Source organism: Argiope bruennichi, chromosome 4 (assembly GCF_947563725.1).
Source record: "Argiope bruennichi chromosome 4, qqArgBrue1.1, whole genome shotgun sequence".
In the NCBI taxonomy this organism is placed as follows: domain Eukaryota; kingdom Metazoa; phylum Arthropoda; class Arachnida; order Araneae; family Araneidae; genus Argiope; species Argiope bruennichi.
This window is the reverse complement of record NC_079154.1, coordinates 115,427,127-115,715,484: the sequence shown is the minus strand read 5'-3', so window position 1 is coordinate 115,715,484 and position 288,358 is coordinate 115,427,127. Positions and strand designations below refer to the sequence as shown.

General features: G+C 30.1%; 3 protein-coding genes across 6 annotated transcripts; 2 read left to right on the top strand and 1 right to left on the bottom strand.

Moving 5' to 3' along the window:
• The first annotated feature begins 52,273 nt into the window (after positions 1 to 52,273).
• Positions 52,274 to 144,277, top strand: LOC129965837 (uncharacterized). Its single transcript, XM_056080053.1, has 19 exons — positions 52,274 to 52,413; positions 85,356 to 85,399; positions 92,278 to 92,416; positions 100,657 to 100,865; positions 102,853 to 103,036; positions 104,922 to 105,020; positions 107,074 to 107,184; positions 107,324 to 110,077; positions 111,223 to 111,437; positions 115,585 to 115,771; positions 119,741 to 119,842; positions 123,964 to 124,074; positions 124,883 to 125,020; positions 126,899 to 127,555; positions 128,646 to 128,878; positions 131,403 to 131,589; positions 134,245 to 134,346; positions 137,340 to 137,450; positions 144,056 to 144,277. Exons 1-19 carry the CDS (start codon positions 52,302 to 52,304, stop codon positions 144,142 to 144,144), a joined length of 5,784 nt encoding a protein of 1,927 aa, XP_055936028.1. The 5' UTR covers positions 52,274 to 52,301; the 3' UTR covers positions 144,145 to 144,277.
• A 7,173-nt stretch (positions 144,278 to 151,450) lies between these two features.
• LOC129965839 (PI-PLC X domain-containing protein 3-like) lies at positions 151,451 to 161,506 on the top strand. The gene is made up of 2 exons (XM_056080058.1): positions 151,451 to 151,617; positions 160,049 to 161,506. The coding sequence occupies exons 1-2, from the start codon at positions 151,491 to 151,493 to the stop codon at positions 160,942 to 160,944; spliced, it is 1,023 nt and encodes a 340-aa protein (XP_055936033.1). The 5' UTR covers positions 151,451 to 151,490; the 3' UTR covers positions 160,945 to 161,506.
• Positions 161,507 to 161,560: 54 nt separating this feature from the next.
• Positions 161,561 to 267,448, bottom strand: LOC129965838 (uncharacterized). 4 transcript variants are annotated; one of them, XM_056080056.1, is made up of 23 exons: positions 267,386 to 267,448; positions 207,034 to 207,099; positions 205,686 to 205,780; positions 205,481 to 205,585; positions 203,724 to 203,808; positions 181,705 to 181,784; positions 180,921 to 181,004; positions 178,362 to 178,427; positions 178,061 to 178,118; positions 177,887 to 177,973; positions 177,654 to 177,730; positions 177,446 to 177,550; positions 176,509 to 176,650; positions 174,382 to 174,523; positions 173,713 to 173,843; positions 173,172 to 173,300; positions 171,015 to 171,158; positions 170,096 to 170,165; positions 169,631 to 169,728; positions 167,675 to 167,934; positions 164,454 to 166,409; positions 163,196 to 163,397; positions 161,561 to 161,695 (listed from the first exon to the last, which is right to left on the bottom strand). In XM_056080056.1, exons 1-22 carry the CDS (start codon positions 267,431 to 267,433, stop codon positions 163,229 to 163,231), a joined length of 4,197 nt encoding a protein of 1,398 aa, XP_055936031.1. In that variant the 5' UTR covers positions 267,434 to 267,448; the 3' UTR covers positions 161,561 to 161,695; positions 163,196 to 163,228. The 4 variants fall into 4 exon arrangements, with proteins under 4 accessions (XP_055936031.1, XP_055936032.1, XP_055936030.1 ...); XM_056080057.1 differs by lacking the exon at positions 267,386 to 267,448 and adding an exon at positions 242,809 to 243,019; XM_056080055.1 differs by lacking the exon at positions 267,386 to 267,448 and adding an exon at positions 221,380 to 222,016.
• Between the last annotated feature and the right edge of the window lie 20,910 nt (positions 267,449 to 288,358).

The following is a 288,358-nucleotide window of genomic DNA, read 5'->3' as shown; positions in this document are numbered from 1 at the left end:
AAAAAGAATGAAAAATCATTAAAGAAACCATTTTTGTGAGAAATAACATACAAAAGTTTGGTTAAAAAGCAATTAATAAGAAAAATATGATTTTTAAAAAATTTTTCCCGAAAAAGAATTTGGCCTGCGGTGGCCTGGTGGTAAGGTCTCGGCTTCGGAACCGGAGGGTTTTCAGGTTCGTGACCCGATTCCACCGAAGAACCGTCGTGTAAGGGGGTCTGTTGCACGTTAAATCCGTCATGACCAAACGTCCTCCCGCTGGTGTGGTGTGGTGTGGAGAGGGGGATGCCAGTCCAGATGTCGTCCTCGTCATCTGACCGCGGTTCCAAATGACGAGGTCCGTCCCAAAATAGCCCTAGTGTTGCTTCAAACGGGACGTTAATATAACCAAACCAAACCAAACCCGAAAAAGAATTTAATGATACGTTCCCGCCTTGAAATTGCCGATTCATTTAACCTTAAAAGAAAAAATCGAAATGCTGTTGCTGTCCAACGTTCAGTCTGACTGGACATCTGGAAGCATGCATCGTTCACACATTCTTATTAGATAATTTTTGTTATACAAGCCACATAGTAGTAAAATATCACAGTAATTTTTAAGAATTATAACAAATCAATAATAATATTTTCGAGTTTTCTAAACAATAAAGCAGTCCTTAAACTCACATATGTATAATTATACACCCTACTACTTTTTGGAAGGCAAAGGCGTAAATTATTTGTGTAAAGAAATCTCTTTTTACACTTGTAAGTAGGAAATCGGTGTAATTGTTATTTCTTGCAATTAAAAGAATGCAAATAATAACTGAAATGTTGTTTTCAAAGTGACATAAGTATATTTTTGAAGAAAAAAACTCTCATAGATATTGTAATAGACACACGCACATATTTTACCTTCGTAAATCTATGAGTAATTAGATTTCCTACTTCGATAAATTGTTATAAAAAATTGTTTCCTACTTCGATAAACTATTTTTTTACGGATTATCCCGCTTTTTTATTATGTGTGTCGAATTCTTTAAATATGAGTATCCAAACAAACAATCTTTTAATTCCAATTTTTGCTCGAAAAATTGTTTCTTTCAGAAATTTGTTCCTTAGCCAATTAATGAATAAAAATGAATGAAAGTTTACTAATAGCTCTTAATTATAAGCAGCTATCAGCACACTCTATAATTGCGATTCCTACTTGAAACAATTCTAAATATTTTATCACATATCCAAACAAACGAAGCATTTCCTTATGTATGGTATCATAATAATTGAACTCCAAACATCCAGTTATATTCACTGCAGTGCCTCTTGGTAATTAATTTACTCGCGCTCTCCATCGGGGGGAATATTTTAGCCAGGGGCGCGAAATCGCTTAAAATAGCTCTGCATCAACCCTGTTATCTCCAGATTGGGAAACGATCTGTGTAATGTGATTTAGGAGGAATGATTGAGATCGGCATGCGCGTGTTCACCAATCAGTGAAGGGAAGTAAATATAAGGTGTTTGATGACAACTGTGTTTGTACAAACATTCCGCAGAAGGGGGTCATTACTTCCTCGTATACGTAGTATAGGGAAAGTGTAGTAAACGTCCAAAAATTCGAACTCGAGATTTTGGCGAATCTCCATGTTTCAAACCTCCCTAGGACCGAAATATACATTTTTGGAAAATGTCCGTCCGTCTGTTTGTGACAGAGATAACTCAAAAAGGTTTTGAACTAGATGGTTGGAATTTGGTATACGGTCTTAACACCAAATTTTGAGTAAAATCTGTTCAGAGGAAGTTCGTCTGTCCAGTCGTTCAAATATAAGTTAACCCTTAACTGGGGATGTGCGGTCTTTGAAAACGCTAGCGATGGATTTTCAGTCATCACTATTCTATTTTTAGCTCAATTGAATGGATTGATCCTGTAGCTTCCTATTTTGTGATCTTCAATACACGTGCACTTTTTCAATCGATTTCAACTGATGCTTTTTAATATAATCCAGTTATTTCTTTGAGCGCGGTCTCTAAGACCGCACCTCCCTGTTAGTGTCCCAGTGATAAACAAGGCTATTCAGATGTCTCTAAAACTCGGTCCCCGAAATATCATCCAATTTACTATTATGAAGCAGTGCTCCAAACACTTTTAAATGCAGCAGAAAGTGATTTTAGTGATGAGGATAATTGTACAGAAGAGTTTTTCGATGCAAGTTCGCATTCAGCTGATTCTGATATGCATGTTCAAACATAATTAGTTTTTCTAGTTATAATGTATTTTGAAAAAATTATAAAATATATTAATATACCAAGATATATATATCAGAATTTATAGGTTGATTTTTAAACTAGTTGTCGTGGCTGGTTCGTGAGTGCTTTCAATAAATAGGCAAATAGAAAACTTAACAAATTTATTGCAGATTCGTTTGAGTTACTCTGCTCAGTAACTCCTTCTCCTCCAAGACCAAACACTCGAATGACATCACTCTTTTAATTACACTCCCGCTAGCGGTCTAGCGCCATCTATGAACGTTTATTTCCTAACGCTTCAAAATCCAATCACTACACTAGCTCTTCAACTGTATGTTTAAAATGCCCTAGAAAACCGTGCTATGAAAGTCACACAAGCCGATAAAAAAAGGGCCAATTTTACCCATTGTCAATTTCTTTTAAAAATTTTCGTATAATTGTTGAATTTTACATTATATTGTCTTCTATATACATTCATGTACTGTAAAAATAAGTATGATTTGAAAAGTAAAAAGTAATAGGTTTTTTCGAGAATATTATTTATTGTAACATGTCATTTGGGAAGAAAATGTATGCTCCAATGCATTTACTTTTTCAATGATAATATATTTTGAAAAATTTCTAAAATACATCTATATATGAAGAAAAATGTCTGCAAAATATATTGGCATTTTTTCATGCTAATACATTTATTAAAAGATGTAATTTGAATGTAAATGAAATGCGGTCTCGTAGACCGCACCTCCCCAGTTAACTCCTAAAATTTCACCTCCCTAGTTAAAGGTTATCAAGATAACTACACAACGAAAAGAGCTCGATAAATAAAATTCGATACACAGATTTAGCACCTATAGATTGGTCTATGGGTTGATTATCTGTCTATCTTACTCTCAGAAACAAGTTAGTGCAATAATTCAAAAACATAAAAACTTAAATACATCAAATTAAGTAAGGAATTTTGCCACTACAAAAGTGCAATGACTAAAACACAAATTCAATTTTTAGATATTATTAACGCAGACCAGGATTATTAGCCAAGAAACTAGCCAAGAATGAGATGATAGAAATTTAGAGAATTAGAGAAAAATTCTAATTTCACGCCAAAAAATATTTTGTACCTATTGTGCGCCAATGGTGTATAAGGTGCTTTGTGACAAAGTTTTTTATAGAGTCTGCGAGAAATTTTGAAGGAGATGATGTTTAAATTTCTATAAATCTTTGAATTATTGCTTGAAATGATTATGATTGTATTCTTTTCCAGAATGCACGAAAGAGTTTATACTATTCTTATAATATACAATATTATGCAGCATTTAGAATAATATCGGAGAGCATAGTAAAAATATAGTGCAATATCTCGGCATCAGAATTCGCAGTAAATATTATACATGGTTTTAAAGATAATTTAGCGCCTAATTTATCATAAAAAGGCAGAAATAGAATATTTAAATTCGAAATTATTTGTTGAAAGAAGTACGTGATGGTAAATATAAAATTTTAACACTGTTCTGAACATTTTTTGAAGTAAGAAAATATAAATGTAAAGATGATACTTTAACACAATGTACAAAATAAATACTCAACAAACCCTTCAATGTTAATAAATTAATTACAGAGTGTAATAATCACTGTAATTTGGATCACGGTGAATGAATCTTCGTTCAGAAATGGAGACTCATAAGTTCCAGTCCCGATTCCACTGAAGATCTGCCGTATACGCAGCTTAGAGAACGTTATATCTTCAATGATGCGACGACCCATCTGCCGTTCTCATGGCATCAGAAGGGCGCGATGGCCTGTGGTAAGGTGTTGGCTTCGGAACAGATGGGCTTCGGGTTCGATCGAAGAACTTTCCTATAAGCGTAACTGGTGCACGTTATATCTGTCGGGGCCAAACGTTCTCCCACTAGTATGTCTGGAAGTTTTTAGAGGTGGGGGCCAGCTCAAGTGTCGTCCTCTTCATCTGACCTTGGTACAAAATCATGAAGTCCGTCCCAAAATAGCCCTAGTGTTGCTTTAAAACAGGACATTAATATAACTAAAATTACCAGTGCTATTTTTTGTGAGATTGCAAATCATTTATATTAGATATTAAATCGTAGAATTCTTATGTGATTTAAATAAAGTAAAAAAAATTTGTAAATTGAAAATTACAAAAATGATAAAAAAATTTAAGTAAAGATTTATAATGCAAGTGAATGCCATATAATTTTGGTAACTATCCATTTTTGTTCCCATTATGAATGGCATTTTTAATTTTATTGCATCTGCATTCGTTTAATAATAATGGATAATGAACAAATCTAATATAAATCCCTCTAACTAAATGTATAATTTCAATTAATTGCTTGTGAGTGGAACGTATTATTTCTTCAAAAACAGTAAGAAACGCACCTTATAGAGAAAGTTACTTTTCTCGTCATTTTTTTCAACATGTACGCCAATCACATTTCTGAGAATAGCACTCATGGATTAGCACTTATGACTAATCGCTTTAATCCACAATCTGTTATTTAAACTCTTCAGAATTATATATGGCAGTTATTACTGTAATTCCTGATTGGAGAATCAAAATTAACCTAAATAATTGGGCCTTTCTCTGTAAAAAAATGAAATTTGCCACCAGTAGGTCAAATCCAAATATTTGGTCAACCCCTCCACCAGGATCAGTGAATACAATTCTTACGAGACCCTATATATAGCTTTTATTCCCGCAACTGAGGAAATTAATAAGGGTTGAGCGATCACTAATCGTCTGAGGCAACTGATGGCTCAAAAAAAAAAAAAAAAAAAAAAGAAAGAAAGCGATCAAGCACAAGCCTTTACTTTACTCCATTTCATGAGTACATTTTGTAACTAAAAAGCATACTTAAAATTTTTTATCTGCAGCCACTTGCTAAGTAATTTCAATGCCTTGCTATTACCCCATCCAGCTGCAATGGCCAGAGGTAAAAAAGCTGAAAGTTCAATAACTTCACTTCCTCACCCACAAATTGGCAAATAGATTTGCTTTATAAATCCATCATTGGATCAGTCTCTCTTATTTTATAGCCCCCCCTTCTTCCCCCATTTCGAGATCAATGGCCATTACACAATTGAGAAAACAGCAAGTATTTCAAAATCAGTAAATGTTTCAAAAGTGCTGCAGATCATAAATATCCTATAATATGTCAATATAAGATATGGCAGAGCTATCTGAAAGTAAACTTGTTTTGGGCCATATCAAACATACGTCCGCCATTTTTTCTAGAAACTCCTCAGACAGCAACGCATTTCCTCAGAACCTCTCTACTTGAAATATTTATATTGCTAGCTCCAAAAAAAAACCTACTTCGTGGCAATCAATTAAATAGAAACGTGTCGCTTCTCACTTATGTTGCGAAATTAAGTTCTTAAAAAAATTCCCGAATCTTCTCTAAAAACTCTTCGACACTTCTTTCTTTAAAAAAATGTAAATTTTTTCCAGCACACTCAAAACTAGCAGGTTAGTGCATATCGTGCGTAGTGTTAGTGCATAGTGTTCATTCAACTCTTAAATATTATCATCTGCCAATCAAATTTTTTGTGACCCTACAAAAGCTTTTTTTTCTTTCACTCATTTAAAACTTTTCCCTTGTGAAAATTCTCATGCGCAAGACTTTCACTTTTCAATCAAATCTCTCTATAAAAAAGTGGAAAGACGCAGATTTCTTTTGTGTTAGATAATCTCATTACACAATTACATTTATAAGAGAAGCGACAATTCTTATTCTTTTATTAATAAACCATATGTTAGTATTATTATATTTTCAGAATATCAAACTTTCTATAAATTGCTTAGCATAAAAATTGTTCAAGCAAAATCCATTGTTCCATTGGATGTGGAACTAAATGCGTTACTACTTGTTGAGTAACAGGTATTTACTAAGAGAGGCTTTCAATTAATCTATTGAATTTTTTAATTAATTAAAAATTAATTGAAATTTAAAGTTTTTCCTCGATAAGTTCGGAGCATTTCATCAGGCATTTTAAAAATATATGGTCTTTACACCAAATTTTAAATTTTTATTAATTAAAAATACTAATACTAATAATAATACTTTCTAATACTAATACTAATACTTTCTAATACTAATACTAATACTTTCTAATACTAATACTAATACTTTCTAATACTAATACTAATAATAATACTTTCTAATACTAATACTAATACTAATAATAATACTTTCTAATACTAATACTAATAATAATACTTTCTAATACTAATACTAATACTTTCTAATACTAATACTAATAATAATACTTTCTAATACTAATACTAATACTTTCTAATACTAATACTAATACTTTCTAATACTAATAATAATACTTTCTAATACTAATACTAATAATAATACTTTCTAATACTAATACTAATAATAATACTTTCTAATACTAATACTAATACTAATAATAATACTTTCTAATACTAATACTAATACTAATAATAATACTTTCTAATACTAATACTAATACTAATAATAATACTTTCTAATACTAATACTAATACTAATACTTTCGAACAAACCTCATTCAGTGGAAGTCTGTCGGTTCTGCTATTCCAATATAACGTAACATGATATTTAAAAATTATGAGAGTTAAATAGATCAATTTCGGTACACATATTTAACTCTTTAGTGAAGACGTCTGTCAAATTTTGAATCAGTTCAACAACGGGTAGACCATCTGTCGGTCTGTGATTTCAGAAACATGTAAACGCGATAATTCAAAAACGAAGGACTTAAATATATCATATTTGGTATGTTATTTTTGAGGCTACAAGTATATTTCTGTATAAAATTTTTGTTTCAATCGGTAGGGATGAACTTGTGTAAAACACGAATTCGATTTTCAGATACTATTAATCTCATGTCAGGGGATGAAGGATTAAAAACTCGCCAAGCATGTGATAGTTAGTTTCAAGCACGTGATAGTTTCAATAAAAATGTTATGTTCAAGCCAAAAGTTAATATTTCGAAATTATTGTACATGAATGCCATGAGAGTCGTTTTCTGGGATAATACTTTTATTACAGAGTATGCGAGAGACCACTCTTGCTGGTTTTTCATGCGAGTTCGCAAATTGTACAGACTATGTCTATGGCAAAGGATACCGACGTGCTCTGATTGGTTTAAGCCTTGGCATCCTTTTGACAATGTTTTGCCAAAAAGATGCCATACCGAAATATATTTTTACAAAAATAAATAAAATTTATAGATTTATCCCGCCCCCTATTTTTTACGGTTTACATGTAATATTAATCTGGAACACATATACAGCGGAAAAGATCAAATCCTGAAACCTAAATTCAGGAAATATAAAAATTACAATTTATTAAAAATAATTTTTGCATGTGTTTCTTCTTAATATTATTTTGATATAACTAAAAAAAATTATCTACGAAATCACATATTCCGTTAAAGCTTACATATTTATACGTTTTGGGCATTAAGTAATCATCTCCCCATATGTAGTTGATGGGAAAGTAACAAATGTTCAGCAACAAGTTTCAATGACTGCATAAATTATCTAATAAAGGTACGAAAATCATAGAAAAATAAGAATTATTGAATTGCTGCATCATATGTTTAGTAATTACTTTCATACAGTTTTTGTACTTCTGTGCATAAACAACATTAGTTACTTGTATTACTAGTATTATTAGTAATATTTATTATTATTATTAATAATTAGTATTAGTAATATTACTACTAATATTTAGAGAAAACAATTATATTAATAAAAATTAGATCGTGTGGATATTCACTCGTATCTTCCATAAAACTAATGAAAGGTACAAGGTTTGAGCCAAATAAGCGATAACTACACTATTATGAGTGCAAAACATTGCCAAAAGGATGCCAAGGCTTAAACCAATCAGAGCACGTCGGTATCCTTTGCCATAGACTTAGTCTGTACAATCTGCGATCTCGCGTTTTTCATAAATTCACTGTCTTTTATCTTATTTATCAGCTGTTGCCATGTTTAATTTCTTATTTAGGTAGTTAAAAAAATTTTTAATAAATCCATTTATGTTATATCAACAAACTAATGACATTTCAAAACCGGTAGTCGAGTGATTAAAACTTTATCTTGTTACTGAGTTGTTGCAAGTTACATCCCATCTTTTATGTAAAATTTTGTAACATATTTTCCATTTACAAAGTCTATACTCTGTTAATAAAACTTTTAAAAAATACCATTAACCTTTTTGGACTCATAAAAATGATTTATTCAGTATCGTTTGACATTTATCAGTCTGAAAAAAAAAAAAAAATCCATTCCAGTTAAAACAACGAGCGCATTTCATTCTGGATTTCCCACAATTCCTTGAAAAATGTTCGTGTTAAAATGATCATATAAATTTCAAAACATCTCTTTAAACACGTTTTAAATTAATCTTTGCTTCAAAAAGGTTGAATGATTGCAGAAGTTTGTGATTAAGTATGTTCTTCGCGAAACATAATCGTTATTCATTGTGTAACATTTTGTTGCTATATTTTAGGAGATGCATTATTATAACCACATAATAGCCTTGGTGATTTCATGAAGATTATAAAAAAAAAATTAGATTTTTATTTCTAATATAAATTAAATGCAATAGAAAAAAATTTTTTATAACACCTACTTTTTAATTACGGACATGAAAAAAAATTTTAATGAAGAAAAAGTTAATGAAATCTAGGATGAATGGAGGAATTTTTAAATATTTCATAAGTCACGTTTTTATGCAAAAACTAATATTTTAGGAAATAATTATATTAATATTATTTATATTTATAAGGATAATATTGTAAATCATGCTTATAATAGTATCATTCTTCTCGTAATTTATCCACTTTTAATATAATAATGTTAAAACTTTATAAATTCTGTTTTAAAATTATAAATAAAAACAACATCAAAGTTGTTGTCATTAATTTTTTTGTTTATCATTATTAATTATCCTTATATAGTAGGCATAGTAGGTGTCTGAAGAGGTGATAAAGACACATAGTCCAACCACCTTCCAAGAGAAGCTTATCGAGAGTACGCAGATCCTTTAATTGCTATATTATTAAAAAATTATCACTTGTTCGGTAAATATTATAATCTAAATCTGTTAATAGACATTTAGCAGACGATTCCTTTTGAGACATTTTATAACTGCTACTATTTTTATTTTGTTGAAATATTATTAAAAAGTAAAAACAAACGATTTTTTCTTTGATAAACATATTTTGTTAATATTATTTCGTTCATTTTTTGCATAATATCTGATGATCAATTGCAAACCTTCTGGAATCTGGCAATGCTTGTAATATATGCTGTTATGTTGAAAGAATAAACAAGCCGATGGAATTCTAAATTGCTTGGAGTTTTATTTTAGTTTTAAGAATTTAAGATGCTCTGCTCTATAGTTTGAAGCTTAAGAAAACGGGTAGTTTTCTAGAAAGCATGCAAAAATCAATGGTTAAATAAAATTGTTCTATTATTTGTTTGAGCATTTTAAGCATTCAAATTATAAATATTTAAATTGATAGTTAGATTTCAATATATTCTAAAATCAGCAGTGTTACATTCTTTTCTTGAAGTTAGTTTTAATAATTTTTGACGGTAATTTTTTTTTTTTTGAAGAATGCCACAATTTAGTAATTTTTGACATATGGTAAAATGATGTAAAACGTATTTCGCATCTCAAAATGCGTGAATGGATTTCCCTTTATTATTGTCTTATTTAAGTGTTTTATTAAGAATAGAATGCAATACCGCGAAGTTTATTTACTACATGGGTATTTCATAATTTTAAATACTAAAAATTTTATTAAAATTTTTGCTTTTATGGATAATTAAAAATATTCAAAGATTATATCCCAAATTTCAAATATTTGTTTTCAATAAAAATATAATATTATGCGTCTTTTATAATTTTATGAGTGAGTTATATGATTATCAAAATTTGAAGTTTTAAAATATTTTGATGAATAATCTATTAAAGTAGGAATTGCGTAAAATATTTAATTATTAAAATTTAAACGAATATTAAGATTGGCGAACCGACTGGTCGCCAAAGGCGGCTAGTAGCTTAATAAACTTGTCTTAAAAATAATAAATCGGAAGGAATTCTAATAATAGAAAATAATAATAGTTACACAATATTTAAAAAATTTAAAGCTCAATGTAAACATTTTAAAAAAGTGATTTATACTTGCATTTTCAATCAGAAATCGTGTAATAAAATATTAAAATATTTTAATATTTTGTTATTATTTTTAACTAATACTGACAGCTATTTCTTCTATGAAGTTTTCGTGCTTTCATAATTTCATTTAGAAAGTCTTATATTTATTTAAGTTCAATATTCTAAAAGTAACTGATCTGGATTGATTTGATCTTCCAATATTTGGATCCAAATGAATGCATCTGGGAGGGGGGGGATCACTAAAAATTCAATTGAAGGCTTCTCTCGCTCATTTAATAATATAATGAGATAATTAGCCCTTTTTTTGATATTTTTTGAAGTAATTTTATAAAATATAGATTTTGTTGTTGTTATCTATAAAAAACACCAACAGACACCTTGAAATCTAGCAGCCTGGCATTATTTCTATATCCTTCACCTTTCACCCATCTCTCCTTATCTTTTTATAACACTGATCTTTCCTCTTGTAAGAAAATTGCAGTGAGCTTAAAAAGTTACTATAATCTTCGACATAACAGCTCACAGCTGTCCTCTTGGCACTCTAATAAAGTGGAACTGCCAATAATTATGTGTGATTTACGGCGTCTCCGGCGCTGAAAGAAAGTCTTTTAACGAGATGATATCTATAACGACCAGAAAGGCACGCTTGAATGCCATTCAAAAAGGCCGCCCAATGAATAGAAAGAAATGGTATTTCGCGTTATACCAATTGCTGCACAGTTTATTACCAAGGAGTAAAAGCGATAAATGGGTACGATAAACCAAATGTACAGAAATGGACTGTATCCATGTATGGTTTCCACAGTATCTTACTAGATCTTCGCATTTTCTGAATGGTGGAAGTAGATGTTATCCAGCGTCGAATGTTAGTACATTAGAACCTGGGGAAAGTAATTGCTGATGCCAAGAAAGTTGGTCGCTCAATGCATTCGAAAACGTTTTCTCACACTTAAAATCGAGTCTTTTAAATATTTTGTGAATTCGACATTCAGTTAGGACTTAAAGAATGCGGTGGCTTTCAAAAAATTGGGCTGCACATAAATCTTTGACAGGAAGTCATAGTGTTGAGTTTTTAAGCTTATTCAGAAGAATGGTCTCGTTATTTGAGCAGCTACTGTTTACATGTATCTAGAACCATATCTGTGTGTTCACATTATGAAAAGTATGTAAGTTATATTCTTTTTATTATTGAATAACATGCTTCATTTTGAAGACAATGAAAAGACGAGATTTATGTAAATAATGAAAACGAATGTGCAATATGGACAAATCAGAGTATAATACTTTGTAGAAAACAAAATATTTTTTATCAACGCTTTGTAACGACAAGTCTACTCTTTTTGTATGTTATTATCTACGTATAAACATATTTCAATGAAGCTACAAAAGGAAGTAAAATTGCCTATTTGTAATAAGCATACGCAAAGTGGACTTTTGTTTTTGTTGAAATAAATCAAACCATTATTAATTTATGAAATGCATTGAATTCCTCAAGGAAGAAAAGATATTTATTCAATACTTGAAATTCTTTCAAACATTCTATATTCGTATCTGAAACACATAACTGCCGATGGCATGTTGCACTAAATTGAAAACATTGAAACAAAGCATTTTTAGATATTGGGGAAAATATATATTTACAAAACACAGGTTTGTTGTTGTTTCTTATGGCACTTGCCATGGACAAGCCCGCCGTTACGAAGTCAGCAATTTTAAGTCAAGGGAACGTCTCTTGTTTTAGTAGCGCCAACTGGGGCCAAGAGTACGTCCTAGCTACTCACGCATCACATTCGCTTGCACAACCCCTCTTTACAGGGGGAGGGGGCACATTCACACATCTCATAGATAGAACAAATGAAGAACACCATGCCCGAACCGGGACTCGAACCCAGGACGCCCAGATCACGGGGAAGACGTGCTACCCCTATTCCAGGACGCCGGCAAATACTGGTTTTAATATAATTCGAAACATATGTTCATTGAATTATTTGCTATTAAAAATCTAATGATTTCATTATGTGACTTTCCGTTTTAATCGATATCTATACTAAGTTTACTAAAATTCATAAATTGAAAAGATGTATCCTCAGTTGTGTCTTTTATTATTTGTAAAGCGCGAAAATCAGGCAAGTCGATGATATTTGGATTAATCCAATATAATTCCATTTACACTTCTAAGTTAACTCAACATCATATCAGCATTCAGTTTATTCTGATTAGCTAAGAAAGTATTTCGGAATGAAGTAGAAGCCCGTGCAATGTACCTCTGAATTGAAGAATCTAATCTCGATACATCTCCAAAAACAACCACCCATTAGCAAAGTTTTTACTTTCTCTTATCCGTAGTATACAGAAAGTATAGATCGTCAAAAAAAAATCGAACTCGAGATTATGACTAATCACCACGTTTGAGACCTCTCTGAGTTAGAAAAAATATTTCTGGAAAATGTCCGTCTGTCTATCCGTGGCGATAACTCAAATACGCTTTGAGCTAGACAGATGAAATTTGGTATACTTTCTTTGTATTTTTGTAGATTTCTATCCGTTCTGGGGGAGTATGTCTATCCGGCTGTTCAAAAATAATCTAACACGTTAACTACAAAAACAAAATGAGCTAGATGGATAAAGTTCAATAAACAAAAATAACATTTATAATCGAGATTCCTGTCATATTTTCAGCTAAATCCAACCGGGGATTGACCGTTTATTGGTCTGTACTTTTAGAAACATGTAAACTAAATATCTCAAAGACGCAGTAATTTAAATTTATCAAATTTGGTATTGAATTTTGTGACTTCAAGTGTAGTTCTACGCCAAATTTTGGTTTCAGTCGGTTGGGAAAAAGGCGTCTGAAACATCTGCTCGAGTTTCGAATATTTAATCCTTCCAGGGATGAATCACTAAAAACACCAACAAGGATTACACGATGGATCCCTGTTGAGTAAAAATGCTCAATTCACATCAAAGACAAATACTTTGTAACTATTGTAAACCAATGTTAAACAGGACGTTCTCCGGGATAACTCCTTTATTCAATGTATGCGATAAAGTTTTGGAGTGCCCACTCATACTGGTTTGATATCTTTTTATTGAGAGTATGCTAAGTAAGAACTAAACATCTTCGTTTCCCATTTACTGTCAGCAAGAACTGTTTTAAATAACCACTGAGATTCTTCTTGCCTCGACTTCTTTGTATTTTAAAGAAATATGGCGCATTTCGAGTTCCATAGTGTCATGAAGGATTTCGGATATTTTCGGTGGATAATGGATCGGCGAATTATCCGGATAGGGAAGGCCGGATAGGCCGGAGCTCTAAAAACTCATTTCTTTACCCACAAAGGTTTTTTAATATATTACTTATTTATACCAAAATTCAATGTTATAATACATATTTTCTCACATTTTATTCAGTGCCTCCATTTATCTCAAGCCATGAGGCTGTGGCGAATTGGTATGAGCGAGGATAGAACCTGGGTCCTTGTGGTTCGTCCATTAACATGACCACAATACAAAAGCAATTGCTCGTGCAGTGTAGCTGTTAACTGGCTTATAAGCTTTCACCACAAGGCCATGTGGACGAGGACGCGGCATGGTGAATCTCGAAAGCAGTTGCCGGTAATGTGTCGAGTTAAAATAGAAGGCTCTGTATTGTTTGTCTGTTTATATTTATATACCGTACTGCACATTTCAAGAATTTATTACAGATAAAGTAAGTTGATGGACATAAACTGGTCACATTTTAACATAAATTTCGTAATGCCTAACTTAAATGCTGGAAACATAAACAAAACTTCAACGTAAATCGTAGGTCTAATTCCAGCAGAACACTGCTCTTTTACTGTCACAACTTGTATTTTGCACACGACAAGTAGGAAGATAATAGCAGTCACTGCCTCCAATACCTTGGTCTTGCTTTCCTCATTTAATTACAATTAAGCAAAACAAGCCTGGATAGTATGGAAGCCAGAAAGTCGCGAACGGGATGCTCGGGAGTGTAATGTACTTTCCTTTGGTACATTGCATATACGAACAAATGAAAAAAAAAATGTCTATTGCAAACAAATGATTACAAAAAATTACCACATTGTCTACAGGGTTTATAAACAATGTGTAACTTGTCTTCCACAAACAAGCGAAAAATAAATAAGACTCTCTTAAAATTCAATTTCATAAGCAGAACTACTTCTTTAACTACAATTTTGGTAACTTTAAATATTAAAAAAAAAATAATGTGGAAGGTAAGTACATCCACGAAAGATTTACTTAAAAAATAATGTTTAGAAAAGTGTCTTTCCTCACTAATTAGTATTCCATTCGCAGACGAAAAGTGTAAAATATGTGACAACTGAAGTCGATTACATGAGTCAACCTTTTGCCACCCCGCGGTTATGAATATTGACCTTTACCTTACCGGTGTTGATTTTTTTCGCCATGAAATCAGTAACGATGCAATGGATCGTAAATTAGCTGTTCCTACCGTGACTCGACCTTTACCGTTAGAAATCGAATGAAAAATATTCCAGGTGGTAGTGTTGACAACAAGTTTGTCTTTCAATGCTTTTTTTATACGGCTAGCAGCGGAATTTTCAACACAATAAATACTGTTCTGAATCAGTTAGAATTTTCACCACAAATGTTGTAAGATCTAATAACGTTACAGATCTAACCTTAAAACAAAATACACTATAAAATAAACAAAATGCACGATAGGATTCTGTAAAATACATCAATTCAAGGAACTTTGGATACTTTTAAAATGATAGAATTTATAGGATTGTATTATCTGTAAATAGCATCATGTAACATGCATGATGGAAAAATCGTTCAAAGGGAAAATTGCTCGGCTTAGGAAAGGAGGTACGAAGCTACTTCTTGGGTAGTTAGTGCTAATCAAAAAAGGATTTAACAAAATTTGAACAAGAATTTTATGTTCTAATTCATTCATAAGTTGCTTGTTTTATTTAATCCAATTTATATTAAATTATCAACGTTTTCTGTTCGTTTTAGGTAATATTGTAATATAAACTAAAAACATAAATAAATATAATATTGGAAAATAAATTATGTTCAAAGAAATGATTCAACATTCAGTGTAAATATGCACGCTAATCCTTTTCATTAAAGCGGATGTGATTTATGTAATATCTATAAAGCAAATTTATCTCACGTTCTTTTACATTCTGTCGTTAAAATTCTCTGTGTTTGAATCGAAATGGTGAACATTAATGCTAAAATTTTGGGATTTCAGTACTGGAACTGAAAATGTTTCTTATGCGAGAGTGATAATGATATCAGGGGGAAGAGGAAGGGGTAATAATGGTTTTAGAAAAAAAAATAATACCTCTATTCTTTCGTCGCTTAATGTTTTCTTAATGTAGCAGCTGTCAGCAATGGTGGTTAGTTAAACTATTCAGGAAAAGTAAGGAATGGTTTTGGTTGTCACCATTTCTTCTAGTAAAAATGGAAAGCCTAGGATATCATTACCAAAGTTACCTTGAAATAATTTTTAAAAATATATAAATACCAACCCATCCAAAGAGTTATTAAAATTCAAAAATTTAAAAGAGTATGTTTCTTCTTGAATATTTTTTAAGTCACACAGCATAGTGTGTATTTAATTCGAAGGAATCCACCCCCCCCCCCACCACCCCGTTCTAAATAAGCAACCGAAATAACCCAAATGAACGTCGTCGATCGGACATTTCTAATGTTTTTCGTCTGCCATTTCTATAGATGGTACGTTCCATTATTGAAGTGAGGCAAATTCGACCCCACAGCTTTACTATCCATCAGAGAAACAAGAGTGTGATTATTTATATGGAAACTTTCCATTCACGACTCTCGATGTCCCTATGTGAAGCATGGTAATCTCTATATGGTGTATATGCATAAGGGAAAATTAGACGGAAGGAGCTTTTATGGGGAAAATCAAAGTATAAATAGAAATGTCATTTTTATAATAGATCGTGATGTCACAAACTCAAATATTAACTATTTCATATGATAGTTTGCAAATAAATCAAGTAAAAGGAAAAGACGCATCAGATAAAATGTGAAACACATGGTTTATGCAATGAAATTCATATGAATAACAACATAAGTGTATATAGCTTTGAATGGCATGCTCTTTGAACACTTCCTTTAAGTTCCTTTCCTTAGTATTGAGTTCTATTTGTTACAGTATCTCTTATAAGCGCAATTTCGACTGGTGTTATTTATATAACTGTATTATTGGATGTAAGTTCCTTTTCCTTCAAATCTGTAGTGCAAGTTCTATCTGGCATAAGTATCTCTTTTCCTATTTCATCGGCAAGCATCCCTTCGTATAGGTGTTCCTCTGCGCTTGCGTCCTCGTGTTCTATTGTAAAAAAAATCTATGTCCATGTATTACACTTAAATCATTCTTGATTTTAGAATCACTCAGCATGTATTAACTGTATTGCGTTTTTACTCTTTTCAAATTAATTTTGAAACATTAGTAATTAATTAATGAAATCTCTTACTTTTTATTATTTTATAATTGAAGGAAAGTAACTTCTTCAGTGAAGAAATTTTAATTAAACAAAGTACTTCGATTCCTTTATTTTAAAGAAAATTATTTCTCCGCTTTTTTCCTTGCTACTACAGACTTACAGAACTGAGGATGATAAACTTTTTTGCGTTTTGCAGTAATTATAAAACAAGTTTTAAAAGTGACGTAACTGATTGAAAACAATAAATATGGAGGAAAATTTCAAAAAATAATCAAACAACCGCCACAAAGTTGAAAAATAAAAAAAATTCAAACAATAAAAGTTGTAATGCTGGAAATAAACGTATAAACAGGGAAATAAAGGCATTCGAAAGAACGATAATAAAGTTATCGTTGTTCATTGGTTTGTTTTTAATGGATATCTAATGTTGTTGTTTATAATGGCTTAATTTAAGCCAAGGGAGCGTCTCTTGTTTTTTTTAGTAGCGCCAACTAGGGTCAAGAGTACGTCTTAGCTACTCACACATATCATTCGCTTGCACAACCCCTTTTTACAGGGGGGGGGCACATTCACACATCTCACAGATAGAACAGATGAAGAACAACCATGCCCGAACCGGTACTCGAACCCAGGGCGCCCAGATCACGGGGAAGACACGCTACCCCTATGCCAGGACGCCGGCTGGATATCTAATGTAATTAATATGAGTGAAAACATCTTTTTTCTGCTAAGACATGAATTTTCATTGCATATTATTTGTATTTTAATGATGCAGATGAAATAACTTACATAAGTGTAAAAAAAACTTTTTTCTCTTGCTTATGGAATTTTACAATTACCTGAAGACCTAATTTGTGCTATACATTAGGTATTGTAGACACCATGCTGCCCGATTTGCTGCAGGATATTCTACTTATCATGACATATACATCCAGCATAATGAGTTTCCATCGCATTTTTCTACCGCTACCAGGCACTTTTAAAAGAAAGAACAAATGATCTAGCCTATTGCCGAATCTACCAGAGCTCTATCTAACTTCTTGGGAAAATGTCGAGTTTTTAGAAGCCGAGGAAATTAACATTTTTCCAAGAAGTGAGATAGAGCTGCGATAGATTCTTGAATAGGCTAGAAAATTTATTTCTTCTGAAGATAAATGAAGAAATTCGTGTTTTAAAATCATTTGTATTTTGTCGAAGTTTTCTTTAGGCAATTCTTTATTCTCGAAATAATGATCAGTAGTATTTTTAAACATCTGTACTTCAACAGTTGACGTTAAACTAAAATAACCATTCTAAGTATTTTCAGTATCATTATGAAACTGTTGAACAAGAAAAATCTTAAATATTTTGATAGCTTTATTTAAGTAACTTAACTTCATATTTTCTATCTTTTGTTTAATTTTTTTCAGCTGGTTTCAATTTTGGGGTTTTCTGTTTCTTGTCATAGACATTTTTTTCCCCATATTGTAAAGCAAGGCACAAAAAGACAATTTGTGAATAGTTATAATGCCAGAAGTTGCCAAATGTTCTTACAGTTTATGTGATTTAACATAAATTAAAATTATTTGAAATTATACTAAGCTTAACTAATAAACATGCCAATAATAAGCTGGATTTTACCTGCAAATTGCGACATGCAATATAATGGCGCACTAATCGTTCAAAACTCTCTACAGAGCAGATCAATTACTTAGAAGTATCAAATTTGTTAAGTCGTTTACTTCTAAATTGACTAGAAATAACTTATCTCTATGAAAGTTTTTTTCAAATTTTAATTAATTTTTTAATTAAAAATTAACTAAATTTTTAACTTTGGACATCAAGAACTTCCAATCACATCATCCCGTGAAAATTATTCTTATATTTCTTTAAAATTAAAGAATTTTAATTCTTAATACCATTGGTAGTGACGTAACCAGTGGAGTGCATATGGGTATATGCAACTGCCAAGATTTTTTGTCTCGAAATTGAAATAGTTCAAGATAATTCTTTTATTATAATATTATTGATACTCTAAACTTTAAAAGCATTTTTTTAATCTCTTCATTATTAATTTTTTCATCATGGGAATATAATATGCTGATATAGAATGTTAAAGATGAAAAATACTTCCATCTAAATCAATCCTAACTAAGAATAGAAAGATATTTATTATCTCCGACTGAGAAAATGCATCTGGGTCATTGTTTATAAATGAAGGGGGGGGGGGTGGTACATTTCTACAGAAATGTGTTCCCTTCCTCTTTCTCCGATGGAAATCCTGATGATACTGTTTCGTTCAGTGGTGGAAGGATGGTCGGCTGTACACAAAAAGTTTCAAGGAAAAGATTTATAGGAGAAATTATTTTATTCCAGGCAGTGTTTTTTGCGGGTCTGAAATAGGACCTCTGAAAATACCTCTCTTAGAGTATCACTCCTTTGTGCTGAATCGTCTACTAGTGATAATCTCAGCTTTCCACTTTCATAAATGAACAGTAATTAGGAAATCTGAGTCGATTCATTTTCGTTTGATCAAATTTTTAAGTTTATAATTTTATAACTTTAAATTTATTTCAATCTTTTCTTAAATTTTCGACTCACAAGGGATAAAAAGAAGTGGCAGTCGATTTTAAAGTACAAAAGTCAATTTGAAGCAGAAAAATTATATTAAAACAAAAAAGAACATAAAATGATATGTTTGAATCGGAGTTGTAAACAATACAGAGCTCAAAAATTCATTGTTCTTCAGAAACTACTCAAATTGATAAAAAAATGACACAAAAATATGATTCATCAAATTATGTCATTCATAAACTAAATAATTAAGAAAAAAGTTGTTATTTATTCTTGGATATTTTTCGATACCAACAGCCACAAATAGGTTTCCGAGCTCTTAACTTGCTAATGAAAAAGTGAAGAGAGAATTTCGGTTTAATTTAGAGGTAAAATACTCATGTCTTATTTGTATTCAAGTTGAAGATGGAATTTATTATAAATAGTGTATAGTTTCTGCCAAGAAATATGCAGGAAAAGCAAACAATTAATTATTGAGACAATTTGTTGATCAGCCTTTTTATTTCTACAGCAAATAAACAGAAAAAGTCCTTGAGCATTAAGAACATCAAAACAACACGCGTAAACTTTGTAATTGCTAGTAGTTTAAGGAGTATCGCGCAGAAGTATAAACAAGCCATAATAGATATTATTGATGCCACAGCATTTTGCAAACTGACTAAAAACAAATCTTTGTTAAGTGCTAGTAATTTAAGGAGTATTGGATAGAGGCATAAACAACCCATAATAGATATTATTGATACCCAGCTTTTAGCAAGGAAACGAAAATAGAAAAAAGGCTTTGCTCTTTTCTATTAACAGTAATTTTCTGTGGTAGAAACGGACTTCCTTTAAGAGGTCAGCTTGAATTAAGGTACAGATAAAAGTAAAGGACATAACTTTTGTGATGGGAATTTCCGTCAACTGCTTACATTACGAACTGATGCAGGAAACAAATGCCAAAAGAACATTTGATATCATTTGCTAATAAAGCATACCATATATATCATCCAAAATACAAAATGAAAATATATATGTTTCCAATGAAATATTTTTTTAAAAAAATTCATTGAAAAAGCAATAAATTCATTGCAATTCCAGCAGGTGTTTTTCTATTATAGCGGATGAAACTACAGATATTTATTTGATACAGCAATCTCTTTTTGTGTAAGATTTATAGAAATTGAAGACAACAAATTCTTACTAGTTGAAATTATTTTTCTTTTATGCCAGTAATTTTAAAATGGGGTGAAAATCTAGCAAACACAATTTCGAAAACTTTAGAAGAATTGTGTTTGGATTTAAAATATATACCCAGGTAGCACAGCCTGTTGCACAATATTGTGCAATATTGTTCGATATTATATGATATTAATCAATATTCCACAGTTTTATATAATAATGCAAATATTAATCAATGTCATACAATATTGTGCAATATTGTTCGATATTATATGATATTAATCAATATTCCACAGTTTTATATAATAATGCAAATATTAATCAATGTCATACAATATTGTGCAATATTGCTCGATATTATATGATATTAATCAATATTCCACAGTTTTATACAATACTACAAATATTGATCAATGTCATACAATATTGTACAATATTTGTTTGCTACTAGGGTATATATGAGTACGCAAGGATATGAGAGTGCCGCTGTCATGTCTACGCATAAGAGGGGAATTCCCCTCAGAACTACTCACTGCGCTTCTTATTATCTAAATTAAACCATTTCAGACACTTGTTAAATTAAAGATATTAATAATTGCGTTAAAAATATTCTTAATCCATCAACACTTCTAAAAGAAATAATGTTTTACAGGATAGTATAGTAGAACTGTATCCTTCTTTTTGGAAAAAAGAAGTGAAAAAAAATCTACCCTACGCATGGGATAGAATGGCATGAATCTATTACTGTGATGGTAGAATTGTTCCATCCTTTGATTTATATTTTTGAATTAATAAGAAATTCTTATTGCATAGATTCGTTTGTTGAAATCTACGTTCGTTGAAATTCTTTCAGAAATTCAAATTTTGTCATTACTCTACTTTCGATAGAAAAATATTTTCCGGTATTTTACCCTCTAAATCAATGGACCTCATTGGTGTAATTCAGTTGTGCTACGATGTTGTAAAAGGATTAAAAATTCTTCGAATTTAATCAGAGAGGGCTTTCCATTTCTAAGATTGGTATCTATTTTAAAGCGAATAATAGATGAAGACTATTAAACTTTAGTTCTATTTCGGTGACACTGATATCCTTTCACACTTGTCTTCTCCGAGATAAATCCCTCTATCCTAGTTACTTTATCGAACTTTTCACAAGATTATATTTTTCTTCAATTAGCTTTGTTGGTTTTAGTTTTACTTTCAGATTTTTCATCTATTTCTCCGATTGGACAGACCAGTGTTTCGTCGTATTATATGGACTGAATTTTTGTATGCAAAACAAATCTCTTGTAACATTAAGCCTTTTCATTTGTTTTTGGTCCTCCCACTTTTGTTACAGTACAGTTCTCGATTGCCTCTTTTTTACAAACAATTTTACAGATGGCGCTTCGGTATTCTTTTGTCATATATGACGTAACAATAACAACTATATAATTGTTCTTCAACGACTAACAGAAAAAAAACCCATTATTCTAATATTTCAGCAGAATCACTCAAATTTTATTTGAGGATAATATTTTTAATCTATTTCTGGATGCTATAATTGATTTACATCTTAACCCTATCTAGGGCCGTGGGAAGTATGCTTCCCACCAAATTTAACAATCTTTAAATGAAATTATGTAGGTTGGCATAAGTTCTGACAACTTTTTTTTACAAAGACAGAAACTTAGAGGCTTCAGTTCTTTATCTCAGACAAAATGAGGTGTCTTGATTTGTTACTTCATTATTAATTAACCAAATTAATTAATGAACCAAATTAATTAATGAATCAAATTAAATTTATCTAATAAGCTAAATGAATCCCTTTTCTTATTCTAATTTCAATCCTAAAAATATTTTAACATAATATGACTAGAAAAAATGGCCCTTTAAAGGGTTAAAGAAAGATTAGCAAATAACTAAGCAATTAGGAGTTCATTAAAGATTTTAATCAGACCAGAAAATATCTCGTATCTGCATAAGAAAACAAGCTAGTAATACTGAAAAAAATATGTTCTTTAGATTTGTCAAATTGTACTTTTAATATTTTCAGAAAAACAACTTTGGATAATGAAATCACTTCCATGACAGACTAGACTGACGAATGAAGAAGCTTTACAGGAATGCAAAATATATATTTTACCGAATATCCATAAAGTTTTTTAAATTTTAGTCACTTTGTTTATACAACATATATTACTGAAAGATCGTTTTTAAATATGAAATATTTTACTACGTAGTACATATGAGTGCATTTAAGTGGACTCTGTTAGTTATGCATATATACACATGTATCTGTACTCGTAAGTGAAAAGGAAGGCTTACATGTTTTGCGAAAACCAAAGCAGGTAGTAAATATAAGTCTTTAAAAAATTAAAATGTATATACATTTCATTTTAAAATACTCGCTCCTTTCTAAATATTTTTTTAATTGCGACCTTCCTTTCAATCATTAAATGATTGTATCAATTTCAATAACGCTGCATTCTACTGACTCTGGCAAGTAGAAACTTTTATTCTCATGGCAACATTATTATTTTTTGTAGATATTCTTTACTTTTGTAATTTTTCATAAATTGATAAAAATTGCATTGATCTTTGCACAGTTCTAAACAAGAGAAATAATAATGAGAAAGTTATCCCTTAGTTCTTATCAAGTGGTGGTTTTAATCTAAAACAAATTACTTCCTTCATATCATTGAGAATATCCAGTCCGTCATAGAACTGATTTCTGGTTATGCTTTTGTATATTGGCTTTATTTCCGCTCAACTTTTTCCTCTAATTTTAATAATTTTTAAATGTATTCGTAAGTACGCTTAACGCCATTACTTTTGATTGCTTTAATTACTGCATTTCTACGCATTCGTTACTCCTAGTGACAATATTAGATACATTATTTGTGAATATATATAAATTTAAATGAGCAATTCTTGTATAAATATAAATTTATTTATTTCGTGTATCTCAGAAATGGCTCAAACAATTTGGACCAAATTTTATATTTAGATGAGATTTTGTTTTTAAGTTTATCTATGTAGGTGTCTTTCCTGAAAAAACGCAATTTTGCACAAGAAAGGCCTTTTTTTATAATTAATTATTACAATAGGCATTCTGGTGATGATTAGGTGTGTGCCAAAAGTGACGTTACACCGGTAAAAGCTCATAAATAAAATTTTAAAAAAAATAGAATTTAAATAGCTATCAAAGGACTAGCTATTCATTTTTTTCCTTCATAATCTTGTGTACTAGAAGCTAAAAACAGCCAAAGAAAAAAAAGGAACAGGCATAGAAAGAAAAAGTGGAGAGGTCTCAATAGTCCAAGCAGAAGAGTCTACATAATATTCCAACAGCATCATTGAAACATAATTTGTAAATAATAAAATTTACCGAAGATAGGCAATTAAAACTTAGAAGAAAAAAATAGAAAATAAAAATAAAGAAAAAAATTATATAAATAAACAAAAAAAAGGGAAAATATAAATAAACAAATAAAAAATAAGTAAATGAAAAAATTAAGCAAACAGAAAAATAAATATATACAATGGCTCAGTCTAAAGTAGGGAGTCCATGAATCAGGAACAAAAGGCCTGATAGAGTTCTTTTTGCATCTTTTTTTCTTGTACTCACTAGATACTGTCCACTTTTAATAGTGCTTGACAAACCAGGATAAATTATTGTTCAATTTGGAAAATTCTGTTTTCATTATGATATAGGAAATCCAAAATATTCTGAGATTCTAAAGTCAATTTATTTTTAATAGAATTTGGAAAATATTTAGTTGAGGTTTAATAAGTTTTCTCAAATGATGAAGAATAGGACAATGGAAAATATAGTGTGGAATGTCATCATAATCATTACCACATCTACAACTACAATTTCTCAAACTAAATCTTTTAAGATATTGCGGGAAAGTCCATGGTTGTAGTTAATTGGGCTAAATATTTACTGTCAATGTATCTATTTCTTTTTACCTGAGAAAAGATACTGAAAGTAAAGCGGCCCTTTTCATTATTTTCCCATCTTAATTGCCATTCATCGATGAGAATTTTACGAAGACGAGTTTTGATTGTTCTTTCAGATTCTCCAAGGTGATAGTCAATTGCAGGTTTAAGTGAAACAGCTTTGACAGCCAGATCGGCTAGTTGATTACTTTTGATGCCAATGTGGGTTTAGCATTTTAACAATGTTTAACCCAGTGTAATGAAATATTATCATCTACCAGACTTTTAACATCTTCTACTGAATTATTTTTGGGGTTGAATGTTTGAAGGGCCTTTAATACACTAAGGCTGTCCCGTGAATAGATGATAATGCAAATACGGTTTATTATGGTTTTTCAAATTTAAAGCTTGCCATATTGCAAAAAGTTCTGCTTGAAAAATTGAAAAGTGATTTTCAAGCCTGTACTGAAACTCTTCAATTTTATTTTCGCCCTCAAAAATACAAAAAGCCGCACCAACTTGTTCATTCATTTTCGAACCATCTGTATAGATGGAATGCGGAGCTGTCATTGCAGAAATATCCCACTGTATCTCTTCAATCTTACTGGGGTGAACCCATCTATTTTCATAACTAATCATTTTAGAGCCCTCAATTGTTTGGCCAAAAATATTGATGTCTTTATGGTGATTTTTTATCCAATACCAAGTAGTTTACCAATACTAATAAGTATATTCAACTTCCGCTTCGAAGTGTGTTTCGTGTAGTAAAGTGGTCAGAACAGCATGAATGACGCATGTGTTGCGGGTCATAGGTTCGATTCACGCTTTTGACTTTATTTTTTTTTATTTATGTATTTACATTTCACATTTTTGCTTTTTGAGTTTATCTGTATAGGTGTCTTTCCTGAAAATACGCGATTTTGCACACACACACACACACACACACACACACACAAAAAAAAAAAAAACAATTCTTTTATAACTAATTGTTAGAACATTTTTCTATCTGCTCTCATGCTGACAATGTCATATAGCGCCATCTCGGGCCCGATGTTAAAACTAATATATAAGTGATGATAGATAAACCGTAAAATGAACATTGTAATATCGCAGACTATTTCGAATAACATGTTAAACTAAGTAAACTAATTTATGATTGTTTTTATTTAAATGACCAGATCATATGCTAGATTGCAACATATTCATATGTAATCAATATGTGATTCGTATTTAAACATTTTCTCCACAAAAAACACGATTTTACCAAAAAAAAAAAAATGACGAGTGAAGCTTGGGTTTCCAGGCTTTATTTCTGCATAATTTTTTCCATAATTTTAATCAATTTTTTAAAGTATTCGTAAGTACGTGGAATAACATTATTTTTCTTTTCTTTAGTTATTGCATTTCTATGTATTCGTTTCTTCGGATGACAATATTAAATACATTATTTATAAAAATATTATTGTTGTTATATAATGAAGAACAAATTAAACAGATAAAGATAGATGAATCTAACTTAACACTAGTTTGCCATGAGCTGGCATATACCTATTTCTACCAACGGGATCAAAATGACTCCTTTCGGTATTTCATAAAATATATTTAGAAAAAAATATAAATTGACCTATTTATTATGAAGTTAAAGTAGAAAGAACTTTTATATTTTCGATATATTTGTTGAAGTGTGGTGTGATGAAAAGGCAATTCCTTTGAGTTTATTTACTAAAAAAGTGTTTCTTTTCTAATCTAGGTCTTCGAGACCATCTATTGTTCTACCATCATCTTCTACCAAAACATTGACTCACACGTCCTCTTACTAACAACCTGTAATAGCTTCTATCTGACTGATTTTCGGCTTCTTGCTTTTTATATACACACATTTTGCTAATACATACGTATTTGTATATTGTTACAATCATTTTCTTCTACAACAAAATACCGTCGATCAATCATAATAACGTAACGCATTTAATCGCTATAGTTCAGCAGCTTGCTTGCTGTCTAATCCTCCAGTTTCTTTACTTGTCGGCGACTCAGACTCCTCTCACACACAACTTCTGACGATCCACACAACTTCTCTGCAGCTTCAGAGTGCCCGTCTTTTATAGTTCCGGGAGGCGGGGCTAGAATCTTCAGACCAATCAGGGCGTATCTGTGTGTATCTTGGTTCCTACTGGATGGATCGTGAAACTTCTCGAACTTTCCAGTATGATCCATTTAGTCGCCAAACTCGCTAAATTCGTCGCCAAATGGTCGCCAAGCTCTCAGGTCATTAACGCTGCAGCCGCTCAGCACAGATCTTACAACGGTCTTTCTGACGATGACACTATTCGTGCCGGGTAGGCACGAATCTGTTAGTAACGTAATCTGTTAGTTGCATGCTTTTGTAATTAAAGTGTATTTATGTTAGTTATATATTTTTTATATATGCTTAAAGTTTTAAGTCCATCTTTTTTAAGTAGTTTTTTTTTAACCTGTTTTCAACCGATTATTTTAAACGATTCGTTTTATTTTCTTAGTGTTTGATGCATTTAAAATTAAATATTGTTAATTAATCGATCTGCTCATGATGAATCTGAGAATTTTGTTGACAAATTCTTGAAATATTACATAAATTAAGAAAGATATTCTTTAGTGCCAATAAAGTTTAAACGCTCAGTGACTGTTTTCAGTAATCATATTACAAAAAAATACTTTGTTTCAGTAAAAAATATTATTATATTAATTGCAGATTAATCCTTTCTACTTTAATTTAAAGTATAAATTCTACGGGAGCTAACAGAAAATTAGCGATATACATATTACGTGACATATACGACTGAAGGCGTTTATAATATTATGAGTGAATTATATGACTATCAAAATTTGAAGTTTTAAAATATTTTGATGAAGAAGCTATTAAAGTAGGAATTGTATAAAATATTTAATTATTAAAATTTTAACGAACATTAAGATTGGCGAACCGGCTGGTCGCGAAAGGCGGCTAGTATTAAAATAAAAAAAAGGTCAACATACCTACATTTGGAAAACTATAGAAAAAGAAATGGCAAATAAAAAGAAACAAATACACAACCTGGCATCAGAAAGAGCAATGAGCAAAAAATGTCGAAATTAATCTATGATAAGTGATCAATTTTTTCCACACCAAAAAAAAAATAATAAACGATTTTCGAATAATAAACGAAACCAATTTCTATAAATGCACTTGCAGTAAGAAAAATAAAAAATACAATACAGCTACATTTTATTGTCCCATCGAGACAATTACTTGCCATAGACCGAATAGCATTTTTCAGCCTTTCTACGCATGCGCTGCATATTGGCCGTTTTATAACAGGCCGAGTGGAAATCCACCTTAAATATAAACATTTTTTTTCTCTCACTACAATCACATAGATTGGAAAAATAATTTCAAAAACCGCATCACATCGTTGCAGTATAAGATACCATTTCAAGATTCAAATAGCTCATGACATTTAAATTAGGATACCAGTCTATTCAAATGCGGTAACTTCCTCCATTTGTTACTTCATGACCAGAAACGATATTTAAGCATTTATAATCCAATTACCATCTGCAATTTCTTCTACGACGTTTCCTTTGCAGAAAAAATAATGATATAATATCATCAAAAAGCGGCAAGTGTGAAGAAAATATTGCTAGTAATAACCTTTATGTAATTCTTTATTATTCACTTTGTGAATCATTAAAACGTAACAGAATTTGGCAATGATGCATATTACAGAAACAATTGTTGGCGTTTCCATGACAACGAGACAGGCGTGTAGTTCATTTCATTAGCTAGAAGTGGAGTAGGTTAAGAAATAGCCTTGGCAAAGAAATGGGCAAAAGATACCATTTTTTTTTAATTTTCAAACACACTCTACAAGAATTTTTAGCAATCGTTGTCATTGTCGTTACATATCTGTTTCTATTCGAAATATGAATCTTCACAGAAAAATTTAAGTCGCCAAATTGCAATTAAAACACTTAGATAATGTCTGGAAAAGACCGATGCTTTTAAAAAATAAGTTTAACTTCTGCCATATACAGACGCAATATTTCTTTCCTTTTTGTATAATTGCTGAAAACGCTTGCATGTCATTATGTTTTCTTTATGGGTGGTGTATCACTTTTAGTCACTTCCTCATCTTGCAATATCACGGTTTCAGAAAATATGTCGTGGCTCAAGTTTTACTGTTGGGAAAGTTAAAAGCATAGAAATTCGAATATATTGTGCAATAAGCACTAGAATTAATGTCTTGGGTGTATTGGTAACTAAACTAATTTACATAACGTTACTCTATTTTTCATATTTTATAATTCTAAAATGCATTTTTTCGTATAAACCTCAAATTTAAAAATGGGACACCTCTATGATTTGAATATTTAGTGCCACAGCTTCATAAAACTAATTTCTATAGTTCTATCCCACCGAGCTTTTTCAATTCAGATAGAAAAAAAAATCATTTATCAAGTTCAGTAATATAATTAATTAATAGCTAATTACTCCAGCTCTCCAGAATATCTACGCATGTATTTTATTTTAACATAGTAGGTTTTTCTGTTTTATCCCTTTAAAAATGCCCAAAGTTTTGATAAAAAATTTTGATTCAAATAAAGTTTTGAAAAACTCAAATCGCAATATGGAAAATTTTTGATGGTGTCTACAAAATTATTATATATTTCACAAAACATTTTTTGACCATTGAAAGAATATAATATTAAACAAAATGATGAAATAAATAAATAAAGATATTATTAAAGACTTTGGGACAAAATTCTAACATAATTACATTTTGAAATCACAATACAACCGAGATGTTGAATATTCAGAGTTTAAAATATTTCGCAAGTATTTGCAATATTTTTTGAATATTTACAAGGAAACGAAAGGAACGAACAAGGAACGAAATTTCGGGGAATCTAGGCAATTGCGTATTTTGTCTGCTTGATAATCCAATCCTCTTAATTAGTATGATCATCTTATGCAGTTTGAAAATATTTTCATTTGGCCTTTACGCCGTAAACGAAGATGGTAATGAATTCTTATGTCAACAAATCACATTCTACTAACAGCGAAAATTTTACACCATGGAAGGGCCTGGGAAAGGATTAACAATATGCGCATTCTCTTCCTCTGCATCGTCAGATTTTCACTTTCTGAGGTAGAAAAAAATGTTCGAAAGTGGTTAATTAACTAAACATTATTACAGTTGTTATGCAATGTTAATTATTTCTGATAATCAATTTGTTTTTTTTTATTAGACCTGCTTGATTAAATCTTGAGCCACTCTTATAAATACCATTTTTGTGATGTTGTATAGTCAGCCATCTAACTCTCCGACCCGCCACGAAGGCACTCGGATTTAAACCATAAAAACTGAATGACCGGACCTTCGCAACTGCAACATTGGCGGGAACTGTGGTTGAGTCCTAAGGGCTATCACCGGCCACGGTACAACCCTCCCCGAAGGAAGTACGTCCCGTCATAGATGGGAGGAGTCAGATCCCCCACCTATTAGTGTACCCTCCAGGGTGGCGAGATCAACCACCATGCCGGAAGCATCTCATCCTCAGTTCGAGGTGCCCCCCCGGGGGGGGGTTGTGATGTTGTATAAATAAGTATTCGAATTATCTGAGTGTTTCATTTTCAAAAGCAATTTAAAAAGATGCTACCGTTAATAAACTCTACTAAATTGGAAGCAAAAGATTTGCGTATGGAGGAAAATTCAGTTAAGAAATTGATTTGTTGATGACCATAATCGCTGTCATTCATTGGTAAATGAATTGGTAAACGACTCACGTATTCACAGCAACAAAATATGTGAATTCATTTAGAATACAGCTTTCGTCCCCTTTTTTAAAGTCATTTCATTCATTTATGTGTTCAATTTTGTGTTAGGACCAGGCATTTCTGTATGGAGCCAAATATTAAAAGAGCATAACGCATTTATTTATCTGACATATTTAATTATCTTTGTTTGTTGTAAATAAAGCTATTTGAATATTTCGTACTTAACAGTTATTACCCATTATTCAAGTTAATATTTCTTATCATTCAAATCACTTAATTATTCGTCTTTCTTGGGTTCATAATCACTACTCAAATCATCTTAATTATAAGCATAAACAATATTTACAAGGTTTTACAAAAACAGGAAGATTCTTTCAAAAATTAGTTAAAAAAATGCAAAATAAGCCTTTTGAAAATTTAAAAATTATCAGTTTTGACAACATAATTGATTACTTCCGTCAAAAGAAAAGCCATAAAAAGTTGTTTGTGGATGGCTCACATGTTTTAAGTAATTTTATAACAAGTTTAAGTTGTCCAGTATTTTGGTTTTAACTCGCTTATTCTTTCGCGATTTCTAACCATGTTAACGTCACGAAATGCGACAGAAAGGAGATAATGCTACCATTCGCTTTTGGCAAGAAACACGTACAACGATAAGTACAGTGTTTTTTCTACTGTAAAGACTGAATAATGTAAATAAGTTACTATTATAATGAAAGATTTTTTTGTATATGGGCATAAATAATTTACTATGATGTTAGCTTATAGCTTCACAAAACCTTATTAAATTGGACATCTTTCTGCATTATATCAAGAAAAGAAATATACGCGCCTTATCTTTCCCATTCAGAAGTGGTTTTGTTTTAATTTTCAGATGAATTAGCAATTCATAAAGGCGAATGTTGCCGTTTTTACCCTTTTTTGCTCGATGATGGAAATTTCTATCGTAACATTTAGGGAACAAATATTTGTACTGAAAACAGATGTACTGTAAATTGGTTATTGCTGGCAACTTTTTTCACGACTATTGCATAATAAGGAATGTATCGGTTCGGTCAAAAAAATTAAATGTCACAATCATTATAGAGGGTTCTAACTTGTCCCCTGTTTATTGTGGTTGGAAGAAACGAGCGATTTCTTGAATATTTTTTATAACTAATCTGATATTTTTTTGCTAATAAAAGCGATAATGAGTGGACAAATTTAGGAGAGGAACATTGAAGATTTTGTACTGAGCTTAATTTGAATAATGATGAATATTTCCATCATACTTTTTTTTATATATTTTATATTATATATTTATACTAGGATTTTTTTAAACATTTTTCCTTTAATCTAGAGTATAAATTATATCACCCTGATTTATTTCACAAAAAAAAAAAAAAAAAAAATCATGCAAAGAAGGGATATTTTTTTTTTAAATTTTATCTTTGTAAACATAATTATGATTACGAGATGTTCTGCGATTCTTTCTGTCGTGCGCATTTATTCGCTTTTGTTGATCGTTGAAATTGGATAAAAAGTTATATATCGTAAAAGTTATTTTTGTTATTTTTTTTTAGATTTTTATAACTGCATTCTTATCTGTTATGTCATGATAACAAATGAACAAAGAATTCATGTGTTTTTTCATACATAATATATTTGTAAACGGCTTCAATTTTTTCATTTCTTATATGTTTATGAATTCTGTACTTAATTTTTTTTCTACTGAATTTTAATATTTAATAAAATTTCCGTAATTTAGTTTAGTTTAGTTATATTAACGTCCCGTTGTGAAGCAACACTAGGGCTATTTTGGGACGGACCTCGTCATTTTGAACCGCGGTTAGATGACGAGGACGACACCTGAGCTGGCACCCCCCTCTCCACACCGCACCACACCAGCGGGGGGGGGAAGTTTGGTCTGACGGATTTAACGTGCAATAGACTCCCTTACACGACGGTTATTCGGTGGAATCGGATCACGAACCTGAAACCCTACGGCTCACAAGCCGAGACCTTACCACCAGGCCACCGCGGCCCATACAATTTCCATAACATGCCCATCAAAGCATTCAGTGACTAGATACGAGGGTATGAGACGACGCTTTGTTATGTATTTGGAGTTTTCCAGATACATAAGTAAATGATAATTATATACATTTTTCTTGTTATTAATATGGATCATATCGAGCATGATTAGGGGGAGTTTGCTTCCTCATATACAAAATAGGAGTGAAAACGATACATACTAGCTAACTGAAAATTGAATAGACTAGTTTACAGAGTATTACTTGTTGATGAATACGTATCTCTCTTTTTCCATAATAAGCACTTATCCTTAATATATAAAAAGTGTTGGGTGTATTTTACTGGAGCGAATGAAGATCGTATAAGAATTCTGTTTTGACATCAAAGTAATTTTTCTCTTTGATTCTGCCGTTCTTTCATGTCGACTTTTTTTATTTAATTATATCAAATAATGTATTAAATATCACAATAGAAATTTAAATCAAAAGTGAAAATTTTTGTTGTATTCAGATTAGTTAGTATTTTGAGAGATGAATCATATTTAGAATAAGTTATTTTTGTCGTCTAATCATCGTTGAATCTTTATTGTAAATAAAACCTCAACATCATATATTTTATTCTGGTTTGATGTTGTTTCAAATGATAGTTTCTAACCACTAATATGAATGAACTTGAAAATTCGAAATATATTTTTACTAAGCACCGCGGAATTTCCTGCAAAATTTCCAGATGAAAAATAACCTTCCTCGTGTATTAACCAGATTATGATAAGATTTATGCTCTAGGAAACTCGTCATTTAATTCTATAGTATTGTTACTCTTTTCTATCAAATTTAAGATCCCCATAATAATACTTGAGTAAACAATATTTACAGTCTTACTGATGGTTTATGAGATTTCCTGAAGAAATAAACCTTCAAAAGTTATCACTACATGGAAAGATTGTCAATAATCACTTAATTTAAAAGTAATAATAAAATATTGTTTACTATTTTGTTATTATTTGTAGGAAAAAAAATCGATTGAAAAGCTATTATATTAAGTGCCATTTCATATCAGTTTTCACATCCGGTAAAAATATTTCTTTCTAAACAGATACTAATTGTCTTATAACTCCATTCATTCATGTGATCCTATTTTCACTAAAACTGATATGAATGGGTAAACCGTATGAAGAAAAACGGAAGATTCTGTATTCGAATCTGGTTGCATTCTTAATCTATGCCTTCACTGGTATTCAAAATTACGAGTAGAAGCAGAAAAATGTGATGTTTCGAATTGTGATTGGTTTATTAAAATGAAATTTTGCACAAACATTCCAAATAATACGAAACACAAAAAAATTTAGAAAGGAAAAAATGATTGATACGGAAAATACCAAAAGATGTCATTCAAAATTCCCGGAATTATTGGATTAATGATGAGTGGAATCTCCAAGCATAGATAGACAAAGATTACAGAGTTTAATCCAAAAGAGAGATTAAGTTTAAAATAAAATCATTGATCATAACATATGGTACAAAATAACTCTCTTCTAACAAAGAGTATTTTAAAAGATCCTAAGAAGGAGTGGAGGTTGAATAGTAGTTCTTTTCGAAAGATATGGTATAAAATACCTCTCTTCTAACAAAGAACGTGTTAAAACATAGAAGATCCTAGGAAGGAGTGCAAGTCGAACAGTAGTTCTTCTTGAAAGATATGGTATAAACTACCTTTCTTCTAACAAAGAGTATTTTAAAAGATCCTAGAAAGGAGTAGAGGTCGAACAGTAGTTCTTTTCGACAGATATGGTACAAAATACCTCGCTTCTAACAAAGAGTGTGTTAAAACATAGAAGATCCTAGGAAGGAGTGGGAACAAACAGTAGTTCTTTTCGAAATATATGGTATAAACTACCTTTCTTCTAACAAAGAGTATTTTAAAAGATCCTAGGAAGGAGTGCAAGTCGAACAGTAGTTCTTCTTGAAAGATATGGTATAAACTACCTTTCTTCTAACAAAGAGTATTTTAAAAGATCCTAGAAAGGAGTAGAGGTCGAACAGTAGTTCTTTTCGACAGATATGGTACAAAATACCTCTCTTCTAACAAAGAGTGTGTTAAAACATAGAAGATCCTAGGAAGGAGTGGAGGTCAAACAGTAGTTCTTTTCGAAATATATGGTATAAACTACCTTTCTTCTAACAAAGAGTATTTTAAAAGATCCTAGGAAGGAGTGCAAGTCGAACAGTAGTTCTTCTTGAAAGATATGGTATAAACTACCTTTCTTCTAACAAAGAGTATTTTAAAAGATCCTAGGAAGCAGTAGAGGCCGAACAATAGTTCTTTTCGAAAGATATGGTACAAAATACTTCTCTTCTAACAAAGAGTATTTTAAAACTTAGAAGATCCTAGAAAGGAATGGAGGTTGAACAGTAGTTCTTTTCGAAAGATAAGGTACAAAATACCTTTCTTCTAACAAGGAGAATTTTAAAAGATCCTAGAAAGGAGTGGAGGTCGAACAGTAGTTCTTTTCGAAAGATATGGTACAAAATACCTCTCTTCTAACAAAGAGTGTGTTAAAACATAGAAGATCCTAGGAAGGAGTGGAGGTCGAACAGTAGTTCTTCTTCAAAGATATGGTATAAACTACCTTTCTTCTAACAAAGAGTATTTTAAAAGATCCTAGGAAGGAGTGCAAGTCGAACAGTAGTTCTTCTTGAAAGATATGGTATAAACTACCTTTCTTCTAACAAAGAGTATTTTAAAAGATCCTAGAAAGGAGTAGAGGTCGAACAGTAGTTCTTTTCGACAGATATGGTACAAAATACCTCTCTTCTAACAAAGAGTGTGTTAAAACATAGAAGATCCTAGGAAGGAGTGGAGGTCAAACAGTAGTTCTTTTCGAAATATATGGTATAAACTACCTTTCTTCTAACAAAGAGTATTTTAAAAGATCCTAGGAAGGAGTGCAAGTCGAACAGTAGTTCTTCTTGAAAGATATGGTATAAACTACCTTTCTTCTAACAAAGAGTATTTTAAAAGATCCTAGAAAGGAGTAGAGGTCGAACAGTAGTTCTTTTCGACAGATATGGTACAAAATACCTCTCTTCTAACAAAGAGTGTGTTAAAACATAGAAGATCCTAGGAAGGAGTGGAGGTCAAACAGTAGTTCTTTTCGAAAGATAAGGTACAAAATACCTTTCTTCCAACAAGGAGAATTTTAAAAGATCCTAGGAAGGAGTGCAAGTCGAACAGTAGTTCTTCTTGAAAGATATGGTATAAACTACCTTTCTTCTAACAAAGAGTATTTTAAAAGATCCTAGAAAGGAGTAGAGGTCGAACAGTAGTTCTTTTCGACAGATATGGTACAAAATACCTCTCTTCTAACAAAGAGTGTGTTAAAACATAGAAGATCCTAGGAAGGAGTGGAGGTCAAACAGTAGTTCTTTTCGAAATATATGGTATAAACTACCTTTCTTCTAACAAAGAGTATTTTAAAAGATCCTAGGAAGGAGTGCAAGTCGAACAGTAGTTCTTCTTCAAAGATATGGTATAAACTACCTTTCTTCTAACAAAGAGTATTTTAAAAGATCCTAGGAAGGAGTGCAAGTCGAACAGTAGTTCTTCTTGAAAGATATGGTATAAACTACCTTTCTTCTAACAAAGAGTATTTTAAAAGATCCTAGAAAGGAGTAGAGATCGAACAGTAGTTCTTTTCGACAGATATGGTACAAAATACCTCTCTTCTAACAAAGAGTGTGTTAAAACATAGAAGATCCTAGGAAGGAGTGGAGGTCGAACAGTAGTTCTTCTTGAAAGATATGGTATAAACTACCTTTCTTCTAACAAAGAGTATTTTAAAAGATCCTAGGAAGGAGTGCAAGTCGAACAGTAGTTCTTCTTGAAAGATATGGTATAAACTACCTTTCTTCTAACAAAGAGTATTTTAAAAGATCCTAGGAAGGAGTGCAAGTCGAACAGTAGTTCTTCTTGAAAGATATGGTATAAACTACCTTTCTTCTAACAAAGAGTATTTTAAAAGATCCTAGAAAGGAGTAGAGGTCGAACAGTAGTTCTTTTCGACAGATATGGTACAAAATACCTCTCTTCTAACAAAGAGTGTGTTAAAACATAGAAGATCCTAGGAAGGAGTGGAGGTCAAACAGTAGTTCTTTTCGAAAGATAAGGTACAAAATACCTTTCTTCCAACAAGGAGAATTTTAAAAGATCCTAGGAAGGAGTGCAAGTCGAACAGTAGTTCTTCTTGAAAGATATGGTATAAACTACCTTTCTTCTAACAAAGAGTATTTTAAAAGATCCTAGAAAGGAGTAGAGGTCGAACAGTAGTTCTTTTCGACAGATATGGTACAAAATACCTCTCTTCTAACAAAGAGTGTGTTAAAACATAGAAGATCCTAGGAAGGAGTGGAGGTCAAACAGTAGTTCTTTTCGAAATATATGGTATAAACTACCTTTCTTCTAACAAAGAGTATTTTAAAAGATCCTAGGAAGGAGTGCAAGTCCAACAGTAGTTCTTCTTGAAAGATATGGTATAAACTACCTTTCTTCTAACAAAGAGTATTTTAAAAGATCCTAGGAAGCAGTAGAGGCCGAACAATAGTTCTTTTCGAAAGATATGGTACAAAATACTTCTCTTCTAACAAAGAGTATTTTAAAACTTAGAAGATCCTAGAAAGGAATGGAGGTTGAACAGTAGTTCTTTTCGAAAGATAAGGTACAAAATACCTTTCTTCTAACAAGGAGAATTTTAAAAGATCCTAGAAAGGAGTGGATGTCGAACAGTAGTTCTTTTCGAAAGATATGGTACAAAATACCTCTCTTCTAACAAAGAACGTGTTAAAACATAGAAGATCCTAGGAAGGAGTGCAAGTCGAACAGTAGTTCTTCTTGAAAGATATGGTATAAACTACCTTTCTTCTAACAAAGAGTATTTTAAAAGATCCTAGGAAGGAGTGCAAGTCGAACAGTAGTTCTTCTTGAAAGATATGGTATAAACTACCTTTCTTCTAACAAAGAGTATTTTAAAAGATCCTAGGAAGGAGTGCAAGTCGAACAGTAGTTCTTCTTGAAAGATATGGTATAAACTACCTTTCTTCTAACAAAGAGTATTTTAAAAGATCCTAGAAATGAGTAGAGGTCGAACAGTAGTTCTTTTCGACAGATATGGTACAAAATACCTCTCTTCTAACAAAGAGTGTGTTAAAACATAGAAGATCCTAGGAAGGAGTGGAGGTCAAACAGTAGTTCTTTTCGAAATATATGGTATAAACTACCTTTCTTCTAACAAAGAGTATTTTAAAAGATCCTAGGAAGGAGTGCAAGTCGAACAGTAGTTCTTCTTGAAAGATATGGTATAAACTACCTTTCTTCTAACAAAGAGTATTTTAAAAGATCCTAGGAAGCAGTAGAGGCCGAACAATAGTTCTTTTCGAAAGATATGGTACAAAATACTTCTCTTCTAACAAAGAGTATTTTAAAACTTAGAAGATCCTAGAAAAGAATGGAGGTTGAACAGTAGTTCTTTTCGAAAGATAAGGTACAAAATACCTTTCTTCTAACAAGGAGAATTTTAAAAGATCCTAGAAAGGAGTGGAGGTCGAACAGTAGTTCTTTTCGAAAGATATGGTACAAAATACCTCTCTTCTAACAAAGAGTGTGTTAAAACATAGAAGATCCTAGGAAGGAGTGGAGGTCGAACAGTAGTTCTTCTTCAAAGATATGGTATAAACTACCTTTCTTCTAACAAAGAGTATTTTAAAAGATCCTAGGAAGGAGTGCAAGTCGAACAGTAGTTCTTCTTGAAAGATATGGTATAAACTACCTTTCTTCTAACAAAGAGTATTTTAAAAGATCCTAGAAAGGAGTAGAGGTCGAACAGTAGTTCTTTTCGACAGATATGGTACAAAATACCTCTCTTCTAACAAAGAGTGTGTTAAAACATAGAAGATCCTAGGAAGGAGTGGAGGTCAAACAGTAGTTCTTTTCGAAATATATGGTATAAACTACCTTTCTTCTAACAAAGAGTATTTTAAAAGATCCTAGGAAGGAGTGCAAGTCGAACAGTAGTTCTTCTTGAAAGATATGGTATAAACTACCTTTCTTCTAACAAAGAGTATTTTAAAAGATCCTAGAAAGGAGTAGAGGTCGAACAGTAGTTCTTTTCGACAGATATGGTACAAAATACCTCTCTTCTAACAAAGAGTGTGTTAAAACATAGAAGATCCTAGGAAGGAGTGGAGGTCAAACAGTAGTTCTTTTCGAAATATATGGTATAAACTACCTTTCTTCTAACAAAGAGTATTTTAAAAGATCCTAGGAAGGAGTGCAAGTCGAACAGTAGTTCTTCTTGAAAGATATGGTATAAACTACCTTTCTTCTAACAAAGAGTATTTTAAAAGATCCTAGGAAGCAGTAGAGGCCGAACAATAGTTCTTTTCGAAAGATATGGTACAAAATACTTCTCTTCTAACAAAGAGTATTTTAAAACTTAGAAGATCCTAGAAAGGAATGGAGGTTGAACAGTAGTTCTTTTCGAAAGATAAGGTACAAAATACCTTTCTTCTAACAAGGAGAATTTTAAAAGATCCTAGAAAGGAGTGGATGTCGAACAGTAGTTCTTTTCGAAAGATATGGTACAAAATACCTCTCTTCTAACAAAGAACGTGTTAAAACATAGAAGATCCTAGGAAGGAGTGCAAGTCGAACAGTAGTTCTTCTTGAAAGATATGGTATAAACTACCTTTCTTCTAACAAAGAGTATTTTAAAAGATCCTAGAAAGGAGTAGAGGTCGAACAGTAGTTCTTTTCGACAGATATGGTACAAAATACCTCTCTTCTAACAAAGAGTGTGTTAAAACATAGAAGATCCTAGGAAGGAGTGGAGGTCAAACAGTAGTTCTTTTCGAAATATATGGTATAAACTACCTTTCTTCTAACAAAGAGTATTTTAAAAGATCCTAGGAAGGAGTGCAAGTCGAACAGTAGTTCTTCTTGAAAGATATGGTATAAACTACCTTTCTTCTAACAAAGAGTATTTTAAAAGATCCTAGGAAGCAGTAGAGGCCGAACAATAGTTCTTTTCGAAAGATATGGTACAAAATACTTCTCTTCTAACAAAGATATTTTAAAACTTAGAAGATCCTAGAAAGGAATGGAGGTTGAACAGTAGTTCTTTTCGAAAGATAAGGTACAAAATACCTTTCTTCTAACAAGGAGAATTTTAAAAGATCCTAGAAAGGAGTGGAGGTCGAACAGTAGTTCTTTTCGAAAGATATGGTACAAAATACCTCTCTTCTAACAAAGAGTGTGTTAAAACATAGAAGATCCTAGGAAGGAGTGGAGGTCGAACAGTAGTTCTTCTTCAAAGATATGGTATAAACTACCTTTCTTCTAACAAAGAGTATTTTAAAAGATCCTAGGAAGGAGTGCAAGTCGAACAGTAGTTCTTCTTGAAAGATATGGTATAAACTACCTTTCTTCTAACAAAGAGTATTTTAAAAGATCCTAGAAAGGAGTAGAGGTCGAACAGTAGTTCTTTTCGACAGATATGGTACAAAATACCTCTCTTCTAACAAAGAGTGTGTTAAAACATAGAAGATCCTAGGAAGGAGTGGAGGTCAAACAGTAGTTCTTTTCGAAATATATGGTATAAACTACCTTTCTTCTAACAAAGAGTATTTTAAAAGATCCTAGGAAGGAGTGCAAGTCGAACAGTAGTTCTTCTTGAAAGATATGGTATAAACTACCTTTCTTCTAACAAAGAGTATTTTAAAAGATCCTAGAAAGGAGTAGAGGTCGAACAGTAGTTCTTTTCGACAGATATGGTACAAAATACCTCTCTTCTAACAAAGAGTGTGTTAAAACATAGAAGATCCTAGGAAGGAGTGGAGGTCAAACAGTAGTTCTTTTCGAAATATATGGTATAAACTACCTTTCTTCTAACAAAGAGTATTTTAAAAGATCCTAGGAAGGAGTGCAAGTCGAACAGTAGTTCTTCTTGAAAGATATGGTATAAACTACCTTTCTTCTAACAAAGAGTATTTTAAAAGATCCTAGGAAGCAGTAGAGGCCGAACAATAGTTCTTTTCGAAAGATATGGTACAAAATACTTCTCTTCTAACAAAGAGTATTTTAAAACTTAGAAGATCCTAGAAAGGAATGGAGGTTGAACAGTAGTTCTTTTCGAAAGATAAGGTACAAAATACCTTTCTTCTAACAAGGAGAATTTTAAAAGATCCTAGAAAGGAGTGGATGTCGAACAGTAGTTCTTTTCGAAAGATATGGTACAAAATACCTCTCTTCTAACAAAGAACGTGTTAAAACATAGAAGATCCTAGGAAGGAGTGCAAGTCGAACAGTAGTTCTTCTTGAAAGATATGGTATAAACTACCTTTCTTCTAACAAAGAGTATTTTAAAAGATCCTAGAAAGGAGTAGAGGTCGAACAGTAGTTCTTTTCGACAGATATGGTACAAAATACCTCTCTTCTAACAAAGAGTGTGTTAAAACATAGAAGATCCTAGGAAGGAGTGGAGGTCAAACAGTAGTTCTTTTCGAAATATATGGTATAAACTACCTTTCTTCTAACAAAGAGTATTTTAAAAGATCCTAGGAAGGAGTGCAAGTCGAACAGTAGTTCTTCTTGAAAGATATGGTATAAACTACCTTTCTTCTAACAAAGAGTATTTTAAAAGATCCTAGGAAGCAGTAGAGGCCGAACAATAGTTCTTTTCGAAAGATATGGTACAAAATACTTCTCTTCTAACAAAGAGTATTTTAAAACTTAGAAGATCCTAGAAAGGAATGGAGGTTGAACAGTAGTTCTTTTCGAAAGATAAGGTACAAAATACCTTTCTTCTAACAAGGAGAATTTTAAAAGATCCTAGAAAGGAGTGGAGGTCGAACAGTAGTTCTTTTCGAAAGATATGGTACAAAATACCTCTCTTCTAACAAAGAGTGTGTTAAAACATAGAAGATCCTAGGAAGGAGTGGAGGTCTAACAGTAGTTCTTCTTCAAAGATATGGTATAAACTACCTTTCTTCTAACAAAGAGTATTTTAAAAGATCCTAGGAAGGAGTGCAAGTCGAACAGTAGTTCTTCTTGAAAGATATGGTATAAACTACCTTTCTTCTAACAAAGAGTATTTTAAAAGATCCTAGAAAGGAGTAGAGGTCGAACAGTAGTTCTTTTCGACAGATATGGTACAAAATACCTCTCTTCTAACAAAGAGTGTGTTAAAACATAGAAGATCCTAGGAAGGAGTGGAGGTCAAACAGTAGTTCTTTTCGAAATATATGGTATAAACTACCTTTCTTCTAACAAAGAGTATTTTAAAAGATCCTAGGAAGGAGTGCAAGTCGAACAGTAGTTCTTCTTGAAAGATATGGTATAAACTACCTTTCTTCTAACAAAGAGTATTTTAAAAGATCCTAGAAAGGAGTAGAGGTCGAACAGTAGTTCTTTTCGACAGATATGGTACAAAATACCTCTCTTCTAACAAAGAGTGTGTTAAAACATAGAAGATCCTAGGAAGGAGTGGAGGTCAAACAGTAGTTCTTTTCGAAATATATGGTATAAACTACCTTTCTTCTAACAAAGAGTATTTTAAAAGATCCTAGGAAGGAGTGCAAGTCGAACAGTAGTTCTTCTTGAAAGATATGGTATAAACTACCTTTCTTCTAACAAAGAGTATTTTAAAAGATCCTAGGAAGCAGTAGAGGCCGAACAATAGTTCTTTTCGAAAGATATGGTACAAAATACTTCTCTTCTAACAAAGAGTATTTTAAAACTTAGAAGATCCTAGAAAGGAATGGAGGTTGAACAGTAGTTCTTTTCGAAAGATAAGGTACAAAATACCTTTCTTCTAACAAGGAGAATTTTAAAAGATCCTAGAAAGGAGTGGATGTCGAACAGTAGTTCTTTTCGAAAGATATGGTACAAAATACCTCTCTTCTAACAAAGAACGTGTTAAAACATAGAAGATCCTAGGAAGGAGTGCAAGTCGAACAGTAGTTCTTCTTGAAAGATATGGTATAAACTACCTTTCTTCTAACAAAGAGTATTTTAAAAGATCCTAGAAAGGAGTAGAGGTCGAACAGTAGTTCTTTTCGACAGATATGGTACAAAATACCTCTCTTCTAACAAAGAGTGTGTTAAAACATAGAAGATCCTAGGAAGGAGTGGAGGTCAAACAGTAGTTCTTTTCGAAATATATGGTATAAACTACCTTTCTTCTAACAAAGAGTATTTTAAAAGATCCTAGGAAGGAGTGCAAGTCGAACAGTAGTTCTTCTTGAAAGATATGGTATAAACTACCTTTCTTCTAACAAAGAGTATTTTAAAAGATCCTAGGAAGCAGTAGAGGCCGAACAATAGTTCTTTTCGAAAGATATGGTACAAAATACTTCTCTTCTAACAAAGAGTATTTTAAAACTTAGAAGATCCTAGAAAGGAATGGAGGTTGAACAGTAGTTCTTTTCGAAAGATAAGGTACAAAATACCTTTCTTCTAACAAGGAGAATTTTAAAAGATCCTAGAAAGGAGTAGAGGTCGAACAGTAGTTCTTTTCGAAAGATATGGTACAAAATACCTCTCTTCTAACAAAGAGTGTGTTAAAACATAGAAGATCCTAGGATGGAGTGGAGTTCGAACAGTAGTTCTTTTCGAAATATATGGTACCTCTCTTCTAACAAAGAGTGCGTTAAGACAAAGAAGATCCTAGGAAGGAGTGGAGGTCAAACAGTAGTTCTTTTCGAAATATATGGTATAAACTACCTTTCTTCTAACAAAGAGTATTTTAAAAGATCCTAGGAAGGAGTGCAAGTCGAACAGTAGTTCTTCTTGAAAGATATGGTATAAACTACCTTTCTTCTAACAAAGAGTATTTTAAAAGATCCTAGGAAGCAGTAGAGGCCGAACAATAGTTCTTTTCGAAAGATATGGTACAAAATACTTCTCTTCTAACAAAGAGTATTTTAAAACTTAGAAGATCCTAGAAAGGAATGGAGGTTGAACAGTAGTTCTTTTCGAAAGATAAGGTACAAAATACCTTTCTTCTAACAAGGAGAATTTTAAAAGATCCTAGAAAGGAGTGGAGGTCGAACAGTAGTTCTTTTCGAAAGATATGGTACAAAATACCTCTCTTCTAACAAAGAGTGTGTTAAAACATAGAATATCCTAGGAAGGAGTGGAGGTCTAACAGTAGTTCTTCTTCAAAGATATGGTATAAACTACCTTTCTTCTAACAAAGAGTATTTTAAAAGATCCTAGGAAGGAGTGCAAGTCGAACAGTAGTTCTTCTTGAAAGATATGGTATAAACTACCTTTCTTCTAACAAAGAGTATTTTAAAAGATCCTAGAAAGGAGTAGAGGTCGAACAGTAGTTCTTTTCGACAGATATGGTACAAAATACCTCTCTTCTAACAAAGAGTGTGTTAAAACATAGAAGATCCTAGGAAGGAGTGGAGGTCAAACAGTAGTTCTTTTCGAAATATATGGTATAAACTACCTTTCTTCTAACAAAGAGTATTTTAAAAGATCCTAGGAAGGAGTGCAAGTCGAACAGTAGTTCTTCTTGAAAGATATGGTATAAACTACCTTTCTTCTAACAAAGAGTATTTTAAAAGATCCTAGAAAGGAGTAGAGGTCGAACAGTAGTTCTTTTCGACAGATATGGTACAAAATACCTCTCTTCTAACAAAGAGTGTGTTAAAACATAGAAGATCCTAGGAAGGAGTGGAGGTCAAACAGTAGTTCTTTTCGAAATATATGGTATAAACTACCTTTCTTCTAACAAAGAGTATTTTAAAAGATCCTAGGAAGGAGTGCAAGTCGAACAGTAGTTCTTCTTGAAAGATATGGTATAAACTACCTTTCTTCTAACAAAGAGTATTTTAAAAGATCCTAGGAAGCAGTAGAGGCCGAACAATAGTTCTTTTCGAAAGATATGGTACAAAATACTTCTCTTCTAACAAAGAGTATTTTAAAACTTAGAAGATCCTAGAAAGGAATGGAGGTTGAACAGTAGTTCTTTTCGAAAGATAAGGTACAAAATACCTTTCTTCTAACAAGGAGAATTTTAAAAGATCCTAGAAAGGAGTGGATGTCGAACAGTAGTTCTTTTCGAAAGATATGGTACAAAATACCTCTCTTCTAACAAAGAACGTGTTAAAACATAGAAGATCCTAGGAAGGAGTGCAAGTCGAACAGTAGTTCTTCTTGAAAGATATGGTATAAACTACCTTTCTTCTAACAAAGAGTATTTTAAAAGATCCTAGAAAGGAGTAGAGGTCGAACAGTAGTTCTTTTCGACAGATATGGTACAAAATACCTCTCTTCTAACAAAGAGTGTGTTAAAACATAGAAGATCCTAGGAAGGAGTGGAGGTCAAACAGTAGTTCTTTTCGAAATATATGGTATAAACTACCTTTCTTCTAACAAAGAGTATTTTAAAAGATCCTAGGAAGGAGTGCAAGTCGAACAGTAGTTCTTCTTGAAAGATATGGTATAAACTACCTTTCTTCTAACAAAGAGTATTTTAAAAGATCCTAGGAAGCAGTAGAGGCCGAACAATAGTTCTTTTCGAAAGATATGGTACAAAATACTTCTCTTCTAACAAAGAGTATTTTAAAACTTAGAAGATCCTAGAAAGGAATGGAGGTTGAACAGTAGTTCTTTTCGAAAGATAAGGTACAAAATACCTTTCTTCTAACAAGGAGAATTTTAAAAGATCCTAGAAAGGAGTAGAGGTCGAACAGTAGTTCTTTTCGAAAGATATGGTACAAAATACCTCTCTTCTAACAAAGAGTGTGTTAAAACATAGAAGATCCTAGGAAGGAGTGGAGTTCGAACAGTAGTTCTTTTCGAAATATATGGTACCTCTCTTCTAACAAAGAGTGCGTTAAGACAAAGAAGATCCTAGGAAGGAGTGGAGGTTGAACAGTAGTTCTTCTTGAAAGATATGTTACAAAATACCTCTCTTCTAATAAAGAGCATTTTAAAACCTGGAGGATCTAGTTCTTTTTGAAATTCCCTAAATAAACACATGCTTTGTGGAATATATAAGTCGTAGATGTCGCGGATCATACCAAGCAGCTGAATGCCTTCTTTTTGTGAGGAAATCGATAAACTGAGCTATTAGTGATTAAGTTTTTATTATTTATCTAATGAAGAAGCTATAGCTCCCTCGTAAAGTCTAATATCATGATCTCTACAATGTTTTGCTGTCATAGTGTCCAACTTAAAAACATGTAATGGTACATGGCAATCCAGCGTAAGGTTTTCCAAAAAATTTCTCTTCCATCAAAGAAGTTTGCGTTTCTATATGATAAAGGAAAAACAGGAATCCCCCAGCGTTTTTTAGATGAAGATACACTCGAGAATCACTCGGTGAAAAGAATCTTGATTCGTCTGGGAAAAGGAGATCAGCCTCTCTTCCATCTCATGATGATTATATTGATGCATTCATACAAGTAAGGCGCATTTCTGTAATACGATGAGGAGAACGCTGTTCTTTTCTGCAGCATCTGTTTATACGGTTTACTTGAAAATTAATGTCCATGATGCAACAAGGAATTTCTGAAATTTCCCTACAGCAGCTGACTTTCTAAAATATTATATTTTAAATAGTGCTAATCGATCCTCTGAAGTGTCTGTTGTTCTTGAGCTACATCAGGTGGTGATGGTACCATTGGTTTGAATTAGAATTCCATAGCTTGGATGTTTATGAACTAACTAACTAACTGCTCTAACTAACGAATGATGTTCATCTGAGGCTGGTGAACTTCAAGCCTTCCAGGGGCTCGCCATCTCAATCTAGCGCCTAAACGATTCCGCTATCTAATTTTACTCTTATCCTCCAAGCTTGTTAATTTTGTTAGGAGAGAATAATTTTGTAGAACTCAAAAATTGGAAAAACGATTATTTCTACACTTTTTTTTAAAAAAATACATCCATTTATTTTTTTAACTAGTCTTAGATGTTCATAATGCATTTAAAATTTTTCAAATTCCCTTCTTCAGTTTTTAAAAATATTAGGAATAGTTATTTTGAACAGTATAAAAAAGATGTATTCGTAATTTCACTTTTAGAACCTTTATTCTTTCTTAGTGTGTTAGAAAATTTGAAATCCTAATAAGTAAAACATTATTTTTGTCTCTAATCAAATTCTATGCTTTGAGATTCTTTTTCGTTTCAATAAACATAGAATGATATTCCTTGAAAAATCACTAAGGAGGACATATCTAAACGAAATATTTTTTACCTAACCGAATCTGCTGTCCTCTAAATGCCTTAAATATGTACATGCAACGAACAGGAAATTATCTATTTCTAGTTTTGAAAATCTAGACTCATGTCCTTGACCTGATAGTGTGTTCACAATGGTTAAGATAAGAACAAAATAAATGCATGTTTTGTTAAGTTATGTAATGATAATCGCAGGTTGAAACGAATTTTTATTTAATTAGCAAGTAATTAGATATGATGCTTATTTTTGTTTTACATTTGATTTACCAAATACAATTAACTATCGCGTGAAGTGAATTTGCGTAACGGGATGAAAGAATTGTGATTGGCTTTCAAACAGCGCGATTAGCAATTCATATTGCGGTTATATATTTTCATCGTTTTTCACTTTTTGTTTAATAAATCAAATGTAAATACTTAACTTGTTGTTTATATATAAATTAAAAAGTTGATTCTTAAAAAATATATAGTATATAACTGGTATTTTTTATGAATGCTTACTTTGTATACCTTTTGTAATGCGCGATCGCACCGAAATCCACTGTTTTTATAACATTGATTAAGTTGTTCTCAAAGCACTAGTCATGCACAAACAAATTTTTGCATCTAATATTTTATATAAGTTGTGATTATGCAAAAAGATGTTTAAAAGTAATTTTCTGTCAAAAAAATAATGTGTTAACTAAATTTATAATTTTTTTTCTTCAGTGCTCTAAAAAATTTTTATAGTTATATTATTGGAAAATAATTTTTAGTCATTATTAATATTTCTGTTATAGATCAATTTTGACAGTCAAACAAGATGACTGAATTGAAAATCACGTGATTACAATTAGTAATAAAATAGTTATTAAGAGTGACATATGTAATTATTTTTGCCAAGTTATTTAAGAAAATAATAAGCCTATTTTTCTTTACACTGTATGTATTTCTTTTCGAAATTTCAAACATTTGTTTTTATTTTTTACTTGCGTTAATCACGTTAATAGGAAAGCAATGAATAGTTACCATATAGTCAAGTAACTGCATTAATGAAACTTGCATCTTATCTTTTTGGTTAACCTTTCTAACCAATTTAACTACTAAAATATTTACTCTAATAAAATTATTTTAATTCTAAATTATTTACTCTCTTTCGTTTTTACTCACCATCATACATATTTTCTCTCATTTAATATTTCGAAGTATAAATATCCCAAACAATTATATAATATTATAATTACAGATTTATAAATTATTGATTATATAATATTACAAATGTACTCTCGGTGCAGCAGAGTATGGACATAAAAAAGCTGTTACGACAGGAAAAAGAAATATATAAAAATTCACTTTCGAATGAAAAGAGGCCACATATGCAAAGTGTTTAAAGAAACCTTGGCATGGTGATAAGGCGAGTGAACTAAAAATGTCTATCTTCCGCGTGCACCGTTAAAGAAAAGAGGAACAAAAAAAAAAAAAAAAAAAAAACTGAAGAAGAGAAGAAGAGCACAAAAACAAAGATAAAAAGTAAAACGAAATATAAAAGGAAAGTTTAACTGGATGAACTAAAATTACCTTGGGACCCGGCGATCCAATTTTATAAAACTGAAAAAAAAACTAAAGTAACTTAATTTTAGTTATTCGAAAATGTCGGTGTGTCGGCTTGGCAAAGATATCATGATGGTTTCCAAATGTTTGTTCTGTTTTCCAAGATATTACACAGGAATTAAATTTAATTTTTACTTTCTCGTGTACAAAGAGGGGGTATTGCAATCGTCAATAAATTTGAACTCGAAATTTTGAAGATTCTTCAGACTTCAGATCTCCCTGAGACAGAAAAACACGTTTTTGGAATTATGCCTGTCTTTTGCGAACACAGTAACTCAAAAATGCTTTAAGCTAGTAGGATGAAATTTGGTGTATCATTCTTTGCTTGAAATTTGTAGATTTCTATAAAATTTTGAAATATTTCCATTTAGAGGAAGTTTGTTTTCCCGACTATCCTAATATAAGTTAACACATGTTTTAGGATAGTCCACATAAGTGAAGAAATTTAAATGGATAAAATTCGGTGCACAGATTTTTCATCTAAAGTATAGAAACTATAGAAACATATCCAATTTGGATCCAAATCCATCTCGGAGTTAACCGCTCTATCAACCTATGCTTTCACAACTATGTAAACAAGACAACTCAAAAGCGCAATGACTTAAAAATATAGAATTTGGTTTGATTACAATTGCATTTCTGTGTCAAATTTTGGTTTAAATCGGCCAGAAGAAAAATATGTCAAAAAATACAAGATTTGGAATTTTGGTACTTGTTATTAAACTTATCCCAGTCTTATTGGCCAAAAGAAAATTCCCAAAATTCGCACTATAATAGTCTCCTTCAAGTCTAATGTTTGAAAGTGGCATAATCACCTTTTGATAATAATATGCCGGCGTCCTGGCATAAGGGTAGCGCGTCTTCTCCGTGATCTGGTTCGGCATGGGTTCGAGTCCCGGTTCGGGCATGGTTGTTCTTCATGTGTTCTATCTGTGAGAAGTGTGAATGTGCCTCCCCCCCCTGTGAAAGGGGTTGTGCAAGCGAATGTGATACGTGAGTAGCTAAGACATACTCTTAGCCCTAGTTGGCGCTACTAAAAAAACAAGAGACGCACACTCGGCTTAAAATCGCTGATTTTGTCATCGAGCTTGTCTGTGGCAAGTGCCATCAGAAACTACAACAACAATAATAATATACAAGTTTATTTATTACAGAGCATACAAGAAAGTTTCGGTGAGACCACTACCGCTGATTTATTTTACGTATATTTGCATGCCAGCGTGGATACTAATGTATATTCGTAAGTGATTATATCAAAACTTATTGTAGCAAAAAGTAAGTTTGTAAGAGGAAGAATTAAATCTTTGCTCACAGTTATACCAATTCATCAATTGTATCCTAATGGCAGACACAAAGATATCAGATGCTCATATTCGATATGCGAATTGCAAAGAAATGTAGAAAAAAATCTTGATCATCTTGGTGGATTCAAAGTTGATAGCGCTGTAGAGAAAAAGAATTATACATCATAAGAACATCAGTTGAATGTATTTTAGAACAAGAGAAAACGAATAATGCAAGGAAATTCTATGCAATGAACGATGGAAGTAGATACAGAAACAGTTCCCTATAACGACAAACTCCATTCGCGACTTCACATTTTGGCGAATATGAATGCTATCTCAGTCGTGATGTGTGTTAGCGACGAATTGTAAATCAATTACTATATGGCAACAATTGATGCATTGAGCTGTCATAAACTCCTAAATCTTCATTCAATCGGTATCTGTAAGTTAAGGAATTATAAGGTAGGAAAATTGTTAGTGTTTTTCATGCTTGTTTCTTTTCTTTCTTTTTTTTTTTTTTTTTTCTGCATCAGATATTATTCCGCCCTTTGAAAGGCCTATAACAGATATTTGACAATAGTATGGTCGACAGTTTCCCCCCCCAATTTCACTTCTGTAATTCTAACACAAATATTACTTTACGTTTTTACTTTCTCGTATACGTAGTATAAAGAAAGTACTGTAACCGTCAAAAAATTCGAGCTCTAGATTTTGACAAATCTCCCCATTTTAGACCACCCTGAGTTCTAAAAACACATTTTTAGAAAATCTCCATCTGTATTTCTGTCTGTGACAAAGATAATTTAAAAACACTTTGAGCTAGACGGTTGAAATGTGACATCCGGTCTTTACATCAAATTTTCAGATTTCTATCAAAATTTTGTGTAAAATCTGTTCAAAGGTGTCAGATGATATTTGGGTTCAAACCCTGTAATTGTCAAGATCAATCGTCTGTAAGGCCCGCAGAGTAAAATGTTCAAATAATAGCAGTGAAAAATGCATGTGACTGGTGCTTGTAAAATGTTGCAGGTCGAGAAGACTTCTTAAAAACACAGACTTTTATTTCTTGTGACAAACAGGCATTAAACACATTATAAAAATATCACATATTACACCGACACAGACTACGAACACAAGTGGAAAAAAAAAAAAAAAAAAAAGAATCTGAATCTACGTCTAAGTAAACGCGCACGAGTGCTTCCGCTCTTATATACAGTGAAAAAACATTTGCATAAAACCATCAAATAACATCTTGCATAAATAATTGCAAGCATCATTTCACTTCATGTCATAAATCGTTGCGAACGGGGTTCGAATCATCAACAGTTTGGGTACAAGCATTCGGATGGAAAGAAAAACCCAATATGAAACGAGCATCCTATTTTTGCTAACAAAAGGAAGTCCATCTGTCCGGCTGTTTTAATATAAGTTGATAAGATAATTACAAAAGACCTAGAAAGATAAAATTTGGTGGATAGATTTAACATGTATAGTGTAAACATTTATCAAATTTTGAGTCGCATCAAACTATGGGTTGACTGTCAGTCGGTCTGTACTTTCAGAAACATGCAAACGCGATCATTCAAAAGCGTAGTGACTTAAAATATCATATTTGGTATAAAATATTGTGATCACAAGTGCAGTTTTGTTTCAATCGGTTGAGAAAAAAAAAATTGTATAAAACACAAATTCGATTTTTGGATACTATCAACGCATGCGAGGGATTAATCGCCAAATAACTTACCTAGGATGGCACGTTAGATTCAGCAAAAATGCTGAATGATCGCCAAAAGTTAGTAATAGCCATTAGTTAATTGGCGTAACTATTGTGTGCCAAGACGATGCCAAGACTTGTAAGACGATCTCTGGTTTGACAAGTTTATAAGAGATTATGCGAGAAAGTTTCAGAGAAATCAATCCCGCTGGTTATTTTGAGTGAACTTACGGCATTTCCTAAACCATTGAATTTTCCCCCTTAAAATACTCTGGGCGATAATATCTTCATCCTAAGCCTCCATTATTTTAAAAAATTCAACATTTATTGTAAAAAAACATATCTATGGAATGCTATAATATTAAATTTCATTGCGATAAAAAATAACACGAATAATATGACATTCTAATTTACAGATTACTGTCATATATCCGATTCTATATAGACTGAACTTTTGAGAAGATGAGCACTAGTTTTATGGCTAACTGGTTCGTCGTGCATTTTCAATTTGACTTGTCTTTTTTTTTTTTAGATAATTTAAAAATTTGCATTAGATGAGATATTACATAAATTATAGGTATAATATATCCATAATATTTTCATTAAATAAGCTTAATAAATCTGCTGTCAATTTTCGAAGTTTTCCAAAATGTCAATTATCCGCGAAAATGTCATGAAGACTGAATTCAAAATGAAATAAAAGTCCCCATTCAAACAAACGGAAGATGCCACTTATTTCACAAGCAAATTTCAACATTCGTTTTAAATTGGCATTGCCATTCCATCAAAATTAAAATTTCAAATCCCACCGAAAACCAACGCAGCCGGAGGTTTGGGCGTGACGCAACCCAGAAGTTTACCAACAAAGAACCCATCACACTCCCGGCAACATTTTATTAACCAATCTGCGATAAAAAACAAAACCCGATGCAGTTCGGGGCTAACCCAGAGAGAGAGTAAAAACAACACACCGTGACGGGGGGCAGACTGCCTCTGACCCCTTGGGCTTCTTCAAGGCCGGCCGATGAGAGAAAGGGGTCGGCAGAAACCTGTTTGGAGAAAGTTGTTAAAAAGGCGAGAGCGAGGCTTGAGAGCTTCAGGATTCTTTTTGACAGTCGGATGAAGATGATGCCGGGAATCCTGAAGGTTTCGCTGCTGCTCTGCCTCTTGGGTATCAGCCCTGTGCTGGCAGGGGGTGGGGCAACCGCCCTACAGCAACAAAGAGTTAAAAGTAAGATTTATATTTGTTTCTGCAATGCGCTTTTGGATCAACTTGTTGGTTTTATGCTCAATCGTTTGGCTTTAAATTGTGTTTTTTAGTTTTCTTTTTCGTGAAGTACTGCTGAAAAATCTTTTAATTATTTTTTTTCTTATCATCAAATAAAACGAGAAGACCTTCTGATCGTCTTTTTGTAATGCAAAGACTTTTTAATTCAGCTAACAGCTTACAGAGCATTTTAAATGCTTATGCCACATAATTTTTATGTCGAATATCATGTGTAATAATTTTGTATGAATTATGAAAATTCAATGAATGTATGAAATGCAATAATTCGATTAATGTTGTCATAGACATGGCAGTTAAGTGATTAAAATTTGTTTCTTTTATCATTATTTTGAAATTTATCTTTTATTTCTATTTTGAAGTGGAAACATTGTGCTGATGCTTGATTTAAAATAAACTTTGATGATAGTAATGCCAACTGGAGGAAAAAAATGTCTTGAAGAATTAAAATTATTTAAATAAATTTTAGGTGGATAATTGAAAAGCTTCCAACAATTTTTATTTACTTTAATTTAATTTATAGGAAATTATTTTAAAACTCTTCACATGAAGCATCTCATTTATCAGTTTGGTTGAAAAAGATATTAAATTAAGAAAATATTTTATTCGAAAAAAATTCATTTATATATTTTTTTTTCCATTTAAAAAAAATTGTCATAAATTCTCCACGCTTATATTCTGATATTTATTTATTATATGAAGTATCTTTTTCATATTCTGTAAAGAAGGTAAAAGCAAAAAATATTCAATGGAATATCTTTGTCATTTGTACACTAGTTTTATTATCTCATTTATTAGTTCATAAAAAAATAGGGTAGTAAATTGAGAGTTTCACTAAAATGTAAAATAATATTGCTGACAGAAAGTAATAAATTAACCTGTTGTCTATTTTACTATTCTCAAAATATACCCGGTTTTTAGTCAATTTAAATTAAACTTGCGTCATTGAAGAACTATGAATTCTTATGAACCATATATTTTTAAAGTTCTAAAATGTACTGAAAAGTATTTTAAGAAATGTTTGTATTATGCATTGGTTTTTAAATATCTCCGAAATTTTATAAAACTTATAAATTTGAAACAAATATGTAATAGTTTTCTATCATAAATAAATACAACTTTGGATAAAATAAATGCAACTAAAAGAGGAGGGTAAATAGGAAAAATATTACATAAAAATATTGTGCTAAAAAATTAAACTGAAAGTTTTGAACTTCCATAGCTAACACGGACTCTTAAATCACCCACCCACCCCCCGGTCTTAAATATAAACTGCTTCCTTTTCTTCACACTTTAAGTACCAAACATTTCCCTTACTTATTATACGTATTGATTCTCTTAGCATATTTTTCTTTTTTTTTTCAAATTCAGACGACATTTTAATGGTTTATACCACGCTCAAAACAATAAACATATCCATTTTTCTGACTATTTATAAGAAAAAACATTGTAAAGTTTGTTCTGTCCGAGAAACCAAGTTAACAAAGTTACCAAAAGTAATAAACATCATCTACTGTAGAAAAGTTCGCCGGAAAAATCCATTACCACGGTAATTAAATGTAACGCGAAACGAACCATTCATTTAATTACTTCTCATAACACTAAAGCACCAGTTACTGCATACTAGATAATGCATAAAATAACTGCTTGCTTTTAAGGTATAGCGAATCCCTAATAAAAAAAAAACACTCTGAATGCAAGCCTCCACTTCATTATGTTCACGGCGTCTCCCTTGACGGAGCAGCTTCCAGAAATAGTGACTGCCAGAGATGTTTGCAGTGAACTCGACAGCATATTGCTTGTCAGATGATTAGGCGGCAAAGAGATGAATTGGCGGAGAGAAGTTTGCTAAGAAGCATTTTCTTGTCGTTGCTTCATCGGCTTTTGAGAAAGAGGTGATGGAGAGTTTGAGAGAAATGAGTGTATTTTGGCAACAAATGAATTATTTTGGCGTCTTTATCATTTGAGTGTTTATGTACTGTTTCTATTTTTTACTCTATTTGTGTCTGTTAACATAATATAACTTAACTTAACATAAAAAAACACGTTTAACATAAAAAACACGTGTTTTTTTTAAAGATTATTTCATTATAAATTAAAATTAGCCAATTGATATTGATTTCTAGTGCTGCGGTTCAAAATATAATCCAATCTTCGTAGTTACAACTGTTGAAAAGAAAGTAATTTTGAATTATTTGATATAAAAACTCATGTCTAAATCATCATTTTGGCTATCACATCTTTATCACAGCTTCATATATAAAAATACGACACGAATTTTTTTGCCTATCGCTAAATTTTCTTCAGAAAAATGGATGACACAATCCAAAGCCCGTAGATTTCATATTAAAACTCTTGATTCAAAATAATATTTTTACTATATAATTGATGCTATTAAAATTATTTAGATAATTAATTTTGGACAGAAGAGATATAACAATATCATTTGTTATTATATTTTATCTTTTATCCATATTGAAAAGACCCAAATTCTAATGATTCATTTAAAGCACAGACTCATTTGTCTCAAACTTGTCTAAATTCATTACGTACTGTTTGTCTACTTTTTTTTATTGTTTACTATCCTTTTCAGTTCTATCTTGTATTGCACCGAATTTAGACATTTTTTTTTTGTAAGTGTAAGACATTATATCTTAGAAATAATTAAAAACATACTTTCATTATTATTTTTCAAGGAAACATAAACTACTGAGACGGGATTTTTTTTCTTTGATTTTTTTTAAGGAGGAAAGGAAACACTTCTTATCGAGAACGTCATTAAATTACCATTTGGATTAAAGCCAGAAAATATAAAATGCGGTCAAATGCTGGTAGAATAGAAAAAATTTTACGTTTCAAAAGCTTTTACTTATAATTTAATGTAGAAAAATGTGAAATTGGGAATCATTCCAAATCACTATGATCGATAGTGCTTTAACTTCGAAATATTTTTGATTGATGACATCTTCCTGCAAAAATGTTAAATAAATCAAAATGACATGAACTTTCCTGTAATTTATTAAATGCATATTGAATAAATGTCTGAACTAAAACAACAAGATTAGTCATTCTGTCATTTTGTTCTCTGAAATAATTCACATTTCTATATAAATATTTTTCGCAAATTGTATCAATCCTTAACTAATCAAAAAGTTTATTTAGTTGAGTGCTAAATAATAAGTTTTCATGTAGTTCTAGCACAAGTTAAAAGGTCTTATTCTTAATAGAAGATGTTTATACCTATTAATATTATGTCAATATCAAAGAATCTTAGCTCAGAGAAATAATATTCGTTCAAACTTGAGGTAACTTAGTATATGTGCCTAAATTCCAAAATTAAGAGATTCACAAGCCTATCGCAACTTAATATAAGCCAACGCTTCTATATTTACTATTGAATTTTATATCATGGCCGGATGCAAATTCTAAACATCCTTAGAAAATCGGAAATATAGCCGACAAAGAAATAATGTCTTTCATCCTTTTTCTAAATACTGAAGATTAGATATATGGTTCTTTTTCGACCATAAATAGGAATAGTTTTTCATATCATCCTTGTCAACAATAAATCATCACTTGAAAAATAAAAAAATGGGACAAGGTGGTTAAATGATCTACAGGATACTCAGAGGTCTACTTAATTCCACTAAAGAAATGAAATCTTACTGGATCTGTGCCAGCACATTGGATTTTAAAAATCCCTTCTGTTACTGTATCTGTATCGCTCGGGAAGCCCTAAAGTTAAAAGCACATGGAGAGCTACGAAACGAAAACTTTTGAAAAACTTATTGTATGTTTTTAGTCAGGAATTGTAAACAGAGTTATGGCATTAATTCTTCTTAAAGTCAATTACTGATGCTTAAAATTAAATTATCTCCAAATATATCAATTACATTTTAATATATCACAAGATTGCTCAAAATTATTCATTTGTTTAAATTAATACATAGGATTGGGTGATAGTGTATCAACCTGATACTTTCTATCAAGTACGCTAAAGTATCAGGTATATAAAACTAATACCGACTAAGAATAGCAAATACTTGTTATCATTATTTGTACTTGATTGATAATCTCTTCGACCTCATTCGTTTTCGATCAGTCTTATCATCAATTGATCAATCAATCTGATACACAGTATTAGGTCGATATAACCAAATCGGCCGTCCTAATTCGGTGACATGATTTCCATGCGTGATGATTGTTTCGATTATAACAATGCACATGAAGAATTTTCACCTATTCCAATACTAACTGCATCAATAAAAACTGTCCTTTCCTCTTCTCCCCCATCCATCAATCACTGTCCAAAAAACAAGTCTATAGGCACGTCGATATCGATATCTATTCCGAAGGAGTGAAATCCATATTGGAAATCATATTCGTATCAGTATTAGCTATCAGTCTTGGAGCAAGTGTGGAAAATGATACTTACCGAGAATCCGGTGAAATCATTTACCAGATATATCAAGTATAAAAATATCAATCATAGCTATCAGTTATAAAAATATCAAGAAAAAGTATCATAAGCAATTGAGTATCAGTATCAACCTGTACCTGATTCATCAAATCAGAGAATCAACCTAATGAAACATTGCATAAAAATGTAATTCTTATTATAGAAAAATGAATGAATTTGAATCTCTAAAAAATGTTCAAAATAGGAAAATTAAAACTAAAATCTTAATTTTAGTATCAATATCTCTTCCGAAGGAGTAAAAGGAGTAAAATCCGTATTTGAAATCATATTCGTATCCTTATCAGCTACTATATCAGTATCAGTGTGGAAAGTGATACTCACCGAGTACCCGGTAAAATTGCTTTCCAGCTGTATCAGGAACAAAATTATCAAGGATAGCTATCAGTTATAAAAATATCAGTAAAATTATTATGTACAATTAGGTATCAATATCAATCTGCACCTGATTCAGGAAATCAGGTGCAGAACCTTAACCCTCCAGCTGCATATCCCGCGATTTCCGCGGGTTGGCAATCAGTCCATTTTTTATTACATCCCTCGTTTTTTGCAATTTAGAGTGTTTATTTTTGCGATTACAGATTTTTATTACAGATTTTATTATTATCATATAACATATAGTATGAGTTCACTTTCTTTGAAAAATATTTGAACTTATTTGCAAACGTTGCATCTAAATAGTGATTTTAAAAAATTACGCAGTCAAAGGGTTAATAAAGCATTATATAAAAATATAATTCTTACTATAGAGAGGGGAATGAGTTCGACTCTCAAAAAAATGCTAAAAGTAGGAAAATTTAAAATCATAACTTTTGGTAGTAAATTTGTTACTTTTTTTCGCACATGCCATGAAATTAGAAAACTTAATAGGAAATCCGAACCAACATTTCACGAAAGTTTACTCGTTTGTCAGTTTCTAGGCTAGCGTGGATGGGGAAAACATTTGTAGGTATTCTTTCTGCACGATATGAAAGATGAGCTGGCAGAAAACGTTCGCGTGATGAATTTTTTTCAACACGTGTGGCTTTCGTGACGTTTAACCCTTAGTCCACCCTGAGGCTTCTGTACTACTTTTTGAGAGGTGAGTGCAATCAGGCGCAAAGATCATCATGATAATTAGGCACCAAGAAACCATCCAAGGTAGAAAGGATGGATTTTTTTTTATGAACGAGTTTTTAATTTCTTAAAGATTTGCTTTCATTTCTTATTTCTGATGAATATGCAACATCGAAAACCGCTTTTTTCCCCTATATGAATAGGAAACAAGATATCATGAAACGACTTTATTCCTTGAAGAGTTGAGCAGGAGTTTGAAGAATATGTTGATGTATATACCAGAACCTTGTTTTAATATATATGTTTAGTACATGCATAAATAGTATATATGCTTAGTATATGTAAAACACATGTTATTTTATGTAACATATATTAACACATGTTTATTTGATGTTAGTATTAGTATATATACCATATATTTAAAAATATATGGTTTTAAAAGTTTTAAAACGTGACAAATATAATTTTTTGACTTTAACCCTTAACTGGGGACGTGCGGTCTGTTAGACCGCTAGCAATGGTTTTTTTTTTTTTTTTTTTTTTTGTCACCCCTATTCTATTTTTAGCTCCATTGAATGGATTGACGCTGTAGCTTCCTGTTTTGTGACCTTCAATACACATGCAATTTTTCAACCGATTTCAGCAGATTCTTTTTAAAATAATTCAGTTACCTCTTCGAGCGCGGTCTCTAAGACCGCATCTTCCTGTTAGTGTCCCAGTGATAAACAAGGCTTAACAGATGGCGCTAAAACCTAGGCCCCGAAATATCATCCAGTTTACTGATCCTATTATGAAGAAGTGTTCCAGACACTTTTAAATGAAGCAGAAAATGATTTTAGTGATAACAATAATTGTACAAAAGAGTTTTTCGATGAAAGTTCGCATTCAACTGATTTTGATATGTATGTTCAAACATAATTAATTTTTCTAGTCATAATATATTTTGAAAAAATTATAAAATATATTAATATACCAAGAGATATATATAAAGAATTTATAGGTTTATTTTTATACTAGTTCTTTACCTGTATGTTTAAAATGCCCTAGAAAACCGGGCTATGAAAGTCACACAAGTCGATAAAAAAGGGTCAATTTTACCCATTGTCATTTTTTTTTATTTTTCATATAAATGTTGAATTTTACTTTATATTGTCTTCTAGATACCTTCATATACTGTAAAAATAAATATGATTTAAAAAGTAAAAAGTAATATGCCTTTTCGAGAACATTATGTATTGTAACATGTAACTTGAGAAGAAAATGTATGTTCCAACGTATTTACGTTTTTCAATGATAATATATTTTGAAAAATTTCTAAAACATATCTATATATCAAGAAAAATATCTGCAAAATATATTGGCAGTTTTTCATACTAATACATTAATTAGAAAATTTAATTTGAGTGTAAATGAAATGCGGTCTCGTAGACAGCACCTCCCCAGTTAAGTCCTAAAATTTCACCTCTCCAGTTAAGGGTTAATGTTTTTATTATTTATGTGTAACATCCATCATACGAAACTTATGTTATTTTTTATTTCTTGAAAAATTTTAATAATCAATATAAGTTTGTAAAAACGAGGATGCATTTATTTATTAAAATGTATTGGTTTCAATTAGTGATTGCATTTTGCAATTAGGAATCATTTTCAATTAGCACATTAAGAAATGCTAAAATTTTGGTAAAATATCGTAAAAATAATTCAAGTATTATATTTTATCAAACTATAATACTAAATAGTCTACTAATTGACTTTATATAATTATGCTTTAAAATGGCCACTCTTAAATACAGTTTAAAATGGTGGGACAAGCATCCGTAAAATGATAGTTGTTCCTGTTTATTTAATTGTGTCCCACCATCAAATAATCAGAAAATTGTCTGATATGATTACATGCAAATGGTGGAAAATTTTTTGTAGAAAAAAATGGGCAAAACGAATGAACCCCAAAAAAATGTTTTTATGCGATTCAAGTTGTTATTTTTGCGATTTTTAGACGATTATTATTTTATGCCATTCAACAAAATAGCAGCAAATTTTTAAAACTAATTATTAACAATTCTTATCGATTTTTAGGAGATTTTATTATTTTCTATTTTATTACTAGGAAGTAATAAAATACTTTCTTTAAAAAATAAATGTTAAATTATAGAAACGGAAAAAGGATGATGTTCAGGCTTATAATTTCATTTGCAAAGTACTTTGAGTTTCATGCCATCTAAATCGCATTGGAAAATAAATTTTCCAAAGACCTGGGAAATGTTATCTTGAAGAAAATTGTCATGACATCTTAAAAGCTGTACTCGATCTTGGAAGTGTATATTTTTGCTGGAGCTATTTTTTTGTTTGTTTGTTTGTTTAAACAATATTTTCAGGACCTTGCGAACACATGGTAGCTACTATTTTTTACAAATTGCGATTTTTAAAAGAAAAATAACTTAATATTTTCAGCTAAAAAATGCATTCGACTTTAACACGAGGCAATGTATCATTTCATGTGTTTGAAAAATATCATTTTTGTTTATGCTTATATCATTATTCGAAACTTTCCCTTCTGTTTCAAAGAAAGCATTGTCTATCGATCGATAAAATCGCTGAAGTCATTGATCGATAAAAATCACAGATATAATTGAATGATGAAATCACTGGGAAATTTTCTGAAGATTGCTGAGAATCGTAACCTTTTCCTTCTTGATTTCATCAAGCCTAGAAATATAATTACTTCCGTTTTTGAACAAAAAGAAAGAAAAACCCTAAAGAATGTTAGTAATAACAGAGAATTTCTTTAATGTAAAATGTTATTTGAATGAGTTATATTACATTTATGTTATTTGCTTTCATTATCATCTGTCGTTCCAAATTATTCCAATGTTGATAATTTCATAAGTTTTGCAGATTTTATTCTCCGAATGAAAGAATAAAATCCCTAAAAGAATAATAGTGATAATAGTAAAAATGCTTAAAGTAAACTCAGTTTTATTGAAATCACTAAAGCGATGGACAGCTTCGATTAGGCAGGTTAGGCAACTGCCTAGAATCGCTAAGCTAAGAGGAAGGCCATAGACTAGTTAATTAAAAAGACATTCATAAAAAATTATTTATAATATTTATAATAATAAAATTCATGAAATAGATATTTTATAAAAAAGGCAAATTTTTTAACTATAAATTATTAGGATATTATTAAAATCTTGCTGAGTATAATTGGCCAGATCTTTGTCTTTTTATTTTGCTTATGCAAATTCTATTATTTACAAAATATTAGGATATTATTAAACTGTTGGGTATAATTGATCAGATCTTTGTCTTTTTGTTTCCATTATGCAAATTCTATTAACTACAGAATAAATGTATATTATTAATACTTTTTCAATTATGATTCGTCAGAACTTTATCTTTTTATTAAGATCATTTAGTTACTTCGATATTTATAAATATTGTGCTTTTGTCTAAATAATATTGTGCACAATAGATGATACCTCACAGTAATAATAAAAGAACAAATAGCAAGATATACACTTTCAAAAAGTTAATAAAATAAAAATATTAATCAAAATCAAATTATTAACATGTCGACAAAGCTAACAATGTAATAATTAATCAAACTTAATTGACTAATTTATTAAAAGAGGGCTTCATAAAGTGCACTGCAAAGTGCCCCAAAATACCTAAATACATCACTTTATCAAACTCGCTGTTATATAAGTAAATAATCATATTTCATTCATAACTAGTAAATGTTTGGTTTCGTTATTCTTTGGGCTATTTTACTTCAACTTAAAATATAGAATTACCGAGAGAATAACATTGATAACACTGCAACTTCTCTAAAAAATACAGTGCAACTGAAGTCAGTTGTAATTTAACTGTTATTTTTTACTCTTTAATTAATATTTATTATTAATTTCACTTATATTGTCGTTATTATACATGGATTAAAAGAAAATGGTTCAAAAGAATAATTGAAGCAGTTTTGAAAATAAATTCAACACTGTTAAGTATTTTTCAACTCTTGTTTTCATCATAATTATTTCGAGACTTACATATTGGCAAATTCACTTGTTCTAGTGGTTTTCTTGTTTTGAATAAAAGAAATGGCATCAGTAGAGCTATCGTGACATCACTGGATTTTTTTTTAGTATATTCAGTTCTATTCAAAACCATTAATTAACTGACTTGAAAAGTATTGAGCGATTTACTATTATTTATTTTCATTTGCGCTAAGAATTCTTGCATTCACTCAAAAAATAACATATTACTAATTTCAATTCTTTGGGGTTTTTATAATCGTTTGAAAAAAATAAGTATTTCAAATCAGTTTTAATGATAAGAGAGAAATTTTTTCAAGTAAATATATTGTTATTGGTGTCAGTGAAATAACGTCAATGTTATTAAGTTGCATTATCTTAATTCATCAACAATTAATATATAATTAATTTTTCTTTAAAAAAAGATGTCAGTAAATGGCAAGGTTACTTCTGCATTTCTATTCAATCTTTGAGAAAAAAATATAAATTTATAAATTCCAAAACTCAAATATGACAGCTTCTCTGTTTATATCTCCCGGTAAATATTACGAATACTCAAGGTAAACCAACAAAAACATTATAAATGACTACTTCCTCTTATTTTTTCCCAAGTTCAAAAACGGTACAACGCACAGGTTTGTTTAAACACTCATCATCATTAATAGCTTCATCTGTCACGCTCATCATGTGTTAAAATTAAAGATGCATATTCTCCCACAGTTTTCATTGAGTCTCCATTACGTCATCATTCAGTGCTTTCACAAATAACGACTGCACAAAGAGATAATAACATGTTTAGTCAGCCATTTAAGTGACAGCATCTTCACCGACTATTATGTTAGTTTTCTTTTTCCTGCATTAGATAAAATCATTTCTGAGCAGGCAATGAAGGGTTACGATATCCATCAAGAATTTCCATACATTGTGTTTAACTTCCAGTGCAAAACAAAAGAAATAAAATTGAATTCCCATTTGTTCCTTTCTATTTATAAATAGGGGCTCACTTTTAAATATATACTTGGTTAAAAATTTTCTCTTAAATTGCTAGCTACAGCTGACAACCAATCTGTCAAAACACTGAGGAAATGATAAGGTTCCAATCCTTTGGTCATATTAAATCTCTTTGAAAATATTGTTGAATTGGGTTTGCATATTTAAACACCTGGCATTTACAACTGTTATTAGTTGTGGGTCTTTCAAAATTTCTTTAATTTTTAACCATCGCTTTATTGTGCTTTAGTATTTCAGTTGCATATATTTCTTTTTGATAAGGAATAGAAGTAGACTCTCACATATGTCTTTTAAACTCTGAATGTTTATTAATTACATGAATTTTGAGGAATCGTCATTTTCTACAGGATTTTTTTTTCTTACATGATTTCTGTTTCTTAAATCCTGAATGTTTATTAATTACACGAATTTCCTACAGGATTTATATATGTAACGATGTATATTGGCTTCCATTTATTGCTTAACATCGTTTGTATATTTCGCATTTATACGTCGTTCCATTATAGTTATGATTTATTCGCAACCATTGCAATAATAAAGTATTTCAGTTTTGTAACACAAGAGATATAAAGCTTCGGTTATTGTCTTTTTCACATTTATAAAGTTCAGAATTCTACCTCGGTTGTCACTTTATCTTCTCTTTCCAAATCGTAGTGCAACACCAATAAGTGGTTTTTAGAATTAATCATAACTAATGAATTTATAGAAGACTATTAAATGTGTAATAATCATAGGCTTTAGGTTAGTCAATTGAAAGATGCATAAATGATGCTTTGATGTATTTGCATTATTCCAAGTAGATTAATATTTAATAAATGCCTATATTGTAAGGTATAAATTTGTTTTCGAAAGTTCTGGCACTTTTTTAACTACTTCGCAACAAAATGACTTAATATTTGAATACAATTTGTTAGGAGTTACGAAATATCAGAAAAATGAACAAAATAAATGCTTTTATTTTACCCTTCATTAAATCTCTCAGACGGAAGTAATAAACAATTTTTCAATTCAATACCGAAATTTTGAATGCCTCGCATTTATGTGAGCTATATATCTGTGTACCGAAATCTGTATACCGACTCTTATCTATCAAGTTCTTTTCATTTTATTATTATTGGGTTAACTTATATTGGAGCAGCCGAACATTGAATTTGCTGTTTTTCAAGCTAATTTCGAATAACTAATTTTTTTAATTGCATATGTAGTCAATATATAATCAAAAAATATTATATATAAATTAAAAATATTAATAAATTTTTCATTGATATTAATAAGTTTTAAAAACGAAATTATAAATATACAATTACTAATTTTTTTAAAAAAATTATTAAAAAATCCAACCTTTATAATTTTTTATTATATTTCTTGCATTTCTAACTCTCATTTATAAAAACTGATGCCACCGCGATTAAACGACAAAAGAATCATGAAAGTAAAAGATTAAAATAGATGCACTTAAGACATATTATTTTTATATTCCGAAAAGAATTTGTAGCATAATATTTTTAATGAAAATTTAATTATAAATATTATTTTATTACTTTTTATTTGTTTTCAAATTTTAGTCTCCCCCCCCCAAAAAAAAAAAATTCTCTGAAATATTGGAGAGGGACATTAGGAATGTTAACGCCAATAACATTACGTTTAGTTGCTTATATTTAAAGGTTACATTTTATTTGAGAATCGGTTGATGTTTTACTTTTATCAATTTATTTTTTCTTATTTGTTTATTGATGAAATTTCCGAATACTTTTTAAAAAATTTTTAAAAAATTCAAGATCAGTCATTTTTTTGGTTAACAATTTATATTACGGAGAATACTTTAATAATATTATTAAAAAAAACAGGCAGTTATTTTAATATTTTAAAGGTAAATCATGATTGTAGGAATTCTAGAAAAATTTTCCAAGTCCAGATTACAACAATTAAATTAATTTCGGTAAAGTTTGAAATCTTTCTTTCAGACACTAAGTTTTTATTGGCCATTTATTTTCTTGAATTGTCTTGAAAGAAATTTCTGAATATCTACATTAAGAACTTAATGCATTTTTAAACTTCAGATCTTCAACTCGTTTTTTTTATTATTATTAATTACGAATATAGGATTTAAGTTGAATTATTCGTGATTTGAGAAACAGGGAAACAGATTATTGGATATATAGATCAATTAAAATTGGATGCTATATTGTGTCAAATAGATTATGACAGTTAATATAATAATATTTACTTATATTAAAATGGTATAAAAATTATTCGAAATATTTTTCATAACTTCTAAGAATATTTGTTAAATTTTCAATGCCAGAATAAAACAAACATCTTACCTGTTATTTTAATGAAATATCAAGAATTAACCGTTAAAAGATATCTTAGTCAATGAATGTTTAAAAATAATATTTTCATTTGTCTGTCGTTGCAAAATGAAAACATTACGAGATATTTCTTTATTTTATTAGAAAAAGCATTAGAAAAAATTAGAGAAGCATTAGAAAAAATTATTTATAGTTTCATGAAATACAACCAAAATGGTTAAACATACAAATAAAATCATAAAGGTCTTACAGGTAACCTAAAAGGCAGAACAAAAGAAATGTAGACTTAATAGCTGAATCGTTACAGACAAAAATACTATCTCACATACCGGCTGACCTTGATTTTTTATCTAGATATTAAATAGTGAGGAGGGCGATGAACTTAAAAAGTCAGATTTTCTATCACATTTCCAGAAATTAAAAATCTAAGAAAGCCTTTATCTTCTGTTTCGTATCTAAATAGACTTTCATAAATACGTTAAATAAAACTGAAGATTCTGAAAATTGATAAAAGTTTTTTTTAATACATTAGAATATAAAACATTTCATTTACAACCCTATCTGATTTAAGCTTAGTATAAACTTCAGCCTCACAAGAGAGCTGCTTTCATTCCGTGAGCACACGCGCTGAATATGTTTTTAAGTGGTTTATCAGCGAATAACATTATCCTGTGGCTCTTTTAACAGGATATGTTTTTCGTGAGCAGAATAGTTTAAAGCTGATGGAAAGATTACTTTTTTTAAGCGTAGACGTTTAATTGAATAACTCTAATTTTTATATCATCATAGTTATTCGAGCTATTATTGGATGTATAAATATAACACCGTCCTTCCTTAAGTTAAAAAATGACACATGTTTGTTATAAAAATTAAAAATCAATTTATTCAAAATATTTCTCCTCAGAAACTGTAAAATTTATTTATCTTTTGGACAATAAACAATTCCGAAAAAAAATTGTTTGTTTATATGCAGTCTAGTTATCAAGCCACTTTTTGATATTTGAATGGGAATTTAACCTCTTTCCGGAAAGAACACTTTGCATGGAGCAAAACAAATAGTGGTTTGCAGGAGCAACATCGGATGAATAAAGTGTATGAAATAACATATACCAGCAAAGTGATTTTAAAATTCTTTTCACTGGCTGGGCAACATGTGGACTAATATTGCAGTGTTGGGGAAAAAAATTCATATCTTTCGCTATATTTTCGATGTTTCTCCTACAATGCTTCAATTAAATTAATCAGCTACTGCTTGTATCGCTTATCTTGTTGGTTCCATCAAGTAATGTTTCCAAGTCTGTATCTTAGATTTTTTTTTTTTTTTTATCATTTAACCGTACTCTTGTACGTATGTTTTGAAATCATCGTTTTTAAATCTTCGAAACCACTTTCTGCAAGTTGTATTCGATAGGGATTCCTTATCATAAATGTCGAAGAACAACCAGTATGTTTCTGTTTGAGTTTACATTGAAGTGAAACATAACATTCTGCAAATACGGTTTCTTTGGCCAAAAATTCGACACATTTTCTATTCTAACTACACACATACACACTGTGTGTGTGTGTGTGTGTGTGTGTGTGTGTGTGTGTGTGTGTGTGTGTGTGTGTGTGTGTGTGTGTGTGTGTGTGTGTGTGTGTGTAATGATATATCCTAATCTAATTTAAATCCTAATTATTTTCTAAATTTTTATCTTTATCCCATATTAATTTCATTCTAAAATGGTCTCTAACTTCCTGATCCAGTTCCCACTTTTATATTTAATTAATTAAACAAACGCTCTATAAAATTACTATTTTCTTCATTTTCCCACGCTCCAAGTAAAGGAATAAAAATCTTTCATATTTGCAACATTCTTTTAAAGATACCCTTTTAACGATTCAACTTTTAAAGATTCTATTTTCCTAAGACATGTCAAAGTAATCCCTATCAAAATCTCATAATATAAACATTGAAGGGAAAAACTTGGGTTTCTTCTGTTCATGTGTCGCGATGTAGACTGTCGTATCTCTTACCGCTTTTTATCTGTATGAATTGTACCTAAAGAACGAAATAAATCTAAGTTACCATTTTAAAATGTTTTTCCTTCACCACCACGCAGCTGCTAAAAAAATATGTTTACACTCACGCTAAGTTCACACACTAATTTCCAATATTGTTGTCAAACTTTTCAAATACAGCTTTCTCGATTTATTTGCAAGGAAGCAATACTACTAACAACGTCTATTAAAAATGGACGGATATATATATATATATATATATATATATATATATATATATATATATATATATATATATATATATATATATATATATATATATATATATATAATCAATCAGAAATCTACATTCACTATAATAAATCGTACATCGTTCTAATATTTTTCATTGTAGAGTCTTAAAATTTCTTTCTTTATTTTTTTAATATTTACAATTTTAAATCTTGTATTACACATGCTGATGTTATAAAGTTAGTAATGTTATATATATATGTTTTTTATTATACGTGAAGCTGTTATAGAGTTAAGTAGTCTCAAGAAATATAAACCACAAGGTAAATAACCACACCTACTCTTTCAAAAAATACTTTTATAAAAGAAATTCTTTAGTGGATAGCATTAAAGAAGGAAAAAAAATATTTCTTTTAATAAATAAAAGATAAAGTGCCCAAGAAATAGCATCTAATATTTACGTCCGACAAAAACACATCTCTCCGCGCCATTAGAAGAACCGAAATGATAGTGCAGCCCTTTAATGACTCCATCGGAAAAACGCCATAACAGAAATAATAGCGCATCGAGACCTTAAAGATCGTGACAGGGTTCAAAACCCCGAAGCGCACATTTCTCTCCCAAACTGTCTCTTGCGTGTAAAAGGCTGCATTCCACTGATATCTTCATTATACGTTAGAAAGATATCATTTCTAGAAATACCCCTTTTTTTATTTCCAACAATTCCCAGCATTAAAAGGGAAAAAAATAAACAAACAATCAGTTTGAAAGTAGGTCATAAGAGTATATGGGTAGTTTAAACTTTGTGAATTCGCATTATTGATAAACAGTGAATAATGACTGTCTGAAGATATATGCAAATAAATCACAATAATCATTTTAATTTTATTTTGAGAAAAGTAGCAGAAACAGCAGTTAGAATGGATACTTAGTATATGAATTATATATAAACATATATAATATTTTTTAATAATCTAAAATAGATTATATATTGCTGGAGTGTATTTGTAAATAGATATATTAATGTGAATGTTTTTCATATGATTATTAAGTAAAATCCGCAAAGGAAGTTACAATATTGATAAAATTCTCTCTCTCTCTCTCTCTTTTTTTTTTTACCTTCTCTTATTTGTGTGAATGTTGCAAGTGAAATCTTAAAAATAATATTTCATAAAGTATCAAAAGAATACACAAAATTAAAGCAACTTTTAACCAACTCTTAAATTGAATAAATTCTATTATTATAAACAAAAGCATAAAATATTTCCATTATATTTTATCACAAATTTTTTGAGAAATTTATTGAATATTTTTCAGCATACATAATGGCTATAAAACTATATTTAAATTTCATATTTTATCATCCATTTTTTTCACATTATCAATCCAGAAAATATTTAACACATCAGAAAATAAATCACTTATTTTGTCACTACATGTAATTTTATTGTTCAAAGAAGACAAAAATATCATATACAAATATATTTTTCTTTTAGTATATATTTATTCCGTACGGTGCCTCTCGGAAAATAAGTATTTAAATGCATAGCGAATAATTAAAATATATTAGAAAATATGCAGTGATTAAAGAATATCTGTTATAGAGTTCCTTTTGGTATGAAGTGTTTTGCATTTCCACGTCTAATTTATAGTCATTTTTATTAAATAAATTACTGTTAATCGAGTTAAAAGTTTAACCAGAAATATAAACATTAAGCTCATTTTGCTCGTATTTTAGAGAAGCTATTGAAATAATTTTAAAAATGTAGTCCCCCAAAAAGTTTTTCTAAAATTTAAATTTAAAATTTAAAAACTAATTCATTTGATTAAAAAAATAGTTATTTTTATCATATAGTTTTTTAAAGATTTGGAATAATTTATGAACATTGAACTCAAATCGATTATCAAATAGTGAAGCTTTTGTTTTAACAATTTGCTTAATAGCTATAATAATTCGGATAAAAAGAAGGTCATTTTGACAAATTAAAGATTTAAATATTAGATATATATATTGCTTTTTTTTATTTTCTTGAGGGTGATTTTGCATTTTATATTTCTTATTTTATTTTGAATTATTTAAGAGTATATTAATAATAAAACATTTGTTTAGAATACGCTTTCCTTATTTTTTTCTAATATAGCAAGCAAAAATTGCTGTAAAAATTAATTTTAAGTTTTTCAATAAAATTTGCTCAATAATTGTTTTGAATGTCCTTAACTAATACATGAATAATTTAATTATTTATTTTCCAATTTTTTCTAATACCGTAAGCAAAAATTACATAGAAAATTAGCTTAAAGCTTTTCTATAAAATTTTTTCAATAACTACTTTTAATTTCCTTAACTAACAAATACATGAATAATTCTATTATTGAATTTCCATTTTTTTTTTGTCCAATCTTAAATCCGTCTTGATTGGTATAACTTAAAGAAGTATCGATTTAGAATATTCAATAAAGACCTACGCGACTTCAGTCTTTCGTACAAACATTTCACAATTTAATGGCAACCGGAAATAATTTTTACATAACTGGCAACGGAATGCAGCAAATTTTCAGTCACCAATGGCTTAAAGGAAGAGGCTGGTCAATTAGTGTTCCAGTAACTTCTCGGACAGGTTTCGCTTTCCAAATTATGGGCATTCCCCAAAAGCCAGTATTTCTTCTCTACCTGTTCTTGAACTCTGACATCTTGGCCATCAATTTGCAGCTCCAAACCCAGATTCAGGCCGCTTTTATAATCGCTTCTTGCAATCATCTTCCCTGGCCGCGGGAGCATCATCTTTTATGTTTCGGATGAAGAAAGCCTTCACGCACGGCTGAGAAAGTTAAACGTTTTTGCATCAATAAGGAAATCGAATCGGGATTGTAATTATTTTTTGTAATAGATGGTTCTCAGCGTGGCATACTGTGCTACTGTGTTAAAAGTTTCATTTTTTCTTCTAACAAAAGATTTAAAAGGTTGTATTTGATTAATTTAGAAATGAATTATTGTATACTACTGAACTGATGAACTGAGATGTCGTGGGGTTTTTTTAAACAAATAGATGATGATATGAAAATTGAATTATTTCAAAAGAATCCGAGTTACTCTTACAGTATATTTATTGTTTCAAAGATTAAACAATGGAGATCTAACTTGACTTTTATATATTTAACTCTGCAAGCTGTGATTTTAAGCTAGTTTGTGTTTTAAAATGTTGTGGTAAATTAGCAAACATACTCGCATTATAGAAGATGATTGTAAATCAAATAATTCGTTAACCATTAAATGAGTTTTATTGAAATTAGATTAATTCATTCTAGAGACTTAAAAATTAATATATATAAAACTTCTACATAACAAGGGTTATTTAAAATATGATTAACAAAGTTATTAATCTATAGGTATTATATTTTATAGGTATTAATCAATAGGTATTCTTGATTAATACCTATAGAAAGGTTATTTATAAGCCCAAATTATAATATTATTATTTCTACTCTGCTATTCTTTTGCTTGGTTTCTACTATATTGAGAACAATTCTAGACATGCACCAATTTGAAACGTCTCTAAATAAGTTCTTTTTTAATAGAAATCCTCAAAAAGCTTTGTAAAAATACACAATATATATATATGAAAAAGCTCATCATCGATTTGTGTAGTCAACTATCGTCCGACGCCTAAGTTGATCAATTTTCTTTCGTGCTGATATGGACAAATAGCAATTAAATTTTACTTTATAAACTATGTGCTCGTTATAACTTGTATTGTAAGGTGTTCCTTATCCGAATATGTGTTTATTTTTCTAACATAAAAGTCGAAATTAAACTTTGAAATTGTTCGTTATCTAATTTGTTTATACTCTAAATAATTCGTTAACTAATCACTCTCTGTATAAATTTCATCTGATCCTTATGTTCCTCATCTGCACTTTGGCTTTGTTTTGATGTTCTTGTCTATTATACTCTACATAGGCATAAATATTTCTTGATAACAGGGTGCAGTGCTAATCCTCACAGAAACGATAATTACAAATAAAAACGATAGAAATGCTGTTTTAATTATTTATGTTATTTTAATGAATCGCTTATCATATTAATGTTGAATAAATTTTTTTTCTGTTATTTATTAAGCATCAAAAACTGAAATAGATGCATTGAATCCACAATCTAATTGTATTGGGAAGTAATAGCAACTGTAAACTGTGTTTATATGATTCATAGTTTTCTAGAAAATATCATGTTTTATGTCATTTATTTTATTTCATATAGACAAGTACTGAAAATAACACTTTTCAAGGTTTAACTTGCAGTGGGAATTAACTTATTCTTTCTTATTATTTAATTTATTGATAAAAAAATTAATTTTCTTCATACAAGCATAACGTGTTAGTGCAGATTTAATTTAATTTTTATTTTATGCGAATTATATAATTGAAACTATGCATGAAATATTTTTAAAATCGATTAAAAAATCTAAAACAAAAATTGTGCAGAAAAATAAAAATAATCATTGAGGAAATAATTTTTTTTTTAAATCGTCTTCTAAGATGATTTAAAAATCATTTTTGTGCTATAGTTTTGAAAGTAATCGCTAAAAACCTTAAAATTTCTCTTAATTTTTAATTAATTAAAAATTTTGAAAAAGAAAACATCCCTCATATTTGACATTTCTATCTTCCAAAATATATAAGGTCCAAGTTTTGTAGCCATAAATCAAACAATCTAGCCTGTAGAACGCCAACACATGGACACACAGTCATCTTAAATATGAGCAGAGATAAAAAGTAAAACAAAGTCATCGGAGATGATTTCATACTTAGCCAGTTCGTGGTTTGTCATGTGGCATTCTATAGAATTTCTACGAATTCTATTTTATCGACTTAACTAATAAATATATATAATAAAAATGAAAATGCATGTACATGACTTAGAGTTACAAAATTTGGCAAATATGTGCATTGGAGACTGGAAATGCGATTAATTAAAAATTGAGCGAAATTTTGATGTTTTCCCATGATGCTTTTCAAAAATATTACAGAACAAAAAATTAATTTTATATCAACATAGAATTCAAAAAATTTTCTTTTCAATGATTCCAATTTTTTTTTCTATTCTTTTAACAATTTTTTTAAAAAAAATATTTTATTTTTGAACAATAATTCAAAAAGGCATAAGAATTCTGAGCGAATATCAAAAACATCATGAACGATAGTACAAAAATACGAAAATTCTGTAAGAAAAATAAAGCTATCGATAAAGGTTTAAGTAGAATGCAGGGTCGAAGCAGTGAAGAGACTTGGTATTTTTAATTCCGTTTTATTCTCTCTCGGGAAGTAAACATGGTTATTTACTCGAAGGCGCAGCGGGGCACAAAAGCAGAATGCAAAAAGGGAGGGAAAAAACGCCGAACAAATGATCACTCACCTTATATAAAATAGGATTTCCGTCCACGCGCTAATGTGGTGACCTTTGACACCTTTTCAAGGGCACAGAAGATATCACTTTCATTTGATACGTAGTACTAATGGCGCATTATTTTTACAAAGAGATTAATTAAACCGAAAGTGGAATTGGATCACGAAATAAGAGAATATTTTTAGAATGAAGTTACAATGGGCTAAATTAAGATAAAGTTTTAGAAATTAATTTGGATTAAATTAAGAGCTTAAAATATTATTATTTATATATATATATACGCATTAATAATTTGAGTTAATAGAAAAATAGAAATAGAAAGACTTTCGCATGTTATTATATCGATATGAGAAGTTTACAAACAACATTGGCCCATTTATGAAAACTAGCAATATGATATTTGCGAGGTATCGCCTAACAAGAAAATAATCAGATAATAACAATGGAGAAAAATGAAAGATTCTCAAAACAAGGTGTAATCTCAAAATAGCATTTCAACAATACCTAGTTTTGTGCTTAGTTCTCATTTGCGACAAATAAATAGCATTTAAAGTAATACATCGATTTACAAAACACACACCTACACTCTCTTTACACTTAAAAAAATCCATTCTTTTGTCACAAAAGATAACTCCTTAAGAAAACAAACGAGAATCCAATTTGCATTTCTAACAATCGTTTCTGAGATCTGTGAATCCTATAACCCTAGTTACAGCGTCTTCAACAGCTTCCTGCAGCAATGCCGACTGCAGGGGTTATTCCCACTACAACAATGAGAACACTATTTTTTCTAATCTTAATCATAATCCTTTTGCAGAAAAAAAAAAGAAAGAAAGAAAACCAATAAGGTTCTGAAAGGAATGCCGCATTCATTTACCATAATCCCACCCTTCAATGGCAACCTGCTGCGATTCATTTGATTTTCTTCACTTCTATTCTTTCACGGAGCTCCACCCTTTGTGGTTTGCAGCCATTTCCTTGTTCCGGGGTCAGGTGCAAAAGAAAAAAATATATAGGGGTTCTCGAGAGAGAAAGTTCTTCCAAAAAAGCGTGTCATGAGAACAGATAAGAGGCAGGGTGGTTAGGCGTTATCTAGTTAAAAGATTCCGGAGTCTTCATGTCATCTGCCACTTGTTGATTTTCAAGATCCGTGTCTGATGGTAGGGTACGAAGTAATTATTTGCATGATGATGGGGCGTGGTGAAAGTGTGTCAGTATGTGGGATTTTGTTGATGATTTTTCTTTCTGAATGTTAAGAGACTGTAGCAACATTGTGATAACCTGTAATGTAAATTGAATTTTGTGAAAGTCATGGTTGGTTTTCGATCTGGTCCATGATTTAAATAAATGCTAAAAGGCCACTCAACCATTAAAATTAGCATACATTTCAAATATTTCATGCAGTCATTTTTAGATCTATACAGAGGTGGAAATGAAACATTCTTCTAATCTGTACATCTAAATATGTAAATGATAAAAAACTGATTTATTACATATTATAAAAGCGTATCTTAGTAGAAAATTGAATTGGATCTGTTTTTCTATAAATAGGCTGAAATTCATTACAATTTTCTACACTTAGATGTAATATATATATATATATATATATATATATATTACATTTAATTAAAGTACGATGCAAAACATATTTAAAGTGCTCATCACTATTTTGACCTTCAAGAAGGTCAAAATTCTTTTCGGTAATACTTAAATTTTGTGTCTATAAACAACATTGAATGACGAATATATCATAGTATAAATACAATCAATTACATAAAAAATTTTATGTTTATTATGTTTAACAATTATCAGTCGTTTATTCTGTAATAGCTTTACTTATGATGTGATGATATATGATGGTACGTTTTTTCCCTATAAAACATTACCATTTTATGCTTAAAATTCCATTGCTTGATCATAAGAAATAAGACTCAGAATAAGAATGATCAATTATAATAGATAATATAAATATTTCATTTTAAAATTTGAATATTTTTCGAAGTCTAATTGAAGAATTTTCGTATTGTGTTTCTGCAAACCTCTGGCACTATTAAATATTTTTTATATAAATCAAACGATGCCTCTCCTTGATTTTGAAATTCTTCCTTAATAACAAATGTTGGCCCCTTTTGTAATATTTTATTATTTTAGAAGTTTTAATTATTAACTCGGAGAATTTCAATTTGTTTAATTTACCTTTTTATATAGCTGTGGTTATTCTGTTCACTATCTAACTTCAGATTATTGAGGTTGTAAAAATTTTCAGTTATCTGCACTGATTTGCTAGGTATTGAATTTTGAATTTTTCCATATAATTAAATAGTTATTTATTATTGTTTCAACATTTAATGCATGTATGCATATGCTATAAATTATTTTGTAAAAAGGGTCCAATTCTAATATATGTGTTTTGACATATAGCTGCTTTTGATAAAGTGTATAAAAAGCTCTAATGCTATAATTTTCTACAATTGATTATTGCATTACACACGATTCGTTAGCAGTGGAGCAATGTGTTGCTTCGTTTCGGTTTTGAAAAGCAAAAATTTTTTTTATATTTCAATGCAATAATTAATTTGAAATCCATTTAAAAATTATTACTACCAGTTCGAGTCTACTTCTTTCAAGTAAATATTCATTGTTTACATTTAGCTTATATTTACTCTCGGATATTCTAAGCTTTTTCTACATACACAAAATGGATGTATATTTCTAAATTGTAATATTATAAGTATTATGACATATGACAAAACAAATGAGTTTTTTTTCACTAACATCTGTTTTTCGCTTTTTGTAAAATACAGAGAAAACAAATATATTTTTCATTTTCCAATTTCTTAACTTAAGAAAAGCTGTCATTACTGGCATTCTTTTTTCTACTATTTTCAATCAGTTGTACTGATATTGAAGAAAACGATTTATTTCTAATTATTTTTAGTATCTTTAATATTTAAATAAATAAATGACAAAATTATCGTTCGCTATAAAAATATATCTTATATTTTCCTCCATTCTCGATAATAAAATAGCAATAAAGCTTTCAGCAAATAGATTCATTTTTTTCTAATACATTATAAGTACATTTTGTACATTTCGAGTACATTTTGCAATGAATTTTGCTGATAATTTTATTTTTGTTGCAATCAAAAAGTTAGCATATTTTTTAGGAATTTGCTTTAATTACAGTTTTCTTTTTCTTCATCTTCATATTCTGCTGAATTTTCAATAGGCAATTCAAAATATTTTACTAGTGATGGTTTCATCTACAGTTTCTTTATGCACTATTCATCATTAAACATACAAAGTGTGTATTTATTCTAATCGTGGCGCAACAGATAATTTATAAATTATTAGAGACAAGCATATGATTCTGGCTTATAAAATGTTTTCAGAAATGTTAAAAATGTTGTGTTGTTTCAGTAAATAAAAGCATTAGTTAAAAAATTAAGAAATGTGAATATTTATATAGTTCCTAGATCCCATTATTCTTATTTTTAAAAAATTATTTATTATTTAATATTTAAAAGCGAATAAATCGATTTTTCTTCTATCAAAAATTTCAAATATCAATATTTTTAGATGATTTTAGACCATTTCGAGGGTAGACTCAAGAAAGATCGTCGAGCCGGCGTCTTGGCATAGGGGTAGCGCGTCTTCCCCGTGATCTGGGCTTCCTGGGTTCGAGTCCCTGTTTTGGGCATGGTTGTTCTATCTGTGAGATGTGTGAATGTGCCCCCTTGTAAAAAGGGGCTGTGCAAGCGAATGGGATGCGTGAGTAGCTAAGTCGTACTCTTGGCCCTAGTTGGCGCTACTAAAAAAACAAGAAATGCTCCCCCACCGGCTTAAAATCGCTGTCTTCGTAACAGTGGGCTTGTCCATGGCAAGTGCCTTAAGAAACAACAAGATCATCGAATCAACGAACCATATTTCTTCGAGATGGCCGTTGATTGGTCTGAAATAACAAAATTCAGAGATTTATACTCTTTCAGTTTTGATCATAGGAGAGCAGAAATTTATTTTGTTTGAAAGAATATTATCTTGAATATTTTACTAAATATTATTGATTATAAAGATAGGTAATTATCAAAAAAATTCTGATTTCGTAATTTTCAGATAAATATGTATATTGTTTGAAACACAACAAAATATATTTCTTTATGGAATTTAAAGTAATTTTCCAATCAGGATTATTATATGTCTCTAAAGATCTAGAAATTAGCTGAGAACAACAATTGCAATAGATACATGTATATAAGCATGGTTATATTATAATATCATCTTAATATTATATACTTATATTATAATATATTATTGATATATTATCAATAAATAATTTTTTGTTATGTTGATTGCTACATAAAATTATCTCATATCACTTAAACATTAATGTTTTTGATAACTAATAAATCAATCAATATAGTCATTCTTTGATTTGAGAAAAAAAAATTAAGGCTAAATTTATTAATTGTATTAGTAAATTTAATAAAAAATTAGAAATCTGTCAAAATAACAAGTAGACTGTTCTAGGCTAGCATGGTGATAATAGAATAAGGAAGAAGGGTTTAATTGTTTCAATCTTCACTATTGCGTCTTACAAAATGTGTTAGATAACTGAAAAATTGCGCGCGCTCGGTAAAAGGAATTAAATACAGCTCTGAAATACTGGATGTATTTTTCAATAATTTATCTATTATATATTTTCTGTTTCATGCAAAAATATTGTATAAAATTTTTTAAAAATCAGAATTTTTTCCCCATAACTTTCTCGCATAATCTATACTTATATATAAAGCTCAATGTGTGTGTGTGTGTGTGTGTGTGTGTATTGGCGCTCTACAGAAAAGACCATTTGACCTACAGCTACCAAATTTGGTACATGTATACCTTAGAGGTCGGGAATGTGCACCTGGGGTTCCTTTTTTTTGAATTTTTAATTAGAATTTTAATTATTAATTAAAAACTAACTTTCCCGCCAAAAAATCTTTTCATTTTCCCCACCGCCAAATGAGTATGGCTTCGGTTTTTCCCCAACAGTAATCAGTCTAGGCTTAATATTTTTCGGCCGATTATTTCAAACGATTCCGTTTATTTTCTTAATGTTTGATGCATTTAAAATTAAACATTGTTAATGAATCGATCTTTCAGATTCATTCTGAAGTACTTTTGAATTAAAATAAAACAGAATAAAGGAAATTAAAAATTTCTAATCCGCATAGCATTACCCCAACTGACGTAGAAAAAATCACGTATTTGCGTTACGTAACTGGCGTTAAAAATTCACGCATGCACATTGTTCTGAATTCCGCATTGTGTTGACAGTTATTATCAACGGATGTGGACTGGATTTAAATTATTTTTAGGTTCGTTGTATGCTTTTGTAAGTAAAATGTATTTATGTTAGTATATATTTTTTGTATATTCTTATAGTTTTTAGTACATCGTTTTTTAAGTAGTTTTTTTTTAAAACCTGTTTTCAACCATTTATTTCGTTTTATTTTCTTAGTGTTTGATGCATTTAAAATGAAACATTGTTCATTAATCGATCTGTTCATGATGAATCTGAGAAAATTTTGTTGACAAATTCTTGAGATATTACATAAATTAAAAAATATATTCTTTAGTGCCCATAAAGTTTAAATGCTCAGTGACTCTGTTTTCATTAATCAGATTATAAAAAAATACTTTGTTTCAGTAAAAAAATATTATTATATTAATTGCAGATTCATCCTTTTCACTTTAATTTAAAGCATAAATTCTACGGGAGCTAACAGAAAATGAGAGAAATACATATCACGTTATGACTGAAGGCCTTTATAATATTATGAGTGAATTATACGACTATCAAAATTTGAAGTTTTAAAATATTTTGATGAAGAAGCTATTAAAGTAGGAATTGCATAAAATATTAATGATTAAAATTTTAACGGACATTAAGATTTGCGAACCGGCTGGTCGCCAAAGGCGACTAGTCTCTAATAAAAATTTTATCTCAGAGAGCGCCTTGCATGGTACTGGCGTATAATAATTACGAAATATTAACTTTCGGAGTGAATTTAATATTTTTAAGAATCTGTCGTGTGATCCTTGGTGAAGATTTCGGCGATTAATCCCTCACATGCTGTTAAAAGTATAAGAATAAGTATTTGTGTTTTAGATGCTTTTTTCCCAACAGACTGAAGCAAAAATCTGCCATAAAAATATACTTGTAATCCCAAAATCCTATAGCAAATTTGATTTATTCAAAACCCTGTGTTATTGAGTTACTGCGTTTAGACGTTTATGAAAGTATAGACCGACATACGGTTAACTCATCTCTGGATTTGAGTCAAAATTCAATAGGTATCTACGGTTATAGATGTTTCGAACTTTATCTCTCTAACTTCTTTTGTTTTGTAGTTATTATGTTAATTTATATTCGAACTGCAGGAGTTTTTAATTATCTTTGTTACAGACAGACAGAAAGACATTTTCCAAAAAAATGCGGTTTTTGAACTTAGGTTGATCTAAAACTTGAATATTCTTTAAAGTCTAGATTTTGAATTTTTTGACGACTACAATACTTTCTTTATACTACGTATAAGAGAAAGTATAAAGATTTTAAAACATTCTTTTTAAACTGAATAAAACAAGTAAAAGTATGTTTAATTAATGTGAAAAAGAGTCGGCATTGATCCAGAAGTGTTTTTCTTTACACTTCTAGAAAAAGAGGCCTATTCACTATTTCTTCTTAAAAGAAAGCAAACGACTAAATAATGGTTTCTGACTTTATATATGCTGTTTATAGGCTAATTACTCCAACCAACATCCCCCAACAGCATGAAAACACTTAGCGAACACCATCTCTCTACCTCACACTCTAAGTTTTGTTTTCTTGTCCTCTAAATAAAACCTATCCTCTAAAATAAACATTTCTGGAAGACTTTTGTTCGCAATCCTCCTTTAAACATCCATCGTCGCATGTATAATTATTCCAAAAACAAAATTACAAACTGTCTTAACTGCCGGTGTTCAGAATTTTCATTTGCGCCAATGAAAGCGGCCAAAAAGGAAGAAAATATACATAAAAAAACTCCACTTTGGCGACAGCATTCACATAATCTCGTCCTTTCCATCTTCCATATACCTCCTGCGGTTAAAGTTAATCAACCCTCACAATGCGTCTCATTATCTGAAGAGGACTTTTTGCTTTAGCCGAGCCCCAAGGCTCAATTTTCATATTATAATCCTCTACGCCGCCTACGTCATTTTGGCAACATTTTTGCTTTTCCTGGCGCGTTTCTTCGAGCAAATCCATCACTTTAGGCGTTGATGAATTCAGCGACACTTTTCTTGAAGAGAAAAGAAAGAAAGAAAAAATATATCCAGAAAGATTTCTTGAGACTTTGGACAAGAATTATGTCAGGGGAACAGGACATTAGGGAGGAGGTACATCACTAAACAATTCTGGGCGAGATTTTGGTTGTGTCTTTTCTTTTTCTTTCTTTCTTTTGGCGCTTGTTTTTGCACTCTCTTCGCCATTGTTATCTTTCTTGGTCAATAGCTGATCGTGCTGTGTTGTTATTATGTGTGACCACCAAACAACGGATAATTGAAATCTCAACCGGTGGTTACGGAGGATTCTGAACTTTCACTCGCAATGGAAAGACCTTAATTACGAAAATTTTATTTGGTTGGGAAGGATAGTGGAAGGTCTAAGATATAATGGAATTGGGCGATCATTTATTTCATTACGTTGTTGCTTTTTGTTCATGGTTCACTTCAGGTGTGGAATTACAAGGTTTTGAGAGGGTAAATACCACTTTTATTTCCTAACACTGGACTGCTACAATAGAATAACAGTAACAGACATCTCAATTACAGTGCCTCCTAAATTGTGAATTATCATCAACAATGGACCATGTAATTCCCATACAGGGTGTTTCAAAAATCAAAACTTCGAACATTAAGTCAATAAATAATAAAAACATACATTAAGGTTTTGTGGTACTGATCAATTAATGCGAATATAAAAAATTGTGAGTGATTAGTAACTTTATTCTTTAAATTTGTTGACGTTCTCATTTTTTATATTTCAAATATTTTCTTGCATACAGTACTTTTTTAACGATTTAAAGATTCATGCCATAAATAAAATTGTTGAGCAAATGTAATCCTCTCCTCGATGGAATTCAGATGAACAGATGTTTAAGACGAAGAGTTGACACTAAGTCTCCTCCTACACTCTCCGAATGTTCTAATTCTTGAGAAGACATCTGAAGCATAATGCGCTTATTTCAAGAACAGCTGCAAATATAGGCATGGCCAAAATTATTGCCCCAAATCGAACGCCCCAAAATTAATTGAAATGCTTATCAATATGATTTATTGTATTTGTCGGTATTATCGTCTGAAGAATAATGATAACTGATAATGATGGCTTAGCTAATTCAAGATTTTATATTTATAAAAAGTAAATATTTAAAGTTTAACTGTATCTTTAACTTTATTGGCGAAAATGCTGCAGCGATGCCATCCCGATGTTGTACTGCATTCAGAATAAGGAACAACATCTGAGATATGCGCTATTTGGGTGGATAATTATTTAAAGGACGCACATACATTTTGATGTCCGTTAGCTTTTTAAATAATCTTTTTTTTAAAAAATCGATTAAACATATTGATACATACTTTATAAAAAAATTTAAAAAAACATTATTTTAAAAGTTTTTTAAATTTTTTTTAATTCTGCATTGTGTAATAACACATATTTAGTTTTCAACTGTCATTTTTACTTTTCTTATTTATAAAAGATAAATTAAATTATTTCCAGACTGCAATTTTTAAATATAAAAAGTACGCTTTCAGTAAAGAAATTTTAATTCGGTATATCAATTTTATTGGAAATTCTCTTTTCCATATTCATCGTAATCATTATGTATATTGACCTAAATGTTATTGAAAAATAAAGAAATAAAATAAGGCACGAAAGATTTGTATTTTGTTTAGTTGTAAATAATTAAATTGGACAATATGAAACATTTTATACACTATCTGAACTAATCCTGATATCTTCTAAAACTGTATAAAGAATCAGAATGTGGGTGTTTTTATTCATTGGGAACGCCCACTCATTTTATATAAATGGTCTGTAGTTAATAAAAAATCAAGTTTCAAATACATATTATCATTTCGAACAAGTTATTTTTTTAAAGCGAGATTACTATAATCAAAGAATGGCGATGGCAGTCTCGGGCTGAAAACCGAAATAACATGAATGCAAGACCGGATCCGCTGAGTACGAAGCCTTGTGTATATTTAATCCATCGGGAGTAATCTTCCTTTGTTTGTTGTGGCGTTCATGATTGGAAAAGGCTCGTCCTCGTCGTCTGATTATAATTTAAAATGATGGGATGCGTTTCAAAACAGCACTTGTATTACTTCAAAGCAGATGCCGATCTAATTAAAATGAATACACAATATATCTGAGATATTTTGAAAATATTTAATGGCAAATTTAGGCATTTTGCAGTTTGCGAGGCTCTTGCTTTAATACACTAGTAAATTTTGATCCACATTAAAATATTTTCGAATCTAACCAGCTCTTTAATTATTCATTTTAGGGTAATTTTTCAAATTTATTTTTTAAAAATGTGTGTTTTCTATTTTTATTTATTATGGTTCAAGACAGAGGTGCCTTCATATTTATACCCAAATAAAGCTCAGTAGGCGTTTGTTTTTTATAAATATTTTAATAACTAAATGGACGTAAGTAAACAGATCGGAAACTGATCAATTATACTAACTAAATATTAACATCATCATAGTTGTTGTTATGTTTTGATTTATGGCACTTTACAAGCCCGCTGACAGTTATCTGTTAGCGATTTAAGCCGAGTGAGCGTCTCTTGTTTTTTCAATATCGCCAACTAGGGCCAACAGTATGATTTAACCACTTCATGCGTCGCATTCGCTTGCACAGCCCCTTTGTTCTGGTGGGCACATTCATACACCTCACAGATAGAACACAAAAGAAGAACAACCATGCCTGAGCCGAGGCTCTAGGCCGGCTGCTAGGAAGCCGGCATATCACTATAGTATTTTATAATATAGAGAATTTGGAATATCTTTTGCAGATTTATTTATTTGGCAACTAATTTAAATATTTTTTTCCCTTAAATAACCCACCTGAGGCACACACCACTCCAAGTTGCTCTAAGTAGCTGCCTAGTTTGTCTAATCTGAAATTTACAAATGGGCTCAATAAAGAATTGTACAAAATATAAAATAAGTGATATAGAAGCAATATATCTCTACTAAGTTTGAATAGAACTACTAAAGTGCGTAAATCATGAATGTGAGCTGTATTGGTTCATAGAGTATACCGCAATGATATTCTATTTTATGGCATACATTTACAGCTACTAAAGATTTATGTAATTAATAGGAACTTAGATATGCTGCTTCATATCCTGATAATTATTACAAGATATATAATAAGTTTTTTTTTTTTTGTGTGTGTGTGTGTGTAATTCCTAATTGAAAAAAAAATCCGAGTTTTAAATCTGATAATTCTAGAACATGATTACTGATTGAAATTTTCTCACACAATCAACATCAGACTGCATCTAACGCCATCTATCTGTAGCAAAATTGTAAAACAAATTGGAGACGTCTTGGTTGTATATATAACATCAATAAAAGACCATAGTATCTAGTTATTTTTTTAACATAATTTGTAATATGACCAAGACGTACGTCAAATATTCTGCACTATGATTCAATATTTCTCACTTTCTGCCTTATTTTTAACGATGGAATATCCATCATTCTCTCAAGATTAATATAGTTCTTCGAAAATAAAGGAAACAATAAGTTTTTGTAAATATTTAATTATTCTATCAATTTTTTTTTTCGTGTCTGTCCCGATTTTTCAACGACCAAACAATTCACCTTATGTAAGAAGTCTGTTATTTGTTGAAAGAAAGAAATGAAACCATGTCCTGATCAATATTTTAAAAGCTACAAAAACATGGTATGAAATATCGAGAGATGAAAACCGTTTGCTTACAGATATTCTAAAGAAATATGAGGCAATCTGCCATGAAAGATATCCATTTTGTTTTCATAAAATGAAATATTTGAATAGTTTCGATACCAAAATGAAAAATGAATCTAAAAGAATCGTCTGGCTTTTAAAAATAGTTATAGTATAATAAATAAAACCGTACGAAAAAATTCTATTTTATTTTCTTTGTCCCAGTTTCCTAGCATTTTTATAAACTATTTATAAAATGTATTTTATGTATAAAATTTTGAAAGAAAAATGCAAATATCATGGTGGCTAATATTAGGCTATGGAGATGCAAATAATATCGCTTAGTGCTATAATTTCAATAAAATATCTTTTTATTTGAAACTGTGGGTGGTTTGTCGTATCTTTTTTTTTTCCCCTTTCTTTTTCTTCTACCTTGTACCTTCTTGATATAGATATCTAGGGTAAAGGATATCCAAAAAAAACCCAAAGAAACGGAATAAGAATTTATTCCAATAAAAATTGCACCTAGACATAATTTCTTCAGAGAAAAAGCGATAAGTAATGCGTCAGTCTACATCGCGACGCAAGAACAAAAAAAAAAAAAAAAAAAAAAAATAGAAATTAGTCCTTTCTGTGATTTTACTATGAGATCAAAGGGGTTTCTTTGTCTTGTGTTGATTTAGGCAAGGAAATCTTAGGTATCTTTAGAGGAATGTTGTAAGCTTGTAGGAATTTTTATCCCTTCGCTCTGAGCGTGAGAAAATGAATAGTTATCTGTTTTCTAGAGCGCGTGTTATAAATAATTAAATAAAAAAAGTGGGAATCGGATCAGGAAACAAGAGAACATTTTAGAATGAAATTAACATGGACTAGTTTAAGAAAAAAAATTAGGAAATTAATTAGGATTTAAATTAGATTAAGAGATATCATTATATTTATTTAGGGAGTAACATGAAGTCATACGAGGGTTTATTAATGAAACAGTCTACTGGGTAATTAGAGAACAGTCACATTAGCTTTAAAAGGTTAGGAAAAGCGAAGCTATGGATGTTTAAATGGTACTACCTGGAAGGAAAAAGCCAAGTACAATAATCAAATCAGTCAGACAGATTTGCTCATAATAATCAACAAATCATAGGTCTTTGTTTTCATGTCTTATAAAAATTATTCATTACAGAAATTTAAAAAGATTGGGACCTATTAGCAAAGAATTCATTTTATTCTTTAACGTTACTTTTTTTTAAATCGTGGTGTTAAAAGAGAGAGATTGACTTTATTAAATAATGGCATGATTTACTGCTTAAAATATCAATATTGAAATATAAAGGGAAAGACACTGAATGTTTATTTTCTTTTTCAGGTTCCTACAACAAACCACAAGCAGCTTCCTTAGAAACACTTGAAGTAAGTTTTTTTCAATTCATTCAATATCTGTCACTCAGCTAATTAAAAAAATAACCTTTTGCACATTATAAAGTACTCTCTGTGTTTAGATAAACAAATTAGTTAATTTTTCATGAAATTTATTAAATCTATTAAATGAATGCATTATAAAATCCTACACTTAAACTTTTATATCATTCTTTTCAAAATGTGAGTGACTCTAATCGAATATAAATTTTATAGCTTTTTACTTTCTCGTATATCCAATTTTTTAAAAGAAAGCACTGCAATCGTCAAAAATTTTTAACTCGTGATTTTGACGGATCTTTACGTTTCAGATCGAAAAACTCTTTTCGGAATCAATTAGGTCCTTTCAATTTGTAATTCGATAATTCGAATATTCGAAAATTTCGATAATTCGAAAATGTTTTGAACTAGATTGATAAAATTAGGTTACGGTGTTTTGCACCAAATTTGTAAATTTCTGTCAATTTTTTACTAAATTCATGTACAAAAAAGTTTGTTTGTCTCTCTGTTTGAACACTAGTGAATATTACTGAAGAATTTAGATGGATAAAATGTGATTAACATCCATTAAATTTGATTAACAACAGTTTGATTAACATAACTTTAACATCCATGTTATAGATACGTATCAAGCTTTGAACTAAATTCGTCAAAAGGTAAACTGCCTATTGATCATTCACATAAACGCGCTAACTCAAAACCTCAACGATTTAAAAAATGAAATTTGATATTTGAAATTGATACTAAAACCGTGAAAAGAAGACATCCAAAGCACATACCATGTTTCCTTTGCTATACTATATAGCACAAAATGGCCATCTACTCAGTAATTAGGGCTTTGAAATTAAAAGTCTGAATAGTCACGACATTTATGGCATTATTTAATATCCCCAACTTTTATGTGGGACAATACTTTTATTCCTATAACATTTTATACGAGAAAGTTCTGCCCGGACCACTACTGTTGGTTAGAATTATAAACTCAGATTGGGAAATTATAAAGGAGTAACACTTTCTGTGTCAGCCATCCATTTGCTGTGGCACACAGTCAGTGGAAATTGTTGCTTCATTGCCACTGGTATCAATCGAATGATCCATTCTACAATCCTTTTATTTTCAGACTAGTTTGTGAATGTGTGTTCGATTGGTTGGGATGATCTTTAATAAAATAATAAATCTTATAACACCTCTTTTTCCCCTTGAGCAGAGAGTGCCCCCTTGTGGCCTTTACAGACAAGCAGTTGAACGGGAGACCTGCATCCTGAGGTCGACTTTTTCCCATGCGCAACCCTTGCGCTAACGCCGACTGCTTTCGGCTGGAACCGGTGGAATCCCTCCACCATATTGTTTTCATTAACCTAATTGCCTATGTGTTTTTTGTAAATTTTGTAGTGTAGCTGCGTTTGTGTACATTAAAAATATTATATTTCAAACCGGGCAGCTCATTAGAAAATCACAACACACTCGCTATAATCTTAATTTTTTAAAAAATTTCTATTAACCTATAAGTAATAACAAAGTCGTTGAATAATAGTGTAATAAAAATACATTTTTAAGTCATTGTTAATAAGTTTATTTTTACAAAAATTTCGTATTCCTGATTTTGACGAATCTCCCCGTTTCAGACTTTCCCGAGTTCGAGAAACACATTTTTGGAAAATCTCCGTCTATAAAACTTAAAAATGATTTAAGCTAAATGTATGAAATTCGGTATACGGTCTTTACACTAAATTTAGAGATTTCTATCGAATTCTGAGCAAAATCTGCTCAGAGAAAGTCTGTCTGTCCGGCTCTTCGAATATAATTTAAGAAGGTAACTATAAAACAAATAGAGCTAGATAGATGAAATTCGGTACATAGAATTAAAATCTATATACTTATCAAATTTTGAGCTAAATCCAACTAGGGATTGATTGTCTGTTGGTGTGTATTTTTAGAAACATATAAACGCGATAGATCAAAGACGTAGGGATTTAAATATATCAAATTTGGTATGGCATTTTGTGACTACAAGAGCAGTTTGATGTCCAATTTTTGCTTCAATCAGTTGAGAAAAAACGCGTCTAAGACACAAATTCGATTTTCGAATACTATTAGCTGCATGTAAGGATTAATCGCCAAAAAAATATCGCCAAGGTTGACGCAATAAATTCAGTGAAAATGCTAAATTCACGCCAAAGGTTAATATTTCGTAACTATTGTACGCCAATGCAAGGTGTTCTATAGGATAACACATTTATTAGAGAGTATGCGAGATAGTTTTGGGAAGACCTTTCCGGCTGAATATTTTAATATAGTAGTTGCTTGGAATATTCTTATTATATTGATGTAAGCACAAATATTCAACATTACACCCATAACATTTTATAGTTTAATTTAAGAATTTAAATTCAGCATAAATCAAAATACTACACCATAAATTTATATAGGAGCGATTCTATCATTATGTAATATTGTATTAAGCTTTACAATTTGATGAAAATTGTCATTTCATGAATTACTGCTATAATTGCTACTTTAAAATTAACTAATTTATTAAATTCAGTTATTAAACGCAATTATTATAATCAATTATTTTCCCTAACTTTTCAAGATATCAAAAACAAAACAAAGAATGAATATTTGTCTGACAAATTATAAACGGTTCGACATTCGATTACTTTTAAAAGAATAAAACTTGTGAGTGGTAGTCAGGTGACCTGAAGATACCTTAAGAATGAAGACGTTATTTTTTCTTTGTCTTGAAGTGAATCTCTTTGTACTCATTCAGAACCCTAACCGTCACCCTTGATATTAAAGAATGAGACAGCGTCTGGAATTTTAAAACACTTGTAAGCGCACCTTTTATTTGACCTTGATAGGTCATTACCTGTACCGTTATCTTTGCAATGTAAGAGCAAATTTCGTTTCTTTGCTGTCATTCCAGTCGCCGTCTGCATAGTTAAATGAAAAGCAATCGCCTTCATGAGACTTATATAAAGACCAGAATTGAAATTTATTATAATTAAGTCTATATATATGTTATATAATTGGTAACAAAAGCATGAGTTTTATATTTCTTTACTTCGTTCATGATTTCCCATTTTAGGCAATTCACAGAATTTCAGACATTATTTAAGGTTAAAACCAGAGGAAGTGGTCTCTCCGAAACTATCTCACATACTCTTTAATGGGCATGTTATCCTAGTGAATCCTTGTAAGGATGAATTCTTGCATGGCATTGATGTACAATTGTTACGAACTATTAACCTTTGGCGGGAATTTAGCATTTTTACTGAATCTATCGTAAAATCCTTCACGAGTGTTTTGGCGATTGATCCTTAGCATGCACTTGTGGCGAACTTTATGAGCCAGATAACAACTACGAGACAAGAGTAATTGCTTTTGTCTTGTGGTCTTGTTACTCGGCTGGAACCACAAGGTCCCAGGTTCTATTCGGGCTCATAACAAACCGCTACATTGGTGACCTCGGACAATGAGCCTTCAACCTTCGTACAGCTGTTGTAGCGCCATCTACCCACAGCAACCCAAAGTCATCAGACTCATTTAACGCAGCAACACAAAGCTGTCAGACTCACTTGACGCAACAGCAACTACTCAACCACACACGCTCGCCATAATTCTTGTCATTACTCAAATGGGTACAGGCGCATTAGACTGAACACCTAATACATCACCACTCAATAGCCATATCGTTCGTCTCACCTCCGACTCACTGTGGTGAACCTTATAAGCCAGATAACAGCTACGTGACGTGAGTAATTACTTCTCTCTTGTGGTCTTATTACTCGGCTGTGAGCCACAAGGTCCCAGGTTCTATCCTCGCTCATGACAATCCGCTGCAGCGCAAAAGTATCCAAAAATCTAATTTGGGTTTCAGACGCGTTCTTTCTAACAGATTGAAACAAATATTTGACATAAAACTACACTTAAAGTCACAAATTAACGTACTAAATTTGTGACGTAAAACGTATTCCAATCAGTGCGTTTTTGAGTTATAGCGTTTACATGTTTCTGAAAGTACAGCAGGACAGGCGGTGAATCTCTTTTTGAATTTCATAGACTCAAAATTTCGTAGACGGCTCTACTACGAATGTTAAATCTATGCAATGAATTTTATTTATCTCATTCGTTTTGTAGATATCGTACTAATTTATATTCGAACAGCCAGGCAGACAGACTTCGTCTCAACAGGTTTTGCTGAAAATTTGAAAGATATCTACAAAATGGGTTTGAAACCTGTATACCAAATTTAATCTGCCTAACTCAAACCGTTTTTGAATTATCTTTATCCTCATAGACAGAGGGACATTTTCCAAAAATATGTTTTTCGAATTCGGAGAGGTCTAAAACGAGAAAATTCGTCAAAATCTCGAATTTAGATTTTTTTGGAGATTATTCAATCTTTCAAGGAATTGCTTCGAAAAATTTAAATTGAATTGAAACAAATACTTGATATCTCCTTGTAAAGTAATAACTATAACCAGTTACTCCACCCAGCCTGAAGGCACACGGATAAATCTGAATATCCGGGACCCGTGACAGTATATGCAAGAATTAAGAATAAGTCCTACGCACTATTAGCGGCCACAGTATAACCCCTCCCGTAGGAAGCACACCTTATCATCGGTTAGGGAGTAGCTTATCCCACACCAGTTCTGTACCCACGAGGGTGGTGAGAACTAACCATCATGCTGTAAGCTTCTGTCCCTCCCCCCGCTACCATGGGGGAATATTCACTAAAGAATAATTCATCACATATCTCTATCTGCGTCTTTTTTCCCGATGAGTGATTTCTATTAAAATAAGCTAATTTATATTAAAGCAGATGAGTGAAAACAACAACATGAAAGAAAAACCAGAACTAAACAATAAGTAAGGAGAAAAGGCAAAGAAAAATAGTCCAGGACAACAAAGATGAGCCTTGTACTAGAAAGAGACAAATTAAGGTATCATATAATTAACCGTGCGCCTGTCTTGGTCTGTCTGCATCCATAATAGACCAGTCGCTGCTAAACTCAATGGGAAGAAATTTTCGTTTTCGTCTTCAATTATTGTGTGGTGAGCGAATGTCGATGCCTACTGGATACAATTGGCCTATCTTCAGCTTATTGATTCATTTTCAACCTTTTTACTTAATTTTATTTATTTATTATCTCATTTTCTTTGTTCATCAAACTTTTAGTACGGAAAAAAAAATATAAGAGGTTTTAAGCAAAAACAAGATTTTAAATCAATTTCCAGGAGTAATTGTAACTTTGCTGTCATAATGGACGGTCCATCACTGAATACAGGTATCATCGAAATCTTGAAAAAAAAAATAGATTTTGAACATAGTAAATTGAACATTATTTACCATAGGACCCAAGACTTTCATTCAATCACAGTATCAGAAACACATCCTGTCGATAATGCTTCGTTCAATGGTGGTGGCGGTGGTCGGTTATACACAAGAACAAGTACCAGAAACACAGTTTTAAAAAAAAGCCGACCACTGATGAAGTATTGATGCTTATTGCTTTAAAACAAATCTGAGTCCCAGGAGGCATCCATCCACATCTATTATGTGGATTATCGATCAGTTATGATAAATCGGAGAACAGGCTGAAACTTGTGGCTATGCTTTCCAAATCTGAAAATGATAGATATTTTCATGCTATAGCTGTTGTTGTTGTTTCTTATGGCACTTGCCATGGACAAGCCCGCTGTTACGAAGACAGCGATTTTAAGCCGGTGGAGGAGCGTCTTTTGTTTTTATAGTAGCGCCATCTAGGGCCAAAAGTACGACTTTGCTACTCACGCATCACTCATTCATTTGCACAACCCCTTTTTACAGGAGGGCACATTCACACATCTCACAGATAGAACAATGGAAGAACAACCATGCCCAAACCCAGATCACGGGGAAGACGCGCTACCCTTATGCCAGGACGCCGGCATGCTGTAGCACAATAAGCAATTGATCCATGAGACATTCATACATTTGGTCTTTCATATAGAAAAAATTGATGTGGAAAAGTAACATTTCCTTTCCTTGCTAGTATATGCAGATTAATTCTCTAGAGTTTGTGATAAGTATTATCCACCTCTCTGTAGGCCAATCACTTCATCTTTATTTTCACGTGTACAAAAGGAAAGGTAATATCGCAATCGCTAAACGATTCGATGAAATTTATGGTTTCAAATCTTCCTGAATCTGAAAAATAAGTTTTTGAAATTATATCTGTCTGTCTAACAGTTCGTCTGCGAACTCAAAAACGCAGCAAGTTACAAGCACGGAATTCGGTATATAGACTTTTCACCAGATCTGCACGATTCTTTTGTTTTTGCCAAACCGAATTGAATTTTGAAAGAAATTAAGTTTGTGGGAACTTTGTTTGTCCTCATCTTGTCTTTGTCTATCTGTTCATAACCATGTAAGAAAAATAATCAGAATTGCAAATAGTTAGGTGGATGAAATTTGGCATCTAATTTTGCCAATAGAATTATAATTTATATCAAATTTAGAAACCAATTCGTCAAGGGCTTTCTTCGATTTATATATTTTTAAGTATACGGAAGCAATATCTCAAAAACTCGTCAAAATGAAATTTCAAATTTTTCGCCTAATCGGTAGGAAAAAGGACAATTGAAATCCATAATCATCTCCCCCCCCCTCCACTGTGCTATATAGCACAAACTACGCTATATACTTGAAAATCATTCTTTTATTAATTTATGCATGAATCCATGATCTTGTAAATTAGTTGGAATCATATATAAACAAATCTGTTTTTTTTAACATCTTTCTAAATCCTATACTATAACACTTAAAATATCTGTTTAAGCATGAAAAACAGAACACACAGTAACTTCCTTAAATATATATTTAGACTGTAACCGCCAGTGAAGTGGAATACGTGGACGGACCCCTCGCTCCTCTGTATGACTTCTTGATTCAAAGACGACTTTTCCGATTCTGTAAGCTCCTCAGAGATGCTGGATTGGAAGATGTGCTACAAAATTTGGGAGGTAAGACGTCAAATATTATCATTAAACTACAATTTTGTCTTTAAATAAAAGAACCATTAAATTAAATATGAAGTTACTTTTCGAAGTAAACAAAGGTTTTGTAGCAGAAAATCGCACTGTTCTCTTTAGTGACATCGTCTTGAAAAAAATGTAAAATTTCTTGATTTAATCCTTAACACTTTAAAAGACATTGCTTAAGAGAAACAACAAAGCTATTCAAATTTCATTACACTTTTTTTTTGAAATATTGAAAATTATAACCATATTAACACACAGTAACATAAGCCTATTACACGAGGATAGTGCATACAACATGTGCGTATTGTTATGTTCTTGTGCTTATACATCTGTAAATGTGAAAGGACAAAAATATTGCCATGATAGTGAAAAACTGTGACATTAGGTAATTTGATGACTTCAAAAAATAATAATAGGTTGACAGTTTTATTTTTTTTAAATATCAAATTAAATTATTTGAAACAACAAATATACTTCTGAGGAACGATTTAAATAGTTCAATTAAATCTTGCAATTTATCAAAATCGCATTTAGCTCTTAAATGATCCAACTAGTCCAATCGGCAGGATTCAGATATGTCTGAGTTTATTAGAGATATTTAATGGTAACGGTATTTCTATTCTAATAAGGAATGCATATATAAAATACAAAATGATATTCGAGTACAGAGTGCTAAAAAGAAGAAAAAAAACAATTATTACAAAAACGCCACCTGTGTGTGATATAAGCATAAACAAGAGATAAAGAATAACATAAAAAAATGGAGAGAAATATCAGGATTAAAATTACCATTTCTTGCGTGGTACCGTTACTTCATATCCATTAATGAAAACATTTAGATGTTTATAGCCATTCCACTACCACTTATGGTGCATAATTAACATACACCACTTCAATGCTTGTATTATATTGTGAAGACTACTGTATTATATTTATGCTAGAAGCTGTTTACATACCTTACCCAATCTTTTATTTATTTTTGCGTCATTCAATTCCCTGTTTTGAAGCTATACCACGGAGCTTGGCTTCTTGAGTTGTAACTTCTCTGGTCAAAATTCTGAATGCCTTACCTTAATTAATTTGAGGTTATCTCAATATTTCCAATGCAGGAAAGAACAAACATATTGGCAAGCAAAAATAAAATATCTTTTGTTGACTTGCACTCATTCTGTTCAATCAAGTTAAAACTCTTCGCAGTTATCCCACATCGATATCGATAGCCCTTGATTTTCATTCTATTACAATTTTAGTCGTATATGTTATTATATCAATTTAGAAAACTGATGTGGTATTATCTCGCTTTTGTGATTCCGTGTATAGGTTTAATTTTAATTCATTCCAACTTTTAAAACTTTTGCATGTCATACTAGATTTTCGCATTATGTGTAGGAAATAAGGCCTCTTCGTATGCGTTCTGTAAGGACTGAAGATTATCTATTTTCTACGTTCTAATAAAATGCTCATTTTCTTAAATCCTCAGTAATTACATTACTTTCAAACATCCTCAATTATTCTTTCATAATTATTTTCTAATATCTTACTCATTCAACCTTTTTCTGTCTCTAAATTTTATAGATTTTTTTCCTTGAAATTAAATACACTTGTGCATTTTTTATCATGATTGTTTATGTGATTTTATTATTTATAATATTTTGTTTTTATTTAATTACTTTATTTGTATTTTTGTTTCTTTGTATATGTATTCATACAGTAAAGATTAATACTGAACATAGATGGCGCAGTATGCGCTAACCCATGTGTATGTTTGGAATGTGGGGGAAGCGCACTTAAGCTGTTTTTGTAAACACTTCTCCCTGAGAGTTGGTGTGAAACTGGTGCAAGTAGGCACCGCTCGCTCTTTTGTTAGCGGCAAAAAGAAGTATTCGTTCGCTCTTTGTTAGCGGCAATTTCTACTTTAATTGTATATAGTATTATGTGTTACCTTATATATGTGAAGTCATCGTCCATGTGTTGTTATATGTGTGTGTGTGCAAAATAAATAAGAAAGGACAAGAAAGCATCTTTCCTTGGCTTAAATACACACAACCAGCTCTACAATGATTTACTTCAGATAACATTCTAATCGTCATTAATTGATCATCTCCGCAATATTTCTAACGAATCTGATAGTTTATTTTAGATAATCATAAATTTGCCTTTAGGTCTTCCGCAATATTGTCGTAGAATGGACTTGCACAATAAATCATAAGTAGAGGAACGAAACTCTCAATAACTTCATTATCAGATAGATGAAAATAATAGACGAATTTCAGAAACAATTAATTAATAATTTTCTAAGTTCCACATTTCACAAGACAAAACAAACACGAACACGAAAAATACACGACACTCATTTAGTATACAGTCTAATAATGACCTCCTAAGAAGAATCATGGGAAATATACCTTGATGTTAATAAGGTAACGCCATCTGTTGTATCAAAAGAGAAGGTAGTAATGTTAATGTAACCGCTACAAGCAAATCATATCAAACTATTAATGTTTATTCATTCAAGAGTATCTAGAAGGAACTTAAACAACTTTTCACATTAATGTGGAGTGAAATTGGATGTCTAAGTTCTAATCCAGATACACTCTTGCCATCTAATTACAGCTAAATACTACTTTATACATGTTGACAGAAAATGAAACGAGAATTTATTAAATTCATTGAGTAACTTCGAATATATTTGGGGAACGAAAACTATTTAAATCTTATGCATGAAATCAGCATTAAAAGCAATGATGGTCATTTATTCTCCTTCTGATGGATTTCTGTTGATTACCAAAGCAATAACGTGACCTTCGGTGTACCTTGTGGCAAAGGCAAAAGATCAACGAATCACTTTTGGCCATTCATCATGATTTAATCGTCCTTGACCATCTTCTGATTGTGTTCTAGATTTTAAACCTTCAGACTGCTATTCACAAAGAAACCAGTAACGGCTTCATCGATGAATATGTGTCCATCAACCATTTTTGTTGCAATTTAATTTGTAAATTCATAAAGAAGAGTTCTTATCTCGCATTGATTGTGTCTTTTCACAACAATAAACTTTTATAGACAGCTGTTGAATTATGAAACAAGTTTATTGGGAAAGAACAGAATATGCAAAAAGTAAATGACATTTTTAAAATCCTTTTAAACAAATTAAACTCTAACATTATCATTAACTTTCATATTTTTCTTTTTCAAGAATTGTATGTAAATATTTTTAAAGACCTAACGCAGATTTTTTAGAAATTTGATAACTGGGTATCATTATTCGAAAAAAAAATTTAAAGATATACATATTATAAATCCAGAAATTTTGCAGCATGATAATATTTAAGGTTTGAATCATTAGTCCTTATTTTATTTTTAAGAATATATATATATATATATATATATATATATATATATATATATATATATATATATATATATATATATATATATATATATATATATATATATATATATATATATATATATATATATATAAGGCTAACATATGTGGCAGAGAAATTGCTCTTATTAATTATTATCGAATGGCAACAGTCAGATGGAAACAAATCACTATTTGAACGTTTCTAAATGCTTCATTCAACGTTTTTGCAGATTCATTTAGTTCAATGCTCCATTCCTTAATGAAGCTACAAAATATTATTAGAAATGAACTGGATAAGACTCATCAAAAGCTGTATTTACTCAGAGGAAATGAAATAAGCTTAACCTTTTGCCAAATGGGTAATCACTATGACTTAATATGGAAAAGGATGATCTTATCTGTCAAAACTATTATCTCACAAAAATGGTTTCTACATTATCTTAAAATTAATAAAATTTCCTTTTTAATGATATAAATTTCATTTCCTTACAGTTATCTCCTTTATTTTTAATAAATTTTTTACACAGTTTGTCACAATAAATGTTTAATATTATGAAATTTAAACTTATCTATCAAAACGTTCAATCGCGCGCTTTTGCCAGTGTTAAAATTAAGATTTAAAAAAAAATATTTTCTTTGAACTTTAATTCCAAGTTAAGATTTTCATTTTCGCTTTTATGTTATAGCATTTACGTTTTTTAATTTACACGTGTTATAGTTTGTTTTGATTTATTCAGTTAAATTTCGTTTTTCAGTTTTATTAAATAATAGCGTGAATTTTTTTTAAAAAAATATGCGTTCCACATTAAAATTTAACAGTCTAAAATGTCAATTATCTGAGCGAATAAACTAATCGACAAAGGCGACTAATATGTTTTAATTGTACAGCTGCGTTAACATGAATACAAAAAAATGCATTTAATGGTGTCGCAACACACATGTGTACAAATTCAGTAACTTAAGCAATAAAAAAATATTGCTGTAAAACATACTTAAAAAATATTAAAATTAGAGAAATAAAATTGTAAAGTAATAAAACATGCATCACTAAAACGCTTTTTTTTAAAAAAAATTTCAGAGATGTAAAAAAGTTTTTCGTGCAATATTGTGCTATTAACTTATTGAAAAGAAATATTTGAAGTAATAATTAATTTTTAATTAAACATATAATTAAAATTTCGAAAACTCTATCCTTAATAAGTACCTAAATAATAATTACCTGATCTGCTTGATAGTTATAGACCCAACTATTTGCTTTATATAATATTTTTAAAGATTTTTTTTACATGACTAAGACATAATTTACAAATACTATGCAAATTATATAGCCAAAAACACTTATAAAACTTTCAGCGGTTTCATTGCTTTAAAAATAAAACGATGGAAAATTCAAGGCATCATATTTCATAAATTGAGTTAAAGCTTCGCTATCTAGGCCAGAGTAGTAAAATCTAGTCTTTTTGATCGAATGATTATTGGTTTGACATCTACCTCTCCAAGCATCCGTCGTGTTTGTGGGCCTGATGTAAATTAATTCAATTTTCAAGATTTAGGCGATCTCACTTTCATAAATTTTACTGATTGCCAGTTCAAACATTGTAATTATCGTGTGACCAAGGTGAAAAATTGCTGAGAAGAAATGGGACGAATTTCTGATTATACAACTGCAAATCTGCTCAGTCAAATAATATATTTCGCTTATATGAATATTTCACTGAATTATTGTTATTTTTAAAATTGAAAGCTGGTTAAATTTTAACATGAAAGTAATGATATATCTTCCAATAACTACTCTTAATCCATACAATATGTTATTAATCATTTTTCTTTACTGAAAATGCTTCTCCGTATCCAAAAGTTAAAGAAAAAATAAAGAAGTATATGATAAATTTTTAATAAATGATGGTAGTCTGCCCCCACATATTAATTCTTCTTCCTTTTATGATATCTATCATTTAGATAAGAAATTCTCTTCTATACGAAAACCAACGCAAAGATCACCAATTATGGTCTCTCTCGTTCAATAAATTAATCTGATGACATACCAAACAATTCGTTCCGAAGACTTAAGTTTGCCCAATATATTATTTCTGCAAACCATAAAGGAAGCATTTGTATTTATAGCATTCACAGGGCGGGCCCATTTGTCATAGAGGGGGGGGGGGGAAACTAATATCAGTAATGTGACCGAAAGTGAAACAAAAGCGCTTTCTGGCCAAATGATAAATGTCATCAAAAATCAATACGGATTTTGTATAAGTAGGGCAACACAAAGGGCAATAACGCTCTTAGCATTTCCGCATATATTGAATAGTGTCCTAAAAGGAGTTTGGAAGGGATGTAATTTTGTAAACAGCGATGAATTTAAGCATTTTGTGGCCTTGGCTGTGCTTATTATAAAACATGCCCTTTTAATAAACTGGTAAATTTAATTTCATGTTTCAACATATTTGTAATTTATCAATGGGATAATGATTTAGATATGCGTGTGTATGTAATGATATTTTTAAATATAAATTAAATATTAATTAATTTACTAATTGTTATTTTAAATTAGCTTATATTAACGTCATTTTAAAATATTTTCTTATTTACTGATCCAATTCACACTTTTTATTTAATTATTTTTAATATAAGCTCTAGAAAATTGATGACTTTAGCATTTTTCTCACGCTCCGAGAGAAGGAATAAAAATTCCTAATGCTTACAAAATTTTTTGAAAGATACATAATATTCTTTTTTTAAGTCTACACGTATCACAGAAATCCCTATCAGAATCTCAAAGTAAAATCACAGAAGGGAAAATTTCGGCCACTTTTTTATTATATCGCGATGTAAACAGACGTCAAATTGATCGTCACTTCTGTCTTGTACAAAATATGACTCCCATAGTGAAATAAATCGAAGTTAAAATTATCTTTATTAACTTATTAAATTATTAATATCTCCATTAATTCATTATCACTCATTCACAAAATACATGTCAATAACATTTAAATGGCTATTGATATATCGTAAACACTATATTAATTAATGAACGCAATGAAAAGGATTGTAGCCTGACCAATCATACTTGACAGTTTAAAATTATTCTTAAAACTTATAATAAGAAAAAACAGATAGATAAATGTTAGAACTGAAAGCAACTAAAGTCGATTAATTTATGACTAATAAAATAATTGCATAATCAAAAAAATCATTTGCAGTTGATAGTACAAAATTATTCCTAATCAAAACATCAAAAAAATATCTTTCTGATTATGTTCTGATTTATCCTTGAACTAACTGATTATCCTTCCATTTAAGGATTAGTTAATTATTTATAGGACAAGGTCATCTTCGATTACTAAACGAATGGATTACGGTTTTCTAATCTAGGCTTTTGTGAGCATCAGAATTTTGCTGGATAATAAAAATATGGATTATTCTTTAAAAATTACATACAAACCGGCCTTAATTAGGAAAGGTAAAAGAAGGACAAAATCCTAGTGAAAAGCCGCCGGCGCTCGAGAAGGAAAAATATTTTTTTCCTAATTTTAAGAGTATTTCATTTTTATTCGTGACAAAAAGTCCCTGGCATGCGTTGAATTATAATTTTGTATTTTCTTTGATTCTTTAACATGCTATTTTTAACTTTATTTTCTCAAAGACTCAGACTTCGAAAATTCTGGAAAACATTATAATTTGAAATTATATTTAGCTGTTAAAAGCAAATTTAATGAATAATAATGTCATCTGGCAACTGGAAAAAAGACTTTCCTTTACCAATTAGTCATTAATCAAAAATCGCAGAGGGGTTAAGCATGCTTGTTTTACGGATCATGTATGCTAGTATTTTGGCTCGGACCAAATACAGATCCTGATAACATTTCATACCAATAATCATTGCCAATGGAATCTGTCGACTTAATGGGAAGATATTTAAATGAATTGCAAATACATATTTATAAAAAAAGTCTTACCATAATAAAAATAAAAGATCTTCCTGGTTTCTTTATAAATAAGACATGGGAATCTAAAAGATTCATACTGATCAAATAAGGTAAAATCTTTTTTCAATACATCGATTTTTCTTTTCTTTTATAGATATTTATCGGTAATCTGATAGATGTTAAACTAGAGATAGGATGATAGGAGAATCTTTTTAAACAATTTCAATAGTAAAACATATTTATCTCAAATATTTTGAAATTTGTGTAGAAATGTATTGTTCAAGTCACACCAAAGATACTGAGAGATATTAACTTTTCCAACTGGATGTTCTGAAAACGCCAGATTACTAAAGGAACTGGATTAGAGATGTGCCAGATTTCAGGGAGATCATTATATTTTAATTTATACTAAGAAGGTGTAATTACGATAGAATTTATTGGCTTTACTTGCTTTATTACTTACCGAAAAACTGATAATTTTGATTACGTGTGTCTTAATAACATTGATCTCTTACTTAAATCTTATTCCTGCTCAATAAAAGTGACAAAAACCCTCTCAAAGTACAATCACTTACTAAACAGTTTCATTTTCATGTTACTATCCTATTCAACTGTCATGTTCGGAGGTTAAGAACTTCTTGTTTAAGTACTTCGTGCCCACCTCTCAAATTGGCAACTTAAGGAAATATGGAAAAAGTTTATCCATTTTAGAAAAAAAAAAACATAAAATAAAGAATTCCTTAAATTCTTTTTTACAGTGAGAGAATAATAGATCGGTGGATAACAAACAAGAAATCACTAAGATAATTTTCTAAATTTGGTTCAAGTAACTGGCACAGACATTATGGCCTTGTTCTAAGGAATTGTCCGCATATTTTGTAAATTAATTCCACTTCATAATTTTTTTGTATTTTTGGCAGGTTACTGGACAGTATTCGTGCCCACGGATGCCTCGTTCATGTTTCTCCCCGGTGGCACCTTGGACCAGCTTAAGAGGAACCCGCAGCAGCTACGGGACTTTGTCCTCTACCACTTCGTGACAGGGGACTTCCAATCTTCCCAGATTCTCAACGAAATGCTCGTCGACTCTGCGCAAGGGGCACCGCTGAGGTTCAACGTCTACGGAAATGTAAGGAATTTCTCTCGGTAGGAAAATAATCATTGATTTGAAGAAGTTTTTATTCTCAATAGATTTCGAGATTTTGCTTTAAAGGAAATAATCACTTGGTGAGATTTTAAAACTCCTGTTATTCTTTGAAGGGATTTATACAGGGGCAATCCTATTTTAATCACCATTCAGTTTCCAACCTGAAGAAGTGAATACTCCGTATAGCTGATGGTAATTTAAAAGTATTATGATAAAAATAAAAATATCTGGCATAGATACAGGAAATCTGTTCTTCTATTTTGAAGTAATTCCTTTAAGAATCTTAAGTCCAGCTATTTATCTGTTATTCTGTTAACCCTATAACGACAATTCGAATAATTTAGTGCATCGAAAAGATTTTCGCTGGAAAGTTCGTATGGAGGTTTCATTTGATTTGAAGGGGAAATACAATTCAAACATGAGATCCACTATCAGCATCGTAGGACAGTTCATATTGCCTGTTACTTCATACCTTGTATCGGCAGGTAAATAGGCGGCATTCACAAAAATGAAAATCTCATCTTGAAAAACAGAATAGCAATTAATCAAAGGATCACGCTAAGGGGTTTATCGCTTTGAACAGTAAAAGATGTATATTCCAGATTAATCGTGTTTGATTTCATCTCTCGGGCTCCGAAAAGATTCAGTATTTTACGTTATATCGAATCCAATACAAAGCCAATGTTTCAACGTTAGTATATTGTAACGCTGGACGAAGTTTAAATTATCTCCGTCCTTTTGATGTGTGTCATTACCCGATGTGAAATCTTCTATTTTGGAATATACTAAATGAAACATTTTTTTATGTTTAAATTGATTGATTTATCGTTTTGAATAAAGCTATGCATCAATAAAAATTAGTTATGGAACTGTAAAACTTCACATTTTATTTACATATTTTTTATGTTAGCTTATGCAAAAGGTAACGAGGTAAGGATTGCATCCTACTGCAAAGAAACAAAACGTTAAATGTTAATATATATTTATATTTAAAACTTACAAGGAATAATATTTTTAAACATTTCATGCCAGTTTGCATGCGATTTTCTATCATAAAATTTTGTGAGTTAATTTGGGACAATTATATCTAAATTGCTGTTAAAAGACAACATCCCATCCAGAAGGACACTTCTAGCGAGATTCAGATTCATTTTATAGTGTTGTTAAAATTATTACAGCACGTTACAAGCAGTGCTCACGTCTATCATTGTTACGATGATACGTTACACTTTTACAAAATTTCTCTAATGATCCCACTACTTCACAGAATATCCAAACTTTGAACATCCAAGCTTCAAATCCATATATTTTTTTCCAGCTTTTCAGATTTTTGATCAAAACAAGAAGATGAAAGCTGGCTTTCTGAATTATATATATTCATAAATATAAGTAAATATGAATATATATATTCATATTTAGTAAACTTTTTATATGTGAAGCGTTCAATCCTCTTTAAAAACATTGAGTATTTAAAGAGGATTTAATATTTTACTTTTAAATTTTCTATTTAACAGCTCTTATAACAAATAATGTCGAATTTACGTATAAGCTACATAAGTTATAGCTTAAAACTCCCATTTTCTTGGAAACATTTGTCCGAGAGTGTGTATTAAATGTATCTATTACTTAAATTAACTTATAGAAGGTCCCATATTGCAAATAGCTTAAGGATTCATCAAGTCTAAATCGGCATTGATGAAACACCTTACCATTCTTATAAGAAAAATAACGCATTAATATTTCACATTTGAATCTGGAAAGGTAACAAAATGAATAAGTTTCGTTTTTAAGTACTAAATTTGAACTGTTTTACTTTTTTTATTTCAACAGATTATCTATTTTTATAAATATTGCCTACTGAATATAAATTTTTTAAAGCATTTTAAAACTTCCTTTTGAATTCACTTAAGATATATCCCGCTCTGCTTATTTTATTTTTCTTTATATATATCTGGTATTCTATTTACAGGTCATAACAGTTTCCGGAGCTCAAATTATAGAGCAGGACTTGCAATTCGAGCTAGGCCGAGTCTATATCATCGATCATCCGCTATATCCAGTACCGTCAACAGACCTTGTAGCTTATCTACGGACGTCACACCAACGATTGTACAGACTCTTGCTAGATGCTGGACTCGTAGATTATCTTTCTAGTATGTATGCTTAGAAACAATATCTGCATATCTTTCCAAAAAGCTATCTCCTGTTTATTTATTTTTTCTTACTGTGGCAACAACGCATGAGTAAACAGAATAATGGGAAAGATTTTCTAACGATTATATACCGTTCGACGTTTCTATGAAGTGACGTCACCTTCAGATGACGCTATAATTAATCGTTTGGTTTCTTACTTTTAATTAATTAAAGCCTTCAAATAACGCTATTAATTCATCGTTAGTTTTTATTTTTAATTAACTAATCACACAAAGAGTGATTAGTTAAGCGCCACAAAGAGTTGCCAAAATATCGTTTGGTGTTTTCGAATTCATTTTCAGTTTAAATTAACGCAATTATCTAAACAAATAAATTTCTTCAATCCTTTTTACAAATGCTACATAATACCATAAAATTTATTACAATATCAATATTTTTATAGGCTTATACGAAATCATTTTAAATATGCTTGTAAAATTTCAGTGCTGTATCTATATTTTTATTCAGTTATTTAACTATTTTTGATTCGTGACAGAAGAATAAATAATGTTGCCCCTTTATTTCGCTATTCAAATTCCTATTTTAGAAAAGAGGCTGATAAAAATGTAATTTCAAGATACTATTATTTTTGAAATGCTTTAAGATATTTATTTTAGATTTAAGGTTCAAATTCTACGATTTCGACATATTTTACATGCGAAATGCTTTTCTACAAAAGAATGAAATTTTTAAATAAGTTTTTTATTTGCGTTTTATTCATATTCAAATTACGACTTTTAAAATAATTGGAATAAAAGCGTAAACATTTTTGCTCATGTTAAGAATTTATCTTTAAAGAAATATGTTCTTATATTCATAAGATTCAAGAAATTTTTATCTTTTCTTTCTTTTACTTTATTTTTTTCCATTACTATATTTTATTTCCAAAATTGTTGCAATTTTTTATGTTGGTGATTTAAAATAAATTTATCGATATCTCGTACAAGTTACGGATTATTCTATAGATTTTATATAAAACCTTAAATTGACATTTCTCCATGTATTTTAGTCTGCATACCATTCTTTGAAATCCTAAGACTTTTTTAACCGTTGAAAAAGAGGCATAACATTTTTATGAATGTTCTCAAATATATGTTTTGTAGAACTCTCGAAGGAATGAACTCTAAAATGTGTAATAATTTCTTTTTCAATTTTTAAAGTCAAAATTAATGGCTATTTTTGATATTTCCGTGTCTTTAACAATAAAAAAAAGAATAAAATAGAAAATACCAGCAGCAGAAAGAAACCTTTACGCAGTTTTATGTTGAGTATTATAAGAATACTTGGTAAAAAATTGTAAAATATATGAATATTTTTTTAAAAAATCTTATATAGTTTTAAAGTGTCAATTTTTTTAAGTTGCATTTTATGAACATTTTGTAACAAATCCTTAATTTTTTTCAAGTGATAATTATAGAGTATTAACTTATATAAAATATTATTACAATCTGATTTCAAATAATGAAAATAAAATATGTTTAGACTGTAAGTGTTTAGACCAAAGTTCGATTAATTCAAAAATAGAATTTAGTATGAACCATAGTTATTGAAATAAACCTCCCAAAAATCAAGTTACCGTTAAAATGCTACTATGTTGTGACATTTGATCCCTATAGTCATTTTGCAATTCTTTAAAATAAATTTTATACGCTATTTTATTGTTTTCTCATACTCAGCACGAATGTGAAAGTTCGGACTCACTGTCCCACTATAAAAATAGCAAAAATGAATAAATAAATAAATAATATTTCCTTTTGAAACCAAATGAATACCGCTTTTTGCATCTTTCACAGAACTGCAGTGTTCTTTTATTGAAATTCCAACTCATGTGTTCATCTCTTTCAGGCGGCACGTTTACCATTCTGGCACCTGACGACGACGCCTTCGGCTTCCTGAGTGCAGAGTTCACGGACATCCTCGCCTCGAACAGAACCCTTGCAGAAAGTAAGCACACGCGAACTTCCTGAGCTATTGTGGGGTGGGGTGGGGGGTACTACCTGTTGAGTTCTTGGCAATTCAATAGAGCTTCTTCATCTAAAGCGATTGCAACAGGGTGGACAAAACGAAAACAACCGTAGGTCACGGAGATGCCAGATGATTTCATTTGATGGATGGTTTCTCAGAAATGGAGAAGGAAATTTCAAATCATTTTGTTTATTTGTTGAACTTTAAAACTGGCATCCTGATGTTATGAGCAATCTGCAGCTTGGAGGATTTGACACGCAAAGCAACACCCTGTTTAACTTACCACACTGTATCGGCATGATGAGGTGTTTTTTTTTTTTTCTTTCAAATTCTATTATTTTTATTGATTTATTTTAGCACAGCTTTCATTCTGTTATACTCATGCAAAAGCATGGTTAAATTCAAATGTTCTTGAATTATATATATGTAGTGATATTTTAATTCTAATTTCAATTTAATTAATTTCCAAAACTTTATCTTAATTTAGCCCATAGTAACTTCCTTCTACAAATATTCTCTTATTTCGTGATCCAATTCCACTTTCGGTTTAATTAATCCTTTGTAAAACTAATGCGCCATCAGTACGACGTATTAAATGAAAGTGATATTTCATTTGATACTTTTGCCCTTGTCAAAGGTCATTCCCTCGGCGCGTGGCCGGAAATCCTATGTTATATAAGGCTAGTGATCATTTGTTCGTCCTTTTATCGCTTTTTTCTTACTTCTGCTTTTTGTGCCACGCTGCGTCTACTTGTAAATAAATTGTTTTCCCGAGATGGATATTAAGAGAGAATAAAACGAAATTGAAAATTCAACGTCTCGTATATGTCTTTAAACCTGCACTCTGCATCAACCAAAAGAATGTTATATATTATTTAGTCGACAGGATTCCAAAAATAATATATATATATAATCTTATACGTGTTTGCTTCGTAAAACATCTACGTTGTTCCTTTAACTTATTTTTCTACGTTTAGATATTTTTTTTTTTCCAAAAGGGAGATTATAACTTTTGGATTCATACTCACTAATTTAATAATATATTAATAAGTTATTAATACTTTCTAATATTTGTAAATAATGAAATTTTTATTATTTATAATGAAAAATTGAATAAATAAATTATTTTCCCGTATCATTTAGTTATACTTTAAATGTGAAATGATTTTTTTTCCAAAACTGAGATTACAATTTTTGGACTCATGTCCACTAATATAATTTGATGTTATTAATACTTTAAAACACCTGTAAATAATGAAATTTTTGATATTTACAATGCAAAATTGTATAAATAAATTATTTTCCCATAGTATTTGGTAATGCTTTAAATATATATTAAATTATATATTTTTTTAAATCAATACATTTTTTCACAAGAGTGTATTGGGTACATTTTATGATATATTGTGATTTTTGCATATTTTCTTCCATAGTGTTTCTAAATAATTAGTTACTACTTTTATCTTAGAAAAAAAACTAAATTGCCACTATTAAAAATGATTTGAAAATATCTTGCACATTTTTTCAGTGGCATGCTAGTCTAAAAGAAATGAAAACATTTGTAGTAAAAATATGTAATCAAAATTACAGGCAGGAATTCGAATTCATTTGGAAAAGAAATTTACTTACATCATCAAAAATTTCAATTAAATTGAAAATTCGTATTAAAAAAATTAGTATTTTTAAAAGTCACCAGCTTATTCAATAAATTTGTCAAATACCATTTTTTTAATATAATATCCTTAAGGCACATCAAAAAGAATTTTATTTATTCAAAATTTGAAGTTTTTTATTTTTATTCACTTCAGGCATATTTAAAGAAATTAAACTAACAATTTCAATGAAAATTTCTTACACAATTGTATAATCAAGAGCTATAAATATTTTTTAAAAAAACTCTTGAAGTCGTTGGTTTTATAAAAGCAATGTTAATTTATTATCTGAAAATATTTCTACAAAAATAGAAAAGGTTTCCATCCATTTTATTTATTTTTGTTTTAATATATTTTACTTTTTCCTTTGCGAATTTCAGGAATCTTGTTGAATCATATTTTACCTGGCAGCTTATACACAGGTGGTATCACCGATGGCATGAGATGGGACACCGCTGGTGGAGAAGTTATTACCTTCACAACGAAAAGAGGTAAAAAGAAATTACATTTTCCAAATTATTATAATTTTGTATGGTAAAATAATTAATTACAGAAAGAATATTCAAAGACTGAATACAAAATTATAACCCATAAATACTGTTTTATTGTTGATAACTTTATATTTTTCAGGTCTCATTTTTGCAAATGGAATTCCTATTGTTATACCCGACATTCCTTTCACAAATGGTGTAATTCATGTATTGAACCGTGTATTACTGCCTGAAGGGGTTGACGCTGATTGTCAATGTAAACCGTCTTCAGATAGCTCCTCTCGTCAACCACAATCACCAGGAGCTTCCCGTCCTTCCCCTGGTCAACCACAAAGGCCTTTCGTTCAAGGACCAACTACAAGAAGACCCAGTGGACAATCTTTTTCCAGGCAAACGGTTCCTCCTTTTGGAAGACAACCTCCTAGTTCGGTAACAACTGGGCAGGTCACCCGACCTGGACAACCAGCACAACAACCTCAAGGACATGGACAACCCACTAGACCTGGACAACCAGCACAGCAGCCTCAGGGACCATTTACACCTTCTAGAATAGGTCCAACAGTAAGACCAATTCCTCAACCAAATGTTCAAACACAACCTGAAGATGATTCAAATTCCGTCGTAGGCCCAGGAGATCAACCCACTGGAGGTCAAAGGCAGCCTCAACAAACAACAAGATATCCTTCTCCCCCATCTAGGCAGGTGCCACCCCCTCGAGTGCCTGCTCAGCCTCCAAAGGCACAACAGCCACCAAGGGGACAACAACCTCCAAGAGGACAGCAACCTCCCAGAAATCAACCGCCAACATGGGGTCAACAACCTCCGAGGTCTCAGCAACCATCATGGGGGCAACAGCCTGCCAGAACACAGCAACCAGCATGGGGTCAACAACCTCCTAGTGATCAGCAGCCACAAATATCTCCAGGTAATGTTGAAAATCCAGAACAAGAAATCCCTCCTGCAGTCACCAATCCACCTCAGACAACATCCAGATGGGTCAATCGTCAGCCAACTCAGGCTCCTCGTAGTCCATACAGAACTCCAGTACCACAAAGACCTCAAACAACAAGATCTTACCAAAGAGTTACCCCACCTGCTGTTGGTAAAGTTTCCAGACCAGGTACTGAAATAGCAACAGAAAACCCACAACAGGAATTCCAAACCCAAAGACCTGTCGTGCAAACAACTTCCTGGCAACAACGACAACAAGTTACACAACCCACAAGAAGACCAACACAACAACGAACGACAATTCGACCCTCCAGACCTGTTCCACCCCCACAACGTAGACCAACGCAACCAAGACCGGGAAGTTTCCCCACTCCTGCGCCTGTTTTTCCTCAGGAACCTGATCAGCCACCCTTTGAATCCAATCGCGAAAGGCCAAGATGCCGCCAGAGAGGAGATATATTGACTCCAGGCTCTCAAAATCTTCCAGTATGCCCGGATTCAGTCGAATCAGATTCTTGTCAGAGTCCACCATACAATCCATCTGATCCAAGACCTTTATGTCCGATTGTACCATCAGATTGCCGAGATGCTAATGAACCGTTCAATCCTTCAGATACTCGTCCACAGTGTCCTCCATCACTTCCAGGACAAGGATGCAGAATTCAAGGTGAACCAACATATGCCGGTGATAGGCGACCTCTGTGCTCTCCATCACCAACAAACCAAGTTGGATGTCGAGATCCTTCAGCACCTTTCAATCCGACAGACAATCGCCCTCTCTGTGATTCTACAGGATCTCAAAACCCAGATATTCCTTCTCAAGGAGTAGCACAACCTCAAGGTTGCAGACAATCTAGCGACCCCGTAGATGGTCGACCATTGTGTCCTAGTGAAGAAGATTGCCGCCCATTTTTGGAACGACCAAAACCTGGTGATCTTCGTCCTGTTTGCAAAATAAACCGACAAAATCCTCAACAAAGGCCACATGACTCTACAAAAGGTCAACAAAGTCCAGGAAAACTGCCACAATCACAACAACGTCCCGCATACCCACAACCTCAAGGTCCTAGAAGTCCTGGTTCTCAAACTACCAGAAGACCCTCATGGCAACCAACTGTAGCTCCTCAAGGTGTACCGAATCAAGATTTAACTCCTGGTCAATCACCTACATCTGGAAATTTAAGACCACAACCCCCTTCTTCCCAACCTCAAGGTGGAAAACTTCCTGGAAGTCCACAAAGTGGTTCTCGTCAACCACCGCGAGGATCTTGGCAGACAACTGTAGCCCCCCAAGATATAACAAACCAAGTTTTCACACCTGGCCAACCACCTGTGCCTGGAAGTTTAAGAACACCGTCTCCTCCTTCTCAACCTCAAGGTGGGAAAATGCCTGGTAGTCCCCAAAGTGGCTTCCGTCAACCACAGCGAGGCGCTGTTACGCAACCACCATCTGGTTCATATCCATTCAGGCCAACAAATGGTCCTTATCCTGTCCAACCACAAACAGGTAATAGACCAGTTCAACCACAACCTCCTGCTCCTGGAACATCTAGGCCATACCAACCTCCTGCTCAAACCATAAGACCACAGTCTCAGGGTCAATACCCACAAGGGGGAAATACTCAAACCCCTTCTTATCCAGTAAACCAACCCGGTTCCTCCGATGTTTCAGTAAATCAGCCTTTTATTCCACAAAGAAGACCTGTTAGCCCTACAAGACAGCAAACAGGTTCCGTCACATCCTATCCTGGAAGAGGAACCAGTACACCAATAGTTCCCATATCAGTAACAGGAACCGCAACTCCAGGAGAAGATAGCAGAAGAAGTTTATATGAAATCGTAGAAAATCCTGCCCTTCTTATTAGAGGAACTCCAGTGAAATTAACAAAAATCTTCGCTTTGTTTCAAAAAGCTGGAATAGAAGATGTTCTTTCAGGACCAGGTAACTTTAGTTTATTTTCTTATATCTAATTTCCTGCTGTGAAATTTAATTTTAATACATTATTGACACATGTTGTTAGCTTTTTAATTCTATTAAAAAACATTATTTTAAAATCTATAATTACCTCTCATGTTCTTTCATACCAAAATAATAGGAAACATGGTTGTCTTCAGTACATAATTTTTTGTTATATTTACCCCTTATAGTTTTGCTTTCAATGCGCTAATACATCAAAAATTTCACAGTTTAGATATTTCATCACTCCCATACTTACAAATGACAATTTTATTATTTCTTGTTTCATTATGTGATGATGATGATGATATTGGCATTATTATCGCGCAAAATCATATTGTAGGATAAGCTGCTTCTAAATTTAAGATTCAAATCACAGTTGTAGATTTCTTCAGAATATACTATTAAAAAACATTACAAAGAATACAACTTTAAAGGGTTATAAGTAAAAAAAATTGTATTTAGAAGAGATTTATACGATAAAAAATTACAGACTATAATGCCTATGAAAATATCTAATTTATAAATAATGTCATCCAATATGCTTATAATTACACTCGGTTGGCAAATTTTTCAAAATATTACTTTAGTGCCAACTATTTAATTGTTATATGAATGCTATGGCTGCTTATCTTACTAATATCTGACGTTTTTTACTTCTTCAAATTGTTATACTGTTAGATCAAATATTTTCAGCATTCTTTAATGCAGATAATATCATTCATTTATAAAAAAAAAATATTTACCTAGTATCGTAACAGATTTACAACTCCAAATCACGAAATCATTTTCGTAGCTAACCTTCAAAACCTTGAATAAAAATACAAACAAAACTAGTTCCAAATCCTCTTCTAACATATTTCAGTTTTCAAAAATGCTCTATAAAATCGGTTGAATGAATTGACTTCATATGTGTGTGTTATATTATCATTATTATAAGATTATAAGATTTTTTTCCATATCTGCTTAAAATTAATAAAACCAAAATCTAGTCGATTAAATTTAAGTAGTTAATTGATTCTCCAATATTTTGAATACGAATATTCTAATATTCTGCAGTATTTTGAATACGAATATTCTAATATTCTTACTTGATGTATTCTTAACAAATTACATCTTTTTCTTCGCAGGACCAATCACAGTATTCCTGCCTTCTGATGATGCCTTCGCCACCTTGCCGAAGGGAGTAGTCGATCAACTGGAGGAAAACCCTGAACTTCTTCGTCAAGTTCTTCTGTATCATGTGGCTAACGTTGAAGTCGTGCCAACTGCTCAGGAGCAGAGTTACACTGTCCCATCCCTCGAAGGAAATCAGCTCGTCATCACCATGCTGAACGGAGGAAGAGTAAGAAACCTTTCGAATTCGAAATTTATCCATTCATTAAAAACCGAATATTGAACTTTTCTTTCTTTACTTTTTACCACAATAAACCTTCGAATTCGGAGCCTCAAAGATTCGCTTTCAATTAAATGGGTATACCGTAATGGTACATTGCTGCTTAATTGTTGATGATACGTACGTTCATGGTAATGGTATGTAAGTCATATCACTGATTCTCCGACCAGCCCGAAGGCACACGGATAAAGAAAAATGAATAACCGGACCACCGCAATAGCAACATTGGCGAGAACTGTGGTTAAGTCCTAAGAGCCATCACCGGCCAAGGTACAACCCTTCCCGGAGGAAGTACGTCCCGTCATCGATGGGAGGAGATAGATCCCCCACCTATTTATGCACCCTCCAGGGTGGCGAGATCCAACCACTATACTGGAAGCATCTCATCCTCTTTTCAAGGTGCTCCCCGTGGAACTGGTAATGGTATGTAAAGATACCATTACCAAATATATTTACTGAAAAACACAAAAATACATATTAAATATCGCATGCCATACAAGTTAATACCACACTATATAATACAACTACAGAAAAAGAGGGGGTTTGGTGAGGAAAATGAGTTCATGAAATTTGATGGCAAGTTTCATTTGATTGGAGAAGGGCTTGATTCAAGATATTGATGAAGTAAATTGTTCTGTACTTGATTCTGAGGTAAGATCTTCATTATCCATAAGACCCTGCATTAATCTTCTTGTTTTGAATTCATTTTCATGCGGCTATTGCACCAGAATGATTCGAAGTCAGGCATGGGTTTGTAAAGGTGAAAAGATTTGATGAAGGTGCATGTTGTGGCATAATGAAGTAGGTCATCCATTTCCTCGTAGATGCAATGATCAAACTGTTTGGTGTGGATTTACTTGAAGTATGAGGAGAATGGGTTGTGACCTGTTGTAAAGGTATCAACCCATTCCCCTCATACTCCATGGAACCAACCTTGCATTTTCCATGGAGTTATGTTAAGGGAGAGTTTGAATATAGTTTGTTGAGAATTTCTTCTGATTCAACTTGTGCTTTTCTATTTCTGAAGACAAGAATTTTTAGAATGTTCTTAAGAAACCTATTTGGAACTTAACATTGTACGGAGGATCCTACATATATTGCCTACTTGACTAAAGAATATACTACCTCATTTTCAATGTGGCCCTCATTTGCTTCAATCCATATTAATTATACAGAGGGGTGGTTGAGTAAAATTGTTTGTATTTCATGTCCTATTGGACTTGAGTGTTAAAATTAGCAGATCTTCTTTAAACTGAATTCGCTGTCACTTCATATATTAGCATTGTTTCGTACTTGCAAGGCCATCTTTTCTTTAATGGGTAGAAACCCAGCCTGAAAGACAGAGTTCTTTTCACTCTGTTTTTTAAGATATTGGTCATTTTGAAAAATGCAAAAACACTTTCTTCTTTACTTTTGAACTCACCTGTGAAAATTTTGATCTTATTTGAAGAATAGAATTCTTGTTTTAAAGAAATCTTGCCTTCAAAATAGAAGTCTGAAGGTTGGATTTTAAAGCGAGTACATTTGGTCACAAAGTTTTGGATAGAATATAAAATTCTCAAAATAAATTGCCATGGAAACTAATTATTCTCACATAGACTAATTCTGCTTGAATGTGAAATAGGAAAATTCCCCAATGACTTTTTTGGGTTTTTTGGTTTTGGGTATATTAACGTCCCGTTTGAAGCAACACTAAGGCTATTTTGGGACGGACCTCGTCATTTTGAACCGCGGTCAGATGACGAGGACGACACCTGAGCTGGCACCACCACCCCTCACCAGACCACACCACACCAGCGGGAGGATGTTTGGTCGTGACGGATTTAACATGCAACAGACCCCCTTACACGACGGTTCTTCGGTGGAATCGGGTCACGAACCTGAAACCCACCGGTTATGAAGCCGAGACCTTACCACCAGCCCCCCCCAATGACTTGGGGGTGTAGTAATATATTCGGAATGCTCAAAATATATTGAGAAGAAACCTTCTTTGTATTGAATTGAGCTAAGACTACTACACAGCTGAGCTGAAAGAGAGTAGGCCCAAATAGTTGCACCGTGAAAGATCATTGTCTCAGCGACGGTGAAGTAAAAATGTCATCTGGATCCTTTTTTCAGTGACCACACAATTCCGCTGAGGTTTTGAGGTAAAAAGAGATGACATTGATTCTAAGGAAACGAGGGAGTCGGTTGACTTTATTATTCATGATAACACTGTGATATTTTATTGTTTGTTGGATTTAATAGTCATGTGGTGAAAGCTTATAAGCCATTTAACAGCTACGCTACCCGGGCAATTGCTTTTGTATTGTGGTCATGTTACTGGGCTGCGAACTTCAAGGTCCCAGGTTCTATCCTCGCTCAGTTCAATCCGTTGCATTGGTGACCCGGACGTGATACCTTCAACCTTCGTACAGCTGTTGTGACGCTCTCTACCCTCAACCAAAGTAGTCAGATTCACTTGAGGCGGCAACACAAAAAAAAGGCGCAGCAACCCAAAGTCGTCAAGACTCACTTGACGCAGCAACAGAAACCACTCACCCACACATGCTCGTCATAACGCCACTAGAATCAACAGCAAATGCATCAACAGTCATATCGTTCGTCTCACCTCCGATTCACTAGAGGGAGAGTCTGTGGCGAAAGCTTATAAGCCAGTTAACAGTTACGCTACTCGGGCAATTGCTTTTGTATTGTGGTCATGTTACTGGGCTGCGAACCACAAGGTCCCAGGTTCAATCCTCACACATATCACTCCGTTACAGTCACATTGTTCCGTTTAATTTTGGGGCCATTAATTAACTTGCTAATCAGAATTCTGTAGATTTTTCTGCTGAAATTTTAAGGTTAATATTTGTCTGTCCAACGCTTGAAGAATAGGACCTTTGGGGAGGTTTATTTGAGTTGAATTCCCGTTAATTCAGCTGCGACGAAGATAAAGTCGTCTACAAATGCCTGGAGGTGAATTTTAGGTTACCGTTTTTCTGAAAGGATTTCTCTTAGAAACAAGGTTTCAAAAAAATTGATCTAGAACAGAAATCCTGTACGGAGTCTTTGTTGTAGCCAGGGGCAGTGCATTGTGCTATTTGAAGAAAGAATTTTCTTTTGTTCAGAATTCAATTCTTCAAGGATTTTTTTAAAGGTTTAGAATTGAGATTGATTTATTTGAAGTTATTGTGGAAGGAAAAAAATTGCAGGTTATCAAAAGAGGGGCAGGTCGCAGTGGTTTGGTGATAGAGTTTGAGTTTGTTTTGTGATCGGAGGAGTGAGATCTATTGGGCTTTCTCATTACTAAGTTTTTATTGTTATAGAATTATCTTTCAAAATGTTTTAATAACGACCAAATACGATTTTTTTTCAAAACTTAATGAGCTCATATTGATAAAAACTAAAATATTTGTGCATCCAGTTTCTGATATGATATCTAAAAATTCTCCACTGCATATTGCAATAACTATATAAGTAGCCGAAACTTATAAATAGTTATTAAATTTCATAAATCTATATTTATACATAACTTAATTTTGTTGATATTTCTTGTATTTGAAATAGTGTTGAAAACTGGCTCTTTCATTTCTACAATATATAATAAATATAATAGATTAAATTTTCTATTAACCTATTATAATTAATTATTAGATTAACTTATTATTATTATGATACCTATTATTAAAAAGCAGATAAATCTATTATTAAAAACTTAATCTGCTCTAAACTTTTCTAGATGATATTTTTGATTACTTTATAAACTTGGATGCAATTAGAAAACAAGGCACTTTTAGAAACTCCTATTTTCGTAAAATGTTAAACAGAAAAGGTTGCATTTTTTTCCAAATTAAATACTATATCATAATTAGTTTGCTGATCAACTTGAATAGCTAGCTCAGCTTTGTTTAACTACATTTGTACTTATTTTTATAAAATATTGATTCCAAAATCCATAAAATGGTAGCTGGTTTTTGATTGCACAACTGTATTTATATCATAATGGATATAGTTTTGCACTTAAGGTAAAATATCGCCACGCCAAATTTAATATATTCACAAAATAAGCCAATATTGTCTTCTTAATTGCTCATTCTTCTTTTCATTTCAGCTCATTTTGATCAGTGGAGCCAAAGCCATAGCTGTCACTCGAGCTAATAATGGAATATTTTACGTCGTCAACCAACTCTTGTACCCACTTCCCCACGAGAACATCTTTGGAGCAATCCAGTCTAGACCAGATCTATCGACCCTAGCCATGCTTTTGCCATTGAGTGGTCTCGCCGATATGCTTCAAGGTAAGATACGCAACATTTAAAGAGAGACCTTTATGGTTCTTATATCTCGTATAAACATTCCAGATGTTATCAAGATTATTCTAGTACTTTGAAAATATTTTTTTAGCTTTAATGAGATGCTTTAATGCGAGAATTAATTAATTAATAATTACGAGATGCAAGAATGTACATCACTAACACTTTTCCCGAGCGGTTTTATAGTTTATATTATCAAAATGGTATGATTTGGGGGCCATAAGGCGAATCACTATCGTACAATTGTTATAACATCTAGTAATTTAAGTTCATTGCCAGAAAAATTCTTGTAGTAAGAGGAGATAATCACTGGTATACAGAAAATATAAGCATGAACAAAATATATCTCAAATATAGGACTGGTATGTAACATATAAAACTTTTGAAGACATATATCAAATAAATATTGAATTTGTTATAAATGATTAAAGATATAAAGTTGGATATACTATGTTAAAGCATTTTGAAAAAATATAATTTAAGACTGCATTCTGATTTTTCAATGCACTTTTTTTCCTCTATCGACATTATTACACTATTTTGCTTCAATAAAGATATGGATATGGTTATGAAGTTGAATGAGAGGAAACTCCCACTGTCTGCACCATTACTACCCTGCAGATTTCATTAACTTACCAGATGACAGTACTTATGTGATGACAAACAATGTGAGGAGAAATCTGTTAAGACTCATCAACTTTAATAATTTATAAACAAACAGTTTCAATAATGAAACTACATTTCATTTCTAGAATTAATACAGCACGAATTTTCTGGAAAAAAATGTTAAAAAAAAGAAAGGAGGAATTGAAGTACGAGAGATCGCTTTTAAATAAAAACACCATATGCTACTGCTTCCTGGCAGTTGATCCAGTTTAATTGAGTTGGTTAATATCTGTTTGGGGCACAATTTTGAGGAGAATTTTGTAATTTTGAGTCGCTCTCAGATGACGAGGATAACACCTTAACTAGCACTTCTTCAAATTTTCTCACCACAATAGAGGCCAGACGTTTGAAACATGACATTGGGTTTAAGGCACACCAGACCTACATGCACGATAGACCTTTAATGCAATCGGGTTTCAAAGTTGGAACCTCCGACCCACCACAACTAAGCTATAGTTTTTTTCTCTACTGTTTGTCTAAGTAATGACGATATAGAAATGGTAACATTTTTATGACCATATCTATCTTAGTCTGTCATTTATTATGGACGTAAGCATTCATTCTGTGTAGTTATAATTTTTTTTAGAAAAAAAAAATTCTAAAACGAGGCATCTACAACGTAAAGCTATTTAAAATTTAATTTGAATATCATAAACAAGAAATTTACGTGATTTTGAAAAAGTTAATGAAACTTTCTTAATGAATGGTGGACTTTGATCTTGCAATGTTTATGAACATTTTAAAGATAATATTTCGTGCTTAACATGCACCACCACCTACTCAGTTTTCAAGATTTTACAAAAGAAGAAAAGACACTGATTTTTTCAAAATAATAATTAATCCGATCTATTTTCTTTCCCATCAAATATGAACATGAGATCGCACATGCATTTCAGATGTGAAAAAAATCTAGCAAACTCGCTAATTGATGTGAAAATTTCAAGTTTCTTCTTGTAGAAATTGGAAAATGCAGATTGGTTTATAGGAACTATTTTCTACTTCATTAATTTATTTTTCTTCTGATATATTATTAATTTATCTAATGAGCTATTTTCTATTTTATTAATTATATAAAGCAGAAAGAGATGCTAATTGAATACATCAAAAGCGGCAACGGCGGAAAGATTACTTTCCAAAATAAACTCAAACCATTTTCAAATTAATTTGCGTCTAACAATATACCTTAGCAACTAAAATAAAATCTTTTCAATTCCCTTAATAAATATTTTAAAAATTTTCTTAAGCTATTCACATGCTGACTACGCAACCTTTTAAATATAAAATTGCAAACTGATGAATAACAATTCCTCAAAAATTTCTTAAAATGTTATTATTGAATCTTTTTTTAAGAAATTGATAATGTTACTGAATTCTAGAGTTATTTATCTCTTATTAGAAAACTTTTCCAGAATATAATCCTATTTTCCCAATTAAGGAAGATTTTCGGCCGCAAATGAAAGGCTTTTCAAAAAGAGGGGTCTCAAGGACGCCGATGAAAACGTTGTTTACGAAATGATGCTTTTACCGTCTATTAATTAAGAACTTGTTTCTGGCGGCTTAATTTTGCTTTTAAAAGAGAGCGTATCGATCTGTTTTCGAATGAAGGTTCAGTAGCTGACTGATTTGTCTTGAAAGAATGCCTAATCACTTCGTTTCTGATTTCTCATTCGGGTAAAAATCTATTTAGGTTGAATGAAATTGCTTTGGTAATTCACCCATGCGTAAAGTGCCCCATGAGAACACGTAAATGTTAAACTATTCAGGTTATTCATTAGTTCTTATTATTCATTTCCAAAATAGAATGTATTCTCATATCTAATTACATCAGTTTTGGTCACAGATTTCGAAACTGTGATGAGATATGAGCGACATTTAGAAGCAGAAATGGGTCTCTTTGCTTTCGGAAATGGATTTTATAAGAAAAACATGTATTTACATGTAATTTCTGAATAAATGTGAAAAATTTTACTGATGAAAGCAATCTGATTAAATTCATCTTAATGAATACAATTTTGGTTTATTCAATATTCTGACTACTCGTTTAAAAGAGAATTTGATTACAATTTTTGTTTTAAATTCTTTTTCAATATTTTATATATTTATTTTTCTCTGTTTTTATTTGATCTGAAATAATAATCTAATGACAATTTCTGGAAAAATATATTTTCACACACACACAAAAAAAATGAATTTTAAATCATTTATGTATTTTAAAAATTTACTATATGAAATTAATCACTTTCAAAATAAGTTTTAAAAAATGAATTTTTGACATTTTCCAATTTTGTCTAAATGGAAACAGTTTTACCATGTAGAAAATCTAGGAAAAAATATGAACTTGATTAATATAATGTCGCTTTAAGATAATATTCGTGGTCGCTAAAGGTGGCCTGAAACGTGGAGATTCATCAAAAGTTCGAGATTGTATTTTTTGACGATTACACTACTTTCGAACACTACTTCGAACACTTTTTTTTATAAAAAGTAAGAATAAGACATTTGTATTCAAAAATTATATTCATGAAAAAAAGAAGCTAAGATACTACCTTTTCGAACTAATCATATTATTTGAACAAATATTATCTATTTTGTATCGATGCATTTAATTATCAATTTGTTAATATCTTTAGTTATGATCGCAGTATATTGTTACGAAATTTCCGAGGTTCGTTTGGATAGTGGGGGTTATATGGTGTGAAGAACGCTCAATCACCAGACGGCAGTAGAAAATAAAAACAACGACGTTTATTTACACGAAGACACACAGGACAGCACAAAGACGACATCTAATACAGCACAAAAGACGATTATCTTCAGCCGAGACGTGCAGCATACAACAAGACTCTACTGCAGACAGTAGCACACAACTTATTTCAGCACTAGCTTCACTCCTCGCTGCTCCGTTTATCTCTGGAAGGCCAGTTCTTACTGTCGGTTCCGACTACTCTTCGACTCCACTGGTCCACGACTACTCAATTCACGACCACTCCCTGGCAGCTGCAGCTCCTTTTATAGGTCTCAGGAGGTGGCACTAGAAGCCTCTCAACCAATCAGGAACGTTCGAGGCGTAACTCCGTTCCTACTGGGCGGATCGGGAAAATTCTCGATGTTTTGGGTATAATTAATTTTGGCGCCAAAGTCGCCAAATTCGTCACCAAGTCGCCAAATGGTCACCAAGTTTATCGCCAAGCTCTGGGACCTCCTATGAAACCAGCTATGCTGGGAAACAGCATCACAGATTCGTAACAATATAAATGCAGTGTTTCATACTTTGTTATTCTCTTTCAGGTCAGACTCCCTACACGTTCCTTGCACCCACCGATAATGCCTTTGCCCAACTATCCCCTGCTGTCTTACAAGAGTTGACTCAAAACACGACAGCTCTGCAAGGTATGTTGTGATTTGTTTATACATATTAAAATATAAATTAGAGAATGTCCCAAACGTCGGTCATTGTTTTTTTAAAGCAAACAAATGAAGTTTAGAATAAAACTGCACGAAGCTTAAACAACAGAAAATCAATTTTGTAATATCAATATGTTTGTATCCCCTTTAATTTTATCTCCCAACTTATTATATAGCAATGCAAAATTTAAAACTACATAATCTTTTATTTTAATCAACCTTTTATTTTTGACAATATCACTAAGTCGTACCTTAGCCTCCTGTTTTGGATCTTTCGTCAAAGCCATAAAATGTGACATTTTCATGAGTCAATTTGATACTGTGTTGAAAGCTTATAAGCCAGTTAACAGCTACGCTACACGAGCAATTGCTTTTGTACTGTGGTCATGTTACTGGGCTGCGAACCACAAGGTCCCAGATTCTATCCTCGCTCAATTCAATCCACTACTTTGGTGACCTCGGACGATGAACCTTGAAACAGCTGTTGTGGCGCTATCTACCCGCAACCAAAGTCGTCAGATTTACTTGACGCAGCAACACAAAGTCGTTAGACTCACTTGGCGCAACAGCAACCACACACGCTCGCCATAACGCTTGGCGCTACTCAAAAGGGGTAGAGGCACATTAGACTCAACAGCTGATACATCACCACTCAACAGCCATATCGTTCGTCTCATTTCCGACTCACTGGAGGGAGAGTCTGTGATGAAAGCTTATAAGCCAGTTAACAGCTACGCTGCACGAGCAATTGCTTTTGTACTGTGGTCATGTTACTGGGCTGCGAACTACAAGGTCCCAGATTCTATCCTCGCTCAATTCAATCCACTACTTTGGTGACCTCGGACGATGAACCTTGAAACAGCTGTTGTGGCGCTATCTACCCGCAACCAAAGTCGTCAGATTTACTTGACGCAGCAACACAAAGTCGTTAGACTCACTTGGCGCAACAGCAACCACACACGCTCGCCATAACGCTTGGCGCTACTCAAAAGGGGTAGAGGCACATTAGACTCAACAGCTGATACATCACCACTCAACAGCCATATCGTTCGTCTCATTTCCGACTCACTGGAGGGAGAGTCTGTGATGAAAGCTTATAAGCCAGTTAACAGCTACGCTGCACGAGCAATTGCTTTTGTACTGTGGTCATGTTACTGGGCTGCGAACCACAAGGTCCCAGATTCTATCCTCGCTCAATTCAATCCACTACTTTGGTGACCTCGGACGATGAACCTTGAAACAGCTGTTGTGGCGCTATCTACCCGCAACCAAAGTCGTCAGATTTACTTGACGCAGCAACACAAAGTCGTTAGACTCACTTGGCGCAACAGCAACCACACACGCTCGCCATAACGCTTGGCGCTACTCAAAAGGGGTAGAGGCACATTAGACTCAACAGCTGATACATCACCACTCAACAGCCATATCGTTCGTCTCATTTCCGACTCACTGGAGGGAGAGTCTGTGATGAAAGCTTATAAGCCAGTTAACAGCTACGCTGCACGAGCAATTGCTTTTGTACTGTGGTCATGTTACTGGGCTGCGAACCACAAGGTCCCAGATTCTATCCTCGCTCAATTCAATCCACTACTTTGGTGACCTCGGACGATGAACCTTGAAACAGCTGTTGTGGCGCTATCTACCCGCAACCAAAGTCGTCAGATTTACTTGACGCAGCAACACAAAGTCGTTAGACTCACTTGGCGCAACAGCAACCACACACGCTCGCCATAACGCTTGGCGCTACTCAAAAGGGGTAGAGGCACATTAGACTCAACAGCTGATACATCACCACTCAACAGCCATATCGTTCGTCTCATTTCCGACTCACTGGAGGGAGAGTCTGTGATGAAAGCTTATAAGCCAGTTAACAGCTACGCTGCACGAGCAATTGCTTTTGTACTGTGGTCATGTTACTGGGCTGCGAACCACAAGGTCCCAGATTCTATCCTCGCTCAATTCAATCCACTACTTTGGTGACCTCGGACGATGAACCTTGAAACAGCTGTTGTGGCGCTATCTACCCGCAACCAAAGTCGTCAGATTTACTTGACGCAGCAACACAAAGTCGTTAGACTCACTTGGCGCAACAGCAACCACACACGCTCGCCATAACGCTTGGCGCTACTCAAAAGGGGTAGAGGCACATTAGACTCAACAGCTGATACATCACCACTCAACAGCCATATCGTTCGTCTCATTTCCGACTCACTGGAGGGAGAGTCTGTGATGAAAGCTTATAAGCCAGTTAACAGCTACGCTGCACGAGCAATTGCTTTTGTATCATGGTCATGTTACTGGGCTGCGAACTACAAGGTCCCCGGTTCTATCCTCGCTCATCTCAATCCACTACAACACAAACTAAAGCTTTCAATATCATTAAACAAGATTTGAGACCTATAGTTGTTGAATAATATCCCAAATGGGAAGCATTTTTAAAAAAACATGTAGATAACTAATTAGACTCTTTTTAATCACTGAAAAGTAAGTTTTTAATGTTTTAAAAATTATTTGGTCTGTGAAATATAGATTCATAAATAGAGGAAGTGAAAAAAAAACGAAAAATCATATTGTAATTGTTTTAGAACAACAATAGACACGCATTATAAAAAGTGGAACTTCCAAAAATGGAAAGTATTTTTTCGAGTTGTGAAAAAAACTAAATTGATAAACATTAAAATCTTTAAAAAAGAAGCCGCAAATTTGTGTTAATTTACAAATTAATGGTACGGTAAAACCTTGACAATATTCAAAATGTTATTTTAAAAACGTCATCATTATTTGACTATGAAAATACATTGTCTTTCTTTCTTCGGAATTTTATTGCGATTTATTCATTTTGCACATCTTTAAAATAATATTTTTAATTTTTTTCACATAATATTTTCCCCATTGGTCTATCCCGTGAATGTAAAGTGAAAAAATCCAATAGGCTCAGTCAGCGATAAAGACTTTTTATTTTACACGAATACACAGTAGAAAAACACACCTGAAACGCTCAGAAGAACAGTATTTGCAGTAAAGGCAGCACATGAACAGCAAATTATATTTAAAAAAAACTGCTTTCTTTCCTCTATTAGTGATTCCTGACTCACTTTCGTTTGTGCGCTTAATCTTTTTATAATTTCTGAGAAAGGGGATTGAATATTCTAGAACAAACTCTAGAACTCTAGTCATAGTTGAGATATTATCAAAATTCGAATTCTTCTGGAAATCCTTTTTTCCCCGCCAAAGTCGCCAAATAATGCCCAAGTTTGTCACTTATACCAGGAGAGGTTAGCAGGCATCCATTCATCATCCATCAGAGGACTCTGTAAAATCCTCTTCCTTACTCGGAAACTAACTGCGCAGAGAAAAATATTCCGAATTCTTAATAATATACTTATTTAAAGTTCGTTTTGTGCTTATTTGAACCAAATGTTACCAGCAAATTTACCTCCAAATTTTGGACAAAACTAAAATTCACATTTTGATATTGGTACAAAACTTCAATACTCTGTTTACAGGAAGTCAATGAGCAAGACGATGCACTTGACCAAGATTGTGTCCATCCTTTCACATTATTTAATTTTCTCTGACCCAATTATTTGAGAATTTATTGATTAAAGATTTTTCAACTTGTGTGTCAGGTTTGGTACTAAAAGAGTACTAAAACTAGGTACTAAAACAGGTACTTGGTACTAAAAGAGTACTAAAACTAGGTACTAAAACAGGTACTTGGTACTAAAACAGTCTAAATATTAAAAAAAAATTACTTTGAAGAAAGAAAGAGAAATTTAATATTTTCGTCCAACGTTGGATGATGAAGGACAACTAATCAATCATCACGTGACCCATGCATTGTTTAATATGAAATATGTGACTAAATATTTAATAATAATTAAATAATTTAAAACACTTTTACTTGAAAGTGTAAGTTGTGTGTACATCATCAAGATTTGTGTATGATTTTATCTGTGATTTAGATTTGTATCTGTGAAATTGAAAAATTAAAACCAATTTATGCAATATTGTATTATATGAAGATCCAGTAGACATGCGAAATACAATTCCTTTAAAGTAGAATTTAATTATTCTCTTTTTTTTTTATTTTAAATTTTTTTCAGAGATCTTGTTGAATCATATTATCGAAGGCGCACACTACGGCAGAGAATTCTTGACAGGTGGGACGTTCCCTAGCGTCAGAGGTGGCAAGTTGAGGTTCCAAGTAGTAAGCTGTAAGTTTTTGAGTTTTGCATGAATTTTTTGTTGATAATCATTAGATGAGATTTGAATTACTTTTTCATTCTATAAAGAATATTTTGTTAGTTTTGCGATGTGAATAAATACATTAAGTCTATATAAATTAATTTTAATACAATCTTTAAATCAACTGTTTTGCGTTTTGATACCCATTTATTTTACATAAGATTTCTTAATGGACAGGTTGATATTTACAATAAATTCCAATAACCTTCAATATTTTATTCGAATCTATATTTTTTCGGATTTAAATATACACGATTTTAATAAGCAAGCATTATTTTAGGACTTTTATATCTACTCCTAATTGTCTGTCCTAATATCTTATTAACTTTTATTTTAATTTTCGAAAATAAAATTAAAAACAACCCTGTCGTTTAAAAGGATAGGATCATTTAATGGAAAATATATAATTTCGATTTATAAAATAAATGCATGGGAGAAAATGAAATGCAAGTTTCATCTGCCTTACTTTGTATTTATCAAAACAATATCATAAATGTTTACTATTTTTAATATCCCGTATATATAATTACTAATTCCGGTTTTCATATATTCTCTTTTGTACCGTTTAATGTATAACAACTACTGTATATTTTTATGTATTAGAAGTGCTTCTATTTAACCAATTAAATATGAATTATTTGACGTAAAAACAGATTGAACTTAAATTGAAGTAAATTTTTTTAAACAAGGATATTATGTAACTCTATTATACTAAAGTAAATGATTTTAAATTTGTGAAAGATTTGAATTACGATATTGACTCCTGTTTACTTTCAGATGGCTACCAGGTGAATGAAATCAACATTAAAACTCCAGAGATCGTTACTGGAACGGGCGTCATTCATTTAATAGATCAAATTTTACTGGAAGATTCTGATCTGAGATTTTTTAACACACTAGATAACACTGTAAATGGTGAGTTGCTTCGTGTAATAACTTTTATAGCTTTCTGTTGCGTTCATTTACTGAATGCCATTTAGTTTTCTTGAATTGAACAATGTTGGATACTTACAATTTATATGCATGTAAATTAAGAGAACTCTATCAGACTCCTCATCAAAGTTTAAACTCACTTAATGGGGTCAGTTTAAGATTACATAATGCATATCAAATCCATTACATGTGATATTGGAATTCATTGCTTTGGTGAAATCTAGCTGAAGTAACTCTACTATACTCTGTTTCACCCTAACTTGGCAGTATTGTAAAAGGTAGAAAATGTGACTCTCCGCGTTGGGAAAGAGTTCCCCATCAATTCCGACTTTAAAATAGTTAAAATGCTCAGAAATTTATCAAATAATATCATAAATTACAGAAATCCTTTTTTTATCAATATGTATTTAAAATTATTCTCAAGTTAGAAGTGCTTTTATGTTAAGTATTTTGTAAATAAAGCGAACGAATAAAACTAAAAGATTGACATAATGAATTCCACTTTGGCTAGAATCGGTCTTCAAGGTCAAATATTTGTCGCGCTTTTCTTTTACATCTCCGCCAAACATTCAGGTCTTGTAAAATATGATGATTTTACATTATCCTGTATTTGACGAAAAATCCATGCATATTTTCGTAGAAATGAGATTCCAACATTAGATAAAGATGTGAACGATGATACAGATATCTTTTCGAAAAACATTAGCCGAACTACGCTTTACCGAATATTGAAAGATTTAGGGTTTTCTTTTCAGAAACGATGAAACGAAATGAAATAACATTAATGATTTATTAAAATAATGTATCAATAATATTAAAAAAAATAATGAAAATAAGGTAACAATTAATTCTCCGATAAAGTGATAATATAATAAAGTAAATAAATATTTACTATTTGGCGAAAAATTTGCGAGATAAAGTTTCGCCAGTGATTTGCATTTCTAGTAACTTTGTACTTTAAAGTAACCCAGTTCCCCTGATAACGACTGCGATTCGGCATGCCTAGAATATACACTACTGCCAAGTTAGGGTGAAACAGAGTATAGCACTGAGCATCCAATATTATTATTACTGTATTTTCGTGCTATTGTCCGATGTTCAGATTAGTAAACAGTATCTTCTTTAAATATTTTTTTTATAATAGGGATAAAGAATGTAAATATACAATACGCCAGAACAAGACAATTCCATTCAATTTTTTAAATTATACAAAACACATAGTATAAGGGAAGGATTTTACAATTTTGAAAAATAAATTATTTTAAATATCAAAATTTGTTTTATGCATTGTAGAGATTCCTCGTTGATTGATTATATTTCATAAAAGCGTCATTGTAATCATTTTTTAAAGTAATAAAATTTCAAATGCTTTTCCAAAATGTCTTGCGTTAAAAGCTTCAGTATAATTATTATTATTGGGAAACTCGGAACTGGTAAATTAATCTTTATTCAGTTAATAACAGTTTTAAAATGTGCTTTTGAATTTGTCGAATTTATCCAGTTATAATAATATATCATTTTAAGAATTTATTCACATTAATAAAAACAAAATTATTATTATAACAAAAACTATTTTGTTATGCAGAAATTTTGGGAAATAGGCAAAAGCATGAAATAGTTTTGGACTTCGCTTTAAAAGAATATCTGAGTAACAGGATGTAGTTTTAGATTGTTCTATACATGTTTAAAATGTCATATTTATAAAATAATCTCATTTGGCCATCAGCAATTATAAAATCTATCTTTATGCAAAAATTTTTCTTTCTTCTGTTTTGGATTCAGAATAAGAGTTTGTTAATGAACTGCAAATTCCACGTCAGTAATCACATTTTTAATAACTTCTTCTTTCGGATATTACAGGCCAAGGCGACTCGTTTTCTTTCAATCAACAACCCCAAACAGGTCAAATTCAACCCTTTCAACAGCCAGGACAGCCGGGTACCGGAACACAGCCAGGATCTAGGCAGCCTGTAATTGGAGGACAACGACTACAGCCTGGTCAACCTCAAATAACAGGTATAATACCTGCAACACATCAAAAAATTGGACCAAGAGCTCCAACTGGTCAAAGGACCACTTTAAGACCAACAGGTGGACAAACTCAGGTTCCTGGTCAAGGATCATTTGGAGGGCAACGTAATCCTCAACCTCAGACCCCTAGTCAAGGATCATTTGGAGGTCAACGTAATCCTCAACCTCAGACCCCTGGTCAAGGATCATTTGGAGGGCAACGTAATCCTCAACCTCAGACCCCTGGTCAAACATCATTTGGTGGACAACGTAATCCTCAGACTCAGACTTCTGGTCAAACCTCTTTCGGTGGGAAAATTACAACCGGAGGACAATCTACATTCACAGGACAAAGACAATCGTCCTTCCAGCCTCAAAATCTTCCAGGGGGTGTTATTGTAACCGGTCAGCAGGCTAATGTTGCAGATCTCGCCAGATCAATGGGATTAAATCGTTTCGCAGATTGGGTGACGAACACTGGACTTTTAGAAAAAATTCACGACGGTGGTAAGTGCAGCTGTTTGAAATATTTCTCTTTCGTTAAAAATATTCGAAAAAATATTCGAATATGCAAAAATTATCATTTGCTTCTTTGTCGATGATCCAAACTATGTTTTAACACACTTTCATATACTCAAGTCTCCAACTAATTCTGATAGAGTTTAATTAGAAGTTTCATTTAGTTATATTAACGTCCCTTTAACTTTCCGTTGGGCGCAATGCAAATTAATGCAATTTTTGAATGTATGTTAAAAAACATATTAAACAGAACTTTTCACTTACATTTGAGTATATTTAGGCTTTAGATCTTGCTGATTGGTGCAAAAAAAAAACTCGTGACTTCATCTCACAGATTAGTTGCGCCCAATGGAAGGTTAAAAGCAACATTAGAGCTATTTTGGAACAGACCTCTTAATTTTGATCCGAGATCAGATGGCGAATACGACACCTGAGCTGGTACCCCCTTTTTCAACTTTCGTGTCACATAAGCAGGATAACATTCGGTCCCGAATGATTTAGCGCACACCATGCCCGCTTACATGGCGGTTCGGAATTGGATCTTAAACCTGGAGCCCTACAGTCCCAAGACGAGATCTTACCATCAGGCCACCGCGGCCCCGCAGTTTAATTAGAAACAGTATATATTAACACTGCGCAATTGCCCTTTTGTTATTTTCCTTTCGAAACTGGCTTTGAAAAATTCAATTATCTATGTAACGATAACATTATTATTTCAACAATTAGATATTTCAAGAATTAGATAATTTATTATTAAAAGTTAACATATTATAATTAGTATTTAATTGTAATTAATAAAAATGAATTTCAGTGTTTTAACATATATTAATACCGATTAAATTCGATTATTAAATTATTTATTAATTAATGCAATTATAAATTAATAAACAATTAAAATCATCATCTTAATTATGCATTAAATTTTGCAGTTTATGTCTACACCATGGCGATTTTTTTATTTATGAATATATAATTATCATTTTAAAGGACGCATAAATATACAAGAGAAATTTTTTTGTTATATCACTCTTCTAAACCACAAAACTATGCATTCTAATCCCGAATCTACTTTACAAAGGGGTGTACACTGTTTTCGCTCCCACCGATGAAGCCATCAACTCCCTGCCCCATGACATGGTCTACTCCATCGACAGCAATCCAGAACAGACTAAGCCCTTACTACAGTACCACGTAATACCTCGCAGAATCAACCTGAACTCTTTGACCAACGACGAAACTTCTGGAACCCTTCTACAAGGAAAGACGCTCAGATTCAACGTCTACTCTAGCGTACAGCCCGACTGTAAACAGGTGAAGAATTGTTTTTCTTTATAGAATCATCACGTAGCTCAGTTATTTCTTCAAATACCAAATTTAAAGGAGTTGTAAAAATGATTTTTCATTATTATTTGATACTAGCCACCTTCGGCGACCAGCTTGTTCACCCGGATTATTGACTTTTTTTTACTGTTATTATTGTGGAATTCATATATATATATTTAATTCAGCTTGTTATTTGATAAGCTACAAAAACATGAATTTAATTGTATAACTCAAAATAAATTTTAACGCGTTTGAGGGGAGTATCACAGAGTGCTTGAACTTAAGGTTCTTCACCTCCGGACATAATAGATGAGTAGAGTAATGGCATGGCAATGAAAGTATATTTACTACGAAATAAAAATGGAAATGAAAAATCTATTTTGAAATTAATGCGCAAATAAAGTTTTTCTTTAATCTAAACTTTAACATTGGCAAAAGCAGCAACTGGATATTTTGATGAATGAGTCTGAATTTCATAACATACAAAAATAACTGATGCAAACTGTATATTACAATTTAAAAATTTAATAAAAATAAAGGAAACATTGTACAGATATGAAAGTGATATTATTGAAAAGTAACATTTTTTAAAACAAATATCATTTTTGTGAGATAATAGTTTTTGAGCCGGCGTTCTTGCATAGAGTTAGCTCATCTTCCCCGTGATCTGGGCATCCCGGGTTTGAATCCCGGTTCGGGCATGGTTGTTCTTCATCTGTGTTCTGTCTGTGAGGTGTGTGAATGTGCCCCCCTGCAAAAAGGGGTTGTGAAAGCGAACGTGTGAGTTTCATCTTCATATGAGCTAGAAGTCAGACTTCTGCCCTCGGGTGCTCAGGGGTCTTTACCCTCAGAAGCTACTGCACTTCCTTTCCTTGGTAACGCGGACACGACATCATCATCAATAGTTTATATCATCATCATCATCAATATGGTCAACTATTCCCATAACGGTTACCCATTTGGCAATGGTTAAGCCTATTTTCGAGGTCGATTAAATTTCTTTTGATGCTTATTTCTTGATTTCTTTTGAGACTTCTTACCTCTTTGTGAATATGGTGAGCCATATACATAGTATTTCCAATATTTTGGAATTAGCGAATCATTAACTGAAGTGCAGCTCTAAAAACGTTCATTGTAACAGTCTGAAATATTTTTAAAGTGATTTGTTTGCATTTGATCGTTGTCATTCGTTAATATGTAACTAGAAAGAATTTTGTGCAATGTACGTTACGTCTTATACACAATTTTTAATCGCTTAACACCGTGAATTTCAGTTATTCGGTATCATGGAGGATGGAGATTATCCACCTTTCTGTATCAATTTAAGATCGCATCCCTTTATGCTGGATTTTATTCTCACTTCAAATAAACTTATGAATCTTAAATACTTTCTACTCTATATTTATCAAATATTTTTAGCGACATTTATTTTTAAATAACTCAAACGCATCTTTTTTTAATACAAAGTATCCATTTTGATTTTAATAACTTTTTATCCATATTCGAAGTATATAAAGGAATTATTATATTCGATAAATAATTCGATCTCGCGAAATGATGTGCCTACATCTTATAGATTATCCACATAAAAGGAAATGCATGATCAAAATTATTTCTCTCTATATATATATGCTAGTCCATCTATGCATATGAATACGATAACTCAAAAACAGATGATTTTAATGCCAGTATTCAGGGAAGGGGTTGTTGTTTGTTCGTTTTGCTAAATTTTGCTTACATTTTTTCATTTAGAAAACTGCCGGCCAATCCGTATGTATGTCAAAACAATAACTCGAGCCAACCACGCTGACTTATAACCAAAACGATTTGAAATTTTATGATTTTTTTTTCCATGGACGGGCTGAGGTAGAAGTGGATGTTTTTGAAATACCACATGTTCATCTTTAAAGATGAAGGCAGATTTAAGAGTAGGGAAGATTTTCCCCATTGTCGATAATATTATTATTCCGGTTGGTTTCATAAAGTTGCGCACGACCTGATAGAACGTTTTTCGATTCCCACATTTCAGTACGAATTTTGTCCCAGATTTAAACTTAGTTGTTTTCCCTTGTATAATGCAATCGCACTTGAACTACTCTCAAAACAAAATCGCTTGGTAATCCACATAAGATAGACCTCCAGAAAATTGAAAAGGGTTAAAGTAGTCATGTTACAAAATCCGTCGCTCTTCTCAGAGACATTCTGCAGAACTTCTCTGTATAAACGAAAAAGAACATCACTTACTAGATGCAACTTTCCATTCAAATATCAAACCTGAGCAATTGCAAATACTTATCACTGATACTTTTTTCCCAAAATTAGCATTTCCCAAAGTTTGGATTATTTCTAAAGCGTTCTGTTATTCGATCTCTATCTTTAATTCTCTCCACTTTAAATTTATAAATACTTTTTAAATTCACTGCTATTTGTCAAATCTTCAAAAACTGGGTCAATGAATTCTAGAATTAAGATGTGGAACACGAATCTAAGGCAATTCTTGTTTTCATTTTAGTTGGTGACAGCCGCCGGAGCACCCATCGGAGATGCCCTAGCAACCATGGGATCCATACAGGTGATACCAATCACACAAGTTCTTTACCAGCCGACGGGCAACTTGCTCAACATCATCGAAGCCTCGCCCATCCTCCAGGAGCTCTCCCAGGCCCTCAAGGCCGCAAGGCTCAATTGGGTCATCTCAGGTAATACTGTTTTTCCAAAATTCCATTTCCCTAGTACCACACTAATATTATATATATATTGATCAAAATTCGTAATAGTGTATATTAATTAATATCTTATAATATCGCAAAATACTGTACAATATTGTATGGCGCTGATCAATATTCGCAATATAATTGAATATTAATTAATATCATATAATATCGCACAATATTATATGGCATTGATCAATATTCGGAATATTGCACATTATTGAATATTGATAAATATCATATAACATTACACAATATTGTATGACATTGAACAATATTTGCAATATTGTACATTTTTCAGTATTGATAAATATCATATAACATTACACAATATTGTATGACATTGATCAATATTTGCAATATTGTACATTTTTCAATATTGATAAATATCATATAACATTACACAATATCGCACAATATTGTATGACATTGATCAATTTTTGCAATATTGTACATTTTTCAATATTGATAAATATCATATAACATTACACAATATCGCACAATATTGTATGACATTGATCAATATTTGCAATATTGTACATTTTTCAATATTGATAAATATCACATAACATTACACAATATCACACAATATTGTATGACATTGATTAATTTTTGCAATATTGTACATTTTTCAATATTGATAAATATCATATAACATTACACAATATCGCACAATATTGTATGACATTGATCAATTTTTGCAATATTGTACATTTTTCAATATTGATAAATATCATATAACATTACACAATATCGCACAATATTGTATGACATTGATCAATATTTGCAATATTGTACATTTTTCAATATTGATAAATATCACATAACATTACACAATATCACACAATATTGTATGACATTGATTAATTTTTGCAATATTGTACATTTTTCAATATTGATAAATATCATATAACATTACACAATATCGCACAATATTGTATGACATTGATCAATATTCGCAATATTGTACATTTTTCAATATTGATAAATATCATATAACATTACACAATATCGCCCAATATTGTATGATATTGACTAATATTCGCAATATATAGCTTAATATTGATTAATATCATACAATATTGTACAACATTGCGCAACAGGCTGTGCTACCTGCTTCTGTTCGCATTCTCTTAATATTTTTAAAAACTCAGTCTTGAATTATCCTATGATAGTACAAATGAAAACGAATACTGATTAGTTCTTATAACCTAACGTAATACCATTCCATGTCCCTACAACTATAGCCTTACGGTTATTTAAGCATTGTCGTGAGCATGAAGTGGAAGAAAACCCACAATCCCAGAGAGTAATTATCTCTTTTTATTTTTTGCCTAGATAGGCACGGGGAATTTATAAACAAATTATATATTCCATGTAAATAACTGATTTTTTCAGGTCAAACGATATATAGATGGTGGAAGAGATAGGAAATTTTTTAAGTAATAAACCAAGAGATGATTCGGATTTCATGAGGCTTTTATGATATTTTATCGATAAAAAAGTTGTAGAAGCAAATTTCAGCCCTAAGATTGTTATAGCCACTCTTTGGTCAAATATTTAATGTTATGCCAGCTTTTTTTCTCTTATGTAAAAAAACGTCCCATGATCATTAAGTAATTTAACCTCGAGAATTTGAATAATCTCCATGTTTCCGACATACCTGAGGAAATAAATATATAACTGTCAGTTTGTGAGCTCATTAATTCAAAAAGGGAAAAACTAAGGCGAATGAAGTTTGATCCTTGAAATTTTAAACCCTAGTCACTACGATGAAAGAATGTTCCAAATCCGGAACATGCTATTTTTTTCACAATGCAACGAAACTAAATACAAAATGCGTCATACTGCCTAAGCATGTGAAGAAATCTAAAGGGCAAATAATCCAGCTAATTTGTAACTTTATTTCGGATAAGACATATTACAGTAATTTACTTTGCAATCAAAATTCATGTTGCTACAAAGTTCAAGTTTTAACAACAAAATTCCTGTTCACACATAATTTAATTCTGAATATTTCATTTTTTTTTTTATCATCGCATAGTCTATCTCCATAATTTTCAAAACTGAAATATAAAATCTACCAATTTTTTCCAGCCCTAACTCAAAAGCCCACATGTATCTCCAAGTCTTCCAGGGATTTCTCGTACTATCTTTATAACTTCAGACCATGACGTCAATTAGATAAATTGAATCGAGTTATCCTCAGCACCTTTTGTGTCACCTTTGTAAAACTAAAAGTGTAAATTTTTATTTTTGTGCATTGTTGGCACATTTTTTTTAAATCAGACAACCTATTTTTTTATTCTCTTCTTTCCCTCCCCTGTATCAAAGATCTTCCTTTCTTTGTAAGCAGAACTCACACATAAACAAATGTATTTTCGTCAGGAAAAGGGAATATCCATTAAATTCCTTTCGTCAGGAAAAGTGAATGTCCATTAAATTCCTTACTCACGTGAGAGGGGATAATATTGCCTTATGAGCTACTTTACTTTACTCACGCAGAATCCCGTTCTTCTTTGCGAACCCCCAGGCTGTGATGAGAGTGCCAGAGTAATAACGAACAGGAAATGAGAATCCTCACCTGCCGCATTGCGTTTAGGATGTCACGGAGGAAACTAAATGTTGTTCTCTTTATTTCAGGAACGGGACCCCTGACCTTCTTCGCTCCCAGTGACACGGCCTTCCAGTCTCTCACTCCCGAACAAAGAAAGAGCCTCATCGAGGACAAGCAGGCCTTCACAGGTGGGTCTTCCTTCCTTCCTTCCTTGTTTTACTCTGAGAATGACCAAAAGGTGTGAATTTAAGTGCAAGCGAGTACATCGATTTGAGTCGAGTTACAGAAACTTTACAGATAAATGGATATTGAGAGATCTCCTGACAGTTGGCTGCAATTGTTTTTAATCTTCCAGCGGGCACATATATGTGAGAAATATATTAAAGAAGAATTTCGTTTCATACCTTTTTATCAAAGGGCGCTACGAAAGCATGACTTTAGATATTCTTGCATCTCTTTTTGACAAATTCTTAGTCAACATTTAGAATAAATAGTAAATAGAACTCAGGGGAATCTATCATTTATATTTTAGAGATCTCTGAGATCGATGGTGTAAGGTTTTGTTTTATCATCTTTTTTTCGTTGTTTTACAAAAATCAAAGTAATCAAAAGTTATCCATCCAACGTCATTAAAAAAAAAGGAACTACTATCTAAGAAAACTAGCAAACTCTCTTATGAAACAATATGTTTAGCGAGTAGCATCTTATATTTGTACAAAGCGAGGAATATGTCAATAGGAAAAAATATATATATATATATATATGCAACTACAGTACACTCCCGAATATCCGGTTGGCGACAATTCGTCTTCTGTACTATCCGGCCTAGTTTTCTTTTGTCGCAATTAACTTAGACATTACAGAATTTATGTTAACCCTTAACTGGGGACGTGCGGTCTGTGAGACCGCTAGCGATAGATTTTCGGTCACCCCTATTCTATTTTTAGCTCAATTGAATGGATTGGCCCTGTAGCTTCCTGTTTTGTGACCTTCAATACACGTGCACTTTTTCAAACAATTTCAGCGGATGCTTTTTAAAATAATTCAGTTATTTCTTTTAGCGCGGTCTCTAAGACCGCACCTTCCTGTTAGTGTCCCAGTGATAAACAAGGCTTAGCAGATGGCGCTAAAACTTGGGGCCTGAAATATCATCCAATTTACTGATCCTATTATGAATCAGTACTGCAGACACTTTTATATGAAGCTGAAAGTGATTTTAGTAATAAAGATAATTGTACAGAAGAGTTTTGCCATAAAAGTTCGCATTCAACTGATTCTGATATGTATGTTCAAACATAATTAGTTTTTCTAGTGATAATGTATTTTGAAAAATTTATAAAATATATTAGTATACCAAGAGATATATATACAGAATTTATAGGTTGATTTTTATACAAGTTTTTAACCGTATGTTTTATATGCAATAGAAAACCGTGCTATGAAAGTCACACAAGCCGATAAAAAAAGGCCCAATTTTACCTATTGCCATTTTTTTTTCCATACAATTGTTGAATTTTACATTATATTGTCTTCTATATACCTTCATATACTGTAAAAATAAATATGATATAAAAAGTAAAAAGTAATATGTTTTTTCAAGAAGATTATTTATTGTAACATGTAATTTGAGAAGAAAATGTATGTTCCAACGCATTTATGTTTTTCAATGATAATATATTTCGAAAAATTTCTAAAACATATCTATATGTCAAAAAAAAAATATCTGCAAAATAGATTGGCAATTTTTCATACTAATACATTCATTACAAAATTTAATTTGAGTGTAAATGTAATGAGGTCTCGTAGACCACACCACCCCAGTTAAGGGTTAAAATGCTCACATTTTATATCCCTTAATTTACTTTTTCTCTTATAAATTCTTGAAAGGTGCAGTGCAGTATATAAACTTATATAAACTATCAGTACAGAGCCTTCTATTTTAACTCAACACGTTACCGGCAACTGCTTTTATGATTCACTGGGCCTCGTTCACAGTCTACGTGGTTTGAGATAAATGGAAGGATTGAATGAGAAGTGAGAAAATAAGTATTGTAGCAATTAATTTTGGTGTAAAAACTTTGTCTCCTGGTACTGGTGGGCAAAGAGAGGTGTGGAGTTCACAGAACTCCGGCTTATCCGGCTTTTTTATTATCCGGCCTACCTTTCCGCCACATTCGACCGGTTGCTTGGGAATGTACTAAATATATATTATAATTGTATATCTTGGAAATAAGATCGATATTTCTTGTTAGTATAGAGATAATGCCCACTGAAATGGAAGGGGGGGATTGAAAAGGGAACAGGAAGTCCTTTTACCCCCTTGCGAAAGGAAGCTCAATTTTCGTAGTTTGGCCTGTTTAATTTAAAATTATTATCAGTATTCTTTGATAGCAGATGTTTGAATTAGATTTATGGAACATCCTTTTCGTTTCTCAATGTCACTTAATAAATACAAAAGACTTAATTAATTTTTTTAATATATTTTGCCATTCGCACTACTTTGCCTCAATCATAATGTTTCATCTGAACACAAAATGGAAATTCCGTTAATCTCTTTTAAGGAATACTCTATAAAATCCTCCTTTACCCTCAGATTTTTGATTAAAAATTATTTTCTATATCTGGGAATACTGATACAATTGAGCTCCTAAAACCTAATTTACATTTTTATTGCTTTCAGCATTTAGCTCTAACATTCCTAGATTTTTTTGCAGTTCCTGCTTTTTAGCTTTTAATATATTTCACAATTTATTTCTACAAATATTATGTAATCTTGGAATCGGTCTTTCTCAAAATCACTACCAGATGGCGCCAGACGTATCGAATCAAAATAAAGGCGAGCATTAATGAATAGTAAGTTATGAAAATATAAGAATATAATATTGTCATCCTAAGCACTGAACTGTAGAATTCCTGGACTCTAGCACATCATGAGTTACAAAATTCCATTTTTACCAATACGATACAAAACAAATTAATTAAAAGTATGTAAAATAAAAAAAGATTGTGTAAATTTTAATTCGACAAACAATTTCAAATCTTTTTTTCCATGAATTTGAATGGTACAAACATAAGTGATTATTTCCTACGTTCAAAGATTATTGTTAAATGTTAAGTTATTATTGAAAGTAAATTTCTCACTATTTTCATGAAACTGAATGAAAAATTTTTCTTGTTTCAGATCTAATTAAAAGGCACCTGGTAAGAGGCACGTACTTCTCCAGTGGCGTGCAGGAAGATCTTCAAAAGACTAGTGAAAAGAACACGCCGATGACCCTTTCCTTGCAAGAAGGTCAGTTGTGGAAATATTGTCTTTTCTTGTTTTCCTTGTTTATTTTCTCAATTTTTTCCCCGTTTTTTAAATTTAAGAACATTCTTATTCAGATTAAGTATTTAATTTTAATGTAAAAAGAAATATTATTGATTCATTTTAAAATATTTGATAGTACATGTTATTTTTAAAAAACATGCGTTTGATAATACAGAAGTACATTTATTAGAGAGTATGCGAGAAAGTTTAGGAGAGACCACCAATTCTGGTTTATTTTGATGATATATTTGTATTGCTTGAGAAGCTATGGCTGCTTTATTTTCTAGAAGACTGCTTCGAATAATGAGAAGTATATTAGCAATACTGAGCTTCCCATATTTGATTTAACCCTTTAAAGGGCCATTTTTTTTCTAGTCATATTATGTTAAAATATTTTTAGGCTTGAAATTAGAATAAGAAAAGGGATTCATTCAGCTTATTAGATAAATTTAATTTGATTCCTTAATTAATTTGGTTAATTAATAATTAAGTAACAAATCAAGACACATCATTTAGTGTTAGACAAAGAACTAAAGCATCTAAGTTTCTGTCTTTCTAAAAAAATGTGTCAGAACTGATGCCAACCTACATAATTTCATACAAAGATTGATAAATTTGGTGGGAAGCATACTTCCCACGGCCATAGAAGGGGTTAACTTTAGCAGTTTCGACTTTTTAACCCCTGTCGATCTGACTGGAATTCAAAATTACAAGGTCCTACCGAAATTAGCGCTAGTACTTATTTTAAAGAGAAGTTAATATAACTAAACTAAACTAAAACAAAGTCACATCTTCTTTATAGCCTGTGTAATCCATTTAATTACTAGATCTTATAAGAAATTTAATTGTTTACATTAGATTTTGACAAAAGTCGCTGTCAAACAAAGTACTTCTAAGAGAATTATTATTCAAAACTGTATAGAAAAGAAATGCTTGAAACGATTATTATAAAATTCGAAGCATCTTCGAAATCCATCTCTGCATTTATGATTTTTTTTATCAAATTAGCTAAAGCCACCGTAGCTTAGTAATATCATACATTTTTTTCTTGGTTGGAGGGTTCAAGGCTCAAACCCTGACTCTACTAAAGTTCCCCCGTGTATATGGGCAGCTTCGTGCACATTAAATCTGGTGCCTTAGTCCAAACGTTCTACCAATGGTGTGGTGTGGAAACTTGAAGAGGAACTGTCAGTTCAGATTGCCTACGTGATCTTGTAATCAACGTATAAAGCTACAAGATCTGTCCCAAAGAAATTCCTTGCGTTGCTTTCAGAAGAGGCATTAACATAACTAAAAAAATGTAATTAATAATGAAAATACGTTTTCAAAGTTTTACACTCAGTGAAAAGATTATAATTTATCTATCTGACAAATGACATCTCATCTGCTTAAAAACTGTAAGTGCCGGGAAAAAAATTTCGCACAAACAATTTAATTGAAACAAAATTAAACATGTTTACCTCTGAGTTAATAAAATTTTATAATTGTGATCATCTGAATTATATTTTAAAAATTCCTACATATCTTTTTTTTTTTTTTTGTAATTTTGTAGTACTTTTATTGAAAGAAAAGAAATATTAATTAAATATAATTAAAGTCGTTTTGTCAAGGAAATATGAAAGTAAATCATAAAATAATGGACGGAAATAAGTGAAAAAAATCGAGTGAGGGAATTTAGCCTTGGGCATGAGGAACAGTTGATCGAAAGTAAAACCAGAAATACAGAAATTAGAAGTAATAGAAATTTTTGCTGAGTCAATATTTCGACAAGCGGTTCTTTGCTTTCAGCTGTCATTTGGAAAAACAAATTAGTGCGCAGCCCCAGGCTTATATATCTTCTATTTGTTGATTCATTTTCTGCGTTCTTTCTTCGTTTATATTATTATTATTTTCATTTTCGTCAGCTATCGAATTCTCAGTCAGAAAAATACAATTAGATAGTATTATTAATTAAAGAAAAAAAGACTTTTTTAGTAATATAATGAGGCAATGCAGCTCTGCAGACTTAAGACTGTAAGACCACTGGATAGCCGCCATAATATTTAACGTCTTATTCAGCAAATAATGCTGATATTCTTCAAATAATTTATACAATAGAAGTTAATGTGTGTGTGTGGGTTCAAAATAGTGATCATAAAATAGAATAAGCACAAGTAGCATTGATATTTCTCCCTCACTATTTTTAAAAAAAGTGCAGTAAATAGTTCTCAATAAATTTTGATTTATTTATTTCACTTGGAAAAGTTTAAACTTAAATATATATATATATATATATATATATATATATATATATATATATATATATATATATATATATATATATATATATATATATATATATATATGCACATATGTGCGTTAGTCCCAGAAGAAATTAAAAAGGTTGCTGTGTTTAAAAAACGTTTAAAAGAATTTTTAACCCATAAAATCGTATTTATTTTTAATCTCGAATCATCTGCCTTAAATTTATTTCTAAAATTTTTTGATAATAACAATTATTATGTGCGCAAAAAAAATGTGTTTAATATCGTCACAACGCCCTTCCAGATAAACGAAATAACTAAATGATTATGAATATTCATCTAAAGGATTCTTTAAAATATTTTTAATAAATTTATGAAATTAGAAACAATTGTGAGGAAAAAAAATGTCCTTACTGGAAAACTAATTTTTTTAATTTTTATATGGTATAAAAATAGTTTTTGTGTGACGATATATTTCAACGTTATTGAAAAATCTAACTAGAATTTTAAATAACACTTAATTTGTGATGTCTTTCTATCCAAGAATGGCTAAGTGTCAAATTTGGTAATTGTAGGTTTGAACTGTGAGCTGTAAAGCTTTTCAACAATATGAAACACACATATGAAACAATTTATAAACAGAATTCAGTATTTTAACATTTATAGTGCTAGAATACAAAAAACTCTATTTGGAGAAGATGATAAAATTTACATTCAACGTACCTTATTTTATAATCCATTTTATTTTTTCCTTTATAAAATTATCTACACATTCAAGAAGCCATAAATAATTTCGATTAATACTCGTGCTGAATTGGATAAGGAATATCTTTCATAGGCGTGCATCTCATTTTAATGAATCTTGGACAGTCAGCCCGGCTATAAAAAGGGGTGTTTTTCTAGAACAATTTTATCGCCAAACCTGATTTCAAGGATATATTAGAGGCACTTTTCATTGCTAAATATTTGATATTAAAATTAACTAAAAACATTAATATCAATGAAATTTCTTAGTCATATTTCCATAAAATCAGATTTTATTGATAATTATCTCCTACAATATTTTCATCAGCCTTATAGTAAAAGCATTAAATTAGATCGTCAGCGGTTTATGGCATAATTTGCAAATGCATTATGAGTTTAACAAAATCTCTAATATCCTCTTAAATTATGGTTTAGAAGTATGAACAGGTAATATCTTTCTTTCATTTTTACGAAGAACTAAAATTTTAGTTTAACGTTTTCTATTTGTCTTCTGTCTGCATGATCTCTTCCTAGTAACCCAATCAGTTGACGAGTAATAAATACTCGTGCAAATACTTGTAGGAGCTGTAGGGTTTATATATTCTTGTCTTTTATATTTCACAAAAAACATATCATGTATATATAATACACATATTACAAGTAGAGAAATGAAGTTCATCTTGAAAATAACAGGGATATTTAAATTACAGTAGATTGACAAGAAAATCGGGGACATATGATTCTTGACTATGTCATATATCTTCATTCTTTTATCATCTACTCTTTTCAATTTCATCGCTTGTTAAGCTGTAATCGTACTTAGAAGTTATTAATGTGCACCACGTGAGAAAACCAGTCATGTGGTCTCCTCAAAACTTTCTCGCATGTACTCTAATAAAGTTTTTATCTCAGAGAACGCCTTGCGTAGGATTGGCGTAACACAGTTACAAAATATTAATCTTTAGTGCGAATTTAGCATATTTTTTGAATTCATCATGTCATTCTTATCGAGTTATTTGGCGACTAATCCCTGGCATGCTATTAATAGTATCCGGAAAACGTTTTCCAAGATGCGTTTCCCCAACTGATTGAAACAAAAATTTTACACAAAACTACAATTGTGGTCATAAAATCACATATCAGATCTGATATATTTAAATCATTATGTCTTTGAATCATTGCGTTTACATGCTTCTGAAAGTAAAGACCGACAGACTGTCACCTCCTAGTTAGATTTGGCTCGAAATTTGATAAGCATCAACATTTTTAATGTTAAGTCTGTGTACCCAATTTTATCGTCCCAACTTTCTTCATTTTGTAGTTATTGTGTTAATTTATATTTGAACAGCTGGACAACCGTCCTCTGAGCGGAGTTTGCTCATATAGAAATGATACATCGAAATCTGCAAATTTGATATAAAGATCTATACCAAATTTCACACGTCTAGATCAAAGCGTTTCTGAGTTATCTTTGTCACAGACAGACAGACAGAATTTTCCAAAAGTGTGTTTTTCGATCTCAGGAAGATCTAAAATGTGGAGATTCGTCAAAATCTGGAGTTCAAATTTTTTTTTTTACTATACTTTCTCTATCCTACGTATACGCGAAAGTAAAAAAGTATTCAAAGATGCCGACATGTTAATAGTAATTCTTCTGAAAACTAGAGTAAACTAATTAGCCGCTGTAACAAATGTGCTTCAAAGAATGCTTCTTGCGCGTAAGTCTTTTGAGTAATTAAAGGGATAATGGCATCGCGAAGGCAATTAGTGCCCGGCCCTCAGTATGATTTTTTCAGTCCCGGTCGTAATTAGTGGATTGTCCAAGTGATAACGGGCCCAGGACGCAATATGACTTTTCCCCCTGGTTGTAATTAGTGGATTGTCCGAGTGGTAATGGGCCCAAGGCGGAGTATGATTTTTATTATTATTTATTCGCCTTTTTCTTAGATTTTCATTTTTTTTAATAGCATCAACACATTAACGTTCCGTTTCCTTAGCGCCCCTAAGATTGGATCTTGAGGTATCTATATCTCCGTGCCCAGTCGCTAAGCCAATACACAAAGAGTCGAACAGAAATTGCTGGCAACTCAAGTTATAGTTGAGTAAATTCGACAAGCTATTAAGTGATCAGAGGAGTTGTGTATATTAATTGAGTAACAGAAAGTCAAACAAAAAATATTACATAAATGGCTTTAATACATTACGTGCAGAGGTATTACAGAGAAAATTTACTGATCCATGGGGAAAATAAATATCAGCTTTTTCACCAGGATAATTCAGAAACCAGCTTTCTATCTAACACGGGATGCTTATTAAAGTATTCCTATTCCAACATATTGCATCGTATGTATTTTTTTAAACCAAAATCATGTCACTATAAAGAGGAAATAGATTTGAGACTCTGAAATACAATAAAAGTAAAAAAATATCGAAAGATCTTTGAGGACATGATGTGAAGCAACGCTTCGAAAAAATTGCACTGCTTTGAAACAGGAATATTCCTTAGCTCTTCTTGGAAAATTCGTGTGAAGTTATATAGGAATCGATAGAAAAATTAAGAGGGATGATATAATTTTTTTTTTAAATCATAAGTAAAAAACTTTGAAGAATCAGTCTGATTATTTTCTACACAAGCTTCACGTGGTAGAAGAGAGTAAACTATCTACAGGGTGGTTAAAGATCACAAACCCTACGGTAGGAGAGGAAATTCTAATGGATTAATGGCATGTTACTTTAGAAGCTCATATTCAGAACACCATCCAAAAAAAGTAAAATAAACTGTAAAAACTTCATAAATAAAAAGCTTTGAAGAATCAGTCTGATTATTTTCTACACAAGCTTCACGTGGTAGAAGAGAGTAAACTATCTACAGGGTGGTTAGAGATCTCACAAACTAACTATGATAGAAAAGGAAAATTCTAATGAATTAATGGCATGGTTACCTTAAAAGCTCATATTCAGAACACCAATCAAAAAAAGTAAAATAAACTGTAAAAACTTCATAAATAAAAAGCTTTGAAGAATCAGTCTGATTATTTTCTGGGCACATTTCACGTGGTAGAAGAGAGTAAACTATCTACAGGGTGGTTAGAGATCTCACAAACTAACTATGATAGAAAAGGAAAATTCTAATGAATTAATGGCATGGTTACCTTAAAAGCTCATATTCTGAGCACGGGTAAAAAATAAAATAAACAGTAAAAAAAATTATAAATAAAAAAAACTTTAAAGAATCAGTCTAATTATTTTCTAGATACACTTCACATGGTAGAAGAGAGTAAACTATTTACATGGTGGTTAGAGATATCACAAAATAACTACGCTAAGCGAGGGATATTTTAATGAATGAATGGCATGGTTACTTTACCAGCTCATATTCAGAGTAGATTTATCGACTGACATCCCATTTATGTTGACGACAAAAGGAAAATTTCCAGTTATTTTCAAAATAGAACAAATCAAAGTAGTGACATAAAATAAGTGTAGTATTGAAGAATGTATTATAGTTCATATTAAAAGTACTTCACAACTTCTTATTCTCATTTAGTATTTCTATTAAGAAGTAATTGTTAAAAATAATATATTTTTCTTTTTTAACAGGTATTCTGACCATCAATTCGGTTCCTGTCACCTATTCCGACATCACAGCTACCAATGGGGTTCTTCACGTCATAGATCAGTTCTTGTAGACAGTATCTCGAAGTCAGAGTGGGAAATGACTTTCTGTGTCCTATGCCAAATGCGTTTTTCGTGTGGATTGATGCCATTTCTTTGTATTGTTTTCGTACATTATTTTTTGTATAAATAAAAGTGAAAAAGCCATTAATGTCTCTCTCTCTCTCTTTCTCTGTTTAACATGGATATGTAAACATTTACACGTAAAAAGTACATTGTACACTAGCGTTTCAAAGAAAAAGCACAACAGACACGTGCCAGGAACATTAGATTGAAGAAAGCTAGAAATAAAGGTAAAATTTTTATTATTCTTTTTTTTTTTTTTTTTTTTACATTTCAGTGATTAATGTTAAATTAAATCTCTTTTCTAGCTCTGTAACTTATTAGATATTGCCAAAAAGGTCAATTCTACTTTTTTAATAGTTAAACTGGAATTTATATTCTAATTAGTTACAAGGCTAGAAAAGAGACTTCAATAGTTATTCACAAACTAATTTTGCTGGAAAATGCCAATTACATTTACTTAATCCTTACCTTCTTCCGACAATATTTGTCATGTACATGATTTAATTTAAACCTCTCAACTTAATAATTTCTTGAAAAAACGCAAACGATAATTTAAAGAAATTCTTTACGATTTTTTTTTTTTTTTTTTTTTTTTTTTTTTTGTAAATATTAGTTTTCAATAAAATTCTTTTCTTACAACTGTGAACGTTATTTTGTCACACAAGCAAATTTTCCTAGTAAAAAAATCTGATGTTCCAGTATTCTGGTAATTAGAAAAGTTTTATTTATAATATTTTGTCGATATCAAATGCTGATGTAACAGTATTTATGTCCGCGTAAGTAAAATATATAAGATATAGATAAGAGCTATTTTTGTATGAGATGCAAAACAACATAAATTAAAATTTAGGAAATTGGATTTTTAAATAAATCGTTTTGGATTGTGAATGTAGAGTGCATACATATTTTGCTGGTGTTAACTGAAGTTTTGGATTTGAATCTCTTCTAAATGGTAATCATGATCTTCAATACTTTTAGAATAATCAGGTTTTTTAATAAAATTATGCTTTTAGGGACATTTTGTGTATTTCCATCTGCATATAAGGAAGTTCTTTAAAGTTAGCTACTCTTAAAAATGTTCTTCATTCGTCATGCCATGAAACACTTTTACTTAGATCTCGAAATTTTTCAAAAATTGATTTCTTCATTTTAAATTTCTAACATGTTACCATGTTTTTTAAAAAATAGTATGATTTGCTTTTTTGAAAAAAAATCTCTTTTGACGATTGAATTCTGTCAGATATTTCTTTTACAGTTAGTTAAAACACAGCCAAAAACTTTTATTCAATCTATTTTAAAACTACATGTTGCGTAATTGGTAGAATTACTAATTAACGTTAGATGACATAACGTAACATTCTAGAAAAATCTAAACAATGCAAAAATTTAGTAACCATGTTTTTTAAAAAAGTAGTTTGATTTGTGCAAGTTATAGTAGCTATACCTTGCACATATTCATCTAACAAACGGAAATGCATAGAAAGTGCATTACTTTCATTGAGATCCGGCGTTTCTAGCAGAATGCATCCTTTTCAAAGAACTGCTTTCAGAAAAATCTTTCGGAATATTATCATGGTGATGGTTTTCGTGTAGTGTATCGTTTTCACCCATCAGTCAGCAATCTAGTCATCGTTCCTCTCGGATATGATAAGAGCAATGTTTTTTAGGTATTTGCAAAGTTCTCTAACCAATCTGTGTGCGGCACCTTCAAAGTCAATAAAAACAATTAATTAAATTACATTATTTAATCAAGTTTTTTGGAATTGCTTTAGGTGACTAATCTTATTAATATTATAATATTGCCATTCAAACGTTGCAAAAGATTTAACAAACCTTTTAGAATTTGAACAAAAATTCATGCAAACGATTTTTAATTAGTTATTTTTAACCTCGTTTTCATTTTTAAAAGCTAATTTCGCATAGATTATTGCTTTAATTTTATTTTAACTTTTAGATGTCGAGAAAATTACTAATTACAGTTAACTTCCAATTTGTTATTTTCGAATTCATTTTCATACTTGAGTTCTTTAAAATAAATTTTATATAGTATTTACCTTTAAATATTTTCCAGGAAATTTGTTTATTTTTCTTTGTATACCGTAATGCAGTAGTTGAAATAATTCTTCAGCAATTCAACGCGTTAGCCTTTAGCGATTCATGTTCAAGTCATGTTAAAATTTATATTATAATTTACCACTTATTTGCGTAATTTTCTCCGATCTCTAATAAGATGGAACTTTCTGTTTCAGAAATGTGTTGTCATTTAGCTTCAACTGAGGATCCATAAACTTTCCAAATATTCATGGATTAGCAGCTATTTTTCTATTGTTTTATAACGTCTAAGAAGGGTTTTGTTTTGGATAATAAATTTAAAAATGGTGTAATTCGATGCGGGAATGGAGCTCAAACAACACAGTTAAGTGGTTAAAATTATTTTTTATTAATTCTAATTAATAAATAATAATTTTATAACTACTATTTGTCAAATAACAAAAATATTAATTTAGAAAATTATAAATCATAATAAAAAGTATATATTTTTTGTTCAGTTAAAATTAATATCTAATTATAATAATAAAAGAGAACGAGTGTGTATGTCCAAGTGCCTGAGAATGCATCTGACTGTCTGTAGGCCAGACATTTGACCTTAAAGATAACAGTACGAATGGACTCTGAAGAGAAAGAATATCCATTTTTTTTTGGGGGGGGGGATTTTAATTAACTAAAAAATTGTGAGATTTTAAAGTTTCTCTGTAATAATTTCAGAATACATAATTGCACAAAACGATTTCCATGCCATTTTAAAATTTAAATACTTTCTTTTACTAATTAAGTTACTATGCAGTTTTTACAAAAATTTTCAGCAATGTAATTCTTTCAAGTCTTTCTTCTTTAATAGTGTGATTCTCTCCCCCCCCCCCATTGTTGAAAGCTAAGAACGATTCTGTTTATTATCGGCGAAGTTTCTGAGAAAAATAAGGAAATTAAGTTGCAAAATTGCGAAAAATAACGTGCGACTGGTGGAGATATTTCAAAGACAGTGGCATTTTTAATGACTTGATGATGACAAGGAACTTGATTCCAATATTGAGATAATACACAAAATAAATAAAAATGGTAAAAGATGATAAAAATAAAACTTCTTATATATATATATATACAAAAGTATTAGAATCAAGTTAATAGGAAAAACAAAAATCAAAAAAAATTAAACTAAAAAAATTATTAAAAAAATATTAAAAAAAGAATCCGGATTCTTTTTTTAATATTTTTTTAATAATTTTTTTGGTTTAATTTTTTTTTATTTTTGTTTTTCCTATTAACTTGATTCTAATACTTTTGTATCAATTCATCTGTGTTTTAGAAGTAGCTGCAATTGCGCTCTCTAAATACTATGAAGTTCCTTTTTGGTTTTAGTTTAAATAGGTAATAAATTTTAGTTGCGATTTCGAAACTGTTTTGTTTTTGTTTTTGTTTCGTTTTCATTTTAGTTTCGTTTTCAAACTTTTTCTTACTTTAGATTGGTTATATATATATATATATATATATATATATATATATATATATATATATATACACAACAATGTGCCTCATGAAAAATTAATAAAGGTCTGTACTTTTTTATATGACGAATATTTAAATCAAGATATTATTCCTAAAAATAACTGGCTAGAGTTATGTAATTTTAATATTACTGAAAATTACGTTTTTAAGGGAGTTTTTATAAACAAGTAAAGGGCATTCCAATGGGCACAGCTTTCTCAAGTGCTTTAGCTAATATTTTCCTACATTACTATGAGAAAAAAATAATTAAATATAATTTAATAAATGGGTGGAGGTATATTGATGACCTACTTTTGATAAACTTAGACAATACTAATATTGTTACTAATTGCTATCCAAAAGATTTAATTCTTACAGAAACAAATAAAAATCAATTTGAGGCTACCTTTCTGGATTTAAAAATTGAAATTGCTAATGATAAAACAATAGTTGGTATCTACGATAAAAGGGATGAATTCAACTTTAAAATAACGAAACTTTGTAATTATCATTCCAATCTAAACTCTAAAATTTTCAAAAATCTAATTTTCTCACAATTTAACAGGATCAAAAGGGTTTGCAATAATAAAAATTCCTATATTGAAGCATCAAATAACCTCATTAAAAATTTAATTAATAATGAATTTCCAAGGAACTACTGTAATATCATCTTTTTGATAAAACGAAGTATGATTTGGGATTAATCCTTTACCTAAAATAAAAATAGAACTTTCCTTGCATATTAGATCACTCAATAGATGGTGCTGGGACCCTACAATTGTTTTTTACCTTAAATGCGTTAGCTTGGTGGTGTTAAAAAAGCGGGAATCACAATTGATAGCTTAAAATTTCTTTGCCTGCTGCTCGTATGTTCTTTCCTTTTTGTATGCATTACTGGTTTGAGTGTTATTATATGGTACTTTTGTTATTATATTTTTGCTTATTAGTGGATGTATTCATCAAATTTATCGTTTTGTATTTTCCTTTCTGTTAAAATGGTATATCTCTTGGGCCTAATTTCAGGGGATTTTCGGGTCACGAGGAATCATTTTTTGACTATTTAGTCTGCATTCCTTCACAGAAAAAAAATCCTTTTTTTTTTAATCCCTGCCTGAGGGTGGCCCTTGAAAAAGTCTTCAGGCCGGATTCTTTTTTTATTTGGTTAAATTTGATTTTCCTATTAATTTGATTTTTATTAATTTTGTCTCAATTCATCTGTGTTCTAGATGTAGCTGCATTTGCGCTCTCTAAATACTTTGATGTTTTTCTATTCCCTTTTTTGGTTTAAGTTTGAGTAAGAAATAGTTTTTAGTTGCGATTCTGAAACTATTTCGTTTTGTTTTAGTTTCGTTTTCAAAATATTTCTTACTTTAGATAGGTTACTTATATATAATATTATAATTATAGATTGATGCTTCTAAATACTTCACATACGCAATCGCGAATATTAAATTAATACTTAAGAATGCAAATTCATTTCAAAAAATGTTCACAGTTAATCAACTGGCTGTTAAAGGCTGAAATAGTGGGTTTTTTCTATTACTCTCGAAAATGGTGGTTGTTAGGGGTCAGGCGACCATTGATGACATTTCTAGCTGTCAGGAGCTTTCACATGAAACAAAAATCGGAGAAATCAGACCTGTAATAATGGCTACTTAAATTATTCTGTACTTTTCCTTGTTATTTTGAATACAGGGTGATTATAAAAAATTATCCCGATACATGAGCCCTTAGTTATCATACCAACACACAGAAGTTGTATGAGATTTAGCTTAGGGTATGCTTTCAAGAATCACATGAACAACAACATAACTCTAACAGTTATAGTGAAACAATTTTGAAAATTTCAAACAGAAACATATACTCTCTTTATTGGAATGTGACATCCACAGTGAAAAATCATAATAGGCCTTGGAACGGTATGTGTAGTACAGAAATCGCTGACACTAGATGGACTATGAAGAAAATGGATCATTATTACAATGCTCACCAGACTACGGCATTCTTTTTAAATGACAGCCCATTTTAAATTGTGTTTTCTGCTCTCTTCCCTGCCAACTGAATCTCCCTCGAAACGAAAAGAGATCATTCGCGGATTTTCTAATTCGGAGTTAGACACCATAAATATTAACATCGTCGCACAGATGAAAGAAAAGGATTTGTGAAATGCATGTTATATATCTTGGTCTCTTGCATTTTGAACAATATGCTAATTACAAGGAAAATATAAGATCTTGTAAAGATTTATTATTTCAATGGAATAAAATACCATAAAGGCAATGCGTATCTATGACAGAAATTCTAGGCTATGCCGAGGCCAGATATATAATAAAAGCTGTATTGATCTTCATGTAAAAATTCGAAGTAATTGGCTGCACATGCGATCGATCTCTGCCTGGATGATATTCCGTTCTTGTCGAAGCTGTTACAAAAATCTGTGAGATAAGGTAAATTTTTACTAAAAATGCACATGTTGTTTCATGCGTCTGTATTTCCCGGCAAGATTCTAGGCTCTAGCTTAATTTATTCAGATAATAAATCATGATTCCGAATGAAAAATCTCTTAAGGTGTATTACCAACCTGGAATTGTAAAGAATTAATTTACAGGAAAATCAGAATTAGATTTGATACTACTTCATGTGGAATAGAACTCCTTGTGTGATAATCCCTTACTATAATATAACTTTCCCGGTTAAAGCCTAATTAATCCAATGGATAAGACAGCTATTCAACCCAAACGTTTAGGGCTCGAAATTTACAGTAAGTTGCCCAGACATGAGATTTAACAAGAGCAACCCGTAGTATTCTCGAGAAGTGCTATACGGATAATTAAAATTTACATTTTCTTCTATACTATAATAGATAAATTTTAGATTTTCAGAATTGAATAATATTACTCAATGCACTGTTACTGTTTAATATTTTATGATTATGTGTAACTTTATTTATTTGTGTATAATATAACATTGCCCAATATTATACGATGTTTTGTGCTACTTGGGACATATCAAAAAGCAAAAACACAGAACATCCAAACTGTATTTATTTACTGTCTCTTGATATGCGAAGTGAACGAGATTCATTGTTAAACTTCCATGATAAAATAGCGTATGATTTGATGTCACTAGCTATTAGACAAAACTATTTGAGCTCAATATCTTAAAAAAGATTAAAAGATACCACAGTAAACCGATTTCTTATTATCTCTTTTAATATAAAATACCTGTAATATTATAATATATTCACAGCATTGTAAAATATTCAGAACATCGAGCGCATTGTGGCAATATTGTGCAATATCTTGCTCTAATAAGATCTGTCATTGATTTCATTCAAGTAATGGGAAAAATGGTTGATTTGTCTTGTAATTCAGAAAAATAAGCGCAGTAGTGATGTTGGCTTTATATACTGGTTGAAATTGAATTTCAACTGTAATGTTTTAAAAATAGTAAAGGAAAAAAAAAACAAAAAAAACCCTCTCATTTTTGAATAACCCTTCCCCCCTCCCTTCACTGAAAGTATTTTAATCTTTAGTAATAGCGAAAACATTTAGTCAAAAAAAATGCAAGATATTAGGCACTTTTTATTTTTAAAGGTACCATTTCAGTATAATTTTTAGAAATAAGAAATTTTCTATTCATTTCAAGTATAAACAACGAAATTTTTAGAAATCAATGTGTGAGTGGCAACACAACATTAGACTTCAGATTCAGAAACCAACTACCGGAATCGATCGGTTTTGTTGTGATCATGGATTCCAACGACTTGGTCGAAGTCGATTTACAATTCGATAAAAATAAGAAATGTCTGGATCGATGGATGGAAAATTTACCTGAAGAAGCACATTCATTGCCTTTGCACTGTTTGGCCATTCCTGGTAAAAATATTCTTGTTATTATTCGAAATCAATTCCTTCATTATTTTGACAAGCGCTGTGTTTATGTGCAGACGGGTTAAATATAGATTCGTATTAACAGGCAAGATGCGACTTGAATATTTTAAGCGTTGTCTAGATTTAATTTTCCAGATTTCTGCAAATTTTTTAAATATATATATCTGTAAATCCATTAAGACTAGCTACTTGGATAATATAATAAAATTTACACGTAGCATTTTATTTTAATTTCGAAATCGTCAATAAATACATATAAGTGCTGTTGTCATGTGCAGAGATGGGGATTTCTTCATTTTGATTGGATGAGCGCAGCAAATTTTCATTTAAAGCAGAATCATTTTAATTTTTAGTTTGAATTCCTGTGAAACTGACTTATTTTATTATTAGCTAGGTAATCTTAGTTACTTAGTTAATATTTTAAGATTTTTTTTTTTTTTACCATATTGCTAATTTAATTGGAATTGATAAATAAAGTGAGTAGTGTCTGATTTTACAATTAATTATTAAAATTGTCTGATTTAATATTAAAAAAACTAAATTATAACATGAAGTAGTCTAATTTTTTCACTAGGTTTCTTTTGTTTATTTCATTTATTCAAAAATATTAATCCAGAAAGCACTTTAATTGTAATAAGGTATAATGAAAATAAGATTTTATAAAATATCTTTTAACCTGTATGTAATACAAAAATTAGCTCAGTTTTACATTTATTTTACAAATTTTTCTGAAAAGGGGATAATTTTATTAATCGTAAAGTAAGAATCAAAAGAGATAGTAAGAGCTTATACTAAATCTTTTGAAGACAAAAGAAAGTTTTATTTTTTAAAATTACATTTTTCTTCTTAATAATTACATTAAAATAAAAAGGGATTTATTTATTTATTTGTGTATAATATAACATTGCCCAATATTATACGATGTTTTGTGCTACTTGGGACACATGCTAATATAGACAGTTTATATCATTTATGGGCTGCCATCAGTTAATAGCAAATTAAAATAGATTAGTACAATTTTAAAGTTAAAATGTTTATTTATATAAAATTGAGTCACATTTTTCATAACCATCCCTAAAAAAAAGGTAATTGGGCATAGATGAGCTAATCGTTATGATGTATATTGTATGAGCAATCTTAATGCATGCAAATTTTCAAAATAATTCGGCTTCATTTTATCATTTAGAAATTAATTCATATTGCAGATTTCTGATACTTCACAATTATTATATATTGCAATTAAGGCAGGATTTTTTCATTTTTTTATTATATGTAAAACAATAAAATTTAGACAAATAATCTTTTATTTTCATAATTCAGGTGAGAAACACAAGTCAATTCAAGTAAGTGTATGAAAATCAAATGTCGATTATTTGCACTGTCATCTTATAATAACTTATTACATATTACATTCAAAGATGAATATGCATTATTTGAAAAAATGTGGTTTCTTAGAGTGGAATAGACCATGCATAAAAACATTTGAAGTCTTTTTTTAGTTATTGGAGTTGATTTTAATGTTAAGTGAATCATGCATATATGAAGAAAATAATATATCCTTCTGTATTATAAGACAAAATTAAAAATGTTTAATGCATAAAAGTACTTAAGAAGCTACCAATAACCTTCTTGTTTTTTTTTAAATACAAATTTAATTTTCTTAATGGATGGAGGGGGGGGGTGAAAATTTAAATACTGCAGTAGTAAGCAATAATAATGGGAAAATTTGTTCTGTTTTGATTTATACAAATTATCATCATTTATTAAAATTCATTATTGATCTGCATCTACAAGTGATGTTTTAGCTTTATATGATTTTCATATGAATGTTAATATTATCTTAAATTAATTATTTATGTTTTGAGAACTCCTTAGGAATTTCCCATAAAGCTATGCTGCTAAAAACTATAACTGTATATTATACCTAAAATTTAAAAAGGTTATTTGTTAATCACTACTAAAATTGTTGTTCATTTACTGATTCTTCCAAAACTGATATGCTATGGAAATATATTTTTAAAATTATATTAATTTGCTTTGGAATCTTCTGGATCAATAGCCATTTCCTCAAATTTTCCTGCTTGTTAGATATCAAAAGAACTACTTCAATTCAAAATGAAAGCCATTCCACCCTTCTTATGAATAGCATAATGTTATTAAAAAAAGTTTTTTCAATTTTTTTCTTCCTTTTAATCTGTTAGATCCACAGGAAGAATTTCCTCAATTGTGCCCATAATAGCTCTGAAATCACTTCGTGCTTTTCAAACCTGCATATTTCTTTGGCAGAAGTTTTCCTTTTTCTTTAATCTTAAAAATAAATATTGAAACTGGAAAAATAGTATCTAGAATCGAAGATAAAAAATTTTTAGATCTAGTATTCTGAAACTTATCAAGAAAATTGAACATCATTTTTATTAAAAATTTAATTTAATCTTTATTATTATCTATTTATTTAAAATCAATATTTTTATACTAAAATTTATTTTATTATTTAAATTCATTTTCAAAATGTTGATTGTTTTCATCAAAGAAAAAAAAAAAATACTGTTAATGAAAGTACTAACTCGAGTAACAATTTAAGCACTATATATAATATATAATACATGTATTTAGCATTGTTTTTTGATGAAAGAAAACAAAGCATTTTTTGAAAGAAATTTTAATTTCTAATTTTCCAGGGAGGGATTGGTAAGTATCATTGATATATGTAAAAAAAAAATTCCAAGGGAAGCTAATTGAAAAACTTTATTTAAAGTAATATTAGTCAAATAAGTTTTCTGATATTGCTACTGATTTTTAATTTAGTTTTAATCTGAATATGATTAGTCTTTTCTGACTTATTCATATCTGAATTCTTAATAATATATTTTGGAACATAATTCTATTTTAGATTCACTGCAAATACACTTTCCTATTTCTTATTCATTTTGAAATGGATCTGACTATTGATATATTTTGTTAAAATATATAGAGCAAGCAACTTTTCTTATTGCCATGAAAATGGTTCCAAAAAAAAAAAACATTTAAATTGTATATTATTCTTAAAAAATATGCTTAAATTAAAAAAAAAACTATTGAAAATGAAAATTTAAAAATATTTTTCTATTTTTTACTTTATACATATGTGATAGAATAGTTTAATTAAATGAAATATTAGAATTTTTATGACTGGTCCATTTATAATTTGGATTTTTAAACCTATTTGTTGTATAAAAATCATTTGAAATTCTGAACCAAAGTTGCAAATCAACTTTTTTACATTTCAATAACTTATATAGAAATGCTGTGGCAGTTTTAAATATAATACTGTATTAATTCTATTTAATATATTTTTGAGGCGTGTGCTCTCTTTAAACCAGTTTTTTTCTTTTAAAGTAATAACACATTTCTCATTCTTATTTATTTTTCAACTTTATTATTTAACATAAAAACAAAATCTTGAAACAGTTTATGTGAAAATGGTAAAGGAATGAAACTTCATGATAATCAATCCATTGTGTATTTTTTATATTTTAATTGTTGAGCCTTAGAAAAGTTTTTAAAAATAAATTTCACCTCATAATTTGTTTAATTTTACCTATGAAATTTAAACAAGTTTGTCCAATTGTTTATAAATGAAAAATATTTCATGACTATATTGAGCAATATTATCTAAATGATATTTTTCTGCGTTGCATAAAAGACTGCCAAATTCGACAACTCTAATTTCAGCAAACATATTGCAAAGGAGAGAGACTGTAACTTTTAAAATTAATTTTAAACAATTAAAAATGAAGCAAAAATGTTCATGTCTGCAATCGCCATCAATGGGGAGAAAATCATAATTTAAAATTTTTTGATAGATGTTATTGTAAAATAAACTCATATTTTGAAAGAATTTTAAAAAAAATTCTATGAGATGACACCTTCTTATTCAGAATATCTGAATTTGAAGCCAAGTTAAAAGCATCGAAACCTTGGTGAAATGAAAATCGAATCGTCATCAAAATCTTTTAATTATGAATTCCGAAAATGCCGTTCTAGTTAAAAGGACAAAACTTGTCCATTTTATCAACTTTCGAATGAGCTTACAATAATTCATATCAGTGTCCTAGTTAAAGAGAAATTTAATTTTTGCAAGCTTAGATTTAATTTAATTAGTCCAAGAGAAATTTAATTCACTGAAATATGCAGCCTTCAAAATAGACATTTACCGAATAGTCTGCAAACGAAATGATGGTGGATAAATGGGAAGAACGTAAATTCGCCGGTATGAATTCTTTCGAATATGTTAAAATGTTACTTTTCTTATTTGGCTTTAAAATTTTCTATCTGTAAACAGCTTGTTTAAGATGGGTATAAAATTAAAACCAGGAGCAACGAGGGCCTCTCGTGTTTTCCTTTTTTGACGGATTTCTCCTGAAATGCCATTTATTGTAGGGCACCTATGGAATGGACAAGTTTTAATAAATTTGACATATTGTAGATAGAAAGGTATTCAACATTTAAAGATTTTAGTCCGATTTTGCTTTTCACCAAGGTTTCTGCTCTTGTAGCTTGGCTTCAAATTCAGATATCACGATAAATGGTATCATCTTATAGGACTTTTTCCGCTCCTTCAAAATATATGCATTTTTACCTCTATGTCTTTAGCAAACTTTTTAAATTAGGAATTTTGTTCAATTGCTAGCATAATCGCTATATCCACCATAACGTGCAAGTGGTAAGAGATGAGACAGGATTGCCATAATGTTTTATTATCCATATGGGTTCTTCTGTCACCCTTTTTCATTAGATAGATCAAGTTTAACTGGCCCTGTGTGTGTATATAATATATACAGTGGTGGCCAAAATTGTGGACACTTTTGAAAATTTTTATGTTTTTTAACTTTGTATGCTTATAAAAAATGTAACGTTTCACAAAATGCAAACCCTTACATTTAATTTTAAAGAGAATTTAATGCTGATTTCAATACAAAAGGCAAAATTCAAATATTTGCAATACAAAAAAAGTTGCGATGGAATAATTATCGAGATACATTAGATGCTGATGACTGCAGTGAGTTATCAGTACTTAGTAGGGTAGCCTTTATTTTTTATACCCTCACACCGATATTTCATCGAGCTGACGAGTTTTAAATTCTTCCTTCGTTATTGCATGATGGCCAGGAAACAATTATAGCCTTAATTAATATCTTTTATTTTATACAAAAGTTTTCAAATGGTGCATTAAGTTCTCAATAATTTGATGCCAGGACTATTTTCTGGCCATGATAATAATTCAATGCTTTTAGTACTAAACCACTCTTTCGATAATTTTGCTGTGAATCCTGCTGAAAAATAAATGATGTATTGTCTGGAAAGAGATCACTGATGGAAGGTGTAAGTTATGGCTCTAGAATATTGTCAATGTATTTTCTTACATTTAATATCCCATCGATAACATGAAGAGCAATACCGTCTGCTGAAATGTATGACCAAATCATAGCACTGAGTTCTTCCTAGTTGCCTGAATGCAGTCAGGATGTAGCTCTTCGCCTATTCTACATTTTACATATTTCCGCCATCACTATCAAATAACAATACATTTGTTTCATCATTCCGTATAACTTGTGACCACTGATCATTTGTCCAATTAGTGCGTTCCTTTGCCCACTGTAATCTTTTTATGCGGTGCTATAAATTGAGATAAAGCTTTTTTTGAGGAATTCTTTTTAATCTAACATCTAATAATTTTCGCCTGTTTGTTCTGGAACTAACAGAAACGCCAGCATCATTCAATTGATTTCCGATAGCCTCTGATGGCTTTCTTCTATCTTGGAGACATGGTCATTTTATTCTTCAGTCATCAACAGATATGGTGTACCTTTTTATACCCTTTCCTGCTTTCTTTTTTATTAAATTATTCTCCTGATATCGTAAAAAAAAAGTATCGGACTCCAGTTGTAGTCACTGAACTACCCACCTGTTTTGCACTTTGAGCATAGGAAAGACCACATTCATGTAATACAATAATCTTAGTTCTTTTTCTAGTTGTCCAGTCTATTCTTTTATTTGACGTCATTGTTTCTTGACTAAATATCAGAAATATTTACGAAAATTCCAACTATGTATTAAAAAATTGAACAAAATTTCTAACTTGCAATTTAATTACATAAAAAACAGTCTTCTTTCTATAGAAAAAAAAAAAAAAACACAATAATGACTTATTCCAACTTTAAACATAACAGCTTCTGCTAGCAGTTATTAACATTTGATTGGGTTCCCAGAACAAAAACGATGATTTGTCAAGAAAGTTAGAAATTACAACCCACTTCATCACTTTGTTTGTTATTCATATCAAAGTAAGAATAATTCTTTTTATATTGCATATATTTGAATTTTGCTTTTTGCATTGAAATCAGCATTAAATTCTCTTTAAAATGATATGTAAGAGTTTGCATTTTGTGAAATGTAACGTTTTCTGTAAGCATGGAAAGTTCGAAAACATAACGATTTTCAAAAGTATCCACAATTTTGGCCGCCACTGTATATAGTGATACTAGTTTCAAGTTAATTAAAAAAAAATTACTCAAATATCAATCTATTTTCTGTATTTACTTAAATCTTTTAATCATACATTATTTCCACAATTGGAATTATGGTTAAATAGAAGTTGTTTTCTTTATATATATTTAAAAAAGCTTTGGACTTCAATATCTATTCATGTTTATGCTTTACATTTAGAATTTATAAATTTGAATATCTTTTTTTTTTCTTTCAATTTTATGTATTATATAGTAAAATGGTTTTATTTTATAATATTTTAAGGCCATTACTAAATAAATTTTAATTATATCTATTTTCATATTTGTTAATTTTATCATGTAATAATAAGCAATTTTTAAATATAATAGCTTAATATTTTGTAAAGCTAATATTCCAGGAAAATAAGTTGGCCAACTAAAGTAATAGCTCTTGAAAAATAATTAACAATTGCGCATTCAATTTGTTAGCAATAATAATTTTTCTTAATGGTTTTATTAATTTATCTATAATATGTTAGAAAGTGTAAAGAGTTAATCAATATAATTCAGATTTTAATTTTTTAGGAAAAGATATTAATAAATATTCCTTTGTTTTGAAAGATTATTTATTATTCTCATTATATTATTTAAAGATAAAATAAACATACACTGCCTGTGACTGTAATGGAAATATACTATTATTAAATATTAGTAATTATGTATTCTTTTACAAATATGAAAATAGTCGGTATAAAATGTTTTTAATTGTCTGAAATTGTAATTAAAATAAATAACTTCCAATCTAGAATCGATTTCATGTTTATAATTTTAAATATATTTAATTTGCTTCAAAAGTTTTGTTTTTGATTTTTGTTAAATTAAAGGAAGACATATCTATTTTAAATGTGTCAATTTAACATAATTGTGTAAATAATTTCACATATACAAAAGATTTGAAATTGAGAATATTATAAAATAATTAGTGTTGGATTATAGAAATTCAGATATTTCCTCTGTCAACTGATGATATTTTATTCTAGAATTAACAATTTAATTACAGTGAGTAGTGTATCGACTAATAAACATGTTTTTAATTGTACTGTGAAATCAAGCATTTTGCACTGATTCACAGTACAAGAGTTTCCAACTCTTGATGGTTGTTAACTAAATACGCCTAGTTTTTATACAATTTGAAGCAAGAATGCTAGAATATCTTAATTAATCCAATCAACTTAAGATATCCTTAATTGCAACCTGGTCATTCATCATTTAGAAAAAATGTATATTCATATATTTTAAATTGTAAGTACCTTTTTGTATTAATGATAGTAACTAATTTCTTAAATTGTGAACGAATTACTTTATTTAAGAAAAGAATAATACAATAAAGAAATTCTACTCCATTTTTTCTGGAATTTTATTTTAATAATATCATTTATTTATCCACAGTTTCTATTGGGCAATGATGTGTTTTCTGCCTACTCTGGTCATTAAATTGGGGGGGGGGGGATAAGCTTTGTACTCAAGTGTATTTGAAGAGAAAGAATATTTCTTTTAATATGTACAGCTTAAAAAAAAAACCTACAAATAATTAAGTATTTGTAAAGACATGCCTGCTTGAGTATGACATCTAATTTGATCAAAATTCATATTTAAATTATAAAGCAATGATCTAAAAGAATATAGAAAGTAGCAATGTAAAATTCTGATAACAGAGGATTCATGATATTGGAAATTTTTTTTATAAAGTTGTTTAGATTTCAGTTTACCATTCTATTCAATATGGCATAGTCCCAAAAACATTAAATATTTTCTTAAAAGGTTACATAATTATAACATCTAAATAGACAGTAAGATGGTATTTATAAGAATTTGCTAATAAATGCTAGATTAATTGTATATGAATTGATTTTCCATTACTTTCTTTATAGGCTCGCATGACTCGTTAAGTTCCTCTCTGACTCCACATTCCGATATAGCTCCTGATGATCCAGAACTCTACAATTCTCTGTTCATTCGGGCAACAAGTTGCCTGTCAAAGCGAATCATCTACAATTGGAGTTGTACCCAAGCCTTTGATTGCAAGCAACAGCTTGAAGCTGGAATAAGATATTTCGATCTAAGAGTGGCAAAGAAACCTGAAGATGGACTCCTCTACATTGTGCATGGTTTGTATGGGACGGAAACTAAAAACGTTCTTGAAACAATGCATGAATTTTTGGATACCCACCCCAAAGAAGTCATTCTTCTTGATTTCCAGCATTTGTACGAGATGAATCATTTTGATCATCATAAGCTGTTACACCAACTTATGGAAATATTGGGCTCTATGTTATGTCCTTATGTTGCTGATCTCACAGAATTTACACTTTCTTGGTTATGGGAGAGAGGATTTCAAGTAATTGTCTTTTACCGTGATCCAGTTGCACAGTACCACCCTTTCTTGTGGCCTGCAGAGTCTATTCCAAATCCATGGCCCAATACAAGGAGCATCAAGAGTTTGCTTGCTTTCTTGACGGGAGGTTATGAACGAAGGCGAGAGGCTGGGAAGTTCTTCGTTTCACAATCCGTTCTTACACCCAATCTGTTCTATATCATGAGGAATCTGCTGGGAAATCTGAGAAGTGTTTTGGTCAATGAAAGCAATAGGCAGTTACTTAAATGGCTTGAAGACAAGCATCCCGGACCACATGGCTTAAATATAGTCATCTGCGACTTCATCGACTACAATGACTGTGCCATTCCTCAGACTATTGTGAATCTGAATCATAAGTCACCGATCATGTCCAATAATCAGCTGCGAAAGAGCAGATATGAGGTGATCTAATTTCAGTTTACGCTCTTAAATTGTAAGCATCAGTGTACTTGTGCAGTATTATCTTATGTTTTTATTTAACATGTTGAGTTTTAAATCATTGTTGAATGTTTATTTATTGGTGTATTGCATACCGGTGGCAGTCTGTAATTAAATGTGCATGCAAGATATGTTTGGGGGACCAACATAAGTGATTGGAATATTTAAGTATTTATTTTGTAAATAACATTCCAAGTGTATTGTAAATCAAGACCTAAAGATTGTTTTTATTATATTATTTTTTAAAATGTTTTTAAGATAAATTATTCCTGCATGACTAAAAAACACTGTGATAAAATTGAAAAAGTGCTTGGCTAATTCCAATATTTTATTATGCTGAAATACTTTCTCTGATTTTTTTTTTTTTCTCTTCTTAGTCAAAATGTTATCTTTTGCTCAAGTTATTTTGGCATAATATATGCATTTATATTCTTGATGTCATTTTACTTTAGAAAAGTGTTGGCTGCTGTGGTGTTAAAATATTGAAATTTCTAGTTACCGATATAGCTTTCTGTAGAGGAAACAAATGTAGTTAGATGATTTGTGTGTACAAATTTTGTGATAAATGAATAAAAATAGAAATCATGCAGTATATATTAGAAACTTTATAGTCTCATTTTATACATCCTTTTCAATATATACAATAAAAATAAATACATAACCATATGTACAAATATTTTCTCAGGACTTCTTGAATAAAAACACCTTTAGGATTTGTAGAAATCTGGAAAAGAAATAGTTAAATTTTACTATTATCTAGATAACAAGCTGAAATTCTAACAATTAAGGATAGTAATAAAGAATGCTCTCGTAATGTCTTTGCCTCTTTTATGTAGCTGTATTTGTTATTCAAAGGATCCAATGTTAATTTTGAAATTAGCATTGGATCACTAGCAAAAGCATTTCGTATAATTTTTTAAAAATATAATTTCAAAAAACTTTGGTCAATCAATGGGCAGATTTTGCACAGTTATCTGAGACTAATTCTGTCAACAATACTATCCTTTTAATAATTACAGTTTACTATCCACTGGCTTTTTTCCCCCCTCCCCCCTTGTATGTTAAATACTTTTTCCCTTAAAAATACAACAATTATCTAATGGCGGGGAGAATTTTTTTTTTTTTTTTTTAAATCAGCGTAAACTTAGTTATCCTAAATAATGATTCCTGAAATTATTTTTAGCTTTCCTTCAAATGCCACACACGCACAAAAAAAAATTGTCCATTTTAAGACAGCTATCAGAATATGCTTGGATGGTTTAGGTTTCTATCTCTCTCACTGAATTTAATTTAAAATAAGTTTAATAAAAATAAAGTAATTCTTTTCAAAAACATGATACAAAAATAAAATTTTAAAGGTGACAAGAATGATTTCCATGTACACTTTGAGGAATTTAAGCCACATTTCTAATACGATTTAACTTTTAAATAATATTTCTTCATTTAACAAGGAATACCATCTGTTTTTAAAAGGGCAGAAAGAATAGAATTTTTTGCAATCATTAATGGGTATTTTAAATATTTTTCCCCCCTCACATCTAGTATCAATGTGCAGTTTAATGTTCATATCAAATGGGGAAAATATATATATATTTAACAAAGAAGTATTTCTTCTTACAAAATTGTGATAGGTGGTATTATTTAACCCTTTAATTGACAAATGGTTGTAAACCTAATAAATAGAGATAATAAAAACACATGTTGCTTCTGAGCAATCATAATGGATTAATAATGGTTTTTAAAATTATTATATTCCATTCTAAATTCACTTCTTTATAACGTTTTCAATGTCTCATGCTGTTTTGATAAGATATATTCAACATTTCAATAATAATATGTTTCAATAATAATATGCTATAAAGTAAATTTTTCCTATATTTTAATCTTTAAAATATTTCATAGCTTATTATAAATTTTTATAGAATCTTAATAAGTTGCATGATCTGATAGTACTGGCTTTAAGAACTTTTATGGGTAAATTAAAATTAATTAAGTATTAAAATACTATACTATCGAAAACACATAACCAAATAAAATTTCAGAACTAAAGTGCATCAAAAAGGGAATGAAAAATCAATTACAATCATTTTTACACATACAAAACAAGTTGAGTTTTAAATTATTTTTTTAAATATGGAATCAAATTCATTTTTATAGATATAAAACATACTGAAAGCATATAACAACTTGGTGCAAAAGTAAAAATTAAATCCAGTAAACTTACAACTAAAAGATCTATCTGCATTTGTGCCATTTTTCAAACTAAAGTTGCTTTTTTAACAGAATCTTGGTTTTGATACCAGTTCACCATTTCATCATGAAAAGTATCAGCTAAAGATATACGAAGTTCCATTTCACCTAATGAAAGGCTTTTGTCTAGATCTTCTTTCTTCCGTAAAACTGAGTTGGGAGAATTTTCATAGTTGCTGGAAGAATTTAAAAATTTATTTAAAATATCACAAATTTGGTTTTTACCCATTTCTTCAATTCTCTACACTTAAGAAAAAGCAAGTATAAAGAAATTAAAAAAAATGTAAATATTCTTTTACTCTGTATACATAAAAATTGAAATTATAAAGGAGATACAGGTATATAAAATTGCACATGCAAATAAACCAAAATCTTTTGAAATTGCTACCACCATATAGGCAGCACAAGGATTTATATTTAATATATTTGTTACTTAAAAGAAACCTTTCATGAGGATTGTGCATAATATTCCAATATTCATACTTGTCTAAAAGTTTTACTCCCTTCTAATTAACAATACAAAAGGAAATAACACTTACATATTATTTGTCTAATATAGCTCTTTTAACAAATATAAGCAATTTTATATTTCTGATTTTCTTAACTCAAGCCTTAAGGCAATTATGAGATCCAAAGGTGTTGTTTATATTATATAAGGTTTGCTTTAAAATCTATCAAATGCGTTTGTCATAAAAATTTCTACAAAGAAATGAATATTAACACCATAAAATATACAAGTCTTTCCGAGATTCATTTTTAGGCCAGTTGTGATATATTCAAATTCTGAATCTAAGCATTTCTAAAGATAAATAAATGGAATAATTATGGCACATTATTTTAGGATGCATCTGTTAACATTGTTCAATGCTACTGATGATCAACAAGAAGCTAAAAATATTATAAAGCCAAATGAAGAAATAAGTTTATATTTATAAATAAATTTATAATTAATAAAATTAATTAAAATGAATGCATGAGGTATTTAAATTTATCTCATGTAAAACTGAGTAATAAAGCTAATATTTGACACCAAAGTTTAAATCTGATAAATAGATATCTGAATGAAATATCAATTGACCATACAAAATCCCGATAAACATAATTAACGGTAAAAATGAACATTAATAAGAAATTATGTTTAATAATCATTTATGATATATTCGAAGCTTGAAATAAAATTTTAAAAAAACATCATTAAAATTAAAAATACAAATATGAACAAAATTACTTACAAATTTACAGAAGAATCTGCTAATTCTTTGTTATTAAATGCAGAAACATTAGAAGACACAAGCTCTTGTGGTTGGTGATGGTTCATAGGACAATTACTGTCATGATTCAAACCACTTCCACTTTCAACATTCTGACTATAAAACTGAGATTGGTTTGAATCACTACTCTCATCAAGTGTTTGGAGGGAATGGTTCTCCTTTGTCTCCCTGGACGGCTTCTGCTGTCTTCTATGCTTGGTACTATACTTGTAAAAATCTGATATCTCATATGGTTTTGTTTCTTCCCAGTAGGGCTGAAAGTGACCAACAGATACAACATTAACCTCCACATTAGGAGAAAAGTTCATAGTTGACGGCACAGGTGAAATGGACGAATTTTCCATTCCTGTAGAGCCTGGCGAGAAATGTTGCCAGTTCTGCACAATTGGAAGATTATTATCAATCTCAGGTGGGAGAGATTCTGCATATGACTGTGAATACTGATGAACAGGCTCAGTAGCATCAGAGTGTTTTGGTGGATAAGTGGAACGGTGGGACATGTCTTCTTGGAAAGTGATAGGTTCATAAATATCATTTGGTGGTGAAGTGCTGTATTCACATAGATCTGTTCCAGTAATGCCTTCAGATATAAAACAGTCACCCGCATTAATGCGCTTAGTTGGACGTTTCGGAGGTTCTTGTGGTTGTGCAACAGAAAAATTAACAGGTGGTTGATCAATGAAATCATGATTGGGATGCCTAAAAGCCTGAGTATTTTTCTCTTGTGCCATTTTTATAGCATTTAAATTATAGTCACATGGTGGATGCATATCTTCATAAAAAGGATGTGACTGAGTATGTTGAAGATTATTGGATTCATTTGATAACTCAGTAATGTTCTCATAATGATGATACTGGTTACCATCAGAAAATAAAGATCGGCTGCATCTAGACTTGGGACTTTCACATGGCTTTTGAGAAGGAAATGAACATTTTATGTTTGCATTTCTGTGCTCTACAAAATTACCTGGGAAGTTGCCTTGTACAAGAAGAGGAGAAGGTGATTTTCTAAGATCAGAACTATTTGGACTAAATCTGCGATCATCATAAAATGATTGCTGCGAATGTGGATATGTATAAAATGAGTCAGAGTGGTCTGGAACAAGTGGCAAACCATTTTCAAGCCAATGAGCTGCTTGAGTGGGTTCTGTTTGAGTGCATGTTTCAGGCACTTTAGGCTTCCGTTTTCGTTCAACAACAGGTGAATCTAGGGAAGTTTCTGTCCATTCCTTTGTCTTAGTTTTAGGAGCACTAAATTCAGACAAACTAGATGAAGCAGCCCTTTTACAATCTTGCAAAAGAACTGATGCTTGAACCAAATCAGCAACTTGGTTTATGGATTGGTTGCTGATGCCAGAACAGAAATCGGACATTGTAGAATTTGAAATACCATTTTTCATTGGACGGAGTACATTCTTAAGTGAAGGAACACTATATACATGATGCATAGAATCTACTGTATCAACACTGTCAAGATTCAAATGAGGTTCACTAATGTGCATCTGATTCAACTGGCGATGTAATGAACCTGATCGACTTCTGTGCAATGAATTCTCTGAATAAGCATGATTAAATTTATCACTACCTTTTGTCACATAAGTCATTGGTAAATAAGCAGAATCGGCACAACTCACACTATCTATACAATTGCTATCAATAGAGGTTTTGTCGTAGGTATTGTCTTTCACAGAAGACGAGTAACTCCCTACTTTACTATAGGACAGTCTATCATCATATGAACATGATAATGGTGTGCTCAAATATCTACCAGGATTATTGACATCAACACAACAATGACTGACAGTATCTTGACTCTTGGTGTCAGACAAAATATCTGTATCATTGAAGACTTGACTAGCACGACGATTTGGAACACTGTAGTGATTTGTACCCTCAATGTCTAGGTTGGCTTCAAATCTAAAATGAAATTTCAATTGATAGAATAAATTTAATAATGAAACAAAATTTACTGAGTGCAAATGAGATTTAACAATTCATGAAAGTTAGAAATTAGATTCCCCCTAGCATGATCAAATTAAAAGAACATGTATAAACAAATTAATGCATTTTAAATGAAAGTGAGTATTCATTACATCATTGTGAATTATGGCTATCAGACAATGAATTAAAATGTCTTTAAAGTTTAGAATTATTATTATTAAAATAATTTTCATAAACTATGTATATTTAAATGCAGCAATTAAACTTTCACTATCAATAAACAACTAGAAAGACACAGATTAGAGAATTTTTAACAGGAAAGTGCACTATAAAATACAGTTCTTAGCAAATTAATTTGCAAAAATTTTCTGGAGGAGAATCTCCAAAAAGTTTGCTTCTCCAAACCAGGAGTAGAGATGATCTGCACATTGTTCTATTTCTGGCTAGATGGACCTTTAAGAGTTGGAAACAACTGATATAGAGTATAGAGTATTAGCAGGCACAAATTATGCAAAATTATGACAATGATATTTCCGGTTAAACACCCCCCCCCCCAATGAAAATTAATAAGACTGAAAATAGAAAATTACAATTTCAAATCTGAAAAATATAAATTGTTTTTTAAATATGATTAAATATTTTCAAAATTTTTAACTAGCGCAAATATTTACAGAATATATGTAATGTATTGCATATGATGACATAACTTAGGCCTAAATGGTCCAAGTTTTATCATCCACTCTTTATTCATACATGCTTATTAATTTATATAATAATACACATAACGACAGATATAGTATTTCTTTAAAAGATGACATGGGAGCAACAGCGAGTAGATGCACAATTGACAACATATTGAGTGGAGATGTATTTGAAGTTTACACTTTTATGGTTAAATGATATCTGAAAGACATTGATTTTGAAATATGATTTGAGTTGATATTTTATGAGCTGTCTCTTTACAATAGTCATACAATGTAGAGGGGGGGAAAAAAATTAGAATGACAAATTAATTTTTTTCATCACATTCAGAAAACCAAAATTTAACATAATACTTTACTTCTTATAGATTAAATGAATGAAAACAATAACTAACACAGAACACATATTACAATGCAAAGTAAACCAAAAATTTTGACAGCTTTTATTTTTTATTTTAAGGTAATTTATTATTCTGAAACTAAACATTTAGCTCCCCACTCACCCATATTTCTAAAAGTACTTTCAACAAGTAATCTTACCGATTCCTGTAAGGAATGCCTAAAGATGCAAGACTGCTGCTACCACAGCTGCTGGCATCATATTCTGCAGAATACGAAGAGGAATTTCTCCTCGTTTGAACACTGTATGGCAAGACATCCTCATAAACATCATCAGTGATGATGGGAACATGCTGTAGAGACTGATGCCTTTGCCGGCATTTAGCTGGACTTGGAGGTGCTGAAGAGCAGGTTCCTTCAGCCAGTTGAGGAAGGGATGTTGAGGGAGGAACTGTAGAAATCTATACAAATGAGAGGTAGTATTAAAGAGGATTTGAATTTCTAATTCAAAACACAACAGAGCATAATATTTTAGATTTCACATTATTTTTTAAAGTTTATTTTTTATAAAAGCAAAAATAATATGCACAAAAAAAAAACTGCATCAAATATTACTGAAACATGCATGAGTATAATCCCAATAACAGTGAAAAGTAAAGTTGTGATATATATTTTGAAACATTTATTAATATTACAGAATATAGTTGCAAAGATAAAAAAGAAAAAAAAGTTCCAATGTAAAGTTAATATTTTGAATTATAATATAGTGTAAAAATTTTAAAGTAAGAATAAGCTCTTAAGTTATTAAATTTGAATAATTTTTTATTACAAATCTAATTAAAATTTTCCAAAAAAATTCTTTTAGCTAGGCACTTACAATCTAAAGAGTAATTGACTAAAGAGTAAACCATTAAACCTTATAATACCAAATTTGGTATTATAAGGTTTAATGGTTTACCCGACTAAATGCCTTGAATGATTTTTGCATTATGCATATAACAGCACACAATTAAGAATTAGTAACCAATCTATAAATATTACTATGTTACACAAATGTAAAATGTCCTTAAATATGAATTTAAGCCTCGTAGTGGAACTTAATTTTATATACATTTTAACTAGCTTCATATAATAGGCCATATTTTTTTTTTAATTCAACAATATCAAAAAGGTAGAAGACAATCATCATTACTCTAAGTTCTATTAATTGTCAACAGTAAAAGATGGACTTTCAACTTTTTTCTTAAATAACTGTGATTTAGAAAGTGATGGAAATGATTTAAGCATAATTAAAAAAGAAAGTATTTCCAATAGTTTAAAATGTTAATTCAATGTCAATGATGTTTTTCTTTGATAGATGCCATTTTAATGAATGTTGAGTGAATGCATATTCACAATAAGCAATTGCAAGAATGCTTAAAAAATAAACAATAAAGAACAATGGAATAGATAATTAATAATTAGCCCTCAGTCCTCTATAAACTTATCAACACCTTAATTTTTGAATTTCCGGCTTCCTCTCAGAACTAGTCAACTCTCAAATCACACTTCTACAACTTTAACCTGTTAAATTCATAGAAGTGTTCATTTATACAATAGTTATATTTAACTTTTGTAACTGAAAAATCACACACATTGTTTCATTTTTGCTTTGTCAATGAATTAATTTTTAAATACAATATGTGCTTCTAAACTACTAAATAGATTTCAAGCAACATATATAAACTAATAGCAAAATATTGAAAGAAAAATATCTCTATTTTGAATTTCTATTCCCCCCCCCCCCAACACCTTTGATTTTAATTCATGTAATTCAAAAATAATTCCTCTTTTTAAAAAATATTTATAACTGCTTTAAGATAATAATCTTCATCTTTATGCTAAAAAAAGTTTTTAAAATGATTTAACAATTTAAAATGACTAGCAATTTTTATTATTTTTCTTTTAGAAAACCTTGAACTTTAATTTTCTCCCCAAATATTTTAATTGTGTGATTTAGCGATTCATTTTTTTATCACTATTATTGAAGCCTAAGCTTTAAATGAAGCTAAGCAGCAAATGGATTAAGTAAAAATAATTCTAATATCTCATATCACAGATGTAACAAACAAACTAATCAATTAAAAACTGTAAAAGATAGAGAAATAATACACTTACACATAATGAATTAACATTGCTCTTATCTGCTATAGAGTTTTCTGAAGAAGATGATGGCAAACCCAGTGCATTTAAACTTTTCTCCTTTAAATTATCTCCTATAAATTATTATTTATATAAATTTTAAATGAAATAAACATTTTTTCAAACATAAACGAGGATGAGTTAATAGTGTTTAAACTTAAAAAGACAGCAATAATAAGACCTTTTAATTATGCATAAATAATAATAATTTTTAATATACTAACAACAACAAAATCTTTCAATGGCCGAAAATATGATTATAAAGTTTCAATTCTTTCACTCAAAAAGCAATAGACTTTTCCTTAAAAAAGTAAATTTTTTTAAAAATCTGCCGCATTAATTTTAAGCAACATTAACAATTTAAAATAATTTTTTTTTATAAAATAGTTTTTATTGTCGTAATGAATTATTATTATAACATGCAAAATATAAATTTCTTACTTTCAGATTTTTGCTCTTTTTTCTCCTTTTCTCTTTTCAGAGTGCTCAACTTTTCTTCAATATCTCTCAACTAAAGAAAAATATTCATGCAAATTTAATAAAAAGATAATATATAGCATTGAATTTTAAAAAACGCAGCATTATTAAATATTTCACAAAGAAATGAAATTCGTGTTAAAAGTTAACAATTTTCTCTCCAAAAAATTAATTAATTTGACTATGTCTCAGAAGAGGGGAAAAAATGCTTTTAAAATGGACAAACCATACATTCTTTTTTATGTTTTTGTGTGTATATTGAATCTTTGTAACAGAAAAATATTTTGAAATATGTAAGAAAGTAATTTTACTAATAAGTTACTTGTCTTGGAATAGAACAAACAAAAAAAGACTAATTCAATTCTTTGGTATGTTACAGATATTCACTGATTTAAACATTTAAGAATCTGGAATATTTATTTATAATATATTGATATACTTTCTATAACAATTTTTAAAGATAAAAAAAATCAAAAATATAAAACCTGGAATAGTGTTCAAAATAATTATAATTTTACTTAGAGGTATAGACATTTTTAATTTACACGTTTTAAATTCATGAACTATAAATAAAATATTTCAGTAAGTTAATATTTAAATTTCCCAGATTTAATCAGATCATAAACGGGGTAACAACCAAAGTAGATTTACAACTATGGGATACTTCACTATTACACTCAAGCAGTAATGAAACAACCACTAATTCTTCTTTTCAAAATGATTTAAGGAAGACGAAATTATTTGTAATAAAGAATCATTGCCAAAGAATGCAGTAATTTCTTTGGTCTACAATATGGAGTCAGAAAACAACAGTATAATATATATAAAATTATTGCTTAACAATCTATATACAATAGAAATATCTTTAAAAATGAAAAATTACCTTTGAGGTAGCCTGTACATATGATACTTTACGTAACTTGCGGACACTTTTACGTGCTGTATGATCATTTGCTAATTTAAAGGCAGCAGATGCAATTTTGCTTTGAATTTCATATTCAAGTTCCAACTCATTTAATGTTTCTCTCTGTAACAAATATGAAAAAAAAATCTTCATTTTATAAACTTAAAAATATCTCACAAATTACTTTTACATTTAATGAAAATTAATTACATTCTATAAATCAAGATTGACATAGTTAAAACATGCAAGAAAAATATATTGTTAAAGTAGAATTCATATTATTTATTACTATTGCCTTTTAGAAATTATTTCTAATTTTTGCATTCATTTCCTCTCAATCCTTATTTTTTTAATTTTCAATATGATTTAAGAAGGATAAAATTATCTGTAATGAAGAATTATTGCAGAAGAATGCAGCAATTTCTTTGGTCTGTAATATAGAAAACAACAGTATAAAACATAGTGAATTTTTGCTTAACAATCTATATACATATGAAGCCTTTAAATATTATTAAATATGAATAATAATACCAATAAATTATCTGATTATTTTATAACTATTTGTTAAAAGATGTCCAAGAAATCAATATATTATTTCCGAGATAAGTATGGAATAAGTTGAAATAATGCAAAATTGCATAAGCATGATTTCAATAAAAATCTCTCATTATATATATCTTAATATATATAAATTGCGTTTCACGTTGTTTGTCCGCGATGGACTCCTAAACTACTTAACCGATTTTAATCAAATTTGCACACCGTGTGCAGTTTGATCTAACTTAAAAGATAGGATAGCCCTTTTTTTGAATTTTTAATTAGAATTTTAATTATTAATTAAAAACTAACTTTCCCGCCAAAAAAAAAATCTTTTCATTTTCCCCACCGCCAAATGAGTACGGCTTTTTTTCCCCAACAGTCATGAGGCAAGGCTTAAGATTTTTCGGCTGATTATTTGAAACGATTCTATTAATTTTCTTAATGTTTGATGCATTTAAAATTAAACATTGTTAATCAATCGATCTTTCAGATTCATTCTTAAGTACTTTTGAATTAAAACAAAACAGAATAAAGGAAATTAAAAATGTATAATCTGCATAGCGTTACCCCAACTGGGGTAGAAAAACTCACATTAGCGTTCCGTAACTGGCATTGAAAATTCATGCATTCGGATTGTGTTCTGATTGTTGACTTGACAACCATTATCAACGGATGATTTAAATTATTTTTAGGTTAGTTGCATGTTTTTGTAATTAAATTGTATTTATGTTAGTTATATATTGTTTGTATACGCTTATAGTTTTAAGTACATCGTTTTTTAAGTAGTTTTTTTTTAACCTGTTTTAAACCGATTATTTTAAACGATTTGTTTTATTTTCTTAGTGTTTGATGCATTTAAAATTAAACATTGTTAATTAATCGTTCTGGTCATGATGAATCTGAGAATATTTTGTTGACAAATTCTTGAAATATTACATAAATTAGGAATGATATTCTTTAGTGCCCATAAAGTTTAAACGCTCAGTGACTGTTTTCAGTAATCATATTACAAAAAAATACTTTGTTTCAGTAAAAAATATTATTATATTAATTGCAGATTAATCCTTTCCACTTTAATTTATAGTATAAATTCTACGGGAACTAACAGAAAATTAGAGAGATACATATTACGTTTTGACTGAAGGTGTTTATAATATTATGAGTGAATTATATATCAAAATTTGAAGTTTTAAAATATTTTGATGAAGAAGCCATTAAAGTAGGAATTGCATAAAATATTTAATTATTAAAATTTTAACGAACATTAAAATTGGCGAACCGGCTGGTCGCCAAAGGCGGCTAGTGTATATTATATATATATATATATATATATATATATATATATATATATATATATATATATATATATATATATATATATATATATATATAATCTACAAACTTTACAATATACTAAAAATAAGTGACTTATACAAAAAAGTCAGATACATAAAAACAATTATTGTTATAAATGTATTTCAACTTTTTTTTTCTTTGCTTAGAAAACGTTTTTAAAATTTAAAATTTTCATATTTTTTTATATAGACGAAAAATGCTACAAATTTCAAAAATTCAAACAAAAAATACAGAACTCACATCTTTTCCTTTAGCTTTATAAAACACTTTGTCACTTATAGTAAAAGATGTTCCAATCCGACGTCTCACTTGAGGTTGTGCCTCTCCTGGCTGAAATGGTGTCTCAGGAGGCAATTCACCAGTAATTTCCTTTAAAGATGTAACAATAAATAAAATTTAGTAGCATAGGATTTTCAAAGGGAAATTTTTGAAATGAATGCTGAATTAACAAACTATGTTAATTACTTAAAAAAGGAAAATAATTTTGAACTTTCAAATGAATTATTTTAAGGAAGTTAGAATCTCTAGAGGAATATAATCTCTAGAGGATTTACCATTCCTCTAGAGATTATAATAAAATATTCTTTCCTTATAACAATGGTCAATAAATAAATTATAAAGGTTATTAATTGCAAATTAGAAACAAAAATATTGAATTTAAAAATAGGATTACTAAAAAAATTTATATCAAACTGACTATAAAAAAAATGCAAAAATTCTTTAATAATCTTTTTTCTATAAAAAAAAAGGGTGGGAGGGCAGTATGAAACATAAAACTTACCCCTTCTTTCAGACAGAGAGCTTTCAGTTCTTCAGTCTTCTTCTTCAGAGCATCCTGAAGAGCATCTTTTCTTGATTGAAGAGCAGATAACATTTCAATAGTGGCAGCTTTGCTTTCCTCACTTAATTCTCCTTAAAAATTTAAGGAAGTATAGCATTTTTATACAATCGACAATGCAAATATCATAAAATGAAATTTCCACATTAGAAAACAAATGATTTTCTTAATTTCTGTTTTTCAATATTTGTATTTTTTTTTAAATACACAATAAACACAAAACAACTGAAAAATACAAGTTCTTTCATCTTTCAATCACAATACCAATGCAGTGCACTGAAATGTGGTATTATATTTGAAAGTATATTCATTTATTGTATATACAAAAGTTTATGCAGTAAATGGATATACAAAACCAATAATTTCAAAATGAATAACTACTGCAAAAAAGTACCATTTAACATCAAACGTATTGGTTTTTCACTATGCTCTTTTCTTTATATTCTGTCTACCAAAAATGAATTTGATTTTATTAAATAAATGAATGAATGAATTTAAAGTTAATTTGTAGTTTGTCTGCAAATAGGCTGAAGACAAATCTGATAAAATGAAAATATTATTCTAAGTAAAATATAAGATAAGAGAATTTATTTGAAGAACATGTTTAAATACCTTCAATTACAATGGTGGGAAGACTAGTTGAACTATTACTGCGGCTGATGTTTGACTGAGAGCTGGCAGATGAGAGTGATTGTATGCTTCGACTCAGTTCAGAGGCTATCTGACTCAAGCTACGTACAATTCGTCCGGCACTCTGAAACAAATAATTTTTATTGTTAGATTAATTTAAAGTAAGAGACAATATGAATAAAAATATTAACAAATTCAGAAAAAAATGGGACCAACAAGAAAATTAGATCTAAGGATAAATGGACAGTTTCCAGAGCTGACAATGAAAGGTATTTAGCAACCAAAATTGCAGGACTTGAATTCTTTTTAAAAGAAATGGCATATTTCAATAATAAGAAATGTTTAAATATGCTGATTATTTAGTCAGTCTGTCTATACAATATGTAATTAAATGTTGTTTTCTGAATTCCCAGCACTCTTCTAGGAAGTGGGCTTCTAGAACAGTTTAGAGATTGCAAACTACAGGTTACATATTCTCCCAGAGCAGAACAGGAAAGATGAGGCATTATATATGATGTAGAAATTGACATTTTGGCTCAATTTTCATTTTCCACTTCCCTAATGCTAGCATTACTGTCTGCTAAGCATTTCAGACTGCATTTAAATTATTCCATCTAATTATATTCCTTTATTCTTCTGACCCAATCCATAACTTGTTCAGCTGTCTGTCATTTAATAAAAAAACTGCATAGATTTATACAATGATAAAACCTTCTTTGTTTTTGTTATTTTTTAAATATTTGAAAAGTTTAGCACTTAAAATATTTTTTTTCTCGTGTCATGTATATAAAAAAAAAAAAAAAAAAAAAAAAAAGGAAAAGTTTAGATTCTATTAGAAACCAAAAATATTAACCTGTATAATTTGGAAATGGATCCCCCTCCCTCTTCTTTATCACTTTTCTCAAATTTCAAGCCCTTTTTGCAAACTAGAGATTCAATATATAGCTCCCCCTCAATATTTTCCCACAGATTAATACACAAAAATATGCAACTTCTGAGCCCTTTTAGAATTTAATGTTTGAATTTCCTCCCTCAATTTTGTTATATATATGATATAGTACAATCAAGATGGGAATCCAACGATTTTCTTTTTCATTCTCTATATTTTAGATCTTCTAATGCTAAAGAATTCCTTTTTATTACCGTATACTTAGAAAATATATTTTCAATATCAATTTCTTTTACATCAAAATATGAAAACTAAGTATCAACTACTAAGTATTTACATAAGTTTAGTTTTAAAAAAATCATGCTACAGTTTTCTCCAATATCATAATTATCATCAAGGGAATATTCACTATTTGAGAAATAACATAACATCAAAAAGAATTTAAAGTAAAAACATCGGACAAAAATATATGTTTTTCAATATATGAATGAATTATTTAAAAAATCCAAGTTTAATAAACTGAAATATAAAAAAATATCGTGATAAATATTGATATCACATTAAAAATACAAATTTTAAAAACATTTAGATCCATTAATGTCATGTTTTAAAACAGATTATTTTTAAATGGATGTTATCTTTTTGAGTTATAGTCAGGTAATAAAATAGTTGAGTTGCAATCACTCTCTCTAAATATCCACATAAGACAAAACAACCTTTAGTAAAATAAGGTTTTGAATTTGGAACTCTCAAGTCCCCAAAGCTGAGATCTTACAACTAGGATCCACAGTTTTTAAAATTATTAATGGATAGTCTAACATTAATATTTTAGAATTACAAAATTCATGCCAGCCACAGTTTTTATATTCAATCAAACTCTCACCAAAAATGGCAGCTTAATAGATTTTAAAAATTCAATTTGCTTATTCAATAGATAGTTATAAATTAGTGTTATATCTCAACAAATAATATACGAGATATTTGAAAGGCCTGCAGCAAGAAATATTTAAGAGAGATATTTAAAAATACTCCAACAAAACAAAGAAGCTATCAATCCATAAGTAAACAATGTGCAAAAACACCTATATAATTTTTCTGAATCTATATAATAATAAAATATAAAATATACATTGTATTAATCTTTCTTTTTGATTCTTTGACTATTAACTTAATATTTATTTCTAATTTGGTCCAACAAAACAAAATGACATTGCTCTTACCTTCCTGTGATTTCGATCTAAGAAAAATTGGTGTTGAGCAATTGCCATAGACCAAATGCATTTTGCAATGTTAGATGATGCAGCATACCACACGTATACAGTGACACTTGCAGGTGCTAATGTTCTTCTACTGACAGATACTCTAAAATAATAATAATGATAATTTTGGCATTCATAATATATATAAACACACACACACACATCAAAGTAAAAAGGCACTCCTACCTGAGATTAATATAGCTGAAAAAAACATGGAAAATTTTAAAATGTAAAAAAATAATATAATAAAATACTATATTCAATACAAAATTCGATAGGAGCTTCTATATAAGATTGCATTCATTACATTATATAAAAAAGGAACCACTTCACACATTTCCATAAAAATTAATCAAATTTATTTTCAAAAAGTTATTTCACTAACAAAACAATATCAGAATCAAAGGAATTCTTTAAAGAGGCATTCTTTTATTGTATGAAAATTTGTCTTGCGAAATTCCAACAACATTCATTATCTAGATAAAAATGAAAGGAAACTAATGTAAACAATAATAAGCTATAAGCAAAAAAACATTAAAATTACCTCACTTTATACTAATGTTTTATGCAAAAAAGCTCTTGAAATATGGTTCAAGTAGAACAAAATATTAGCAAGCATTTCTATGCACATAGTATACTAGCAGACTACAGTTTAAAATCCATAACCCAAAAATACTAAAGCTAAGAAGTCTTTTTAAAGTGGGAAGGAGAGGAAAGAGATTACAGGCAGCAGATGATACGGAAGTTGCTTTAGATATACGATTAATGTTCACAATTCATATACAAAAAAAAAAAAAAAAAACTTAATATTAAAAAATATTATAAAATCTTTAAAAAAAAAATCTACAAATTTTAGAGGTAAAATTTCTTCCATAAATGATGAGAGGGAAATACTTACTGAGTTGTAGGATCACAGATCGCATTAGAAAGATCATCAAATTCTTCAACTGGTTCTTCTATGGCATCCTCATACAAATTGAAAGAGCTAAGTGTATGTACAACTCTGAAAGAAAGGAAAAAATAAAGTTTTGAGAAACAATCATACAAATACACCACAAAAATTTATTTTGAAAAAAAAAAAGAAAAAAAAAAACTACACTAATCACCTTCTTGCTTCATGGACTTCAACTGTAAATTTTCTATCTCGGAAATACAAGTTTTCCAATTGTTTCCATAAAAAAACCTAAACATACAGTTAAGAATACGTATGAGAAAATATTTGAAATATCATATTTCATATAAAATTTCATAAATATCATAAATCATATAAAGTACAAAAACAATAAAAATATAGAAAGTTATTTCATGTAGTATATTTCTCAAAAATCAAAATACTGACCCTTCTAGGTGTGCGTCGATCATTCTTATCATACTGGCTTATCCCTCTATAGCTCAAACTAAGCCAACAAGGATTTCCAGCTTTATCCTAAATGTAGAAACAATATATATTTATATGTTGTTGTTGACTTCAATTACAAATTTTAAGAAATAAGTCTAAGAATGTGTTTTATACCTTTACTTCATAGTAATGTTGACCATAAGTCGGTAAACTTTCAACAATACTCAAGTAGCTAAAAAGTGAAAAAGATAAGAAACAAAATAATCAACTCATGTTAATTTCTTTTAAAAAAAAATTATTTTTAATTCTTTATTCAAATAAAGCTCTAAAAATTTAACAAAAAGTTTAAAATAAAGTAATCAATACAGAATAAGATTCATATTTTACATACATAAATATAAATTTTCAAAATTATGCCACTTTTCAACCCTAACCTGTTTTCTTTAATTTTAAGCTAAAAAAAATGAATACTTACTTAACAATAGCAGCACCTCTGGTTTGCCCAGCAAGAACTTTATAATGGTCAAGTACTTGCGCCTCACTGAAAATTGATTAGCATTAGCTATTACTAATAGAAAATATTGTAAATAAACACTTAAGTTCTCATTTTTGACTTTCTTGTACATAAAATACAAAAAGAATATAATGTAACTGCCACAATATTCAGCCTCAAAACTTTAATAATTCTGAAAAAATTGAATTTATGCCTAGCTGATATCTTCGTGTGGTCCTAATACTCAAACATGCAAGAAATCAGACAGATAGAATTTGCTAAATTTTGCGTTCAATTTTTCTATAAAAGTCTTACCTATCTGGTAAGTGAGTAAGCAAGATCACAAATCAAATATGCAATAAACCAGATGGGTAAAATTTAGCACATAGTTCGAAAATTGAAGTTTGTTTTCTTTATCAAATAATGGATAGTGAATTCATCCACATGTTGACTATTTTGTAAATTCTCTAGTTTGTGAATGCAATAACTCAAATACAAAAAAGGGGGGAGGGGGGGTAAGTTGTCATTATTGCATATATTTCCGGCACATTATGGCCCCAATTAATTAAAAAGAAAGCATCCAAAATGGATTTTTATTTTTCGTTATAACAAATTGTGCTATATTGGGATAAATTTCTTGTACAAGAAAACTAATTCGTGTATGTATCAAGTTTCAAAACATGGGAAACTTCTGAAAAATAAGACAATACTTGCTGTTTCAAATTTCAGCCACTGCGCAGTCAAAGCAAGCAGAGCGAGATGCTTTTATAAAAGATATATACAGATAAATTAAATTAGTCAAGAAATTTGACCTCATAATGTTGAAAAGTTTTTGCATTCAAAATCTCCGATTCAGAAAAATGATGATCTCCGATTTTTTGATGTACAGTACACTCTCGATTATCCGCGGAATTGGGTGGCGCGGCCGCCGCGGATAACAAAAATCGCGGATAATCAGAAAAAAGCTAAAAACGGGTATAGCAAAAGAGAAAACAGTCATTCCAACTTTGAAAAATCGTTTTATGTACAATAAAACGTAAAATAAACAGCAGGAAATGTTTAACTAACGCTTAATATTTTAGTATATCACTCAAAACTAACCTAAAATGTATTTTGTTAATGAAAACAGAAAAGTGCTTTATACTTACGAGAGGCGTCAAGGATACACAGAAAAATTAATATATATGTACTGTTTTAATACTGTAATGTATTATGTAATTACAAAAGCATAACTGTAAAACTACACCTTTTTGAAGAAATCAGTCATTTGTGTTTGCTTCTTGCTTTGGAAGCATTTTCTCTTTGCTTGGAAGTAAAAAAAAACTTTGTGCGGCAGGCGCGGATAACTCGCCCGCGAATAATCGAGAGTCTACTGTATTGTAATTTTATGTATGTGAACATAATGATTTAAAAACAGGGGGAACTAAATGAAAAGAGGTTCTTAATACCAAAATTACAGATGTGTACCTAATTTTGGACTTAACCATTAAGAAAAAGATCCAAAATGTATATTTGATTTTCCTCAGATACTAAGAAACTAAACATAAAATGCATCGCATTATGTAAATGAGAAGGTTGAGGAAAGTATAATCTGTTGATTGATATTAGGGATCAATGATCATATTCTTCAAATTATAGCAATTATTACCAATCATTTCAGGTGACTCGTTGGTTCTGGGAATATTGGTTATATTAAATTTCAGATAAATCATTTAGATATAACTATGTTCATGATTCCTATGAACTGTCAGATAATAAAGACTATTATTTTAGCTGTTTAATTTAAACTCAGATTATTATGCACATAAACCTTTTTAATGGAGACCAGTTCCATAAGGTCATACATCTATTAAAAATGCTACCAGGCAGTTCATCTATCTTTTGAATATATTGGTAATGTTTAGTAACTATCTTGTACATCATGCAACTATACATATATGAAACAGAATCCTTCTTTAGCTTTCAACAATGGAAGAAAATCATGCAATAAAATATTTGAAGAAACAATGCAAATGATTTGAATTTCAGGGCAAAAATGTAACTAATAATATCAGAAATTAGACCACAAAAAAAAACATTTTTAAAAAAATTGCAAAAATTTGCATCATTATTAAAAAAGCATCATTAAAAAGATAATTTTCAAAATTTTAAAATTGTATCCCCCCCCCAAATATAATATTTTTAAAAGTTATCACCCAAAAATAACACCTTTTTTTAATTTTTAATTAATTAAACCTTCAAAAAAAATGTACCAAGTGCACATATTCCTAGCCTCCACATTAAATGTATAGCAAATTTGGTAGATCTATGTCAAATGATAGGGCCTGTAGAACATCAACATACATACATTCATTCTTTATTATAAATAAAGATAATATAAAGAATAATTTAAAATTATTATGACAGTTAATATTCCATAAAATGATTATTTGATTTCATATCTATTTTCACAATTAAATTACTACTATTAAAAAAGAACTGTCCTATGTACAAAAATATATTTAGTTTAAACAATTATAAGAAAATCATTAAAAAAATTACCATTCAGCAATTGATGGGAATTCTTTGAGTGTACAAGCTGGTAACACAGGCAATCTCTTTAAATGAGTTTTGAAAGTCTGTTCACTAAATTAAGTAAGAAAGTCATTAAATGATAAACAGAACAAATAAATATACAAATCTCAAAAACAGAAATTCAAGAAATTAAACAATTACATTGTAATACCCGATTAGTATAAGAAGATAAAAATATTAAATTTGTCCTTATTAATCAAAATTTTATAAAATTAAATTCACCCTTCAGTTTTTTTTAGATAAAATATAAGTTCAATCAACAAAAATTCTTTGATGATCTCTTACATTTAAAGATAAAAATACTATAACTAACATACATCAGATTTAATTCAAACAGATCATGTGCAAATTGAGCAACTTAGTTTTAAAACTTGTTAAAATTTTTAATATTAAATAAATTTGAAATCAATCTATTTTCTTAATGTTTTTATATAAAATAAAACAAAATTGCTTATTATATAAATAAATTACACATTTTCCAAAACTCTATATGAGATATACAATCAAGTGTCATTACTGTACATCAATCAAGAATATAAACATGGTTAGGAATAGGTTTTAGTACAAAAAGATGTTTTGAAAGGCATAAGCATAGTAGTTATACAGAATTTCGATCCACCTAGAGATTTTTAATTTTTCAATAATTCTGCAAATTCCTTTTCGATATTAGGCCAGCTAGTTGGGATTTCATAGTATTATTACTAGTTTCAAGTCAATATTTAAAAAAATCAAAATTTATTACTACACTCACTCTGTAAAATCCCCATAATTTGCTTGAATGACTAATGCAGCCAACTGAAAAATAATCTCACTGTCGATTTCTAATTCACCCTAGAAGAAATATAAATATCTTTTAATACATATATAATATGATAATACAAATACATTATTATGTTCAATAAACAAATATCATGTGTAATAAAAATATATTAATAACAAATGATATTTGATGTTTCAATTTCACAAAATAAAATTTTTTAATGTTTTAGATAACTTTATCAAAATATATGAAATACCTACATTAACTGTTGATTCAATATTATAGGTAATGTTACACAATATATTGCTTCCAGTTAAATAATCTTGAATATATGAAACTTAAGCATCATGAAAAAGCATATTGCAGTAAAATTTAGTTTTAAGCATTTAAAATCCATGTCAATGTAGTAGAAAACTTTATTTTGGGAAAAAAAAAAAAAAAAAAAAAACATATTTTGATGTATATAGACTTTTCTGCAATCTTAAGATGCATAGGAACACATATTCTCCCAATCATTGTAGCTTGCTATACCTTGCAAACATAAGTTATCACAATAGCTAATATCCTTTGGTGGTATAATCTACCACAAAAGGATTTTTTTTTTTTATCAGAACAGAATTGAAGAATTCAAATTATAAGGGGGGGGGGATACATATATTTTGTATAATAATATATGTTATAAATATTCATGAACAAAAGGTCTTTAAAATGAAAAAGAAAATGCTAATCAACTGCTAATAATTTTACATTGTTTTTCTAATACTACAGTTGAAAACTGTAATAATACAACACTGATCAATTGTAATTTAAAGATATTTTTATTGAATATGAGGATTTACTGCAATGTCATACAAAAAAAAGTAAACTAAAATATTCAAACACTAATGATAAAAAATCCGATTCTCACAACTATAAATCTTTAAAACTGAAGACTATGTACTTAAAATGATCACCTTCGTTACGTAACAAAATCTAAAAAATAATTGAAGAATACTTTTATTGTTTCCATTTATCAATAGAGCGATTCCACCACATTAAAAATAAACTTGGGATCCAATGGGGGGTTAATAGACATTGGATAAAAATCCTCTCACTCTCTCCCTTTATTTTTTTTTTAAATCGAAAGAAAATAATCATGCCGATGAGTGGCTTTTTCCATAGCTTCTCATGCTTAAAAAGATCATAGAAATCTTAGAAATAACAAACTAACTAACCCCATTACTTTGTAGAAATAGCAGAACGGCATTACAAAAAAAAAGTTTTAAAAAAATGCCGTTGATATAATATCCAAATTAAGATAAAGTTTCTTTAATTCTCTAAACTAATTAAATAGTTCAACGACCGACTTTAAAATTTCCGAAAAAAATAAATTTCAAAAACAGAAATAAAAAAAAAATGACCGACGCGACTCAAAACTGCACTAACTTGGGTCGAAATCTCCGAAAAACCAAGCTGTCTCCGGGAAACAAAAACACAAAAGCAACAAGTGCGACCACGAAGTTGACTCGCCTCCGTTTTCAAGGCCAAAGTAGATGGGCCAACGCGATAGACGACGCGATCGTTGAAAAAGAAAAAAAACTCATCACGAGAAGAGGAAAGGGAAGAAAAGAAAGTAATAATGGAAAAGAACATAAACTTTATTGACGAAAAAGGAAATGACCCGCGCTGAAATCGGGAGGAGTGCGAGGGGCAGTCAGTAATGGAGGTAAAGGTAACGATGCAAGACGTGATGTGTGAAAGATGAGTACTGAATCTATTCGGAACATCCGTCTTCTTGAGTTATCAAAACGAGAGGAACAGTTAAGTAGATGGAATTTACTTCACAGACGAACAGTGGATTCAGTATTCATCATGCTGAATAGTGTTTTTCAATAATTACGTTGAAGTTGCAGCGCAAGGACTGGGAAATAACGATTGTCTTGTTACAAGCTCACACTTTCATACTAAAAAAAAATTCTAATAATGTGCTCCTTTAAAAAAATGATGGATTGTGCATCCCCAAGTACGCTACGATAGTAGTGACAGTGCGAGAAAAACGGCGCAAGGGAATCCCTTTCACCCTATTATATTCGGTTCAAAAAACTAAAAATAAATTTCTGGATGGAGACATATAGGGACATAAACGTTCAAATCAATTTTAAGAAGCGGGTTTACTTTATTACCCTAAATCTGACATGGAAATGAAAAAAGTACTGACACGTATGCTACATTAGCGGTAATATTCGATTTTTCTGGCATTTCAATCATCAATAACACCCTTGTTCACAGTACACTATTCTACCAAACTTTTAAAATGATTAATTTAACACTTTTAAAAAATTTATTCACAACAGCTTTTTAATGCAAGTTTTATGACTAATAAAGAAATTCAAAACCAATGCGAACAAAGCATTTATTCTATAATCGCTTTGTCGCAAACAAGCTACTGATTTAATTAAGTTAGCAAACAAATGACTCAAACTTTTCGTGCCCAGCGAAGTTCAAAAATAAACGAATAAATAAAGTATTAAATATTAATAACTGAAAAAGTAATATTTCAAAATTTAACGAAATTTTAATAAAATTTTTCAAGATAATTTTCTTGAGCAGATTTTTTTTCAAAAAGGATGCAGAATCTGGCAGAAGAATGCTACTCCAAATAAATAAATTTTCAGCAACTGAGTTTAAAAATCCCTGTTCTATTTAATATTTCACAACTAATCTCTCTCGTTCTCATTTCTTCCCCTTCATTTAAAAATGTTTATAAATGCTTTAGAAGCTCATTTACCATTTCATAATTTTATGCTTTTATCCTCTGAAAAAAAATTGAATGCAAATAAACTAATTCAACTGGTTAAAAAAAAAAATCACCCATACGTTTTACCCATCTTCCAACAAAATCTTTTCTCTCATCAATATATAAAATAGTAATTTACCGAAACTGCATTTGTATTAATTGCTTTCCACAGAAGAACACGATTTTCATTCACGCTGACATAAAATAAATAGAAGTCATGCAGTAGTTGACGCAATCGATAATGAAAACTCTAGTTCAGATTGGTATACCGACATCTTCACTGATATGCTGGCAACGACACATACCGCAATACTCATCGTGGCGTCATTTTGTTGGTGTCATCCTGCACCGAATACAGACGCCCAGATATTACCACTAAGATATCTCACAAACCACAAAGTTTATTCTGAGTGATTACTTACTCTAAGCAAATAGTTGGTTTTATCAACGCTTTTATTTCGAAACACATGTTTTGAAGAGCGGAAAAATAGCGAATTTAGTAGGACTCAATCAATAATTCGAAGATGATATGTACAATTACTAATGATTCAAGTGGGCTGGGCCTAGAACGCAAGTAAATGATGGCAAGTAAATTCCTCGCATACTCTCCAATTAAGGTTTTATTCCCCTTTCCTTGGCATAAAATTATGGATCTTAGATAAAGTCACAAATATTTTGCCTGGTACTAACGAAAAATAGTTGCGGAAGATGGATAATTGACATGAATCGAACAATTTTACTGAATTTATCATGAGAATATATATTTTGAACACCTTTTTTTCCTGACGGAATAAAACCGAAATCTGACAGGAAACTACAGTTGTAGTTACAAGATAGAATTCATTTCATTCATTTAAGTCATTCCGTTCACGAATTTTCGTACTTACATACATGAAAAGGAACATATCAACAGATGCACAAGCCTTTCACAGATTTGTTTCAAAACTAGATACTAATTTATATTTTAGATGCTACACCTGTGTAACCAAATTTTATGTACCAAGCTCTTTATATTTTGTAGTTAACTTGCAATCGACAGCCTGACTTCCTGAAACTGGATTTCGTTCAAAATTTAGTCCTCAGTCTATATACCAAACTTCATCTGTCTAGTTCAAAGCGTTTTTTGAGTTATAGTATTTACAGAGAGACTGACAGATACAATGACACCCTGAGATTTTCGAACACAGGGAGGGCTGAAAAGCGGAAATTCGTCAATAGCTCCAATTCAAATATTTTGACGATTATAATATTTCTTCATTATTTCGTACACGAGAAAGAATAAAATGACAGTTAGCCAACATAAAAACTTCGCAGCTTTTTAAGTTCTGTCAACTACTTTTATGTTGATTATATGAAGATTTATCTCATGAAAAAAGAAGCAAATAAACCAGACAAGGTCACTTCTGCCTACCCTTTTAAATAAACGACAAACTAAATGCCGACCTTCCGGAACAATATCTGCTTTGCAACATATCATCACGTAATGATAGCATTCAAATTTTAACGACGGAATGGAGTGGACGAAAATTTTATTCAAAGAAAATACAGGAAACTTTAGAAAAATAAACTTTACATAAAAGGAAACTTTAACAATAATATTCAAATTTCCCACATAATAATAAAAAAAATGTTACAATACTTTTTTGAAATGTTCGATTTCAAAATATAATTAATTCAGAAGATAAATTACAAACACAAAAAGCTTCAATGCATAATAAACGATTCATTTTTCTTAAAACACATAAACATCCATTCAATTATCTAACTTATTTGAGAGAATCTCTTTGTTCAAAATGCTTTTATTAAAACTAGGATAGACAAATAACTAACATTCATCAAGTTATTGCTGCAATTTTATGCTTTACATCTACTAACATATTTATGAAAAATAGCATCAAACAACAAATCTATCCAATTTCCAACAGCTAATTTCCCCCTCCATTACAATTTTTTTCCAGGGAAAAGTTGCATTAATTTATAAGAATGAATATTAGAAAAAAATAGCTATGTACTATTTTTTATTAAAATTAATCATTTAAAAAAGTTATTGGTTTCATAAAAAATGATTAAAAACATTTTCTTTCAAATTAAAAGGAAATAAATAAATATTATTGTATTTAGTAACATTATTATAAAATTAATTAAGAATTGAAAAACAACGAAAATGGTAGATATAAACATGAATCACAATGCAGGGTAGTTTAAATAAAATTAAATTGGAAATTTAAATTACAATAGGCTTTATATCTCAAATTTAAATATATAGCCTTATTTCATACTTTTTCGTACCCAAATAACAACAGTAGAAACACTACAATTATGTTGGTTAAACCATATTAAGTTTCTAATACTCAACTTACAACATTAGTTTTTCTTAACATGTTACAGGAGAAAGTAAGAAATTAAGGAAACCTTATACTTATGCATTGTAATGCTGAATAACAAAATTAAGAAAATGGGGGGGGGCTAGTTTTAGTAAAAAAAAAAAAAAAACTGACAAAAGTAGGCCTGAAAAGAAATTAATTATTGGTGATTAATCTATATAACAAAAGACTTATGCATTTATAACAATCTGAAAAAATATTTTATCATTTTATATTAGTCTAATTTAAAAAAAACACTTTAATGTATAAACTTAGCAGTTGCTTTAAAATTAGTATGAAATACCTAAATAAAAGTTAGAAAATAAACTGCTGAAATTCAGAGATGTTTTCCCTTCCTCATTTCAAATGAGTAGTCTATTATTAGACTTTAATTTCGGTAGCCTTCAAGGCTATAAATTTAGCCTTTTTTCAAGCCAATACAAAAAATCTCCATCAAAAAATGGGACTAAATAAACATAAAGAATAGGTTCTGTAAAAAAAGGCCATTATTATAAATAGTCAAGAGAAAACAGTAATTAAAATATATAATTAGACAACAATACTAGTTAATATGTTGTTAACAATGCCAGTATTTAAAATATGAAGTTCCAGAAGATTAGGAAAACTACAAACTCTGTTGAAGCACTGGATAAGTGGATTCTCAAAAATAAGTTACACTGTCACTGAAAAATCTACTATATTCTGCCTGGTTTTTTTTTATTTGTTTTTTAAATTTTAATTTACACCAATATTTTAAAATTGTACGAGCATCATTCTTTGTAGTTTTAAAAGTTCTTTAAATTGTTTTTTACACTTAAATACAAGGTTATACTAATAAGTTAGATTTCCTTACCCTCAGAGGATAAATCCTTTAGGTTTCTAATAACACTATAGATGCAAACCTTAAGAAATGAATTAATAACTATCTTATCTTTCTGTGAAGGGAGAAATAGAATACATAACCCCACAGGTACTTTAAAAAGAGAAGTCTTCTAATGACTTTATAAAGAGGAGAACTATTTCTATTTCTTTACTAAAGAACCCCAATCTTTTGAAGATATCTTAGATACCAGTTAACCATTAATTAAAAATTAACAAAAGAATTTTATTCCATTTCCAATAATATTTTACAATCAAAAGTACTGTAAATAAATATCTCTTAACTTTAAAAATCCATTTTATTTTCAGATATGAAGATTTAGTACTTGTTTATAATAAAAATTTGAGACTATATATAGGCAATGCTATTTAGCGCAAACAACATTTTAATTACATCTTATTTGAATTCATTTAAACATTTTATTAAAATCTATTAAAACTCATAGAACTGCTTTTGGTTAGTGCAAATAACATTTGTGCAGATCTTATTTGCTCAGTTTTAAAAATTCCAAAATTCTAAGTCAAATATATGCACATATAAGAGTTTCTAAATATAAATTGACTCAAAAATGAATAAAAATTGCTAGTGTGTGTAGTAAAAATTTAAAATTTTGTATGTTTTTTAAAAAAAATTAAGAATTATTATTATTATTATTTTAATTACAGGAGCACTTCAAGAAATGACAAGAATTTTCATCGATCATTAGGAGGATATGATAAAAGTATCGATATTGCAAAGGCATTGTATCATGCCTTTGAAAATGCATTAATAAAGGGATAGGTGCCATTTTAGTTTGCAAACTGCAACTTTTCAGATACCTGTTTCAAAATGATGTAAAAAGGGATGAATTAATGGCTTAAATAAAGACGACATGTAAAACAACCATTTAATACAAATCAGAAAAACAAAAAGATATGAATCAAAATCAGACCATTTAGCAAAATCAAAATTGCTAACTATAAAAGCATGAAATTCGAAGTAAAAAAAAATGCACCTAACTATAATTTTAGAACTTATACAAATTTTGAGGACAAATTCTCATGAGAGTCCAATTGTTCAGAAAATTAAACGTCCTTCTAGTGAAAAGTGAAATAAAATGGAAATGGCGAGTCTTATAATATGAAAATTGTTTTCTTTCATGAGAGAATCAATAAAGAAAATATAATATACTGTTTTGAATAAATAAAGCATACAGCATTTGTGAAAAGAATTAATAAATTTCAATCTAAAATATTTACACAAACACACAAAAAATTAAAAACTATTGGGATGGCAATTAAAATACACACTTTTTATTTTCTTAAGTGACAAAAGTAATTTTAAAAGTTTTCTGCATCTAAATAACTACAGATTTCAAATGAAAAACATATTTATATTATTCTTATTCAAAGATTATATATTCTTTCAAAAATAATAAACCACAACAAAACATACTTATTTTACGATTTAACAGACAAATTATAGGAACTGTAACTTCATTTAAATTAATCAAATAAAAAATTGTGAGTTTTAATTTCAGTGTATTATAAATATTTTAAAATATGCTATTAGAAAATGTTCAACATTAAAAGCTAAATCGACCAGAAGTCTTAAGCAATTTCGACTAGTTTAAAAACTGCAGGACAATATGCATTATTAAATCTCTCTAATAGATAGATTTAAATTCATCTTAATATCAATTTATAAATTAAAATGCGCAAAATGGAAATATTTACAAAATTATTTTTTAAGAATATAAAACAATAAAAAATGAAATATAATAGATTATTAGATAGTTTTTAAGCTAAACTTAAAATAAGTTTCAAAACTGAAGGAAAAAGAAATGACCCACGTTTCTTTTCATTTGCTCATAAAAAAATAACCAACTTTTATCAAGAAAAAATTATTTCTATAGTGCTAAATTCTCAGAGAATTTTTCAGACTGAAGAAATTTTATAGTTCTACAGCTTAAAAGAATTCAAATGAATAGTCAATAGACAGAATTGATTTGCTTAACACTAAAGGCATTTGCATTTCACTGACATTAGAACTGCCATTTGAAAATAATCAGTTAACCGTTTGCAGTAGATTTAGTGCTAATCATCATAGATTTACTAATATGTTCTTTCGCATCTCTTAGGATTACAGAAAAAAAAATTCTAAGAAAAAATTCTAACTTTCTTTAATGCTTAAAAAACAAAATTTAAATTAGAAACTTTAAGAAAATTACATTTCTTAAAATAATAAGGCCCAAAGTTTGTATGCAAAAAAGAATTATAGAAGTTTAATTTTATACAAATATACCAATTATTGTTTTAAAAAAATAAAGAATACATTCAAAACAATTTAACATGCAGAATAGTACAACCTATAGTTTTTCCATATCGTCAGTTTGAGTTGTCCTTCTGTATGTGGAAATTTATGACCTAACTATTTATTTTCATGACTCGTGAATGATAAGAACTTTGATATACATCCACCAATAATTCATGAATTATATTTAAATGATTTCAACAGAAAATACTCAAAAATAATTTTAAAATTCTCTTTAAATAATATGCTGAAATATCTCTTCTGGTTCTTAAATATAAAACTAAATTCAATTTTAGCAAATATAATTAAACTACAGAAAGAATACTCAATGGTTAAATGATAAAATCCAGAGTTAAAACTAAAAACCTATACATGGTCAAATAAAAATAATAAAAAAAGGATTTTTTTTTTTTTTTTTAAATTATCAAATAGAAAGATTTCTTAAGAATCAAAGAGTAAATTTTGTTAAAAACAAAAATTATAATTTCAGATCATATAAAATAAATTTAAAGAAATATATTAAAGGTAAAGAGAAAGTACAAAGTAAAATTGAAAATAAAACAAGAAACTTCAATAAGAATGTTAACTTCAATTGAAGAATGCTTGAAGTAAAGTTACTTTTATTCCACACCGTATAATTTGTTGATTAAATCATCATGAACTTTTTGATTTACTATTTAAAAATAGGTTTAAAATGAAGCAATCAATATCATTTTAAACTTAATCTAGTTTCTTAAAACATTACATAAACGAAATTTTTTTTAAAGGACTTGCATGCAATTAAGACAAATACAGGGGTCCCAAAACTAAAGCACAATATATGCAATTAAATGGAATCTCCAAATATAATTATCAAAATTTGTTCAGCAAAAAACTATCCAACAAAACAATTAGATAGCTCAAAAACAGAAATATCCATTTTAATTAAAAATTTTACAATCAGTTTTCTTCCAACTTTACAAACATGCCAGCATAAAAATTTACAAAAATACCTAGAGGAAGATGTACAAGTTTTTAATTCCCAAGTAATTGTCTGATTACCATAACAGAGATCGAAAACTTTACTCATGCATATATCAGTGAAATGAAGTTCTTAGATATAATATCAAATTTTTTTTTCTTCCCATGGTAAATTTTTAGTATTGAAAAAACTACAAGTAAAAATGAAACAAAAATAAAATAATTTATCAACTCAAAAATTCATCAAAAACTTTATTCTCTGCAACTTCAATTATTAACTCCCTTTAACTAATTTATTTATTTATTATTAAATCAACAGGAATATTTTATGCAAGAAGTTGCAAAAAATAAACTTATTACTCGAAAATCACACATATTTTTTTGAATCCAAATCTAATTAAATTCTATAATATTTCATCCATTTTAAATTCTTTTACCATTTTTCATTATAAATTAATAGCTTTTTACGGCTCAGAAAAATATTTTAAACAGACGAAACATTAAAAAATTCGTTCTGATTTCGCAACACATGAAATAGGGCCAAATCAAATTTAGTATTAATACAAAAACATCGAAGTATTAAAAATATAAGTAGATATAAGAATTATTATATTGTTTAAATATTTACTTAAATATGTCTCGAAATATATTAAATCAATTATTAGATTTCAAATTAATCGATCATTAGATTCAATATATTTTACCTAGGTCAAAATATTATTTTTTTTAATAATCAGATCACATGTTAGCAAAAATATTTTACAAAGGAAAATAACCCTAAAAATCATTCCAAATATACACTGTACATGTGACAGTGATATAATATGAGCAATAACAGAAAATTTTCAGGTACAAAGTTGTTCTGAAACTTACCTGGGAAGACCCGATTACGAAAAAACCCTGAAGCCGATAGAAACAAACTTAGTTCAACAATTAAATCGACATAAAACGAAGAAAAATAGAAGAAGAATATCCTCTCACAACGATTGGGAATTTCAATGCAAAAATTTTATATCAATATACTGGTTTAACAAATGAAAAATTTATACATATAACTCAGGAAGTTTTTCAAACAACCTGTTGATCACATCACGAATTCGTATTTTGGATTTAGGCCAATAGTTGACAAATCGAGCCGCCACGCGCGTTTTTGTTTGACCACCACCAGATGGCGGTACAACTACTTATAAAGTGGTTGCCAAGTTTCCGTAGTAATTAAAGTTAAACAAACAAGTTGGCCTGGACAAAATATTATTGCTTCCTGTTTTCGGCATAGCTAAAGCATGAAACTCTACGATATTTTATAGTATTTTTTTTGCAATTTCGAATTTGTAGCAAGTATCATTTTCTTTTTAAACTAAAAAATAGGATTTCACAATTACGTCACCGCACGTGACGTGTTTACCGCAGAAGCCGAACAGATGTCAGTCAAAACTTCATCCATGCAAAGTATAAATGTCCTTACAACTTAAAAACTGACAATAAATAAATAAAATAGTAAAAAACACTTAAAACTTTTTTCCTTGAACAATTTAGAATAGAAAAGTCGAAAAAAACTGCTAATTTTTTAAAGTAATATGATATTTTTTTCTTATATTAAATTGAATATTATAATAAATCGTTTAATTAACTTTAATATTTTCCTCTTATTAAATTAATAATTAAATACATAATTTGATTCTGACTAATTAATTAATTTTATTAATTAAAAATTTAAAAAAAAATAATGATTTTTTATTACATTCTGAGGAAACTGTTTCTTAGAAAAATTCTTTCGTATATATCCCTTGATAAGTCAAATAATTTTCTTTCTTTTTTATTTTTAAAAAATATCGAGGCATTTTTTAAATGAATATATATTTTAAGCTTTATTATGATTCTTACTGGCAATATATAAACTTCAACAAAGAATAACGAAAGATATTTTTTTTTTTTTTCATTCAGAATCGGATTTATTATTAACTAGCCACCTTTGGCAACCAGCTGGTTCCCCAATCTTAATGTTCGTTTAAATTTTAATAATTAAATATTTTACACAATTCCTACTTTAATACATTCTTCATCAAAATATTTTAAAATTTCAAATTTTGATAGTCATATAATTCACTCATAATATTATAAAGGCCTTCAGTCATAACGTAATATGTATCTCTCTCATTTTCTGTTAGCTCCCGTAGAATTTATGCTTTAAATTAAAATGGAAAGAATTAATCTGCAATTAATATAATAATATTTTTTACTGCAACAAAGCATTTTTTTTATGATTACTGATAACAGAGTCACTGAGCGTTTAAACTTTATGGGCACTAAAGAATATCTTTCTTAATTTATGTAATATCTCAAGAATTTGTCAACAAAATTTTTTCAGATTCATTATGAACAGATCGATTCATTAACAATGTTTAATTTTAAATGCATCAAACACTAAGAAAATGAAATGAATCGTTTAATATAATCGGTCGAAAACAGGTTTAAAAAAACTACTTAAAAAACGATGTACTTAAAACTATAAGCATATAAAAAAATATATAACTAATATAAACACAATTTAATTACAAAAGCATGCAACTAACCTAAAATTAATTTAAATCAAGAATCATCCGTTGATAATATTGTCAACAATCAGAACACAATGAGCATGCATGAATTTTCAACGCCAGTTACGGTAAGGCAAATGCGTGAGTTTTTCTACGCCAGTTGGGGTAACGCTATGCAGATTAGAAATTTTTAATTTCCTTTATTCTGTGTTATTTTAATTCAAAAGTACTTCAGAATGAATCTGAAAGAACGATTAATTAACAAAGTTTAATTTTAAATGCATAAAATATTAAGAAAATAAACAGAATCGTTTGAAATAATCGGCCGAAAAATGTTAACCCTAGCCTCATTACTGTTGGGGGGAAAAAACTGAAGCCTTACTCATTTGGCGGTGGGGAAAATGAAAGATTTTTTGGCGGGAAAGTTAATTTTTAATTAATAATTAAAATTCTAATTAAAAATTAAAAAAAAGGGACCCTTGGTGCACATTTCCGACCTCTAAGGTATACATGTACCAAATTTGGTAGCTGTAGGTCAAATGGCCTGGCCTGTAGAGCGCCAACACACACACACACACATTGAGCGTTATAAAAGTATAGATTAATAGATGGATTTATTATTAATTAATGGGATTTTTTATTAATGAATCGTTTAAAGAAACTAGGCAAACAGAACTTACAGTAAAAATAATATGAAAAAAACTCAATAGTTTTGCATAAGAATTAGATTTCAAACCAGCTCTGAAAGTAGAAATAAAATTGATCTATGTATAAGATTCTATATCAAAAAATTGAAAATAAAATCAAATAGATTTGGTGGTAACTTAAATCCAAGGATTATTTGAATGTAAGTTATAGTAGCTATTTGCAACAAATCAAAAAATTCCTTCATACCGATCAGATATTTAAGAGATCAATACATAAATATAAAAAAATCAATGATTTGGCATTCTAAAACATGCAGTTAATCAAAATTATTACTAAAGATTACTGCTTATTTAGACTGGGGTATTGTCTTTAAACTACGCAGAGATGAAATTTTAATCACACAGAGGACAGAATTTGGATCAGTAATCATTTTCCAGACTTCCGCATAAAGTATTTCATCCATTCAATGGACTACTGCTGGAACCCAGACACCAATAATGACCATTTATCGAACCTTTTTCGTGCAAAATTCCGAAAAAGTAGCATTATAAGAGGATACAAAATAAAATATAAGACATTTATAAAATATAAAAGGGTCACAAATTCAACACTTTCAACTTATTTCTCTATAGCCAAAACAGTAAATCAACACTAAATAAAATAAATTCTTCAATTACACAAAATTATTCAACAATTTTCGCTCATCTGAAAGAAGACAAAATTATCGATTCATACTCCACCTTTTGAATTTTCGTCAATTAAACGGGAGAGAAAAATTACTAAGCGGAAATAAAGTAAAGCAGAAATCCAATTATTTGAACTACAGTTAAATTATCATCGCAAGACAATGCTTTATTTATGATTTTTCTACTATTATTTTATCTTTAACTAAGCACACAAAAAAATGAATTTTTAAAATCATCACAATGCACTTGAATCTAAACCCATTAACTAAATGTATGAAAAGTATCGCTGTAAAATATATTAAAAGGTAATTTAAAAAATTCTTTAAAATTTGTGAAAAAAATACCCCCCCCCCTTTTTTTTTTTTTTTTTTCTTTCTTTCTAATTTACAGTAGACATTGGATTGTGGATTCAAGAAACTTCAGCGACTTTTCAAAACCCGCCATAAAAGCCATTTCTCATAGTTCCCTCTTATTATATTATACTAGCTGACCCGGCAAACGTTGTTCTGCCATATAAATCATTTCTAGTGAATATTTTGATTGTTAATTAAAAAATAACTAATATATTGTAAATGTGTGGGGATGGGATCTATGACAGAAAGAGGAATGGAGCGCTGTAGACGATGATCGCCAATAAAAGCAGAAAAACATAAACCATTTATTTTCTCAATACAATGTATTTCATTAACGTAACAAACATATACATTGTTTTAAAAATTAAACGTAAAGTGAAAAGAATAATATATTTTTTATTCTAAAGTATAAAAATGAAATAAAGAAAATCAATATTTTTTGTCAGTCCGTCTTTAGCCAACACAAATAAGCATGCGACAACATGCCACGTATATTTGTCTGTGTGAAAAACATGGTGTGTCCAAATCTAAGCCGCAAACAGACATCGCTTGGCCTTGCGACTTATTAATTGTCATTGCGAATGCCAATCTAATAGGAAATTGAACGCGTTTGAATTCAATTGGCACGTCTGTGAGAATCATTGGAATTCGTGGCAGCAAAACATTCGGTATTTGCCATTCAAAATGGTGACTTCGATAACGTTTTTCGTCAATTTTTTAATGACCAATCGCGTGCCATTGTACAGTCGTGGTGAGTTCAAATTCCGAAGTAAAATAAACGGAGATCCAGCTTTCAGTCGTAGAAGGTGTGGTGACATCCCTGGCAAATCCAATAAGTTCAAAAACTCTGTTGGATCATTTACAGTTTCGTTAGCATCGCAAACTATATCGATCGATTTGTATGAATGATACCAAGTCGCCTGGCAACGACTGCTATATTTTGAAGTCAAAATGGTCGACGTCCACATTTTTTGCTGCCAAAATGGCTCGTTCTGCCAGCCACGCATGATTTATGTATTGTGTGGGTACATCGGAAAATATGCGGTCAATGAGAGCATTTTGCGAATCAACGATAGTGTAGAAATAGAAGCGGGTTAGTTTTTGGGCACACCATGTTTTTCACACGGACAATTATACGTGGCATGTTCTCGCGTGAGCTATCCAGAATCCTGTGTTGTATGACAGATGGGCGGACGTAGCGCCATCTGTCAAACAACACATAAATCATTTCGTTCTGTTTGAAATAACAACGATGGGTTAATTATTTGAATATAGTTCAAAGAAAAATACTAAAATCGCTATTAAAAAATAGGAGAGTGGGGGTAGGAGGGTGAAAATTTGGAGTTATAGGTATTTTTTGATGCCAAATAAAAAAAAAATTAAAAAACTTTGTCAAATAAAGAAAAATTCTGGATAGGGACACCCTATTTACCTAGCGTTATGAAATACACTTTATGACCTATTCTCATACCTGCCAAAGACACATAAGAAATTTCTTAAAAATCGGTCGAGCCATTTCGGAGGAGTACGATCACAAACACCGTGACACGAGATTTTTATATATTAGATTGGTTAGACAGTAAGAAAAAATGTATGCAGAAACTTAAGAAATAAATAATATTCTGAATAAAATCATTATGATTACGTTGCAATATATTTTTATTTTAGCCAAAGTAAATTTATTGACAGTGAAATTTATTTCTGTGAAATCCAGATCTTTTATACATAAAAATTAACCTATTCCAAAATGGTAAAAAATTTTCTATTTTCCTTTTGTCGACTTTTCTTAAACGTATTTATCAAAAATAAAATCAACGCAAGATATAAAGATTTTATATCTTACGTAAAGAAAACAAGACATTAAATTATTCAAAAAGTATATCGGATGGATTCCGTATATATCAGATACGGCTAAGAATTGCAAGCTTGAAACTTAAAACTGCTACAAATCCATAAACAACAAAATCACGGTAATTTTTGTGTGGATTCAAAAGTGCATAACAAATACAGAATTACAATACATTTTAATTTTAAACTAAATATATAAATAGAATCTTCAGATTATATATAATCTCAAACCGTATTCGAAATTTTAGAAGTATGAGTATTAGAATCTGATTAGCAGTGCGATCGGGAGGAAACAATTCCTTCTGAAAAGCTAAAAATTAGATCAGTTAGTCAACAATTGTTAGTGTCAACATCACATCCTGGAAAATTATGCAAGTCCGGATTTTATGAAAGAGCTGTCCCGTATCAGGATTATTTTTTTTTTTTTCTTTCTTTCTTCCTTTCTTTCTTTTACGAACTTGTGCTAATATTATGAAAATCAGTACAGTTTGGACTTCAATGCTTCAAATGCTTTTATTCTTTTTCAAATAAATCCTATTATCATTTCAAAAGCGCTGTATTTAATGTATGGCATTTATAATATATTGCATCGCTTAAATTCTTTCTTGAAAAACAGTTCCTTCTAATCGTACAAATATGTCGATTTCAAATACAGACATTGTATAGGTGCTGAAATATTATTTTATTTTTCAAGTCAAAAAATGTCTCGTCATTAATAAATTTGTAAAGTACAATCATTATATTATAACTTTTTCCCAGATATGGGGAGAAAAAATTTAAAAGTCTTTTTTATTTCAAATTTTAATGGAATAAATTGCTACCTAATAAATTTTTATTTATTTATTTATTTTGTTCTTCTTAAGCATTCCTTTCTCCAATAAATGAATTCTATTACTCAATAATTATCACATAATAAAAGCATTTCTATAAATCTAACTAAAAAGCACTATTTTCTTATAATTTTTTTTATATTACTTTAGAAAAAAAAATTCCCAGTTATAACAAAAAAAAAATTTTTAAATGATGCAATAAATCTATTACAACGATCTTTCCAACCCCTAAAAAATTAATACTTAACAATTTCAGTAATAACAAATTTATCAAAGAAATTCGGATAGACAAATTTCTCTAAGATATTTACAATTACAGTATTAAATCATTCTTTTAATCTTGCAGTTTTGAATTTTCTGTTTTTGATTCCGATTAATGATCATTCTTCTGAAGCAATATATTATCATAAGTTATATAAAAGGAGTGACTGGTTGATGCAAGCAAATTGTATACTTGAAAATCACTATTTTTATGTGAAGGAGAGTGATTTTCAAGTACAGTTTATATTCAATCAATTAAATTTATTTTAATAATATCAAAAGCTGAATAGATAAATCTTATTTTTCTTCAGAGAACTTTAATTAAACAAAAGTAAGCTTCCATTAAGATATAAAATTTTTTTAATATACCTTCAGAATTAAGAATGCAGTAAATTCATACAGCATCACATTTGCATGGTAAACATAATTATATATGCCCTCCTGTATCAATCTGTTATTTTATAATTTAATGTGACATTACATTTTTTTTTCTTCAAGATGCATTATAAATTGTAAAATTAAACTGGACAGAAGCATTTAAAATTTAGTGACTGACCATAAACTGACCCCATTAAACAAAGTAAAATTCCCAAATTTCTTTTTTATCCAAATTATGAATCAATCATTTTAAAAGTCAATACCGATATTTTTTTTTAAGGAAAAGAAAGAATGCAAGAGTAATCTTTCCATTAATTTCATAAAAATATAAGGATTGTACTAATACCAAATTTTTAAATAAAACAAAATGGATGGAATACCATTCTCGATTTTTAGAGATACTATTAAAAGGAATTAAAAAAAAAAAGAAATAAAAGAAGTTGAAGGAGCCTTTTTTCAAAATGTTAAAGATAGCATTTCAAAACAGGGATATTTACTATTATAACAAATGCTTTATTTGATACCAATGGCAAGCATTTAACATCATTAAATGTTAGCATGTATATTTCACATTCAAAATCAGGGATATAGATAGAGTATTCAAAAAAAAAAGTCAGATACTTTTAGCTCAATCAATAATGTGATAAAAGAATTCATATTTTTTTTAGCATTAAAAAAATATTGAGAGAAGTGCAAATTATTACAGGCATTTGCAACTGTATTATAATTTCAGAGAATCTCTACCTGAATTAAGTTTAAGTTAGAAATTTGAATAAGAAATTCAGTTACAACTTCACATTCAAAGCATTCACTCATAAAAATAATAAAATAACACTTACTTAAAATGTATAATTTTATTATACAGAAATAAATAACATCATAAATTTCAATAATATATTTTTTTATCAACAAGATTATATCAGATTGAACAAAAATTGCCTTTTTTCTAGGATTTTCCCAAAATTTGTTATAAAAAATTAATATATCTATTATATAAATGGATTTGGATTAGACAAAAAATGAATAATAATAATATCAAATTGAAATTGAAAAAAAAAATTACGTATTTTCAGGACAATTTTTAAATATTAGTAAGTACACGCAACTCCTTTATAACATATCCATAATACAGTTTTATTCTACGGCAATTTGACAATTGAGAAAAGCCCTTGTACAGAAACTTTGTTCAGACAGGATTCAATAAAAAGAAACATCCCAAATAGAAGTGCAATAAAATCTTTAAGAATAATAACAACAAAAAATACATTTAAAATTAGAGAACTTGCCAGATACCAAACAACACCAAAAAAAAAAAAAAAAAACTTAACCAACAACAGAATTTTGTGACATACTTTAAAGAAAGTTCTGATATCATGGTTTTTAAAGATATCGAAGAATTGCAAATGAAAAGTGAAAAAAAATTGCCATCAAATGTCAGAATAATTTAAATAAAAAAAAGGTGAAAACAGAAAAGTAAAGGGGAAAAATCCATATATTATTGAACCATTACTGTGAGCCTTTTTCGTAAATAAAGATTCATCGTAAACAAATTAAGTTTAAGAGAAAACATCACAAGATTAAGCATCAGGAAACAAATTTATGAAGATCTTTCATTTAAAAGTAAACAATCTAAAATAACGTTTTTATTTTCCGTTTATGAAGTACATGAAAGGGAAGCATTATAGTCATAAAAAGTGCAAACTCGAGATTTTTATGAATGTCATATTTTAGATCCCCTTGAGTCCAAAAAAACACATTTCTGAAATTATGACTATTGGTAATTTGGTATGTGAGCTAACCACCAAATTTAGACAATTCTATCAAACATGTATCAAAAGTCTGAATTATTCCGTAGCTAATTTTTCTCCATCCCCAATGCTACAATTCATGGAAATATACGTTGTTTTTTCCTTTCCCTTATTTATGTATTTATTTTACTATACAGTAAAGCACACAGTGTGGGATTTAGAAAATAAAAATTTGTGTACTTCTGGCATTCACGATCTTGGCCAAAATCCACAATTTTATGTGTATGTATGTTTGGTGGGAGGAGAAGATCTTATTTTATTATCTTTATATCTTTATTAGAGAATATGCGAGAATGTTTTGGGAAAACCATTCAGGCTGGTTACAATAATAGAGAAAACAAGTCCAAGTAATACAAAAAAATAAATTTCTGAAAATTTTTGAAATTACTTCATTAAAGTTGAATCCATAGTAAAGATGATAAAGAGACATTAAATAATTGCATTTTTAGTCTAAATTGTTTCAATAAAGATATTCAATTAATAATTACCAAAATATAAATATTTTTAAATCAAACTTTCTTTCTATAACAGATATAAGATAATCTAAGAAACACATTTAAAAGGTTGTCTATGACTGAATATATGCATAACTGGCAGGACATTAAATTATATTTTATCTTACTAATTATTATGGACAGCTGAAAGTCATTTTATTATCTAACATGTGTCCATTCTTTGTCACAGTGCTTCACGGACCTCGTAAAAGATACTAGGATTATAACTATACTAGATAACTAACTATTATAACTAGAGGACAATAATTCCCTCTACCTTTCTTTACTCTATATTATCAGCAAATGAGTGAAAATAAATCTTAAACTCTTTGACTTCATATTGAATATTGCATTTCAACATATTTCAGATGTCAAAAGTGCACATAAAAATGTCAAAACATAAAATTAAAAAACATTTATATATATATATAAAATTATCCTTGATTAAATGAAATCACCTATTGTAACTAAACCCTTTCCAATTTACCAAACATTAAAAAAAAAAAAAAAAAAAAACTTGATCATAATAAGAAAAATGACATGTGTTTTCATAATTTTTAATTTATAATAATTACTTTTTTCTCTAACACCAAACTAAATTTATAAAAATCTGTTCTATTTTTTTTTTTTCACAGAGTCTATAATTTGGGAAAACTAATATCTTTTTGGAATATCAAACACATATTCTTCTTATTATTATATATATAATACAGTTACTTTCATTTTAATTTATTGGAAGTTTTAGCTTCTATTCATTCAATTTTATCAATATGTACAGACACATTAGGAGCATTTTAATGGTTATAACATTTACAAAAACTAAGCTGTCAGAAATATTTGGATTGTAATCAGAAGCTATAAGATTTTTTTAAAAAATTGGAAATAAATAGTAAATAAAGATTCTATATTATAGTAAAACAAAAATTCTAACTAATTTTTTTAAAAATAAAGTTAAGACAAAAAAGTACATAAAAAATTTTGTTACTAAAAACAAAGACATTAAAACATGTTAAAATGGAATATTTTCTTCCTGTTCTTAAATGGCGTGTGAATCAAACTTTCCAACGCAAACAACAATTATGTAAACTATTGATTTGAAACATTCAGAATTCAACACAATTTAGAAAAGATTACAGTTAAATTAAAATTTCAGCTGAAAATGCATGACAAAAACTTTTTGTGTAATTATTACCGACAGTGATGCATAACACATGGTGCAAAATGAGTGTTTACACAAATAAATTCTAATTCAGCATCTCTTAATAGTGTAGTTCTCACTGGTCACAATATTCAATATAAGTAAATAAAAATGAAACATTTGAGATTAAAGTAATTGCTAAATACCAAATAGCAGCTAAAACAGATTATTCATAGGGTAACATATTAATAACAGTCCATTAATTAAGATTATTTATTCTTTTTATGCCACTACCATACATGCATAACATTATTTTATTTCCAATTCTTATTTTAATGCAGTCAAGAAAATAGAAGATAAATAATTCACTGACTTCAAGTCAATAAAATGAACAACTTTATAAGTAAATAAAAATAAACACTTTTTAATTATTATAGTTTTGATAATCAAAGTTAGAATAAAAAAAGAATATGTCATTTAATCTAAATCCAATATGTTATGATTCTTTATTAATTATTTGGAAAAAATGATTGCTTTGATACCCATTTATATGTATAAGAATACTGATAATATTTGATATAATTTATATAAAAACACGTTTGTAACTAAATATTAGTAAATATTCAATGTAGAATGCTAAAAACTAAGTGCTTTCTGAAATCTTATGAATTACTATTTTTTAATTAAAACAAACAAAAAAACAAATATCTAAATTTAATTTTATAGTAAATAAAAGTCTCTTTTTTTATAAGACAAGTGTTATTTATAGAATCTATCGTACTTTGTATAATAAATAATAAAATAAAAATACAAACAAAATACTAATTATTTCATGATTTTTTTCACTACATTTTAATTATCCTCATTTTTTTTGGCTTAAATTTAAATCTTATTGAGCTACATATCTTAGGTGGCACTGCTTAAAATTTTTAATTATATTTTCCTAGGTTTTATTCATGAAATTTGAAATTAAATTTGGAAATGATGTCATAAATTTATATTTCCCTGTATACTAAATTTATCAACAGTCTATACAAAACAAAAATAAAATATTTTATTCCTTTAGGAATAATAGAAAAGTAGGGATTAAACCAAGAAAAGAAAAAAGATGCAAGAAAATAAAAAAAGAAATTTAAATGCTATTCAAATAAAACAGCAAAACTTTTAAAGAGTAACTTTTAAAATTTCATTAAGATTGATAAAAACAACAAAACATAATGTAACCATTCTTAAAATGTTATACACGATTTTGGTTGTAAATTTAATTATTTTTTAAAACTTTTATTTTTTTTAATAGTTGGACAAACATCAAATAAATACATTATTTTAATTGACATATACTTTAATATATAATAAACTTAACTATGTAATATGAAGAAGAAAATATTTCTTCTACAATAAAAAAAAATTCCCAAGAATCTATTTTTCTAAAGGAATTATTACTCCACTAAAATAAGAAAATTATCTGAAAGGCAGCTGAAAATTTCAGTTCCACTTCAGAATAAATCAGTTAACTATTCATCTACTGTTTTTTTAACATCTATTTATGATGAATAGGAATAATGATTTTCTTAATGATTTAATTAAAACATTTTAATAAAATGTTTAACAAATAAAAATGTATGAAATAAAATATAATACATTTATAAAAAAAAATTAATGTTACACCAAAGCATATTTATTGAGAAAACATTAAATTTCAAAATGTATGTATATCTAAATGGAAGTTAAATAGTTATAAAATAAGAAAAATCTTACCTTGGCAATCAGAGATTTTGTCTGTAAATAAAATGCTTCAATAGTGGCACTATCCCGAAGTTGAGTGATGCTTTCTACATAATACCTAAGAAGAATTTTAAAAGATTAAATTATTTAGTATTCAAATAATTTATTCATTATAATTTATAGTATCTCAAAAATTCCAACAAATAACTTTTATTAAATATAGCACCAAAACTTGTAATTATTGTTTAATCTTACATCTTTCACTTCTCATACAAAGGTAGGAATAAAATAAATTTATGCCCAAAAGTGAAATTATGCTAATTATGTAAGAAATGTGACCATTTTTCTTAAAAACTATCTTTTGACTAAAGTAATTCAACAATTTAGGAGTGCAAAATTTTTGTTCTAAGATAGTAAAATGCCATGAATCACTTTTAAAAAATTAAGGTGTCATGAAAAATTATTGTATTGGATAAGAAGGATTGATAATAAGTCATTTTACATGACCAAACATACTACCAACATTACTAAAGACATTTCGTCACCTTATAAATATTAACAAACAAGATTCTAGAATAAGAAAACTTCAATTTTGGGGAAAAAGAGATAATACTTTGCTTATCCTAATCAGATAAAAATCTTGGATATGATGTAGAAAGTGAGAGTAGTACTTTCTTCCTACTTTAGAAACAATTAATGCTAAAAAATCTTTAAAATATATCTTTTATTTTTTGAAGAAAAAGTATTTTTAAAAGAACTCACCCTACCCTACCCCCCCCCCTTCTTTGCTTGTTTCCTCAAACAATATTCTTGTGGAATTTTGTAAATACAACTGTTAATCTAAATATAATTTTATCTGCAACTAAGCACAAGATGTTTTATTTATATTGATAAATGTTAACTACACATAGTAAACATCATGAAGCTAATATCAATTGTCCCCATTCCCAATGATAATTAATCTAGAGATAAAACAACTTTTTTGTAGTTTTGAGCTGCATAAGAAGGAACTGAATCAATAAAGTGTAATGGATTTGAAAGTACTAAATATTTTGCCTTTTAACTTTTAATTAATAAAGTATTGAAAGAGAAGTTTTATTGAAGAAAACTTAAAATTGAAGTCAGCTGTAAGCTATATGTTTCAAAAATATGTTATGAATTGGTGGACTTATGATTTTTCTTTCAAAAATATCAATTAAGAATGTTAAGACTGATTATGCATTTATTTTCTTGATTCTTATAAAAATCTATATTCCATCAACTTTTGATAATTGTGTTCTTTTTACTTAGAAAGTACAGATATGAATATCTAAATTGAAAGCAATAGAAACTACAGAATAAATAGAGAATTTGAAAAAAAAAGTAAATATCCATTTAAAAAAAAAAGATACAGTAATTCATTAAGCTCCATAGATTAATAAGCATATGAACATGCTATATAAAATAACTATGAATGATATTCATATATTTAGTATTTATTTGAAGTTGTAATGGTGTAAAAAATATATATAATGCAATTATATTAATTTTTTGCTCTTATTTAATACTTTTCAGCCCAATGATTTTATTAAAGTGCTGGTAGCCAGGTCCAAATTAATTTATAAAATGAAATTTAAGTTTGAAAAAAAATAATAAATAAAACATTAATTTTAAGGAAATTAAATTAGGAATTTTATGCCCAGCAGTATTGGACAGTTGACCAGCTCAATCACAATATGATGTCCAATGGTACTGGACAATGGACTGCAAAATGTTAAATATGCCAAAAAAAAAATAATATAATCACTTACTTAATACGAAAATAAAGTATCAGAACAGCTCCTTGTGAAGTGAATTTTTTGGGAAAATCATGTTCCAACACTCTTTTATCAAGCTGCAGCCATGAATGATGCCCACTGAAAAATAACGATTACATATTTTAAAACCACTCATTTAATCATTTGTTTATAAAATTGACAAATATTAACAACATTTAACAAATCAATGTTTAATTACCTGTCATCAATAAAAGACAATCCAAAGTATTCTTTTTCCTTCAAATTAAAATGAGAGGCAACAATGTCTAACAGTTCACCAGCGTATAATCTTGACTAGAAATAAGAGAACATATTTAAAATTAAATTATCTTAAGAGTTGCAGTATCAATTGTTCTTTTATTAGGTAACCATTAAAATTATTCTGTATAAAGTGAAAAAAAAATAACTAGAACGTCTCTAATTTCAAAATAACAATTTAAAAGAGACTCCAAATTTTTGTAATTTGGATCAATCTATTAAACCTTTAAGTTCCTTCTCAAACACAATTTATTGTCATGATGATTAATTATTATTTGTGTTCCAAATGCATTACATTTTATAACAACGTTATTTATTTATACTGTTTAGAAAAAGGTAGATACATTGTCAAAGTTAAGAATAACTTTTTATCTATGTAGAAAATCGCCGATTAGATTAATAAAGATCCATCTGAATGGTTAAAATTCAAATTGTTCTTAATTAAGCCTGTAGGCTTACTTTAAGAAAATAAGGAATGCAGCAAGCCGCCTCCTTACTTTCACACACAATTTGGATAAAAAGTTATTCGATTTTTTTAATTTATACACAAAAATGTCAAAGGTGCTGCAGAAAGTTAATTGTAAAAAATTAAAATTTAAAAAATATTATTTACAGAAATATTACAAAAGATACTATACAAAATAGATCTAAAGATGCATTGACTTTATGTGAAGTCATTCTTAAACGAATGATCATTTAAGTTGTTAACTCTCACAAAAAAGCATAAATTTGATCAGATATTTGTTTAAGAACATAATAAAATTTTCTGACTTTCAGACAAGATGCTACAGTGAATGCTTTGATGTAGGCCAAAAGATAAAGTACAAAAATAAACAAAATTTAAAAATAACTGCATAAAAATACGATGAATATGGATTAATACTTCCGTTTTCTTCTACACTGACTGCTGTTGATGTCATTTGACTCACGCCTATGATTCACACTGACTATCTACTTATATTACACCATTTCTACTAAAGAGATAATAGAGGAAGAGTCACTTATTCAGATAAAAGATCCGAATCACAGGCGTGCGTTCATGTATTAAAATAAAGAAGGTGGAGGTGGGATTCAAATCATCTTACATAATGAAACTACTACAGAAATGACACCTATTATTTTTTAATTTAAAATCAACAAAGCATTCAAATTCATTACAGCCAGAAAATTGTATATACACCGACAAACTTACAGAGCTAAAAGAGAATATGAAGCCAGTCTAAAAGATCTCAAACATCTTTCATAATAGAACAAGAAAATGCACAGTTATATGATTGGAAGACATTTACCTGAATAACAATATCTAACCTTCTTTCATCAAGCAATACCACCTGGCTGCGGCGGCCCTCTGACATCTGAAATAAAATGAAAATTATTTATGTCTAATAAAAAATAGAATAAGAATAAAAACATGCACAAATAAATTACCATCAGAAAATATTTTAGTTGTTTGTAGTTAGACCTTAAAACTGCAAGAAAATCATTTTAGGATGGATACAATAATCTTAAAAGATAGACGTCGATAAAAAAAAAAAAAAAAATTAAGGCGGCTAAAAGAGGAATAAAAGATAGATGTCGATGTCGAGAATACGCAAATTCAATCACCTCTTCTGCTAACTTCTACATTGAGAAAATAGGAGAAAGCAAGATCATGACGGATTAATAGAACTGTACAGCCGTTTAATAATGGGTCTATGATAAAATAGGATCTTTAATTCGCGATCCTGTGATCCCAAAGTCGAACCTTTGCTAACAGTAAACAGATATGCAAATATTTTAAGCTCTGCAATATTTAGCATAAAAATCAATGCTATTTCTGTATATATTTATACATGAAATTTGTATCTAAAATTAAAACCACACAAAAACGTAAAATCAGAACTTGCAATAATTTTAAAAAGTCCACAAATATTAAATTTAAAATGTTGAGCAATTTCCACTACTTAATTGCTGAAAATGAAATAACAATAATTAAATATGATAAATTTTATATATAAAATTTTAAAAAATCATAAAAGAACCTAAGTAAAATTTTCAAGGACAATATTTAAATCAAATGTATTAAATGATTTTCTGAAGGTGCTGACCACATCGCCAAAATATAAGATTTTTTTATAGAATAACTAATGCTTAGATTGCAAGAAAATGAAATAAGAAAAAAAAAAAAACTTTTTGTTATTTCATTAATTTGAATAAATTAATTTATTTTGTATTCTATTATTTTTTAATTGTTGTATATTCTGAATAATAAACAAAATGACACGCTCATAATAATTTACGATTGAAAATAGTATCAAGTATCAGAATACTTCATTTCCGCATAAAAAAAAATCAAAATCAAAATTTTATTTAACCTGAAATAAGTCTTAAATGTTTCCATTCAGAAAGCAATAATCGATTTGATAAAAAAAAAATTAAACCGAATAATCAGTAAAGAACAAGATTATCATACCTCTGTGCTGTACAAGAAGATAATTTAGACATCGCACGCAGAATCTTTAATTTTGAATAACACCATCTGCCTCGATAGTTAAAACGATTTTGAGTCTTAATGTCAACACACTACTAACAACGAAAGTAATTTGCCGGTTTTTTAGTTTGGCGATTGCCATATGTTTGTTGCCCTTGGTAACCAATAAAAAAAGTCATTGTGCAAAAGTTCTTTTCGCTATTCTCGGATTATAATTAATCACCCGTATAACGTTTAGTTTATAAATATTTTTCATTAAGCACGGGAACAATTGGTACAATACTTATTTCTCAATGTGGCACATAATGCACATTTTGCTTTATTCTGCAAAAAAGTTCATGTCCCATAGAAATAAATATTCTTATCTAAATAGAACAAACTTTCGAATTTTAATCTATATTAAGTTTAATAAAGGACGTAAAAAATTAAATCTGTGTAACAACACTTAAAACGTTGATTATTATGGATTATGGCATTAATTATATTAATATTTATCATTGTAAATATTTACAAAAAGGGGGGAGGGCTTTATCTTGTAATTCTGAGTTGTGCGGGTATCTGGCTTTGCCGAGCTGCCAGAGTCTGATTTCTATAACTTTGGCAGTCCCCCGTGAAGCTGTAATCTCACTTGAATGACACGCGGCTAAAATACGTGATTATTTAGCTAAATTTCGCGAAACCAATTTTTCGAATCGATATATCATGAATGTGTTTCAACATTACCTTTCCTTATATTATATATATATATATATATATATATATATATATATATATATATATATATATATATATATATATATATATATATATATATATATATATATATATATATATATATATATATATATATATATATATATATATATATATATGAATTTGTATGCTTTTAATTTTATCTGTATTTATTTGCATCTTAAATTAAACTCGAAATATAAACTAAATTATTCGTACTACATAAACTGAGAAATAATGTTTGTCAGATTCTACAACCCCTTCATGAAAAATATATACTTTTTTTATTTCTAAAATTAAATACATAAAAATAACTAAAATAAAAAAGAAACTAATAATAATTTTTAAAAAATGGAAAAAGAAAACGCACAAGCTGAACTAGCATTAACGAAAAAAAAAAGAACAATTTAATGCTAGACCACAAGGTTGAGAAATCATTTAGCGAAGGATAATTTAAACACCTGTAACTATCGTGGATAAAGAAAGACACCAAACGACCTCTTTAGAAGTTCGGTACACTTTTAATCCGAAATGCAAATAATTCAAAAATAATCTATTTGTCACGGAAAATCACTCGCAATGGAAACGATAAAAGGAATGATTTAGCATCAACAAACAATAAAAACAATGAATCAGAACAGCATGAGCAGACTAAATTAGAAATCTATTTTTATATACATAACAACAGTTAATGAATAACTGTTATCGTTCGAAAAAATTTTCGTTTCATTTTTCACTTGTTTGGAATGTGTCGATAAAACGATAAAATATGCAATCTCAACGAGAAATAAAGATAAGATATTAACCAATGAAAATAAAAATCTGTTTCGCAAAATATGTGCAGAGTTTTCAAAAAATCAAAACTAATTATGCAAAATCTCATGAACTTGTAGGAGTTTAATAATTTTATGGAAAGAGTTGTTTCTAATTTAGAGTGCAGTATAAGAAAAATTTAACAAATAAGCAATTTTCAATCTCAAATAAAGAACAGATTGCTTAGTTGGAATTATTTTCTCTATTTCTTGCTAGAAAAAGGATGAACTTCCTGTCAGAATACACAAATTATGACGCAGAATATCACGAAATCGTAAATATTGCCCCTGGCGGAAATTTACACAATTTCCCAAAACCTTATTTTAATATAAGTTACACGAAGAATTATAAGTAGGAAATGCCATAAATTTGTAAGACTTCTATGGGGAAAAAAAAGTAATGAAACTAATCATTATTTCATTTTTACCAGTTTATTAATTAGATAAAATCCAATATGGACTTAGGGAATATTTCATAAATTGTCAATTATGTTAATTTAAAACCAGAATTAAAAATTCCAAAAATAAAGTATTTGTTTGAAAATAATTAATTCAACATAAAAATATGCAAACTTTAAAAGATACAATTTAAATTAGTAACATATTTTTGCGGCTGAGTTCATTGATGCAAAGTTTGGGAAATATGCAAAACTCCAATATTTATCTCGTACACAAACATTAAAAAAAAAAAAAAAAAAATCCAAAAATCACTAAGCTAAGCAGTTATGAATGATTTTGACACGAGCGAAATTTGCCGAATTCAATTATTTTGCAATAAGAAGTGTACTAATGTATTTCCATCTTTAACAATATTAATTTATATTGTGCAGCACTGTTCTTTTTTCCCATTTTCAAATGTTTTTTTTTTTAATTTGAAATATTAACTATTTGAGACAATCAATATTACATTTTAACCAATCAAATTCGTTCATTACTAATTAAGTTTCGAGGTAGAAAACATCTGAGATAAGTCCTCGAAACAGCTGTCCATTTCCACCCTTTCCGTTTCACATATTGCTCAAACTGATGACCTGAATTTTCCTTCGCTAATTTCAATGTTAATAACTTCTTTCAATGCATCAATCAAATAATATTCGTTATAAGCAATGGCGGATTTCCAACTAAACATATTAGGCAACTACTTAGGGCCACTAGGTTGTAAGAAAGGGCAGCAAGCAGATTGATTTTTTTAAAAAAATGTATTTTTCTAATTTTCCAAATAAATAAATATGTAAAGAATGCAAATAATGAAGATAATATAAGCAATTTATCAAATATATTTAACCAGATTCCTATCTACTTTATTGCATTTACTTAATTACTAGAATATTTAAAAAACAGAAAATCAACTTTATTACTGTTGACTACAGAAACGCAGTAGATGCTTGGCAATATGGAGTCATAGTAGATGAATAAAAAGAAATGCATATTCTCAAAATTATTAAAATAAAAAAAAAATATCTTAAAACATTATGTTTAAAAAATGCTGAAATGTGAAATTAAATTGACCGTCTTATTAAAAGACAGGCCTCATAATGTTCACTGACTAGGGCCACAAAATGTCTAAATTTGTCATTGGTTATGAGCAAATTAATTCAAGTATTATTTGATAAGCTATTCAGTTCTAGATCATTTAAAATATCATATTGGTTTCTATTTCAACATGCACAGAAACCAATTTCAACATGTAACTTTTTCTTGATTTTAAAAGCAACCCCAGAATATACAAATAGAGTAAATATAGTACAGTATGTATAGCTCCTTGATCCTCAGTATCCAACACACACTCACCCTGGCCTTCAAAAAAATTAAAACTAAATCATATTGAAACCACATAAGTTTATTATTTTTATTCCACTATTAAGGCAAGCTAATTAAAATCAGCAGGACTTTCAAAAGCAAAATAGCTTTTCACAAAGCCTAACCTACCTTCATGGGTTTTTTTCTGAGTAGGGTGGACAGCGTGGCCCAGGAACCGGAAAATCTCCTCTTGGGGACATTTTCACGAACAGTAACATCCATTATAGCATATCGAACACCATGAGAGTTATGTTTTGCAAGAAAAGGCAGCACAACGCAATTGTTACCGAGTACAGTCATCACGCCGGACTTCCGTTCTAGCGGGAAATCTGCCGATTACGTCTGTAGTGTTTTTAGAGTGACGTTCGCTGTTCGATTAGCAGCATGAACAACAGCAGACGAGGAAAGACTCAGCATCAAGATCTTGGTCAATATTTCATGGCCAAAAGAAGCAAATGTCCACAAACACCAGACGGACGATACAGATGAGTAACGGACCCGCCTCGTTTGAAACAATTCTTAAGGCTTAGTTTACCTCATCTACTTGTTATTTTTATCTGCTATCTTATCTACGCTGCTCGATAACAGTGAGATATATAAATACAGGGACAGAACAGGGTAAGATTAGTTAGAATCCAAACGATGAAATAAAATTAGATGTTTTTATTTTCAATTGCATACGGCGATAGATAAATTCATGCAATAAAATGATGAATACATAATAAGAAAATCATTGCATCGTCTCTGAATTTTTTTCAATACACAATCTTTGCCATAATATAACATATTAAAATTCGTTAATGCTAGGATGTTGCCAGAAATTTTGAGTATATGCTGCATTTTGTAATTAAATTACAAAGTGCATAACACTCTCTTCCAAAACTGCTGTCGCGTACACGATTTGATTTAAACAACACAACTGAACGATTTCTGGAAAAAACGCAAACGATAATTTACAAAAAAAGAATTCGGAAAAAAAAATTCTTCCAATATTAATTTTATTAAAATCTTTTTCTTACAATTGCGAGCGTTATTTCGTCACACACGCAAATTTGCCTAGTTCCATGTCTATTTTACGGATTAAACGATTCTAATGTTCCAGTATTTTGGTAATGAGAGAAGATACTATTTTGTCAATACTAAAAGCTAATGTAAGAACTACACAGGGGTCATATCTGAACAACTAAATATACTAATTCTAAACCGTGATCCAAAGCTAAAGAAGCCATTAAAAAATAAACAACTTCTCAAAATTCTACTACAATCAAAGTGCGATAACTTCAACACGTACTACCAAAGACCACATACGACAATCTTCGGTGAAATGGAATTCTATCGCTTATCGCTGTACAAACATTATCGTGCATCACAATTTTCTAAATTCAACTATAAGAAAAATTATTTTTTCAATCACTAATAAATATGGCGGACATCACCCTCCGCCTCACAAGGTATGAGCATAAGACAAGACATAAAATTTAGCGACACTTTCAATCCATGATTACAAAACCAAAATTCTGCCACAAGGTCGCTCCACAACTTCCATATTTTCTAATTGAGATTTCTAGTTCTCTTTGGTTCGGCAGCATCTTGTCCCTTTTAAGGCAATGGAATTATCAGTTTTGAATTGATTTATTATCAGAATTTTTCCGATCTTGATGCTATTTTGGCAATCCCATAAGGAACCCAGAAGGATTTCCGAAATCCGGTAAAGCCCCAGATTGAAAACTCATCTTCCGTTTCCGCCTTAAAATAGTTTTAAATTTCATTATCTCAATGGCGTTTGTTTCTTTTAAACAAATTTATTTATAAATGTAAATTTTTAAAAATAAACCAACTAGAAAAATATCAAAAATAAGGCAACTTTTTAAATATTATTTTGAGGTTGCCAATCAAAAGCATGTTTTTAAGTACGTTAGTAAAAATATTAATAATTCAAAAATAAATAGTTAATAATAATAATAATTAGTTAATAATTAATATAATCCTCAGCTTGACACTGTTCAGAAACTTCAAAAATGATGTTCAATTGAAGTTCATGCTTACTTCGTTGTAAAAAAGACAATTAAATGTAATACAACAAATTGTAAAAAGAAAATTAATTACTTCGTAAAATTATAAATATCTTTCGAAATTATATATCTTAATCGAAACCAAACAAATTTCCTAATTTTTATCTTAATTTAACCCATATTAACTTCATTCCAAAATGTTCTCTTATTTCCTGATCTCATTCCACTTTTTATTTAATTACTTTTAGCACTCGCTCTAGAAAACACATGAATTTAGCAGGTTTACATGCTCTCAGTGATGGGATAAATTCTTAATGAATAGCACATTCTTTTAAAGATACCTAAAATTCCTTTTGTCAGACTACATATGTCAAAAAAATCTCTATCAAAATCGCATTATAATATCCACAGAAGGGAAAAATTTCGGTGTCTTTTGCTATTCTGCTATTGTGTCGCGATGTAAACTGATTACTTCTTATCATTTATTCCTTGTATGTAAATTATGCCTCATGTGGTGAAATAAATCGAAGTTTTAAAGTTTCTTCTATTCAGCCACGCAACTGCTAAAAGTTGTTTGATGTTTATATTATGTGCGTGCGTGCGTGTGTCGTTGATAATATAATCACTTTATGAGACGGTCATAGTGTTTTATGATCCACCTGGGCTCTTCTATCATCTTCTTTTCGCTTCGCAGATTAGGTCAGACTCATTTTGTATAAACATACAAAGTCCAAGTAAAAATATAGGAACAAAAATTTTTTTTTAAAGTAAAAAAGGAAAGTAACCGGTAGTTAAAAAGGGTGCCGTAAACACAGAAACCGGTTAAACGAATGCACAAAAAACCTCCATCAAAAGAACCTGCGGAAATAAGACATAAACCTTTCCACCTTTACTATTAATTTATAATATATATATGTACGAATATATATATTGTAAATCAATAACAAAGTCTTTGAAATCAAGCATTTTCTACAAACAATATCGAAAAATTAAATGAAAAAGTACTGTCTTCATTCCCCATTGCTATAATAGACCAATGTGAGAAGATGGAAAAAGCGATTAAAATTAAGATATATCAGATTGCGATTGTAAAATAGTTTTTATATTTTATTTCCTTCTTTACAATTTTATTCATTTACGACTTATTTTCACAGCATTTCTTGAACTGCAGTTTTCTGCGTTTTTGTTTTTTGTGTAATTAATAATTAGTTACCTTCTTTTTTTTTTTTTTTTTTTTTTTTTTTATTCATATGCTTTAGGCACTTTTCTTTATTCAGATTTATTTTCAATTTTCATTTTTTTTGTTATATTTTTATTTGTATTTTCACTTATATATTATTTTGTGTACTTATCTAATAAAAATTTCAACAGACCGGCATAAAAAAAAATTTCTAACAGGAAATCGCAAGTAATAAATTACTTCAAAAAGTAAATATTTTAACGGTGACAATATCTTCTAACAATATTTTGTTGCAGAATTGTTGAAGGCAACTTTCCCGCCAAAAAGTCTCTAAACCAAATAATAAAAAAATGGATAGCGATAAAAATTTTGAAGAACTCTCTACTGGATATTTATTTTAATTATATGGATAATTATGGAGAATATCGTAATTTTTACACTTTATATGCCTATCTGAATATTTTAATTCATTTATCTATAGTAGATTATGGATAATGGCTAGAAATGTTTCAGTCACATTAATATTCTTTTCCTTTAAAAATTCCAACGTATTAAAAATTGAATCGAAGTTGCAAGGGAAAAAAGACATTAAATTCTTAGGCAATAAGCTGTGACATTTATATTTCTTTAATTAACAAATAAGGCCTGTTTTGAATATTAAATATTAAACTAAAATTCCGTTAAAACATTTATCAGATTCATTCATCCAAAAGCAGCAATAAATAAATTATAAAACTGCAACCGATAGTACTAGTATGCTTAATATTCTTGAAATGAAATTTCTGATAAGCATCGGAAAGAACTGAGTAATAAAATAAATCATTAACAACGACACCGTTCAATTATTCAAGATGTATTTGATAGCGTAGCTTTCACATATCTTGTAAGAAATGATACTCAGTAAATGGGATATTTAACCGAAGGACAATAATGTTCGGACTGTAAATGTTCCTGTCCAAAAGAAAAATTTAAGGAAAAAAATATCATGTTATTGTCTTTAAAATTAAGAAGAGGAAAGTGCCTACAAGTTTCATAAATATATAAAATTAAGCAATAATTACATTAATATTTTTATTTACATTTAAGAATCGAAATTTTTAAAGATTATTTCTCTAAAATTAGTTTTATGGTCTATTTTAACTACTTTAATGTTTTAAATACCGATTTAGAAGTATTTCCAAATTAAATCTTACAATATTTATAGAACACAAATAACCTAATGACAGTACTTTTTGCTACCAAATCAAATCAAACTCGAGTTTCGAATATATATATACGATTAGTTATTGAATTGGTAATTATTTTTATTTTTCACTTTTACAACGGTCGTCTCAAAACAACTCTCTTTATAAATATGAAAGTTACTCAACTTAACCTCGCTGATTGGTGTCTCGACAACGATATAAACGTGAAAGTGAACTCTTAATGAATGATACAATAGGCTGCAAAGAAGTTAAAGAAAGAAACAAAACAAAAGGTTAAGAAAAAAGAACGAAAATGAAAAAACTTTAATTTTAGAGTAAGTTCACAAATATTAGTACTTGATTAAATTTCTGCTGCTTATCGAAGTGAAGGAATGTACTTTTAACAAATAGACGCACCCTTTATTTCCATTTGTGAAGCAAGGCTTCCACAAATTAACGTATTTAAAAAAAAAAAAAAAAACTTACATATTATGTCCACAATTCTAACATCGTGCAGTATGATATCAGGCTTTTCAGAACGTTAAAGAAAATACTCCGCTACCATTAATTTGCAATGAATACTACTGTTTAGGTTACAGTACAATCTTTAAAGAAAAAGAATTCAAGAAAAAAATGCAAACGCCTTGGACTGTTGCTTAACCCTTTAAAGGGCCATTTTTTTCTAGTCATATTATGTTAAAATTTTTTTAGGCTTGAAATTAGAAAACGAAAAGGGATTCCTTTAGCTTATTAGATAACTTTAATTTTATAATTAATTAATTTGGTTAATTAATAATTAAGTGACAAACCAAGACATTATTTTGTGTGAGATAAAAGAACTGAAGCATCTAAGTTTCTGGCTTACTAAAAAAATGTGTCAGAACTTATGCCAACCTACATAATTTCATACAAAGATGGATAAATTTGGTGGGAAGCATACTTCCCACGGCCTTAGACAGGGTTAAAGATAGCTGTTTATATCGCTTCTGTACAATTATGAAATAATTATTATTGGTTTTATAATTGCATTAAAACTTTTTTAATTATTTAATAAAGATTTTTAATATAAACATTACATGAAATTTGCGTAAATATATCAATCGGATGAGCACCGAGAATTCTATGCGAAGGATAAACGTCCCTTAAGATAAATGAGATTCCGACTAAGTTATATACATACATGGATTCAAATCTTATTCATTCTGAATATTAGAATCACAGTAACGGGAGGAACAAAGAAAAAATTACAATATGTATTAGAAAAGAACACTTTTCCTGCAGTTATCCTCTCTCCATATTAGCTGCATAGGAGGAAATTTAAATATGTTAATGAAATTAAGTTAAATGGAAATTTAATTCGGAATTAATGACAAAAAGAAACAAAAAGTAAGAATTTCCGAAACATAATATTCCATCTTCATCAATGAAATAGAACATTAAATCAATTTTTTAATATAAATAATGATTTGTTTAAGCTATATTCAATATGGAAAAATTGTTTTCATTTCGTGGTTAAATAAAAACTTGATAAACAAATAATAAACATTTATTATATCATATTTTATGCTTTTTACTGTTTTTCAAACAAACTTAAAATTTGTCCATTTAATCTGAAATGACTACCTTTATTTCATTTATACACTAAAATGTGGATATAATCAAGATTTTTTTTTTAAAAAAAAGTAGTTACAAAAATATAATATAAACTAATAAATATATGTGAAAAAGTAACCAAATCAAAAAATAAATAACAAATAAACCTGCACACAAGATAATCAATTAAAAATCGTCATGGCATATTTTATTATTCAGTGAAAATAATCAGTCAATTTTAATATATATATATGATAATTTTCGGAATCCTGTCGGCTTTTTTAATATGTAACATTATTTTATTTTAAGCAGAATGCAGTTTGAAAACATTGAAGAGACTTTTTATCTTTTTAAATTCTTTTTAATCCATTGGGAAAGCATAATTATTTACAAGCAAAGACGCGGACACTGCGCGTCCGCCACAGCGCGGCCAAAAGCGGAAGTGGGGAAAAAGGGTCGAAATAAATTATCCCTCGCCTTACATTTTGATAGGGAAAATATTTCTTCATTGTGCTAATATATTAATAAGATTCAGATAGGGATTTCTGACGCGTGTCAATCACATGTAAGGGAAATACAGGGATCTTTTAAAAAAGAATGTGCTTACAGGACATTTTTTACCCCTTCACACCGAGCGTGTGAAAATATCGGCGTTTAGCTGATTCAGCAATTTTATGAAGCCTCTCTTGAATTAATTAAGTAGAGAAAGTGGAATTGGATCACGAAATAAGAGAATATTTTAGAATGAAGTTACTAGGGGCTAAATAAGGATAAAATCTTTGAAATTAATTAAGTTGAAATTAAAGTTTAAAATATCATTACATATATGTGTTCCTTCATTCATTCTAAAATAACTGCCTACGTTGAGAGATATGCATTGCTATAAAACAAGTAACGAAAATTGAAACAAAAACAAATTAGACTACTAGTAAAAAATATTTGTTCAGAAATAATAAGCTTTTTGAGCTGATTATAAAAATGGACAAATTAAAGAAATAAAAAAATAGATACAGTGTTCATAACTGTAACAAATAGCAACTAACATATGAATGCCTAAAATAAATGAGAGCTTAATAAAATGAAAGAAAATAAGAAATCATCCAATCAATTACATAGCATACATGAAAAAGCTTTTAGTTTTTTTTAAAAAAGTTATTTTTATTCTAATTTTGTAATCAATTGTAGAACTGTCTCAACCATATACAGAAATGTTTCAATTGCGTAACGTGTTTCTCTTATTTCTTTACTTTCAAACAAAATATATATGGAAATCGTGTCTGGCAGACATCTATTTATAAAAATTCATTCACCATTTCGAAATAGGAGTATACAAAACAACTTTTTAAACATATGCTTCGATTATACGAGTTTAAAATTTAGCAATAATGATCCTTCGCTGCAGAAATATGAAACTTTTGATTATACAGAAGCAAAAAATGCAGCACAGGCCGATCATGTTTTTTTAGAGGAATTTCCAAACAGGAAAATTCGCATTCGAATTGTAGATTATACCACATCATTGTTTCTAGAAATCATATGCACTATTGTTTCATAACTGTAGAAGTAAATGCGCGGTTTCAAGTTTTTCCTTACGAGGAAAGTTAACCAACTAAAAGAGACAAAAATACCAAAAAAGGATATGTTGTATGCCTGAAAACAAAACAACTCATAGCTGTTCTTCACAACTGTTCAACAGACAATCGACGTTCTGGAGGCTTTCTTTTACCAAACGCGCTCTTGTTTCGGTGGCAAGAAAGGTGAAAAAAAATAACACGGCTCTATTTTTGTCAAAAAAATTCTCACGAAATGGAAAATACGTAAAAAAATGTTATATAAACTAATGCAAACTAAAAGAAATTCAATTAAAACTAATGCTCAAAAAGGTAAATTATCTTAATCCATTCTTAGAACTAATATGACTATCCTGAATGGCATTAAGACAAATTCAAAAGTTAAAACTCAGTGCGAATAAAATTAAAAAATAAAAAAAGAGAAAAATAAAAAGAAGAAAAAAAGAAAAGAAATAAAGAAAATCAAAAATTAGAATTATGAACCCGCTTCCTATCTAAACTTCTAGCTTTAATGTGCTTTCAAGGAAACCTGAACTTTTTAATAACAATATTCAAGCACACGAATTTGGTGTATTTAAATGAACAATAAAAAGTTAAAAATTATCGTTTGGGATAGAAAATTCACTTCTTTTAAAGTGGAACTAGAGATATCTTAAAGTTAATATAAGTGCAACGATAAAAATTACGAACATTTTGAAAAATACTTAATAAAAATACTTTTTACAAACTCATGTTTATAAGCGTAAAAAAAAATTATTTCCATATCTACTTTTTTTTTCAATCTTTTACTACTTTACAATCTTAAATTTTTAATTCTTTATTATAATTATTATGGATTCTTAAAAATTCTTTCAATATTTTCAGTTTTATAAGTTTGAATACATTAAAGCGTGTCTTTGATTAACGGAATTCTCAGTTAATGGCCCAGCACACTTCCACTGCGCCACTCTGCTCCGAGATAAATAAAATGCAACATTTTTTTTTCTTTTAATATAAAGTTTTGAACATTGTATAACATGGCTACGATCTACAGATCTACAAGTTATGGCTACAGCATGTTTCCACTGCGCCATGATATTTAATATAAAATCTTATGTTAAAAATAATATAAAGTTATAGTTAATATAAAATTTTATGTTAAAAAAGGCATGAAATCAACGCTAGTTCATTTAATCGATTAAGTGAAAAAATTAGTTCTGATAATATTAAAATAAACTTTCAAAAGAAAAATGCCATCTTTTTATATATAAAACAAGTCAAATACATAAAATGAAGGATGGGAAATATTTTTTTAAGAAAAAAACAGCTCTATATAGAAGAAAATCAGAGGTTTTGTTTTTAAACGATGAAGGTAAAGATTTTTCATTCTTAATCATCTTATAGTATGAATACTTTTAATCAAATAAGTATTTTTTGAAAAAGCAAACAATATTTATTTCATTAAAAGCAATACAAGGCAGACAATACTTTAAAAAGTAAAATATTCTAAAATATAGTACAGTGCCAAAAATATGACTAAATGGTCAATGGACTAAAAGGACATTCTATCCACATTTTCGTATGAAATAAAACTACTTGAATGTTCAGATAAACAAACATTACACACACACACACAAAACCATATACAAAATTAATATTAAAATAGGCTCATAAATGTGAATGTTCATTTCAGTAAAAGAATTAAAAAATGATATTGAAAAAAATAGCAAATCGCTTTGTTAAATATTCTTTCAAATTATATTTTTAAGCCGCATCTTTTTTCAAACTGCATTTATTTTAAATTAAGAAAATGCACATAAAACATAAAAAATACGAGTTACGATAAAAATAATTCCAGACAGCGAATTTTTTCCACAATATCTAAACAAAAAAATAAAGTCGTTTTCTTTAGCCTTGCCATACATATAAAATGAAACGGGACATTTAGGTCATAAAAAAATATTTCATTAGTTCTTACCTCCTCAAATATCAGATAATTATCCATTAATTCATATTAAACTGAAAAATATATTAATTTCTACATTTTAGTATTGACAGTACATGCAAAGTTTCAAATAACTACAGAAAGTTGATTTTTTTTTTTTTTTTTTTTTTTTTTTTTTTTTGTTCCATTGAAAATGGAAAACATTAGGCTCGATTCATAAACTTTTGCTGTAAAACATGTATAAAAACATTTGAGTCAAAATTCAATAGATAGACAGATTCGGAACAGTATTTTAAGAAAGCACTTTAAAGAACAATAAGGTATTAGAAACAGTATACAATAAAGAAATAAATATACCTTTGAAGCACAATCGTTCGTATGTTTCTTCAACTGGAATTCTCTTGACGAGGAGCAAGAACTACAATCGAACATCATTGTGCACATAGTGAGTAGTGACTACTCTTAAACCTAAACTGCCAGCAATCTTTTTTAAAAAATAAATTGGGAAATAATAGGACGTTTTATATTAAGTCCCTTCAACAGAATGATGAAGGCAATGGTGTCTTTCTATAAAGCATCTTAAATTAAAGTGGAACAAAATGGTGTCAATCTTCTGCGCCAGTTTCTTCAACGGGATTTTCATCGGCCTTGTCTCGAGGTTCCAACTTTAATTTCAACCATCTATGGCCAGCAAGTCTGCTGACAACTACGGCATAAGTTTTAGGTCTGGGTATGTTAGCGGCCGCTGCCGCGGCTCCAGGGCCATATTCCACTTCGTCTACTGGAGGCAATGGCGGATAAGGATTTTCCAAAGGACGAATGAATTCGTTCGTGGTCTGAATTGCAGATATGGCGTTCTCTGGATCTGGTGAAGTATTGTTGGATTGACGATCATCGTCCGCCGTGGCCTCCTCAGTGTTTTTGCCACGACAGCTAACGATAACGCCCATTTAGAGATAATACGCGAAAATAATGCTCATTTAGAGATAAAAGCGAAATTTAGAATTTTCCTAAAATATAATTTTACCTCGATTGGTCACAAAAAATATATTCAAGTAACAGACATTTTTGGAATATTATGCATAAGAACAAGAACTAAAAAGAATAAATAAGAACAAATTTGACCGCTGAAGAAAAATTAAATTTTCAATTCTTTACGAACACAGGAAGCCAGTTATTAAAAAGAAAAGAAAAAAATGGCAAATCTGTTTATGAAACTGAATTACACTGCAACAAAGAAATGAAATATTTTTGAAAGTTCCTATACACATTTAAAAGATATCTATTTAAATTTGAAAGAAAAAAAAATAATGTAATATTATAGTATTAGTAACAAATTTTTGTGCTTTAAAATCTCTCAAATTAAAGAAAAAATATTTTATTTAATATCCAGTCCCGAAATCGAAAAATAAATGTTATGCATTAAAATTTAGAACGCCTAAAAAACAATAAAAAAAATCCACACTGCTTTTAATCGAAATTAAATAAAAAATTTAGGCTAAAATGGGAATAAAAGTTATGGTTAAAAAATATTAGCATCCGTCTATTCAGGCATAAAGAAATCTAAAAGTTTACGATGTCAGTATCACTCCAGTTTGGCTAAAGAACCACGCCTTGTGAAACGAAAAACCAGATCAATACAGTTCCAAACACAAGAAAAGAAACCTCCTAATTTCTTAAATGCACATCAGAGCGATTATATTACAGCCCAAAATATCCACCTTTTCTAGAAATCGTTTGCACGCTACAAAGACGTTGAAAAATTGAAAGGGAATGTTACGGATTTTGTTCCACCAACTGTTCTCCGGTTCTTCGCAGGCGCTGCAATGCGCCACCCAGAAAAAGACCGACGTCCACTTCCAGAAATTACAGCATTTCACGGCTGAACAACAACCCAGCCTTTCAACGAACCGTGAAGGGATCATGAATTTTTCAGACATTGGACCGTCATACATGGGAGAAACTCTTCATAGGGGAAACCGAATCCCAACCATTGGTGTCTGACCGTTGCACAATTTACTAACAGTCCATTCTTCTATGACGATGCGGTCCAAAATAGACAGGCAGATTCAATAAAAAAAATGAGGAAAATAAATATTAGATAGTAATCGCGTAAGATTTAGTATTTCGCTATATGCCATGAAATTATATTTATCTGATCAACGTTCAGCCAATCACAGAGCTTCTGGTGACATTCACACAACTTTGATTGGTAGGCCTTATTTTTATCTGATGTTAAGCTAATGGATTTTACGTCCGTTTCTTTTTTTCCATACAATAATCACTGAATGTTAGAAAGATTAATCTCTGTAAAGCACTCACATATTATTAAGTAAAATCTAAAATCAGAACTACTTATTAAACATTTAAACAGCTATTATTAAATTAAAAATAAAAATTAATAATTGCTATTAAAAAATTTCAAACTGCTTTCATTGTTTCATCAAATGTTTCATCCCATTTCTTGATTTGATTGATCATTGATTTTCTTCCATTGTTGAGCGTGAAAAAAAAATTAATTAGTTTACAATGAGGAATAGGAAAGTAAAGCTACAATAGCGCAAAGGCAATGTGCAATTAGAAGGCAGATTATTTGGACATCTCCATTTTGAATGGTATCATAAACTCATGGACTTGACTCCTTTAGGTAAACACAATAAACAGAAAGAGTGTAAAGCTATAAAAATACACTTTCGTACAGACATTATGTGTCTATTAATATCTATACAACAGAATACTTAAAAATGTCTTATTCAAGAGATCAGGAACATCCAATTGTGCAAAAAGAGACTTTTTATAAAGTCGCAGTCACTATTCACAGCGAATCAGTACGTCACCAAAAGGAGGTAGTTAATAATAAAAAAAGTGAATTTATAAGTGTACAAGCGTTCTACAGGGCAGGCCATCGATCCTAAAGCACTACAGCAATTCTAATTATAAATTATGAAAAAGTCGGTTGTATGTCGTTGATAATTTCCTTAAATATAATCTCACACAAATGACAATTAAAGTATATTAAAATTCGAAATTATATATGTAGCGAATTGTAATGATCGAGGATAGAACCTGGGACCTTGTGATTCGCAGCCGAGTAACAAGACCACAAGACAAAAGCAATTGCCCGTGTTTCGTAGCTGTTAACTGGCTTATTAGCTTTTCACCACAGAACGATATGGCTGTTGAGTGGTGATGTATTTAGCTGTTGAGTCTAATGCGCCTGTACCCATTTGAGCATTTGGGAAGCGCCAAGCGTTATGGCGAGCGTGTGTGGGTCAGTGGTTGCTGCTGCTGACGCGCCACATATTTATGCACCACATATACCCTTTAATGTATCAGTTCAGTAGCGAAATTTCTTCCTGAAAGTGGGAAATTTGTTAAAAGATTTTTTTTATACGTAAAATTTGCAAAAATGCCATTTATTCTTGCCAAAAAAATTAAATCTTTTTCGCAGTTTCTACAAATTTTTAATTGTGCATTATTTTCACATTTGAAAGTTAAGGAATAACGATTCTTTTTACTTTTTAACATTCCTCGCTATAAACTCCCGTCGAGCGCGATCGTGAGTTATTTAGTATCGACTAGACGAAAGATAATCAACTATGCATTCCTTATACAATTCTTTCCATGTTTCAATTAACGTAACATGTTGTGCGATGCGCTCATATAAGTAAAATACAAAATTATTTAATGCAAATATCCTTTTAATGCTAGAATCAACTACACAAATTATATGAGAAATTAAAAAAAAAATAATAATAAAGTAATCGCGTAGGACAATGTGCAATTCGATGTTAAATGACATAGACTTATGAATTACGTTATTTTAAGCGACTTATTAGGATAGTTCAAGTAGGGAGTAGTCTGTCCGAAACTTTCCCACACTCTCTAAAAAAGATGCTAACCCAGCCTTGCTTGACTGCCTTGCATGACATACAACAAAATATTAACTTTTGGCGTGAATTTAGTATTTTAACTAAATCTATCGTGTGACCTTTGGCGATTAATTCCTGTCTTGATGTTTTAATAGTAATCGAAAATCAAATCTGTGTTTTAGACGCATTTCCTCGATCGATTGAAACAAAAATTTGACTCAAAGCTACATTTGTAGTCGCCAAATTCCATACCAAATTTGATATATTTTAAGTCATTGCGTTTTTTAGTCAACGAGTTTACATGTTTATATAGACGGTCAACTCCTTGATGGATTTGACTCAAAATTTGGCAGGTGTCTGCACTACAGATGTTAAATTTGTGTACCAAATTTTATCTATCTAGCTCACTTCGTTTTGTAGTTATTACGTTAATATATCGAAAGAGCAGGACAGACAGACTTCCTCTGAACAGATTTTGCTCAAAAATTAATAGAAATCTACAAATATGCTGTAAAGACCGTATACCATTTTAGCCTTCTACCTCAAAACGTTTTTGAATTATCTTTGTCAGAGACAGGCGGACATTTTTTTTCCAAAAATGTGTTTTTCAATCTCATGGAGATCTAAAACATGAAAGATTCTTTAAAATCTCGAGTTCGAATTTTTTGACTCGATACTTTCTCTATATTACGCATATGAGAAAATAAAAATAAACAGGACAGTTTAAAAAACAACGGTTTACATATTTATCACAAATTGTTGCTAAAAAATTCAGTAAAGTACTGTTTATGCGCTTCTCGTTTAAATGCCATAGTCCAGATTTATTCGTAACGGTAAAGTACTTTATATATACGGAATAAAGCTTTAGATATTTGTTGTTTTCAGTGTTGAAGAAGGCTGGAATCATCAAATAGCAGAGACCATTTTCCAGAAGTATGTGAAGTAAGATAGAAATGTTTCTTAGTTGATGAACTAATAGAAGACAAATTATCTAATGTTAATTTAACCCTACAGTGCATTGTATAGCCATTTGGGTACACATTTTTATTTCCATTTATAAACTTCGCATGACTGTTCTAAAGGGCAACAATGACTGCTTTAAAATCCTTTTTTAAATACATTTTTAAAAAAGATCGATACTGCAATAGCGGAATTAAAATTAAACAAGAAACTTGGAAATATACCAAGATGGCTGTAGTAGAACAGTTCTACCATTAAAAATACTATAAAAAAGATATTCTTTTTGCATTGGTAAAAAGGCGCCATTATTTTTATTGTAGAAATGTAATAATGTAATTTATGTCATTGGGATATTGTTTGATTCACAATGTTGCTATTTGAAGCCCTTTAATTTTTTATTTTTTTTTTGAAAAAAAAAATTTTAAAATAAAGAAGAATTAATAGAATTTTTTTTAATTCATTCTTTATTTTAGATTAATTTTTAAAAAATTCTGGAGTTTTGACTCAGTGCATGTATTCCAAATAAAAGTAATGAAGATGGGAAAAAAAAAACGATAAAACCAATAAATACAGAAATAAAGGTGTATCGGCAGCCATAATAGATTATGACATTAAAGAATAGAATTTCAGCATGTAGAAAATAGCAGTAATGATAGCATGTATTTTTAGACTGAAAAATCTACAATTGTGTTACCGATCAGATCAGTAGGACATCAATTAAATTGGGAGTTAAGACCGCATACTAAATTTCATCCATCTAGCTCAGTGCGGCTCAATTATTTCCATGGACAGGCATACTAACATAATTCCAAAAACTTGATTTAAGGGACTGCACGAAGATTTAATAAATGTAAAGTCATTAAAACCTCCAGGTCGAATTTTTCGACGATTACAAAAATTTATCTCTGTATACTAGTATACAAAAAAGTTTTTTTAAAAAAAACTCAAAACCGTTAATTTAATACTACAATTAAGTGATTAATTTAAGAAAATGCAATGCAACTGCTGATAGCCTTATAAATAAAAAAAAGGGTATTTTTAAGCAATACAGAAAATAATTTGGAAGCAAATATTTCAATTGTTTATTACTAATATTTATTTTATTAACGTTTCTTAAAATAAAGATTCAAAAAATTCAAGATTTTTTTTTGATTATTATTATTAAATCAGACGGGAACTAGACACATTAGCCAATTAGAAATTGTCTTCAAACAGATTTAAAAAAATAAGGGTTTATAATAATACAATTTAGTAAAAAGCCGAGAACGAGTCCTCTTTTCTAATTATTAAAGTAGCAGAAAGTTAAAAAAAAAAAAAAAAAAAAAAAACGCGCATAAACGCATCCAATTCTGTGAATTAGAATGGTGATGAAAACTCGTGAATTAAATGCATGGTGTAAAATGAAGATATTATTCTAAAAGAAAAAAAAACAGTGCTGAAAAATGCAAGATCATAATCCGCATTTTAAAGCCTAATTATTCAGCGAAATAAACAATCTTTTGTTCCAAATAAAGGGTCATTCACCATTACTACCAAACGAAATGAAGTCAAAAAAAAAGTTTTTAAAAGACTTAAGAACAAAAAGACTTTCAGCAGAAGCACAGAAGCATGGAAAATTGAAGAGGACTAAGTGTCTGAAAAGCGCAAAGTAGATAATAAAATTACGCATAAAAGAAGAAATGGAATGTTTTCGCAGTTGAAAATGATTTTTAAAAGGTGTTCTCAATCGATGCAAACATTTGAAGCATGCGAACAAATCTTTGAAATCAATTATTGGAATGAATATAAAATAGAGATTCTAAAAGAATGTTCCGATTTCTTTTTGAAAAACATGAAAGGCTCTCTTCCGATGATTAGTTTCTTTAAATTCCTTTAAAACTCTTTTATGTAATAACAAAGAAATTACCAGATATTAAAAAGAAACAACGCCCAAGACTAATTCGGATTTCAATACATGCTCTAGAACATTGAATGGAAAAAAGAAACTTACAGACGTGAAGTCTTTGTGCAGAAATCAGTAACCGTTATTTGATACCAAAAATTCAGCAAATTCGTGATCAGACGTGGTAATTCATTTCAAAAATTTGTTTCAAAATGGATTAAATTAAAAATTAAAAAATAATGAGATGCTTAATAAACACAGAATGTTTTTTTCTGTAAAATGTAAATCAACAAACTAGTAAGTAAAATCCTCCGTTTACAAATCACAACGGCATGTGTTAAATCATTTGTGGTGAATAAATGATATTCCAAAAAGCTTTTTCTGTTGATTTTTCGTGACTTTCAGGTCATTTTATGGATTATCCAAGGAATTCGATTATCCACGATTGCGGCGCCACCAAATATATATATATATATGAAATAATATTTTTAATCCAATTTAAATCTTAATTATTTTTCTAATTTTTATTTTAAATTAGCCTATATTAATTTAATCTAAAACTTTCTCTTATTTTGTAGATGGATCATTATGAAATGGATGGATTATTATGAAAGATTTTCATCTTCCCTATTGCTTATCATTCGCCGTTTTAAATCCAATAGGGCCGAGATAGCCTGGTTGGCAGAGAGTTGGATTCGCGTCCCTTAGGTTGCGAGTTCGAGCCCCGCCAACCGCTGTCTAGTGGCTGACGCACGTATAAATCTGTCGTGGTCACAAAGTCCTCCATGTCGAGAGTAATACCACTGGGGGTTCTGGATCAGGGGTGATCGTTCTCCGATTCAAGTCTAAAATTACAATCTGTGGATGCGTGAATGAAGTCCGCCCCTAAAAAGGGTTGTGACGTGTATGTAGCTAAGTCATTCTCAAGGCCCTAGATGGCGCTACTATAAAAATAAGAGACGCTCCCCACCGGCTTAAAACCGTTGTCTTCGTAACAGCGGGCTTGTTCATGGCAAGTGCCATAAAAAACTCCAATAAGATTTAGTTAATTATATTAAGGATGTGATATAAAATGCAATATACATAAAGCAATAAATCTAAACAAACCTTATTTGCATTTTGTAATATAATAAGTTGTAGCCGCTCTTGTAAATAGTAACCATAATTGACTAATGACGTCAGAGACAGTGCCCGCCGAAGTCTTAGTTCCGATCTAGCGATGGCATGTGCTTTTCATCCATGCTCTTATATGTGTATACCTTAAAATAATTCTAAAATTATGTATGTAAATTGTATTGTTAATTGTCTCTAAAATTATGTATTTTAATTTGTAAATAAATGTTATACTAATTCTGAGTTTTTACTGGACCTCTTAACGACCCCCACAAAGTACAATAACTACATTGTTACCATATTCTTCTCGTAACCAATCAAACTAAGTCAATTCTATATAAAATAAATTCCACTGACGTTACAATCATTCGCAAGTCAAACTGAGGGTAAGCAGAAATTTTTAACAATGGAACGACGTGTTATGTTACGGAATACCGCGTTAGACCTCTAGCACTTTTATACATCAAATTTGCAATGAATGAAATTTTATTTGAAATTTGCCCAAGCCTGAAACATTCTGCTGAAATGAAATCGAAAATTAAGATTATTTAGGATTAATTTATTTAGGAAAATTAAGATTAGATCAATTATACAAAATTTAAATCGTAATAATTTCGAACTAATTTAATTGACCAGCTTTGCATCAAATACGCCTAAAATCCTTCCTTTTACACATGAGAAATAGCCACAGACTTGACCCAGCACGGCTCTCGGTGTAACTCGGTGTAAGATATGCGACTCTGTTCGAGATTATTTATTTTTATTTTATTTATTTTATTTTATTTTATTTTATTTATTTATTTATTTTGGAAAACGCTGCAAAACTATAATAATTTAGAATTTTTATCATAAAATTGACTGAAAAAAACATTAATGAAACCAAAATATACAAGTTAAATGTCAAAGGTCTTTTGAAAAAGGGAGAAATTTACAAGAATCCCCCCCTCCTTCTTCTAAAATAATGTGTAATCTTGCAGAGAGCTTAATAAACATATTTCCTAGCTGCTGAGCTAAAAATGAAATTCTTCTTCAATCCAGTCATTAAGTATTGGGCATTGACAGATAAATAACATAAAATTATCATTTTTTTTTTATTTTTTTTTCGCTTTGTGAAGCTTAAAACAACTATAGAATATTTTTAAATGAACAGATTGTTTACTCACTCATTCAGGAGCTGCAGAATATACTAAGAAATAATTATACCAAACTTGAATAAAAAATGCGCATTAGATTTTAATTGATGATGTGTCAGAACATTCTGCCAAAATTTAGAATTTGAGAAAATCGCCTTTAAAGATTTGAAATAGCACTAAAACAAGTATTGTGCAAATATAAAAATCAATGCAGCTTCCCAAGGTATACGCTTGGAAACAATTCAAACCACAGTACTCGTACTATTATTCGCGGCAATTTAGTCATTCAGATACATAGTACAATGCGGCCAGATAATTCTGATTATTTATTGTAATTCTCTTTGTCTTGCATACCAAAAAGCATATGCCATTTGCTTCAGAAACCTTTTTGCTTTGATTAATGTTTTTAGTGAAATATATACAGTACACTCCCGAGTATCCGGTTTGCGACTATCCGGCCTAGTTTTCTTTTATCGTAATTAAATGAGAAAGGCAAGACGTCTATTAATTTATTTCATTTATATTTATTTAATTGTTTAAATTTATTAATTTAATTATTATTAAGACTTTCCCAAAACCTAAAAACTGTAAATTTTGACTTTTAACTTAGGGTTACTTTTTCATATCTGTAAATTTAAGCGTGAAAAAAAAAATCAGCTTGAGCCAGTTTTCTTAGGAATTAGGTCCTACGATTTACGTTAATGTTTTGTCTGTGTTTCCTGAATTTAAGTTGAGAATTACAGAATTAATATTATAAAATTATTACTTTTTCTCTAATAAATTCTTGAAACATGCAGTACAGTGAATAAACATTTATAAATTACCAGTACAGAGTCTTCTATTTTAACTTGACAAGTCATCGGCAACTGTTTGTTTGATTCACCGGGCCGCGTAACGTTCTCATTGAGATAAAGGGAGGCGTACTCAATAATGAAGTGAGAAAATACATAACAGTGAGGTATAAAAACTTTGTCTTCTGCTATTGGTGGGCAAAAAAATGAATTCATAAGTTGAGGCCTATTCGGTCTTTTTGTTATCCAGTTAGTTCTTCCGCCACATTAGGCCGGATACTTGGGAGTGTACTGTTTTCTAGAACTCAGATAAATTGGAAAGTTGAAATTAAATTATACTGGCTTACGTTATTTACAAAACAAAGCTTTCTCAGCGATTCAGTTTTCGGTTTATTCGCCGTAGTTACGTTGTTTGAATAAAACATCAAATCTGGCGGTCGAGGGCATCTGTCATTATGTTTTTAACGTGATGATGAGATTCAATTTATCCATCATAGCATTCAATCGTCTGCTTTCTCCAATGTTCAGATTTTTTTTAACAGGACATTAATTCCGGAATAAGATTTCCACTTCCACTTTTATTTCATACTTTTTTTAATTTTTAACTACAATAATTTGTAGCACATTGATTAAATTCGTTTTTTATTAATTGTATCAAATAACAAAGGCAAATTTAAAAACAAATGCATTCCATATTATTTAACAACCTGAAAAATCGATGTTGTTGTTGTTTCTTATGGCACTTGCCACGGACAAGCCCGCTGTTCGAAGACTGCCGATTTAAGTCTAAGGGGCGGCGCCTCTTGTTTTTATCGTAGAGCCAACTAGGGCCAAGAGTACAACTTAACTACTCACGCATCACTCATTCGCTTGCACAACCCCTTTTTACAGGAGGGCACATTCACACATTTCACAGAAAGAACAACCATGTCCAAACCGGGACTCGAACCCGGGACGCCCAGATCACGGGGAAAGACGCGCTACCCCTATGCAGGACGCCGGCTGAAAAAATCGGTAATCTGGACAAACAAGCTAGTATAGAAATCTACAAATTTGTTCTTATGGACATATACCAAATTTCATTCGCCTAGTTCAAAACGTTTTTGAAGTGTTATATTTAAATACAAAGAAAAATAATGCCAAAAATGCATTCCCCCCCCCCCGAACTCAGGGTGGTCTGTAACTTGAAGGTAAGTCAAAATTGTGAGTTTGAATTTTTCGACGATATTACCATACTTTCTGTATACTTACGAGAAAGTAAAAAAATGAAAATCCACCGAATTCCAGTAAATATAATAAATGCGATTGTGCCAAAAGAGAAAAAAAAGTATTGATATGCCTTTCAAATCATGAACAAAAAGAATAAAAAAGCAAAATACAACAGCTACGACACAAACCATTATTGTCACGTACGGAAGGTCAATTAATCGCACCAGTAACTTGAATTTTTACTTGGAATCTTTACACGTGAAACAAAACACAATAAAAACCGACATACCGATGCCGAAAATAACTGCCACATGCTTCAACTCCAATTACCTTTTTGTTCGTCACGGTGCAATTACCTGAACTTCATAAAAACGCATCCAGGATGACAGGGCATTCAAAAAAGTTGGTTTGCTGAATGCACGGAAACTTTCCGCCATTCCAAAATTATTTTGGAAATATTCCAACTATAGTAACAATCAACAAACAAGCAGTTTGAGGTTCTGAGTGCGGTGCATTGCTAAAATACTCTACATCTTTCTTTCGGGCATGCAATAACAGTTTCTTCCGGTCACAGTTAATACTAATAAAAACAGCTTGAAAAATATTTGAGTTCGAAAGTTTTTTCGACTCTGAATTCCATAGTAATGATTATCTTTCATGATTAGGTCAATAAAGACACACGATAAACGTAATATCCGTATATGTCATCCACCAATCAAATTGATCATTATGTTACGACCAATCCCTTATTTTATACATTATAATACATTTCAAAATTAAATTGGTTGGCGGATTTAAATTGTATCATATGACCAATTTATACCATTCTTTAAACTAGAACAATAATATACAGATAATCCCTTAGTAATTCGGCAGATATGAGTGGGTTCAATAATAAAATTGCATTTTAATGGAGTAATTCATATTTATTCAAAAAATGATAAGATATAGAAAGTTACATAGAAAAATTATACAATATGTAATATATATAACAATGATTTATGGTATACGTCGCACCAAAATCATTGGCATCAACATGCAGTAACCATCAGTGCCATTTATGCTTTCTATATGTCCCTCTGAAAACGACAGAACGATGGAGGGACCGCAGACGGCCATTATATTACATAAAAGAAGTGATGAATCATTCACTTATATATGCGCTGTACAAGGCGATGGTCTTTTGCATCTTCTCACTGATGTAGTAGGCCATAATTTCCCGCTTATAAATTCAGTTATCATTAATGCGCCTCTGGTTAACTAGTTAAAATAAAAATTGTATCATCAAACTGATTCGGTTCTTATCTTGGTCTAAAACAGTGAAAATAAAGCGATAAGTGGAAATGGAAAATCACAGCATTAAAGGAACGAATTACAACTATTATTATTTTCAAAAGTCTCCACCCTCCAGTTCCTTCAGTTGCTTTTACGATATTATATCCCATTTCGATCCTTCAGATATCCTGAGTCTTCATCATAATGGAATGGGATTTTCTCGACAATAAAAATTCTTGAAATTTCAGTAGTAAATAAAGAGGATTTTTTTTTCGCAAGTAAATTTTATATCTGATAGAAATTTGGAATAAATGATTTGTTTTAATCATAAAATAGTAAAAAAACATTTAATTCTTAAAATATTTGTTTTCAACAGTAAATCTAATATGTGTTGTGATGCGATCATTTTCAATTTTATAACCACAAATCAATATCTTAGAAAAAATAATTATAAATAAAATCACTCCAAAATTAGCAAAATATATGAACTTAGGTTTAATAATTACAGTATATTTTAATTTAAATTTACTGATAATAAATATTTTCTTAAAATAATGAATGTCGTGTAATTTGAAAATCTAAAAAATATATATTTTGCATGATAAATAACTTCTGAAACGACACTATTGTGCAGGAAAAAAATAAGAATCGTTCAATGGATGCATAATATTTGTAAATAATGTCTCACAAAATTTCACATGATTGCAATGAACAGAATATGTTCTATGCGTACCGAAATTTGAAATATAAATGTTTCGAGAAAAAAGCAAAAACACTATATTTTATCATAGGAACTTCTGTTAAATTCATTGTTAAAAGATAATCTATAAACGTTCAACTTTTCAAAATTATACAGATTATACATTTCGGTAATCAATTAAATGCCACCTATTTTGGGGGTGTCATTTCACTGACTGATAACCAACCTTATTTGTTATAATTTATAAAAAAAATTAAAAAATCAAAATTTTTGTAGGTGCAAATATACTCAGTTCCCTTAAACAACATTTAGTTATTTACTAATTACTCCAACAACGATATAGCTTCAGCTTTGAGTACATCTAAATTTTTTCCATTCGCAAATCCTTAAAACCGAAGAAACAGCAATGAAAAGTTATTGCTATGCCCAAAAGTACGGATAAATTAGCTAAATGAAGTATTAACGCATTATCAACAAGAAATAATTTTACCTATTTACAAAATCTAACGCAACCAATTTACAAAATCTAAAAAAAAAATATTTAATTGTGGCTTTATGAAGTATAGCAAATTGTGGAATGTATCAAAAGCATACACTAACAATGCGTCCACGATCTACATGGGTTAATAACCCATAATAAATTGCATCCCCGATTTGAGATAAGGCTTCTTCAATGTTTTCTAGTGATATCTTAAGCGATCTTACATATCTTTTTACCATCTTATACACGAATTCTACATTGGAAATTAATGTGATCCTAAAAAAAGAAAGAAAAAAAATTCTTTAAATATCCATGCGTTTGAGGGAAGAATAAGGGGAGAATTGGATTTATGTTTCGTGTGTCCATCTGTCTTCAGAATATGTAAACAAGACATTCTATAACAGAATTTCTTTTTTAAAAAAACTATATGGGTAAAATGTTGTGCGCAATCTTAATATGAATATTGTAGAGCTATATTAATAAATTCATAAACGGAAAGAAGTCCTTTTCCTAAACACAATTTTCTTTATAGTGTTAAGAATTTATTTTAATAAATGTGTTGCCAATCACATTCAATGAAATATTACATATCTTTGTTATATATTGAATTTATTTACTTCCGCACTGACATACGTCCAGTAAAAATATCAATTATTAGTTGCTTTTGGCAACAACTTTTTCAGGCATTTAAATTATTAATATGGAATGTATTTATTTATAATTTTACATCGTCATTTGACAGGGGGGAAAAAACTGAAAATATGAATTTAATAGAAGTTGCTACAAATGTGTGTGTAAATTAAAATGTGTGCATAGAAAATAAAAATAAAATTATTACTTCGGTGTTAAAGTCCAAAAAAAGCAATTCTTTATCTTAATTTTAGTATTGATAAAAACAAGCGATTGAATGGTTTTGATGGAACAATGAAATTAATTTGAATTTCCCCATAGCCATGAAAAAAATATTACAAATTCTATATAAAATTAATTCGCATTATTTATGAACTGTAAAATAGCATAAACTACATTATTTGAGATAATATTTTTCAGACGATAGCGATAAGAAAAAAAAAATGAAAAATTTACTTTTTAATTAAATTATATATATTTTTTAACCTTTGGAAAAATTGTAACGTTTCTCTTGTCTAGAAAAGCACATAAGCCAAATTTCATCAAGATTGGATGAATATTCGGCCGATGGCAATCTGTATAAAAAATACAAACATTCATCTTTATAAGAATATAAATATTTATTTGCGAATTAAAAAAATTATATTCACGTGGAAAATATAATAAAAATAATATAAAAATGAAAAGTACTATATAAATCGGTAATAAAAATAAACACAAACGCATCAATAATTTATTAACATAGAAAAATTAAGTAGGATGTTTTTAATGTAAAAAGGAAAATTTTAAAGATAATTAATTAGAATGCGGAGATTAATAGAATTTATTTCTGATACTAATTTAAGAATATTAACATTCCAAAAAGATTTTTAATTAGTAACAAATAAAATTTTTAATAATTCGCATTTAAAAGTTATTTAAAAAAAAAAAACATAAATGCCAAACGATTCATATGCCATTACAATAATTTTAATATCACATTAACACGTTTAATTCTTGAGCTCCTTTAATTAATGTCTTTTTCACTTGATTTGAAAACAATAGAAAATAACTGAATGTTTCTTGAGACACACAATGATATGATAATTCAGTTCGTAAACAATGATCTGCATTGTCGTCGCCAACTGCCACTACCGTTAGCTTTTATTTTCTAGCTGAGAGGTATCCATTAGCAACCGCTTTCACAAACGAAAGACTTCATTTTCTCTTTCCAGACAAGACCTACTTGCTTATGTTTGAAATAAATTGCACGGGAGAAAATGTTTTATGCCCCTTTAAAGTTTCATTAGCTCATTCGTAAATGTAATTTTGCCCAATGCAGGACGGGAAAGAAAAAGAATTCAATTGAACTGCGTATTCATTTTTATTATCCAAATGAAATTGCATTTTGATATCACATTACGCAGGAAATGGTTGGCAATCGATATGCTGGGAGAGGGAAGACGTTATATTTAAAATTTAACAAAATAAACACCTGAAACTAATCTTTCAAAAGAAAAAAAAAATGAGATATACTAAGGCTGATTTCTTTTTCAAAAAATTAAATGACATTCGAACGTCTACTCCGAAACAATGCAGAGGGTTAGAAAGAATTAGGATCATTTAGGGTTAATTCATCAATCTATATATTATTTTCAAAAATTTACTTTCAGTTTTAACATCGATAACCAGCATAGGTAAAAAAAAAGATGTATCTAACATAATTGCTTAAACGCAGTTATTAAAACAAGGGAAATTATTGTTGCAAAATACACTTAAATATATTTTAAAAAGGAATTAAAATATGAGAAAAATTTTATGTAAATATAATTGACATCATTGAAAAGTTCATTTTAAAAATATGTAAAAAAAGAAGGCGGGACTGAGATTAACGTTAGTTTTTATTCGTTTTTAATTAAAAATCAAAAATAAATTTTGGGAAATCCTTTTTTAGTGAGCAGTTCCAACTTTAAAAGTTGTAACTGCTCACTATGCAAAACTAACAAATTTGGCATATCTAGGCCAGACGATCTTTTAGAACGATTCACTCGATTTTTCCACTGTTTTCAGACAAAAGGCCAGTTTATAACATTATAATTTATCACGGTATTTACCTAGTTTCAAGAGGAAAAATTTATTATCTCTCAAAAATTTTTGTTCGATTCCCCTCCCCCCCCCCTTTTAAGAATTTCAAAATGATTTCTAAATTGTTACAAGGAATGAAAATAATTACTGAAAATTTGAATTCATTAAAAATTACACAAAATATATGCTAGCAAAATCCACTCTTTTTTTAAACAATGTAAATAAATACATGCATTCCTATTATCAAAACTTCTAAAAAAATTAAGATTGAAATGCGAACATATTTTACTAATTGATCTAAAGAAAAATTTAAACAAAGAAATTAATATGTAGCAAAATGTATTTTAAAGTTAAATAAATATTTTTTTTGAGGAGCAACAGGTATTTTTCTTTCTTTTACAAACCACATACTAGGATGGCGTTTAAAAATAAAGTTTTTCGGTCAATTTGGCCTTTTTAAAAACCCTCTGAGAAAACATCTTGCTTATTCCAATTAACGACTATATCGAGTAAGAGGACGGGAAATTTGTGATTCAGTGTTGGGTTCTAGGGTAATATATTATATGCATGCCTATTAAAGATGACAGGTTGTGATTTTTTTTATTTTTTTAAGGTCACGAATTGTAACTTCAGTTTGAAGGTAAATTAAATACGGCTTCTTATAATTAAGCCTGCAGGAGGACAGAGGTTATTCCTGCGCCTAGGGGACCGTTGATTCTTCTTCCTTAAAATTCTTCAATATAAGAATGTTTTTTCAATAGTAAACATGCCATTGCTTTGCCCTGAGTTCTGGCTCGGCTTTTGGTGATAAAGCTCATAATGAGTAGTATAAACCCTACCTTAACAATGTAATGGAATGATAATTGAAATTTTCATTTACTACTTACTTTTGGATGTTAAATAACTATTTTTGGCATCGAACATTAGAATTCTTGGTAAAAACAAAAGTAATTCATTCTCAAAACTTCTACATCAAATCAAAAACAGAATTTTTATCTAAAATCCTGTATTAAAAATGAACAAAAACAGGTGTCATGTTCAAGCAAAACTCAAAGTATCCTCCACTTATAAAAATTATCTTATTTTCAACTTCTGTACAATAATAGATAGATTTGGTACAATAATAGATTTGATCTGTACAATAATAGATTTGATTATAATTTTGTTTTGAAGTTATAACAGAGCTTCTGGGAACAGTCCTCAAAATTTTAGCCCATAGTTAGATTTGAATCAATAACTCGTTCTTCAAAGTTATATTATTTCAATTTTGCAGATAATGATGGGCATATTGTTTAATATGTAATGTCTACAGACATGTTATATCTGGGTTTACATGTGATCCTCTAATCACAAAGGCTAAAACAATTATAATTTAGACATATTTTTTTAAATAAAACAAACTCAGGAAAATTATGTAGCATCCTTTTTAGAAAATACATCTCGCATTTTGATAATTAATAATCAGAAAATTCTTAAAATAAAATTTGAGAAGTGTTTCCATTACAGATAATGAAACAAGCAGGAAATAAAAATTCATTTATGTTGTAATAGAAATTAAATACTGCCTTACACCAAAATGTCCTAAGAATGTATGATTTGATTCAGTGCAAATTATCTGTAATTTGGATGATTTTTTAAAAAGGTAAAAACTCTTGGAATATTTACTAGTTGTAGCATCATTCTTTTCAAATGGTTCTAAAATATTTCGCTTACTAACTTTTATTAAAGAATATCATAGCCAAGAATAGAATAGAATATAGAAGAATAGAATATATAGAAGAATAGAATAGAATATAGAAGAATAGAATATATAGAAGAATAGAATAGAATAGAATATAGAAGAATAGAATATATAGAAGAATAGAATAGAATAGAATATAGAATATTATAGTGCAAGTTTCCTTAAACTATGATACATATAGAACTAATGGTACCTTCTATAATTTGTGATGATATCCTTTTTTAAACAAAAGAAAAAATGAATGTAAGATGGTATCCCTTTTAATGCTTTGTATTTCAACATTTTTTTTTCTAATTTATTATTATTCACTATTAATTATAATACATGTTTTATTCTTTCATTATAAATAATCCATTCACTATATATTGATTTTAATCATGGTACATGCATTTTTTTACTCTAATTTTTTTTGGAATAAGATTCAAAAAGTATGAAATGAATAGAAAAAGCTTTTTAAAGGCAATTATAGCTGCTTGTACCAATGTGACCTCAAAAGATATAGCATTTGAAAATATAATATTTATAATATTTGAAGCTTTTGGCTATGATCAATAAGAAATTCAAGGTTGTTTATTCTTAAAAAGTGAACCGATTATATTTTGATGTATAGTATTTGCTCACTGACTCTTTGGAATAGCAGATAGTCGGAACAATTTTTTTCCTTTTCAAATTTGCTTTTTTAATCCACTGAAGTAATGAAACCATGAAGGCAGTTCAAACTCTCACAGGGTGTGAATATATATATATGTAAATCAGATTTGTATGGGAAATATTATATATATGTAAAACTGTATTTCTATTTCTCTCAACAAGTTTTCTTAGCTTAATTTGTTGTATTCATAACTGCATTCATTTGGTTGTATTATAATATATTAAAAATAATTATAATCGTTTGCTTCAGTTTCCAAACTTACTTTCTTAGTCAAATAAACTGATAATAGGTTTCTCAAACATGCATAACCATAAGATCTGAACATAAAGTCTATCGAATAGGCATCATCGAGAGTTACATAGTATTTTCTGAATAATTCTGAACAACTAATTATCATTTCCATTCTTACAACTGCCATAATTGTGCATAAACAAGTATTATATTAACAAAAAAAAAAAAAAAATTAAACAGAATAGCCCTGAAAAGCATCAATAAATTAAAGTTTATCTAAGAGATCTAATACTATTATATAAAGATATCCAAAGGTGAGGGGATAACATAGCACAGGTTGTTTGGTAAAGAACTCAAGCATAAAGGATATTTGACAATTAAATCGATGAATACAAACTATTTCATGGAGATACATGGATCCCACCATCAACACATCAATGTTAACTTTGGTCTAATTATATTTATAACATATTTTTGATGCATAGCCAGATGATGAGGGTAGCATATGAACCATCATTTCCTTCTCCAAACTTTTGTGCTATACTGTGAAAGCACATTTGACACCAATGAGTTTAAAGTGTACCAGGTCAACATGTACTGTGGATTTTGGGCAGTTGCATCAAATTTTAAACCTGCAAGCCAAGAATTTATCACCACGCCAATAAAGTTGTACAGAAGTATATAAGGAAGTGAAAGTGTTAACCAGGCACTGAGAGAGGCACACAAGCAGATATAGTAGGTTTGAAGATTAAAAAGAGAGACGAGAGATAAGAACTAATAGAATAAACAAAACACCTCCATTCAAAAGTATAAGACAGACAAAATGAACTTATCTTCCAATAATCAGATTCAGTGCTTAAATGTAATTTAATAGTCAAATTAAATTTGTTCTTTAGCATTTTTGTAATTATCGAAAGTGTGTAATATTTGTATATATGAAATTTCTTTCTTTTATATCATATTACAGAAGAAATAAAAGTAAACAAATATAACTAATACGTATTTAAAATACAACAATACTATTTAATACAAAACTCATATTCAATACTAGTAAATAACAACAGAAAACCATTAATATATTAAGAAATTCTCTGAATATCAGAATATTGTTTCTTATTTTATCGACAGTAGGAATTTGCAGCCTTTATTTAGTCTTTCTTTCGATTACAACATATTTCATATTCTATTCTTTTCACTACTTAATTATAGTTATTAAATATTTATAAAAAAAAGTTATTTCTAAACTTCCAAAGGCTTGTCAATTTTCTTTACAATTCAGTTTGGAATCGTATAATTGAAGAAACCCTTGATCGATAATCACATATTAATATCATTTAAGAGCATTTTAAACTTTTCCTTATGTTCAGTGCAGATGCCATACCAGCAGAATTATCTGTATCGCCGAGGGATTCTCTAACTATGATACATGCATCAGTAATGGTGCATTAAATTATTTTTGTTAGCCAAATTTTTACACAAGTAATTTTTAAAATATATATTTTTCTAATTTTCTTTTATGGCAAAAATTGTAAAAGTTTGTGAGCCGCTGGACATGCTAACACAAAAATAGCACCATCTACAAACTAGGATTTCATTTCCTTTGCATATTAAACTGTCTGGATAATAATCATTTAACAAAAAGTTTCAATCTTCATTTGGTCACTCCATATACGATTGCGAGAGTGATTTCTAATGATAAACCAATAGAATAAAAACTCAGAAAAAAACTTTATAATTAGAAACCTCAGAATATAGGTAATTAAAACAGACCGCAGATCTTAATTTCCAGAAACGTAAAAGAAATAACATTATTCTTATTTCATTGGTAAAAATACTTATTTTGAGATCTTGTCTAATATATGATTTTAACATTGACACAAATACATAACATATACACTAAGATGAAATTAGTAAATCTAGGTGTTGTCAGGCTGAAGAACGTTACAATTTCTTCTTACAATGTCATCTTCATATAATATAAATCATCTCTAATGTCCCCACAAATCAACTCAGAATAAAACCTCCACCGTCCTCAGAATAATACCTCCACTCAGAATAAAACCTTAATTTAGTTTCTAGAGTGGAAGACAGTGCTAGATCCTAGTCATTGGTCTCTTTCAATTTATACAGTAGAGACAGTTTAATTCACAAAACAGACTTGCAATGACTTAAAAAAAAATCAAATTCACTGTTTTCATATCTTTAATATTCTATGGTATATATGAAAACAGTGAAATTGGCATTTATTTACATGATTCAATTACTAAAATTTGCAGTTACAGCACTGTTTCTGATTTTTTACTTGAAAATTCCAAGCTTAAAAAAAATTTAAAACTTTTTAGCTTACTTCTTATTATTTAGCAAAAAAAAGTAATAATTTTGGAACATTGTACAAGTTAAAGAATAACATTCCTCTATATTAGTTATCTCAATTTATTACTTAAGTTAATACTGGCTATAAAATAATATCAGTTGTATATTGAATTATTATATAAAAAAATTAAGAAGTCACGTTTCAAAATAATTATTAAAAGTCGATATTATACATATTGTTTATGAATATAAACAAGACATGATTTCAAATTGTTTAAAACTTGTCTTCTTAATTTACTTTTCTAAATGCTCAGTGAAAAGCAACTCTCGGTGAGAGCTTAATCTCAATATCGGTCAAAATATTGAAAAACGAAACTACTCAAAACTTACAGAACGTTTTTAAAAAATATATATATTTTATATTTAAACATTTTAAAATGAAAATTTTATTTATTTTCAACAAATTTCCCCTTGACTTATAAACTAAAAAAGTGTATCAACTAATATAAAATTACACGAAAGATCACAGCATACAATGTAACTAATACATAGTAACCGAAACGAAATATAAATTTAATAATAAATAAAACTGTTGAAAGAATACTATTGCACTAATCTAGGGATGATAAGCACGGATGATAAACGAAAGTGATTAAAAGTTCGGACCTTCCGGTTATCAATGAATGAATACACATGTGTCAACAGTAAAAACTTAACTTACTAAAGGTTAACGACTTACCTGTACAAACTAAGATGTTCGCCAACGAAATGTGGCATAACACTGTATAAAATCACGATCGGTAAATTGATTTTTCAGTCAGAAACGTATCCTCAGTAGTGTTGATATCCATCGAAAATGAAAACACCGGGATCGTGAGTACACTTTACAACGTAAACAACTTCACAAAACTTTCAAATGATTTCTAACCGAGCCGCCATACTTCACTCGGTTGGTTGGCTGCCGCGCATGCGCGAAAGCATTGGACAGGTGTTCTCTTGTTCAAAAACTTCCGAAAGGGACTGTTTACAAAGTAAATTTTTATTTGACATAGGAATAACCGCTAGCACGTAAACCTGGATTGTGGAAACAACATCTGGGTGATCAAAACTTCATAAAAATGTCTTCTATGAAATTTTGCACTACTTACGTGAAAAAAAAAGAAGAGAACGTAAACATAACGTAATGCGAAGAAAACCTTTTGATTAAATTTATAACTTAACTTTCTATTCATTACACCAGCCTGCAACAATTTCTTGTTTTAAAAGTAATAGTTGTTTTTTATGTATTTTTGCATGCTTATTTAAAAAATAATATCAGTTTTTACGTATCACGTACAGTGTTTTTCAAAAGCAAATTTTTTAAATAAGTAAAAATACACAAATTTTTTGCGATTTGGATAGGATAAATTAATAAAGTATGTATGTTTATTTGTTTAAATAAATTCTGAAAACCTCTTACTTCATTGAAATTAAATAATACATTTATATTGAATAAATACTTATAATTGTATTTAAAAAAAACCTTTTATTTTAAAATTCAAAACATTGATGGCAGTTGGATTTCACCGTGAAAAATGAAGTACCTGAAAATTTTAATAAAGCCGAATTAAATGACTTAATTCGTGATTTAGGTTTAACTAAAGAAAATGCAGAATTATTAGGCTCTCGGTTAAACGAGAAAAATTTATTAACGACACATACGCCGTTTAGTTGGTACAGGAATCGAGAAAAGCAATATTTATCATTTTTCAAATCTGATAACTTCTTGGTTTATTGTGCTGACATACCTGGTTTGTTACATGAATTAGAAGATAATATTCCTTATAATCCGAATGATTGGCAACTATTTATAGATTCCTCAAAGAGGAGTCTAAAAGCAGTTTCATTGCATAACGAATCTAAACTTGCATCAGTTCCAGTTGCACATTCCGTTTTCATGATAGAAACATATGAAAGTATGGAGATGCTTCTCACTAAAATAAAATGCACTGAACACAAGTGGGCAATATGTGTTGACTTAAAGGTTATAGGTCTGCTTCTCGGACAACAAAGTGGATTTACTAAATTTCCGTGCTTTATTTGTGAATGGGATAGCAGGGACAGAGAAAGTCATTGGATAAAAATGATATGGCCGAAGAGACAAGAATGGATTCCTGGTAAGAAGAATATTTTAAATGAATATTTAATAGATCCACAAAATATTTTATTGCCCCCATTTCACATAAAATTGGGACTCATAAAGCAGTTTGTGAAAGCTTTGGATAAAGGTGGAAAATGTTTTGAGTATCTTATATCAAAGTTCCCAAAATTGTCTAGCGCTAAAATTAAAGAAGGTTTATTTGATGGAACACAAATAAAGAAATTAGTTAAAGATTCCAATTTTGAACAATGTATGACAAATAGAGAGAAACAGGCTTGGGTTGCATTTAAAGATGTCGCAGAAGGTTTTTTGGGAAATGAGAGAAAAGAAAATTACAAAGAACTTGTAACTGAGTTATTACGTACTTATCTTTTGTGGTGCAATATGAGCATTAAAATTCACTTCCTTCACTCACATTTGGAATACTTCCCAGACAATTTAAGAAAAATGAGTGACCAGCAAGGTGAAAGATTCCACCAGGATATAAAGGAGATGGAACGCAGATATCAAGGACGGTGGGATGTTAACATGATGGCCGATTACTGTTGGTCTTTAAAAAGAGACAGTGATGTGGACCATAAACGAAAAACTCGAAAAAGAAGCTTCTTGACTTCAAGAAAAACACAAAAGTTATCATAATATTGTAAATGAACAGCCTTATTGTGTTTAGTTAATAGTAACTACAGTTGCAACTGTATGCATTATACTGCATTTTGTTAATTTTTTCATCGTCATTTGTAAAAAATCCTTACGTGTTACATAAAATTTAGTTTGCATTTTGAAATGACATCATCATTGCTGATATAAATCAATTAAAATTTTACAAACAAAAAAAAATTCCTTTTTTTTTTTTTTTTTTTTTTTGCAGGCTGGTGTTATTAATTCACGATTGATTTTCAAATACAGGGATAAAATCTATCTTCTATCAATCTTCAGATCAACAGATCAGATCTTCTGTTCTATTATCTATACCGCTCAAAAACAAGAGTAAGATTCATCTAAGATATAAAAGGAAATTTTGGACAAAATCCAAAATAATAAATAAAATAAAAATAAATTACTAGTTTTATTTTAAAATATTTAAAGTAAAACATATTTGATTACTACAAGAATTAAAATCTATCGGAAAATTGGGTGATTCAAAGAATAGTGAACAATATATGTTTTTTCAAAACCTTAAATATTTTTCATTAAGTTTGATTTTAAAGCCAATAAGCTTCTACAAAGGACAACCTACAGTTTTCTTAAATCTAAAACATACTACTCGTTTTTAGCATGCTGAACTTATTGAACAAAATATAAAAAATAAGCATCTACAAATAATAAAGAAACCTTTTTTTATTACTGTTTATCACAAACAGTTTAAGAAAATTACTGTTCATTTTATTTAATCTTTAAATTATAATTTCAGTAAGATTCCATCAAAACAGATCTTGTAATATTAAAAATTGTTACGTACAGAAATGATTAAGTCATTAATTTTATATTCTGATATAAAAAATATACTAAGTAAAGGTATTGTGAAACTCTTTAGGCTTTCTTGATTTAAAAAAAAAAAAATCTTTTTAGCATTATGTTTGTTTGTGTATGAACACGAAAAAAAAATTAAGCTAACAAGATAAAATTTGTTATTTATGAAAGCCTAACTTTAAAATTGTAGATATCTGTAAAATTACATACAAAATCTCTGTATGAAAAGTCTGCTTATATGTCCATCCGAGTCATTCGAACGAAATAACTCAAAAGCGCAAAGCTAAATGAATGAAATTTGGCATGTTGTTCATCAGAAATGAAAATCTATGTTGAATTTTGAATGAAATTATCCGAAGTCTGAAAAATCTATCAGTCTGTTGATTTTTGCATATAAGAATTTATAAATATTAAACATTAAGCAAATAAAATTAAACGTATTGGCTTGACACCCAGATTATGCGAATCGAATTTTGGCCACAGTTATTCAAAAGTATAATAAGTATTTAAATAATATAAAATAAGAGAATAAGTACTTCAGTTTTGTTTACTAAGCTATGAAACTGAACTCAGAACTTGCCATTATAACTATTAGAAAGTCGACTGAACAACTTTTCCGTTGGCAATGAAATAATTTTTACCTTTTCATTTTCTTACACTAAACCTTCAAGAAGGAAGGTTAGAAGCATACCAAGTACGAAGATGAGAAGTGAGTGTATGAAAAAATATAATCAAAGACAACTCAAGTTGACAGTTTGCAGACGTGAATGATATCATACATATAACTTCACAACTTCAGATTCGTTTATATATATTGTTACGAAATTTCCGGGGTTCGTTTGGATAGTGGGGGTTATATGGTGTGAAGAACGCTCAATCAGCAGGCGGCAGTAGAAAATGAAACTACGACGTTTATTTACACGAAGACACACAGAACAGCACAAAGACGACAACTATATACAGCACAGAAGACGATTATCTTCAGCCGAGACGTGCAGCATACAACAGTATACACAGCAGCTCTACTCCGTCGCTGCTCCGCTAGTCCCTGGAAGACGAGTTCTTCACCGTCGCTTCCGACTACTCTTCGACTCCATGGTCCACGACTCAATTCACCACTGCTTCGCGACTCAATTCACCACGACGACTCTGGTTCACTCTACTCTGCTCTGTCGCTTCGGACTTCTCCTCAATTCACCGCTCCCCGGCAGCTGCGGGTGCTTCCTTTTATAGGTCTCAGGAATCGGGGCTAGAAGCCTCTCAGCCAATCAGGAATGTTCGAGGCGTAATCCCGTTCCTACTGGACGGCTCGGGAAAATTCTCGATGTTTCGGGTATAATCTATTTTGGCGAAAAAGTCGCCAAATTCGTCGCCAAGTCGCCAAATGGTCGCCAAGTTTGTCGCCAAGCTCTGGGACCTCCTATGGAACCCACTATGCTGGAAAGCCGCATCACAGGTTCGTAACAATATATAAATAGAGTTGTATCATGGTATACAACATTATAGTAATAAAATATAGAATTTCTATTATTGATGTTCTTTAAAAATATATCAATGATTTAATAACAATAAATATTTTTTTTAATGTGTTACATACACAGAGTCCAAGCAAATAAGCCTAAATGAAATACATTAAAGGCATATTCGGGGCTATTCAGTTGGAAGTAATAAACAGGATGCCCACTCATATTAATCGTGGACAAAGGGACTAATTTCTAAACCGTTAGAAATTACAAAAACTCCCATAAATATAATACATAAAAATTTACTACCGATAAATTTTGATACATTTCTGCAATTTTAGTAGTCATGTTTAGTATCATGTTTTCAGTATATTGTCATTTTAATTGTAAAAAAACAAAAAGTTCCATTCTTTTAATCGGTCCGGCTTTGATTAATGCTGACCAAGTTAAAAAGTTTTGAATTTCGTGCTTTTAGATTAATCAATGGTCACGAAAAGAGGGCGGGGAAATCATCTAAAATATTCTAAAAGAGTGATATTCAAAGCTTCATAACTCGGCCAATTGTTGCAGTAGAAGAGTAAAATATTTTGTCTGAAATGCATCATAATTATTTTATGAAATGTGACAACTAGAATCGAGGGGCTGTATCAAAATTTATATATTGTAATTTCTTTCCTTAATACATTTATAAAATAAAACAGAATAAAAGTAATTTTTTTACTTCATTTTAAATATTTTTTTCCAGGTGGATGTGTATGCCTATCTCTAACAGTTTCGAAATTAACTACTGGACAACTTGTAAAATTTAATAAATTATTTACAATATTGATACATTAAAGAACTTGAGAATAGTACATCTATGCATGTGCCGTTTGGGGAATTTGAACTAAATAATAATTAAAAGTAAAAAGGTATAATACATAATTAGAAAATAATAGTACATAAATTAGAAAAATATAAAATTAATTGAGACTCTAAGATTTAGTTTCAAAGTAACATGGAAATTATGAATTTCGAGTAATGCGTTTGACGGGTGTTTAATTTTGATTAAAATACATCTTAAATATGAAATACTTGAACTTGATTGAATAATTTTACTTCTTGAAAAGCATTATCATCACAAATCATCGAGAGAAATTTAATTTAACAGCTTTTAAAACCAGCGTGAAAAGTCTCCGCAAAACTTTCCCGCATACTCTCTAATAAAGATGTTATCTCAGTGAATGCCATGCATAGCATTGACATACAATAGTTACGAAATATTAACCTTTAGCGTGAATTTAGCACTTTTAAAGAATCTATCATGTGATTCTTGGCGAATGTTTTGGCGATTAACCCCTGGCATGCGATCAAAAGTATCCAAAAATAAAATTCAGATTTCGGACGCGTTCTTTCCAAACGATTGAAACAAAAAATTTGGTTTTAAACTATACTTAAAAGCTACAAAATCGCGTACCCAATTTGACATATTTAATTCATTGCGTTTACATGTTTCTGAAAGGATAGACCGACCCTGCTTGTATTTGGCTGAAAATTTACACTATAGATGTTAAATTTGTATATAGAATTTTATCAGTCTAGTTCTCTTCGTTTTAAAGTGTTAATATATTCGGATAGTCGGACAGACAGATTTCTTGAGATCGAAGTTTGCTCAAAATTTGATAGAAATCTATGAGGCTGATATAAAGACCTTATACCAAATTTCATCCGTCTAGCTCAACCATTTTTGAGTTATCTTTATCACAGGCAGACAGATAGACATCGTTCAAAAATGTGTTTTTCGAATTCAGGGAAGTCTAAAAAGTGAAGATTCGCCAAAATCTCGAGTTTAAATCTTTTTATGATTACTATACTTCTTATACGAGAAAGTAAAAATCCTTTATCAATGACATAAACTTTCTATTGAAAATTGTATATTATAGAACGCTTAAAAGAAACACCTGTTTCAAATTAGATCTATTCGAAGAAAAAAAAATTCAGCGACAAAAAATATTTGAAGATTATAATTTTAAGGAAAAATGGAAGGATATATTTATCTCAGATTTTATTCCTTTCTTCTTAATCTCTTTGAATAAATGTTATTATCTTTGAAGGCTCAAGGAACACAAAAGATAGAGGAGTCAGTCCCGATACCGTTTAATAAACCGTTATCAACAAGTTACTTCAATCACGCAGTTCAGTCAATATTTATGCACTGATTACGGAGGTATGAGAAAAATCGTCCGTTGTTGCAATTCCGAATGAATGCAACGGGAAAACTGGATTATTATAAAATAATCTCCTAATGACAGAAAAATCGTTTTAAAAATCAGTAAAATAATAATTACAATTATTCGCATACCTTGCCAATGAATGGACTAATAGTTTATTGGATTTTTAAAATAGGAAGAAATTTAGTACACCTAAGATATCTATAAAAGGATTTCTAAATATATCATTAGTTGATACCAGATTTAATTGTGATAGAATTTCAACTATCCGAAATCCAATCACGTGAATCTAATGACAAAAATTGAATTTTCATTTGGGGGGACTGAAAGAGGCGAAAAAAGCGTACAATATCACAATTTAGATATTAACAGTAAGAATAGAATCAGTAGCCATAATTTGTCCTTCGCCAATCGTGGATGATTTTTTTAAAAATGAAATCAGGATACGAAGATATTATGTACTTCATGAATAATTTTATTACACATATATTCACGTAATTAAATTTCATGGGTAATTTAATTTATTATTTCTTGTGCAAATCTTACAGTATTATCAATTTTCTACAGCTAACAATTGTTGAATTTTATTACATTAATTAAAATTAAATTGTTATGTGTCTGCAGGGTTCTTTTAGCTTGTAGAAGTTGCCTTACTCTATCTTCTCTTTTGGATAATAGATGGCGATGCCTGATTAGGTACGCATCCCATAGTGCATTGCGATTGTTATTATAATGAGATGAGATGCTGTTCTGAGGTGTGCGCTCTTTAATGTCTTGTCTTTCGTGTTTGTGTTTGTTTTGTGTGAAATGTGATCATTAAAAAAATGTTCCCGAAAACACGCGTTCTTTTTCTTCTATTGCATGGATCATAATGATCTTCATTCCACCACAAACTAATTTTTGAGCATTACTTAATTTTTTTGAATTTACGCATATCCCAATCAGTCCGATTCCCGTTTAATTTGTATAAATGGAATTCTACTGTACAGAAGACTTAGAAATATACATAAAGCTAAGCTGAAACATTAATCTCACAAATCAAGCAAGAAACTCTGATTCTAATGTGATATCACGTTCTTAGTTTACATCTAACACAGATTAAACAAAAATATGAGGAAGAAGGTTTTGATTGCACTGATTCTTTCTACAAATTATTTCTTTTTACAAATTAATAAGTAAATTATTATTTACTTTCTCCCGAGTTTACCACTTATAACTTGCGATTCGAAATAATTTTGCTTTGGTAGTAAACAGCCATGACTACTGACAAAAATTCTGTAAAAATATCCAAATTTATTATCTTTAAAAATTAAATTAAATAGATTATTTATTTCAGTGCTATACTTTTTATAAATAGTTCCAGTCAAATGAGCCTTCTTTTACTTTTTGACCAATCAAAGAGCTTTCTACTGATTAACATATCTTTTTTAAGTAGAAGCGTTTAAGGTCGAACAAAAGCAATACTTAGAACACTGATAATCTCCAATTGCTTTATTCTTTAATCCTTATTCTACAGTTGTTCACATGAACCGAAAGGTGAATCTTCCTTTCATGTGGTCGGTCCGTTGCCTCTCCCATCTTTTTTAAGAGAGTTTTTTTTCCTCCTGCTAAAATTTTTTTTACAACGATCACATGACTGCACGGAAGGCAGTAACACCGAGAAAAGCCGAAGGCAAATTATGAAAGCAATCGTATGCTTTTATGTCCTCTAAAAAAGATTTAAAAAATCGCATCACGTCACATTTTATCTTTTGAAGTTCGTTACAAAATTTGAAATGTCCTTGACCTTAACCTCTCATTCTATCCGAAAAATCAAGTTCGTTCCAAAAGTTGCATTAAAAGATATAATAAAGATTTACAATAAAGGCAATACAATAAATACAAAAATATTTAACAGAAAATATAAAATGCGATATTCAGAATTTGGAATTTTTTTTTTTTAATCATTTTGCTCTGAAACTGAAACCTAAGAATTTTTTTTTTTTTTTTTTTTTTTTTTTTTTAAGATGCTTGCAGTATAAGCCATAACACAGAAATAAGCCTCATTTAAAGCCATCAGTTAAACAGAAATATTTACTATCTCAACGCCGATGATAATGAATCTTAAAAAATAGTACTATTCTTATAGAGAGAAATCTTTATGAATAAAATTATCCATATAGATTCATTCATATGCAAAACATAAATTAAGAAAACATTATAATGGCCAAAAATTTTAGTCTCGAGGGATTTGAATTATTTTCCGAAATTTTAGATTTCCTTAAATTCAATAAATGTCAATAAAAATAGTCTGACATTCAACAATTGAAGGTTTTCGGAAGAGTGTATACTTAAATGAAAAAAATTAAATGAAGTGATTAATCTTTCTTTTCCGGGGTAGTTTCGAATATTCATATATATCTAACTCAACAGTATTTAAATTGATTTGACTACGATCACGAATATTAATGAAGCCACTGGATAAAAAAATGAAATAACAAAAATATGCTATCGGATTATCATATTAATACCATGAATTAAACAAAAAAAATCGCGGTGCTAGAGTAATTTTTTTAAATAATGTATTAATATCCATAGAGAATATAGAATATGTAGTAAGACAGATACTAAACTAATTAATTGACACAAAACCCTCAGCACAACTTGAAATAGAATCCATTATGAATTAGATTCCTGACATTTATACTTCAGAATTGATGGAATTTCTCAAACTCGGCACTAACGTTCTACGTGGCTGAAATTTCGATCCTTCAAAAATTTAGCAAACGTCCCATCACCTGGCGCATGCGTCGAAACGTGGATAATCTCCATTTCTAATCACAGATAAATGATTCATTTTCATAGTTTCGTGTTTCATTAAACTTGCGAAAAGGAAGGAGGGGATAGAGAATTGCTAAATCCGGTAAGATTTACCAAAATCAAATAAAATCCATGTTTTGAATAAATTTTCTTGTACTTTTTCCTGATCTCTCGAAATTCCCTCACTATTCCTGGTTTTTTTAGTCAGCTAGACACTCTATAATGGCCAAGAAGTAATTATGCGTCAGATTGAATCCAGTAGTCTTTCCTGTAGAGAGTTTCATTATACATGTTGCTCCCTCCATACCACTTGATATAACTGACAACCTTTGAGCATTATCACGTTGAAGAGTGAATTTATTGGACATTATAAATCTATCAAATATGATGGTCCTCGATCTAAAACATTTATTTGTCAGATGTTCCATTTTCAAAGAACTAGATACGTTATGACATTGTAAAAGTTGTGTATGTTAATAAATGTTATTTCTAATCAATCGCAAATTGTAAATTGAATACTTCAATTTATGAAATCTGAAATTTATTAGTGCGTAATAGTTACATAGCTGAAATAACAGCTTTAGGGATACAGGTCTTCTCATAAAAGTCCAAAAGCATGTAAAGGGGTCTTCCACAAAGTGAGAATTTTCAAAAAGAAACAGAGAGAAACTTTTGAATTAATATATCTGTTTTGATCTGAAATCTAAATTGGATGTTTTTAAGAGAAATGAATTGCGTTATTAGCAGTAATGTTGAATAAATAATCCTGCTTGGTTTTTTTAAGGGAGTCCAATGTTTATTATAATCTAGATGTATAAATGATGCACTTAATATTAATTTATATATTATATTGATATTAAATATTTTTGTTTTAAATCGTAATTGTGAGCATCTGAAGAATTGAAACTTGACTCCTATACGTTACGCACCATTCCATCACTGGTTCCCATTAAGTTGACTATGAATCGGACCGTTGCCACTCCTCTGATTATTGCTGATGTTCCGCTGCCTTTCGTTGCTCAATGGCCGTTATGTAGACAAGAGAGTCTACCCCTTTATCTCCTTTATTGTTTCCCATAGCCAAATCCACGACCGTGAAGATCTCAGCATTTGATAAGGATTGAAAGTTACCAACTTCATAATTTGTAGTTGGATAAGATTTATCGAAGTTCCACAATCGATCACAATATCATTGCTAATTATGTATTTGGAGGTGGAGTATGAAGAAATGGTCCACAGTGAGAATTCTATACGCGGCATTAATCAAACAAAACAAATCGGATTTATAGGCAGATTATTTTGTCTTCCTTTGTCATTATTATTTTTTTCCCTCTAGTTACTGAAGCATTTTCTCGTCATCCTTGAATAACATACATGAAAATGTTACTGCTACTTTGAAACAACGGATGTGCCATTGACGAGATATTCCTATTCATTTTCTCAATAGAGCGTCATTAATGCTTTATCGACGCTTTCATTATTTCTAAATTGACTTGCTTTACAAGTTCACAATTCCAAATTAATTCCGCGTATTGCCATTTGGCAACGCACTTAAAGATTTTTTTTTTTTTTACTTATGGCAACAGGTTGATCTAAAAAAGGATGAAGAATGGATGAATATTTTGTCATTTTCTAAAATAAAATCGATTTAATTTTTTGAATAAAATATATTTTTTATAAATTTTTAACACTACATTATTATGAATTAGCTACATTGATTATGAATTTAGAAATAAAACAAGAATCATTGTTGTTTAAGTTCTTTTCATTTTGACGCTGTGCTATCTAGCTATCAGATTATAATAATGCTTTCAATTGATTGGGCTGTGTATTAGTTTTGGGAAAAAATATTAAATATAGCAGAGACAATCTGTATAAAATCAATAAAATAATTCCTAAATTTAACGCAATTTTTTTCAATATTTTTTATCGATTTTTTTAGTTATTTAATGTCCATAAAACGTTTGGAAAACTAACTATCGTGTAACCAGTTTTCAGATTCTCAGCTATTGCCCTTAATATATTTTTCCAATAAATTTTAGATAAAAAGTATCCAGCACAATGGAAAATTTTGTAATATCTAAAAAATTAATAATATAATTACTAAAAAAATTATGTCTAAAAAATTGGATTTCTGAATTTGGCATTTTTTCTTCCAAAATTTTTTATCAACTTATTAATGTACTCTGTAATCTGTCCAGCATTCGTTGATTTTATTTTCAACAAAAACTGACTTTCATTTTAAAAAAAGAAAAAAAAAAAAACATTTTCTTGTAATCACTCGCAGACATTTGAGGAATACTATCTGACTCGCTTAGATAAATTATCATTTTACAATAATATTTAGTTCTCGAGAGAGTTACCAGCTATAATGTAAATTTTCCATGAAGTGGAAAATAATCACTCGTTGGTCTGACCAAGTGTATATCTTAAAACAGTTAATTTGAAACGAAATACCATTACCTTAATCAAAATTAAATTTCAATCGATGTAAAAGCCACATTTAAAGCATCTGGGAACAATTAGAGATTTGTAGAGTAAAATAAAGCAAAAATAATTTTTGCCTTTTTTCACAGTTTGTTTTCGTTATAAACTGAAATATAGTGAGAATAGTTTAATTAAATTTCCAAAGAAATAAAATGAGATCAATGAAGGAAAACCAAGAAATTGAGGCCGACGTAAATACAAAACTTTTTGCGAATTTGTATTCTTCATAATTCTGTTCTTTTTGTTTTTTGTATGTAAGGATATGTTAATTGAAGCGTTAACAAAATAATTCAAGAACAAATAAAAATCTTTTTATAGAAGAATTCACACCCGAAATTGGCCACGAATGTTAAAAAACAGCGCATCTATATTTAAAAACAGCCTGTTCGAGCATTAAAAAATCTCGGAACAAATATAACTGTACGAATATTCCTGAGAATTCATTTCTTTTACATTGCAATTCTTTGACAGCTAATGCCATGATATATTAATTAATTTAACAGTAAAAGAAGAAGTAAAAGCCTTTCTATTGTAGAATTCTTTTTCTTGAAATTGTTCGTGTTCTTTAAAAAAAGCGCCAAAACATCTATTTGTATTTGGGAACAGCCCCGTTTCCATGTTCAAAGTTTACTTCCTAGGTTTGCTCACTATTGTATAACTCTCTCCTCTCTCTCTCTCTTTTTTTCATCGGAAGAAAGGTTAATGAAACAAAATAAGTCAAATATTCATCAGCATGCTTGCATTCTTTTACTTTTCATCATTGGTTGCTTTCGCGCCAGCAGAGAAAGGGGAAGAAAAGCGGAAGGGGGGGGGGAAGAATTATGGCTGAAGAAAAGGTCCACGCCCTTTTGAGGCTGCATAAAAGTGTAGGCGCGAAAACAATATCGCAAAATAACCACGGAACTAAAAATTCATCAGTTTCTTAATATGGCATGTGCGTGTTTTCTGGTGTCAGAAAAAGAGCTTTCGTGCCTTAAACTGCATTGGAACAAGCATATTTCTTTGTTTTATTTAATGAACATGATTTGGGAAATTTACTTTCCATTTACTCTAAAAAATAACTATTTTTAAAAAGTTAAAGAGGTTTTTTTTATTATTATTTATTATAATCAACATTTTTATTATTATTGCAAGAAGCAACCTTATTATAATGTTAAAACATCATATTACTTTACCCATAATTTTAAAAGTTAATGCCAGTCAGTTTGTTGGTACATTACATAACAGAAAGAAAGATCGAGAGATATTAATTAACTTTTAAAAATTTTACTATATAAAAACCAAGCAAAAGTTTAATTTTATTTTGCTCTCATTTTCGTCAATAACATTCGAAAAAAATTATTTCATAAAAATAATTTTATGCAAATTTTTTAAAATGCAAAAACTTTTTTTTACAATAATTGTAGATTATATACAATACCCATAATTTCACAAATTTTTAGAAATATCGTGATCTGTATTCAAGTTTGATCCAAGATATTTTGTATTGTACTCTCTTTGAAGCAAAAATTACGAAGGAAAAAAAGAGGGGTTTGGAAGCAGAAGTTAAAAAATAAATTAAGTAGGCGGTGGCAACAATAAAAAGCCAGACATTCACGACCGTTAAACGCCACCGCATTTGAGTGGTGGCACTCCAAAATCGATCGCCATTTCGAAAAGAAGACCAGACTTGCTATGATAAAGACAGATATTCACCACATCCGAATTTTTATCTGTCTATTTTTATCACGGCATTTGGAACGCAAGCTCATTGAATGAATGTGAAAAGATAGAAGATTGGGGGGGGCATAGAAGGAAAAGGGGCTAGTGGAATACTCTAATAAAATTTTCATCGATGGGGGTTGGAGTGAAATTAGCATAGAATCTAGTTCCTGAATGACCAACTTAACAGGAAGATTGAAGAAAAAATAGAATCGTTGAGAGTACCATCCATCCATTGGCATGGCATACTTCTATATTTACTCCACCCAGCAAAGTATACAAATACAAATATAAAATACAAATAATAATCAATGCAAGACGGATTAATACAGTGATTGTAAAGAAAAATGCAAATAAATAGTATATGAAATATAAGTGGCATGCTCGTGCAAGTGAACTATCGATCATTTCACACATAATTAATCATTGCAACAATGCTTATAATAAATCATTTCATAATTGACAAGATAGATGATGTACATTAAACAAATTAACAAACTATTTACATAACATGAGAATAAAATCCACACCAAAGACGTTAACTTTCTAATAAAAATTCCAGCAGTTCCTCAACCATAATATTTTAGTCTTTATTCGGCAATAATATGTCTAACTAGATCTGTGATCCAAAAAGTACCATAATTTGTAGGAAAATAACTAGTTTTTATATCTTTAAACATGCTACGTCCATAGACCCTTATTCTTATTAAATCCCCAATAATAGTCATCATTTTTTTTTAATAAGAGTTTCTTTGATAGACAGGAAAGCTTTCATGGTAAGTGAACAGTTGGTTCCAGTAAAAATTTCCACATGTCTTTGAGTCGATTCTGGGAAGCAGCCGGAAAGTATATCTTGCTTCCATTATGGTCTCTCAGTATACAGGGTGTTTATAAAGTCCCAGACCCATTTCGATGTTTAATAACTCATAAAATAATAAAGATAGATTTAAATTAATAACATAAATGGTTAAATAGACTCAAAAAGTTTCATGACTCTTGTCAATGAACTTCCACGTGTGCCCCCTTCGTCGCACGGAGAATATCAAGTCGATAGTCAATTTCACGCCAGGTAGCGACAAGCATGTCGGCATCCACAGAGCCATTTGCGCACATTATGACGATTAACAATGCCAGAAACATGAAAGGATGCTTCATCGGAGAACATTATGCTCTTCAGAAAATCAGCAGCATCTTCTAGCCTCCTTAGCATATTTGTTGCAAAGGCCATCCTCCTAGGCCTATCGTTCGGTTCCAAAACTTGAACAATTTGAACTTTGTATGCATGCAGTCTTAATTTTTTCTTAATAACCTTGCACACCGTTCGAAATTGGGATATCCAATTCTGTTGCCGTCACATACAAAAGTACTACATAGAACAAACACATCAAAAGTAAACATAACATTGCAATAGTTGCCAAAAACAAAAGAGAGAAAAATGCAATTAATAATCAGACAATATTTAGAAAAGTACAGACATTTAGAATGGAAAATGAAATTATCTGAAATTAATCACACGTGCAGACGATATTTACAAAAGTAAAAATATTCAAACCTGAAAAGGAAAATATATGAGTTATTCCATCAATAAATGCCATAAGTTTGTTTATATCTTTATTATTTTACGAGTTATTAAACATCAAAATGGGTCCAGGACTTTATAAACACCCTGTATATTCCTTAGACATATTCCTAAGAGATATTCCTTAGGTTTAAGCTTAATTCAGGATACTGGAATCACAACACTAAAATCTATTTCTTGTTTAAGAATTGCTAATTGAATCAAGGAATCAATTGGCATGTAGTGATCATGAATGCCGGCGTTATAATTTGATTTAACCAATAAAAATTGCTAGTTGAATCAAGGAATCAGTTGCCAGGTAGTGATCATGAATGCCGGCTTTAAAATTTGATTTAACCAATAAAAATTGCTAGTTGAATCAAGGAATCAGTTGCCAGGTAGTGATCATGAATGCCGGCTTTAAAATTTGATTTAACCAATAAAAATTGCTAGTTGAATCAAGGAATCAGTTGCCAGGCAGTGATCATAAATGCCGGCTTTATAATTTGATTTAACCAATAAAAATTGCTAGTTGAATCAAGGAATCAGTTGGCAGGTAGTGATCATGAATGCCGGCTTTAAAATTTGATTTAACCAATAAAAATTGCTAGTTGAATCAAGGAATCAATTGGCAGGTAGTGATCATAAATGCCGGCTTTAAAATTTGATTTAACCAATAAAAATTGCTAGTTGAATCAAGGAATCAGTTGGCAGGTAGTGATCATGAATGCCGGCTTTATAATTTGATTTAACCAATAAAAATTGCTAGTTGAATCAAGGAATCAGTTGCCAGGTAGTGATCATGAATGCCGACTTTATAATTTGATTTAAACAATAAAAATTACTAGTTGAATCGAGGAATCAGTTGGAAGGTAGTGATCATGAATGCCGGCGTTATAATTTGATTTAACCAATAAAAATTGCTAGTTGAATCAATGAATCAGTTGGCAAGTAGTGATCATGAATGCCGGCGTTATAATTTGATTTAACCAATAAAAATTGCTAGTTGAATCAATGAATCAGTTGGCAAGTAGTGATCATGAATGCCGGCGTTATAATTTGATTTAACCAATAAAAATTACTAGTTGAATCGAGGAATCAGTTGGCAGGTAGTGATCATGAATGCCGGCTTTATAATTTGATTTAAACAATAAAAATTGCTAGTTGAATCAATGAATCAGTTGGCAGGTAGTGATCATGAATGCCGGCTTTATAATTTGATTTAACCAATAAAAATTGCTAGTTGAATCAATGAATCAGTTGGCAGGTAGTGATCATGAATGCCGGCTTTATAATTTGATTTAAACAATAAAAATTACTAGTTGAATCGAGGAATCAGTTGGCAGGTAGTGATCATGAATGCCGACTTTATAATTGGATTTAACCAAGATAAAAAGTTCACTATTGTAATCTTTCAATTGCTTTATACGTCAGTTATATGTATCCATTTCGAGTTCCAAGTTGTTTTATACTTTGTTGTATTTAAGTTCAGATATTAAAATCATTGCTAATTGAAAAGTAAGTAGATGACATTGACAAAAATTTCATGTTTATGATTATGAGATGATTTTGAAAAGAGAAAAAAATATTTATTCGAAAATGGATAACACAGCTATATTGAATGCATAATGAAAATAATGGAAACGGTAATATTATTTGATACTCTTGTCTTAAAATTTGTTTATTCAACCTTGAAGCAACGATATTTTATTTATAAAATTAAAATAAAATTTTAAATATTTACTAATTGATGATATTCGCCTAACTTTCCCGCATACGTAGCATATAGAGGGTATAGTAATCTTCAAAAAATTCGAACTAGAGATTTTGACGAATCTCCACGATTTAGACCACCCCGAACTCGTAAATTTTGGAAAATATACGTCTGTCTGCGACAAAGATAACTCAAAAACACTTCGATCTAGACATTTGAAATTTGGTATAAGGTCTTTATATCAAAGTTTTAGATATATAACAAATTTTGAGTAAATTCTGCTCAGAGGAAGTCCGTCTATCCGGCTGTTTAATTATAATTTAACACGATAATTTCAAAACGAAGAGACCTCGATCGATAACATTCGATACACAGAATTAACATTTATCTTCTAGACACCTATCAAATTTTGAGTCAAAGCCAACAAGAGATTGATCGTCTGCTGGTCTGTGCTTTTAGAAATATGTACACACGGTAGATGAAAGACACAATGCTTTAAATATATCGAATCTGGTATGTGATTTTACAAATGTAGTTTTAAGTTAAATCTATGTTTCAATCGATTAGGGAAAATGCCTTTAAAACACAAATTCTGTTTTCGGATGCTTTTAATTGCATGCCAGAAATTAATCGACAAAAAAAAAAGAAAAGAAATGCCAAGGATGACACGATAGATTCAATAAAAATGCTAAATTCACGTCAAAAGTCAATATTTCATAACTCTTGTACTCCAATATTATGCAAGGCGTTCTCTAGCATGCTATTAGAAAGTATGCGAGAAAATTAACGATCAAACACTGTAGTATATTAAAAATAGTCTATTAAAAACTAATCACTGAAGTTCTTAATTAACAATATATTTAAATTCAAATCACATAATAAAATTTTTTACATTAAACATTTTGTTTGATTTGTGCGTATACCGTTAAACGAAAATATGATGCCATAAGATGACCATGCCATAAGAATTTATAGAGAGAAAATTTAAATTTATCGAAAGACATATATTTCCAGTACTAGAAGAATCAGATAAAACTCAATTTTTTGAAACAAAATTAATTATCTGGAATCAATAATCGAAAGTTTGTTTTATTTTCTGAACCGTACAAAACCTCAAAAATCATCTCCATAATTCGATCAGATAAAATAAAGAAATAAAAATATATGACATAATTCACTTTAAAATTAGTTTTCTTGATAAGTGAATTCTGTCAAATTTCATTGTAAAAATAAATAACTAAAACCTGAAATGTTTTTAACAACCGTCAGAAATAGATACATAAATGAGTACTGAAAACTTTATTTCCCGGTGAAACAAGACTATGAAAGACAAAATATCTATTGAGTTCAAAACATGCGTTGTAAGAAATTTTTAAAAAAAATTATAACAGCAAAATAATAGTCTGTGAAAATAGTAAAAGAAAAATATACCTAGTTAAAAGTCTATTAAATTTAAAATGGATGCTGATTTATTTTGAAATAAAATGTAGCGAATTTTAAATATAACATTTGGTATTCATTTTGGGTTAAAATTCAAAATGCGGCACAGGTTTCGGCATTTCCTCATGAGTGACATCATCATCCAAATCGACAACAATGGGTTTAGACCTTGAAGTGCACAAATTTTTCAAAGCACTCTTACTTTCGTTATCAATGGTTCGTTTCCATTCGACAAATCTTTATCCTGTTGTATCTTTTAAACATTCCATCTTTTTTTTTTTTTTTTTTTTTACGCAAGTTGCCAACACATGTATTTCAAATATAACAAATAATAAAGCAACATTTTAGTTGCTTATTTGACTCGCACTCGAGCTTATTTGCATAAAATTCGGTAACATTAGTTTTCGATTAGTTCGTTAAATTTAAATAAATATCGTGTCTATCCTGGCATCGTACTATTGAAAAAATAGCATGGAAATCTATTTCAAAAATTTTGACCAGTAATCCGACAGAATCTCCAATCACTAATATGCTAAGACACAGGGCAAGGCTGTCGAAGAGCAATCAATAAAAAAATTTTTTATCGAACAGAAATGCGGGTGACATATGGCCCTGACATATAGATTATGGAATGGGTGACAATAATTTTTATTGTCCTTGTTTTCCGAAGGTAATCAGAAACAGGTGTTTTTCTTATGGTGGTGAGTTACACATTTTAAGCATAGTGGAATTTGATATTCTGTGAAGTGATGATTTTAATTATGGTCAAAACAAAAGAAAATTATTTTAATACAAAAAGAATTAATAGAAATTCTTCGTATTTCATGATACATTCTTCCCCATAAGAATTATTTATTAAAGAAATATAATCAAGGAACTTAAACATTGACTGAAATCATTTAATGAGATCAATAATTCAATTGATTAGTCTTTAAAAATTAATCAATTTGATTAATTAATTTTTAATGTCTTTAAATTTGGATACTATAATTAGTAAAAATGAAATTAAAATATTTTCTATTCACTTTTTTGACCCTTTTTGTTTTTTTACAACAAATCCGTATAAACTCACATGAATCATTACTGCGGAAAAAACTTCAATTGATATTCAATCATACTCTGAAATATTTTACTTTGAAAACAAAATGAATACAGAAAATTCACGGTCGAAAAAATTAAACGAAACAAAATTTGGCAACTGATATATTTTTCTTAAAATTCCAACTGTCATGCTCGGAGATTAAGAACCTTGAGTTCAAGCACTCAGCCCATCTTGCTGCAAATTTGTATTGATCTTAAGACAAGAAACAGATAATTATTCCAAAACGTACAGATATCGACAAAACTGAAACTCGAAATTAAAGATTCATAAAATTTTCTTTATTATTTCATGAAAAAACAATGCATTTAAAAGACACTTATGTAATAAAATGTTTGTACATCAAATATGTATAAGTTCGATACCTTTATAGATGGTCAAATTTATGGATTCTTGAATCAATAAATATGTAATATTCTCATAGATGAAGTTTGCAAATAGAAGCATTCTATTCTTAAAACATTCTCTTCGAGATTTTAATAAATCTCCATGTTTTGCGCCACTCTGAGTCAGAATAAATTCTTTTTTTTTTAAATATATGTATATTTTTCTATTGAAATGTTGTAAATGAATTCAATAATTCACAAATGCATAGAACTGGTAACATTAAATTTAATAGTAGGCATTAACACTAAAATTACAGACATCTATAACATTTTGGGCGAAATCAAACAACAAGAAATCTGTCTATCCGTATTCATATAAATATAATAACTAAAAATAAATCGCAAGGAGTTTTGTGGATAAAATTTGATACATGAAATTTTACCACTAGAATTGTAAATGTGTGTCAGATTTTAGCCCAATCCGTCAGAGGTTTCGCTGAGTTCAAAATATTTTAGCAGTTACGTGGCCTAACAGAAGAAACTTTTGAAATTTTGAAATTTCGATTTATTTCATCAAAGGAGGCATCATTTATGTACAAGAAGAATAAGCGGTAGGAGATGCATCAGTCTACATCGCGACACAAGAACAGAAGAGCGAAAGAGATCGACATTTTTTCCTTCGGTGGTTTTACTTTGAGATTTTGATTGGGGAATTCTTTGACACGTGTAGGCTTAGAAAAGGGACATTTAGGTATCTTTAAAAGAATGTTGCAAACATTAAGGATTTTTATCACTTCGCTCGGACCTTGAGAAAATGCTGAAGTGAGCGGTTTTATAATGCGCGTGTAGAATTAATTAAATAAAAAAGTGGAAAGCGGATGATGAATTAAGAGAACAGTTTAGAATGTTAATATGGGCTAAATTAAGATAAAAATTAGAAAATTCATTAAGATTTAAATTAGATCAAGCGATATCATTATAAACATATATGTATACAAACACACGCACACGCAAGCGCGCGCGCACACACACACACATATATTTATAAAATCTGGGTTTTGAGACAGCCACCCGGTAGGTAAAGTCGGTTATCTCCATTGCTCAACGAAACACCAGACGTGGCATGACCCCCGAGGATTTGCGCCATTCATGTAAAAGTTAACTTTTTAAAACTTTTCATGCCTATGTTGCTGCCAAAATTCAACATTTTGCCCACGGTGACAAAAATGAATTTTTTTTTTTTATACATAAAAGGATTTCCATGGTCTGAATAATATGCATACAAAAAGGTGTACCGTTTTTCAGAATACTTTCTATGTGAATGAGCTTTAACCCTTTCTAAGGCCGTGGGAAGTATGCTTCCCACCAAATTTATCAATCTCTGTATGAAATTATGTAGGTTGGCATAAATTCTGACAAATTTTTTTAGAAAGACAGAAACTTAGAGGCTTCAGTTCTTTATCTCACACAAAATGATGTGTCTTGGTTAGCCACTTAATTATTAATTAACCAAATTAATTCATTAATCAAATTAAATTTATCTAATAAGCTAAATGAATCCCTTTTCTTATTCTAAATTCAAGCCTAAAGATATTTTAACATAATATTAGAAAAAAATGGCCCTTTAAAGGGTTAATCATGATCACCTTGTGATAAAACCAAAATTATTAGTCGCGAGTGATAGAGTATATATTTCCTTTGTGATTTCACTCGTTAAAAAAATACTAATCTGATGTAGCAATACCTGAAGGGAATCTTGTTAGCGCTTCCATATATTTCATCTCGTCATCTGACCCTCGGTTCAAAATACGAGGTCCGTTTCCAAAATAGCCCTAGTGTTGCTTTAAAACGGGATATTAAAATATCTACACTAAATTAAACTAAAATCCAGATATTTCATAAGCAACAAATGGGATCTGATTTCTTTTAATATTTTGATAAAAATAGCGTTAGTTGTTAATTTTTATAACTTCAACACAGAATAAAAAATAAAATGAAGGTTCTTAACCAAGAAATGTGTCTAGCAAAAAATAGGCAATCACATAAAAAAGACTCGGAAGTTTAACTCTGAAATTAGCTGAACGATTGCAGCGCCTTCATTTGTTAAAAATGGAATTAATCACATTGTCACATTAGTCTTGGGTCACACCTAGAATTTCTAATATTCTGATTGTATCCATTTTAAAAGTAATCTCTACCGATAAACTATTCCTAATAGTTTGGAGAGATTATAGCAGGAATAGATGCCAATTGTCAGAGAAATGACATTAACTCTTGTTATTTCTTATTCTGTGTAATGGAATTAAACCCATGTTTTTGCAAAAATTAATTATGTTTCAGCGCCCCACATAAATTCAGAACTTGTTTATTTGAACTGTGATGAGACTGTGTGTGCTTAGCGAGTTAAGAATTTGCTGACGCGTTTTTTTATTTCTTGTTTACGAAGTATAGAGAAAGTATGTAATCGTCAAAAAATTTGAACTCGAGATTTTGACGATCTCCACGTTTCAGATTTTCCTAAGTTCAAAAAGTATATTTTTGTCATTCAAACGTATATTTTTGTCAAAAAGTATATTTTTGTCAAAAAGTATATTTTGTCATTAAAAGTATATTTTTGTCATTAAAAGTATTTTTTTGTCATTAAAAGTATTTTTTTGTCATTAAAAGTATATTTTTGTCAAAAAATATATTATGTCATTAAAAGCATATTTTTGTCATTAAAAGTATATTTTTGTCATTAAAAGTTATTTTTGTCAAAAATTATATTTTGTCATTAAATGTGTAGTTTTGGCAGCAAAAAGTATATTTTGTCATTAAAAGTATATTTTTGTCGAAAAGTATATTTTGTCATTAAAAATGCATTTTTGTCAAGAAGTATATTTTGTCATTAAAAGTATATTTTTGTCAAAAAGTATATTTTGTCATTAAAAGTGTATTTTTGTCAAAAAGTATATTTTGTCATTAAAAGTGGATTTTTGTCATTAAAAGTATATATTTGTCAAAAAGTATATTTTTGTCATTGTCTGTCTATTTGTCTGTGAATATACTATGTTCACAACGCATATGGAATTTGAAGCATTGTTTTCACACCAAATTTGTTAAAGTGTTATCTGATTTTGCGTATATTTCGTAACTATTGCTTCACAATGTCATACAAGGGATTCCAGGGTGTTATTCAACGGATTATAATTTTATGTGGGAATGAGGAAAGGGATAAAATATTTATTTGGGAATATGAGAGAAGGTTTTGATGAGACTACTCTTCGGATTGAAGACATTGGCATTCTATAGAGTAACATTGAAAATCTAAATATTCTCGGACTATCGTCAATAAGCGCTGCGATAATCAACTGCCGATTTTTAGCACTAGTCAATGGAATTCAAAAGGCAAAGTGGTGGCAAATTTTCTTTCCCCTTGGGAGAGTCTTGTCTTATTTTACAGTGTATAATTAACATTGGGCTTCACGATCTTGTGTACTTCTAAGATGTATAAATGATACTTTTCAATGTTATTATGAAAATCAAACCGTTTTTATTGTTTCATAAAACATTTAATCACGTGATTTTTCCCATTTTAAAACTTAATGAAGGAAGATTCCGCATATTATACCCATAGTTTACATGAGGTATCAGAAAATGAAAGACAAAATACAATTTGAAGCTGAATTAAGCTGCAGTTATTTTGTTTTTTTAGAGACGCGGCGCTGTCATGGACTTGATTCCATCAGACATGTTCATGTATCTTATGATCAGAACATATATAAGATACTAAAATAAAAGAATTTAAATGTTTTATCAGAATTCGACGCTTCAAAATACTTCATTGAGGAAACCATCACTTTCAAGTTATGCGTAAAAGATTTAATTGCAATGAAACAGAACGCTATTTGCAGCGGAATAGGTGATTGCCAAATATGGTTAGCATATTTATAAATGGTGCAATTCCAAGAAATTAATCGCCTCTACCCTCCCCCTCCCCCTCAAAAGCGAGTGTAAACTTAGCAATGATGTAAATTACTGTGGGAAGTACTGAAGAAGGCAGATCCATCAAGCATCGATTCAACAATAATCTTCATGATTTTTGTACTGTAGTCGCAACCATCCCTGTCCATTTTCTTCCATTGTGACATCCTCTATACCTAATATTTGTATTCATTGAATTTTTTACATAATAATTGTTCTCCTGATGTGCATTCTTAATAATACATATTTAAACTAAGAAAAAAGGCAAACAGGGTTTACTTATCAAATTAATATTATTAAAATTACTTTTGTGGTTATTTAAAGAGTTTCTTATTCTTATGCTTTCATATGAACATGAATTCGAATTTATTTTAAATAAAATGAAATACCATTAAATTTCAGATCATCATTCTTAAGATTTTGCTACGTGTTTCTAGATTTTCCAAAATATAAGTGAGGGAGGTTGATTTTTTTCCAGTTAACTAATTAACTCAGTAATTAACAGCCTTACTAAAAGTTGTTTAAAAAAATTTAGATAGCTTTGAAATTTTTTTTTCACTTTGTATAAAATAAATTTTAAACTAACAAAATGTTCTTGAGTCAGTTAAATTTGTTTTTATTTCGATTTCTCTCTATATTTGCTTCTTAAAAATATCTTAATTAAAATCAAAAAGAAATTTCTGATTGGGGGGGGGGGGGGTTGAAGTGGAAACAAGGGATCCTAGATTTGCATTAACTATGGTTTACTATACGGCTTCATCTAACTCCAGATGTAGTTTTTAAATCTGGATTTAAAAATAATTCGAAAATGTAACTAATAATCTCAAATTTCGACATCTAGTCCAGAAAAAAAAAGGGATTTATAGTGCAGGATGCCGGTTCTAAGATAAGATAAGATCACATAAAGATAGTAACAGAAACAAATAACAATTGAAACAGAACTTACAAATAAAGAGGTTACTAGAGCTTTAGTACTCCTTGTACAACAGAACATTTCCAAGTCGTAGACCCAGAAGTCTAGAGAGCCACTATGCTATAGAAAATGTTTTCAGCCTCCCAACTGTTGATGCAGCTGCCCAGTATATATTAGATGCGTAAAAATATCGGCAGTTTTTACCATTCACATTATTTATAAGGTGCCTTCGGTGCGGTTTATTTCCAGTTGTTATCGATGCTTGGGACAAAAACCGTTTGGCACATAAAAAGTTTTCTGACAAAATCTTTAGCGTCAAGAAAGAAATCAGATCAAACAAATGAATTACGTAACTTCAGTTTTCTTTTTAAAGTCAGAATAAAAACAACAGAACCACAAAATGTTGTTAGGTGAATTATAACTTTTTATATGTTTTTAAATTCCTATATTGTTCTATGACATGCTTTTTATATTGATGCATTATATGAAGAAATTTCATTTAGGAAAAAATTAATTTGTTGTTGTGTTTTACGTAATATAATTGTTTGACTAAAACAGTAGATATATTTTTTTAATTTTCCTTCTACAACTTTGATTTCTTACGCTTGCTGAATGTCATTTTGCAATAGCTGCAGACGATTAAAAATATTTTTAAAAGCTATTTTTTTATTTAACTCTCCATAAATTATAAATGAAATCTTTGTTTTATGATTAAGATATGTAAAATATTACAATGACTTTTCTTTTAACTATAGGGTTATTTTTATTTTTTAATAAAATTCAGTACCTGCGAGACAGAGCTTCGCTTGGCAGTTATTATTTTTTTTCGGAGAAAATATTTAGATGCGAATCACATACTGATTACACATGAATATTTTTCAATCTTACCTACATATGAACTGGGCATTTAAGTAAAAAAAGTTATGAATGCACTTAGTTTAACATGTTATTTGAAACAGTCTCCTGTATTAGAGTATTTATTTTACAGTTTATCTATCATTGCTTATATTTTTGGACCTGCACTCAGTTTTACCAAGGTGAATTCGAATCCAAGATGGCGCTATATGACATTATCAACATGAGAACAGGTAGAATAAATTTCTAATAGTTAGATATAACAATTTTTTTGTAAAATAATCGCGTTTTTTTTCTGGAAAGTCAGTTATACAGATAAACTTAAAAAGCAAAACTTTATCTAAAGTTTGATCCAAACCGTTACAGCAATTTCTGAGACACATGAAATATATATATATATATATATATATATATATATATATATATATATATATATATATATATATCGCCCATTTCAAACCACTGTTCCGATCTTGCTAATTTTTCTGTTGTATAAAAGCTCCTGATATCTAATAATGTTTGTCCTATACCATTCCTTCGTTTTTGAGAGAAACTGCAAAAACAACGCTTTAGTGTGCATTTTAAATGGTAAAAAAAAAATACTGACAGAGTTATCTAAACACCAGCCAATCCATCATTTTCAAAACTTTGTTTCACATCAATGCTTATGATTTCTATTCACCTCTCCCTCTCATTCCCATTGTCTTAAAGTTTTCGGAGATATTGAAAATAAAATTTTGGCTGAACATCCAGTATTAACAACCGGACAAATTTCGCCAATTTGTTGGCACATATTGTTATTTGTAACATATAATAAATCAGAATATTATATGTTTGTGATTCAAATTTAACTTAAAATACGATTTAGTTCATAGATGTTGATTAATATGATTAAGTTAATGAGAAATTGATTGGTAAACTAATCATTGAAAGTGGCTAGTTCATTAAAAAATTTGAAAATAACAAACTGACATTATCATTTTTGTCATATCTTTTCCCTTTATTGGCTTAATCACTACTCATGTAGAAACCAAAAATTCCTCCAAAGTTCCAAGAGATTTCTTGAGAGCAGAATACATGCAAATTTTTAAGCTAAATAACAAAGCGGAAAAATATTTACATAATAAAGGTCAGGAAAGATATATCACAGCGCATGGCACTGGCCAAAGAAAAAAAAAAGGCTTCCAATGGACTGGAAAAAATATTGTGTTACTAATGGTGCGCTATAAGAAAAATTCTTCACTAATAAAAAGGAAACTGCTTTCATTTCCAACGGTTAGTATCATATCACGTTTTAGGAATAATAAAAAAATGTGGAATGATGCTATGGAGGGTTCAGAGGAATACTGTAATATATGATTCTAATTTTATCTGGGCACGTTTTCTATTTTACTCACAATCTGGGTCTAATTAACATTTGACTAGTGGTTATTTGTTTCCAAATTATACTAATTTATTATATGCATGAATTGGATAATTAGTACAATTTATATTTTCAAGCTTATCTTTGGTAAGAAGCGTTAAAAAGATTCTGATTTTGAGACTAAATAAACTCAGTTTATGGTAATTAGTTTACATTAAATATTGTATTGTATAATATCATATTTCATTCATGTTCAGAAAATTTCGATATGCAGTCTTGCATTTCAGAACTTTTAGGAAATTAATTTAATATTAATTAATTGTTTAAAAATCAATATAAATAAATGGAGATTGTACATAATTTGGTTATGTTTTAATTCCCTGCCATCAAAGAGAAATTATTCTTCTATAAAATACACTAGATGGCAGCACTACCAACAAAATTTAATTCTGTACATGGTATCTCAAGGAAAAAAGTAATAAACTTTTTGTTTTGCCCACGTGAAAAAATCCTCTTTTTAATTAAACGAATTAGGGGATTAAAATAGCTTTATAAAAAGGAAATCTAATTAGTTTGATTTTTATTCACAACAAAATCCAATGAGGTCAATTAATCTGTAGTCAAAGTCACGTGACTGTCAGTGGCTGATTTAGATATTCTGTAGTCTTAATGTGAACATTCAGAGCTCTCTATTAATAAATTGGACAATTTAATTTCATATAAATTAACATAGGTTTGACATGTTAAATATAAATTTTAGTTTAGTTATTTTTAATATATGAAAATTTATTACGACAAACTATCCGCTATCAACGATTGCACACAATTATAAAAACAGATATTCAGCATTTATAAATATTTTATTATCTGAGTAGACATAATGAACATATAAAAACTTAAACAATTATATTTGATAAATCTTTAATATTATCCTAATATTTTATAGTTCATAGAATTTGTCACTGACAGAAAAAAGACGTTCTTTAATTGATCCCCAGTTTGTGCTTGTTTTCTGTGCTATATAATTTAGAGTCGATTTTAAAAATAAATTGAAAATGTGTGATGTAAACCTGAAACATTTTTAAACTAATTAGAGGTGAATCGAATCACCTTAAAAAGTTATTTCATACTTCCCTTTTACCAATCCATGATTATTATAAATAAGCAATTAATTACTCATAAACTAAATTGGCAGTATTGCTTAATCAAATAGCAATTCAGTTTTCAAGTTTACTTTAGTTTTGTTTTGATCAACTCTTTAAGTGCTACTTTTTTGTTTAACAGGGTACGTGGAGGATTGGAATGAGTGAGGATAGAACCTGGGACCTTGTGGTTCGCAGTCCAGTAACATGACCACAATACAAAAGCAATTGCTCGTGTAGCATAGCTGTTAACTGGCTTATAAGCAATTCACTACAGGTATTTGAGAGGTTAACAGAATAGAGATCATCATTTTTCCGCAACCCCTAATCGCTAAAATATTTGAGTCGATTCAAAGAAAAAAAATTCATCTGCAAACATTTTTGAATTCTCAAATCAAATTAGTTTTTGAAACATGAATGAACAATTCATTTTATAGGCTACAAAATAGGTAAAGAATCTGGAGGATTATCTGATGCAGCTCTATATCTGGATGATTATAAAAAATAAGTGAATGGGATGTTTCTTTTTAAATACATGGTTACGAGTTTCTTTTATATAAGTTCATAATTACAGAGGTGCGTTAGAAAAAGCCCAGACAAACAAGCTGAATAGAGAAGTCTCTCTTGGATGTTATCCACGTCTAAGTTCCCTTTTAGTTTGTCTCCAATAGGACAACCCAAACATTCAAATGGATAGCTCTTTCACATGCTTTCAGCTATATAGTTAAAGTAACCATTAATATTTTTCATTATTGAGTTCACACCTTCGAAGCAAATGTTAAAGGAAAATTAATGCATTATTATTGATTTTAAAATCAAACAAGGTTTTGAATGAGATTAGTTGAAACAATAAAAAAACATCTTTATATATATATATATATATATATATATATATATATATATATATATATATATATATATATATATATTCATCATTTGATAATGGACGAATTTTTGAGTTTATCATTTTAATAAAAATCTTCTGATCAAGATGTTTGAAATCGTTTGTCTTAATTTCACAATTCTTCGTTTTAATAATTAAAAAAAAACTTGTTAAATTCCTTTAAACAGAATTGTTTTCAACTTTTTCTTCTGATTTCACGATTTCCTACTTACTATTTCCTTATTTCCTCTTTTTATGAATTGATTATGTCAGGGGGAAATATCATTAGTAGTGAAATTACTAATGGCTGATATATTCTTTCAACTTCTTTTTCTTCTTACTCTTTGCTAATTTCTTCAAAATCATTACATTCAATTCGCTATGAAACTATGAGATTTCTGCTACAGTGATTTGTGAAGATACAGGATGTTTTATAAATTTTTATATATATATATATATATATATATATATATATATTAAACTTTAATTTCAATTTAATTAATTTCCAAGGTTTTATCTTAATTTAGCCCATAGTAACTTCATTCTAAAATATTCTCTTATTTCCTGATCCAATTCCACTGTCTCTATTTAATTAATTCAAGAGAAGCTTTGTAAAATTGCTGAATCGCCTAAAAGCCTCATTTTCCCACACTTCGCATGAAGGGCTAGAAAAATGTCCAATAAGCACATTCTTTTTTAAAAGATCTCTGTGCTTCCCCTGCCTCATCGACGCATGTAGAGAAAATTCCTATCGAAATCTCATTATATATAAGCCCTATGGAGAAATATTTTCCCTATCGACATCTCAGGTTATATAAGACCAGGATAAAAAATGTGCTGCTCGTCGATCCTGCTTGTAAATAATGCGTGTTTCTCCAAGATGAAATAAAACTACGTCAAGAAATCGAAAGTCTTTTCACTGCCTTCAAAACTGCACCCTGCTTCACATAAAGTAAAGCTTATTTTATGTGAAGCTTATTTATGTAAGTTTATGTAAAGCTTATTTTATTTTATGATATATATATATAAGTAACCAATCTAAAGTAAGAAATAGTTTGGAAACGAAACAAAACAGTTTCGAAAAAATTATTACCTATTCAAACTAAAACCAAAAAAGGAAAAGGAAAAAAACTTCATAGTATTTATTTGGTTTTTTTGATTTTCCTATTAACTTGATTTTAATACTTTTGTATATATATATATATATATATATATATATATATATATATATATATATATATATATATATATATATATTCCCTTTCTAAGATTAACCTAACTAGATCGCAAAAGGTCTTTATTTCAGCCTTCAAAATATCATCCAAAGGGTTATCACAACATCACATTTAGGGAAGCAGGACAATAGCAAGTAATAAAAGTTTTAAATTTTTTAAAACAGTAATTTTTTTTTAAGTTTTGAACTTTGCTAATAAAATTGAAATGTAGAAATTGAAGAGAGGCCAACAAGTAGAACAGTCTTTAACTATGATTGCTTCCCAAAATATTTTTACCTTACAGTAGTAATTTTTCTTGGCATCCATTTAAATTTTTTATAATAAAATAGAATATAGAATAGAAAATTCTATCTAATCTAATAAAATAGAAAATTAGTTTTAACAGTTAATTTTTAACTGTGACTGCTTCACAATTTTCTTTTTACTTTGGCTGCCATCTTTTCTTCTTTTTCTTCCTTTATATATATATATATATATATATATATATATATATATATATATATATATATATATATATGGGAAGCGCTGACAGATCTCGTATCCCGTATGGCGCCATGTTGCATCACGTCATTAATCACGTGATGCTTTCCCGCCATTATTGGCAGACGAGAGTTGGGCAGTGAGACTGCAAGACGTGCAGCTCACGCTCATGTATCTTTTATGTTCTATGTAGTAATGTTTTATCTTTTCTCCTTTAATTCTAATAAATATATTTCAAATATTAATGCTGGTCGTTGCCTTTTCCCACATTTTTGGGGGCTCGGCCTTTCTCGTGAATACCCCTAGCAAATCCCGCCAAATTGTTGAAAAGCTGTGGACGTTAGTACAATTTAAGACGTTAAATTGATGCTAAAAATTTTGATAAGAGTGGATTTTTGCCGTGGATATTTTACTGGACTGGTGAATGGACGTTAGTGCACGTTTTGGATGGATATGATTCAAGTGAAAACGTTTAAGGTTCAATTACTTCGTGTTCTAGTGCAACTGTGCTGACATATACTGGCTGCTTTAAAAAAAAGAAGGAAAGAGTGAATAATTCGACTGCTCCCAACCAGGTAGGCGCAATTTTTTCCCAAGTTTGTAATTTATAGTATAGTACGTTACTTTATTCCATTCTCCCTTTAAATTTTAATCCCGAGTGAATGTGCATTAGTTCTGTTTTAATTCATTACAATGTCTTTAAAACTAGGCGATATTCAATTAATCGCTAACTCCCTTAAATATGCAAAAACTAATTCAGTAAAATTGCTTAACTCTGTGTTAGGTTACAGTAATTTTGACCATTCTTCTCGAAAAAGATTGAGAAATTTTGAAAGATTTGAAAATTTAGATGTAGAAAAACATAAACAAGAATTGCTGAAGATTTTTTCTTTATCTGACTTTATCTCCGTTTCTAATTTATTACACTTAGAAGTAACTGAGACCGACAAAGATGCTTTGTGTGAAAATATTTTTAAAGCCCTAACAAATTTAAATGAATTTCAGAACTCGTTAGATACTAGTTTTTTATCGGAAACAGAAGAAAAACCTTTGTCTCCTCAAAAGGCTTCTCAAACCGAAAGTTCATCTATTAATAACAGCTCTATGAGTAATACGGGTAATAATTCTTCCTTCCCCATCCCCGTAACTTCAGACGAAACATTAATAAATAACAGTCATGCATTAATTACTGGCGCCAAAAGGGAATCACTCGAAAATGATCCCTCGAATAAACAAACGATGAATGAAATAAACCTTCAGTTTTGTTTTTTATTACGCGATCTCTGTGGTAGTTGTAGAAACTTCACAGGAAATGATTCCTATTCGATTAAAAGTTTTTTTTATGATGTTGAAGAGAATTTTTCTCTTTTTCCTTCTTTAAGCGAACAACAAAAATTAATCTTTGTAAAGAGATTAGTTTCCGGCGCAGCTAAATCTTTTTTATTCTCTCAAAGAAATCTAAATTCCTATCATGCTTTTAAAAGTGCATTAATTAATGAATTTTCCGATAAAGTAACTTCGATTGAAATACATAAACAACTAGAAAGACGTAAAATGCGCTCGAATGAAACTTTTATGCAATATTTTATTGCCATGCGTGAAATTGCGAATCAGTCTCAAACCCTTATTGATGAATGTTCTGTTATTCAATACACAATAAATGGGATACAGGGTTCCCCTTCTGATAAAATTATTCTTTATGGTGCAAAATGTTATTCTGAGTTTAAAGAAAAATTACGAATTTTCGAAACTATCGTAAGTGAACGCAATGAACGCAAATAATTCAAAGATGTCGTATTCTAGATATGCTAATGACGGCCAAAGACGTGATACAATACATAAAATCCCTGTCCAACAAAGAGAATCAAAATCGAATCTTAGTAATCCGACTAACAGTCAGACGCGTTGTTTTTGGGTCACGTAGTAGAACACGGCAAATTGCTCCCTTCACCCTCCAAAACTAAAGCCGTTCTTAATTATCCTGAGTTAAAAAATGCAAAAGACGTATAACGTTTTCTAGGTCTTACGGGATACTTTAGAAAATTTATTCCCTCATACGCTACTATAGCAAAACCACTTAGTGATCTTCTTCGTAAGGACAGCCCCTTTCTATTTCAAGCTCAGCAAAAAACTGCGTTTTTACGCTTAAAACAGTTACTTTCTGATAAACCCGTTTTAACTATTTTTAATAAAGGCAGTCCCATTGAAATTCCTACAGACGAGTCAATTGATGGCTTGGGGGCAGTCCTACTACAAAAATCCAAAGATGATAACAAATTCCCTCCAGTGTATTATATGTCCAAGAAAACGTCTGACAGCGAAAGAAAATACACCAGCTATGAACTGGAGGTACTCGCCATTGTAGAAGCTCTTAAAAAATTCCGAATTTACATCCTCGGATCACACTTTAAAATTATCACTGACTGTAATGCATTCTTCAAAACGTTAAATAAAAAAGAAATGAATTCCCGCATTTCGCGATGGGCATTTTGCCTTCAGGATTTTCACTACGAAATAGAGCATCGAACCGGTTCAATAATGACTCATGTCGACGCTCTTAGCCGAAGCCCATGCTGTATGATCATTCAAGACTGTGTCAATCTTCAAATTTTCAAAGCTCAACAGACAGATGAGCATATTACAGCTATAAAAGCATTACTTCAAAATGCACCTTACGAGAACTACATAGTCAAGAACAACATTTTATATAAGAACTTAGACGGAATCGATTTATTTATCGTACCTGATGATATGCAGGCCAACATTATTAAATCCTGTCATGAACTAGGCCATTTTGCAGTAAAACGCACGCAGGAAATGTTAAACAAAGAATTCTTTATTCCGAACTTGAAAGAGAAAATTGAACGATGTATACGCAACTGTGTAACATGCATTCTAAATAACAGAAAACGTTGCAAATTAGATGGCACTTTGCATCCACTTGACAAAGACGATACTCCCTTTCATACATACCATATTGATCATTTGGGTCCTCTTCCCAGCACTTCTAAGAAATATAAGCATATTCTGGCAATCATCGATTCCTTTACGAAGTTTGTGTGGCTTTACCCGACCAAGTCCACCGACACCGCTGAAGTTCTCAATAAGCTCGAATGCCAAAGATCAGTTTTCGGTAATCCTTCAAGGATTATTACGGACAGAGGTACCGCTTTCAGATCTACGTCATTCAAAGAATATTGTGAACATCAGCATATCACCCATATTGCTATTACATCTGGACTTCCTAGATCAAACGGTCAGGTAGAAAGACTTAATTCTACTATCATATCTGTACTCTCCAAGCTATCCATAGAAAACCCTGAGAAATGGTATAGCCATGTTGCTTCCGTTCAGCAAATTATTAATTTTACATTTCAACGAAGTATCAATTCTACTCCATTCGAAATTCTGTTTGGAACTAAAATGAAATCTGAGCATGATATAAAAATCCTCTAAATCGTCAACGAAGAGATCCAGTCTGCATTTCTCCAACAGCGTGATGAGCTCCGTAAAGATGCAAAACAACAAATCCTCAAAATCCAAGAAGAAAATCGCCGTACCTACAATCTGCGTAGGAAACATGCTCAAAAATTTCAATTGAATGATCTCGTCGCAATCAATTTGGCCCTGGTCTGAAATTGAAACAAAAATTTCTCGGACCATATAAAGTGATGAAAATTAAAGCAAACGACACATACGATGTTGAAAAGTGTGATTTCTTCGATGGACCATCAAAAACTTCAACTTGTGCAGAATATATGAAACCATGGTCCAGCAATATAGAACATATCACTTGAATTGTGTTTCAAAAGAAAACACTGAACATTACTTAAAGAAACAGAGAACTATTTGCCTTCTTTTTGTGTGTGTATATTTGGACGATATAGACTTTGATTTTTTTTTCTCTGTTTATTTTGTGTTATTATATTTTTATGTGTTCAACACTAATATTATTTTTATTTTTAGTTAGTTATTCGATATTTCCAGTGCACGCTATTGTATTGCTATATACTTATGCTGTCACGGATAGTATGACTATTTTATTTGTTTTATCTTGTGAATATTTCAATTTTACATATTATTATTTTCCTGTATTTGCTGTTTGTTTTATATATTTACTTCAATGTACTGTATACCATAAGGCGAGGTCGCCTATCCTGTCATGATGGCCGATTTGGGAAGCGCTGACAGATCTCGTATCCTGTATGGCGCCATGCTGGCCATGTTGCATCACGTCATTAATCACGTGATGCTTTCCCGCCATTATTGGCAGACGAGAGTTGGGCAGTGAGACTGCAAGACGTGCAGCTCACGATCATGTATCTTTTATGTTCTATGTAGTAATGTTTTATCTTTTCTTCTTTAATCTTAATAAATATATTTCAAATATTAATGCTGGTCGTTGCCTTTTCCCATATATATATATATATATATATATATATATATATATATATATATATATATATATATATATATATATATATATATATATATATATATATATATATATATGTAACATTTTTCGAATCCTGTCGGCTTTTTAATATGTAAGAATTATTTTATGTGAAGCAGGATGCAGTTTGAAGACAGTAAAGATACTTTTAACATTTTTAAATTCTTTTTAATCTATCGGGAAAGCATAATTATTTAGAAGCAAAGACGCGGACATTGCGCGTCCACCACAGCTCGGAATAAAGCAGAAGTGGGGAAGAAGGGCCGAACTAAATTATCCCTCGCCTTATATAACCTTAGATTTTGATAAGGAAAATATGTCTTCATAGTGCTAATATATTAATAAGATTCTGATAGGGATTTCTGACACATGTCAATCACATGTAAGGGAAACACAGGGATCTTTTAAAAATAATGTGCTTACTGAACAATTTTTACCCCTTCACGCCGAGCGTGTGAAAGTATAATCGTTTAGCCAATTCAGCAGTTTTATAAAGCTTATCTTGAATTAATTAAGTAGAGTAAGTGGAATTGGATTACGAAATAAGAGAATATTTTAGAATGAAGTTACTATGGGCTAAATTTAGATAAAATCTTGGAAATTAATTAAATTGAAATTAAGAGTTTAAAATATCATTACATATATATATCCATTGGGAATATGAAAAGACACCGACAAGTAGAACAATCTTTAGCTATGATTGCTTCCCTACACTTATTTTTTTTACCTTAAAGTAGTCTTTTTTTTTTTTCGGCATCCGTTTAAATTTTTTGTAATTCTCTAATAAAATCGAAAATTAGTTTTAACAGTTAATCTTTAACTGTGACTGCTTCACTGCATTTTTTTACCTTAGCTGTCATCTTTTCTTTTTCTTCCTTTTTTTTTTCTTTTCTTTTTTTTTTCTTTTTACACCCATTGGGAAATATGAAAAGACGCCGACAGAGTTCGCCCTCATTCTTTAATTAAGATGATAAAAATTGTATGAACGGTAGTTATTTCCCGCAATTCCAGTTTATACAAATTCTTAATTTAAACATATTTTCATTTTCATAGATAATGTTATACCTTAACACTCGGACTAAAAAAAAAAAAACTTTAAAAGTATTTTTAGAACTTCTCTGTTTCTAGAAAGAATCGACTCAAACTTGAATGAAGCAAGAAAAAGATTCCGAATACTAAACAAGATCTAAATGCGCCAAACCATGTGTGTGGTCTGGAAAAAAAAAATCGGGACTTTGTTTTGACGTTGTTTATGTTAACTATCGGCTTTGACTCGATTTCCTGTCCCTAAAGTCAATAGTAAACTGGCTATGCTTTTAAATAGGTTAAAATAACGAACAACTTTCAAACTGTTTGTATTCTTACACGTTCTTAGTTTCAGATTTAATGGATTTATATATAGCAAGCAATAGGCTATTTTCCAGTGATTAAAGTTTAGTTTCAGTGTTTTATCTAATTCAAAACCTTGAAATATGAAATTTTTGTTTTGAAATCAAAATTTCAAAAGTTTTGAAATCGAAATGACCAACTTGAAATCAAAATTTCAAGTTGGTAACTGAAGACTATATATTTTTTTGAAAATAATAATAATAATAATAATAATTAATTCTGCTAGTGTACTATTATAAAAATAACAGCCCTGTACAGGTTACTCAAGATTATATTTTGCGTCTATTTTAAAACATACTATGTGAAGAGATAAAATCAGTTTCGATTGAATATAAATATATATATTCCATGAAAAGAATTGCCAGCGTCCTGACCTAGGAGTAGCGCGTCTTCCCCGTGATCTAGGCGTTCTGGGTTCGAGTCCTGGTTCGGGCATGGTTGTTCTCTTCCTTGTGTGTTCTCTCTGTGAGGTGCGTGAATGAGCCCCCCACCCCTTGTAGAAAGGGGTTGTGCAAGCGAGTGTGCATGTGCTATCTTCATTTGAGCTAGAAGTCAGACTTCTGCCCTCGGTTGCTCAGGCGTCTTTACCCTCAGAAGCTACTGCGCAAAAATTTCGCTTAAAATAGTCACACGACAAAAAAAAAATTAACAGAATTTTTAACCCTTTCCACTCGGTAAAGTAATTCGATACATGATTATTCTTCTAATACAAGGACTTGTTTATTGCACCGAAATATATATATATATATATATATATATATATATATATATATATATATATATATATATATATATATATATATAAATTATTTTAAGTTGAATTTCCTCGATAAATTAATCCACATTTTCTTACTACCTTGTAGGTATTTTTAACAATCAAAATTTTGAAAAAATATATAAATAGAAGGTCAAAAGGATGCATCGTCTTAAATGGTGTTAGAAAAAAGACATTCGAACGCAAAGGGTTAAATATTCTATAAAAGTAAATTTTTTAAAACTAGTTGAGTGAACAATGTTAAATTTGAGCTATTGTTAGGTTTGAGTATATTTATAGATTAAATAAATGAATACGATTGAAAATTTGATTTCAACTATTGCATCTACTTAAAATTAGATACTTAAGAATACAGTCACTCTAAAAAATATTGGGAAACTTCACAAGCATAGCATATAATGCATTTTATAGAAATTTTAATTAAAACAAAATTAACTTTTTATAGAAATATTATCATTAAAACAAAAATGAAATTAATTAAGAAAGTTTTTTTAACATTTGGTGTAGAGTATATAAAAGAAATTTTCTTACAATTTTAGAATTATAATTTGCAGTCTAAATATAATTTAAATGCAAATAGTTGTCAAAAAAGGATTGGGACACTTTTGAAATAAGAAATTTAAGAACTATATAGGGAATCAACGAAATTTAATTTACTGCCACATTTTTGTAGATTATGGTTTTAGATATGAAACATCAACTGAAAAAGTTTGCTTGTGGAACAATAACGAGAAATAAAGATATTTTGCTTGATATGCGAAATAAGTTATTGGATCATCATATGATAATGAGTCATTGGAAAAATGGTAAAATCAGATATACGTGGTATAGGAAAAATTTTGTTCAGTAAGTGTACTTACTGTTTGTGATATTATTCGAAGATTCAAGGGAAAAAACTTGTAGGAAACAAAGATCAGGGCGTCCAAGGGCATGTTGCTATTGGCGATAGGCGAGGACCGAACTCAATTTTTTAGCTTTAATAATCAATTAACAATTAAATAATAATCAACAATTAATTAAACAATAAACAGTTAATTTTTCCAGCTTTATTATTTTTTTAATTCTGGTAGAGGGCGCCACAACAGTTATATGAAGTTTGCGTATTTTCGTCATCGTGTCACCAATGTTGCGATTGGCGACAGGCGAGAATCGAACTCACAACCTTTGGGTTCGTAGCCGAGTAACATGACCACAAGACAAAAGAAATTTCTCATGTCTCGTAGCTGTTATCTGGCTTATAAAGCGCCACCACAGGCATTTAGAGAACGTGAAGAGAAGTGGTTTGTGAGAAAAAATCACATTAATCCAAGAACTAGCGCAATAAAATTGCCTCTAAAATGCAAAGGTAGATTCCAGAAATCTATAAATCCTGAAACTGTCATAAATGCTTTAAAAAAACATAAGTACTGTGGCCTAACATATCGGAGAAAGCTCTACATCAGTAAAGCAAATCGAAAAGCTAGACTGGCATTTTCTAAAATGTAAGTAAAACAGTCAACAGTATTTTGGGAAAATGTCATCTTTGTGGATGAAAGCAAATACAACATTTTCGGATCGGTTGGCAAACAAAATATTCGGTGCGCAACAAATACAATATTGCGTATCCAAAATTTGCCGTTTACTGTAAAATATGAATGTGGTGACCAATTAATCTGGGGCTGCATTTCAAGTTCTTGTGTGTGGAACTTAGACTTTATAGACAGTACAGCGAATAAATATGCCTGCCTTGACATTCTTTAGCGAGATTTACTGCAAAATGCGAATAACTTGGAATCCTAACGCATTTTAAACTGTACCGTCATAATGTTCCAAAACAAACTGCTAGTATGCACGTTATGGGTCCTCTCCCACTGCCCTGGTGTGATAAAGATCGTTGCCCGACCTTGTACCATTTAACATGTGAGTGATTATTTGCAGCAAAAATAAATAAATAAATAAAAATCGATAATCAACAATGTTTCTAACAAGCAGGAGTTCAAAAAAAAAAAACATTTGATCGAAAAGTGGACCAGAATGAACAGATCATTCTGTGCCCTTTGATCAAATCCAAGCCAAATAGACTATGAGAGGTAATAAGGCGCAAAGAGGCTTAACAAAATATCTAGCTACGAAGATTTCTGGCAGATTTTCTGACTTCATTTCTTTTACTTAAAATGGTGACTATAATTACATTATTTTAAGAATTTCTTTTGAGGTAATATGATTGCATTTATGAAAATGCCATTTTTTTTTGTTACATTATGCATTTTGTGCATTTTTATTGGGTCTCAATACATTTTTGAATGACTGTATATTATTACTTTTGTAGGTTTTGGATTACTTAAATTATAACAATCGTTATATTCAACATTCAAGTTCATTGCAAGCTTTTAGATATACAATGTTTCTGGTGAATCCATTTGACATATATACTCACAAATTCTTTTATTGTTCTATATGGGAACATGCAAGCTATAATTGCTCGCGAGGAAAATAGGGATACTCCAAATTGAATCCACTTATTTGCATTGAGTGGTCTTGTGATTAACTTCACAATGCGCCGGCGTCCTGGCATAGAGGTAGCGCGTCTTCCCCGTGATCTGGGCGTCTTGGGTTCGAGTCCCGGTTCAGGCATGGTTGTTCTTCATGTGTTCTATCTGTGAGATGTGTGAATGTGCCCCCTGTAAAAAGGGGTTGTGCAAGCGAATGTGATGCGTGAGTAGTTAAGACGTACTCTTGGCCCTAGTTGGCGCTACTAAAACAAGAGACGCTCCCTTGGCATAAAATCGCTGACTTCGTCAGCGAACTTGTCCATGGCAAGTGCCATTATAAACAACAACAACTTCACAATGCCACAAAACCATCACAATTAATATCGAACATTAAGAAACTTATAAAGAGAATTAAAAAATTAAATATTACAGATTTTCATAGCATTTAACCTTCTCTTTTTAAAAGTTAGAATGAAAATACACTCGAGCTTACCTCTATGCTTGTGAGAAAATATTTCTTGTAAGCTTCAGTGTGAGAAGTACTGTCTCATGACGCCATCATTCTACTATTAATGTTACATTATTAAGCTGCTAAAATTCTTTCTGCTGTTCAGACCGAGAATTTCAATAGCTTTAAACATTCTCTGCACAACACGTATCATTTTGCAATATATATATATATACACTTCGATGAGTTGAGCTGTGCCCGCCAAAGTTTTGGATAAAAACACTAAACAAAAAAAAAAAATTAATAACTTTAAACTGGCCCATCGCAATATTTTCACCATATCGAAAACATCTTACTTATCATTATTTTGCTCTATTTTTATACACTTAAAACAAATGAATGGCAGTCAATGGCGCGGACCGCGAGGACAAAACTAAACATTTCTAATATCCAGCAAGAATTTTACCTCACTGATATTCTCCATATAGGATTATGTAAAATATTACCATAGTTTAAAATAAGACAGATTATTATTGTTATTATTATTTTGTCAGAAACTTACGCGAGCGAGAGCTGAACTCATCGAAGGTTCCCGATAATTGAATCAATGGTATAGGAACGCATAGAAATTCGTACGCGTGTCAGTTCCAGTTAGGAAGTTTTTACTTTCTACTGGCCATTCGTTCAATACTGGAAGCTTGATTTTTCAATGATGAGAACATGCATTTTCCGATCGGCCTACTTCCGATTCAAACTCAAAGCCCCACAATGAGAACATTCTTTGCTTATATCTAATATCTAAATATTGATTCAATTTTTCACATTTTGCCGCCAAAGTAGCAGCTTCACGATCAGTTTTTCTTTCCAAATTGCCAGATTATCGGTTGGTTTTTCTTCATCTGATATCGCTGGACGCCCCTCTACTATTTAAAGAAACTATGCAGTGTTAACAAGTGTATTGCTTAGGGAATTCAGACGATTGCTAGCTAACAGACGAAAAAATTTCGTTATTCTAAAAACGTAAATAAATCGGAAGACCATTCATCAGTGTGGCCACAAACGGTGTGTCTAAAAGTAGAATTAACAAATAATAATTTGCTAATTCTACTAATTTGCTGTCCATTGGAAATTTACCCTTTCTTGTTTCTCCCCATTTCCCCGTCAAGTGCAATATAAATATTTATTATGACGTTAAATAGTTTCCATAAAATATTTAATACTGGTAAAACAAACCTAAAATATTATGTGTCAGGGGACTCACTATCTACCAATCACAAAGCGAATAAAACGCAATATTAACGTAAAATTTTACAATACAATATATAGATAAATATATAGATACAATACAATATATACAATACAATATATAGATAAATATATAGATACAATACAATATATACAATACAATATATAGATAAATATATAGATACAATACAATATATAGATAAATTGCCAAAATACTTCTACTGTAAATTTGTGTCGATTTGAATATATAAATACAATCGATTTTTAAAAGAGTCTCAGAGTTGTTTTTCGCAATTTGCAATCAAATTCTCGATTCCACCCGAGAGCCGAAGTTCAAGCGGGAGAGATTAATCTAAAATGAGTTAAATGTTTCGAATCCTTGTGATGAGAAAATTTAGAGAACAGGCAGCTCGGAAACCGTCTTTGCCATTCGTCAATTGAAAAAAAAAAAAAAAAAAAAGATCTGTACAAAAAATAACCTTCAGATTACTTCAATATAGGACATAAATCGAAGTAAACTTAGTTATTCTTTATGAAATTCAATATGCAAGTAATTAAGCAAATGAATTTTCATAAAGGCAACAACTTTTTTACAATCCTTGTATTTTATGGATTGTATTTGTAGGTGAAAAATATTCACACTTTTTTTACTTTTATTCTTTGAGTTTAATACAATCAAGAATTTTTTTTCTGTTTTTTTGAAATAAAGTCAGCAATCATTGCTACATCTGTATTTTTTAAAAGTAAAAATGGTAAAATATAAAGTGAAATAAAACTGCTTTTCTTCGTGTAACTTGACACATTATTTTACCTTAATTTTTTGTGGAATAAAACTTTTCACTCGCGATAAATAAATTGGAGCAAACGTTGTGTGCCAAGTAGATTTAATGCATATATTTCGAATAAATTCCACTGCGATGAATATGCTGTTAAAGTTTCGAACAAATCTTGAAAACTTATTAAGATAATCGGAATTATTTTCAATTTTTTTTTTTTTTAAATTTGAAAAATGTTTTGAGAAAAAGCAGGTATACTAAAACATTGATATTTGATAACATTTAATAAGATAAAATGATGCTAAACTTTTTGCTCGAATTTTACTCTTCTAATACAAACTAGCACAGATAATATACCTCGATTTCAATTCTTCTTGTTGTAGTATTAACCTGTCCATGCAGTAGTAGATAACTTTTTTTCTGTTATTGTATGAATATAAATAGGTCTATTATTGTTATGAGAAAGGTTGAATCTAAAATGCAATGGTCGATCCATCATTGCCACAGATCTTATTTTTGAATTATTTGAAAATCTTATCAATAACTTTATCAACTAGAACCAAAGTTTTTAGTATAAAGGTCATTTTAAGATAATGAATTTTCATATATCTAAAAATTAACTACCTAGAATGAATATGTAGCTTTTTGTCGTTTTGCATACATGACAGATTGCCTTTTCATTTATTTATTCACATCTTTTTCACTTCTCTTTTTATTAATTTTCTTATTTATTTCTCTGTTTTCAAATTTTAAGTTGCCTGTCTTTGGCAAATTTTATTATTTATGTTTGAATACTGTAATATTGTTGTGTAATGCTATGTAGGCTCTACTGCTGGAATCATTAAAATCTTTCCCCACGTTTTCATTTATGCTTGCTGCTTTATTTTTTTAAGCTTAGGCTTTATTTTCTTTGGCCTCCTTTGCACCAGCACATATGCGTATGAAAGTTTTCCGAATACCTACTTAATGTTACCTGTCTAAACTTTAATTACGAACTCTTTGCCGTTGAAATGCCACTTTTGGCACACACCTAACCATCATCAGAATACAATGAAAAACAACCAAAGCCAATGGCAGATTTCTAAATAGGAAGCATCCTAGGGTGAGAGGATTGGTTTGGTTTGGTTTGGTTATCCAGTCCAAAGTCCAGCTAAAAATAAACATTAACGTCCCGTTTGAAGCAACACTAGGGCTATTTTGGGACGGACCTCGTAATTTTGAACCGCGGTCAGATGACGAGGACGACACCTGAGGTGGCACCCCCCTCTCCACACCACACCAGCGGGAGGACATTTGGTCATGACGGATTTAACGTGCAACAGATCCCCTTACACGACGGTTCTTTTGTTGGAATCGGGTCACGAACCTGAAACCCTCCGGTTCCGAAGCCGAGACCTTACCACCAGGCCACCGCGGCCCCCCTAGGGTGAGAGGAAGAACCGCAATAGGGCAGATAAATCATATAACTCTATTAATTACAAATTTAAATGAATTACATTAACACTTTATCGAGCGTAATTGATGAGGTTCCTGTATGCCTCTTTATGTCTTATATATTATAATATTTAGAAACATCTACCCTTTGTTTCAATAATATTATGTACAAAAATGGATGCTGGTCGTCTGGAATAATAGCAAATATAGTACATACTCACAAAGTAAATAAATTTTAAAAAATAGTAACATAAAATTAATTATTAACATCTTAAAAATGTGTTTAGATGCGAAATTAAAACAATGCGTAGAAAGCTAAAATTAAATTGAAAATGAATGATTTTTCTTTGCAAGAATTATTACAATAAAGGGTCAATTTTAGTTTTCAGCTTTCAATACATTAATTAAAATAGACCAGTTTTTGAAAAAAAAAAGTGGAGATTTCATAATGTGCACTGTATATAGCTAAATAAATCTAATATATAAAAATCTCGTGTCACGGTGTTTGTGTTCGTACTCCTCCGAAACGGCTCGACCGATTTTTATGAAATTTTTTATGTGTATTTGGTAGGTATGAGAATAGGTCGTAAAGTATATTTCATAACGCTAGCTAATTAGGGTGTCCCTATCCACGTTCAACGTACGCTGATGAGATCAACGCTTGCTTGAAATCATCGCCAATATGGCGTAAAGTCCAGCTAAAAATAAACATGCGCGTCCAAATGCTACAAGATCCATCTGCTGTCACATTCTCGGACCAATTGTTAGATATAGGCGATGGAAAAGATGCTGTCTATGAAAATACTGGATGCATAAAATTGCCCACTCATTTCTGCACTGTCGTTGATTCGCAAAATGCTCTCATTGACCGCATATTTCCCGCTGTACCCACACAATACATAAATCATGCGTGGCTGGCAGCAAGAGCCATTTTGGCAGCAAAAAATGTGGACGTCGACGATTTAAACTTCAAGATACAGCAGTCGTTGCCAGGCGACTTGGTATCATACAAATCGATCGATGCAGTTTTCGATGCTAACGAAGCTGTAAATTATCCAACAGAGTTTTTGAACTCACTGGATTTGCCAGAGATGTCACCACACCTTCCACGACTGAAAGATGGATCTCCGTTTATTTTACTTAGGAATTTGAACTCACCACGGCTGTACAATGGCACGCGATTGGTCATTAAAAAATTGACGAAAAACGTCATCGAAGCCACCGTTTTGAATGGCAAATTCCGAGTCGAAAATGTCTTGCTGCCATGAATTCCAATGATTCTCACAGACGTGCCAATTGAATTCAAACGCGTTTAATTTCCAATTAGATTGGCAATGGCAATCAATAAGTCGCAAGGCCAAACGATATCTGTTTGCTGCTTAGATTTGGGCACACCATGTTTTTCACACGGACAATTATACGTGGCATGTTCTCGCGTGGGCAAACCATCGGGCTTATTTGTGTTGGCTAAAGACGGACTGGCAAAAAATATCGTACACTCAATTGCTCTTCGAAATGAATATTGATTTTCTTTTCTTTTTTTTTTAAAATTTTTATACTTTAGGATAAAAAATATATTACTTTTTTCACTTTACATTTAACTTTTAATAGATCAAACAGTGTACATGTTCGTTACGTTAATGAAATACATTGTATTGAGAAAATGAATGGTTGGTTTTTTTTATTTATTAATTATCGGCGATCATTGTCTACAGCGCTCCATTCCTCTTTCTGGCATAGATCCCATCCCCACACACTTATAATACATTCGTTATTTTTTAATTAACAACCAAAATATTCACTAGAAATAATTTATATGGCAGAACAACATTTACCGGGTCAGCTAGTAAGTACATAAAAATAAATGCCTGAATCTGCCATTGAAAAAAGTAAAAGGCTACTCGCTGGTGGATTTAGTTCAATATTTGATACATATTTAAAACTATTTAAACGAAGTGTTTCAGTTTTCGGGATACCGAGCTTATATTACCATGGACGGGTAACAGATTCTGCCAGAAATTATTGCAACTTTGAGTCAAATATAAAAAATTTCATCA

Bases quoted from the DNA above. Each gene is read 5' to 3' on its own strand.
- LOC129965837 (XM_056080053.1), top strand. From the start codon at position 52,302: ATGAAGATGATGCCGGGAATCCTGAAGGTTTCGCTGCTGCTCTGCCTC. The intron at 107,185-107,323 runs GTAAAAAGAAAT...TATATTTTTCAG, and splicing joins TACCTTCACAACGAAAAGAG to GTCTCATTTTTGCAAATGGA. The intron at 134,347-137,339 runs GTGGGTCTTCCT...TTCTTGTTTCAG, and splicing joins GGACAAGCAGGCCTTCACAG to ATCTAATTAAAAGGCACCTG.
- LOC129965839 (XM_056080058.1), top strand. From the start codon at position 151,491: ATGGATTCCAACGACTTGGTCGAAGTCGATTTACAATTCGATAAAAAT. The intron at 151,618-160,048 runs GTAAAAATATTC...CTTTCTTTATAG, and splicing joins GCACTGTTTGGCCATTCCTG to GCTCGCATGACTCGTTAAGT.
- LOC129965838 (XM_056080054.1), bottom strand. From the start codon at position 211,858: ATGACTGTACTCGGTAACAATTGCGTTGTGCTGCCTTTTCTTGCAAAA. The intron at 203,809-205,480 runs GTAAGTGATTAT...AATTCTTCTTAG, and splicing joins ATACTTTATTTTCGTATTAA to GTATTATGTAGAAAGCATCA. The intron at 169,729-170,095 runs GTAAGAAATTTA...AATAATTTATAG, and splicing joins AAAAGAGCAAAAATCTGAAA to GAGATAATTTAAAGGAGAAA.